The following is a 288,358-nucleotide window of genomic DNA, read 5'->3' as shown; positions in this document are numbered from 1 at the left end:
AGAGAAGAAGATGCGTAAGTGGAGTCCTGCCTATTGCCAGGAGGACTTCTGGGAAATTGAGGATGACTTCACCTTCACAAACAAGGTCAACATGAATTAACAAGATTCTGAAAAAAATTACTCATGTATGTACTATATTACTTTTGACTATTCCCCCCCCCACACACACACACACAAAACTGAATGCACATTTTTCTCCTAAACACATGGGTCATTCTCCAAAATAAACCACATACTGGCCCATAAAACATAAATCCATAAAATAAAGAGGATAGAAATTGTATGAACTACCTTCTCAGATCATAATACACTGAAATTAGAAGTGAAAAACAAACAGACACAAAAGGAAAACTTTAACACCTGGAAATTCAACAGCTCACTACTAAGCAACCAATGAGTCAGAGATAAAATCAAAAAGGAAATCATCAAGTGAAATAAAAAATGACCTTCTCAGGATTACCCATATTAAGTGAACTTGAATGCTTAGATTTCCCCAGAACACAACTGATGGGGAACAGTGGATGACAGTCGGGGACCCAGATTTGGCAGGAACGACCTCCCAGAGCTTTTCGGAGCATTTGCAAGCAGGAGATGTTTGGAGCTCACTCCCCTGGCAGCGAAGGAGATGGCTTGATGCTGCAAGGGGCTGTGCCCTGGCAATTCATGCCCCAGAGCTTTCCAGAAAGATGCAGCTGCTCAGAATTCAACCAATGCTGCCACCGCTGCTTCTGGCTGCCAGCTTCTACAAGAAAGGAACCTGGAACTGCCTTGTCACATACGTACTTGCCCCAGGGTAGGCTCTCAAACTAGCCTGTACTTGCCCCAGGGTAGGCTCTCAAGCTAGCCTGACTATGGCTTGGAAATCGGCAACGACTTGCTATGAAGGTAGATTTCCCTGCCCCACCACATAATGAGATTATATCAAGAGGTGCCCCAGGTCATCCTGTCTTCGACATGGGCTATGTGCTAACAACAAGCTCTCCTATTACTGATACCTGAAAGCAAAAACCGTGATTGAGAAAAACCTTTCTTCAGACCTTGAAGAAAGACTTGGGGTTAGACAAATTAGTGTGCCTGGAGCCTATGTTTGGTCTTATGGCAGAGTGCTTTGTGGGTAACGAAACCCTGTTTTTAGGCCAAACGTTTTTTTCTTTCTATTTTTCCAACTTTTGCTGTGCCTATGCAAAATGTTGCCAACCCTTTCATCTTTTAGTTAGAGGCATCCACCCTTTTCGTAGAACCTCGGGGTGCAAATTACTTTGTTTTACTTCATATTTCTTCATTTCCCTATAAAGTCAATTTGGGCAAGATGTTGGATTAACCAGTTCTTGCCCTATTCCCCACATCATACTCCTCCCTATTATTCATACCAAAGTGTGGTCTGGATACTTCCTAATAAAAATCCCAAGTCTCTGGGGTCAGAGACATAGCACAGCAGTAGGACAGACCCAGTTTGACCCCTGGCATCCCATTTGGTTCTTGAGCCTGAAAGGAGCAATTTCTGAGGGCAGAGTCAGGAGTTACCCCTCCCCGCTCAAGCCAAAAAAAAAACTCAGGTCTCAGGAAAATGCTCTTTTGTGTTTCTGGCTTTCCTCCACTGAGCTATCTGCTTCTTAGTAGTGGAAGGCTTGCATTTTGGAATTCCTGAGCACGTTTCACTCCCTTCAGTGTATGTGAATTTTTTCCTGCATTGGCATTTCTTCCAGACCCATATCTCTCCATGAGATATGGAAACATAAGGATTCCATCACAGTTGGGGAAGGACTTGACTCCTATATTTAAAGAAATAAATAGGAAGATTGACTCAAAGCCTCTTCCACAGGCAGGAAATGCATTTGTGTAAGGAGCACCATGGGAGAATCAGGAAGCTTATGCACATAAAGGCCTACACAATATGTTTCCATATATTTAACTTTTTTTTAAAGAAAAGCTAGAAATCAAGATATTTATGTAAAGTTTTCTACGTTTTAAATATTACTTGTTGATTAAAATATATGAAAACAACCATGTAGGCCAAATCAAAACCAGCTGGGACAGGCGTTCAGGCTGACAGTTAGCTTCCTTTGATGTAAAAGAATTGCCTTTGTTTCTTTTTTAAATTTTATTTTCAATCAAACAACAAGTACTGATTGATGAGTACAACATGCAAGGTTCCATATGAAGAGTGATGAAGGACAAAAAGATATAATCTTCTATTGAAACAAAAAAGTCTCTGATGTGGTGACAGAGTTCATGAGGAGAATTGGAAAAAGAAGAGTTTGTGGCAACTCCATTGCAGTTTGGTTTTATTTTTGTCTTGCTTTTGGTCTCATTTCTCTACCTGATCCTCAACACTCTTATCTTATTTCCTTGCATCTTTCCTCAAGGTTTAATTCAATGTTTAATCATTTCCATTCCCATTCTAGCTTGCTCAAGTTAAAGAGCTGGTCCTTACAATTCTGCATTCATAAATGCATCTTGGGAAAATATCACCAGTTTTCCTCCTAATTTCATCACCAGTGTTCTGTTCCACTGTCAAACTACTTGAAGTCTGTCCTCAGAGGAGTAAACTTAGCCCTGTCCACAGGCCTAGGCCTATCCTCATCTATATCTGAATTTTGGTTCTCCCAGCAATGGGTGATAGAACCAAAAGAATTACTGTATAAACAGTGTTCCTGGGGGCCGGGCGGTGGCGCTAAAGGTAAGGTGCCTGCCTTGCCTGCGCTAACCTTGGACGGACCGCGGTTCGATCCCCCGGTGTCCCATATGGTCCCCCAAGCCAGGAGCAACTTCTGAGCACATAGCCAGGAGTAACCCCTGAGCGTTACTGGGTGTGGCCCAAAAACAAAAAAAAAAAAAACAAAAAAAAAAAACAGTGTTCCTTTCACAACCAGGAGAGCCATGGCTGGAAGTGCCAGTACCACTTGTCAGTTCCCTGGGGAAAAGTAGCAAAGGTGGGGTGCAAGATTTCTCCTTCTTCCGCACCCCCACTCCCAAGGATCTGAGCCTCTTGTTGCCTCTAGTGTGGTTACAGAAAAAGGCTGCAATCAGGATTGGCTTCTGATGCAGAAGGAACAAGTAGTTTGCTCACAATTCCAAGACCTGGAGAACAGAGCATTGAATGAAAGGGCATGCTAGTTTACTCAAGGGTCAGCCTTGAGTACATTCCAGGGATATGTACTTCATTTCTTTAGTTTTTATGGGGTTCCCTCTTTGAAGCCATTGTGAATAGATAAACTGTTTTATGAAAGAAACAAGTGTGAGTGCTCTTAAGTGTAGAATCCTGGTGGCTGCACAGGCCTGGCAGCTGGCTGGAGTTCTTAGGCCTCATGAATGTTTGTGGCCAGGAATATGAGCACCTGGTGAATGATGATAGCATCTAAGCTCAGAGACATTAGTCAAAGATCTTTCTGGGGGGTAGGGAAGATTTGGGGGTAAAAGAAGCCGGAACATTTATCAGTAAGAAAATGGAAATGGGGCCCGGAGAGATAGCACAGCGGTGTTTGCCTTGCAAGCAGCTGATTCAGGACCAAAGGTGGTTGGTTCAAATCCCGGTGTCCCATATGATCCCTCGTGCCTGCCAGAAGCTATTTCTGAGCAGACAGCCAGGAGTAACTCCTGAGCACTGCTGGGTGTGGCCCAAAAACCATAAAAAAAGAAAAGAAAAGAAAAGAAAAGAAACTGGAAATGAAGAGGAAGTCATAGGTATTTGATTTGTTTCAGGTTTTGTTGTGGCCTACAATGCTCCTTTCTAGTATTCAAGAAATACAGATAAGAGTTTGCTTTGGAAGTATGTTTTAGTTTCTGAAACTCTGCTGCTGTTCTAAGGGGTCACAGTCAAACCATCATCTTATAGCTATAAGAAAGGACAACAGTTAGGGTCACCAGCATATTTTATGGTAATATTTATTTATTTATTTGTATTTTTGACCCCTGAAAAAACAAAAATCTGTGCTTGGTTTGATCGACTTATTTCCCTCCATTAATGTGAAATCAGTTCTTTATCTCTCAGTAAAAAGTTAAGATAGTTTGAGGGAATGGCAACAGATCATACTTCTCTTTTCCCAATGGCCAACTGGTCGTCTTCCCAATACAATTACAAAAATGTGTCTAATGAATTGGGTGTATTTATAAATGCTGGCCCATAAATTCCTTCACATGCTGGAAAGTATATCCAGAGATTGGGTTTACCAGGTGTTTGGTTTGCTGCAAACACTCCTCTTCCATAGCTGATTTTCATCTTAGTTTAGGGTCCACACCCAGGAGTTCTCCTAGTAGGGCTTTGGCTTTCTATACCAAGTATAGAACCAAGGTTAGCATAAAAGGCAAATGCCTTAATCACTGTACTGTCTCTCTAGCCCCATCTTCATTCTTTGTAAATTTTGTTTTGTTTTGTTTTGTTTTGGGACTACACCCAGCAGTGACTGGGGCTTCTTCCTGCCTCACCACTCAGGGATCATTGCTGGAAGGCTCAGGTAAACATGTAGAGTACTGGGAATCAATCTTGCAGGTCAGTTTTATGCAAGGCAAACACCCTACCATCTGTAATATCATTCTAGCCCCTTAAATTTAATTTTTTCATTCTCCCTACACATGCTATCCCTTCCTTCTCTTAACTATTCTTGCTATGCCATGTAATGGCAAATATTCATACAAACTTGGTTGTGATGCTCACCAGTGCCACTATCTGGTTGTTGTCCTTGCACATCCTTTTCAGTTGCAGTGCTCTTCAGGGATCACACCAGGTTTCCACACATCTGGCTGTGTGATGGAGATCACACATTCCAGATATACCTGGGCGCCTGACATCCTATTTCAGAGCATATGAGCAACCACAGAAATCAAAGTCAGGAACTCATACTTGCATAGCAACTACTTTGAATCACTGAGCCATCCTTTAGACCTCCTATCTTCATTCTTTCCACCATGTTTTCTAGAGCCCCAATGTTCATGCCAACAAATGTGCTTACATCATCAACTTCTCTCCAGAAAGATCCTTTAATCTCTTTGCCTGGTATAAAAAATGACTTTTACCAAAATGATAGCTTGTGTTATGTTATAAAGATCCTTTTCTACAACTGCTTGTTAATACCTTTGAAACAAAAAAATTCTTCTTCTTTGAAATATGACTTGCAATCACTCTTTGTCTTGAAAACCACATATTTCTGGTTACATACCTTACTGAGGAGTCTGATAATCCTTAATTCCCTTATCCTACCACTAAATTCATCCCAAAAATGTCTGAGCTTGAATCAATCCAAACACCTGCCTCTTGTTTTATCCCAACAAATGAGTTTATTGGAGAGAAGCCTACAAATACCAGGAACTGTCACACCCCAGAAACATAGTTCCATCATTTTTAGGTTTCATGTGCTATTTGTCAATTTTTTCCATGTCTTTCCAAATCTTTATAAGATTAACTAAAATTCAATTCCATTCTTGTCTGCTCCAGTGCTGGTCCTGATCTTCTTTCTCTCAGCAATGAACCATTTTTATTACAGGGAGAAAAGAAATAGCAATGCTGGGTGTGGACACCTCCCATTTCCTGCCCCTAAGCCTTCAACCAAGTGTAAAAGTATCCAACTGCATTAGTGACCCAAATTAAGTGTCTCCTTCTACCACACCCTATGTGGAGCAATGTTGTTATTGTTTCCATTCTGACCCTGAACTTGGGCATGTGACTTCCTGTCACATGTAGGGATTGAAAATATACCTGTGTGTCTCCATCTTCCTCTCTGGAATCCTGCTGTGGCCTTAAAAAAGAAGCTGAGTCTCACAATAGAGATAAGGGTCAGGAAGACCAGTCCATGTTAGGAAGCTTGTCACAAATAACAGGGGAGTACAGTTAGGGCAGAGAAGAGACCACTGTGACATGATCATTGAAAATGATCACTCTGGACAAGAAGTGGGTGCTGAAAGGAGATAAAATGATATGCATGGGGGTCTGAGAGATACCACAGCAGTAGGGCATATTTGCCTTGTAAGCAGCTGATCCAGGACAGATGGTGGTTCCAATCCCGGCATGCCATATGGTTCCCCGAGCCTGCCAGGAGCAATTTCTGAGCACAGAGCCAGGAGTAAGCCCTGAGTGCCGCTGGGTGTGACCCAAAAATCAAAAAGGGGGGGGGGGCGGACAGTTAGCATGGAGGTAAGGTGTTTGCCTTGCATGCTGAAGGATGGCGGTTTGAATCCCAGCATCCCATATGGGCCCCTGAGCCTGCCATGAGCTGTTTCTGAGCATAGAGCCAGGAGTAACTCCTGAGCGCTGCCGGGTGTGACTGCCCCCCCAAAAATGATATTCATGATACCCTTTCAGCAACAATATTGCAAGTGACAGCGTCTAAAAGAGAGAGAGAGAGAGAGAGAGAGAGAGAGAGAGAGAGAGAGAGAGAGAGGAGAAAAATGTTTGCCCCCAAGGCAGGTGTGGGTAGGGCAGAAGGGAAGCCGGAGACATTGGTGGCATAAACTGTGCACTGGTGAAATGTGTTGTACATTATATAACTGTTTTTCTATTCATGAAGAACTTTGTAATTGTGATAAATAATCTTTATTGTATTATGAACAACCTTATAACCACAGTGTTTAAAGTAATGAAAAATAAGAAAGGAGGAAAGATAGAAAAAGAAAGAAAGAAAGAAAGAAAGAAAGAAAGAAAGAAAGAAAGAAAGAAAGAAAGAAAGAAAGAAAGAAAGAAAGAAAGAAAGAAAGAAAGAAGGAAAGAAAGAAGAAAGAGAAAGAAAGAGAGAAAGGAAGGAAGGAAGGAAGGAAGAAAGAAAGAAAGAAAGAAAGAAAGAAAGAAAGAAAGAAAGAAAGAAAGAAAGAAAGAAAGAAAGAAAGAAAGAGAAAGAAAAGAAAGAAAGAAAGAAAGAAAGAAAGAAAGAAAGAAAGAAAGAAAGAAAGAAAGAAAGAGAGAGAGAAAGAAGGAAAGAAAGAAAGAAAGAAAGAGAAAGAAAGAAAGAAAGAGAAAGAAAGAAAGAAAGAAAGAGAGAGAGAGAAAGAAAGAAAGAAAGAAAGAAAGAGAGAGAAAGAAAGAAAAGAAAGAAGGAAGGAAGGAAGGAAGGAAAGAAGAAAGAGAAAGAAAGAGAAAGGAAGGAAGAAAGAAAGAAAGAAAGAAAGAAAGAAAGAAAGAAAGAAAGAAAGAAAGAAAGAAAGAAAGAAAGAAAGAAAGAAAGAAAGAAAGAAAGAAAGAAAGAAAGAAAGAAGGAAAGAAAGAAGAAAGAGAAAGAAGAGAGAAAGGAAGGAAGAAAGAAAGAAAGAAGGAAAGAAGGAAAGAAAGAAGAAAGAAACCCAAAGAATGAATGCACTAGGAGCAGAGTATACATATATGTATTACTGTATATATATATATGATATAAATGTTTGCGGCTGTGATGGCATTGCCAAAGGCTTTTTTTATTCTGAACAGATGATACACTTTGGACAGAATCTGATTGTAACCCTAATACACACCCATGTTCCATACATGCTGTAATTTGTTCCATTAAAAGATAAAGATACTAGATCTAAAGATACTAGAGCCTGGGAGATGGTCCCAAGGCTTTTAAAGAATTTTACCTTGCAAGATTGAGGCTGTGAGTTCCATGGCAAGACTTCTCCAGGTGCCCAGCACCATTCAGGCAGTTCTACTATCCAAGATCCCTGGCAATGCATGCAATTTTCAGCTGTCCAGAAGCCAGGAGACAAGAGAGAGAGAGAGAGAGAGAGAGAGAGAGAGAGAGAGAGAGAGAGAGAGAGAGAGTCTGTCTGTCTGTGTCTGTGTGAGTGATGCATAGATATATGTGTGTATGTATATATATAGAGAGAGAGAGAGAAAGAGAGAGAGACAGAGAGAGACAGAGACAGAGAGGGAGAGGGAGAGCTCAACAAGTTGCAGGTGAGTCCAGGTGAACTCTGCAACTGAAAGATGTAGCAGGAGTGTGAGTCCAGGCAAGTAAGAGTGTGAGCACCACAACCACAGCAACCACAGCTACCCTTGAGCAACCAGAATGCGCACAGACACACCTAAGGGGGTGCAGTTTCCTGGGGGACTGAACTCAAGAATGCAACCTCTTTGCAGTCAAGAGTAGACTCTTGTATAAAAACAATGTAGTGAGAGCGGGTTCTTTACGGTCAATTATTTTATCGCCTGAGCTAAAGCCTGCAGAGCCATGCAATTGAAAACGCAATGTGGTCTAAAGTGAAATGATAATATAATAGCTCTTAATAAACAGACTCATGTGTGGAATTTTTTTTTTTTTTTTTTGGTTTTTGGGCCACACCCGGTAACGCTCAGGGGTTACTCCTGGCTATGTGCTCAGAAGTTGCTCCTGGCTCGGGGGACCATATGGGACACCGGGGGATCGAACCGCGGTCCGTCCAAGGCTAGCGCAGGCAAGGCAGGCACCTTACCTTTAGCGCCACCGCCCGGCCCCGATGTGTGGAATTTTTTTTGGGGGGGGTCACACCAGGCAGCACTCAGGGATTACTCCTGGCTCTATGCTCAGAAATCACTCCTGGCAGGCTCGGGGGACCATATGGGATGCCAGGATTCGAACCACCATCCTTCTACGTGCAAGGCAAACACCTCACCTCCATGCTATCTCTCTGGCCCCTCATGTGTGGAATTTAATGCAGTGTTAGCCCTCAAATAACTGTAACTTCGAAAATCAAACACAAAATATTTTATTTTTCTTTTCAAATGCATCCTTGCCATCAAGAGGCAATATGAGCAATCACACATTTCTTATGGGTATTGTAACCAGGAAACTTCTAGCACAGCCAATTCATATTTCTCTCAAGGGTCCAAGAGTTTGGGCAAGGAGAGAGTTAGGAAGCATGCTAACTGACCTGAGTTCTAGCCCTCAGGTCACAAGCTCAGCACTGGAGCCCTCTGAACACTTCCAGGTAGCCCGGGTATTTCCAGTGCTGCAAGACGTGAGCTGCACAGCATCTCTGGGCATGATGCTGCTGCTAGACCAACTGGCCTAGAATGTCATGGATTCCCCAGTATGACTGCAAAGAGGTGGCATTCTTGAGTTCAGTCCCCCTGGAAACTGCACCCCCTTAGATGTGTCTGTGCGCATTCTGGTTGCTCAAGGGTAGCTGTGGTTGCTGTGGTTGTGGTGCTCACACTCTTACTTGCCTGGACTCACACTCCTGCTACATCTTTCAGTTGCAGAGTTCACCTGGACTCACCTGCAACTTGTTGAGCTCTCCCTCTCCCTCTCTGTCTCTGTCTCTCTCTGTCTCTCTCTCTCTTTCTCTCTCTATGACTTGGAAAGCACCCTCCCCACTCCCACAGTCACCCCTGCAAAAATTCCTGAAAGGCTTTGAGGATTATTGAGTATTTCTGGACCATACCTCTCAAAGGCTCAAATTTTACTCGCTTCTCTAGAATGTTCTAATGAAATTTCACAGCATGTATGGAACTTTCAAACTCAACTTTATTTCCAATGTAGGTTGGGTTTCAAATAAATATAAATGATTTCATTGAAAAAAAAAAGAGAGAATGTAACCAGTGGGAACCTCCTATGCAAGCTGCCACCTACAACTTGTCCCCACAACACGGATACTAAAAGTGCAAGCACCACTACCACACCTTGTGAGTCCAGACCATTGCAATGATAGAGGAAAAGTGTGTAGAATATAACAGGTACTGACAACTGAGAAAATAGATCTTTAAAACATGTGTTTTATTAAACATTTTAAAATAGCTATTTAAGCTATAAAAATAAATAAAATAATTGAAAAACCATTTAAAACTATAAAAATAACTACTTAAAAAGTTCTTTAAACTCTAGACTTTACTACATATAGTAAAAACCTGATATTTTACAACACAGGTACAAACACTCATACTTCCACCCCAACTCATTATGTTTTTGTTTGTTTTAGTGTTATAGAAATTGCACCACAGGCGCAGAAGAGGAGACTGGCCTCTACTGTGGGTGGTACATAACCAACCCTCAGGCAAGGTTATACCTGGGGACGGAACCTGGGCTCCACAAAGGCAGGCATGTGTTTTTCTATTACAGCTCTTACATAGAGATTCATCTTTCCAAAAAAGGTGAGGTTGTGTGGCTTGACACTCAGGGGAGAAGCACAGTTGGAGTCCAAAGGTTGACTACAAGAATTGTGGAAGTGAGCCTTTGTTTATTAAGGCCTTTAACTGAGTGGTGAGTGATGCCCACGTGATCCAAGGCACTGCACTTTGCTCATGATGCACTTAAAATGTCAGTTTCATTCACCAAAGACCTTCCTGGAAACATCCAGAATGTTTGACCAACATTCTGGACACCCAAACCCAGAGAAATCAATACATTAAATGAAGCATTACAAATTTCTATATCTATTTTTTCCTTAGTTATGCTTATCAGTGATCCATCTTTTTAATGTACCCTTGGGACCTGAAATTGCCAAGCACACACTTCTTTGTCCTTTTACTTCATTCATAGTTGTGGCTCTCTGAGGTTGCTTCTTCTCTTTAGGCCTTAGTTTTGTGTTGCACATGCTACCTTGTGCACTTCTTATTTCTGTCTGTAATTACCAAAGTTGTGCTTTCTACTTAATCCTCTCTCTAGAATTTCATTGATTCCATTCATTCACTGAAGGTATTAATAGAGTACCCATATAACCTTTGTGTGTGTTGGGGATCAAATCCATGATCTTGTACATATGTGGCTGTGAAAACTATTGCTAAGTGAGGTTCCTGGTCAGGCATCTATTTTATGGGGTACAAAATACTGGGGAGGTTGTCACAACCTCTAAAAAAATCCCCAAGATGCTGCTTCCTGTCATTTGCATCCTTGACAATCTTTCCTTCCTTGAATGTCAGAATACCGAAAACATAATGAGATGCAGTGGCTGATATTAGATGACAAGAAAATTCTGACTATGGTCTGGCTCACTTTCTCTTGTTTTTCCTTGGTACTATTTTTTGTTTCTTTGTTTGTTTTTGTTTTGTTTTGTTTTGTTTTTTCCTCGAATCCCCGTTCTGGGTAAAGCAAGCTAACCTGCTACATGAGAATCTTCCTGGAGAAAAGTTTGTGTGGCAAAGAAGTCAGGGCTAACTCAAGAGCCAGAGAAAGGATGTGGTTTATAAATAAATAAATATTATTGGGACTGGAGAGATAGCATGGAGGTAAGGCGTTTGCCTTCCATGCAGAAGGATGGTGGTTCAAATCCCCGCATCCCATATAGTCCCCCGAGCCTGCCAGAAGCGACTTCTGAGTGTAGAGCCAGGTGTAATCCGAGCGCTGCCGAGTGTGACCCCCCCAAAAAAAAAAACAAAACAAAAATAAATAAAATAAGTAAATATTATTTATTATATTATTCCTATTCTTTCCAATAGTATTGAGGGAGAGAGAAGGATGGAGGGTAGAAAAGAGACTGGAGGGTAAGAGAAATACTAGGAGTGACATTGATGAGTTATATGGAAGAAACATACTTAGTTTTTTTGTTGTTGTTGTTGTTGCTGTTTTGATTTTTGGGTCACACCCAGCAGCACTCAGGAGTTACTCCTGGCTCTATGCTCAGAAATCACTCCTGGCAGGCCTGGGGGATCATATGGGATGCCGGAATTTGAACCACTGTCCTTCTGCATCTAAGGCAAACGCTGTGCTATCTCTCCAGCCCCTTAGTTTTTGTTTTTAATGACTTTCCTATGTTTTTCCATAGAGGCTGCAGCACTTATCATTCCCATCAGTATTCACTTTTCTCAACATTTTTGTGGACTTGTTTCCAGTCTTTCTGATATAGGCATTCTCACCAGTATGAGGTAGCATCTTATTTCAGATTCCCTAGTAACCAGAATGCCAAACATTTTCCCAACAACCTGACCTCTTAGGAGATGTGTCTATTCAGGTATTTGGTCTTTCTGAAGGAATTTGGGTTGTTTTTATTTTCTTTTTGTTTTGTTTTGTTTTTTTTGTTTTTTTTTTTTTTTGTTTTTTGGGCCACACCCGTTAGATGCTCAGGGGTTACTCCTGGCTACGCGCTCAGAAATTGCCCCTGGCTTGGGGGAACCATATGGGACGCCGGGGGATCGAACCGTGGTCCTTTCCTTGGCTAGCGCTTGTAAGGCAGACACCTTATCTCTAGCGCCACCTCGCCGGCCCCTGTTTTTATTTTCTTATTGAGAAGTGATGCACCTGCTCTTGAGTTGGAGAATTCCATCTGAGGATGAGGAGAAAAAAAATGATTACTTAGAAAAAATCAGATAATACTGAATGAATGCTAGAACAGAGGCTGTTGGTTCCCTACAAAGGCCTTATTTTCCTTTAGTGTAGGGAGCCCCTAATCTATCAAATGGTGGGATGACAACTGCATTTCTGAATCTCTCCAATAGCTAAAGACAGCCAAAAAATTAGTGAAGTGATTGATCTAAAGGATATGGGAAGAAGAGGATTCAAAAGAAAGGAAAAGTTGTTTTATTTTCCTTCCTTATCTACCAGTTGAATGGTGGTGGTGAGCAAGAAGAGATTCTATCGTCAAGGGAAAAGACTATTAGAAAGAGACTGAATATTTACATGGTCCTACATAGAAGAGATTTAAGCCATATCTACCCCACCATCCCGGGAGTAGGGCAGCTGCAGTGCTCAGGAGCTATTTCCAATGCATGCTTGAAGGTTGCTTTGGTTGGACTTTGGAGAACAGGTGATTAAACCTGGGTTTCTGGCATGCAAAGCATGAGCTTTAGGTCTTTGAGTTATCTCCACCCTAAATCAGATTTGAACTTCTTGGTATTTGGGGCACACCCAGCAGTGCTTGAGGCTTATTTCCTGTTTTGTGCTTGGTAAACTATGAAGTACTGGGTTTGGAATCTGGCCTCCAGCATGCAAAACATACGCTCCAGCCCACTGAGCTATCTCTCTAGCCCTAAAGCAGATTTTGCAAACCACTACTGACATAGTTCTATGTTATATGTGGCTGGATCTGTGTTTCAATTAATTCACCAGTAAAAAGAGTATGTGGGAGTGGGGGTGGGATAGAGGTTTAAATGACCATAACATATGATCCAAAAGAGAGACCCGGTAGAGAGACCCAGGTGATAAATGACCTCACCCAGTTTCTGATCCTTAAAAAAATAGGTTCAAGTGTTCTGATCAGGGACAGATGCCAGACATCAGCGGCACAATGGCTCACAACTGGTTCTCTTGGAGAGGCAAGACAGCGATGATGCTCCAGGAAGCAATGGTTACGGTAGCAGGATAGTGACAACTGATGCATTCAGCAACTCTTGAGTAGGCGGTGGATCTTGGTATAGTTACATAATTATTCCAGGTTGGGGTTGATGCTTTTTGATTAGAATACACACACACACACACACGTGTGTGTGTGTGTGTATAGAAAAAAAAGAAAGAAATCTTGACTACTAGGGAAAAAAGCTGTCAAGTCAAGGTCAAAAAGTTTCAAAGTGCCTAGCTAGGTCTCTATTCCATTAATTCTCTCTCTCTCTTTTTTTTATGTTGTGATTTGGATCTACACCCAAGGGTCCTCAGGGATCTTTGTTCACTTAGGAAGGGGGACTTGGGGCACAGTAGAGATGGCCGGAAGATGGAATGCGGGTGGAGGCCTCCTCCGTGCAAGTCAAGCGTCCTAGTAGTAGCCCCTTCATTATCCCTCCTGGCCCAGTCTTGCTTTCTCTCAGTGTGGGTCGAATTCCAAGCGCCAAGACTGGTCTTCCGGCTCCTTCACTCGGCCAAAGGAAAGCTGAAACCTGGTGGCGCCCTGCAGAAGAATGCCGCTGACCGGCTCCTGCCAAGAAGGCGACGGACGTGGCGACATAAGAGTCAGCCCAGCCTGCCTGCCAGCTAGGTAGCTGGCAGCCTCAACCGGGTCCGGGGCCGGAGGAGGCGCCGAGCTGAGCCGGGGGCGGGGCCTCGCGGGAGCGGGCGGGGCCTCTGCGACCGGCCGAGGGGTCGAGGGGCTGGAGGGCGGGGCCCTGGGGCGAGTGGGCGGGGCCTCCGCGGCCGGCAGAGCCCTGGGTGGGCGGGGTCGAGGGCGAGAGGCCGGGGCCCAGAGGCGAGTGGGCGTGGTCTGTGCGGCCGGCCGCGCCCGTGGGTGGGCGGGGTCGAGGTCGAGGGGCGGGGCCGGCGCGGACGGTCGGGGCCTAAGGCGGGAGGGAGAACGAGGTCGGCTGCCGGCAGGGAGGGCGGGGCCCAGCGGCGACGGGGCGTGGCGTACGGGCGGGCGGGGCGGGGCCGGCCGTGCGTGCTCACGTGACGCCGGGGCCCGGCGCGTGTGGGCGGGGCGGGGCGGGGCGGGGCCGGGCCGGGCCGGGCCGGGGCGTGCGGCGTGGGCCGGCGCAGTGCAGCGGGCGCGCGCGCGAAGATGGCGGCCGAGCGGGAGCCTCCTCCGCTGGGGGACGGCAGGCCCGCCGGGCCGGAGGAGCCGGAGGACGGCGAGGACCTGTTCACCAGCACCGTGTCCACGCTGGAGGTGAGCCGGCTCTTCTCGTCTATGGCAGGGCAGGGCTCGTGAGCGTGGCTGCTGCTAAGCGGAGCCCCGAGGCTCGCCCGGACGGCCGCTCGTCGGCGGGGAGCCCCGCGCGCTCGCAACGTCGGCCGGCCGGCCGGCTCCTCGGGCCCGGCCCGGAGGTGGCGCCGCGCGGTCCCCGGTGGCGGCGGAGGGCCGGGTCGGGCTCTCATGTGACCGGGCGAGGAGCAACGCCGGCTTCCTCGCGCCTCCCCAGCCTCTCCGCCTTCCCCCGTCCGTCCCCCGGCCCCGCCGTCGCTCGAGTTGTGTTCCTGTTTCTGTCGGGGCCGGCCGCTCCGCTTGCTTGGCGCTCTCGCGGGCCTCCGCACACACACACGCACGCACCCATTACAGGCAGATTTTACACACATACATACTCGGGCCCACACACACACACCCATTACAGGCAGATTTTACACACAGACGCACACACACACGACCCATTGCAGGCACATATTACACACACACACAAACACACACCCATTGCAGGCAGATTTTACACACACACAGACACACACACACGACCCATTGCAGGCAGATTTTACACACATACATACTCGGGCCTACACACACACACCCATTACAGGCAGATTTTACACACAGACACACACACGACCCATTGCAGGCACATATTACACACACACACAAAAACACACCCATTGCAGGCACATATTACACACACACACAAACACACACCCATTGCAGGCAGATTTTACACACACACAGACACACACACACACTCACTCAGGCATCCACACACACAACCCATTGCAGGCAGATTTACACACATACATACTCGGGCCTACACACACACACCCATTACAGGCAGATTTTACACACAGACACACACACTCTGGCATCCACACACACACACACACGACCCATTGCAGGCAGATTTTACACACACACACACCACAGGCAGATTTTTACACACACACATACTCGGGCCTACACACACACACCCCCATTGCAGGCAGATTTTACACACACACACACCCATTGTAAGCAGATTTTACACACACACAACCACGGCAGGCACATTTTCGAACCTGTGTTTTAAAAAGTGAGCCTATTTCCCAGGGAACTTGTTTGCCTTGGATGGTGCTTCCCCCCAAAAAAACCATTTTTTGGATAGGCATTTGTAGGCTTTCTCCAGCGCACCATTATCACCTGGAAATAGGGACAGCCCTGATTCAGTTCTCTGACACTTGCAACTTCAGGAGTATTCCTCAGCAGTGACCACTACTCTACTACTTTGATGTGCAGCTTGCTCAGCAAACTCATCTCTGTTTCATGATACGGTTCTTGGTGCCAGTGATCTTGTTTAGCTGGAATCATCTTTCGTGATCCCCACACAATCTTGAACACTTATTTGCGTTTAGTGAATGCTGGCTGGGACGTCAAAACCAGCACTAATACTCAAAATTAATGAAAATCTTCCTGCATGCAAAATTACATGGGGGAAGGTATATAAAACTACAATGGGTAAATCCTTTGCTAGCGAGACCCCTGAATCAAAATCCTTGGCGCCCCTCTCCACAATTTACCTTTCAACCTTTCAGGTAGTATCTTATTAACCACATAAACTATATTGCTACCTTAATTTCTATTAGATGTCTGTGCACGATCCAAATACTTGCATTTCCTTTGAGAACTACAGAGATTTTCTACCGAGGATCAGTACAAACTTGACTGACCTGGAATAGAATACTCTGAACAATAAACATTCTGCTTATTTTCGAGATCTTTGGAAATTGAGTTGAAGGAGCTAAACATTTGTATTTCTTGTAATGGCTAAACCTTTGAAAAAGCATGGTATTTGACTTTTTCAATAAAGCCTATAGAAGTTTGATTATAGACACTGAATATTATCAATAAAATTGATTTTGTTCTTCTAAACCATTTGATGTACAGATTGAAGTTATTAATTTGAGGAAGATACTTCCACAGATTTGACAAATTTATAATCACCTCGCTCACCCTGGCACTTATCTTTTAGGAAGAATATTTGTTCCTTAGTATTCCAAAAACTCTTAAGTAGCTCACTTCTCTTTTGAACAGTATTTCTCAAACTAGTGCTGGTGCCTTCCTTTACTGGAATGTGTCTCTTGATAAGTCCGCTAGATAAGTCTATCTCAGTCAAAGGTGACCACTCGTGAGAATCAAGTAAATACGGGGCCAAGCAACAAGACTAGGGCACCAACCAGATGAGCCACAGGAAGGAAACTAGATCTTAAGGGAAAGAACACGAATCCAGATATAGCTTTTCAGACTTTCTACGTACATTTCATATTTTATACAGCTCTAGGAGGGATCTTGCTAAAATGCATTTCTGATTCTGTAGGACAGGAGTAAATCCAGTATTCTGTCTTTTTAAACAAACTTGGTGACAGTTGCTTCTGGTCCAGAGATAAGGAAGGGTAAGTCATATGACACCGTGGTGGTTCTGATGCAGTTCATTTGCTTTTAGCTGTTATTAGATAATAGAATTTATATAATAAAGTAGTTACTACCTATTATAAATTGGAAGTAATAAAGCATTGTCTTTGAATTAATGTCAGGTGATTTTTGTTAATTGTGGTGGCTTTACTTAGTAATACTCCCGGTGTACTTGAGGTTCTGTGTTGCTAGATGTCAAACCTGGTCCACCGCTTGAACCACATACCAGGCTCTAGTCTAGAAAGTTTTTTTTGTTGTTTGTAATTCAAGTATAAATTTTCCCTTTGAAGGCAATTGGAGATCTAATTTGAGGCCTTTTAAATCATCATTACAAGTTTATTACAAATAAACTATTTCTGACACCTGCTCTTAATTCTTCAAGAGCTCAAAGTTGTAGCCCCCCAAGCAGCTTGGAGTAAGTAGTTCAACAGCACCTCTTCTCTGCCCTCCACTCATGATCTACTCATGACCTCACAAAAGCAAAGCATGTTCTTTCACGTTGACCCACATTTCCCCTGTCCTTGTTATAGACAGAATCTTTTAAAAAATGGATGTCTGTATTCCCATTTTTATTCTATTTTATTGAAATGTAAATTACAGGGCCTGGAGAGATAGCACAGCGGCATTTGCCTTGCAAGCAGCCGATCCAGGACCAAAGGTAGTTGGTTCGAATCCCGGTGTCCCATATGGTCCCCGGTGCCTGCCAGGAGCTATTTCTGAGCAGACGGCCAGGAGTGACCCCTGAGCACCGCCGGGTGTGGCCCAAAAACCAAAAAAAAAAAAAAAGAAATGTAAATTACATACTATGCCTTACCCTTTTGATGTGTATAGTGTAATAGTTTTGTAGATAAACGTTAACTACCCCACAGTCTTGTTCTTTCATCATTTCATAAAGAAGCCCCATACCCCTCTCTACCCTCACCCTAAGAATCCTCTGTATGACGTTATTGCTAAAAACAAAGACAAAAAGCAAACCCTACAAATAGACTAATATACAGTTGAAAAGCAAACTTTTAAACCGATGATTTAGTTTTCACTGAATGAACAGCAGATCCCTGGTTATGTCATTGAAATTTTGGAGGGAAAAACAAAACCAGTTACCACCGGGACCATTGTCTTTTGGGAATTTTCATGTTCTCCCATGTCTGGGTGACATTTTTCTTAGAACTCAGGTGTTCGTCCACAGCCTAAAGATTTGCTCATTGGTTTAATTGGCCTTTCTAAAGTTGCCCAGTCTGACAGTGAGTGTTGTGCAAGTGAGATCTGCACTGTGGTGGAAGGGCTTGGGCTTCATTTTGGCTTCCTATCAACAGCTGGACTACAGCTGCTCTGTCCACTCGGGATTCTGAATTGGAGTTATGGATTGGCTATGATTGAGGGTAAATAAATGTTTGATATTAGAAGTGTTTTAGTTATTATAAAGTGATATTTTCTGACTAGGCGTAATTAGCTTTTGGTAAATTGATTTTGTTATGCATGATTTCCTTTAAAGTTCCAGTTTCTAAGAGCTTATCTAAGATGTTAAGTGAAGATTTAATGCAAGGGGAAGAATTGTAATTCCTGTCACACTATCCCTGCTATATAGTAGATGCATACTAAATGTTTCTGTTTTCTGGAAAAACCTCACTAAAACAGTAATATTTTAAGAGTCTTAAAGACGAGAAAGATTTTCAGAGTGTGAGAATGGCAAGGCCTACTACTTTAGGTACAGTCATATTCTAGGAAACTGTACATAACTGAATGGCTGAAGCAAGGATGCGAGAATTTATATAGTTTACTATGTAGTGAGAGTGTGAGGGACTTTAAAATTTGTTATATAAGTGAGAGCTTGGGGAATTTGTGTGGCAATAAAATTATCACCCAGGAAGAGGATACCTAGGAATTTGAAGGATATATTTGAGTGGAAAATGCCTTTGATATGTGGATGATTTTAAGTTTAAGGTTAAAGACTTCAGTAAAGAAAGCTCATATAATAACAAAAGGAAATATTACAATCTTAGTCTCCTCTTCAGGTGTTTTTTAGAGGAAGAATTAATGTTTATTTCATTTGGAGCTACTTTAATTCAGTGAAAATGACATCATTTAGTCAGACATACATATTTATGGGTTAGGGAGAGGGAACTGAGATGATTCAATAGTGAAAGCACCTTACTAGAAAGTAAGTGCTGAGAGTTGGATGCCCTGTGTCAGCCACACCCATTAGAAGGTGGTGTGAGCTCTGGAAGTGACTGAGAGAACTAACAGGACGTCCATGCACTATGGTTAGGAGTACAGAGCAACTTCTCTGCAGCACTACAGCCGGAATGTTGCCAAGCACCACAGGTAGAGGAGTAGATTGATCTCTGGTGAGCACTGTGACCTAAGTGTCATGTAAGCACAGCAGCCTGATGTGTAATGCCACAACTGTAACAGGAAAACTATAACCAAACCTGTGCCACGCACACACACCCCTTCAGTGCATCACCGCCATCAGCAGAGGGAAGGGGGAATTACCTGCAATACTAGGTGACACTCTTGTAACTGAAATATGCTCATGGTTCGGAAATATAGAAGACTGAAGTGCCCCAGTTGCATAGAGATGATCTTTGCAACCTTGAAGTGGGCAATATTTACCAAGGGAGAGTATTGAAGAGCTTAAAACAGTTTACTGTCCCAACAGGTAGTAACAGTTTGGTGTTGCTGAGTTTAATGTTCCTTGCATGCAACTAGTTGTCAAAGACGAACATTGTTGTTTCTTTTTAGTTGGCAAGTTTGCTTTTCCATTGAACAGTAAAATCTATAAACATTTGTATGAATTATGTATTATAATTTTTTATTGTAAGAATTTATTCAACAGACAAAATTGATTAACATATTGAGGTAACTAGCATAACATAATATAGTAGCATAACATAACATATAATTAATATAATATAATAATACATGTAAGTCAAAGAACTTCAGATTAAAACACATTTTTTTTATCATAATGGCTTACATATCTTTCACAGTAGTATTTTAGGTACATATTAACATTGAATCAGGGGAATAGCCATCTCCAAATATGTCCTCCCCACATCCCTGTTCCCTGTCTGCAGCCCATATCCCCCACCATCACCCCCCCCACACACACACACCCAGGCTGGACCCCTCTTTGTCTAGCTTACTATTTGTGATCATATATCTCTTTGGTCCTGTTACCCTCCCTTGTTTCCCCACTATTTAAGAGGCGGAGCTAGATAAATCGAGTTATGTGGTTTCGTTTGAAGGAAAGAAAAGCAATAGATTAGGGTACAAAATAAGAAAAGAAAAAAAAAAAGAAGTCAAATACGCTGAAAATGGGCGGAGTCCTTCTAGAGGCTTTTAACCTCAGTTTGAGAGAGGATGTGAAAAAGGTAATTGAAACGCCACAACAATACAGAAAGAAAATATCAAGTTAAATATACAGTGAGCACTACAGCAATAAAGACAAGCACCACACAATAGTCTCGGTTCTGAAATCAAATCATGCTGGAGTGCAAAAAGAAAGAGAAAGATAAGATAAAATAAAATAATAGTGGAGACATCAACTTCAATCTCTACACCAAAATAAAGATGTCAAAAAAATCGATTAATTGATAAATAAATATGTGGAAAAATGATTGTTTTGTGCTTTTTTTTTTTTCTTTTTCTTTTTCCCCCTGCATAGGCACAGTAACTATTGGGGATATTGTAGAGGGAATTCCCTTGGCCTAGAAGATACAGGGTTTCTCCACCCCTCAAGTATATAATTTTCGTTTCTTTAGTTTAATATTAAGAAGTAAGTATAATAAACATGCCTAACTTTTTCTTATTTCAATTGTTTGAGAAACAGTTTTTTATTTAAAGAACCGATATCCAAAATTATGGATAGTTGATTTTTAGGTATTTAATATTTCCACACCAATCCCACTACCAGTGTCAAGTCCCATTACCCATGTTTCTATACTTCATTTCTCCGCTCCCCTTTCTGTCCCCTGCCTGCCACCTTAATAGGCACATTACAAAATTTGGCAGTTTCAGCTTAGAGCTTATGTTTTCAGTGGTGTGAGTCTGTGCTTTGGATACATAGCCATACCACTCTTCCATATATATCCCTAATATAATCAAAGCCTAGATCCCTGTTCCCCCACTACTTCCTTTTCTCATCTTTCTCTCCCTTTTGATGTCTTTCCTCTGCTGTTTTTCTCTCTAAACTCTGAGGACAAGAGTGATCTAGGCATCCCTCTTTACTGTATTACATTTCCTCATCCAGTTATTCTATATGCCTCAGAGTTCCTCCTATATTTTGCCTCCTTTTTCTGGCTTCATTCAACATGTTATTTTCTGGTTTCAATCGTACTGCAGAAAATCACGTGATTTCATGATTCCATGCAGCTGCATGGTATTCCATTGTGAATATATACCATATCTTCATAACTGTTCATCTGTCATTGGACTTCTAGATTGATTCACATATGTGTTTAACTTTGAAGAACTTGCCAGACTTCCTTTGAGGAAGGCTCAAGGAAGATAAGGCACAAGTGGGTGAAATTTGCTTTACTCCATGATTGTGATGGTGATATAACTTGAGATCGTATCCATTAGCAGTGTCCAGTTCTGGAAGAATTGGTTTCATTGAAGCACAAGCATATCAGTGTTTGTTTTTTTTTTGTTTTTTTTTTTTTTTGCCATCATAAAATTCTTTTTATTAAAATGCTTGAGGACTCATTGGTACCTGGGTACTTGTTTAGTGTTCAGCATTTGTTCCATATAGTGCTTAGGAGTCCATGTGGTAAAGAGGATCAAACCCAGGCCTCATACAGATCAAGCATACAGTTTGGCCTCTTGAGTTATATCTTGGGCCATAAAAGGTTTTTTGGTATCAAAATTTTATCCATGCTGAGTTTTGCTTTTATAATTATGTGCGTTTGAATACTGTTAAGAACTTTTTATGCAGCCAGATTTGTATATTTTGGTCTTTGGCCTGGTGCTTATTTTTTTCATCTCCAAAACCTAATACAATTTTTAAAAAGGTTTATTCTTTTTAGGGCTGGGGAGGAAAAGGAGTTATCCTAACTCATCTCAGGTTGCTAGCAGCACATGGCCTCACAAGCATTTTTGGAAGTTATCAGCAGCTCCAAGTATGACTCTGAAGGATCCACAATGTGTTGGTATGGACCTGGTGGTCCCTGGCCCTATAGGACCTGAGGTTCAGTCCGTGGCATTGAACCGCTTTTTGGCTAGCTGTCACCAGAGTGACCCCTGGCTCCTGAGTACCGTGATTTGGGAGGTCACTCTCCCAATTAATTCTTTTTTAAATAGGGAATTGTGGTTTTTGGTTTGTTTTGGGTCACACTTGGTGATGCTCAGGATTTACTCTGGCTCTCTGCTCAGAGGTTACCCCCGGTGGACTCAGATATTGTGCCAGGGATTGAATCCAGCGTGGTCATGTGCAAGGCACAGGTCCTTCCCACTGTACTGTCATTCTGACCCTGGAGCTGTAGATTGAACACAGGGCCTTACACATGAAAAATGTACACTTACATGCTCTCTGGCCTAGTTGGGTATCTTTAACTTAGCATAAAGAATCTGAGATGTTGAGAGTGTTAAATGATACTGTCAACCAACTAGGCCTAAGAGAGACTATACAATAGCAGTCTTCATTCATTGCTCTGGCGTTTTCCTTGCCAGTACCAAAGGGATTATGCAGTGCCGGAAATCAAAACCAGGACCCTACATGCAAAGCATATGCCTTATCTTACTGCTTTGTCTCTCTGAGTCTGTATCTTGGGTGAGGTATTTAGATCTCTCTCTTTCTCTGGCTCTTGCTCTCACTCTCTGCTCTCAAATCAGGTTATTTTCTTTTTTTTTTTTTTTCTTTTTTTTTTGGTTTTGGGCCACACCCTGTGATGCTCAGGGGTTACTCCTGGCTATGCGCTCAGAAGTTGCTCCTGGCTTCTTGGGGGACCATATGGGACGCCGGGGGATCGAACCTAGGTCCGTCCTAGGCTAGCGCAGGCAAGGCAGGCACCTTACCTCCAGCGCCACCGCCCGGCCCCCAGGTTATTTTCTTAATGTTGACATTTGAAAGTTCTTTGTGTGTTTGGAGAATAGTTCTCCATCTCATGAGGTCTTTTTAGTTGGTTCATTTTATTTTCCAACTCTAAGACTTAGGTTTTATTTTCTTGACAGTATCTTTTCTAGAGCAGAAATGTTTTAAATTTCTATTTATTATTTTAGTTTTTGCTATCATAAGTTTTGCTTTTGGTATTGTTTCTAAAACTTATTTCCAAAAACCCAAGATTTTCTCCTAGATTTGGTTTATCTTCCAAGAATTTTATTCTTTTATGTTTGTTTTTATTTTGTTTTGTTTTTTTTTTTTCCGGGCCACACCCATTTGATGCTCAGGGGTTACTCCCGGCTAAGCCTCAGAAATTGCCCCTGGCTTGGGGGGACCATATGGGACCCGGGGGAATTGAACTGTGGTCCTTCCTTGGCTAGCGCTTGCAAGGCAGACATCTTACCTCTAGCACCACCTCGCCGGCCCCTATTCTTTTATGTTTTAAATTTAGAACTTTAATGTAAATATTTATAGTAAAGATTTAAGTCTTATTTTGTTTTATCTTTTTTGTTTGTTTTTTCTTGGCCACACCCTGCAGTTCTCAGGGGTCATTTCTGGTTCTGCACTCCTGGCAGACTTAAGGGACCTGAGGTGCTCTGGATCGATCCTACGTTGGTCCTGGTTGGCCTAATGCAGGGGTCTCAAACTCGCGGCCCTCTGTACAGCATTTTGTGGCCCGCGGCCGGCCTTCAAATATCGCAGTAATCGCAATAAAAATCGCATTAGTAAGAAAAAAATCGCATTAAACATTTGCATACCCTGAGCAGTTCTGTTCGGGGTATGCAAATGTTTAATTCGATTTTTTTTGCGATTTTTTTTCTTACTAATGCGATTTTTTTATTGCGAATATTCGGTAAGTGAAATCCCTTATGCGGCCCTGCCTCACCCCGACTTTGCCTCCTGCGGCCCCAATATCCCAACCACCTTAATTGTCTGCTTCCATGCAGACTATTTTGTGTACCGATTTACTTCATAGTGCATGTTTTAAAACAAAGGCAAATGGAACTAAAACTTAGATCAACCCAGGTCAATTCGAAATGATTGTTCTATCTCTTATTGGTGTTACTAAAGTCAGTGTGTAAGGATTTACTAGGCTGTAGCTGGTGCTATGCACATAACAGTGAGCCTTCTGTGTTACTGTTTAGGTTCACAGAGTTTGGTAGATTACTATGTACCTTTCCCATCAGATTTTCTCTTACACTGCTGGCTATACTAATCTAAGATACTGAGGTGTCCAGGATTTATAGATCTAAAACAGCATTGGTAGCTTGGAAGTTTGATAAGATTAAGTCTTGAAGCTAGGCCATTTCTGTCGAGGGTCTACTCTAGGGAGTGTTGTTGGGTTGCTGTGATTCATGCAGAATGGGGAATCTGCTCCCACCTCCCACCCCTTTCTGCATATGCCACGGAGGTATCAGCTAGGACCTGACTACCTGGGAAGTATCAGCAACCATTATTTTCTTTTGGAGCATGGTGGACAACCAGGGCTCTTTTTCTGCCTTGAAGATGGTGGCAGAGGGTAGGGGGTTGCTGGGTTTTCTGATGGCACGGTAGGTGCTGAAGGGTTGTTCAATTTAATTCGCTTCCAAAAGGGAAGACCCAGTTTCCAGCGCTGTAGTCCCATCTCATCTGAGAGGACTTAGTTGCTCATATTATTTGATTTCAGCTGGCTTTTTTTCTGTTGGAGGGTGCAGAGGGTGATGTTTGATTGCTGCCATGCATAAAGGGAACCTCTCCCCTTCTCTGTGAATGGCTTCAAGATATCATCAGCTTGGACCAGACTACCTGGAATACCTGGAAGTATCAGTGGCTGTTACTTTCTCCTTTGAATTGTGATTCTTAATTAAACTGATAGTAATTTTGTTAGTTTAGTTTAGGCTACACCCCGTGTTGTTTCAGGGCTAACTCCTGATCCCAGGCTCTGTGCTCAGGGATTGGGGAACCATTTGGGATGCCAGGAAGTGAACTTGTGTTAGCCATGTGCAAGGCAAGTGCCCAAACTACTGTACTATAGCTCTACCTTTTTCTTTTATAGTAAAGTGACTGTTTGAATGTCTTACATATGCAGTATGATTTTGACTATTGTATTCAATATTACATATTATTGTTGACATTACTTTTTTGTTATTTATAACTCAATATAACAGTTTCTCTAAAAGGGTCAGATGAGTTAAAAGTGTGTTTTTAGTTCATTTTTACCTCTGAAGAAAAAACTAGAAATATCTGTTTTGATTCCCTCTGTCATGCAAAATCTATTCTTTGAGGGGGGGTTGGGGGTCACACCCAGTAGTGCTCAGGGGTCACTCCTGGCTCTGTGCTCAGAAATCACCCCTACCAGGCTCGGGGACCATATGGATGCTAGGAATAAAACCGGGGTCTGCCCAGGGTTGGCCGCGTGCAAGGCAAACGCCTTACTGCTGTGCTATGGCTCTGACACCCCAAGACTGTTCTCTTTCTGTAGAATATAGAGACTTAAAACAGACAAACATGCCAATTCATTTTCTTTTTAACAGTCAAGCCCATCATCTCCTGAACCAGCAAGTCTTCCCACAGAAGATATCAGTGCAAACGCCAATGGCCCCAAACCAGCAGAAGTTGTGCTAGATGATGATAGAGAAGATCTCTTTGCAGGTGATTGTAAATTATACGTGTGTGTGTGTGTGTGTGTGTGTGTGTGTGTGTGTGTGTGTGTGTATATATATATATATATATGTAACAGCCAATTACAGCATATATCCTTTTGGACAGAATTCTCTAAAGCAAAACTAAAATGTATTTAGTAGCCTTCTGTGTTAAAAACATTACAACATATTAAAACTGGTTAGATTTGTGAAAAATGCAGACTACTTGAGAAAAGAACAATGATCTATTCAGGGTTTAAAACAGGGGTCTCAAACTTGCAGCCCATTGTACAACACTTTGTGGCCCTGCCCTAGAGGAATCTTTTTTGTTTTGTTTTAGTTGTTTGGGTCACACACCCCCAATGTTCAAGGCTTACTATTGACTTTGCACTCAAGGATCACCCCGACTTTGCCTCCTGCAGCCCCCAGGTAAATTGAATTTGAGACCCCTGGTTTAAAACTTTGAAAATAATTTAGATGGTTTGGGAAGAGCTCACCCATTGGTGCTCAGGTTACTCCTGGCTCTGCACTCAGGAATTATTCCTGGCAGAGCTCAGGAGCCATAAGGGATGTCAGGGATTGAACTTGGGCCAGCTGTGTGCAAGGCAAGCACCTTACCCTCTGTACTATTGCTCTGGTCCCTAAATAGGAGCTTTTTAAATTATTTCAGTTATATTTAGGCTTTTTCTGTAGTGGTTTTGGGATTTGGGGATACAACTCAAAGTTTTGGAGCACATGCCTGGTATATGTGAGTTCTGCTAATTATGAAGCATAATGTCAGAGTTTATGCAAGGAACACAACTTATTGAAATAAAGTATCAAGTTGAAGTGTTTTATGTATATTGACATCTATCTTATATATATGTCTTTCATAGTTTGTAAATCTGTTGTTGTGTTGTCGTATTTGTACCTCTTCCCACTTATTCTAGGTTTCTTTCTGTTTTGATACTTTGTTGCTTGCTTGTTTGTAAAGATTCCACATCTCTTAGATTTCATATACTGCTTTCTTATATTGCTTATTTGTTTTATTTCTTTAAAAATATTCACAATTGGGAGGACAAAAATATTCATATTTATTAGCAGTTTTAATAGCCTGAGTTTGCACATAATTTTTCAATTTTCTTAGGCTCTAAATTGAGTCTGTTACAGTGGTTTTCAGTATTTTCTCTGGACTGATACCAGTCTGTAGAAGTTCTTGCTGGTCTGGTTATTTTAATTTAAGTAACTACCGTATGTGCTCGAGTATAAGACACACAACATTTGTGCCGAAAAGCCCCCAGTCTCGGCTTATACTCAGATCATACCAGTTATTTGACTTGGTGAGCGCACTGAATCAAATGCACTAGTCTCCAGTCTTCTTCTTCCGTCTGTTGGAGTGGGCGGTGCTTCAGCTCAGTCCACAAGTTGAGAGGTCGGTGGCTGAACTGAACTGGCTGCCACTGAACTATTTAACCCATAATATTCAATGCACATTTAATTAACTGAAAAACCCATTTAAGGCAGTAAATTCGTGTAAATAAATGTTTATAAATCCCAAATCCTTATAATCAGGTTTTGGAGTATAAGGATTCAGGAATTTAACCATTTATTTAGAATGCATTACTGTCTTAAATGGCTTATTCACTTTATTAAAGTTGCCATTGAATACTATGGGCTAATGTGGCATATTAATGGTATACAGTATAGGAAACAATCATGTATTCTAAATGTAATCATGTATTTATTTACTGATTTCTCAATTATTGTAGTTGTTTTGAGTATATATTTTTATTTTTGAAATTTTCCAGTGACTGCTTCATTTTCCACCTCGGCTTATACTCGAGTCACTAACTTTTCCCAGATTTTAAGGGTAAAATTAGGGGGTTAGCTTATACTCGGGCCAGCTTATACTCGAGTATATACGGTAATGTTTTTATTTTAGAATATTTGCTTATACATAAAATACTATTATAAATTTATTTTTTTCCTTTGGGCCACACCCAGTGACACTCAGGGGTTAACTCCTGGCTAACGCACCCAAAAATTGCGCCTGGCTTGAGGGACCATATGGGATGCCAGGTATCGAACTGAGATTTTTCCTGGATCAGCCATATGCAAGGCAAATGCCCTACCACTGCGCTATCGCTCTGACCCTATTAGAAATTTTTTTATCCTTGTTATCCACAAAATATTTTTCCTATTTTCACTGCTCCTGTAAGTAAAGTTGAAAACCACTAGTATCACCACTGGTCTATTCAACATCAGCAGTTTATTTTCCTTTCTCCAGTTAGTTTAAAGCATTGTAGTTTAAAGCATTGATGCTAGTGCATATAAACAATGCTCACATATGAAACTGACTTTATTTGCACAAATCTCAGTAATGGTGTCAGTGGTACATTTTTCTTACTAATCATAATTTTTAAATATGAAAATATAAAGTAAATTGCCAAATAAGGATTTTAATCAACATAAGATAACTAGAAAGACTTGTTTGTTAAAATGTTAGCTTTTAAATCTTATTTCAGGGCCCGGAGAGATAGCACAGCGGTGTTTGCCTTGCAAGTAGCCGATCAGGACCAAAGGTGGTTGGTTCGAATCCTGGTGTCCCATATGGTCCCTCGTGCCTGCCAGGAGCTATTTCTGAGCAGACAGCCAGGAGTAACCCCTGAGCATCACGGGGTGTGGCCCCAAAACAAAAACAAACAAAAATAAATAAATAAATCTTATTTCAGGTATTTAAGTTTTTCCTTCTATATAATATTTGAGATGTAATACAAATATTTTTTATTATGGCCATGATTGTGTCCACAGTTTCACTTTCCTAGCTTTGGTTTTTGCTTATAGTATTCCATTTTCAGAGAATTCTCCCAATTTGTTCTACTTATACAAATCTTTTTAGATAAGTTTTCATAAAGTGCTCTTGATTTCCCTCAGCCGAAATTATTGCTTCCTATATCAACTCAAGTTAGTTTTTTAGCTCTTATAGCAATTAAGTGTAACATACTTCTTATTGTTCTCTTGCCTGTTGGTCTTTTATTATCATTGAACATTTCACGTGCTTATGTCTTGTTTTCCCAACTAGATTATAAACTCTCTGAGGGTAGGTATGAAATTTTACATTTCTTTGTGTTTCTCTACTACATTTAGCACAGTGTTATTTAGCTTGTAGACAATTTATTGATTTGATTTAGTTTTTCATATATTTTAGAATTTTCAAGTGAATGAGCATTTAGAATAAAAACTAAACACCTGTTTTGTGTCATCTTTGTGTATTTCACTAATATTCAGTAATCTTTGGCAGTTAATTGCTTTAGATTACTAACTGGATTTTGCATAATAAAATTTTAATCCCGTTTGGTATAGTGTTGGACAACCTTCTACAAAATTTGTTTAAATTAAAATAATAAAATGTTACCTTGATTTCGAAAGGTAAGTTACAAATATAAGATATAAGTTTAAATATAAATGAGTGGCATTATCCTTATCAATAATCTAGATAATCGCACTGATTTATTGAGATGTTTTTAAAATCAACAGATTCATTGTTTTAAGGTTTTGTTTGCTAAGGAAGGATTTATTAAGTTATTTATAACAATTACTTTTAAATGACATTTGATATTTAGGTATGGGTAGTATAAAATTATTTTTTAGACTTAGGAATTTTACTAAGTTTCCACAACTAACTTTTTAAATTTCTGTCTAGAAGCCACAGAAGAAGTATCTTTGGACAGTCCAGAAAGGGAACTTATCCTTTCCTCGGATCCTTCTCCTGCAGTCACACCTGTGACCCCTACTGCACTCATTGCTCCCAGAATTGAATCAAAGAGTATATCTGCTCCTGTCATCTTTGATAGATCCAGGGAGGAGGTAAGGGACATGTTTCTGTTACAAGTTAAAATGTAAATAACAAATTTTCGTTCCTTGCCCAAGATTACTCTTCTTTCTAATCAAGTTCTTTAGACATTTTGGGAGAAGAGTATTGGACTAAAGCAGGGGTCTCAAACTCAATTTACCTGGGGGCCGCAGGAGGCAAAGTCGGGTTGGTCCTTGAGTGCAAAGTCAGTAGTAAGCCTTGAACATTGGGGGTGTGTGACCCAAACAACTAAAACAAAACAAAATAAAAAAAGATTCCTCTAGGGCAAGGCCACAAAATGTACAGAGGGCCGCGAGTTTGAGACCCCTGGACTAAAGAAAAAGTGAGGTTATCTCACTTCTAAGTTTTTTTCTACTACTTCTTAACTGACTTTTTTTTCCCATTTGGGGTTGTAATGATGCACAGTGTTTCTTTCAGGGTTCCTATTACTGGTTAAAAGTGCTTTGAAAACTTAATCATAATGATGTGTTACTTTGAGCAGTTCACTTGATAAAATGTATAGTATATGTTAGTGCTAAATTGACAAAGTGGCAGATGGGTTGTGAGTGGATAAAAAATTAACTCAGTCCTCTCAATGCATAGAATTAGCCCTTGTTTTTCACTATGTGAGATTAAACCCAATAAATCACACTTGCAAAGCAAGTTATTCTACTGCTAAACCACATCCCTAATCTAGTATTTGTGTTTTGATCTAATAGGTTCTAGTTTCAAAGTTACTGGTGTTCATTAATGCTATGAAATTCTCTTGAGATGCCTCTATACATCAGCTTTTAGTCTTTTCCTATAAGTAACAGTTTAAATAAGATTTGTTTAAAAGTAAAATCAGGGCTTGAGATATAGTACAGGGATAAGGTGCTTGCCTTGCATGTGGCCAATTCCACTTCAATACCTGGCACTAAGCATTGGTTTCACAAGCTCTACAGGAGTGATCCCTTAGCACAGAGCCAGGATTAACATCTGAGAAAGGGGCCGAAGAGATAGTGTTTGCCTTTCATGCAGAAGGACGGTGGAGTTCGTATCCGGGCATCCGTATGGTCCCGCGAGCCTGCCAGGAGCAATTTCTGAGCATAGAGCCAGAAGTAAGCCCTGCGGGGTGTGACCCAAAAACCAAAAAAAATCTGAGAGAACCATGTATGGCCCATCAAATAAATTGCTATACAGTCTGTATATCAGGGTAGAGGTAGCTTTAGAATATAAATAGATAACGGTAAGAAAGCCTTTATAATGATAGTCTTGGTTATTAATACAGCTTTGAAAAATTTACAAGTTTTAATAGTTTGTGTACTTCTTGAGAATAACATTTTTCTGCATAACTTTTTGGATTAATTATTTTAATGGAAATTCTTTAGTTTCACAGTTTTTGGGGGGGGGGGGCTATACCTAGTGTTGGGGGCTGCTCCCAGTATTCTCCTGCACAGATAAACAAGGAGTCTACCACTGAACTTCATTCTTTATCCTTCACAGTAGTTTTCATTAATACTAGTTACTAATTGACATCAAGACATGTTACGAGGTACATCATGACACTTTAGTATAGGTAGGATTTCTTTTTCTTTTTTTTTTTTTTTTTTTTTGAATTATGAGAACAAAAGATGCAAAGAAAGAGGACAAGGTAAAGTTACAGTGGAAGGACAATCACCCATAACATAATTCTCAGAAGAAGTCCCCTTGCTGATATCTTAACTTTGAACTTTCAGCCAAAGAACGTTAAGATAAATAAAACAGAATCCATGTACACTTACTTTGTCCCTCAAGTCCCCAGATTGTAGCACATTATAATATTTCTTAACAGCACACAAGGCAATCTAAATCCATAAAACTTACGTAACTCCTTAAACTTTTTTTTTTTTTTTTTTTTTTGGTTTTTGGGCCACACCCGTTTGACGCTCAGGGGTTACTCCTGGCTATGCGCTCAGAAATCACCCCTGGCTTGGGGGGACCATATGGGACACCGGGGGATCGAACCGCGGTCCATCCTACGCTAGCGCTTGTAAGGCAGACACCTTACCTATAGCGCCACCTTCCCGGCCCCACTCCTTAAACTTTAAAGGCATAGTATTTTTTACATTTCCATGTACATACATATTAGCTTAAGTTAACCTCAAATTTTAAAGTGGGTGCATTTTAAGGATTAGAGTAAAAGGAGCACAGTAAAAACGGTGTTAGAGTGGCAATTGTTGTTTGCATAGGCCCACCAAAATATGAGAGGCGTGGAAAGGAATAACCTTGGCCTAAATACAAAGAGATCCTACCCCTGAAGTTTCCTGGCATAAGACCAACTCTAGGCTTCAGGCAAGTTATCGTCCAATCCATGACATTGTCCGTAGTGCCAACACACTTTTCACAGTCTCTGTTGTTGGTATCATGTTTCTGTATTAAAGATTCTGGAATCTGCATATCCTACATTGAATTCACATTGAATTTGTCTTCTTGTTTCACCTCACCATGAAAGGGCAATGCAGGAAGCCCTGTCCAGTAAGCAGGTCATTGTTCTTGTTAAGTCTTCTCAGTGTTAAGGGAAGTCTCTTTTGAGTAGATCGATGTCTGAGCAGCTGTAGGGTCTTCCCTGGTAGAGGAATGCCTCCAGGTGATGTTATATATACAACCTTGGATGTTTTGTAGATGTCTTCTCTAGATCAGGGGTGAATGGAGAATGCCCATTCTTCTGAGGCCTGTGTCAGGTCTTTATGTCAATGTTCAGGGTGTAAGGTCTCATTACACTACAAGATTTGTGTGTTCCCATCTCTATTAGATAAGAACTTATTGGTATGTATAGTATTTTCCCATTTTAGTGTGCCTAAGCAAACAAGAAATAAAGCCACGTGGTGCTATCAGATATATGGGGGCATAATAACATTTCCAACAATACCCATGACTTGGTTCAAACATAAGCATTAAACTGAGGGATTCTTTCACACCAAATTATAGGTAGGATTTCTATTCATAAAAGCAGTGACTGCCTCCTTGTTAACTGAAGAAGAGATTTACAACTTTGAAAAAGGTTAATATTAAAATAATATTAAATATTATTAAAATAATTGAATTCATTCTGTAATTTGAGTCTAGATTTGTTATATAGGACAAAAATTCATTCTACTCAGAAGACTAAATATTTTTGTACGACTGAACAGTTGCAAGTCTAATATTTTCTATCAGGATCTTTTTTCTATTATGAGCATCTCGACATGTATGTATTTATGCTTAGGTATTGTGAAAGCTTTGTTTTTCACAGATGGGAGTATGGAGCAGGTTTTTTATAGTGATTAGAATTTTATAGTGATCCTAATAAAAGATATATGATAAAAGTTGTTTTTACTGTTACGACAGTAGTATAAATTAGAGTCTATAATGTCCCCAAACTTTCTTTTCAGATTGAAGAAGAAGCAAATGGAGATATTTTTGATATAGAAATTGGTGTATCAGATCCAGAAAAAGTTGGTGAGCTATATTTCCTTTGTTTTGATAATTTGATTAATGTTGTTTTTCCTGAATACATTGTTGCATTGTTAGGTAATACTTGTTTTCCTTTGTTTTTGAGGTATGATTGACAAATTAAAATAGTATGTTTTTAAACATATACAATGTGATACAGAGATTATGTGTATAGTAATATGTAGACATACAGTGGCTTCCATAATCATGGAATTATCTCTCTTTTTGAGCATGTGGTTAAATGTGTGGTTTTTATTAATTATTTATTGAGATGTTCATTCATTGAGATGTTGAGCTACATCTGGCAGTTCTTGGGTTACTGTTCCCAGCTTGGCTCATGGATTAGGGGACCATGCATGTACTCAATTCGATTTGGCCTAGCTCTCTGATTCAAACGTAGTATTTTTAATAGTAGTTTGGCTTTTTCTTATAGGTGATGGTATGAATGCGTACATGGCATATAGAGTAACAACGAAGGTAATACGACTTTTCTTAAAACAATATTGAATCATCACCATGTATCTAATGCTAGCTATGATGATGCGTGGGTGAGTTATAAATTGTCGATGCTTTTTAGAAGGTTAACAAATCCAGGAAAAGTCATGAATCATCCATGACAGTGCGTTGAGAATGTTGAGTAAAACAGACTCTTTTATGAGAGCATTTTGTTGATGGGACCTAATAGAGAACATCAAGTGTTAAGATTTCTGAGCAGAGATAAAGGTGTCCGTGACTTAGGGAATGGGCTGAAGGGCGGCTGTGGGAGGAGTGCTTGTTCCAGGCACAGATTGATTGACATGTGTAAATGCTAGCGCGCATGTGGCTTCTCAGAAGTGATGCAGTATACCTGCTGAATTGATTGGCGACAAGTCTTTCTATTTTAAAAACAGCTACCGTCCATACCATAAGCCAGTTAGTTGTCTAGGCTTCTTGAATATAACAGCGAGCCATTTATCAGGATCAAACCAGAGGTGGTACCATTAGATTTTTGCTTTTGAAAAATATTTGTCGTCGGTGTAAATTGGGAAACTAAAAGTAAAGGGGAGCATTTTCGGCAAGATTATAGCAACTCTTAGAGCAGGGTCTGATAGCAGTAGGAAGGCTATATACGAAGGAAATGATTCTGCAGGTGAGTGATCATTTCCTGAATTGTATATGAAGTAGAATCAAATTTAAATGCAAGAAGCAAGGAGGAAGAGATGCCTACATTACTATTCTGAGGAATTTGGAAGTTGTCAGTAATCTTGAAGACAAAGGTAACACAGGGAGGATATAGACTGGATTAGTGAAATTTGTTAATTCAGTGGATGAGCATTTAATAAAAATATTTGGTTAGGCTTTCTTGCGATACTTGGAAAAAACTGAACAGCGTAAGTCCTTTTATGAAACTTAATGTCCACCAAAGGGAAATATGGAGAATTTTAGGTGACAGATTTAAGTGAAGTAGTAGTGTCTTGGACATTTTAATATATAAGAACAGGGCCGGAGAGATAGCATGGAGGTAAGGTGTTTGCCTTCCATGCAGGACGGCGGTTCGAATCCCGGCATCCCATATGGTCCCCTTTGCCTGCCAGGGGCGATTCCTGAGCATAGAGCCAGGAGTAACCCCTGAGCGCTGCTGGGTGTGACCCAAAAACCAAAAACCAAAAAAAAAAAAAAAAAAAAAAATTTAATAAGAACAAAAGTCAAATAAGGACTGGGCCAAGCATAAAGATTAAGAATCATTAACATTGGGGCCAGAGCAATGGCGCAAGAAGTAAGATGTCTGCCTTGCCCGTGCTATCCTAGGACAGACCGTGGTTCGATCCCCTGGTGTCCCATATGATCCCCCAAGCCAGGAGTGATTTCTGAGCGCATAGCCAGTAGTAACCCCTGAGCGTCACCGGGTTTGGCCCAAAAACCAAAAAAAAAAAAAAAAAAATCATTAGCATAAATATAATTAGTAAAAAATATGTGTCAAGGAAAGAATGTTTTCTTGTTTCAGGTTTTGTGGTTTTTGTTTTTTGTTTTATGTATATTTGATTACAGTTATTATATGCATGAAATAAACATTAAAATATTTTCTTAAAATTAAATAATATTTAATTAAAATACATTTCTATTTAAACTTTGAAATACCTTTTCTTGTAGACGTCTCTTTCCATGTTCAGTAAGAGTGAATTTTCAGTTAAGAGAAGATTCAGTGACTTTCTTGGTTTGCACAGCAAGTTAGCAAGCAAATATTTACATGTTGGTTATATTGTGCCACCAGCTCCAGAGAAGAGTATAGTAGGTAAGTCTGTATTAACAGAGGAGGGTTTTTTTTTTTTATATACTTTTTAATTTAACTTTGCCTGTAGATTTGTGAACTCCATTCATTATCATGGCACCTTGATGTCACAGAATACTGAATTTAGACCTTTCTTTTATGCATCAACATTAGGTATTAATCTAAAACCTAAGGATTCTGATTTATGTAATATAATGCTGTGAAATGTTGTTGGATTAGATTTTATCGAATTGAAAATGCTAATCTTAGGACATTGAAGCATGGTATTATTAAGTCACATTCAGATTATACTTAATTCTCTTAACATATTCACATTTTTCTAAGGAATGGAAATTTTTCACTGTCAAGTACATTGTCCAAAAACATGACATTACCTTATATGGAAGCTAATTTAAACTCCCCTTATATTTATTTGGGGGTCTAGAGATACACAAAAGTTTAGGTAGTTGCCTTGCACACATTTGACATCAATGTTTATTCCTAGTACAGTACAGTATATGATCCCACAAGTAGCTACCAGGGGTGATACCTTATCACTGTTGGGTGTATACCAAGCATTCCATAGTCAATGGAACTGTAAGACATATATAAGCATCGGGTTGCAGGGACAGTACAAGGATTAGGGTGCTTGTCTTGTGCATGGCCGACATCAGTTTAATCCCAGGCATCCTGTATGGTCCCCAAAGCACTGCCAGGAGTGATCCCTGAGCAAGCAGTGAACTCTAAACACCTTCCTCAAATAATTTTAATTTGAGTGCTTACTGTACCAAGGTACTGTACGAAATATTTTATGTGGCAACCTGAACACAAAATATTTTATGTGATTTACAGGGAGCATTGCTTAGGATAGCCTGGTGTGAAGGCCATATAATTCCATGCTGGGACTCACCATTGCAGTGATTTGGGGGACCAGTGGTGTTGGAGGGTCACTAGGCCTATACTGTGGTAGGACTCAGGGAACCCCACTGAACCATATCTTTAACTTAGGATGTCTTCATGGTAAACATTGCAGCCTGTTGACTCTCTTCCTGGCCCTGAAAATGTTTTCCTTATTTAATAATCATAACTTTATGAGGTTCACTTGTAATTTTCCTTACTGAGTTAATCAAAGGTCATCATGGTTATATAATATCTGTTACACGGCTACTAATAAGAAAACTGAGCTTTGAAGATGTCATCTTTCTGCTAGATTTTGTACAACTATTTAAGTACAACTTTGTTTTGCTTTTAAACACCCTTTCAATTATTTAGTTGAGGTGTTTCAAGTAATATGGTGATGTAGTAGAATAAGAGTATTAACTTCTCAGAACTCTTTTATTAGCATATAACTACTAAAACACTTTTGAAACCTATTTGACTTTTAATAGAGATTTTAGAAAGAGCACCAAAATAGTTAAAAGGTTCTAAGAACTTACTTTTAGCTTCTTTTTACCACATGGCCACTATTGGTTCTCTCTAAGGAGTAGCCTTAACAGAAGATCTTTGATGAATAAAAGCAGAGAACTAAATAGCAATAATAAGATTATTTTTTTAGGAAAGTAGAATAGGTGAAATAACATTTACATCTAGTGGTTTATTCAAAATAGATAATTGAGGGGTTTTATTTTTGTTTCAAAATACTGTATTTTAGAGAAATTATGTTAAAATAGGTGAATATATCTTCACCACATGTGCCAACTACATGTTTTTGTTTAAAAGCAACTTTTTGTTTTTGTTTTTGGGCCACACCCAGCAGTGCTCAGGGGTTACTCCTGGCTGTCTGCTCAGAAATAGCTCCTGGCAGGCACGGGGGACCATATGGGACACCGGGATTCGAACCAACCATCTTTGGTCCTGGATCAGCTGCTTGCAAGGCAAACACCGCTGTGCTATCTCTCCAGGCCCTTAAAAGCAACTTTTAAGTACTGTGGTTATAAAATTGTTCATTGATGGGTTTCAGTCATACAATATACACACCATCCTTCACCAGTGTACCCTTCCTGGCACCAGTGTTGCCCATTTCCCTCCACCATCCCCCCCCGCAACTTGTTCAGGGCAAATTCTTACCCCCCCCCCCCCACCCAACACTGTGGTTTGTACTATTGTTATTGGAGAGGTGCCTTGTCTGTTAGTTTTTCCACTTTCATCACCAAGTTTTGTCCATAGTAATCAGTTTTTATCTATCATTGTCCCAGTAGGCCCTTCTTTACTCTAGCTATACTTACTGCTCTTTGTGGCAAGCTTTCTACCCTGGGCTGGATCTCCTGACATTTGTCTTTGTTATATTTGGGTATCATTGACCATAGTATCTCTTGTTTTTCTATGTCCCACAAATGAATGAGATTATTTTATGTCTATTTCTTTCCCCGGTTTATTTTACTTAGCATAATAATCTCCATGTCCATCCATGTATAAGCAAATGTCGTGACTTTATTTTTCCTAAGGGCTGCATAGTATTCCATTGTACCACAGTTTCTTTAGTCACTCATCTATTGTTAGGCACTTGGCTATTGTAAATAGCGTTGCACTGAACATAAAAGTGCAGAGGGCATTTTTGTATTGTGTTTTTGTATTCCTGGGATATATCTCTAGGAGTGGTATTGCTGGATCATGTGGAAGCTCAGTTTCTAATTTTTTTTGAGCAATATCCATATTGTTTTCCCAAAAGGCTGGACCAGTAGGCATCCATCAGCAGTGTGAGATTCCCTTTCTCCCCACATCCATGCCAGCACTAATTCTTGTTTTTTGTGATATATTTTAGTCTCTGCAGTGATATCTCATTGTTGTTTTGATTTGCAGTTCCCTGATGATTAGTAATGAGGAGCATTTTATCATTTTTTTGGCCATCTGTATTTCTTTGAGAAAATGTCTTCATTTCTTCTCCCCATTTTTTGATGGGGTTAGATGTATTTTTCTTGTAAGTTTAATCAGTCCCTGTATGTTTTAAATATTAACCCTTTATCTGATGGGTAATTGGGCGAAAAGTCTCCCATTCTATGGGTGGTAGCCTTTGTATCCTAGTCACTATTTCCTCTGAGGTATAGAAGCTTCTGAGTTTAATGTAGTCCCATATGTTTATATTTACTTCCAGTTGCTTGAAGATGCCTTTAACTTCATTGTCATGGAGTGTTTTTCTATGTTTTCTTATATGTCCCTGATGGTTTCAGATCTGATATCAAGGTCTTTAATCCATTTTGATTTGACCTTTGTGCATGGTGTTAAAAGAGGTCTGAATTCATTTTTTTTTGCATGTACTTGACCAGTTTTCCCAGCACCCCTTGTTGAAGAAGCTTTCCCTGATCCACTTTGTGTTTCTTGCTCCTTGATCAAAAATTAGTTGTTCATAAACCTGTGGTCTATCTACAGATCTTCAAGTCCATTCCATTGATCTGACTGAGTCCAATGCTATGCAGTTTTGATGACTACTGCTTTAAAATACAGTTTAAAGTGGGGGAAGGTAATGCTTCCCATCTTTTTTTTTTCCTTGCCAAGGATTGCTTTAGCTATTTATGGACGTTTATTTTTCCATATGAATTTCACTTCTTTGAAAAATGTCATGGGAATTTTTATAGGGATCGCATTAAATCTATACAATGCTTAAGTATTGACATTTTGATGATGTTAATCTTCCCAATCCATGAGTAGGGTATGTCTCCATTTTCTTGTGCCCTCTTATTTTTTGAAACAGTGTTTTCTAGTTTTCTTTATATAGCTCGTTGACCTCTTTATTTGATAGTTTAAGTTGACTCCAAGGTACTTGATATTTCAAAATAGTGAATAGGATTGTATTTTTAATAACTCGTCTGTTTCAATATTTGTGTATAGAAAAGTGATGAATTTTTGCATATTAATTTTGTAGCTTGCCACTTTACCATACAAGTCTATTGTTTCTGGAAGTTGTTTTTTTTATATGTGTGTGTGTGTAGGGGGGGAGTCTTTAGGATTTTCTAGATACACTATCAAATCATCTGCAAACGAGAGCTTCATTTCTTCTGTTCCTTTGTGGATGCCCTTGATATCTTTTTCTTGTCTAATTGTGATGGCAAGTACTTTCAGTACTATATTGAATAGAATTGCCAATGACTACCTTGGTGCAACCGAACAAATCTCAGCACACCCCAAGTTAGGACCAACCATTTCTGGCCGCCTGGGCTGGCACCCAGGGAAGGCCTGGAGGCCAGGGGCAAAAGAGGGGATGGCTGGGGGCCTATCAAGGCTCCCAGCACCCCCAAGCTAGGGAGAAGGCCTTCGACATGAGGTCTTCCCAAACCCCATGCTGGCTAGAGCTAGCCTCCAGATCAAGAAAGGATTCGGTGGAGAACTGGAAGCCAGGATCTGCCCACCCTCCTCCCTGGGCACTACTCACCCTAGTGCTGGGGGGGAAGGGTGGGGAAAGCTTGGGAGCCCCTCCAGTAGGGTCCACCCGACACCCACCTTTTCTGGCCTCCTGGGCTGCACCCAGGGAAGACCTGGAGGCTGGGGGCCTATCAAGGCTCCCAGCACTCCCAAGCTATGGAGAAGCTCCCAGCACTCCCAAGCTATGGAGAAGGCCTTTGACATTGGGTCTCCCAAACCCAGTGTGGTGTTTTCTAAGTGCTGTCCTGGAGTTTATGGACTAGAAGAATTGCAAGGCTGCACTGCTCCTTTGTCTGTCTCTCAGGGCTGAGCCAACTCACCTGGTCAGCAATGGGGTTCCATCTCATGTGTAGGCAAAAGGCAGAAGCCTTTCTCTGAAAACTACATAGTTTTATTGTTTGTGGATTTTTGAAATATGATGCACATTCCATATAACTTCATTGAAGTGCATAAATTCATTGTCTCTTAAGTATTCATGTATTGCTTCAATCAACTTTAAAAGATTTTTCACTCCTCGCTACCAGCCCAATCACTTTCTCTATAGATCTGCACATTCTGGATATTTTATAAAAAGGGAATTATGTATTATACATGATAAGTTTCTTGGCTTACAATAGTCTTTTCAGTACTTTTCCCATGTTGCAATATGCCTTAGCACTTTATTTCTAGGGAATTGACTTTTAAATAAAAGAAACAGGAGGTTAAAAAACTGCAGACTGAAATAATAGTGTTAAAGTATCAATACAGAAGTGATTAACTTGATTTTTATTTTAAATTTGAAGAGTGTAAATATGTCTGAAAGATCTTTTTATTTTAACTGTTATGAAATCACATTATAAATAATAAGAATAATGTTTTCCAATCAGAAACAGGAAAATATTTAGCAAATTCATTAAAGTCACAAATTGTAACTTCATCCCTCAAAAATAATGTCAGAATTTAAATGTACTAATTTTAAATTCCATCATGTCTGTTGAAGTGCAAGACATTTTAATTTATCAAGCATGTAATCACATTACAGATAAGGATTCCACACAGGTGTAGGTTAGAAAAATATGGTTCTGCTTTGTCTTCTCATACCAATGATACTAATTTAACATGAGTTTTAATTTTTTTAATATACTGCATAAATTTAAGAGTTTTTGTTTTAAGCTTAAACTTAAAAGTATATTCCAGGGACCAGAGCGATAAGCACAATGATAGGGCGGTTGCCTTGCACAAGGCCAACCCAGGACAGACCCCGGTTCAATTCCCAGCATCCCATATGGTCTCCCAAGCCTGCCAGGAGCGATATCTGAGTGCAGAGCCAGGAGTAACTCCTGAGTGCCTCCGGGTGTTACCCAACAAAACAAAACAAAAAGTATATTCTAAATTATGCAGAAATGATCTTTAAATACCATTTCACAATAATACAGTATTATCATGAGTCTCATTGCATTTTTTTTTCCAAAGGAATGACCAAAGTCAAAGTGGGTAAGGAAGATTCATCCTCCACTGAATTTGTAGAAAAGCGGCGAGCGGCACTTGAGAGGTAATTTTGGATAGCTGTGCTTTTATTATATTCTAGTAATAAAACTAATAATTTGGAGATGGAGAGATAGTGCAAGGGCTAGGGCCTTGAATGATGTGAGGCCCCTTTCAAGGATCTTTTAAGACATTTATTGAAAAAAATTGCTTTATTCCAATATTATAATGTGCTTGCTTCATTTTCTGTGTTTTGGTGAAGTTTTATGGTTTGCTTTTCGCTTTTTTTGTCAACTGCTAACACTTGAGCTATCGTATTTTCTGGCGTATAAGACGACTTTTGAAACCAAAAAAAGTCAATCGAAAATCGGGGGTCATCTTATACACCAAGTATATCCTGAAAAATGTTTCGATATGCCGCTAAACAAAAATTGATTGGATATTGCCATGAAACGAATTTTTTAACTCGATCCTGCACCAATCCCTGCAAGACTGCTCGGATTCCGCCTCTTTAGCTAAGCTGATCCAAGCAGGGTTTTGATGCATGAAATTAGACGTTGTCCTGTACCGAATCTACACTTGTCAAAAGCCTGCTCAGATTGGCCAGGGTCAGAGAGGAAGTCTATTATAGTATGACCTTTGAACCTTTGCATGTTGTGATTGGCTCACTGGAGTACAGACAGTTGCAGCACAGGAACGTTGTAAACTTTGCCAAGGAACACAATAACTGCTGCGGCAAGACCATATGAAGTAACAGAAAAGATGCTCCGAAACTGTAAAATTAGGGGGTCGTCTTATCCGCCAGAAAATACAGTACTTCTAGGGTGATAGTCAGTTTTCTTTACAGTTCTTAGAAGACTAGTACCATAAGTAAATAAACAAATAAAGATGCAAAAAAAGACCAGTACCAGTACCAGGATTATTCAACATGCAAAGTATGCAGAGTGTACACTCAGTTCAGCTATCTCTCTAATCCTATTCTAAGATTTATTTTTAAATCTTTATTAACAATCATTTGACTTTTTTTTTTTATCATAACTCTTGTCCACAAGAGAAGCTAGTAAGCTTATGAAAAGAAAACATGAAACTTGTGAATGGGGGAAAGGGTTGATGAAAATACTTGGATAAAAGTAATTCCTCTTTAATATAATTTAATTTCTTATAAAATTAGACCAATTTTCATCTATGTATTAGGTATTCTAATTTTAGTTCAACTAAGTTTTCTTCTGAATTAGTGCAAACATCACTGAATACAATGAAAAATTAATTTTTTACTTCCTCTAATTTTATATAATGCATCATCCCTTGGCCACATGCAAGGCAGACTTTAACCTCTGTACTAATTCTCTAGCACTACTCACCACTTCTTAATTTATTTTTTCCTTTTTATGCTGAAACAGACAAAACATTTGGTATTTATAAATTCAACTTTTGTAACATAATTTGTTATTGATGTAAATTTAAACATTTTCTAATTTGAAGGTTGTCTTTATTTTAATATAACTTTAGTTGACTATGCATATGCATTCATTGCACATTTAGAAAATGAAATTATATCTGAGAATCTGCAATCTTTCAGCTAAAGGATTTAAATAGCATCAAGATATGTTGAGACATAGTGAATATTCTTAAGAATGAAGGTTAATCATGTTTTTCCTTGATTTCACTTAGTCCTTTCTGAAAGTGTAACCATGACCCTTTCCAAGACCTTTCAAGTCCTATTTTTCTATGAGTAAATTTGAAATATTTTGGATGGCATGCTTGATAAGGAACTTAATGAAGATTTATTGTACCAAGTATATATAATTTGATTCTGCATTCACCTCTCTTTTAACTTAGGTGTATTTTATAGTTCTTCTTACACTTTCATGCAGTGAAATATTGAGGAGAGTTTAAGGAAATATCAACCTGCACTAGTATTTATCTGAAGACAGTTTGTTTATTGATAAGTGAATACTTGTTAAATGCTACCTCAGTGAGGCTTGCAGTAGGGAAGGAGAGATGATGTATAGAATGAGGAAAATGCTTGTTTTTTCATTAAATATGATGATGGAAAAAATATAGACTTAAAAATATCAGAACAAAAAAAAAGTATCAGAACAGAGAAACTGGTAGGGTCTTTCTAAAGTGATTTGTTTTTAAATATTAGAATAGCTGTAGTGGATATATAGTTACCCAATGGATATAGGAGAAGTTTTTTCTCTTTATTCTACTAATTTACATTTTGTTCAACTTAGAGAATATGAATGACAATCTTAAGTCAAAAAATCAATCTGTAGTATTAAATAGAGGAAGGGAAAGTGGTTAAGATTTTAAGTATAACCCTGTGCCTCACTCAGTAAAATAACCAGAAACTAGTGTGCCTCTGCACAGTCGTTGAACAGTGCTGTTTTATATCATACCAAAGCATACTAAATTACTGTATAGTAAGAACACATTTCTGCATTTCACAAATTGGGAAAATATTGAGTAGTTTAAAACAGTAGTTAGGATTTAGAAATCCTTCTGTTGAAACCTATATTCCAAAACACAGCAGAATACAGCTCTGGTGTGGGGCATATTACTTAACTGGAATGCATTCTTTTTTATCTCTAAAATTTCTTAGGATTATGTTCTCTCCAAATGCCAAAAAATCCACTGACAAGGCCTATGCTGTTAGTGGATTAATTAATTTATGTTTATTAGGAAGTATGGAGATAGGCAGATATTATGGATTATCTGATTTATCAGGAACTCCTATTGCTTTATTTTATTTATTTTTTTATTTTTTTGGTTTTTGGGCCACTCCTGGTGTTGCTCAGGGGTTACTCCTGGCTGTCTGCTCAGAAATAGCTCCTGGTGGGGCCGGGAAGGTGGCGCTAGTGGTAAGGTGTCTGCCTTACAAGCGCTAGCCAAGGAACGGATCCCCCGGCGTCCCATATGGTCCCCCCAAGCCAGGGGCGATTTCTGAGCACATAGCCAGGAGTAACCCCTGAGCGTCAAACGGGTGTGGCCCAAAAACCAAAAAAAAAAAAAAAAAAAGAAATAGCTCCTGGCAGGCACGGGGGACCATATGGGACGCCGGGATTCGAACCAACCACCTTTGGTCCTGGATCGGCTGCTTGCAAGGCAAATGCCGCTGTGCTATCTCTCCAGGCCCCTTGCTTTATATTTTATTGCAGAGGGCTGCATATATATAAAGGAAGGACAGAAAATTGATCTAAAAAAAAATGTAATACATGGTAAGTAGCAGGGTGAGGAACACATTGAAGACAGAATTGAGGAAAAATCTTAAGACTCAGCATGAAGTGATCAACAATTGTTCTTTGCATGTGCTTTAAACAGTTTTATCCTAAACTACAGGCCTAAATTATTTTAGTAGTTTCCTGTTTATATTCTTGTCTCCATCCTTGGAACCTAAGCATGTCTAGTTTCTCTCTTTTTTTTTAAGATACCTGCAAGGGTTACCCTTTGATTTACTTTGGGGGCTCACACCTGAGGTCCTCAGGTCTTTTCCTGGCTCTGAACTCAGTGGGGCTCAGGAGATCTGTGGTGCTGGTGTTTGAACCTGGGTTGACCTCATGCAAGACTAACTCCTTACCTGCTTTACTATCTCTCCGGCTTAAAGTCCCTTTCGAAATAGGGATTGTATCCCTATTCTTTGCCACCACTCCTATTTCCCCTCCACAGTCATTTTTACTTAGTAAAAGGTAATATCCTCCTAATTGCCTTTCCCACCTTACTTTTTTTTTTTTTTTAAATCTAGATGTTTAACTGTCAACTTTGAGTGAGTGAAGCTTAGTCTGAAGTTTATTTCTATCTTTTAAATCGCCAACAAACACTTTGCATACTTTACTCCCCCCATTTTTTTTGTGTGTGTGTGTGTGTGTGTGTGTGTGTGTGCTCTTTTCTTAACCCCAAGGCATTTTCCACTTTGTCAGTTTTGTTTACAATTGTTTATCTTCTCGCAGAAATCCAGGTCCGTTCCACTATGGAAGGGATCTTATATTCTTTTTTGATTGTTTTGTTTTGAGGCCACGTAGTGTGGCCAGAGCATGGCTTGGGGACCACCTGGAATGCAAGGGATTGGACCCAGCTTGGTAGTATGCAAGGTGAATGCCCTACCTGCTGTATATCCATCTAATCCCAGGATCTTGTATTCTATTTTATTCACACAGAAATCCCTCTCTTAGAACATTCAGTCCCTGACATATAGTCGTACTTACTAAGTGTTAGTTGAGTAAGCAGATGAATATTATAGCACCCACACTTTTACTACTATTGTCATTATTTGGAAATGTGTTTGAATTTAAAGCAACAGAAACATTAACTATTTTTCTCAGCACTATTTTGAACTCACTTTTTTTTTTTTTGGCCACACTCAGCCATGCTCAGGTTACACGTGGCTCTGCACTCAGAACCCAGTTCATGCTAGGTCGGCCATGTGCAAGGCAAATGCTGTGCTGCTGTGCCCCAACTTTGTTATTTTTTGTTAGTATAAATAAATAGGAACTTGAAAGCCCTAAGGAAATCTTTTTATTTAATCTACAGCTTTCCTTAAAGCACATACAAAGAACAATTGTTGATCACTTCATGTTGAGTCCTTCCTCAACTCTTTCTTTAATGTGTTCCTCACCCTGCTACTTACCATGTATTACATTTTTTCTTAGATCATTTCTCTGTCCTTCCTTTTTATATATGCAGCCCTCTGACTTTAATTCTGAATTTAAAAAGGCTTATAAGTATTCACCAAAGTCCATTTTATGCTGAAATACAATTGATGAAAAACAGTTTATTCAAATCCATTGTATGTTTTTTGTCTTTAACACTGGATAAGCTTACTTAATACCTTTTAAAAATGGTTAATTGCTTTCTCTTTACAAAGAGGAAAAATTTTGCTGAATTTTTCTCCAACATCATTTTTCAAAATAGATAGCTCAGGATGCCGATCTGTGGTTGGGTTAAAAAATCTATAATGAAGTTAGTTTTAAATCCTTCAGTTAATAAAGGAATTAAGAAAGGCTAAATAGGATTTAAACCGAGTTTATTTCTATCAGGACATCTTAAACATAAATTTTAAAGAGTACATATATATATATATATATTAAAATGTAATAGATGCTCTCAATTATTGAAAGAAAATTTAAAGTGAAATATTGATGAGATTAATAAAATTTTGGAGAGCTGTTTTTGGTTTGAAATACTGGCATATGTCTTCCCATTCTACTTGGCCTGCTGTTGTGTGCACAGAGATGAACAACATGTACAGTTGCTTTCATATGCCATCTAAACAGTGAAATAACTTACTTGATTAGTACTAGAGAAGATCTGTGTTATGCATATTTTATAAGTAAAATTTCATTAACTTTTTCTTAAACCTTTAGGATTAAAAGTTTTTTTGGGGTTTTTTTTGACTACATGGGCAGCAGGTATAAGCAATGTAGATTGTATTGCACATGTCAGACTTTTTATATATTAGTATCTTATATGGTCTAATGACTTAGAATGAATCTCGATATATATAATATTACGTACAAAGCGTTCGATTGTAGGAAAGATGATCACCTCTACGGAAGTTTCATTAATTTTAGGCTTAGTTTATAAATAAAGGGGGGAGTTTCTGATCACTTACTACAGAAATGTAATAAAGGAAATTAAATGAGGTAAGACATAATTATTAACAGTAAGTAGTAGAAGTAAAAAATGATATGACATGAACACCAAACCCAAAGTCAACGACAACAGAATAAATACCCAATCTACAACAAGCCGTACAAATAGGACTATATACACGAGCATTCTGGGGGATAAAGGTGGGAGATATGGGATGCATGTCAGGAGCAGGGGTGGAAGGAGGACAACACTGGTGGTGGGAATGCCCTTCATTCATTGTCACTATGTTCCTTAAATATTACTGTCAAAGATTTGTGGTTCACCTTGTTCACAATAAAAATAAAAAAATAGTACTACATGTAATCACTAATCTGATAGTTAAAATTTTAAATATGGGATTAAAATAAGCAATTTGGAATAGAATAGAATAGAAAACTTCTTGAAAGAATGTAAGCACTTTATTATGGATGATATGTTAGAGTGGACTTTTCTTTCTTTTTGGTGGGGGAGGGTGTCACACCCGGCAGTGCTCAGGGTTACTCCTGGCTCCATGCTCAGAAATCGCTCCTGGCAGGCTCGGGGGACCATATGGGACGCCGGGATTCGAACCAATGACTTTCTGCATGAAAGGCAAACGCCTTACCTCCATGCTATCTCTCCGGCCCCTAGAGTGGGCTTTTCTAATAAACTGGGTTTATGGTAACTTGGGGTTTTTCTCTTTCTCATTATTACCTTATATGCTTTCATCTAAGGATGGCATTTATTTGTTTAAAAGTGACAATTTGTTTTGTTTTGTTTGGGGGCCACACCTGGCATTGCTCAGTGTTTACTCCTGGCTCTGTGCTTAGAAGTTGCTCCTGGCAGGCTTGGGGACCATATGGGATGCCGGGATTCAAACCGGGGTTCATCCTGTGTTGGCTGCATTCAAAGCAAAAACCTTACCGCTGTGCTATTGCTCCGGCCCCTAAAAGTGGCAAAATCTTAAAAGTAGAAATACAGAATCAGAAAGATAGATAGCTCATTGGACTTAACATATGTTTTGGCATATAGGTGGCCCAGCCTGGATTTGTACTGCAATATTACTAGAAATGACCCTTGAACACCACTGAGTGTAGCCCTAAAACAAATCCAAAAGTAGAAATATAGGGCCTGGAGCTATAGCATAGCGGTAGGGTACTTGCCTTGCACGCAGCTGACCCAGGACAGACCTGGGTTCGATCCCCCACGTCCCATATGGACCCTGAACCTGCCAGGAGCGATTTCTGAGCACAGAGCCAAGAGTAGCCAGGAGTGGCTCACCATCCCAAAAAAGTAGAAATAGAGAAGAAAATTTAATCTGTGTTATGTAGAGCCAACGTTGATTGACGCTCAGGGGTTATTCCTGTCTCTGCACTCAGAAATCGCTCCTGGCTTGGGGGGACCATATGGGATTCCTGGGGATCAAACAGCAGTTCGTCCTAGGCTAGCGCAGGCAAGGCAGGCTCTGCCTCTAGCACCACCACTCCGGCCCCTGATTATTTAACCTTATCAATAAGGAAAACAAGTTGGTATGCCCTTTTTTGATTAACATCAATAAAAATAGTTGATTGAAACATCTATATGTATAGATATAGATATATAAATAATACCATTTAGGAACATATGACTCCCAGGGTTAAAATTATTTGACAAATGCAAGTGCGTAAAACTACTTAACCTATTTTCTTCTGTCATGTTTCTATTTTACCCATTTATGAATTTTCAAAAGAGGAGCATGAAACTTTTTAGAAGGCTGTTTGTCTTTTTAAATTTTTGTATTCTTTTGTAAAAATAAGTTTTAAATACTGCTTATTAATGAATAAGCAATATTTTCTTAATTCTAGGTATCTTCAAAGAACGGTAAAACATCCAACTCTGCTACAAGATCCTGATTTAAGACAGTTCTTAGAAAGTTCAGAGGTATTCTATTTAAAGTTTTTATTATGTAAAAGTTCTCATTGTATGCTTGTAGAATAATTGTTTATGAAGAGATATTCATTACAAGATTTAATAGATGGGCTAAAGCAATTGCTATTGCTTAGTACTTTATTGAACTTTAATTACTTGACTGCCTGTAGAATGTAGTTTTTACATTAATTGTATAATAATCAGTCCTCTTGAATATTTAAAACTAGGTTTTAAAGAATGACCCATAACCATCTTAATTCTGAGTATTCCAAATTATTCTTTAGGTTTGTTGACTTACTTAGACCTCATTTTAGAGAGAGTTGAATGTGTATGTTTTCTACATTCTGATTCTAAGATCTTCAGATAAAAAATATGTGACTTGAAAGATTAATTTATAAGCCTACTGCCTCCTTGGCTTGTTTGTGTCTGAGCATTGAATCCTGCCAGGGCTTTGTACATGTGTAACACTACCACTAAGCCACATCTCTAGCTACTCAGCCATGCTGTTCTTAATAATGAAGATGATTGGGACCATTTTGGTCACTTTAACATTAGTGTTTTCATTTTTATTAGTTGGGCCTTAAAGACATTCCCTTGAATCCTCAAATTGGGGTGAAAATTTCAAATCAAGGGTCCTGTACATAAGAGATTTTCTCAAGATTTTTTGTCTTTCCTTATAAATGGTTTATTTCTGCCTGCAAACAGGTAGCCAGTGGTAAGGTGCTTGACAATTTCTTAATATATTTTGACAAAGGGAGTGTTGTTCTATCTAAATGTAAACATGCAGAAGGAAAGCAAATAGAAACTCTATTTTTCAAGTTTTCCTCTGAGAATGTACAAGTAGTGTATTTGAGAAATTACATCTCACTATTGAAATGTGTGGGAGTGAAGAAAATACAACCTCTTTTTTGTTTCTCTCTTCTTTTTGTTGGGGAGGGCATTCCCTTTTGTGCCCACTTAAACCTCTAGGCTTTTAACCGGTTTGTTTGCCCTTATTTGTCATTCAATTCCAGCTGCCTAGAGCAGTTAACACACAGGCTCTGAGTGGAGCAGGAATATTGAGGATGGTGAACAAGGCTGCCGACGCTGTCAACAAAATGACAATCAAGATGAATGAATCGGATGCAGTAAGAGCTGATTTTTCGACTTGAATAATGAGATGAATTAATGAGCTCAACAATTGCATTTTAAAGCTGTACAAGTAGAAAATAGGATATTAATTTGCTTATTGAGTTTAGTTCTCGGCCACATCAGTTGACCTACATGGTTATACGTGGTTAATTTGTTGCTTTAAAACAGAGAATGGAGTTTGCTATTGTAACCTGATTTGCAGTAGGTTTTTTGGGCTAAATTAACTCCATTTTTCTTTCCTTTTGTTTTTGTTTTTCTTAGTGGTTTGAAGAAAAGCAGCAGCAATTTGAAAACCTGGATCAACAACTTAGAAAACTTCATGCCAGTGTTGAAGCCTTGGTCTGTCATAGAAAAGGTGGGTTTGCTTTGTTATTTATGTGTTTATCAGTGTGAGTTCAAATATTTTAATTGTTAGAAATAAATACTCTGAAGTTATTACAAATAGACTATAATAAAATGTTTTCTACTTCAATTTTATTATTTAATATTTTAATTAAATTTAGCTCAAAGAAATACAGCTTATGAAAGTATATTTTGAATTAACTGTTGAACATATATATACTGAATAAATATTAATAAATACAGATGTCTTTTTAGTAATTGATTAAAATATGAGATTCAATAATCGATGTTTGAAAACAAAAAGTTTTTTATCTTTTTCTTTTTTATCTTGTTCTGCTCTAGCTATCTGGAATTTTTTTCCAACTCTGAAATTTCACTTATGGGTTTGTTTTTTTTTTTTTTTGAACCATAGTATTTAAAAATCTGGGGTATTTTGGAGTTTTCTTTAAAGATTCTTAAAATTTTTTAATTCTATAGATTTTTTTTTGTGAAGTATTATTTATGAAGAATACAAAGACATTTAGCTTTCTAAAATAAGTCATTTTGTCTACTTTATTATTTGCATTAAATTTCAATAAGATAATCGAAAAGAAACAGAATTGTAATATATTTGTTATTAAAAGTACTTTAATAGCTTTAACCTTTTGTATTATATAGTTTAGGGAACAGTGTTTTGGTTCTTTGAAAGAGCATTATTTAATGTAAAGCAACAAAGCAGTTGCTATATGTAGTGATATTTAACCATTGATAAAATTCATCATATAAACATCTAGCTTTATTTAAAGTGTATGATTAGTACTATTTAAAAATACTTAGAAATTACTAATATTCCATTAAACATTGTTAGAAAACAGAATAAGATTTATGTGAATTTTATGTATATTTTACCTTGTTTTTCTATTATTTAACTAATTTTATTAAAAACCTTTTTACTGATAAGAATGTAAAGGTCAAAGAATGTGATATAACTCAATTCTAAGTGTTCCCAGAATGTATTTTCATTAAAAATGTATTACCTATAAATGATTATAGTTTTTAAAGGAATTTTTAGGACTAGATATAGGTTTAACATTTGGGGAGATAGATTATTATTATATGAAAGCTTTAAATATAATTAGCATATTTCCTGGTCCTTCATTGGCAGTGCTTCTTAATTTTCATTGGAGCTCTGTGCAGTTGACAGTTATACCTAAGACATATTAATGATTGTTACAGGTTAAATTTTTTTAACTAACGCTTTATTAGTGAACACTGAAAAAAGAGTATTTTTATTTCAGAACTTTCAGCCAATACAGCCGCCTTTGCTAAAAGTGCTGCCATGTTGGGTAATTCTGAGGATCATACAGCTTTATCTAGAGCTTTGTCTCAGCTTGCAGAGGTCGAGGAGAAGATAGACCAGCTACATCAAGAGCAAGCTTTTGCGGACTTTTACATGTTTTCAGAACTGCTTAGTGACTACATTCGTCTTATCGCTGCTGTGAAAGTAAGCCTTATTTTAAACCACTCTTCAGTTTTTTTCATGTCTGTGGTTTTCTTAAAAGAAGAAATTGCTTTTCTTTGAAGCATGATTTAAGTTTGTAAATTATATTCTGTACCATTCTAGCACATGCAAGGTGGTTTAAAGATGGTAATTCTAACTTGATATTTTCTTTCCCTATAATAGTTAGAATTTCGGCTTTAAAAGGACTAAGGACTGTCAAAAGGAATGAAAACTTACATAGTTATATAAGCTTGGGAAAAAATCAGGGAAAAACTGCTTTAACGGTGAATTTTTAATGGTGACTTCAGCTTGAATTTGAATTATAAGCAAACATTCTGTGTATATACTAAACTATAGTACACTTAAATTTATGGCTAAGGTGGGACAAGTTTAAATAATAAATTGTGTTATCCAGTAGTAATGTTTAAAGATCAGTAAGACTTGTTGGAAAAGTAATACTTTATACTAATAAAAATTAATATTCTACAAATATCAATATTTAGTTAATCTTAACCATTACTTTTTATTAATCTCATTTCAGAAGATAACTTTCAAAACTTTGAAGTTTTATTAAAACAAGAGTTATCTTGGATTGGGGTGAACTGTAAAACTTTCACCTTTGAATTCAAAAATCTAGAAAGCTAGTGAGATCTTCCTTGCCTTATTTCATATCTATTTCTCCAGCTAAGATTGGTAATAAAATTAATTTTAACCTGCAGTCCAAACATGTATTGCATATGAATCTAATCTCAAACTAATAGCAATAGTTATTATAGGAATCTTAGCTCTTCAGAATATTGCTTGCATATTTAGGTTTGTAAAGTGAACATTTTGCTTGTATTTACTCTTAAATAGTACTTTCTGTATTCTTGGTAAAGTTTTCTTGTTTTGTTTTGTTTTTTTCAGTTATTTTAAAAACGTTAAAATAGGTAGCATAGGGCCCGGAGAGATAGCACAGCAGTGTTTGCCTTGCAAGCAGCTGATCCAGGACCAAAGGTGGTTGGTTCGAATCCCAGTGTCCCATATGGTCCCCCGTACCTGTCAGGACCTGTTTCTGAGCAGACAGCCAGGAGTAACCCCTGAGCACCTCCGGGTGTGGCCCAAAAACCAAAATAAAATAAAATAGGTGGCATAAAATATATTTAATTATATATAGGCAGGTGTATGCATTAATTTACTTTATAGATAGTAGTTCATATCTCTCACTTATTTTTCACCTTATTCCAAAATTCCCAGTTAGCCTAAGATGTTGCAAATAAGCATTTTACTGTCCCCAAACCCTGTTGATCCAAAAAGGAGCTGAATGATGTGGGAATGTTGCATTGGGAGGGGTATTCTGTTTATGGCTGAAACCCAACTATAATCATGCTTGTAATTATGGTCCTTAAATAAAGGTTTTATAATAAAAAAAGAGTATGGGCATATAAGATCTAGTCTAGGGAGACTCTGGCAACAATGGCCTGATAGTTTAATAATGAATATGTAAATGGATAGTGTAAAGCTCAAAGACAACTTTCCTCATATATGGGCAGTCAGTTATATTTTCTAACATAAAATGTACCATAGTCAAAACTGTCTGAGCAAGTTGCTAGAATTAAAAAGTGAAACAATACTTTTAACTTCGTTAAATTTGGGAACTGCAAATTCATGTGAACAAGAATCCCTTTCCACTTAATATATTTCTACATGTATGGAACATGCTTGGACATAATGCGTCATCAGCTATTAAGGAGATAGGATCAAATTAGGATTTGCAATAAGCTTCTTTAGATTTGACTTTTTGCTCAGCCTAGCCCAGGTCTACTATATAAAGAAGTTGAGAAATTATAAGTAATAGGATGATAGGTAGATTTTGGGTGTTTATATTTCACTTTCGCTTTGTGGCCACATGCCATGGTGCTAAGGGTTTACTCTGCTTTGTGCTCAAGGAGTTTGGGGGGGACCATATCTTACACATGCTGGGATTTAACTGAGGTCGTAAGTGCAATGGGGTTTCAAGAATAGATAATTGTGTTAATTCTTATAGAATTAAAATATTTCTGAAATAATATATCTTTGGTAGTCCTAACTTTTTTTTTGGGGGGGGATATGGGGGCATACCAGGCAGTGCTCAGGAGTTACTCCTAACTCTGCTTTCAAGAACCACTTTGGGAAGTGCTCAGAGAGGGATGCTGAGGATTGAACCAGAGTCAGTTGGGTTTAAAACTAGATATAGGTAAAGAAACTCAATTTGTTTCAAAGCCTTTATTTAAAAAATAGGCTATATGCATTTGATCATTTGTTTACTGGATCTCCCACTCACTTTATTAAAGTTTATTAATATCAAGTTAAAGAAGGGTATTTTGGCAGGTGGTGGGCGGGGTCTCTCCGTCTCTGAGTGCCACTTTGTACCAATTCTTAGGCAACCAGGCCTGTAGTTCTGTGCAAGTGCTCTGTTACTGTAGGGCTTGTAGGGCCATACCCTACAGTGCTTAGGAAAGCCATAGTATGTGTCTCTGGATACAACACTACCACCACCACCCCACCATGTCTTCTCAACCATGAGAAAAAGTTTTTATTTTTGAAGAGCCAGAGAGATGATACCGTGGGTAAGGCATCTGACCCAGGTTCTATCCTTGGTATTCCATGAGCACTGTCAGGACTAATTCTTGAGTATCTCACTACCCCCACCCCAACTCTTGCCACACTACTTAGTAGTTGAGTTTTCTGATCCATGGTGAGGGATAACTGTTCAGTTAAAATTTTTATTTCAATTTAGGCACCAGAGCAGTAACACAGCGGTAGGGCATTTGCCTTGCACTTGACCAATCTAGGGAGGACCTTGGTCGATCCCCTGGCATCCCATATGGTCCCTGAGCCAGAAGTGATTTCTGAGCACATAGCCAGAAGTAATCCCTGAGCGTCACAGGGTGTGGCCCAAAAAGCCAAAAAAAAAAAAAATGAATTTTTTAAATTTAAATTTTATTCTTCAATATTAAAAAAATAGATTTCGAATTATTCTTAGTTCTACATATAATTCTTCTTTTTTTTTTTTTTTGGTTTTTGGGCCACACCCGGTAACGCTCAGGAGTTGCTCCTGGCTATGTGCTCAGAAGTTGCTCCTGGCTTGGGGGACTATATGGGACACCGGGGGATCGAACCGCGGTCCGTCCAAGTCTAGCGCAGGCAAGGCAGGCACCTTACCTTTAGCGCCACCGCCCGGCCCCATATAATTCTTCTTTTCCCTTTTTTTTTTTTTTTTTTTTTGGGTGGCATCAAGTGTTGCTTAGGGCTTATTCCTTTCTCTATGCTTTGGGACACTCTTGGATGTACTCATGTGTGTTGTTAAAATTCGAATGGTTCTGTAACATGGACATCAAGTGACTTAACCACTATAGAAAGATATCTCTGTCCCCCTGTATTTAATTTTTTTTTAAATTTTAGGCACTGTGGTTTAATGCCACACACTCCAACAATTGTCCTTTTCTCAGTATCTCCCTACCTTCATCCAGTTCCCTCCCTATTTTCCCCATGGTAAGCTTCCATTAAAGACCCTTTCTCAGTTTCTGTTGTAAGACATTCCTTACTATGTTTCCTTACACCCACACATGAGATCTTTTAGTCTGGCCCTCTTTTCTGACTAGTGTTTTTTAGCATTATACTCTAGATCCTTCCATGTAGCAACTTTTATTGCCTTTCCTTTACCACACCTCTTAAAAGAAGTGTAGAGATGGGGCCGGAGCAGTGGTGCAAGTGGTAGGGCATTTGTCTTACGTGCACTGACCCAGCATTTTGATCCCCCGGTGTCCCATATGGCTCCCCAAGCCAGAATCAGTTTCTAGTTCATAGCCAGGAGTAACCCCAGAGTGTCACTGGGTGTGGCCCAAAAACCAAAAAGAAAAAGTGTAGAGTAGACTTGACTAATTTTGTTATTAATTTATTTTTTTGTCTATTCTACTTACTAGAAAAACATTCTGCTCACCATCTGTGTAGTCCCCTAAACCATTTTGTTAAATCTTTTTATTGCTTTATTTTGTTTGCTGTATACATAATTTGATGACTTTTTGCTTTCACTTTCCCATCATATTATGAATTTTCTCCCCTTTTTTTATAGGTGTCATGTTTCCAACATTCTTTTTTTTTTTTTTTTTTTTTTGGTTTTTGGGCCACACCTGGCGGTGCTCTGGGGTTACTCCTGGCTATCTGCTCAGAAATAGCTCCTGGCAGGCACAGGGGACCATATGGGACACCGGGATTCAAACCAATCACCTTAGGTTCTGGGTCAGCTGCTTGCAAGGCAAACGCTGCTGTGCTATCTCTCCGGCCCCAACCAACATTTTTTTTTTTTTAACGAAACCTTCTTTGGCTACTATTTAGCAATGAAACTTTAAATGTAGATGATGCAAGCATTTTTCTAGTTGTTCTTTTATGCAGTGAAACTTAGAAATTTTATTTGATCATAAAGCCACATGTAGGAGGCAGAGAGATAGCACATAGTATTTGCCTTGCAAGCAACCAGTCCAGGGCAGTTGGTGGTTCGAATGCCAGCATCCCATATGGTCTTCTGTGCTTGCCAGGAATAATTTTTGAGCACAGGGCCAGAAGTTATAAACCCTGAGTGCCGCTGGGTGCAGCCCCAACACCCCCCCCAAAAAACAAACAAGCCTCATTTAATAACATAAAAAGATGAATTTTGTATGGTGTTTTGATTCTGAGCTCTTGAATTTTATTTATTCATTTTTATTTTTTTATTTAAATAAATATGGGAATTTATTTCCTCACACTTTAAGTATATTTGTTTTAGTATGCTTTTTTTCAGTATATTAGATGCGAGCTAAATAATGATTTTTATTTTCAGCATTATATCACTTCTGGTGTTATAAAACTATTTCAAAGTGCAACCTCGCTTAATGGCTTTGTATCATTTACTTGTAGGGTGTATTTGACCATCGAATGAAGTGTTGGCAGAAATGGGAAGATGCTCAAATTACTTTGCTCAAGAAACGTGAAACTGAAGCAAAAATGATGGTTGCTAACAAACCAGATAAGATACAGCAAGCTAAAAATGAAATAAGAGAGGTAATTAATATACAATGTCTTTCTCTTTATCCAAATTTTCCATGAGTCATTCATATATGCATGCTTTCATAAATTATTTTTTAAACCATTCAGTACTTAGCAATTTTTCCATAGCTTTATTAATTATAGTAGAATGAGTTTAACATTTTTGTCATCATTAAAATGTTCAGAGTTCTGGGGCCAGAGCGATAGACAGCAGGTAGGGCATTTGCCTTGCATGCAGCTAGCTCACCCTGATTCAATCCCAGCATCCCATATGGTCCCCCCTGCCAGGAGCAATTTCTGAAAGCTGAGCCAGAAGTAAGCCCTGAGGGATCTGGGTATGGCCCCAAAACAAAACAAAACAAAACAAAATCTTCGTAGTTATTTACTACTTAAGTGACCATTCCAGTAATTATTGAAAAGATAGAGGAGCATACACAGGGCCTGAGGGATAGTGCAGTGTGTAAGGTGTTTGCCTTGCATGCAGACAACCTATGTTAGATCTCTGTTGCTCTGTATGGCCCCTCAATCCCTGCCAGGAGTGATACCTGAGTGCGGAACCAGGCAAAAGCCCTGATCACAGCTGGATTTGCCCCTAAAAACAAAAACACAAAAAGAAGCAGAAAACACATACATAGATTGATCTTTAATCAGGATATATTTCTCTTGAGATGAATTATTTTATATTATTTGTTTACTCTTTGTTTAGAAATAGTTTTAGAAGTAGACTTGCCCCACATTTACCTGTCCAGAAACATTTCCCCCCATATATATGCATTATATATGGTATTTTAATGAATTTGTATAAGTTTATTATAATTTATACTTTTTTTGCCATGCTTCACTAAGGAAATTGAAGAGGTAGGACAACCTTTATATTCCTAAAAGTAAATATACCTGCTCTTTCAAGAGTATGTACTACTGTTTTGGTTACTGATGAAAAAAATGCCATTTCATTGCTTATTTTCATTTTATTTTAGCTATTCCATTGATCATGTTTTGTTGTTTCACTACTAAATGTTTTTACCTAGGTTTTCATTAGACTATACTTATCTGTTTGTTTTTTTCTTTAATCTGGACATTTTACCATTACAAGGATGGTTTTTAAATGTTTGTCATACAGTTTTTCTTATTTGAAGTGTTTTTATGGATATATAAATTGAGATTAAGTATATTCATGCAATTAGCTGAATAATTTTCATAATGTTGATATAATTTTAAAGGAAGAAATGAGAAAATTCCACTCTAAAATTGCCAAATTATTTGATAGTGAATTTTATATTTGAAATAATTTCTAACTTAGTGATCTTTCTTAAATTAAACTATGGAGATTTGTCATTCAGACTGTTATAATCTTGAGTAAATCTATCAGTGAAATTTTAATGAAGATTAAATCGATATGAATATTTGCCACAAAAATTATTATAAACGCATTTGAATGACACAGTATTAGAGTTTGTCAGTATTGAACTTTCTCAGAGTTTGAGGCATGACAATAAATGAAATTCATGATCATGACTTCTACTTAAATTTTTCTAAAAGAATAATAAATATTCCTTTTTCTGTTTTATTAGTGGGAAGCAAAAGTACAACAAGGAGAAAGAGATTTTGAACAAATCTCTAAAACAATTCGTAAAGAAGTGGGAAGATTTGAGGCAAGTAGAACAGTCTCGCCTTTTTTTTTTTTTAAGAATGCTGTCAAATTTGCTTGCGATTGGTAAGAATAATAGTTTTGTACTAACAGGCTTTCTTCTTTCCCTCCCCCCATTGTACTTAATAGAAAGAACGAGTGAAAGACTTTAAAACTGTCATCATCAAGTACTTAGAATCATTAGTACAAACACAACAACAGGTAAGTTTTGTGGATATTTTTTAATGAAGTATAAACAGAAAATTGGTATTTAGAAAGAAATTTTTTGTTTGTTTGTTTTTTGTTTTTTGTTTTTGGGCCACACCCAGTGTTGCTCAGGGGTTACTCCTGGCTGTCTGCTCAGAAATAGCTCCTGGCAGGCACGGGGGCGGGGGACCATATGGGACACCGGGATTCGAACCAACCACCTTTGGTCCTGGATCGGCTGCTTGCAAGGCAAACACCGCTGTACTATCTCTCCGGGCCCTAGAAAGAAATTTTTAACTTCAGAAAGAATAAGACATAAAATAAAGAAAACCAATACTAGCAAAAATGGAAGTAAGGTAGTTACAGTAATTGGAATCATCAGTTTCTTTTTGCCTTACCATCTTTTAAGTAGTAGATTAAAAGATGTTTTTGCAAATTAAGGCTGAAACATTCTTAAACTAGCATCTCTGTCTTGTTCACTTTTAGTTCAAAGCTGTTTTAGTAAATTATTACAGTATAGAAATTGCTCTTTCATAACAACTTTTTTTTCCCCTTTTTGGTTTTTGGGCCACACACATTTGACGCTCAGGGGTTACTCCTGGCTATGTTCTCAGAAATCGCCCCTGGCTTGGGGGGACCATATGGGACGCTGGGGGATCAAACTGCGGTCTGTCCTACGCTAGCGCTTGCAAGGCAGACACCTTACCTCTAGTGCCACCTTCCCGGCCCCTGTGAAGAATTTTTAATAACTCTTGATTCCTCCTCCTTCCCTATCCTAATTCTTTATCTCCCACCCCCCATCTCACTTGTTTTCTGCATGCCAGGGTGCCTCAGATAATGCTTACTGAGCAAGTACAATAGACTTGTACACTGTAAACCAAGAAACAGCATTGAAACCCTTGTATTGATGTAGTTCTCAAGAGTAACAGATGTGGCTCCCAGGCACCAGTTGGCCTATATATCACCCGCCCCACCCACACACACACGCACTCACAAACTATTTTTGTGGTGCTGGTGGTGATTATCACATATCACAAGTAGCATTTGTTTTTTAATGAATGCTATTAAGTAACATATAATAAAATAGTTTTTCCCATATAGTTTTTAATATTAATTTGAGTGATCAATTTATTTAATGTCTTGAGTACAAATATTTCTGTGATTTAAAAATATATGTATATAGATGCTTTTTTATATAAAATAATTATATTTGGGTTAGGTTACATTTCATTAAAAAAATTAATTATGAAGTTGAAATTTTTTCCTGTGAGGTTATTGTTTGGGTAACACTAAGTGGTACTCAGGAATTAATCCTGACTCTACTCTGTGATCACTCTTGGGGTACTTGACTTGGTGGTACTACTTACATGTAGTGCTGGGGATTGAACATGTGTTCCCTGAATAAAGGCAACAACTGCCTTATTATCCCTCTACTCTCTCTCCAACTCGAAGTTTGACTTATTAAATATGGAAATAAGTCATATAAATGATTTAAAGAAATATTTTTAAACATAACTTGAGTTAATACTTTAATCTGTTCTACGGTATATCCAGGAATGATTAGCAGCTGATTATTTTTGGCTAGCAGCTAATAAAATATGATTATTCTCTTAAGTAGAAGATATCATCACTTTATATAGATAATCCTACTGTAATGTCCTTTTTTTTGTCTCGGCCACACACGGTGATGCTCAGGGGTTACACCTGGCTATGTGCTCAGAAATCGCTCCTGGCTTGAGAGACCATATGGGATGCCCAGGGATCGAACAGTGGTCCATCCTAGGTTAGCGTGAGCAAGGCAAACACCCTACCGGTTGCACCACTGCTCCGGTCCCTGTATTTTTATTTTTATTTCTTTTGGTTTTTGGGTCACACCTGGCAGTGCTCGGGGGTTACTCCTGACTCTTCACTCAGAAATAGCTCCTGGCAGGATCAGGGGACCATATGGGATGCCAGGAATGGAACCGAGGTTTGTTGGGTTGTCCACATGCAAGGCAAATGCCCTACCGCTGTGCTATCTCTCCAGCCCCTGTATTTTTATTTTAAGGAAATCACATCAAATTGTACTAGCAGCTTGTTTCTACATATATATTTGTGAAAATAAAAAAAAAAATCTAGGTGTTTTTAGCTTATGTCAAAAATTAAGTTACTCAGATTTAATGGTTTTCATAGACACAAATTTTGAATAAGGGAATTAAAGTAGACTTACAATCCAGACGTTAATCATGGTTAATTATCACATTTTGTAGATTTTGTTTTTACTATAGTTGGGATACAGACATTTGACAAAGGTAATAAAATATCTTTTATTTTTATTATTATCTATAGCTGATAAAATACTGGGAGGCATTTCTACCTGAAGCCAAAGCCATTGCTTAGCAAGAAGATTGTCCCGTTCAGAAGATCTTGGATGTTTGTTCCAGTGTGCTGAACTCCACAGTGAAATCATTTAAAATCATCTAAATAAACCACTCTATATTTTGTGAATTACATGTGGTTTTTTTATACATATATATATATATATAAATATATGCTTTGACATTTTATTACAAGCTGCATGTCCTGACCCTCTCTGAATTAAGTGGACTGTGGCATGACATTCTGCAGTACTTTGCTGAATTGAACACTATTGTGTCTTAAACATTTGCACTAAAAAGTGCACTGCAAGGCAGAAAACTTTGCAATATTTTTTCTTTACAATATGTTCTCTAGTGTGTTTACTCTCTCTATGAGTGAATTATCAATGCATCAATTAATGTTCACTTATACATTCCTGTACAGAAATGATTTTGTGATGATAGTAATAAAATAAAATTCCTTATGAAGTATTAGTAACAAGTTATTTGGTATGTGAACATAAACTTCTGGGGCGTATATGATCACTTAGTATATTTTTATTAAATAAGTGAAGCTAAATGCAATTTTTTACGAAATCATCATAAACCAAAGAACATTTGTCTTTTGATACAACCTGAGGTATGCTTTTGTCTGGAGTAAAGAAAAGAGTAATTGCCTTTGCATGTTTTGACCATCTTGATTATAAGTAACTTAAGAGTTAGGAGAACATGTAGAGATGTCTTTTTGTTACAGATCTCATCAGTTCTACTCATCTTCAGTTGTTCTCTTCAGATTCTAAGATTGCCTGTTTTAAATCTGTTCATCACATTATCTTGGTTTTCATTTCCAACTGAAGGCAGATGTATGCCATTCTTTTTTGAACAATCAAGGAGTGCACAAAACATACTTGGAGTTAAATGAAATTTGCTTTTTGCAACCTGCTCATCTATTCTGTATCATTTAGATTATTTTTGTCTAATTGTTAATACTGGTGAAAGTTTAAAGTGGCAGTAGGGTAAATTTCATTTTGGCTTGGACTATTTTTAATGAGAACCTTCTTCTCAAGCTTCACTATATCTCCCTGCCAGAGGAGCAAGTTGTGGCATATACAACTGAGTCCTCTCATTTCATTGGACAGAGTTTGTTTCTAATTTTCGTTGAGTTTTTTGGCAACTATAGGAATTATTTATATTTATACTTTTAGAACCCAGACTATGACCTGGAGTATGCAGACTAATTTTAGTTCTTTCATGAAGAAAAGTTTAAATAAAACTAGTATAATCTTCTAGTCTTGCTTCTATTGAAGATAGCTTAGATATAAAAAATAGGTGATTTATAATAATATACCTGACATTTTGTTTCATAATTAGTATCATAGGCCGGCGAGTTGGCGCTAGAAGTAAGGTGTCTGCCTTGCAAGCGCTAGCCAAGGAAGGACTGTGGTTCGATCCCCCGGCGTCCCATATGGTACCCCCAAGCCAGGGGCAATTTCTGAGCGCTTAGCCAGGAGTAACCCCTGAGCATCAAACGGGTGTGGCCCAAAAAAAAAAAAACCATAATTAGTATCATAATTAGTACCAGGAATAGTTTCACTACAGTGATATTCTTGTATAATATTTGTATTTTGTTGTTTTCAAATTACTTGTTCAAGCCAAAATCTTGTAGTATGCCTGGTACATTCTTTTAGAATACTCAGATAAAATAATTACTTTCTGTCTTGATCAGTAAAGTAACAGCTTCCGGTACATTCCAGAAGTCATATATATGTCTCTTAAGACCCACCAACATGGGCCCGGAGAGATAGCACAGCGGCATTTGCCTTGCAAGCAGCCGATCCAGGACCAAAGGTGGTTGGTTCGAATCCCGGTGTCCCATATGGTCCCCCGTGCCTGCCAGGAGCTATTTCTGAGCAGACAGCCAGGAGTAGTAACCCCTGAGCACCGCCGGGTGTGGCCCAAAAACCAAAAAAAAAAAAAAAAAAAAAAGACCCACCAACATTTTAGGGAGATTTTATTAGTCAGTTTTACCAACTCCAGTCAGTAGTTTTCATTTCTCTTTTCATCACCAAAGTCCCTTCCTTCTAAATAAATAGAACAAAAGTATTAATGCTGATTCTGAGTACAATTTTACTTCTGTTTCATAACCAGATAAAAATTAAATAAGGACTAAGAGAACATTAAGAATGAAGCAAGCTAAGCTTGGGAGTAGTGCACATATATTCAGCCTTGGTTTCTGTCTCTGAGTAGCTCTGTGACTTGGAGCATATCATTCAGCTATGAAACAAGGCCATGAAACTGATTCCTGAAGTGCCTTTCTACTTCAGAATGTTTTACGATATCATGCCACTTTAATATTTTACTAGAAAAACTAATTTGAAACAAAACTACCTTAAATGATGAAAAGTTAAATTTAACAGAACCCAAACAAAATGAATGTATGTAAAAATACAATTTTTATACATAAAAGAATGTCCTTGATTGTATTTTGCTATTTAAGCAATTTCACTTTTATAAATGATTATTTTTACTAGTCTCAAAATATTATTACTTCCTTGCTGCTATTTGAACTTTTCTTCGTTATCTAAGTCTAAGAAGACTTTATGAGTATAAGCTGTGTTATTAGTGGGCTTTAAATATAAAATAAATAGGTCTCAACGAAATGAGATTTCTTTTAGGAAGTGAAGTGAATAGAAAAGAAAGATATTTTCTCTCTGTGTGTGTATAGATATGTATGGTTGTTCCCTAGTCCTCATATGACACACTTGCCCCCTCAAGATTGCATTCTCTTAAAAAAAAAGTCTTAAATGTCTTTAAAAGCATATTAGTAGGAATGAAATAAAATGCTTATTTTATTGTTCCCTGCATTGTCAGTCATGTGATTGTTGTGAATTAAGGAGACATAATTTAATAGCAATAACTGCTACAGATAGGCTATATAACACATTCTACTTTAATATAGTGAAGCAGATGGAGCCAGAGTGATAGTACAGCGGTAGGGCATTTGCCGTGCATGCAGCTGACCCAGGACGGACATCAATGCCCGACATCCCAGATGGTCCCCCGAGCCAGGAGCGATTTCTGAGCACATAGCCAGGAGTAACTCCTGAGTGTCACCAGGTGTAGCCCAAAAAAACAAACAAAGATAGGCAGAATATAAAACCTGTAAGGAGGAGGCTTGGGAAGCTTGAAGGTATTTCACTATCATAATCATTAGGAAACAATGCCTTAATATCTCTATATGACTGTACATTTTAAAAGTGTTGGATACACTGAACAGAATCACCATTCCAGCCAGGGAGATAGTCCAGCTGGTAGGGCTTTTTCCTTCTTTCTATGTGGCTAAGGTTCAATCCTTGGTGTCCCGCATAGTCTCCCACACCACCAGAAATGATCTGAGTGCAGAGCCAGGAGTAACCCCTGAGTATTGCTCCAAAAACATACGGAGCCAGAAAGGTATGGCTCCAAAAAACGACAGAAGAATTATTTCTCTACCCAAAACACAGAATCAAATAAGTAGTAAATATTACTTTTATTTACTTTTATAGTTGTGAATTAAAGGTAGGTAAATGGTCACAAGAAATAATGAGAAGAGGAAAATCTGTACAAAAAATGCTGTTAATGATTGTATATTACTCTGGTTGGTACTTAGGACCATAAATTGTAACCATGGTAATCTGTAGAGGAGGTCCATATAATAGATAGAAATATTAAAAGCCATGTTAGTAATTAAGACTTCACTGTAGCCTAACTTTTAAGAATAAACTGGTGAAGAACCTATTAGCTCCAGAATATCAACACGTACTCCAATATCTTAAAAGCTATTGAGTTATTTTAAGGTGGTGTGTGTATGTGTGTGTGTGTGTGTGTGTGATCTTGGATATCTTGGTTACATTTTACATTGTCACCACTTTTCAGACTGCCATGTCAGTGTGAATAGATGGATAATAATAATGCAGGCTTAGACAGTACTCATGGAAATAGAAATTACACAGATTAAGCTCAACAGCTGGATTGTTAATGTGCTGCTATCTTTACCATCAAAGAAGCTCAGTAAAAGGGACTAGTAGGAAGTCAGACTTTCAAGTGCAAGTACAACGTGGGTGCAAGACATTTTAACTAAGTACTTTCTTTTCAAGTAGTGAGAGTTCAGTATTCACTCAATACAGTGTAGTAGTGTGCTGCCAGAGGAAAACAAGAAATGGTCTTATACAATGCTGTCATTTTACAAGGGAGCTGATTCAGAGCATAAATCATGGTTAAACTGATTGATTTTCTCTTTCTCTGTGTTAATGGTCAACATTCTTGAAAATATTTGATAAGCTTTTCAAAATTTTTATTCTAACTATTGACAGAATTTTCAGAAGCCTTTATACAAATTATTTCTTCAGAGTTAATTAAATGGTTAAGCATAGATAATTGGAGAGAATAGGAAAGTTGTGACGTGCTGTCTAAATTTTTAACACATTTAGGAAACTAAATGTTCTTTTTCTTCACATACTTTTAAAGCTGCAAATAGGATAATTTTTAAGTATTTTTTCTCAATTAACTTGGTCAAATGGAAACTTTGTAATTAAAGCCAGTTAAGATAAAGTTACCTATTTGTTAATACACAATCGTATTTTTTTATTAAGGCAATCTGATGCAATAATATCCTTAATAGAGAACTAAGGTTTTTTTTTAAAGATTCTATTTTAAGTATGTGTAATTGTTTAATAAGAACTAAAATTAGTCAAAATTTAACAAAACTAAACAATAAATTGCTTTCTTATTATTTCCACCAAAAAGTCTCAAGTTATCTTGATTTCTAAACTTTAATATTTTGCATCTTTTTTTTTTCAGATGTTCTCACTATATAAACGTATACAATGTGAGGAGTTGAATGTGTATACCTAAGTGTGTTTATATATGCCTGGCATTAGGATTTTCAAACAAACTTGGCTAATACATTTAAGTTGAATGTTTCCTTAATGTCCAATAATAGTTATAAAGCAAAATACGTGTTTTAGAGTTATGTTCTTTGTATTATCTTGCCAAGACCAATTTGGGTTCATTCTTTAAAAAAAAAAAAAAACTTAAAATTTATTCCCTCTGTTCTCTTTCTTGGTTTCAAGAATTTTTGACCAAATATTTACCCAGACTTTTAAACCTCTTGCAATAGGCTTTGTTAACCTGTCTATTCACCAAGCCTATAGCCTGCTGCTAAATTAATCTTCCTAAAGAACTGTCATATGTTTCTGTATCTTTACTAGATTACAGATAAAATCCAAATTTACCAGAATCTGGCCTTAAATTATTTTTCCTGTCCCTCCCCCATTCTTCTGTAGCAGGGTCTAGGGATCAAACCCAAGCCTTACACATGAAAATTATCTTACTAAAGAACCCTGTTCCTGTCCCTATTTATTTTTTCCTGGCTTGGTCTTACCGCTTGCTATTATGCAACACAACATTTGCTTTAATCAAATGTTACCCTATCTTGTTACCCTATGCTTTATCTTCCTGGCTCAGTGGTATTACTGATACATCTTGTGTGAGTTCCATTTTACCCATCAACAACTGTGAATCCCTCTTACCCTTTAATCTTTAAAGCCAAATTTGAAATCCACAAATTTCATGTATTTATTCTTTCCAGTCTTCTACGTGGAAGGAAGCTAGGAATTTCTCTCATAACACTGTATTCGTGTTATCATAGGAGTGTGTCCACTACAAAAATCACTGATATAGTTCTGTCAGTGTTGAGATAAAAATGTATTGGGACACTTTCAAATATCTCCAAGGGTGATAAAAGGGGTGTGAGGTACAAATGGATTTGCTTAGGGAAAGTAATTTTCACGCAAATGTGTAGTCTTTGCTCTGTGTGTGGAAGCCATGGAATGCTCTTGGGGAAGGACATTGTTGTTTTTAGACTGTCCAGATTTCAGACTTTGGCGACTCAAGATACTGCTGCTGTGATTAACTTGAGTTTTTACAGTAGGTGCAGTTTGAGGTAAAAGTCTTGTTAATTTTTTTGTGTTTTGTTTGTTTGTTTTTGGTTTTGGGGCCACACCCGGCGATGCTCAGGGGTCACTACTCCTGGCTGTCTGCTCAGAAATAGCTCCTGGCAGGCACGGGGGACCATATGGGACACCAGGATAGGAACCAACCACCTTTGATCCTGGATCGGCTGCTTGCAAGGCAAACGCCTCTGTGCTATCTCTCCGGGCCCAAAAGTCTTATGTTTTTTGAGGAAGAGAGAGCCTAGGCCACACACTCCAGTGCTCAGGGTTGCTCCTGAGCATAGATTGAATGAAGGTTGGCCATATGCAAGACTAGTGCCTTATACCCTCACTTCTAGCTTTTTATTCTTCCTTTCTCCCTCTCTCCCTCCCTCCCTCCCTCCCTTCCTTCCTTGGTTTTGGGATAACTGACTTTAGGAGCCTTACGTGAATTGCTTTTATTAACAAACTTAGGTGGCCATGTATTTGCCATGGATTTTTGTTAAAGTTTTCATGAAAATATATTTAGCTGACGTGCCACATTTTAGAGTTGGATGATATACCAAGAGTGATAAAATTTCCACATTATCTCTGTTCTCTTCAGAACCATCTCATTTTCATGAACCCATATATTTCTATCACGTGTGGCAACAAATGACCCCATAACTGATGGGACAACGTAACTTACACATATGCGAGGCTACTAGTAGGCCATGGGGAAAGAATTGTGTGGAAAGCATTTGAAAAACGTGGTCAGTAATCTGTAGCTAAAACATTTTATTATGTGTGTCCGGCTTATTTTATCCACTGAGGCAATAACCAGCTATATTGAGTTGGTTACTTTGTGAGGCAGGTAATCTTTTGCCATTATCAGCTATTTTAAAAAATATTCCTTATTTGTCTTTGAACATTTTATTGCACACTCATCTCTGTGGAGCTCTTATGAAGCTTAAGTGGGACAGAGTTGGCCCGGACAACATCTGGAAGAGGACATGTTTGTTGTATGCTACCCACTTTGTAAAGTACAGTGCCAACCAGTATGCCAAACCAGACTTCAAAAGCTGTTTCTTGGAGACCAAGTTCAATCCCTGACATCCCATAGGGTCCCCCGATCCTGCCCCTGAGGGCCACTGGGTGTGTCCCCGAAACAAAACAGAACAAAAACTTTCTTTTAGGAGGTTGTGGGCAAAAACCTAGAAGAATCAAGGACAAGACAGTGCCATCCCTAGAGGCTTAAGACAGCTGTAAGCCAAATGGACCCTAGGCTCTTTCAAAGAGCACCGAGTCCCTAGGACCTGTCATGGGGTCCAAGGGGCTGACTCAGTGCTTGTTGGTAGAGCCTGGGGTTTGGGGGGGCCCCAGCTGGGAGGCTGCAGGGTCCAGATGCTACCAGTTCAAACAAAGGGCAAGGTGACTCCTTTTCCCCACAGCCGGAGGATCTCAATAAAGCGCTCGCCGTCCACCGCGTTCGGGGTGCCAGTGGTGGGGGGCAGCGGTCAGCGTGTCTGTCTGTGTCTGTCCTCCCTGCACCCCACGGTAAAGTGTGCAAAGTCCTCTGCGTGTCGGGGCTGGCTGGGTGGGTGGGTGGGCTCACGCAGCCCAAAGGAAAACCCCCACGAACGCACCCCGCGCGGTGCGCACCCCTTCCCGCAGCCTCCCGGGCCGGGCACGGCTCCTCCGCGGGCCCCGCCGGCGCGGGAGTGGGCGGGCCGGCCTGGGCGTGAGCCCGCCCCGCGCGCGCGTCCTCCCCGCCGGCTGGCCGGCCGCTCGGCGCGCCATGGAGGTCTCCATCCCGTCCTTTCGCTACGAGGAGAGCGACCTGGAGCGGGGCTACACGGTAGGCGCCGCCGGGGCCGGGCAGGGCCGGGCCGGGCCGGGCCGCACCGCGCGCCGCTGCGGGCCTCGGGGCTGGGGCGCGCGGAGCTCCCGGGCGCGGTGCTCGGAGGCCGGAGGCTGCTGGCCTGGCCGGCCGGCGGTGCGGGCTCCTCGGCCCCCATGGGCTCCTTCTCTCCGCCGGCCTGCTTGGGTCTGAGCATCCCCCGCAGCTCGCCTTCAGCCTGCAGGACCCCCCGCTTCGCCTCCCCGGGTCGCAAAGTTTGGGGCTGCGCCGAGCCCGGGATGGCCAGGCCAGAGGCAGCCCAGCCCGACGCGTCTCTGTCCGCGCTGCATGCGTGGACCCGGGCATGGGGAGCGAGGAGGAGCGTTGGGCGCCCCAGTGGGGAAAGGGTAGAGGTCTTTGGGGGTGACCAGTCGGATCAGGGGGGGGTCTGGCCTGTGGACGCATCACTCCGGCCTGGCCCGGAGGAGGACAGGGCACAGGCTGGGAGCCCCTGCCAACAGGTTGTTGGCTGGAGTTCCAGGCCAGGTGGGCTCAGGCCCTGGGCAGTGTGTGTGGGAGGAGGTTGCTTAGTTCCCCTTCCGTCCACCAAATCTTAGAACAGACGGATTTAGCAAAAGTTTCAACCTGAATAAGTGAAAGGACGTCCAAGCCAAACTCAGTTGGGAATGAACTGTCACCTTGGAACCTCGCAAGGTCATGCATGGCCAGGGGCTACCGCTTGGACTCCTCTCAAAGGAGGATTTCGAATTCATCCAGAAGAGTGACTGGTGGGTGTGTGTGGGGGTGTGTGTGGGTGTGGCAATTCAGAGTTGTCTTCCTGACTTCTTGAGGACATTCTCAGATACAAAGATTAGACCTTTGCTTGTTGGAGGTCTAGTTTTGCTGGGTTATTTCTAGGGCCACCTGGGACTCAGGCATACAAAACTCATGCTCTTGGGCCATGAGCTTTATTTGTCTTGTCCTTTATAAGTCCACATCAAAGAGGAATCCCAACTCATTCAGTGGTTGACCATATTGTTAAGAAATTTCTGCAAATGATTTTTTTTTCCTTTATAAGCTTACGATGCCTCCATTTGTTCTCTGACCATCTGTTTTCTAGTGATATGACAGTTTATTCATTGGTAAGTTTATTCATTAGTAAGCATCGCCTTGAGTCGGTTGTGTGTCTATTCTAAGGGCTAAGAATATAGCAGTGAAAAATATTTTATCTCGGAGGAGGGAAAAGGGCCCCAGAATATGAAAAAAAAAATCAATATGAATTCCCTAAAGAAACTGATAAAAAGAAAAAAAAAACCTGTAGAAAACTACCTTTTTCACTTTAGGGATTATGTTTGTGTTTTGAAATTTTATATCACATTCTTACAAACTCGGTGATAAGAAGTTTAAAGTACAAAAGGCTAATTCTTCCTGACTTTTAATTCCATGCTCTCAAAGAGATAAAAAGAGGAGAGGTACTTCATTAGGAACTTTTCCTCTTATGGCCCCAGAACTTACGGTTTTTCTTTTCCTTAGTTTTGACACCACACCTGGCTGTACATATAATATGCTGGGGATTGAATCAGGATTAGCAATTTCAAAGGCAATTGCCTTACTCCTGTAATCTGGCCCCCACTTTTGTTTTGCTTTGTTTTTGATCAAGTGTAGTGTGGGTCAGGGAGAGATTTTAAAGAAATACAACAGGTGCTTTGTATGGGAGCCCTTGTTTTGATCCCTGGCACCACTTGGTCCCCTGAGTACCACCAGGTGTGTTGTCTCCTAAAACCTGAATAGTATCTGCTATTGCAACTCTCCTGCACCTCACAGGAGCCCTTCTGTGGGTATGTCTCTTTTGGCAACAACAATCGATGCACCTTGGTTTGGTCCCGGCCTGACTATTGGTGTTTGCTTATAAGATTTTAGCCATGATGACAAATTGTGGAAATAAAACGCCCAGGTTCATGCTTTTTCAGGGTGCCCACTCCTTTTATGCTGAGAACATTACTTAGAAGTGGAACTTGTGCACTTTTTGAAGCTTTTACATTGTTCTATTGTTATCAGCTTATATTAAGTTCTACCCAGTGTAGTCCAAGTCACCTTCCAGATCGGTGTTATATAGCTTGTTTTGCTGATTGAACATTTGCTGCAGGCTTGTATTGTGGCGAGTGGGTACCGAGAGATGCAAAGATGTGTTTTCTTGCCAAGCTGGAGGAACTGAAAAGGAAGGAAGGACCCAAGGTCCACATGTCAGCTGAACCCAGAGGAAAGGAACTGAGCTGGCAGCTGTGCTCTGCCTTAGGGTGCTGAGCTAGGGGGGAGGGAGAGGGATGCTTAGGAAAGCTGACGTCTGAAATCTGATTAAGATTTTGCTGGGCTTGTAAATTCTATAAAGAGGAAGTGCAGTGCAAAAAAATCTCATGCTGGGTAGACTTCCAGATTCACCTTCCAAAAAGGGGAAAGGGAAGGTTTTAAATCATTTTAGTGTACAAAGAAACAGAATAGAATATATTGTAACAAAATGCAGATGAAGTCAGCTATGACTTCCTGGGGAGGTTCTTTTCTACTGCCCCTGCCCTGCCCACAGCTTGTTTTGTGATATGGTGCTGCTTTTGGGATGAGATATCTCAGCTTTTGGGATGGGACATCCCTCACCTTCAATGCCAAAGTCTCAGCAATAGGCCTGGCACATGCTACAGACTCTAAGTGCCTCCTCATTTAAGAATGAATAATTACAACTACTACCAAGAGAAGAAAATGGAAGGCATGGTATGGGGGCAGGACCTATTATTTCCTGAGGTTGCTTGGCTTTGGTGCAGGGTGGGATTTAGAAGGAGCACAGGGATTGTGCTGTGATTTCTCAGACAAGGTGACAGAGGTCAGCTTTCTAAGAGTCGTAAAAGAATGTGGACTTTAGCATCAGACTGGAGTTTTTAGAGAAGGAAGCAGCCTGTTGGATTAGCATTTCAAACCAGGACCCTAGATCCTAGGTCTAGAAATTTGAAAGAGAAAATTTCAAAACAAACAAACAAAGGAGAGCACAAATTGGGCACATTGACAGGAGAGGAAATGGAGGCCTGGAGCTCCAAGCCTGTTTACCAGATGAGGCTACAGTCACTTTGGGGAAGTTGGGCACAGGTTAGCAAGTGGGAACTGAGGGCTCAGGTGAAAATAGGCAGGGGCTTTTTTTGGTTCAGGGCTTTGAATGGGCACTTTGATTTCATGAGTGTAGATTAGACACTTGGCTGGTTGGGAAAAAGGGCTTTCCAGGGCTGTCCTTGACCGGGACAAAGGTGCTGTTCCAGAAGAATGTTTGGAGGGAGGAAGGCTGGAGGCCTGGTATGTGAGGCCGAGATGAGACAGGCACTATGGCCTGGAGGAAAATGCTGGAGGAAAACTCTGGAGGCATCTTAGTCAGGGTCTGTGGGGGAGCAGGGAAGTCTGTCTACTGGGTAGCAAATCCTCCGGCCAATTGGAGCCCCTGAATTCTATCCTCAGACCTCGAGTTATGGTTGAGGTAGAAACACACATGTTTGAATGGGCTCAATTTCAGCTTTTTCAGTTGTCAAAGACGAGGCATTGATTAGTTTCTCAAGTTTATTTTAACTCTGCTATTGACTCTGATGTGCACATCTTTTTTTTTAGGGGGATTTGGAATCTATCACTGATCTCCTTAATTACCCTGTTTTTCAATACATAAGGCAGCTTCATTTATACACAGCCATAATATTGAAATATGTAGGAATCATTATTGATTTAATGCTTTATGGAGTAAATACAAAAATAGAACAATACAATGAGCCATCACTTAGCCATTACGCACCTGCCAATATTTTACAGTTCTATTTTTCACTCCTCACTACTTTGTCCCTCATCTTGTTTTTAAAATTCTGAATTCTTGACTCAAATCAAAAGTTATAATATTATCTATAAATATGTACTGAATATCTGATACTTTCTAAGAAACATAACCCGAAGCTAAATATTGTCACAAAATCAGTTATACCTCAGTATCATCTGATTTCAGCTTTTTTGGGGGTGGGAGGGACAGCCATACCTAGTGGTGCTCAGTCTACTCCTGGCAGTACTTGGGGAATCATGTGGTGCTGAGTTTGAATCTAAGTCTTTTGCATGCAAAGCATACTTCTTTTGCTGTTTTTTTTTTTAATTAGATATGAACATGGTGTAAATATTTTCTTGGAATGGATAGTGACCTAAGGGAAAAACTTACAGTCACTTGTTCTTTCTTGATGAGAACAAACCTGCAAAGGATTCAAGATTTCTTGACACCCCTGGGTGTCACACTGAAGCTTTTTGGGATGGGGCTATGAATCCTACAGTATTCTCAGTCCATCTCTTTTCCCCACAAAGTTCTGTGCACATGCCCGAGAATATTTTCTTCTTCTTTACTGTGGGCTTCTCCATTCTCAACTGGGCAATTCCTGGATAAGAAGCAGTTTCCTGGACTGGGAATGTCCAGAGGCATCTTGGGAGCAGGGAAGCTAGGCCCACTCATTGTTGGTGCCTCACCCAGCATAGTGGGAGAAGGGCAGAAGGACAGCCAGAACAGTGTCCACAACAGTGCCTCTTAGTCCACCAGGCGCATCTGGGATGAAGGGGACCTTTGTTCATGAGGCCAGAGCTAGACCAGTTCCTCTCTCCCTACAACTTCAGTGCTCTATAAGTGATGACAAGCGATTAAAGCAAGTCTGTATGGTATCTGTTTTTTACCCTTTAAGGACAAGAAAAATGGTGTGGAACTAGTTTTTTTGACACCTTAACAAGCAGGATGCTTATGATAGTCAAACAAAATAGAAACTGGTTTGAGAAGTGAATTCTGCAAATAGAGTACTTAGAAATATGGGAACAGAAGTAAGCTTGTTTTTAGGAGCTGGACCTACCTTTTATCTTGAGTTTCTTGAGGACGACAGAGCCGAGGCCACATACATCAGTGCTCAGTGTTGCTCCTGAACGTAGATTGAATGAAGGCTGGCCAGATGCAAGACTAGTGCCTTACCTCACTTTTAGCTTTTGATTCTCTTTCTTTTTTTTTTTGTTCTTGTTTGTTTGTTTGTTTTGGGGCAACAACCTGTGATGCTCCTGGCTCTGTACTCAGAAATGGCTCCTGGCTTGGGGAACCATATGGGATGCCGGGGATTGAAGCCAGGTTCATCCTGGATCAGCTGTGTGCAAAGCAAACACGCTACTGCTTTGCTATTGCTCCGGCCCACAGTTTTTATTCTCTTTTAAAAAGACCTTTAATACTGAAATAACTTTAGATGGGCAGAGAAGTCGCAAGGTTTGCATGGAGTTTTCTTCCCCCTTCCTCTGGTTTTTCCCATTGTTCATATTGTTGATAACTTAACATCTTCACAATAATGTCAACACAAGGGCTCTAAGGCATTGCTTTGGATTTTGTTCCAGACTGTACTTAGAATCCACCAGTTTGTCAACTTTTGCCTTCTTTTTGAGCGAGGATCCAATCCAGGAGGCCATATTTACTTTGATATACAACGAAGTCTAAATTGTATCATAAATGAGGCAAGCATGCAATTAAAACACAACAAAAATTGGCTACTTCACATACTTTCTATTTTTTGGTTTTAGAGCCACATCTGGCAGCACTCAGGAGTACTCCTGGCAAGCTCGGGGACCATATGGGATGCCAAGGATTGAACCCGTGTTTGTCCTGGGTCAGCCGCAGGCAAGGCAAACGCCCTACTGCTGTGCTATCATTCCAGCCCTGCTTCACATACTTTCTTTTTGTTTGTTTGTTTTTGTTTTGTTTTGTTTTTGTTTTTGTGGGTCACACTCTGCAGTGCTCATGGGTTACTCCTGGCTCTGCGCTCAGAAATGTCCCAAGGCAAAAAAAAAAAAAAAAGAGGGGGGGCCCGGAGAGATAGCACAGCTGCGTTTGCCTTGCAAGCAGCCGATCCAGGACCAAAGGTGGTTGGTTCGAATCCCGGTGTCCCATATGGTCCCCCATGCCTGCCAGGAGCTATTTCTGAGCAGACAGCCAGGAGTCACCCCTGAGCAATGCCGGGTGTGACCCAAAAACCAAAAAAAAAAAAAAAAAAAAAAAAAGAAATGTCCCAAGGGACCATACAGGATGTCGGGAGTTGAACCTGGTTCGTCTGGGTCAACCGCATTCAAGGCAAATGCCCGACAGGCTATGGGTATGTTGTTACAGCAAGTCTTGCATTGGACCAACCATAGAAGCCCCCTTTCGTTCACAGGGAACACATTCCAAGACAGTGGGTTCTTGAAGCCATAAATACTGAACTTTCCAGATACCAAGCTTTTTCCTAATACACACTACTATGATAAAGTTTAATTTATAAATTAAGAATACATAGCAAGAGAGTAACACCAGTAATGACTGTAGCAATATACGATAATCAAAGTTATGAGTTCTCTCTTAATGTACCTTATAGTCCATAATACCTTTAGACTATGTTTGTCCTTGGATAAAGGAAAATTCTAAGAGGTAACTCATGAGGAAACGTTTACCTAGTATCCTCAGCTACTTATTCTCCTCAGCTGTCACATAGACAGGAGATCCTGCCTGCCTAAGAGGAAGGTTAAGTCTTCTCCAACTATCTTTATTTGTGTGTTTGCATACATTATATACACACACAATTTTCTGTTTCTTTTGCTTGTTTCCTACCATACCCAGTTTTGATCAGGGCTTACTCCTGTCTTTGTGCTCAGGGATCACTCCAGGTAGCTTGGGGGACCATATGTGTTGCTGCGAATGAAACCTGGTTTGGCTGTGTGCAAGGCAAGAGTCTTACCTGCTGTACTATCTCTATGCCCCCCTCTTTTTTTTTAAGTTCTTTTTGCAGTGCTGGAGATCTTACATACAAGGCCTGATATGCTCTACTGCTGAGATATACTCATGGCCGTATCATTTTAAGTTGGTCCTGCCTTGAAGTTTACTTATTTTGAATACATCAGTGATGCTGTTTACGTTAGTAATGCTGATAAAAGTTCAAGAGAATATTTATGTGAGTTTAAGATTACCACTTTCAGATACTTTAAGGTACTGTTTTTCTTTTTTCCCCCAGAGGCCAAGAACAGGATGCTATTCTGTTCCTGTCCCCTCCTCTTATTGACTTATCTCTAGTTAATATGAAAGATTTTCAGGAGTGTAGTTTGGCTCTTCTATATGTTATGAAGGATTTATGATCCATCATCCACCTACCCAGTTCCGTTTCTCCCCATGAAAGACCATCTCCCATAAAGCCCCATCTCCACTCCATATTTCTCCTTGGTAAACACCATCTTTTCCTTTGTCTTTCTTTTGGGGGCCACACCCACCCAGCATTGCTCAGAGGCTATTCCTGTCTCAGTGCTCTGAAATACTCCTAGTGATGTCCCGAGAACTATATAGTGGCAAGGGTTTTGGGGATCCCAGCTCAGTCTATGCTCAGACCCTGGAGCTGTCCCACTTGCTGGCATTCTTGTTGTAACCCACAAATTGCATTCAATGCAGGCTTCATTTTGTAGCCTTTTGGAAAACAAAACAACTATAAAAGCTAACCACCTGTGTTTTTCAGTTTTTTAAGTTCATCAGATAAATATCTTTCCATAAAAAATCATGGTAGAGTGTCTGGAAAGATAATGCTCTCAATAGGATCTTGCCTTGTATGTGGCCTACCTGGGTTCAATCCCCAGTATCCCATATGGTCATCCAGCACTTCCAGGAGTAGGAGTGGCCCCAAAACAAAACAGCAACCACCAGCAAAAGAGGATTAGGATAGATTTTAGAGGTCATAGTGATACATTTTTGGTTATTCCCACCCTCCTCTGCAGCCCTATATTTCAGCAGACTCATACTTTACATTCCTATGTTGGTTTCCAGGTTTTTTATGGAATTTAGATGCTTAGTTTTTAATGGCATTTCTTGTTATTTTACTTCCTGAGTTATTTCTCAATTGTCTTGCCTTCCCTCTCTTGCAAAAGTAAACTTGCATTACAGAAAATTTCAACCTGTGCGTCAGTAGGGAGAGTAATGACCTTTAGTGACCTTTTACTCAGCTTCATAAATATAACACAGCCAGTTCTGTTTCCTACCTTTCCACTGCTCCTGGAACATGGTTCCCTCCCTTTTCATCCGGAAGCAACCCTCCCTCAGATTTATATTGGTAAAACTTCTAGTTCGTGTGTCAGAAAAATAGGTTTCCTATTTAGAATATTACCACATTCATTTTCACAGGCATCTGAAACAGTTATCAATTCATCAGATTTATAAAGATCAATCTTTCACTTCTCCCTCAGTCTTTTCCCATGTGTAGGGTCCCCTTTTTTAATGCAGCTTGTGATTGCTTAATACCTCTTCAGGATGCTTTTAAATCTGTACTTTCTCTTTTACCACTTTTCTCTATCATTTTGTTGTACCAACTATGCCATTTGGCCTATAGAGTTTTTCCTACTCTGGGTTTTGCCGACAGCCTGGTGTGTCATTCTTAGCTGATTTACTGTGCTTTGCATAATAAGAAGGGAGAAATTTGATAATATTTTTACATGTGGTTGGTGCTACTGGCAGTCATCAAAGAATATTGTCCAGATCGGTTCATTCTGCAGTGATTTGTAGCATAACTTATTAGCTTGAAGACATATATAGAGTGAAACTTGCATCTCATAAACCAGTTACGTAAAGCAAGATAAATGTTTAATTATTTCCTTTTCTGTGTTTTTCAAAAGAATGAGTAGCTGATTGACCTCCCAAACTGAATACAGATGATTGGTCACAGATGCTTTCTATAAAAAATTAGGGTCATTTTGAAGTTATGGCCATTTGCATTCTTAATGTGACTTGCTCACCCGAAGGTATCGTTTTGGTAGTTTTGCTTTACCTTTGGACATATCTAAGTTTAGCCTTTTCAGATTGAAGCCTGCGTTTTTAGCATAGCCTTAGATTGTTAATAATTTCTTGAGTTCTAGTCTTAACAAACTTCTGCTGCTTCTCCTCCCTTTCCTGCCTGACTTACAGAACAAGCCATTTCTCTGATGCTCCCTGATTGCTTGTAGAAGGAGGGTAACATTTAGAGAGGTTGTAATCGGATCACCAGATATATTCGGGCCCGGAGAGATAGCACAGTGGTGTTTGCCTTGCAAGCAGCCGATCCAGGACCTAAGGTGGTTGGTTTGAATCCCGGTGTCCCATATGGTCCCCCGTGCCTGCCAGGAGCTATTTCTGAGCAGATAGCCAGGAGTGACCCCTGAGCACCGCCGGGTGTGACCCAAAAACCAAAAAAAAAAAAAAAAAAAACAACGAAAAAAAACCCCCCAGATATATGCACTGTCTTTTTTCTACATTTTTGCAGGGACCCAGGCTTGGAATTTTGTTTGTTCATTTATTTTTGTTTTGTTTTTGGTTCACATCTGGTGGCACTTAGAGATTACACTGGCTCTGCACTCTGGAATCACTCCTGGCAGGCTTAGGGGACCAAAAGGAGTGTTGGGGATTGAACCTGAGCCTGGCGCATACAAAGCAAGTGCCCTATTTACTGTGTTATAACTCCAACCCCCAGGCTTGGAATTTTTAAAGGCAACAAACTTGGTAACTGTTGAGCAGCAGGACTTTTTTCTTTTTTAAAAAAGTTCTTTTCTTTCTTGAGTCATGCTTTCTTTATTCCACATTAAAAATCTTTATTTTTTTCTGAGGCTGGAGTGGTGGCGCAGAGCGTAAGGCGCCTGCCTTGCACAGCGTTAGCCTAGGACTGACCTCTGTTTGATTGCCCTGCATCCCATATGGTCCCCCAAGTCAGGAGCGGTTTCTGAGCGCATAGCCAGGAGTAACCCCTGAGCGTCACTGAGTACGGCTGAAAACAAAACAGAACAAAACAAAAAATTTTTTTTCTGTTGTTCAGTGAGCTGGGGGCACTTCCTGGTGAGTCTGAAAAGTTAAGCCAAGTTGGGCATGGAGATGGGAATGTGTGGTATATTTGAGAACCATTGCAGTGCTTGGGTGTGAGGCATTGAGCCCATATTGGGCACAGGCAAGGCATACACCATAACAAGTATACTCTTTAACCCCAGAAAATCAGTTCTTTAGGTTCTGGGACTGAAAGAATAGTATATAATTAGCAACTTAATGTCTGCATTGTAATCACACAACCATATGATTACTGAATCTGCTTAGCTTTTTTTTTTTAAGTTGACTTCTATTAGATCTTTTCTGGAGACTTGGACTTTTGATTCCCCCCTTCCTATTGTTGCTATTTGTTATGCTACCTGTGGTGTCAGGTGGTTGTGATGTGCTGAGGAGCACACACTCAGGGTGTTGGCGATTCCAATGGCAGTGCTACCAGGTATGTAGTTGTGGTGGAGGCAGAGCCAGATGGCAGCCTGAGCTTGCAACCTCATGCCTCCAAGCTTTCCCTAACACGGAACTATCCCTTGGAACTATTTTCGGGGTGGGAGAAGGAGAAGGTTCCTTAGGGGTTCTGGATAGCCATTCCTACCAATATTCAGCCAAGCAGCCCTGACGATGGAGTTCTTCCCAGGCTCAGTAGTACTGGGCATTAGACAACCCCACTGGAGTCCTGCAATACCAAGACTTTTTTCCCCAAGTCTATTTCGTTTAATAGCAGCTACTAATATAGTTTATACAGGAAAGGAAGACAGCAGTTGAAACCCACTGAAATTCCTGTTGTGGCTTGTTTAAATTGTCCGTGTGCCATTCTAATGGCAAGAGTGGAGGATGTTCGCGTTACTCCATTTTTTGCTTCTTATAACATCTACAAAATTTGTGTTTTAACTAATTGCATCGACTCCTCAGTGTCAAATAAGTTTTCAATCTTTATATTGCTGAAACAACCACACTATGTTATGGTGTCTGTAGAAGCAAATTATTATTGGTATGAAAATTCAGCCATCATAAGTTTTAAAAAGAATAGATGCATTAACCAGACCTAAGTAGGAGGTTTGTATCAGACTCAATTTTAGGGATTCCAGCCTTGATCATCATCTTTACATCTCTGGCTATATCCACCACAGCTCTACTTCGGGATGTACATAGCGGTTCTCATGTTAATCATTTATCTAGAAAAAATTTTTGCTCTGGTTGAACAGGAATTAATTGATCAAAAACTAGAAACAAAGGTTGATGCTCTGGAGAATTCTGTCATCTGGCTGGGAAATGAAATCCAGACCAGTAAGGCCCAAATTCCCACTAAATGTCATTATGAATATATCTCTGTGTCACGCCTCATCTCTACAATCAGTCACAACCAAGGGATAAGGTGAAAACCCATTTACTGGGTGTGTGGCTTCATAATGCTCTGTCCTTAAATATAAAACAATTTTTTTTTGTTTTTTTTGGACCACACCTGTTTGAGGCTCAGGGGCTACTCCTGGCTAAGCGCTCAGAAATTGCCCCTGGCTTGGGGGGACCATATGGGAAGCTGGGCGATCCAACTGTGGTCTTTCCTTGGCTAGCGCTTGCAAGGCAGACAACTTACCTCTAGTGCCACCTCACCCGCCCCAAATATAAAACAATTTTAACAGGATATAACAATTATTATTCACACTTAGACAAAACTGGCATTGATCAATCTGCTGGAGGAATTTGGACAAATATACAGCATTTGAACCCCGTTAATTGGTCACATTGGATAGTTATGGTCAGGATTGGAATTCAGGTACTAATTCTTGACGCTGTACCAGTGGGCCTGCTGTGGAATGGCCCCCGCATGGCTAACTGAGACCAGATCTCAAAGAGAGATTGCTCCCCTGATAGTGATTGTGGTATTTTCTCAAGCTTAGCTTATTGATAGTTGCAAACATTTTATTTGTCTTAAATATGAATCTCCCTTCTCTGTGCTAAGTATTTATATACGTGAGCATTTACCTCTTTACTTGGAAAACTTGAGCATCAAGAGAAACATATTGAAGCTGAAATAAGTTATTTAGTTAGTTCAATATAGTTAGATAGTTATTGATAGAATGGCCGCCTCCCTGCCCTCTCAAATGAAAGGAATGTTTGTTTTGGGGACATGTCTGATGTATAAGGTACTCTAGTGACTTACTAATCTTTTACCTCAGAAATAACATCAAGGTTTGGCCTAGAAGTAAGAATATGTTGTTAAGAAAGCTTTTCCTAGGTAAAGATTTGCCCCCTTTTAAGTAAGCTTGTCTTTTTTTTAAATCAGACTTTGCCCCTTTTTACTAAAACTTACTTTTAGTCAGACTTTAGAGGAAACTTAGGAAGTATGTTATTTGTGGAAGCCCTAAGAGCAAAAAGCCTGTTCCCTCAGATAAAAGAAACTTTCGTAGGAATACCTGGCATCTTGCTAATCTTTTAAATTTACATCAGGATTGATACTCAGGGTCTGGCCTAGGAGGAAAAACTTTGAGATATTAAAATTTGCCCTCTTTGATCCCAGGGAAGTCTCTGGCTCAAACAGAGACTTATCTTTGTCTCTTGATTGAAGTTTGTATTTTAGAAGGTCTGTATCCCACCTTATAGGCCTGTGAATTGTTTTGAAGAAATTTATAGATCGAAATTACTGATAAGCTTTTGTTAACAAGAAAGATATGTTTGTCTCTGAGAAATAAATATGAGCCATTTTTTGCATACCTCAAAAATCATGACTTGCAAAAATCTTGCTTAAATAGCCCTTGTAATCTTCAGTAAACCAGAATGAAGAGTCACCCCCACTTCTGAGTGTGGCTTTGTTATTCTCACTTCACCGCCTCCACTGCATTCATTTTCCTGAGGGACCCCAAGAATTCCCTTAGTGTGCGGATCAAGGTGGCCATGGCAGCCAAATATCAAACATAGGGCCTCAGGCATATCAAGGCATTGCTCTCCTACCCTTGAGCTATATCACTGGTAGAACCCTTTTCCCAGCAAAGTGTGTGTGTGTGTGTGTGTGTGTGTGTGTGTGTGTGTGTGTGTGTGTGTGTTGGAGGAGTACATCAAACTCAGGTCCTCACATATTCTAAGCTATTGCTTAGCTACATATTAGTTCCAGAAACTTTTTCTTTTTGTTTTGTTTTGTTTTTGGCCACACCCAGTGGTGCTCAGGGGTTACCCCTGGCTCTGCGCTCAGAAATCGCTCCTGGCACGGGAGAGCACATAGGATGCAGGGGGATCTAACCGCTGTCCTTCCTAGGTCAGCATGTATAAGGCAAATGCCCCTACAGCTGCGCCACCGCTCCAGCCCCTCCAGAAACATTTTGTACAAGTTTTTTGTTCCACCCTTTGGTATGTTCTGCCGAGTTTGCAGATACAATATACTGTGCCTCAAAAATAGTTTGAATTTACCCAGTCTTCTTCTTTTTTTTTTTTTTTTAGGGCTTTTTCTTGGGAATTTTCTAAAGGATGAACCTTCTCTCAACTTTCTGTATACTAATAGCACATCATATTGTGTGTGTGTGTGTGTGTGTGTGTGTGTGTGTGTGTGTGTGTGTGTGTGTGGTTTTTGGGTCACACCCGGCAGTGCTCAGCGGTTTTTTCTGGCTCCGTGCTCAGAAATTGCTCCTGGCAGGCACGGGGGACCATATGGGACGCTGGGATTTGAACCGATGACCTTCTGCATGAAAGGTAAACGCCTTACCTCCATGCTATCTCTCCGGCCCCAACATCATATTTTTCTATTGCCTTCTCTCTCCCCCTTTCTATCCTTTCCCAACAACTATCATTTTTATACTTTGATTTTACAATAGGTGTATTTGTGTTCCCATTCTCTTTCTTAGATTTATCAATAGTCTGTTAAAACATGTTTTGTGTCACGTGGCTGATTACTGCAAAGACTGAAAAGATGGTCAGTTCTGTTCTCTTCCTGGTGGTGAGTGGTCATTAACTGCATAGGGGTAAGCTTTTTCTATTTTTATGACCATGTATGTATATATATATATATACACATATATATTATATATACATATATATATGTGGCCCCATATTGGTTTTGGGGCCACATCCGGTGATGCTCAGGGTTACTCCTGGCTATTCGCTCAGAAATCACTCCTGGCTTGGAGGACCCTATGGGATGCTGGGAGATTGAGCCGAGGTCTCTCCTAGGCCAGCGCACGCAAGGCAAATGCCCTACTGCTTGTAGGCCTCTATTTTTAAAGAATGAAATAGGTTAGCTAGTGTCCTTTTTTTCAAACCTGTGTGACAGTGCATCACATTTTAAACTAATTTATTAGTTAAGTTATTTAAAATTAATAAAAGCTAATTAAAAGCTAATAAAAGTAAACGCTTTTGGGGGGGGTTGGGCCAGGCTCAGCTGTGCTTGGGTTACTCCTGGCTCTGTGCTCAGAAATCCATCTTGGCACACTCGGGGGACCATATGCAATGCCAGGGATCAAACCCAGGTCTGTCCAGTTTCATCCTTGTGCAAGGTAAACACCCTACAGCTGTGCAAAGCTGTGCTGTCACTCTGGCCCCAGACACATTTTTTTTTAATTTTTATTGCGAACAAAATGAATTACGAGTCTTTCGTGGTAATATTTAAGGTACATAGTGACAATGGATTTTTAACTAATCGAGTGGGTTTCTGGTTCATAAAGTAAAATGCACCTCAGTTTGAACAGTCAAAAGCCTTCCCTTGGGGAGTCTATGAAGGGTTCCTTTCCCCTCCTGCCTGCCTGCTGGGTGTGGTGTGATGTGGCCAATTGGCCCAGATTGGCTGCCAATCTGATAGGGAGCTGGGGGTTGGGTGGACGGGGTGATCTGCTGCTGTGCTGATGACCAGATGGGACACTTGAAATATTGTAGCTGTGGGGTGTGGGTGTAGGGTGTGGGGTGTTAGTAGGTTTTTGAAATTGACTCACACCCTCTCGTGGATTTCATTTAAAAGGTAGATTACTATATCCAGAGACAATAGAGATGAGGATTAGGAGGACCAGTCTATGGTAGGAAGCTTGCCACTGGGCGGAGAGTGCAATTAATGTAGCCAAGTGTCTACTGTGAAAGTGATATTTGGAAATGATCACTCTAGACAAGAACTGGATGCTGAAAGGGGATAAAGTGACATGCATGGCGCCTCCTCATTAACAGTAGTCAGAAAAGTGTCAGAAAAGAAATGAGAGCGAGAAAGAGTAAAATGCCTGACCCAGAGGCAGGTGTGGGAAGGATCAGGGAGGGTGAGGGAAACTGGAGGATATTGATGCTGGGGAAATGCAGGTTGTTGTAAGCTGTGTAACTGTAACTTAATCATGAACAACTTTATCTGTGGGGAAAATCACTGTATTATGAACAACCTTGTAACACAATGCTTAAAAAAAGGTCAATATTTAGATCAGGTGTTCACTTAATGATCTTTAATCTAAGAAAGAACCAAAAAGAAACTTTTTTAGGATAGATCTTACAGTGCTCAGGGGTCACTCCTAGCAGGCTGGGGGAAACCTATGGGATGCTGGGATCAAATCCGAGTTGGCCACGTGCAAGGGAAAGCCCTCCTCTTTGCTTTTGCTCTGGCCCCCTGAGAAGAAACTAATTTGGGGGGTCACACTCAGTGGCACTCAGGGGTCACTCCTGGCTCTGCACTCAGAAATCGCCCCTGCCAGGCACAGGGGACCATATGGGATGCCAAGATTTGAACCACCATCCATCCTGGATCGGCTGTGTGCAAGGCAAACACCCTACTATCTCTCTGGCCCCAAGAAACTATTTTTAATTATTTTTTTCTTTAATTAAACACCCTGATTTACAAAGTTGTTCTTAACACAATTGTTTCAGGTTTGCTCTACCACCAATGAGATCTTACCTCTGCTGATAACCTGTTTTCTTTCAAGTATGTCTCATTAGTGGACACAAAGTAATTTACTTTTTGTTTTGTTTTGTTTTGTTTTTGGGTCACACCCGGCTGTGCTCAGGGTTTATCCTGGCTCTATGCTCAGAAATTGCTTTTGGCAGGCTCAGGAGACCATATGGATGCTGGAATTTGAACCACCGTCAGTCCTAGTTCGGCTGCTTGCAAGGCAAACATGCCCTATTGCTGTGCAATCTCTTTGGCCTCAGTAATTTACTTTTTATTGTTTATCACAACATATGTCTCATAGTGGTGTTATTAAACTCATTGAGAGTTTACTGAGCTACCTGGTGCTAGTTGCACCTTCTGTTACTGTTTTTGCTCATTGAACTTAAGCGTCAATGCAACCTTCCCATCTAAGTCACTGTGCTCCTACTTAGTCACTCCTGTGAAATTTGGGGTTACCACTCAGTCATATAGACAGTCAGGATTTGTGACTTGGGGTGACTCAGCAACTTGTCTTCTCTTTGATTTGTGAAGCTGGGCCATTTATAAACCAAAGACTGGGTTTGGGTGTGGGTGTGGCATTGGGCCTCTGGGCCCATTGGGACTCCACCCACCTCTATTCCAAGAAGGCTCCGAGGGAGAGACTGGGGCTTACTGGGTGACTCAGTGGCAGCCAGAGGAACTATTTAATATGTGAATTCAGCCTTTGCTGAATTCTTTGAGTTTATGAATTTAGAATTTTAGAAACTCCAGAACATCTCTCCTAGACGTTCTTTACCTTGCATGTGGCAGCTCTTTTAGTATCAAGATTTCATTCTTGTCATTGTTTCTGAGGTGCCTGCCTTCTCCCAGACATTGACCTTGTATCATGGGGCTGGGACAAGCTGGAACAATCCATTGAAGTCGGGCCACTTGATAAAGAGGGAATCATTTACTCTTGGGAGAGGGGCAGGCAAGGCAGGTTGGTGGGAAGGCTCAATGGTGCAGTGAGCTTCCAGTTGAAGCTGGAGTCAGTGGGTCAGTTGGACTCACACATCCAGGCAGGATTTAGCCCCTGCCAGGCATGAGTTTCCAGTTTGCTGGTTTTGAAAATGAGAAACATCGAGGTATAAAATTCATGGGAAAAGAAGTGTTACTAACATTTTAGGGAAGGCCAGAGTTGAATTAGCCTTTTGAAAAACTACATAGAAAATGTAAGATGAAAAATGAGATTGGAATGGGGCTAAGGTACAGGTACTTAAAGCCCATTGGTGAGACTGTAATTTGAAGATCTCTTTTAGAGTCTGAATGGTCAGGTTTTTTAAAATAAAATATCTATATGCTCTTCAGCCTTTCCTGGATCTATCAGTGTATAGGAAAACAGTCTTTGTAGCATGAGTAAAGCAGAATCAACTAACCTCTCATCTTCGTGAACAGTATTTAAAGATGATCACACAAAGAAGTATATTTGGTGTTGTCACCTCTTTAACAGTCTTTTATTCATGGTTCTCTTGATAGTAACCCCTCCCACCCCCCACCCCAGTTGCCACCACTGCATCCCTGCTTCTTTTGTCTCCATGTTCCATCATTCTCGACACCATCTTTGCTGTGGGACTGTCTGTCCCACAGTGCAGTGATCTTTAGTGCAGTGATCTAGGTTTTTTTGTTTGTTTATTTTTGGGCCACACCTGGTGACCCTTAGGGGTTACTCCTGGCTATGCACTCAGAAATCACTCCTGGCTTGGGGAACCATATGGGATGTTGGGGCATTGAACCGCAGTCCGTCCTAGGTTAGCGCGGTAGCAAGGCAGACACCCTACCGCTTGCGCCACCGCTCCGGCCCAAGTGACATGTTTATACACATCACCTATTCCTGCTCTTTGCTGTTCTGTTATCTAACTGACTATCCTACACATACATGAGATTTAACCATTCGGATTGTCTTGATCATATGTTCTCCCTTCATGTCCCTTGAATAGCATTGTTTTTCAGATGGAGAGAAATGGGAATGAACCATTGATTCAAGTAATAAATATTTATCTTCCACTTACTAATTAGCACTGCTCTTCTCTATTAGAAGCAGGTACCCCCTTCTGCAGGTACCTGGAAGCAGGTACCCCCTTCTGCAGAGCTGGTCTCCTCAGCTCTCAGTAAACTGACCTAGTGAGAGGTTGTGACAATTGAACTGCACAATCAGCAATGCTGAGTGAAATAAGGCAGCAAAGGGGAATCAGCCATGCTGAAGATTTAGCAGAGAACCTTTCCCTCTGAGAGTGGCTTTGGAGCAGATCCCTGAAGAAAATGGGTCACCCAGAGAGGAACATAGCCAAGGGACACGAAGATTGCTGAGAGTCCAGTGGGGTTGAACTTGGAGTCAGGTCAGGGGAACTGTGTGTATTAGTGGGGGGTGTGGGGAAGATAAAATGAGGGGGTGTGGTGGGTGGGCAGAGCATAGGCAGTGGGACTGGCAGTGAAGGCTAATAAGGTGTTTACACTCTTGAGAGCTAGAAGCAGAGGGTTGAAGGAATCCAACAGCTCTTATCACAGAGTGCCAAGCTCTTGCTTTGGGGCATAGGGAAGCTGAAAAAAAAGTAGAAATTCCTCCCCTCACTGGGGTCCTTTTAGGACCATGTTATGAAGGATCAGGCACATCCTCATGAGAAGAGCGAGCATGTGGGTTGTGAGCTGGAATCTTGGGAAGTGAGCCCTGGTGGTAGGAAGGTGCAGTCCTGGAGAGATTTAGATGCAGGAGTCTATAGGAAGAGAACCGCTGGGATTTTATCTTGAACAAAGGAAAGGCTGTGCTGCCATTTATAAATCCAAGGAGTTTGCAGAGCAGGTTAGGGGAGAAGATCTCTGGTCTTCTTTTCTAACATGTTTATTTTTAAAAAATACTAGCTTTATTTAAACACTGCGATAACAAACATGACTATAGTTGGATTTTAGTCACACAAAGAACACCCCCCCTCACCAGAACAACATTTCCACCACCAATGCCCCCCACTCTCCTCCCATAACCCCTGCCTGTATTTGAACAGGCATTCTATATCTCTCACTCAGTAAGATTGCCATGATAGGAGCCGGAGAGATAGCATGGAGGTAGGGCGTTTGTCTTGCATGCAGAAAGACAATGGTTCGAATTACAGCATCCCATATGGTCTCCCGAGCCTGCCAGAAGAGATTTTTGAGCATAGAGCCAGGAGTAACTCCTGAGCGCTGTTGGGTGTGACCCACAACAAACTAACAAAAAAGATTGCCATGATAGTTGTTAGTGTAGTTATTTTCCTAACTGCATCACTACTCTGTGGTGAGCTTCATATTTTGAGCCGGTCCTTCCGGCCCTCATCTCTATTATCTCTGGGGATTATACAATAATGTCCTTAATTTTTCTTAAAATCCATAAATCAGTGAGACTATTGTGTGTCTATCTCTCTCCCTCTGACTTATTTCACTCAGCGTAATAGATTTCTAATATGTTTAACATGAAATGTGGGGCTAGCATTTTAGGTGCCTTGTGGCACAGGCAAGCCAACAGATGAAGTTTTAGCCATCAGAAGCCCTCCCTCTGTCACTGGGCAGTGGTATGTGTCCTCATGTCCACAGAGAGTGGCATTGATTGGCACAAACTTTGAATGTGGAGAAAGCAGATGTGCATCTCCATGGAGTCCAGAAAGTACCACCCCTTCCTTCCTGGAAGGAAGCAGTTTGTGTCATTATCCACCACCCACCTGCAGCCTTATCTGGGGTAGTAGTGGCCTCTATGGTTGGCCAGTTGGTGCTCAGTTGGGACTGGCCAGATTGGTCTTGGGGGGTGAAAGAGTCAGTGTGTCACCTCCATTCCTACCATTGTAGCCACTTTGTTTGTGAGCCAGTTGGTGGTGCTGGGGAAGAGGCTGACCATCTTCACACCAGAGCAGGTCCAGCTCTCCACTGTCTGCTACATCATGAAAACCTCACTGTTGAGGTCACCCTCAGGGACACAGATGCTTGCTTTTTTGTCCCTTTAGAGAGAGGTCTGCACACAATCCTCCAATTTCCCAGTCTTTAGCTTTCCCCACAAGTTCTCTACCATTTTTGACTATCCAGAAAATCCTTGTCCACAGCCTACACTTGATAAGTAACCTCCCAGGTGCCCTGCTTAGAATTCTGTTCCTTCCCCTAGGAGCACTGTCCTCTAGCACCATCTTTGGAGGGAGGGGTTCATTGTCTGCTGCAGGTGAATCCAAGTCTCATAATCCTTTGCGTGTTGGCGTGAAACCCCACATCTAGGGGCTGGGAAAGGGAGGACACACTAGCTGGATGGGGATGGGGTTTTGGGCCATTCATTCCACTAACTTGGCCTTTGCTGTTTTCGTCATGTAGCTGCCACTTCTATTTGAGGCTGCGGCAGGTATATAGTGAGTTGCATCCAAAATCCCTCAGTGCAGGTCACACAGGAAGTCAGTGGTGACTCCTAGTTAGGCGTCAGGCTCTGCTCAGGCCACAGTGGCTACAGGCTGATGGATACAGAGTGGCCGCCTGAATCCTGTGGGCAACCGGCCTGACCACTCTCCTCACAGTGTGCTTTGGGGCAGAGCCATCCTTTGTCCTGTCCATCTGCACAGAGCGAGTGTCATAAGTGGTCTAAGTAATGTCCCGGATTAGGTTTCCTCCAACAGTCAGTCCCTGCCTCTGTCTGCAGGGTGAAGAATTCATCTCATCCCAGCCCTCTTCCAGAAACACCCAGGATAATTCTGAACTTTTTTCTGGATACCCATGATCGCATGAATGTTATACTTCCGTTGGGCAGTGAGTCCCGTCCTTCGTAAACAATGCTTTCCCTTTCCCGGCACAAGAAAGTAAGCTTGTATATTCTACTAGCTGTTGTTTATTTTATCTTTCATTATCTGGCGCTTCATACGTGTCTTTTACCCACATGTAATCCTTTCTCCACTGGAAAGTGTTTTTCCCCCAAAATACATACCTCTGAAAACCTCTGCCTCTGATGTTTTATGTTTTGTTTTTGCAAAATGATTACAGTGCAGGGAATGAAGCTCATGGAAACGTTTGTTTCCTTCATTTATTATTAGGGTACAATTAGATCTCATTGTCAGTAAAAAATTGATGGCTCTAGCTTCTGCGCTATTGAGCCCGTGCTAATAAATGCAACAGTTGTTCATAATTTGGTGGTAACTGACCTTTAAATGTAGATGTTCTCAGAGGCAGTCCCTGTGGACCAATCTAACTTCCAAATGACACCCAGGAGGACTTGTTATCATTTAAATATGCTTCCTTTTTGTCAATACCAGAATAACAAATACTGGTTAGATTTCTAATGTTGATTCAGATACCAGGAAACTTGCTGAATAAATTAGTGTACATTTGATTTATATTGACCCAAATTTTTTACATTGCTGTGTTACAGGTCAAGGTGACATGCATTTAAATGCATTGCAGAGCAGAGGTCAGACTTGACTGACATGAATGCTTACCCTGTCTTTAATTGACTTTTAAATATTATCCCGAAATTCCTTCCCAAATGTCAGTTATTAGGGATGGGGTGGAAATTAACCGAGGATGTGGTGAGTATCTTATTTATTTTTTGATGTCAGTTTTCCTGAGCTTTTCTATTAGAATTACTGGAATAAATTTTGTCTATGCTTTATCTTAAAATCCATAGGCAGGGCATTCTTTTTTCCATTATAGACACTGACTTCTTTGTTGACGGGTTTCCTAGGGATAGTTTTGCAGATTTGATTTGAGATGACATGGGGAAACCCCTCATAATGCACAAAGTTTTGCCTAGAGTAGAAGTATCATATCAAGAAAAATGCATTTTCCTAAAGGTCACTGGGATGTGTGTAGGGAGAGGTTACAGGGTGAAGATTTGGATTTCTCTGTCAGCCATTAGTAGTTTAATAGTTTAAAGAAGCAGACTTGTTTGTTTGTTTGTTTTTTGGGCCACACTCAATGACGCTCAGGGGTTACTCCTGGCTGTGTGCACAGAAATCACTCCTGGCTTGGGGGACCATATAAGATGCCAGGAGATCAAACTACACGGTTCATCCTAGGCTAGCTCGAGCCACTGCTCTGGCCCCCAGAAAGCAGACTTTTTGAGTAAACTTTAATCAGCATCTGAGAGAATATTCTTACAACAGATGCTTCTTCTCTCCCATAATGAAATTGTTAGGGAAAGTGCTTTTGGGGGGTTTGTTTTTATTTTTGCTTTCAATGTATACTTGGAGAGACTCGGGGGAGAGTAGGTACATAGCAGTGCTGAGAGGCCATTCCTGGTGCATTGCTAGGAGTTGCTCCCAATGGTAGAACTACTCATGGACCACCCACTCATACTGAGCATGTGCACTGAACAAAACCCTTTGCCAAGCTGTTTCCCAGCTATCAGTGCAAAAGTTTTCTTTTAGAAACGTGTTATGCAAGATGGTGGTTCGAATCCTGGCATCCCATATGGTCCCCCAAGTCTGCCAGGAGTGATTTTTGAGCGTAAAGCCTTACCCCTGAGTGCTGCCAGGTGTGACCCAAAAACCAAAAAAGAAAAATAAATAAATTTAGGGGCCGGAGAGATAGCATGGAGGTAGTGTGTTTGCCTTGCATGCGGAAGGATGGTGGTTCAAATCCCGGCATTCTATATGGTCCTCCATGCCTGCCAGGAGCAATTTCTGAGCAGAGAGCCAGGAGTAACTCCTGAGCGCTGCCAGGTGTGACCCAAAAACCAAAAAAAAAAAAAAAAAGAAAAAAGAAAAAAAAGAAATGTGTATACAAGAAGTTTATGTATTCCAAAGCTTTATTTTCATGAAAATAAGCTAATAAAAGTAAATTAATAAATTTAATCTGCTTAAGTAAATTTTTATACCTTTTATCTCTTCCCCTGTTTAAAACTGAGATGCACCATATTTTTTCTTCCTCTTCCTCTTGACCATAGATCTTTGTGGTTAATCAGAAAGTGCACTCTGGGAGTTCAGGGTAACTGAGGATTGTTTTGTTTTGTTTTGTTTTAGTTTTTGTACCATACCCAGTCATGCGTAGGGGTTACTCCTAGCTTTGCACTCAGAAATCTCTCCTGGCAGGCTCAGAGGACCATATGGGCTGCTGGGGATCAAACCCAGATTGGCCTTGTGCAAGACAACCACCTTATCCGTTGTGCTGTCACTCCAGCCTCACAGGGTAACAGGTTCTTGGGGAATTACTGCTTGTGATCAAAAGGTGGCACAAATCTCTCTTCTCCTTTGAAAGTTGGAGCCTGAAGAGAGAACTCAATGGACTGAAATATTTGTTTTGTATGGGATCAGTTTGAGGAAACCCATACGGTGCCCTGAACACTGCAGGGAATGGCTGGAGTAGTTCCCAAGGACCATTTGAAGTATGCTCCCTGCCCCCTGGAAAAAGTTCCAAGTGAAATGAGCTCTTACCCCAACCCCCAGGATCAAAAGACACCAACTCTGCCCCCATCTCACCAGCCTCAGAAATGGCAAGTCTGGGGATGGATGGGCTTTCCGGGTACTCTCAGACCCCTTAGCCTGTGTCTGTACCTGTCTTTGCCCATGCCAGTCATAGCCCCAAAGCCCTTTGGTGTCCATCAGGACCAGAGATGTGACAGTGTCAAACTGGTAATAGGAGTGGAAAGGAAGTGGTGATGATGAGAGCGAGGGAGGGTAAGAGGGGGGAGGAATAGATTGAGAGAGAGAGAATGAAAAGGGGGGTGCGTCATTGGGGAGGAGAGGAGAGACAACTGCAGTGGCTGTGCAATTTAGGAAATGGGGAAGTGAGGAATGGAGAAACTTTGGGGACCTGATATGCAAGAAGGCTGGGATTTTAGGGAGAGGTGACATGTTTGTGTGTTAGTGCCTTCCTGCACCATCACCCAGCCCCTGACATCCCTGCTGCTCACCACACCTTGGAGATGTTTACAAATGGTCCTGTTTGGGGTCTACCCTCTAGGAGTCTAAGGATTCCATGGGAATGTTTTCAAGGGCCCTAGGTGATTCTGAAGAGCAGCAAATCTAAGAACTTCCTCGAAAGTGTCCCTGTGGGGTACTGGAGAGCTCATTGGGACTGTTTACCTTCCCTAGCGTGATCAAATTGAGGAAGCCAGTGGTTCTTGGGTGAGATCAAACATACAGGGTTTGGGGTCCTGTGATATGGTAGCACAGATATCCTGAAAAAAAAAAATCTATGTATGTTCTCAGTAAACCACTTATATTTAAGTTTTATAAATATACATGTCATATTTTATCCCCAGAGAATCTCTGTAATGGGGACCCAGACTTGGGTGATATCTCAAAGGCCTCCAAATGAATTTGGTTTGTCACTAAATCTGCAAAGGTCAGGGAGGTGGTGAGCCCTGTTTTGAAGGACACTCCCGCCCTCCCTAGGGTGTGCTTAGCAGGAGAAAGAAATGCCACTCTGTTTTAAAGTTGGCTTAGCAGTGCAGCTGGTACACTCAGTTTGTTGCAAGTGTAGGGGTTTTTGAACCTGGGCACTTAGAGGCTCCCCTGGTCCCTGCCAGTGTGAGGAGCTCCTGAGACTCCACACGAGAATCTACGAACTGGGATCCGCTTTTTGTCCTGGTGACTCACTCAAACAGGAACTTGTGCAAGACTTGTGTTCCCTGCCCTGAACCTTGTGCCCAGAACATGCTGTCTGTCTGCCCCGGAGTTGGCACCAGCAGAGGGTCAGGCACACAGGCAGGCCTCCCTTCAGAGGAGCCATCATCCAAGTGCTGCCAGCAGAGGTGAAAATATCATCAGAGATCTTAACCTCTTCTCATCTCTATGGGAGCTGTTTTCTTCATTCTTACTATTGAATAATTCCATATATAATTCACTTTTTGAAGTACATTCTTCTGGTTTATTTTATTGTTTTTATTGTGTTTTGGATTACCGCTAACATTGCTCAGGGCTGCTCCTGGGGCTATTTCTGGAGGGGCTTTGAGGACTCCAGAGCCGGAGACCAAACCAGAGCTGATGTGTGCAAAGCACATACATACAACTTGGTGCTTTCTCTCCAGCTCCTAAATATGTCCTGTGAAAAGGCACCAATCAAAAGGTCAGAGAGACCGAAAGATGGTATAGAGGGCATATACTTACTTTATGACCCAGGTTCAATGCCCAGGACCAGAATATGGCACCTCCAGCACCACAAGGAGTGATCCTTAATTTCAGAGCTAGGAGTTATCCCAAGGACCACCTGGTGTGGTCAAAAACAAACATACACAAGACCAGATAGCTCAGCAGGCTGGAACCTACATGCCATATCTAGTACTGCATGATCCCTTCAAGTACCATCAGATTTGGCCCCAAACCAAACATAAAACAGTAACTGCAGAAGCAGGCTTGGGTGTGGAAGTGAGGGGTACCTTGGGATACTGATAGAACACAGTTGACACTGGTGGTGGGACTGGTGATAGAGCATATCTCATACCTACATCTCAATTATGAGTAAGTTTGTAAATCATAGTGTCTTCCTTCCTTCTCCTTCCTTCCTTCCTTTCTTTCTTCTCCCTCCCTCCCTCCCTCCCTCCCTCCCTCCCTCCCTCCCTCCCTCCCTCCCTTCCTTCCTTCCTTCCTTCCGTTTTTGGGTCACACCCTGCGGCATTCAGGAGTTACTCCTGGCTCTGCACTCAGAAATTGCCCCTAGCAGGTATGGGGCGGGGTGGGGGGAGGAGCATATGGGAGGCCAGAATTTGAACCCCCATCTGTTCTGGATCAGCTGCATGCAAGGCAAACACCCTACTGCTGTGCTATCTTTCTGGGCTCAAATCATGGCGCCTTAATACAAAATTTTTTTAACTTAAAAAAATGATAAAATAAAAATGAAAAGGTGCCATCAAATGGTCTTTTCTAGGAATAGAGAAGAAGCTTACTTATCAGGAATGCATGCTTGACATACCCTGGGATCTGAGTTTGGTTTTCATTTTGGAGCCAGGCCCAGCGGTGTCAGGACTGAGTCCTGGCTGTGTGCTCAAGGATCATTCCAGGACAGTGTGAGGAACAATACAGAGTACCAGGGAGTGATTCTGAATCAGCACATGAAAGCAAAATCTTTATCTATTTTTTTTTTAATTTTTATTTTTAATTATGAGAACAAGGGTGCAAAGAAAGAGGACAAGGTAAAGTTACAGTGGAAGGACAATCACCCATAACATAATTCTCAGAAGTCCCCTTGCTGATATCTTAACTTTAAACTTTCAGCCAAAGAACATTAAGATAAATAAAACAGAATCCACGTACAATTACTTTGTCCCTCAAGTCCCCAGATTGTAACACATTATAATATTTCTTAACAGTACACAAGGCAATCTAAAGCCATAAAACTTACGTAACTCCTTAAACATTACAGGCATAGTATTTTCTTACATTTCCATATACATGCATATTAGCTTAAGTTAACCTCAAATTTTAAGTGAGTTCTTTTTAAGGATTAGAGTCAAAGGAGCACAGTAAGAATGGTGTTAGAGTGGCAATTGTTGTTTGCATAGGCCCACCAAAATATGAGGGACATGGAAAGAAATAACCTTGGCCTAAGTACAAAGAGACCAGACCCCTGAAGTTTCCTGGCACAAGACCAAGTCTAGGCTCCAGGCAAGCTAGATCGTACAATCCAATACATTGTCTGTAGTGCCAACACACTTTTATTTTTCACTTCTGGTTAATCGGGCCCTGGGGGGAGGAGGGGAGAAATTCCTCCCTAGGCATCCAAAAACTACAGAGGCTCGGCTGGGCTCAGAACACTCCACATGCCAGGATTTCGTGGGCTTTTGACTGGTATGATGGGGGCTCTGGGCAGGACAGCTAGCCATAGGACCCCTGGGCTGACCACTTAGTCCAGGTGAACAAGATTCCCCCCACACCAGGCGGGTCTTCAGGGCATCCAAAAACTACAGAACCGCGCGGGGGCGTGAGTACTTCATGTACTTCATGTATTCAGAATATTCCTTATTCTTATGTTATGTTTTCCGTATACAGAATGTTCATTTTGTATTCTGCCCTTTCCCACACCCCTACAAAGCTCTTTTTTACTCCTTATCTCTCTAACCCCCTCTCAAACATCACTAACCTACTTTACTCTTTTTTTTTTTTTTTTTGGTTTTTGGGCCACACCCGGTAACGCTCAGGGGTTACTCCTGGCTATGCGCTCAGAAGTTGCTCCTGGCTTGGGGGACCATATGGGACACCGGGGGATCGAACTGCGGTCCGTCCAAGGCTAGCGCAGGCAAGGCAGGCACCTTACCGTTAGCGCCACTGCCCGGCCCCTACTTTACTCTTTTTAACTTCAGTAGTGTACAATCCTAATCACAGTCCAAAGCTGTGCATTGTGTGTGACAACCCCAAACTGTTTCAAGATACATAAAATGGACACGTATTTCTTTAGAATATTTTGTGTTTTTTCTCTGACAGCTATAATTCTTACTAAATGTTGTCTTATACAGTGATAATTCTAACCACTTTTTATCTTCTCTTTTTGAGCTGTTTAACAAGGAATTTTGGTGGAAGATTCCCCCAGTTTAATGCTTATGATTGAACCATGTCATGGGAATCATTGTAATTGTTCTTATGGCCCCCATATGCGCCAATAACACCATGTGGCATTGCTTCTTATTTGCATAGGCACATTAAAATGGGAAAATACTATACATACAAATAAGATCCTATCTAATAGAGATTGGAACACACAAATCTTGTAGTGCAAAGGGACCTTACACCCTGAACATTGACATAACGACCTGGCACAGACCTCAGAAGAAAGGGCATAATCCATTCTCCCCTGAACCAGGGAAGCCATCCACGAAACATCCAGGCTGGTCTATAACATCATCTGGAAGCAATCCTCTACCACGGAAGACCTACACTGCTCAGACTTCGACCTGCTCAAAAGAGACTTCCCTTAACACTGAGAAGACTTAACAACAACAACGACCTGCTTACAGGACAGGGCTCCCTGCATTGCCCTTTGATTGTGAGGTGAAAGGAGAGGATGCTCCACATCCTGACTTCAATGTAAGATATGCAGATTCCAGGATCTTTAATACAGAAACATGATACCAACAACAGAGACTGTGTGAAAAATCTTTATCTATTATACTGTGTCTCAACCCACGATTGAGTTTGAATTCTGACACCATGTGGTCCTTTCATTGCCTGGTATAGCCCTAGAGTTCAGCCCAGGACCCGGGCATTGAGCCATCTTGCCTCCTTAAGTATCGCCAAGAGTGGCTACAAGGCCCCCTCAGTACTGCATGGGAGGCCTCCTCTACCATACCCCCACCAAAATAAAAAATTCTTTCCATACTTTCAGATTAGAGAATGACATCTGAAATGTCTCAGTCATCTTAGGCTTCAGATTAAGTAAAGATATGCATTCTGTAGTTGAAAAACCTCAGCTGGGTGTTGATTGCAGAGGACTGGCAGATCATTCTAGCCCTTTTTTGGCATTAGATTTAGTTAAAACCTCAAATGGGTCCCCACTTCTGGATACAGAAAGGGTGTTTTTTTTTTTTTTTTCCAGAAGAGAGAGGTTAGCCACACCTGATTTGGCTGTACCTGGAGCTGGTCAGGCCACCACACTCGCATGCTTTGCTCACAACTTCACATTGTGGGCTTCTTCGTATCCAGTCAGGCAATAGCTGAGGCCTGGGCTCTGCTCAGGTTACCTTGTCTGCCAGCAGGAGTGAGAGGGAGCATGCAGAAGGCAAGCTTGTGCAAGGAGAGGAGATGACTGGTAAGTGTCCCTGGATGCTGATCCCTGCCATACATATTCCTCTGGACTGTACAGGATTAAAGCAACTTGGAAATCAGGCCAGAGCTGGTGGAACATTTAGTTATGGAAGAAAGTTCAGTGAGAGGGGGAAAGGAACTGGTCAAGAGTTTGAAGAGGGATCCTTGGCTAACTTTCTACCACCTGGCCACTTTCTAACCACTCACTCTCTGGTGTCTGTTGTTACAACAGTCCAGTGACCTGGTGACAGTGCCTGCTACCCAGCCAGCCAGGAGGGAGTACAGATCAGTGTGATGTGATCTCCCTTTGGGGTTACAGTCCTTGGTGTTTCTAAGTTTCCATCTTCCAGTGCAGGTAAGATAATGGTGGAAAATGGAAAGTCCTCTATTGTAAGTACACAGGGAACAGGTAGAATGCACTAGTAAAATATGTGTTTGTTGGATCCTTGAGCTGTATCCCAGTACTCTTCCACTCACAGCATACATATATATGAAAAGCAGTTCATTGCAAGCAAGATACAAAGCACACTTCATTTACCTGTTGTCATTTCTCACAGCAACCTTGGCATTCCCACTCAGCTGTTCAGTGCCACCTGCCCAGGGGCCTAGAGTCTCCTGTCCTGCACCTGCCTGACCTGCTGCTTTGGATGATGTGGTCAGTTTCCTGCTGGCTCTGATTTGGTGCTGCTGGATGCCTCACTGTAGGAGCATTTTTGTTTTTGTTTTTGTTTCTGTTTTTGGGCCACACTCAGCAATTCTCAGGGGTTGCTCCTGGCTCTTCACTCAGAAATCACTCCTGGCAGGCTCGGGGGACCATATAGGATGCCAGGAATCGAAACTGGGTTCATCCCAGGTTGGCTGCATGCAAGGCAAATGCCCTACCATGTTGCTATCACTCCAGCCCCACTGTAGAAGGTGTTGATGGGACCAAAGAGCAGAAAGCCCTAGGGACCAGGATCCCCTATTTCTTTTTCTGTTTTGTTTTTCCTTTGGGGGGGGCATACTCATCCATCAGAGCTCAGGAGTTACTCCTGGCTCTGTTCAGAAATCACTCCTGGCAGGCTTGGGAGAACCATATGGGACGCCAGGGATTCAACCTGTGTTGGCTGTGTACAAGGCAAATTCCCTAGCCACTCTGCTCTCACTTTGTTCCCCCATCTTTCAGCTACTTGGGTCCCCAGGGTTCTGACTCTGCTGTTGATCATGGTAAGGAGGGGCCTCATGCTGCTCCTCAACACAGGAGAGGTGGAAGAAGTGATTCTGGGTAAGTTAGGGGAGTGGAAGTCAGATCTAAGACATGCGCCCAGTTCATAGCCAGGCATGAAGGAGTGTTAATTTGGGCAACCATAAGCTTTCCTCTAGAGAGGAACTTAAAACAAAAACTCCTGATTAAGGATAGTTCAAAGACAGGGGCTTTGGTAATATGAGGAAGTGTTTTTTAAGCTCATATCCAGAAAGTGCTGATTTAAAATAATGGTCATGTTCATATCTTAAAAGCAAATGCTAGACAAGCACTTGCTTGTCTAAGGATCACTCCTGGCAGTTCTTGGAAGACCATATATGGTACTGGGGATTGAACCAGTATTTGCTTCATGCAAAGTACGTGTCCTAGTCTGTACTGTATCTCCAGTCACCTTCCTTTTTTTTTTTTTTTTAAACCCAATGGTTTTCTGTAAGAACTTCTATTTGTAGGCCAGCTATGTAATCTGGAACTGACTTCCTGAGTTTCTTAGACATCGGGGAATTGAAACCTCTAGAAAATATTCATTGATTTTTCTTCAAGTGGTAGGTAAGCTGCTTTTGAGTGGATCTAGCTAGAGGACAATTTTTTTAAATTTTATTTTATTGAAACCACTGTGTTCTACAGAGTTGTTCATAGTTGAATTTCAGATATACAGTGAGTCAGGGCCATTCCCACCACCAGTGTCAACCTCCCTCCACCAATGAACCCAGAGTCCATTTTATACCACCAACCTTTGCCCCTGGTCTGCCAGTAAATAGCAGGCCCATTTAAGTTTAGATTGTAAAGTTTTAGGTCTCTTGATTCTGTTGTCATTCACTTTGGCTTGGATATTTAGTTCTGTCCTTATTTTTCCTCCACTACTTGGTCCCTGGCCCTAGCATTTTATTTTTCCTTTAGTCTTAGTTTTATAAAAAAAAAAATACAGAAATGTGACTGGAGTGGTGGCGCAGCAGTAGGGCATTTGCCTTGCATGAGGCTGACTTAGGACAGACTGCGCTTCAATCCCCCGGCGTCCCATATGATCCCCCAAGCCAGGAGTGATTTCTGAGTGCATAGCCAGGAGTAACCTCTGAGCATCACCAAAAGTGGCCCAAAAGCAAAAAAAAAAAAAAAAGAAAAGCAGAAAAAAAGAAAAATGCAGAAATATGTGGTGGTGAAACAAAGTAATCCGTATCCCAAGGCTCTATGAAAAGGGCAGGAGCCCCTATTTAAAAGATAAGAAATGAAAAAATAAAAGAAAAAAGGTTGTATGTAGATGGCATTTGTTTTGTTTGTTTTGTATTGGCATAGCAAAATATTGGGAAAGGAAAAAGGAAAACTCTTTAGCCTAAAAACAGGAAGATCTTACCCATGAAGCATCCTGCCATAAGACCAGTTATAGGCTTTAAGCCTATAACTGTGGTCCCAGTAAAAGTACTTCTCAGTCATGGTTGTCACAGTCAGGTTTCTGTAGTTATGTAAAATAAAAATCTACAAGTGGTGCAAGCTCACCGCACATGCCATGTTTCAAGCCCCTAATGAAGCAGGGTAGTGGCAGAAGTAGTCAGGAAAAGATGGTGGTCCTGGCAGCCATAGCCTTTTGCCTCGTGCTCTTTCTGCCCCAGCAAACAGCCAGAACTTTCTTTATTCAAATCAATTCTTAATATCAGGAGGGAAGGAGGGAGGGAGGGAGGGAGGGAGAGAGAGAGAGAGAGAGAGAGAGAGAGAGAGAGAGAGAGAGAGAGAGAGAGAGAGAGAGAGAGAGAGAGACTAAAGTACTATTCAGTGGGCTTTTATATATCAAAGGAAAAGGTTTAGGGAAAGAGGAAGTTGGGGTAACGCCTTTGTTTAGGGTAGATTGCTTGGTTTCTTACATAGTTAGGGATCCTGGTCTTTGTACAGGTCCTATTTCGAAGTCATGGTGACATGGAGCATCTTCTGATTTCACTTGACCATTTGGTGGCAATGCAGGGAACGCTGCCCGGAAAGCAAATTGTTGCCGTTACCAAGTCATCAGCGTGTCATAGGAACCCACTCTGGAGCAAGTCAGTCCCAGGGCAGCATTAGTTCCTTTCTTGGTAGAAGTCTGATTCTCAACAACCAAATCTGGTAGTGAATCTGGTGCAGAAGATGATGCTAGTCCATAGCTGGGATCCAAGGTTCAGGGGTCCAATGTTCGATCTTTGGAAGCCTAAGCCAAGTCACTGTGACAAATGTTCAGGGTATAAGGCTCCACTGCAATTTAAAATGTATGTGTTCCTATCCCTATTAGATAAGAACTTGTTTCCACACATAAGATTTCTCCATTTTAATGTGCCTATGCAAAAAGGAACAATGCCACATGATACTACTGGTGCATGTGGGGGTAAAAATAACAAGCTAAACAATCCCGATAACTTGGTTCTAACATGAACTCGGAATCCAAGGGAAACTTATCTACAGAATTTCCTACTAAACAAATCCAATAAAAGGAATGGGAAAAAAACTGCTTTTACATAAGGAAATCGACCATAAGAATCATACCTATAAAGAAATATATGATAGAAATATACATAGGTCCTTTAAGTCTTTTGGAATAGTGTGTGTGTGTGTGTGTGTGTGTGTGTGTGTGTGTGTGTGTGTGTAAAATTTGGCACACAGCTTCAGTCTGTGATTTGGTCTTGTAGAGTCTAAAAAAATGGCTCCCAGCAGTCACATATCAGGAAATATCCTCAAGCTGGGGGTTTCTCAGAAACTGAATGGTTTCAAACAACAGTCCACAGCAGAGGGAGTTGGGAGAAAAGGGATGGCAAAGTGCAAATCAGCAGCAGTGGCGGTGTCAACTTCTTGGGCTGAGGCAAGGTGGGCTAGGAATCTGTCTTTTTGCTGTGGAGCTGGTTGGCAGCTGATTGGGATGGGGGAAACTTTCTGGTTCCTGAGGAATTAAGAACTGAGGGTATGGGGCTGGCGAGGTGGCGCTAGAGGTAAGGTGTCTGCTAGCCAAGGAAGGACCGTGATTTGATCCCCCGGCATCCCATATGGTCCCCCCAAGCCAGGGGCAATTTCTAAGCGCTTAGCCAGGAGTAACCCCTGAGCATCAAACGAGTATGGCCCAAAAAACCAAAATCCAAAAAAAAAAAAAAAAAGAACTGAGGGTACAAAGGGTTAAATGGGGAGAGATGGGTGGGGTGAGAGTGAAGGGCTAGAAAAGGATTTGTAAAGTGGTAAGCAGGGGAGGGGGAAAGGAAGGGTTATATAAAATGGGGAAGGACTATATACAACATAGACATTATGTAATTACAGACGGATATTCGACAGACTTGGGAGTAGCCAACAAACACACTCTCACACACACATAGACAATGAAGATTGACCCATAGATTGCAGTTGAAAAACTGACCCAGGTGGAATGGGTCAGAATGCTTAAAAAATATGAAGTCAGGAAGTCAGATGTAAAGGTTTTCCATTTTCTAGGCAAATCATCATTGGTGAGGGTAAACTTTGCTGAAGAAAGGCTTCCTGGGTTTAGAGGACAAATCTTAATTGTCACCTTTGTTGTTTCTCATCCACAGTTGCGGTTGATTGGAAACCACCAGGGCTAGATTGACAATTATAGAGAGAATTGTGGTGCTGGGATGAAACCAGGCTCTACATATGCAGAGAATATGCTCTACCATTTGAGCCACATTCGTGATCCCATCTTATTATATTGAAAATGTCTTATTTTAAAAGTTTTTATCTTAAAGCAACATTTGCTTTGTGCCAGAAACATACTCACTTTCATTGGCCATTCATGTTAACTCCAGTTTGGTCACAGCCTAGTCTTAACGGCATCTTAATCTTTGTTTGTTTGTTTGTTTTTGGTTTTTGGGCCACACCCTGTGACGCTCAGGGGTTTCTCCTGGCTATGCGCTCAGAAGTTGCTCCTGGCTTCTTGGGGGACCATATGGGACGCCGGGGGATCGAACCGCGGTCTGTCCTAGGCTAGCGCAGGCAAGGCAGGCACCTTACCTCCAGCGCCACCGCCCGGCCCCGGCATCTTAATCTTTAATGTGCTTTCAGTATCAGCATTGAATGGAAAGCCAGACTTTATTAATTATGAAGTTGCTTAGTTAATGAGTGTAATTAGCTAGTCAAGTAGTTGAATGCTTGTTTAGTGTCTGCTTCTGGCATGTAGAGCAAGATTCTAGCCCTTAAAGAGTTTGATTTTAGCTCTATATCAGAAAATGCTGCAGCCGTGAGGCAGTAATGAAGGCTTGTGGCCCTTCATGGCAAAGCACTGAATTGTATTGAGTAGAAATGTTGTGAATGAGAGCCATGAGCAGAAAAGTACCCAGAAGGCTTCCTGCCAAAACACCACATTTCCAGTGGTGAAGTGGTATTTTGATAAGCAAAAGGAGAGGCCTGAGGTGAGGTTAGGGTGAGGGGCCTTTGTGAAGGGTCTCCCCTTTACTGAATCTGTGGATTATAAATGAACTGGCATGAGAGCTGGTGACACAGTTGACTACATGCTGCCACAAGATGTCCTGGAAGTGGGTGTGGGTGCAGTGTGGAACATGCTTGGTTCATACTCTAGACCGGGATAGCAGCCAGGTGGAGGTCTGAATCACCTCATGGAGGGATGGGATGGTTTTGAACTGGTAGTTGGGACAGAAGGCACAGCACTAGCTGTGGCGGGTGATTTGTGTAGAAACCTCTGAAGCTGCCGAACTGGCTACCAGATACTGAGGGGATCATTCTGGACTGACACCTCTTAGTGCTCTCAGCCTTTCTGAAGGGCCCTCTGGAGTCTGCCAGGGGCATATGCTGGGGTACATGCTCCCAGCACAGGGACGGGATGGAGCATGAGCTGGAGGAAGGCTTGGGGTGGACAGGCAGAGAGGCAGCAGAGAATGTCACTGGAATTGGCATCTAAGAGAAAAGGAGAAGACATAGATATAAACTCCTTTCTCCTGCCTGCACGCACGGTTCACATCCCTGCGCTGTCCCCCACATCCAGGGGCACACTTCCCACCACATCCCTGGATTTCAGGGGGGCCCACCTGCTCTGGGTCCTAGTTCTGTGTGAATCTGTGCCCGCAAGAACCGCTGTCCAACTCGTGCTTTCCCTTTCCAGGCCCCTGCAAGTCCCACTTCCTCCTCACAGCTTAGCGCAGCATTTTCACTTTTCCCCAGTTTCCTGTTTAGTCTTTCCCCTGTGACTTTGGACCCATAATTCCTGGACATGGGTTCCCTCCTGGAAAGGGGGTGGATATAGGTCTAGGCCACTCAGGGCATGCCAGAAACTTCTCCTGCTGCAGTTTTCCTCAGTGAACAGTAGGGAATGGGGTACGATGTGAGGTGGACCCCAACTGAGGGTCCCCAATTACACAGAGGCATGAGCATGTGGGCCTGAGAGAGAAAGGAAAGTTAGGCGTCTCCTGGAGTACACACTGAGTATTCCAAGAGAGGTATATGTGTGAGAGGGAATAAGTGTATCTTTGAGCATATGTGAGAGAGTATGCATGATTCTGTGTGGTGAATACATGTACATTCCAGAGTTTCAGAGTATGAGTGTGTGTGACTGTATGTGGGAGAGTGTGTGAGTGGAAATGTGAATTTGTGAGGTGTGCATGTAGTGCAAGTCTGGCGATCTGAATGTGTAGACGGCACGTGTGATTCTGTGTGACTGATGTTACGAGTGGGGAGGTCTGAGTATGTGAGTGTGTGACTGAAAATTAGTGTATGTAAGTGAATGTATGTGTCTGGCTTGTGTATGGGTGAATGTATGAGGTTTTGTGTAAGAGGGAGAAGGAAATGGACATTGATCTTGTTCTTGGAATTGTGGGGTTGGAAACTGACATGTCAAGATGGCGATTAGGGGTACAGTCTCAGGGCAAATTATCTGAGAGAAAGAGAATGCTGACACACAGGAGTTCATAATGTCCTATAAATACTACAAAAAACCGTTTTTATTTAGCCCAATAGAGCTAAAAAAAAAATCATGATTTCCTTTTTGGTGTCAGTTTGGGGAGCCTTTCCTTGAAATAGGGTGTGCATTTCCTTTGTCATTTTAGAAGCTGAAGCAGCCATTGGTAGACTGATTGGGCTGAGGCAGGTTTAGAAACCTGTAAGGTTTGGTTCACAGCTAAACCTCTAGTGAGAAGGAATAAAGATCTCTGCAGAGGCAGCTGGAACTTCAAGTGTTCACTGTTGAAGCTAGTGTGGAGGGTTTCCTCTCATTCATATTTGTCTATGCAGACTTGACCTCTTATCTTTCAGATCTATGTTCTCAGACCCTCAGTTGATCCTTGAACAACTGGGGCTTATGAAAACCTTAGCAACTGAAAACTAAAAACCCACTTTGGATTACCATGTCTTCACGTTTTGCTTTCATGGTTGAATCCACAAACATGGACCCTGGACCAGAGAATCCTCTCATAAGTGGGGCCATACAGTTCAAACCATGGTCTTCAAGGACCAGCTGTGCTATGTTTTCTTTACCCTTGTAGAATTCATCAGTCAGACATGGTAAGAAATTGACAGCATCACTGATGATAACAGCTGATTGAATGGTACGTTCTAAGAAAAGTCAGGAAAATATTATCTCAATAACTGCTGCCAGGGGTTGGAGTGATAGCGCAGCAGTAGGGCATTTTGTTTGCTTTGTATGTGGCTGACCCATGACAAAACTTGACGTTGAATTAATTATTAATTATTGAATACTAGTAGTGAGGATGGATGAATGGATGTTGAGGCCTTTCTTGGCCCGGCACCTGCAGCCCCTATGGCCTGGTGGGTTAGTAGGTATCAGGGTAACGGCAAAGAAAAGATCCACAGCAATCAGACGAAGTTTCAGGAGACATCCAGCTTTATTGCAAGTCCCTAACCGCCATGTGCATATTCCTCACATGGCCTTTAAACAAAGCAACTTCTTTCCAGCTCCTGAATCCATTCTTATCTCTGATCTCTAATTGCTGCATCTTCCTCTCCCTCCTCCCCCCAGGACACTCTTAATTACCAACCACAGGCCCCTCCCAGCTGTGGGAGGGTCTCACCATCCAGGTGAGATTAGCATATGGCACTGGGGAGGGGTAACAAGAAGACTTGGTTCGATCCTCCAGTGTCGCATATGGTCCCCCAAGCTAGGAGCAATTTATGAGTGCATAGCCAGGAGTAACCCCTGAGCATCACCGGATGTGGCCCAAAAACCAAATGATGATGATGATAATAATAATTGATAATAATCCTGCAGCCCATCATCTTGGGCCAGAGTTGATGGCAAGTAATAGAAATTATGGAGGGGAAAGCCAAAGAGAAGAGAGTGAGGTGCCCTCTGATAACTGTCCTTAAGTTGATGGGGACCTGGGACACAGGAGCTGTCTGGGAAGATTTTCATTCCTAGTTCTCACACTGATGAACTGAAGAGCACTGAATAAGTTTTTTTTCTCCCCTGTGTTGTAGTTTCCCGATGTCTAAAATGAAGGTGGTTATAGCAGGATTTGTACTATATGAAATTTCGTTCTTATCTCATAAGATCATGGCAAGAATTAAATGTGTTTGGCTGGTTCAGAGTGTAGACTTAACAAATTTTATTTAGGGGCCAGAGCAATAGTATAGTGGGTAAGACATTTGTTTTGCATGTGGCCAAAACAGATTTGATCCCTGTCACCTCATGGTCCCCCAGCAGCACCTGGAGTGATCCCTGAGCATAGAGCCAGGAGTAAGACCTGAGCACTGGCCCCAAAACAAACAAAAATTTTTAGAGAAATGTTTATCTGAGTTCATGTTAATCATTAGTATAGATTTAATGTTTTTCTTGATACATGAACTTTATGAAATGTTACTGAGGTGGGAATTTAAGAAAAAGTTAACCGGTTCTGAGTTATGGTTTTTAAATTTTTTTTTTTATTTTTGGGCCACACCCAGCAGTGCTCAGGGGTGACTCCTGGCTGTCTGCTCAGAAATAGCTCCTGGCAGGCACGGGGGACCCTATGGGACACCGGGATTCAAACCAACCACCTTTGGTCCTGGATCGGCTGTTTGCAAGGCAAACGCCTCTGTGCTATCTCTCCGGGCCCAGTTTTTAAAATATTTAATAGGAACATCTAAAGTGTTATACTTTTCTGGGGGGGGGGGGTCACACCCAGCAGTGTTGAGCTACTCTGGACTTGGTGCTCAGGGGCCATGCAGTGCTGGCGGTTGAGCTCAGGGTTCCAGCCTGGAAAGCACTCCAGTCCTTTGTGCTGTTCCCAAATCCTCATGTTTACTTTTACTAAATGGACACAAGGAGCAATAATCAAAGTATTATTTTCAGTAGTCACTTGCGACTGGGGAATCAGCTCTGGAAAATCAGAAATGGAGCGCAGACTTGAAATTGGGTAGCTGGTGTCTTTGAGAAACATGTCTCAGACTCGGGTAGCTTTGCTGTCACCACATCTCAGGTTGGACAAACCTCATGATGAAAGTCTGCATGCAGAGCTTGTGGAGGTGGAGACTATGGGAAGCCTGGACCATGAAGTGGGGGGCAAGAGAGGTGGAACACTGCAAGCGTCCCTGTGTTCTTGATCTGCCTCTAGTTGCTTGGCTTTTCAAAGGAGTGTTTCCAGTAGCCAGAGCTGAGGTCCATCCTGGAATCTGCTTGCCCACTTTGCTCAACCTGGCCCACTAAGACCAGGACCTTGCAGGTAGAAAACGGGTCTGATAAAAATGTACCATGTTCTGGCCCTTTAGTCTGTAGGGCTTGATTTATCATATCAGTGAAGAGCAATGTTTTATTGTGTGGTGGTCAAAATAGAAGCCGACCTTGCTTGTTCCCCAGAGCTCCATTCCCAGAGATAAGGGGGGCAAAATAATAGAGTACAATGGAAAGAGTCGGGTGTAATTATTTGTAGCTTGTCAAGCAAAGCCCTTTCCAGCCCCCAAGTGATTCAGATCTGGGAACTCTGCACAATCCTGTGCACTCACCCCAGCCAGCATCAGAGAGATCTCCCCTCGGCCGCAGACAGTGCTGAAATTGCTTCCGTTTGTCTTACAGCCTCCTGGTCTGCCTTGCACAATATCATTTGGTTGCAAATGGGCCTGACCCCAACGCCTGCCACCCGTTCTGCGGTGTCTGACTCTTGGCCCGTGATTTGTCATGTCCCTGCTGCTATCAGGGTGAAATCATTTTAATAGATTCTGATGGTCTTCTCACAAAAACACAGGATCTCTCTGCTTTGGGCTCAGCATACTGAGGAGATAGATGCACCTATGGAAAACAACAGGAAAAATGGACGCTTAAATTTTATGAAAGTTAGTTTGAGGCCATAGAGTTCTGTTTTCTGGTTTTTAAAAATTAGACAAAGACTTGAGCAAAAGTCCAGTGGGTAGGACTCTTGCCTTAGAGGCAGCCAACTCCACTTCAATCCCTGGTATCCCATATCGTCCCCCAAGTGATCACAGCCGGATAAGGCCCAAACCCGTCTTTCCTTCCCCTCATATTTTTTTAATACAATTGAATACCTATTATCAAATATATTGCTACTATAACTGCTTTGTAGTAGTAATTGTTGTTTTGTTTTGAGGGCCACAGCTGGCAGAGCTTAGGGTTACTCTCAGCTTGGTTTCTTTGAACCATCCAGTGCTAGGCATTGAACCTGGGGCTTCCACATGAAAAGCAGATACACAGGCCCTTTGAGCTGTTTTCCCAGGCCTCGTGTTGCATATTTTCATCTTTAAATTAGTCATTTTTTTTGAGAGAAAATATTTGCACTCAACATCAGATAAAGGGTTGATATCCAGGATATACAAGTTCTCACCAAGATTAGCCCTCCAAAATCTAAAAGCATCATCAGAAAATAGAGAGGAAATGCATAAATGCTTCTCTGAGAAAGATCAACAGAGGACCAACAGGCACATAAAAAAATGTCACTATCTCTTATCATTAGGTAAATCCAAATCAAGACAATAAAATATCATCCCAGTGAGGATGGCACATATCAAAAATATTGGCAACAGTTTTTGTTGGTGGGGATGTTATGAAAAAGGCACTCTCATCCACGACTGGTGGGAATGCTCTCTGATCCAATTCCTATGGAAAACAGTATAGAGTAAAACAGTAAACTGAGAATCAAGTTGCCATATGATCCAGAAATTCCACTTTTATCTCTCTCCAAGGACAGAAAAACATTCATTCCAAAGGATGTATGCACACCACTGTTCATTGCGGCTCTCAGTTCAATACCTAAAATTTAGAATCAACCTAGATGTTCAATGATGGATGAGTGGATCATGAAAACGTGGTGTGTGTATGTATCTATGTATATATGTAATATATACACACATTTATACATATACACACACAATGGAATACTACACAGAGTAGTATGGTGAAATCATGCAGTTCACTACAACATGGATGAAACTGGGAGGTACTGTGTTAAATGAAATAAACCAGAAGAAGGATAAATATAGAATGATATCATATGTAGTATTTAGAATAACTTCATAAGGGAATACAGTGGTATAAAGAGGGGTGCAAGCTCACTTTAGCCCCAGAGTAAAATGAGTAGAAGGAAAGAAATGGAGTGGGAGAGGAGAAAGACATGTGAAATAAAGGGGGACATTCAAGTACATTGATGGTTTTAAGGAGGGACAGAGCTGAATACTTAGACCACAGAGTCAACAGTACTGGAATTGTGAGACAAACTTTAATTACCGATTCTTAAAAGGTGCCTGTGAAGATGGCAGGTTGAGATGATGGTGATGGTGGTATGGAAAGAAATCAGGAATTATTGGTGGAGGAAGTTGACACTGGTGGTTAGATTGGTACCGGAACATTGTATGTCTGAATTTCAACTATGAATCACTTTGAAAATCACTGTGTTCTAATAAAAAATTTAAAATAACATTAAAGTAAGTGTGGTCATACTACTCAATGCAGCATTGTTATATGGAACAAAGGGAATAATATGCCTAAACATTTACAACAAACCTTAATATACATGGAAAGAGCTCATTAAAAAAAAAAGTCACCTGTTAGCATCTTATTGTTGGAGATCATTTCAACTTTTATAAGTCCCAGCTGTAGTGGGGCCGTCATTTAGTTGGTAGAGAGGAGGACTATAGAAGTCCCAGTAGTAAAGAAATCAACAGCTGCTTAGTATCATGTATTTAACCTTTTACTTTTCAAAATATGGCCCAGGGCTCACTCCCAACTAGAACTCCTAAGATCAAGCAGAGTCCTCAGTACAAAACTGCTCCACTGATGTGGCTTGTAGGCTTACATGACCCTCTAGGATTCACATGTGCTTGGAAGTTTGAGAAGCTGAGAACCTCAGACTAGAATCAGGGGTCCTAAAACTTTTTAAGCAGGGGGCCAGTTCACTGTCCCTCAGACCATTGGAGGGTCTGACTATAGTAAAAACAAAACTTAGGAACGAATTCTTATGCACACTGCATAGATCTTATTTTGCAATGAAGAAACAAAACAGATATAAATACAATATGTGGCCCACGGGCCATAGTTTGAGGACCACTGGAAGTCACATCTGCGCTCAATCCCATGTTTTGCTACATGTTTCTGACTGGGTGATTTTAGTTGGGCTAAGCTGTACATGCCTCATTTATATGGTGGGGCTTGTAGAATAGAACTACACCATGTAGTTATTTGGAAGATTAAATTTATAAACAAATAAAGAATATCTTTTTTACTCCACCTGTGTTGCAGTATATAGGGAATGAATGAATTTTAACAGATAAAAGTGTATAATGGAGTTTGTCTTAAGAGTATTTAAATGTGGGGTCGGGAGAGATAGCACAGCAGCTGCGTTTGCCTTGCAAGCAGCTGATCCAGGACCAAAGGTGGTTGGTTCGAATAGCCAGGAGCTATTTCTGAGCAGACAGCCAGGAGTAACCCCTGAGCACTGCTGGGTGTGGCCCAAAAACCAAAAAAAAAAAAAAGTATTTAAATGTGGGCTGGCACTTTTGATCCCCTGAGTACTGCTGCCCCTGGCCCCAAATGCTCTCCTTCAAAAGAACATTAAACTTTGTGTAATCACAAAATAATTCACCTGCAAAGAATTTCTGCAATGTAAGTACCTAGGATTTTATGCTGCTGAGGCTGGTGGTTGCACTTAGGTGGCTCTCCTCAGGCTTACTAACCTATGTCAGTGTTACGTACCATGCCCTTGAGTGTAAACAGCACCCTGGCTAGGGTTGACTCCCTGGCCAGGGTCTGTGCCCACAGCCTCTCCCAGCCCCTAGAATGAATGCTCCAGATGCTTCCCTAAACCTGCTGGCCACCCACAGAACTGGCACCCTTTCCTACTATAGAGATTTACCACCAGATACAGAACAGCATATTTTCTTTTCTATGGAAAGCAACCCTCCTTCACCCTGTGGGCAATTCCTCAATGTCTTTACATGGGAATGTTTCAACTCCTTGGGTTCTAAAGTTATCAATGATAATTACCAAGTACTAGTTGGTAGTTACTTTGGTCACCTTTTATTTCTACGCCTGCACAAATTAAAGACATGGGAAAGGGTAGAGAAGTGGAAGGCAATACTGGGCAGAGGGCAAGAGGGGTGAGGGATGCAGTGATGGAAGGAGGTTGAGGGGAAGGAAAATGGGGGACCAAAAGAATGGAGAATAGAACAGGAGCATGGAGAGATGAGGCAGAGGGATCAACTATTGGGCAGGGTTTGCTCATGTCTGTCACCACTCATAGGATGTAGTGGTTCTGATTGAGGGATCTTGGTACTATGTGTATAGATCTGTGCACCTTCCAAAGCAGATCTCAGTTGTTCAAGTCAGGAAATGTTGAGCCTCCCATGCAAATCACGCCTCCCACCTCCTGTCACAGTTTAACCAACACACTGTGAGGTGTCCATGTGATTGTTTGAGAGCTTCCTATTTGTCGAGAGAATATGCTTTCTGCTTTTGTTCCTGTGACTCTCAACCCATGGAACCTCCCCACATGTCTTGGCACCTTGCTAAGTATCAGCATTGCATTTGAATGTTTCAATGACCAGGCGTCTGCTTGGGGAAATCTTTGTTTCTCCTCACCCACAGCTCCTTCTATTATAGGATCTTTCAGCTCTTAGCAGAAACACTCTGTACCTTCCATGCTTTTTAACTTCTGCATTTCTCCTATTTCTATAATTGATTTAGCATCTCAGTTGTTCTTTAAAGATTTTTAAATTTTCCTCTTCATTCATAAATGGGACAACTTTGGTCTGTGGTGAGACCCATTCTTGTTTTCTAAGGCAGCTGTAAGTATTCTGTTTTGGAGTGTGAGGAGGTTCCTAAGCAGTACTGAAGGAACTCAAGATCCACTCCCAAATGACATGCATATCTGGAAGCATATGGTATCTGTTTGCCCTGAGCCAGTAATTCAGTTTTTGGTGATTAAAAAAAAAAAAAAAAGCAAACCCCTTGGGCCCGGAGAGATAGAACAGCGATATTTGCCTTGCAAGCAGGCAATCCAGGACCTAAGGTGATTGGTTGGAATCCCGGTGTCCCATATGGTCCCCCTTGCCTGCCAGGAGCTATTTCTGAGCAGACAGCCAGGAGTAACCCCTGAGCACCGCCAGGTGTGGCCCAAAAACCAAAAAAAAAAAAAAAAAAAAAAAAGCAAACCCACAAAAAACGGCACTTTTGACCACTTAATTTATTTTTTATTTCTCTATCATATCTTTATTATTTTCCTTTTAGTGATTAGTAACATTTGGTGGGACACATTGAGATTATATACTCTTTGTTATCAAATATTTCTTCCCTAATTCAACATTCATTATAGTGATCTCTCTCTCTCTATCTCTCTCTCCTCTCCTCCTCTCCTCTCCTCTTTTCTCTCTTTCTAATATTTTGGGTACACACAGTGGTACTTAAGACTTAACACTCTTAGTGGGGCCAAGGTACCATGTGCAATGCTGTGAAGTGAAATTACACTGGTCATATGCCCTTGTACCATTCTACCTTTGGTCCCATTGGTGATTCTTGCCAGAGTTTAGTTTTTACTGTGATATTGGAAAATGGATTCTTACCCCAACATTGCTTCTCTGTAAGAAAAGGGTTTCTCTTAGAAGAGATTCTGTATGTTCTCTCTCTCTCTCTCTCTCTCTCTCTCTCTCTCTCTCTCTGTCTCTCTCTCTCTCTCTCTCTCTCTCTCTCTCTCTCTCTCTCTCTCTCTCTCTCTCACACACACACACACACACACACATGAGTTACCACTGTTCAAGAGCTGTGCTTAGGAGATTCTTAAGTGCTGGGGATCAAACCTGGCCCTCCAAAAGCAAAGTTTATGCAGGCTGTTGAACTTTCTGTGGCCTTTTAGGAGATGTCTTAATTCTTGAGTTTGTAACCCTGTGTTGAAGACTCTACTATTTTTTCATTAAGTATAGTTGATTATTCTTAAGGAAATGAGCCTCAGGTAAGCAGTAGTTTAACCATAATGTTTTAGTGCTTATTCATAATTTTAAAATATTACTTGAAAATTTGATCAGTAGTTTTCTTCAATGATTGTAAAATAAAATTTAAATAATACAGAAGGGTGTGAGCTATAAACTAAAGTGTCTTCATTCATTTCTCAAAATTCATTTATGGGGCTGAAGCAAGTAGGGCATTTGCCTTGCATGTGGCCAACCTGGATTTAATCTCCAGCATTCCATATAGTCCCCTCAGCCTGCCGGAAGTTATTTCAGAGTGCAAAACCAGGAGTAACCCCTGAGTACCATCACCAGGTATAGCCTAGAAACCAAAAATTAAAAAGTAATTTATCATAAAAAAAACATAAACATAAACAACTGGTATATGCACTGCCAGACAAAAGGAGAATTGAACATAATTCTGCACTGGTTTTCAAATTGAAAAATCATCTTTTATATATAAATTCTACATATATATGTGTGTTTATATATACATGTGTATACACATACACACTTAACTAAATTAAATGCTCAGGGAAGGCACTAGAGTGACACCCAGTGAGGGCTCATGTGGTACTGAGGCTCAGTGTCACTCATGCAAGGCATGTACTCTATCACTAGGATGGACTGTGGTTCAATCCCCCAGCATCCCATATGGTCCCCCAAGCCAGGAGCAATTTCTGAGCACATAGCCAGGAGTAACCCCTGAGCATCACCGGGTATGGCCCAGAAACCAAATAAGTAATTGTAATTTATTTATGTACAGACTTACTTTTTCAAACTCTTCCCAATTTTAACTGTCCTATTTTCTGAATAGATTTGTGGGGAGGGGAGTGATCAGTAATGTGCAGCTTCCTCTGAAGCCATGTGCTGTGTTAGACAGAGGGTAGGTGGGTAGGTAGTAGATAGGTAGGTAGGTAGGAGTGTTGGTGTGTGTGTGTGTGTTTGTGTGTTTGTGTGTATTTCTCAAAGGTTAGTTTGAAATACTTGTAAACCCACAGGAATAGTGAAATCTTAGTAATGTAAACACCATCTCTTCCTCTCTCCCAGCCCTCTCTTCACACACTGTGCTCCTTACCACAAACATATCTCCATCACTTGCTATAGTTCAATTCCTTATTTTTTTCCATATGAAATCTGTCTATCTAATCTTTTTCTTTGCCTTTTTTGTTTGTTTCGATCAGAATAACCTAGAAAACTGTGGGCTTAATAGGAACTTTCCTCATTTGCAGTGGCTCCCTGGAACTTCATTTGTGACTCCATACTATAGTTTATTTAACTCAACCCACCTGCTGTAGATTAACTCACATGCTCACAGCAATTTTTGTTTTATGTGAATGACTGGCATGGGCAAGCATTGTCTTAGTACAGGTGATATCATGAAGAATAATGCTCTTGAAAGTGCTTCTAGTCTGTGTAGGGAAAGCTTTCCAAAGTCACCAATAAGAGAAGTTGCCAGTTCTTAAGAAGTCATTCAGTCTGATCTGAATATCCTCAGTAATTCTGATTATCTCATAGACTCAGGATGTGGCCAAGTATATTGGATCATATATTATGCTGGAGTATAGTGTCAAGTCAAAACAGAAGCTAACCTTTTTTAGTGAAGGTAAATGGTTTACAATAAATCAAGGCTTAAAAATAAAAAAAAATAAGTCTTAGGTTTATTCAACCATTTGGTCTACAGCACTTTCTAATGGTCAGGTATAGAGTGAGGAAATTTTTTCTCATACTGATACTTTTCAACCAAAACACTGCCTGTTTATTTGCTATTTCTCCTTCCCTTACTTTTCCCTTCCCTGCCTCTTTTCTTTTCTCCCTTTTACATCCCTTCCTTTCCCTTTTTCTTCCTGCTCTCCCTTTCCTTCCTACCTTTCCCATCCCTATCTTTCCTGATTGTATTTGAATGACCAAAGGGTTAGACACACTTGCTTGTATGTAGTGCTTAAATTCAGGGGTCACATTTTACTTTATTTCTGACTTTCATTTCTGTATAGTAAAATAAGTTATGATTATACTGCCTATGGAAGGTTCAGGGGAATTAGGTGCCTTGTTTTATAGATATTTTGACTTGTGAATACTGGTTTTGTTATTATATGTACAATTTCTTTGGAGGCATGTGCATTGCTTGTAATTTCAGACTTTAGCTGCAAACCCTTACCTAAGTATCACAGTCTAGTTGGGGGGTATTGTGCCATGTTATCCCAAGACCATGAGAATTATTTTGGTTCATGGTTTCTGCTTATAGTTGGATTATACACCCTGGGTTAGGGAATTTAGCAATGGAACACATGAATCCCACGATTACAGTTTTCTAGCCAACTCTGACCTATGCAGAACATTTGGCCTCTCTCAAGCAAATCCTCTCAACTCACTTGTAGGACTTTCCAAGTCTCACTGATTCCCATGTTGACCACTCAACCCACCCCTGCAAAAACAAAACAAAACAAAACAAAAACTATAGATACCAGTTTCTCTAGAAAGTTGCAAATAAGTTTCCCTATAGCAGAACAATACTCTGTGGATCTTGCTCATTTTTATTTCAAGAATAGCTTTACATTCACCAGCATTCCCAAACCTGGTGTGCCATGACTTAATAGTTATGCAAGATGGGGCATCATCTGTCTCATAATTTATTTCCCACTATTTGCTTTTTCCTCATTCTTTTTACTATATCTTTATGGTATTTAATTCAGTCATTCTTATAATCTAACACTCACACACTACTTCCCTTTTTCGTTTCCTGCCATTGAACATATATAATTCCTGTGTATTAGCTTTAATTTTCAGGATCAGTTAGTGAACTGATTCAACTTTGGGATGGCATTAACACAATGCAAATATTAAGGGACTATTCAAGTTTGCTGTTAATGAGTCATTGTTGGATCTAGGAGGAGGTAAGAAATGACTTAGGGAGAAGTTTAGAAGAACTCATGAGGATCTCACAGAAAACTGTTTTAAGTTTCAATAAACTTGAAAACTTAAACTTAACTTAAACAAGCCCTCAAATTGTGGAGAGGAGCAAATAGAGTGAGAAGCAAGAACATGCTGAATAAATCATCTTCATCATACAGGGCTCTTTAGCTATTTTTTAAGGTTGATTTCTTAGGATGTGTAAGTCAAGTTGGATTCAATGCCCAGACACCCCAAAATAGAAACATTTAAAAAGAGTTGCTGGAGCAGGGCCCTATTAGTTTATGGTGTGTCTGCACAAAAACTGATCTGATTGAAAAAGGAATATAATATAGAAGCTTTAAAAGTTATATGCAAAAGGGAAGGAAAGATAGCATGGAAGTAGGGCATTTGCCTTGCATACAGAAGTATGGTGGTTCTAATACCGGCATCCCACATGGCCCCCGAGCCATTTCTGAAGCAGAAATGCCAGAAGCAATTTCTGAACGTAGAGCCAGGAGTAACCAACCCCTGAGCACAGCTGGGTGACCCAAAAACCAAAATAAAAAAGTTATATGCAAAAAAGCATAAAATAAAAAATAAATATAGGCGATAGACTTAGACATTGAATTATCCATGATTAACTTACCACATTTTCGTTAATCTTAAGTGAAATAAGTGTTTAAGTCTCCCAGAATCCTGATGGATGCCACACTCAATTGTCCTTGTTTTTTGCCATCTGCTTCATCTTGAGTTTATTTCTTTTCAAATATAATGCTAGCAAATATAGGGTGAGGAACCTGGTCCTTCAAGTCTTGAGTTGCTTCTGAGATTTACCACAGCTTATTCGTAATAAAAACTAGCTGATTTATAATAGAGTACAGTATTTTCTACTATTTTCTTCCCCCCCCACACACACATGTAGTATTTTCTTAATTGATGTAATTTGTTCAAAATGTACTCTAACACTAACTTAGTGAGATTTGAGACATAACTTAAACTACCAAAAAATAAATGCTTATGATTACGGGAAAACATGCACAAAACCACATTAGTAACACCTTCCAAACTCTGTATGTGACAGTCTCACATGATTAGGAATGCAAAGCCCAGGCATGCAAACTGTCCTGTGCCACGTTCTCTGACCAACTTGGTCCAGTGTTCTAGAACAGGAGCTTTCAGACTTCTGCCATGAGTTCGCCGCTAGAGTTCTCATCACTATGCCAGTAGGTGTCACTGTATACATTAAATGGAAATCAAAGACAGCAAGTGAATTTCCAAAATTAATCAGAATTACCATCTTTCCCAAACTCAGGGCTCTTCTGGCATAATCGCAGTATTTTCAGGGCTGGGGATATGGCCTAAAGTTAGAGGTTCTGAGTTCTATCCCTGGTACCACTAAAATAGGTGGGGGAGGGACTATTTTTATCCTTTCCTATATTTATTTTGGCAAATTACCATCTTCAGCTATTTTAAGAGTATACGACAATATTCTGCCTCCTCTCCATCCTGCTATCTTACCGTCTTCCCTAAGCACTTCAACACAGATAAAAATAGTTTTGGGTGTTTTCATAAGAGTCAGAAGACTGTGGCCCAACATAGTAAATGGAAATAGTGGATCATTTCTCCTGTACCTGTCACTTTCCTGTCCTAGACCTTGGGTGTGTGTGGGGTGGTAGTGGTGGTGGGAACCTCTGTAGGGAGGAAGAAGTGAATTTCTTCACTTCACATAGTTGTAATACTATGAATGTTTTTAATCTTCTAACAAGATACAGTGATTAAATTTGACTGGTCATTCATTATACAAAAATACGTAGTTTTAATTGTGCTCATTATAAATATGTAATGTGATCAAACACTTGAAAACTTGCTCCCTGATGATTTTTTTTTGTTTTTCTTTTGGGGTCACGCCTGGCGGTGCTCAGGAGTTACTCCTGGCTCTACGCTCAGAAGTCTCTCCTGGCTGACTCAGGAGACCATACATTTGGGATGCCAGGATTCAAACCAGGGTCCGTCCTGTGTTGGCCACGAACAAGGCAAAGGCCTTACCACTGTGCTATTGCTCGGGCCCCTCCCTGGTGATTTTTTTTTTTGTTTTTTTTTTTGTTTTTGGGCCACACCCGTTTGACGCTCAGGGGTTACTCCTGGCTATGTGCTCAGAAATCGCCCCTGGCTTGGGGGGACCATATGGGACGCCGGGGGATCGAACCGCGGTCCTTCCTTGGCTAGCGCTTGCAAGGCAGACACCTTACCTCCAGCGCCACCTACCCGGCCCCCTCCCTGGTGATTTTTAAGAAGTTTGAGTTACCTCATGTATATGCATTAGGTTACTCAGATTTCTATGTGTTTCTATAACAGAGTCAGCTCTTTACAGATCGTGTAATATTTGTGGAATTTTTTTGTTATGTATAGAAGACTTTTCACTTTGGCTTGTCCCTTCAAAAAATAGTGCAAGTATTTAACTTTTGTTTTCTGTTGCTTTATTTGGAGGCTTGACTTCCCAGCCTGCACACTTTCAGCAAGATTAGAGGATTAAGACTAGCAGCATCACAGAATAAGTTCTTTAGGTTAGTCATGCCAATAAAGTCTGTACAAATGCTCTGGGAAACTGTGCCATGTCAAGTTCTGTTACCTGAAATAAAATATTTATATGTGAGTTTTATCTTGAGAAGAAGAAAGTTGATGTTACATCCATGCAGGATGGCTTGGAGAAGATAGTACCATCTGACTGAGTGCTTCTGTGTGAAACTGGAGGCCAGGAGCTTTATCTCTAGTCAGTACTCAATTACCTTCTATCTTATTCTCCCAAAAATATGTGATAGAAAAGGATGTGTGTTCTGTTGAAGGGAAAGGAAAAACTGACTGCAAGACATAATACACATGCAATGAAAATGCAAGGTTCATTGCAATGTATTTATTACTTCAATATTACTAACTTAAGTTAGCATCCCTGTGGGTCATGTGATATGGCACCGAGAGCAGGTGCATGTAGTTGGGGGCTCTAACCAGCCCACCGGCTTTCCCTGCTGGGTATTTGTGGATGTAGCACAGTGTTTGGGGAAAATGGGATATATGTAACTGTGAATGTTAGATAGATGTGATTTTCAGAGAATCAATAACATTTCATTTCTTCAACAAAAGTGAAATCAATGTCCATAGAAAAAGATGTAAACATCTGTTGGATTTTGGTGATAGGTAGACATGTCTCTTGATGCTGCTTTCTGCCTAACGACTTTGATCTACTTAGTCTAGTTGGAGGCTGGACATTGATGTTGTATAACCTTTCTCAGGTAAGTCGTGGGCAGGCAGAATTGGCTACAGTGTTCTTTTAAAATGCTTTTGACCATGTGGCGAATGGGGCCATTTTCCAAATCAAAGCTCAGGAATCGAAGTCCATGAATTTCTTAAAATTCCCCATTCTTGGGCCCGGAGAGATAGCACAGCAGTGTTTATCTTGTAAGCAGCCAATCCAAGGACCAAAGGTGGTTGGTTCGAATCCCAGTGTCCCATATGGTCCCCCGTGCCTGCCAGGAGCTATTTCTGAGCAGACAGCCAGGAGTAACCCCTGAGCACCGCCGGGTGTGGCCCAAAAACAAAAACAAACAAAAAAAATCCCCATTCTTTTTCGAGTGGAGGAAGAGAGTTTACAGTGTGCCCATATTACTGGAGGTGGGCTGTTTTATTTTTGTTATTTTATTTTGTTTTATTTGTGAGCTGCACACTACAATGCTCAGGATTTACTTCTGACTTTGTACTCAGACATCACTCCTCGTGATGCTCAGGAGATCCTATATAGAGTTGAGGATTGAACTATGATTGGTTGCATGCAGGGCAAGCATCTTAACTTCTTTTCCATCACTTTGGCCCTGGATAATTTTGAGCATTTCTATTTATTTAAATAGTATTATTTCACTATAATACTTTAGAGCAATGGTCCTCAAACTATGGCCTGCAGGCCACATATTGTATTTGTATCTGTTTTGTTTCTTCATTGCAAAATAAGATATATGCAGTGTGCATAAGAATTCGTTCATAAGTTTTGTTTTTACTATAGTCAGACCCTCCAATGGTCTAAGGGACAGTGAACTGGCCCCTGTTTAAAAAGTTTGAGGACCCCTGTTTTAGAGGCACACTTTCATGCCTTCAAAGTATGTTACCACACTCTAGTAATCACAGAATATTGGTATCCTACCAAAGTCCTTCAGACCCACTCTCGTGTCATTCCTCATTAGCCTCCCCACCACCAGTCACCATACTCTGATAATATCAGTTCCATGATTTGAGTCCATGAGATAAATTGTTTTCATTTGTTTTTCTCTGTTCCCTTGCTTTGTTTCTGTATGTTCCATCTATAGTAAGATTACTCAGTATTTGTCTTTCTCTTTATGATTTATTTTACTTACCATAACCTCTTTCCTGTTCATGTTGTTGCAGAAACCAAGATTTCTATTTTCTTGAGGTTGACCAGTGATCTGTTGTGTCCATATAACCTATCATTTTCCTTATATCTTTCTTATCTATTTTATTATCTCTTCTTGGGTGCATTATTTCTAAGTCTTGGCTATTGTCAGTAGTTCTGCAATGAACTTATGGGCAAGTATCTTTTCAAGTGAGTTTTTTGGCATTATTTGGAAAGAGAAGGTTTCCTTCCCATTGCTTACTTTCATTTACCTTTGTTCTTGGGTTTTACTATTAGAAGAACACTATGAGGTTTCTGCCCCACCTTCAGGGGCCCTGTCCTCAGCTTTTCTCCTCTGTGTTTTCAGCATATGCCCATCTGGAGCGACCCTGACTTTGATGCTAGAAACATAATGCTATATTTTTGTTTAGTTTTGGTTTTGTTTGGGGTCAAAACCAGTAGTGGTCAGGACTTACTCCTGACTGCATTCAATGATCACTTCCTGTGGGGCTTGGAACTCTATGGGATGGTAGGCCAACCCTGGTTAGCTACATGCAAGGCAAGTACCCTGCCCATGTACTATCAATCCAGCCCCCAAGGACTTATTGTTTGTAGGAGTCTTCTAGAGGAGGTCAGAACTGTCACAGCCACAGAAGTAATGGAGTAATCCTATTTTTTTTAGGTATTCAAATCAAGAAGTTTTTTTTTTATATATATACACAAACGTTGTTTAACATAGTCTAGCAACAGTGGTTCTCTTGAGTAATTCTCTTGAATAATTTAAGCCCTTCAAATTTGCTTGAACATCGACTTTGTTAGTTGCTTCCAACAATGATAGAGTCATGAAATTGTCATTTTGAGGCAAGCACATGGTCATAAGGTAATTCCCATAGCATTGTGGTGGGGAAGGGGCAGAGTGGTAGGGATAATATTTTTCTTATTCAGTGTAATTCACCTGCATGTGGAAAAAAGCCTGGATCTTCATATTAGTTTGCGCTTTAAAGTGTGAAATGAGGGGTTGAAGCAATGGCACAGCAGTAGTGTGTTTGCCCTGCACTCGGTCGATCCAGGACTGACCTTGGTTCGATTCCCAGCTTCCCATATGGTCCCCCGAGCCAGGAGCAATTTCTGAGCGCATTGCCAGGAATAACCCCTGCGTGTCACCGGGTGTGGCTAAAAAAAAAATAAAAAGAATGTGTGAAATGAGGCACTGGAGCGATAGCACAGCAGTAAGGCAAGGTGTTTGTCTTGCATGAGGCCAACACATTGACAGACTCCAGTTGGAATCCTGGCATTCCATATGGTTCCCTGAGCCTGCCAGGAGCAACTTTTGAATGTAGAACCAGGAGAAATTCCTGAGCGCTGCCTGGTGTGACCCCCAAAACCAAGAATAAACAAATAAATAAAAGCATGACATAAATATAGGTGTGAAGAAGCAATTTTTATTGTATTTTTGTGTTCCTAGGGTATATCCCTAGGAGTGGTATAACTGGATCATATAGGAGCTTAATTTCCAGTTTTTTTTTTGAGGAATCTCCATATTGTTTTCCATAAAGACTGGACTAGATGGCATTTCCACCAGCAGTGAATGAAAGTTTCTTTCTTCTCACATCCCCTCCATCACTGATTGTTTTTTTTTTCTTTGTGCCAGTCTCTGTGGCATGAGATGGTACCTCACTGTTGTTTTGATTTGCATCTCCCTAACAATTAGTGATGTGGAACATTTTTTTCATGTGTCTTTTGACCATTTTTGGTTATTCTTTGAGGAATTGTTCACTTCTTTTCTCCATTTTTTGATAATAGCCAGAATCTGGAAACACCGCAGATGCCCAACAACAGATGAATGGCTAAAGAAACTTTGATACATATATACACAATGAAATACTATGCAGCCATCAGGAAAAATGAAGTCATGAAATTTTCTTATACGTGATGGACATGAAAACTATCATGCTGAACAAAATAAGTTAGAGGGAGAGAGATGGACATAGAATAGTCTCACTCATCTATGGAATTTAAAAAAATAAAATACATTATCATAATAATACCCAAAGACAATAGAGATGAGGGCTGGAAGGACCAGCCAATGGTATGAGCTTACTACAAAGAGCAGTAAGTTCAGTTAGAGAAATGACTGCACTGACAACTGTCATGACAGTGGTAGTGAGTGAGAGAAATAGAATGCCTATCTCGAACACAGGCAGGGGATGGGGGAAGGAGAAAGATGGGGTATCTTCAATGGTGGGAAAGTTGCACTGGTAAAGGGGGGGTCTTCTTTTTTATAACTGAAACCCAACTACAAACATGTTTGTAACCATGGTGCTTGAATAAAGATATTAATAAAATAAAAAATAAAAGTATGAAATAAACCTCCTTTTTATTTTATTTTTTTGGTTTTTTTTTTTGGGGGGGGTCACACCCAGCAGTGCTTAGGAGTTAGTCCTGGCTCTACACTCAGAAATTGCTCCTGGCAGGTTTGGATGACCATATGGGATGCCAGGATTTGAACCCGTCCTTCCGCATGCAAGGCTCTACCTCCATGCTAACTCTCCAGCCCCTAAACTTCTTTTTTAAAATTAAGAGCAGGGAACTTAGCAGTCTCCACATTAGAAAACATGTTTAAATTTCAATTCTGTACAACCATGTAAATATGGCATCTATAAACTAGAAAGCAACTAGATTGAAAATCTCACCCATCATGAACTTTAGCCCAATATCATTGCTTCTCAATGAATATAGTTGCTTGGTTCTGAGTCTGCTGACCCCACATTCACAGATTTAATCTACTGCAGAAAGAAAACATAAATGCTGTGTGATGTGGATTTTTTTTGGGGGGTGGTCACACCTGGCGGTGCTCAGGAGTTACTCCTGGCTCTGTGTTCAGAAGTCTCTCCTGGCAGGCTCTGGGAATATGGGATACCCGGGTTCAAACTATATCCCACTTGTGTTGGCCATGTGTAAGGCAAAACGCCTTTCCACTGTGCTATTGCTCCAGCCCTGTGATGTGGATTCTTTTTATTTAGCAAAACATATATGATGATGATGATGATGTGCTTAAGTCTATACTGAATGTGTATAGACTTTTGTCATTATTCCTTAAAAAATAAAACTTAACAACAATTGAAATAGCATTTAGATTGCATGGGCAGCGCAGATAATCTAGAGTTGATAGAAAGTATAGAAGAGGCTGTGCAGGGGTCACATGCAAACGCTAAGCCTCCTTACAAAGGGATCTGAACATCCATAGATTTTTTTATACTTGCAGGAATCCTAGAACCAATCCACTGTCTGTTCCTAGGGATGACTGTTGGTGCATTCTTCTCTCAGAGCAGTAAAATGATTTAGATATTTAATTTGTTTTGGTTTGGGGGTTGATTGATTGATTTTGGGAAAACAAAAATTAAAATAACTTGTTAGGTTTATGTAAAATAATCCCACTTGCTGTGTTGTGCTGTATCTCCAACCCAGGTTAATGAATCTGAATCAGTGTTATGCATGAAAGTAATCTAGACCTGGCTGAGGGTGAAACACGTATAATCTGGCCGTTTCCTACCTTTTATTTCCACCAAGATGCCTGTCAGAACTGTTTTTATTGAGTACAGAAACCACCCCCAGGTGGGGCAGTAAGGACATACATAGTAAGGGCAGATAGCTCAGGCTATATGGAGCCTGTCTCACCCTGGGTCACATATATGACAATCTTTATTTTGGGTGAAACCCAGTTGTAAACAAGCAGATACAAAGAAACCAGGGGCGATCTTTGTTTTGGGTAAAATAAGGTGTAACCTAACAGGTTTATACCCTGTTACTCAGGGACTACCCCTGTCTGTGCTGGGGTTGAGAAAAGGGTATGTCTCTTCCTGTGATGCTTATCCATGCAGTGCCAGGACTTAAATCCAGGTTTCCTGCAGGCAAAGCTTATGCTCGGTAGTCAGATACTGTTGCTGGGTATTATTATTCCATACTGTCTCAATTTTGCATTCCTTAAAACATGAAGTTCTTTTCTTTTCATTTAGTAAATATTTGCTATATTCTTGCTTTATGCCTCACTTTGCAGGTGCCCATTGGGAAAATGTAGAAGATAGTTTCATGCTGTTTATTTCTTGTAGGAATTGATGGGGCTCTTTGACAAGATCGTAGTTAGAACTGCAGTGGAAGTAGCCAAGGGCCAAGTTATGTGGTTTCACAGTAAAATACTTGCCTTGTATCATATGTCTTGTCCCTTTGTAATGGTGTCTCTAGGATGGTGGACCAGAGCACCCCCTCCTGAGGGGGTTTCTGCATCTGGGGACCACCCCCAAGACACCTCAGCTCCTGTTAGTTCCAGATGCTCTCCTGTTCTCCCTCCTTTCCACCTTTCCACCACCTTTCTTTTTTTTTTTTTGGTTTTTGGGCCACACCCGGCGGTGCTCAGGGGTTACTCCTGGCTGTCTGCTCAGAAATAGTTCCTGGCAGGCACGGGGGACCATATGGGACACCGGGATTCGAACCAACCACCTTTGGTCCAGGATTGGCTGTTTGCAAGCCGCTGTGCTATCTCTCCGGGCCCCCTTTCCACCTTTCATCCAGAGCAGCAGCGTTCTTCATTACTCTGTCCCTTGAGGCTCTCAGGATTATCTTCTCCACATCACCAGATCTGGGAAGGAATACAGAAGGAGAATCGCATTCTCTTCCTCTCTGGGCTTCTGGCCCTACCACACCACCCCCACACACCACCACTACTTCTCTGTATTCTCCTGTGGTTGGAATATTCCACTCCCTCTAGAAGGCCCTTCCTGCTGTGTTCCCTGAGAACTATTTTTCTCGTTAATTCCTGGGAGGTCAGACTCGTAGCATGTTTCAGAGAAGCCCCTCCCACTGAGGCCCCAAATCTACCCCACTACCCTGTACTCCACCTGCCCCTGCCCCTGCCCTAGGTGCTCCATCCCCAGGATGTGGCCAAATTTCATGTGCTAGTAGTAGGCGCACAGAAGTGGGTCTGATTGGATACTGGCTTCCAGAAAGACCAGAGATTCCCAAAATTGCCCTCACAATCCCTTTTCAGAAACAAAACCACTCATCCCCTGCAGCCCCCCTCTCCATCTACCTTTAAGTGAGCACCAGATAACACCCTCCTTGGATTGCTCCTGGAATCACATTGCGCTCTGTCATACACTAGGGGATCCTCCTAGAATGGAAAGAGAGGGGCCTGGGAAGAGTCAGAGCTGGTGGCCAATCTGGTCTCACTCCTAGCAGTGTGGCCCCCAAACAAACAAAACAGGGAAGCAAATATGTGAAGAAAAGTCTCTTGGACAGTCTCCTGTGGCTTGTGGTTGAATCTCAGATTTTATCATGCTCAAAGCCCCACCCATTCTTTATTCAGTCCAGCAGGTTGAAAACGATTTTCTTCTAAGAGATCTCAAACTACAAAAACTGAAGAGGGCACGTTTTATGTGGTATGATTGCTGAGGCCAAACTGAGAGTAACACCTATTAGAAATCAAAGGTTAGAGACTCTGCAACCCGCATATACCCTCACATGTCCCCAGAATTCTTGCCAATGTTGGTGTGGCCTTGGGTGCAAGCAGGGAAGGTGTGGGTGAACCTAGAGACCTTCAGAAAATGAGCCTGAGGCAGGGGTGAGGAGCTCCAAGGAGAGCAGCTCTTTCCCCAGAAAACTAGAACTTTGTGCTGTTCCCTGGGTGGCCAGGAAACATGAGTCCAGCATGAGTATCCGTAGGCTCTACTAGGCCTCTCACTGCCCACTCTGTGGGATTGTATCCCCTTTCTTGGCTCCAGGCATCCTCAGCCATGAGTGCCGTGCAAGTGCTACCCTGCAGAATGGTTTCTGCAAAGGTCCCCATATGGAAGGAGATGGGGGAGACATGGATAAAATGAGATTGGGCATTTTGGGAAGTTTTCTCTGTGATGAATTGCGACTCAAGTTACTTCCATGCAGAGCATGATGCCTGGGAGCAGCCGGAAACCATGAATGGGGTGACTGCTGGGAGAAGGGCAAAGGGTGGGGGCTTGTGGGCGGAAGGAGGAAGGCTGAGCAGCATCAGTTTGATAAGTGAAGCCACAGAATTCTAACTTGGTACACCTGGGTTTGGACCCCAACCCCCAGGGCTAGAGGAGAGGGATGTGTGTGCCTGTACTGTCGTATCAGCTCACCAAGGAGAAAGCAATTCTCTCCGTCTGCTCTTCCACTTGCACCATTTCCCTGGAATCCTCTGCAGGACTTGTCTTTCCCTGGCTCTCTTCCTGTGGAAAAGAGCATGCCTACTTCAGGCTTAAACAGTGTGGCAGGAAACATAAATTGTAAATGGGCTATTCTTTTCATATTGGCCCCAAGTTTCCTATCTTTTCATGTTGACCCCAAGTTTCCTATAACTTCTGTAGATGTAAAAAAGGCTTCAAGAACAAACAGGGCCAAGTACAGAAAGGACACCACGGGGCCAAATGTGCAGGGTCTGCATCATTGGGCCGATGCTGCCTCCAGAAAGGGATTAAAGAGTAAAAGCCAGTCAGGTCTTGGCATCAAGTTTCCAGTTTCACACACCCTCTTCCCTTTGCACTTGTGCCATCCAGAAATTGCACGCGTGGAGTTCACAAGCTTGTAGTGAACTGGAGAAGTGCTGCAGCTTCTAGCTCACGAATAGGTACTTTGCCACTGTACCGCCTTGCTTTTGTTTTTGTCATCCTACACACATGCCGGACTAATTCTGCCCTATTCGCTGCCTTCTTTTCTTCTTTCTGCAGAAATGGGGTGACAGAATGTTCAGAATCTATCTGCACTCATCCCAGACATGAACCAGCTCATAACTGTCCTCTCATCTTGCTCCCTAGCCATAGAAATGGGAAGCAGATAAATTGTTATCTTTAAAATAGAAAACAGCAATTTTAATGCAGAAGATTTTTTTTTTGGAGTTTTAAATCTTAGAAATAACTGAAATACACTCATGTAAGCAAATTTGGGGTGATCTTCAGGTACAGCTTTTACCCTCCCCTCCACCCTTTTTGTTTCCCCAGTGAGAACACAAACGCCAAAGAAAGATCCAATGAAACTAGTTTATGCCATGGGTAAAACATGTCAAGTGGGGCCATTTTGGCACCCCCTCCTCTTTTTTTCTTAGAACGGTGTGATTAACTTTTAGTTCAATTGAGATTTCAGTGTCCCTTCATGTATCTGTCAGGACAGATTCGTGAGTGGTTTGCAGTGCTCATGAGCAAATCAGGTTGGTAATAGGAGGATGGCAGCACAAAGAGATTGCCCTCATCACCTCATAGACAAAATAGGCTGGCGAGGTGCCGTACCCCAGCGTGGGCAGCCGAGATAATGAAGTTGTGTTCCATTAAGCGCCTGCGGGCGGCGGCGCAGGGCTCTCACCTGCGTATGGCTACGTCTTCATGATGTGGCCTCATCTGTTCCGTCCACCAGTTTTGCTCTGATCAATAAGCAGTTTTCTGTGGCCTTTCATTGCTGTCAGATGTCATTGAGTGATGTAAATGCACATCAGAAACTAGAAACTTGACAGCTTGCCAGGAGCAGAAAGGGAGGGGAGAGAAATGGCCCCAGAGACACGGCTGACAGCTGCCCGGCCTGACTGTAACTTACTGGCACCCAGGCAGCGGGCTCATGCCCTGTAGAACATGGAACACAAGATTAAAAAAAAAACAAAAACAAAAAAAACACGTTTGGGGGAGATCAGCATAGGGGAGAAATTATATTTGTTGCAAACAAGGCTCATAATTGGTTACATAAAATTAGTAGCTTTTGGTTTCTACCAAAAAATAAAGAGTTTGTTTTGGGGCCATACATAGCAAATGCTCGGGATTATTTCCATCTCTGTACTCAGGAATCATTCTTGGCTGAGCTCGAGGAACCATATAGGATGCCAAGGATTGAATCTAGGTAGGCCTTCTGCAAAGCAAATACAGTACTAGCTGTGTCATATATCCCTCTGGCCCCCAAATAAGAGTTTGCTCTCTCCAATCTCCCATGATCTAAAGTATAGTTAAGTTTTTGTTACTCCAGAAAGACAGGTAGCCAAATAGACTGGTTTTTATTGGGGAGGGGGTTGGAGAAGAACAATGTTCCAAGATTACTGCTGGCTCTGTACTCAGAGTTTTCTCCTGGTGGTACTTAAGGAACCATATGGTATGTCAGGGATCAAACCTGGATAGGCAACTTGCAAGGCCAATGCCCTTTTTTGCTGTACTATTGCTCAGGCCCAAGAAATAGACTTTCGTTAGAGCAGTTTTTCTGCACTAGGAGTCAGGAGGTAGGGGGCGGGAAGGTGTAGAAGGTGGGGTGGCACCAGAGGTTGGTTCACAGAAGCTAGACTAAGGATTTCAAAGGGGTTCTGGCCCAACCAGAGAGGAAGCCAACTCTCAAGGGGGACTTTTCCCTGCACAGCTTCTCTTTCTTTCCCCTTTTCAAATCATGTGAATGGATTACTCTTGAAGTAGTGAGTGACATGCGGGGGATGTAGTGCAGAAGCAGAGAGCCTGTTTGCCCTGTGTAAGGCTCTGGCTTTCAACCCTGGCACTAACTACCTAAAAAAGAAAAAGTAAAATCTAAGCAATGAAATGATAAAAAAAAAAAAAAAACCACTGGGCCAGAGAGATACATGGAGGTAAGGAGTTTGCCTTGCATACAGAAGGACGATGGTTCGAATCCTGGCATCCCATATGGTCCGCCGAGCCTGCCAGGAGCAATTTCTGAGTGTAGACCCAGGAGTAACCCCTGAGCGCTGCCGGGTGTGACCCAAAAACCAATATATATATATATATATATATATATATATATATATATATATATATATATATATATATATATATATATATATATATATATATATATATATATATATATAAATACACTGATTCATTATTTCACACATAAATTTGTCTTGAACACATGTATAAGAGTACCATTGCTCTTTTAACAAAGGATGCATATTGTAAGGGTTCTCTGGTTTGAATTTCTCTCCCCAGATCAGAAAAGGGCATTCTGGTGTGGTAGAATACCCATTTAAAGGCACTGGTTTATAAGACTTATTTTTGCCATGGACTACATTCAGGGATAGTGAAGTTGAGTAAGCAGTCCTCAAGCATATTTCAGTCAGCCCTCGAGGCCCCTATGCACTCCTAGGGTGGCCCAGTAATCACTGGCAGCAGCAGATCTTCAGCTCTTGCTTGCATTGAACCACTGGCCCACTGAGCTGAGAATCAGTGGGAAGGGAGGGCCCCCCAAATAATTTAAAAAAATTTAAAGATTACTATTTGTTGATGACTCACTGTATGCTGATGCTACACTTTGTATTTGTCAGTATCAACTTATTTTAAACCCTCATCGAGAATAAGAAAAACTCTCTAACTGCAAGTGGATACCAGTGAGTTTAAATAATTTATGAGAAAATCCACAGCTGGAATGTGGTAAAGCTGAAGTGTCAACCTCAGATTTTGGTGTCAGAGAGTCTAGCAAGATGAGCTCAGAGCAATAGGGCGCCAGCAGCACCCTGAGGACAGTGACTTTGGAGCAGTGTCTCCCAACATGGATGCCGTGTGGGGGGAAGGGGCTGGGCCTCTGGGGAGTGGCAGTTGCTTCCGGTAGGTAGGTATAGGGGGTTGCTTTCTCTTTCTGTGCTGAAAGAAGGTAAATAGCCAGGGCAAGAATTTCTTTGCTAAATAGCTGGCTGTTGACGAAAATGTTTGGGAACCTTTGCTTTAGATTGCTACTGATTTTAGATGGGGAAGAGTGGAACACAGGGTTCAGTCTTGGGGTGGTCTATCATGCTCTCCCAGAGCTCCCTGTTCAAATGACTGACCCCATCCACAGTTTGCTCCAACTGTTGTTCCCTTACAATCTGGTGTTTACAATTGCTTTATCTCTCTATCTCTGGCCTGAGTCTGCAGAGAAGAGACCATGTCGCTGGCTGCCTTTCATGGCAGACTGAGTCTGATTTACATATCTTAACCTGTTCTTGCTAACAGAAGGCCTCACTCTGAGAAGACTCTCAGGATGAGATTAGAGAGCATGTAAGGGGGAGAGCATGGTCATTGCTAGCCTAATGGACTCATTTTCTCTGGTGAATGCTTTTCACTGATTAGGAATGCATTGTGGGAGCCAGAGCAGATTGAGGGCTTGGCAGTTCAAGGCAGAAAGACATTCGTATATTCTCCAAATAGTGACCTTTACTGCTACAATAGTAGTTGTATGGGAGAAGTCTAGGAAAGATGACCCATCACTAGAGAGAAATCGACGTGGTTTTTTTTGGGGGGTGGGGGTGGGGGTTTGGGCCACACCTGGTGACACTCAGGGTTACTCCTGGCCATGCAACTCAAAAATCATTCCTGGCTTGGGGAACCATATGGGATGCTAGGGGATCTAACAATGGTCCGTCCTAGGTTAGTGCATGCAAGCAAATGCCCTACCACTGCACCATTGCTCTGGCCCCGAGAAATGGACTTTGAGAGAAGGAAACCTGTAGACAGAGTGGCATCAGAACTCGAATCCTCCTGTGCTGATTTATGTTCAGAATTTGAGAGGCTCTTTGTTCATTGGGGCTTTGTGACTATCCCATACAGATATCCCTGGCCTTTTACTAGGGCTGCTTCTCTGCTTAGAAGCGCTTTATCTTCACTCTCTTCTGTTACCATTTTGATTTTTGAAGACCTTTGCCCCTTCATGTCAGGGGCCTAGGTCAGAAGACTTGGGACAGACTGACGAAGGAAAGTGAGCAGAATAGTGTGGGCTATTTGTTAATTGCTTACTGTATGTGAGATGCCACAGTTTGTGTTGTCAATATTAACTTACTTAAATCCTCACCAAGAAAGAAATATCTCTACCAGGGAAAAGTGGGTGCTAGTGATTTTAAATAAATTAATAGTGGGAAGAAGGAATTTAAGGAGTGGAGGTGAAGTGGGTGGTCCCAAACATCTCTCTCTGTACTCAGGTAGGGGTAGGACGGGCTGCTGTTGACACACTGCAAAGCCAGCTTTGTAGCCTTTGCCTACCTTGGTTTATTTAAAGTGCCTTCTACTTTTGAGGCATGAAGCCTAACTTGGACTTCATACCCTTTCCCTTCCCCTCGTCATGATCTGGGTGGGGTTGGTATTTTACTTTGGTTAATACTTACATTTTAAGCTTCAAATCCATGTCATTAGCCCAGTGCTGAGTGATCAGCCTCCATGTTTGTCTGGAACACAGAATCCATCATTATAAAGGTTAATCTCAAGCATAGGTGAGGTTAGGTCCTCACTCAGATCATGTGAATTTATTCAGCTTCATTGTTATCAAGCTGATGAACTAAATCTAGTCCTGGCCAGTGTGGAAGGAAGTGATGTTGGCCGTCCTACTGGCTGCACACTTTCCCCCACGTAGCACCAAAGCATTGTGTTTTGAGCTTGCTGTCTCCTCGCATCCTGCATGTCACACCTGTTTACATGAGAAGGGTTTAATATGTTTGTACTGAACAAATGAGAGTAAATGATTTGGCCAACATAGCCCAACCTCATCAGGGAAATTGAAGCAAAACCCACAGACCCACAGTGGTATCAGCAAATCTGGTTTTTGTTTTTCTGAGTGTTTGGGACACATACACCCTACTCTTGCTGATCCTGGAGGACAGTGTGCTTCCTCTCCAGGGAACTCTGTCTGCTGTACCTCCAGCATCTCTGAGGAGCCACCCTGTTCTTCCCTGCAGCTCCTCTCAAGCTTCTTCAAGGCCCCCTTGAATGGGCAGTTTAAATCATCAGATGCTATTAACCCACTTTCCTTACCACTGACCAAGGCCTTTTCAGACTCTATGTTTGTAGTGATCCCTGAAATTATGTTTTAGAGGTTGTATCCCAAGTTGCCAGCTCAACACTGCCCTGTGAAATGAGTCATGTCTGAACCTCCTCTCTAGGGCTTTTATCTTTATTCTGGGGCATCTGAAGTCTGAGCCCTATGGTTTAATGACACTCCAGCAAGTACTGACTCACCCTGAAAGAGAGAGAGAACGGGCTCTTTGCTAACTGTGACCTGTAATTTGCCTCTGCAAAATACAATCTTTGCCAGGAAGTCAGCTACATCCTGAACCTTCCTCACATCAGCTTCTGGAATCTGTCTGCTCAAGTTTCTTTGGATAGCAGATTTGGTATGTGAGGTATATGTGTGTAGGGCAAACACTTTTGTTGTTGTTGTTTTGGGTCCTGTTAGTGCTCAAGGCTAACTTTTTGGCTAGGCACTTAGGGATCACTCCTGGTAGTGTAGGGGATCTTAGGGGGTACTGGGGATCCAACCCAGGTCGGCAGTGTGCAGAGCTCCACCCTTGCACACAGATTATCAGATCATCATCAAACTTTTTCTTTGCTCTTGACTGGATATTTTTTGTCACTGTTTTGTTTTAGGGGGGCACACCTGGCAGTGCTCAGGAGTTATTCGTGGCTTTTTCCTCAAAAATTACTCTTAGTGGTGTCTGGGGGACCAGATGGAATGCCAGAGATCAAGAGCCTGAGTTACAAAAAAAAAAAAAAAAAAAAAAAAGAGGGCCGGAGAGATAGCATGGAGGTAAGGCGTTTGCCTTTCATGCAGGAGGTCATCGGTTCGAACCCCGGCGCCCCATATGGTCCCCTGTGCCAGCCAGGAGCAATTTCTGAGCCTGGAGCCAGAAATAACCCCTGAGCACTGCCGGGTGTGACCCAAAACCCACAAAAAAAAAAAAAAAAAAAAAAAAAAAAAAAAGAGCCTGAGTTAGCTGCTTGCAAAGCAGCCCTGGATAGAGATCTTTAAGAGCAAGCCTTACCTTTGTAATTGTAATGGAGGGAACCAGACTGAGGACCGTGAGGGTCAATCTGACTTCTCCCCCCAGTCTGCTCTGCAGATATGAAAACTGCTCCCTGGATCTGCATTATCTTTATCTCTCAGGAAAAGACTATCTGTTACCTCTACTTGTGGCCTCTAGACAGCCCCAGCCATTTGTGAAGGGGAATTCACTGCTACTTAGCACTTCCCCATCTTATGTGGAACAGAAGGGAGAGGAGTGTGGGGTTTTCTTGCTTCTGGCTCTTCATAACCTTGTCTTCAAGTTGCTTGTCAGATCTTTGTGAAAGAGACTTCAAATTTACTGTAGTTTGGTTTTCTTTTTTTTTTTTTTCCTTTTTTTCCTTGGGGGGTGGTGGTGGTGGTGGTGATGGTGGACAGAGGACGGGTCACACCTCGGAGCTTATAGCTGGCCTTGTAGTCAGAAATCGTTCTTCACTATTTACCATAGCAAGACTCTGGAAACAACCAAGATACCCTTCAACAGATGAATGGCTAAAGAAACTGTGGTACATATACACAATGGAATATTATGCAGCTGTCAGGAGAGATGAAGTCATGAAATTTTCCTATACATGGATGTACACGGAATCTGTTATGCTGAGTGAAATAAGTCAGAGAGAGAGAGAAAGACGCAGAATTGTCTCACTCATCTATGGGTTTTAAGAAAAATGAAAGACATTCTTGCAATAATAACTTTCAGACACAAAAGAGAAAAGAGCTGGAAGTTACAGCTCACCTCATGAAGCTCGCTCACCACAAACAGGGATGAGTTTAGTTAGAGAAATAATACATTTTGAACTATCCTAATAATGAGAATGTACGAGGGAAATAGAAAGCCTGTCTATAGAGTACAGGCGGGGGTTGGGTGGGGAGGAGGGAGATTTGGGACATTGGTGATGGGAATGTTGCACTGGTGATGGGTGGTGCTCTTTACATGACTGAAACCCAAACACAATCATGTATGTAATAAATTTGTTTAAATAAAAAAAAAAGAGAATCAAGATATCCAATCTACAAAGGGGACCTGTTACATTAGCAGTCCAGGAGACAAAAGGGTGAGGTATAGGATGCATGCTGGGAACAGGGGTGGACGGAGGACAACGCTGGTGGTGAGAATGGCCCTAATTCACTGTCATATGTACCTTAAATATAACTGCAAAAGACTTGTAATTCACATTGGTCACAATAAAGATTATTTAAAATAATAAAAAAAGAGAAATTCTTGTCAGGACTCTGGGGACATGATGCTAGGGATAAAACCTGGGTTGTCTGCATACAAGACAAATACCTTCGTCACTGTCCTATCTCTCCAGCTCTATGCTGTGGCTCTAAGGTTGTAGATGTCCCCTCACATGCTGGTGTGAATGATGATGTCTGTCTCACAAATCAACCAGATTCTGCAAAGGTTAATTTGAATGCCCTCCCCCCAACCTGTCATCAATGGAATATTTTACCCTAGATTCCAAGTTCAGCCAATACTTTCGCATACTTGTTTCGTTTTGCTGTAAAGACCCTGTCCAAAGGCGCGCATTTTAGAACTGATGAAGGTCAAGTTCCTTGAATATCAGTTTAGTTAATGTAAAATCAAATTAGAAGAGGTGGCAGGAGCTTGGTAGAGTTCGAGGTAAATAAAAGGTATTTTGAATAGTGCTGACAAATCAAGGGACATCATTAAGAGCAGTGAAGGTTTTTCCGAAGAGTGAAAAATTCAGAAAGACAGGGACTTTATTCAGTAGTTACTTTTGTAGAAGCATTCCATTTCCTGGAGGCCGTACCAACAATCAGTGAAGCTTTTTGAATTGTCACCTGTTTTCTTGATCTTCCATTTTCTTTTTATAGAAGGTAATTTTTAAAATTTATTTTTGGGGTTTTGGCCACATCTGGTGACTCTCAGGGATTACTACTAGCTATGTGGTCAGAAATCACTCCTGGCTCATGGGACCATGTGTGATACTGGGAATTAAACCAAAGTTCATCTTGGGTCAGCTGCATACAAGGCTATTGCTCTGGCCCCTATAAAAGGTAATTTTATTGACTTGCCATTGCATTATAGTATTATGTAATTTTTAGGTGTATGATACTGAAAATAAGCCTGTGTACATAGTACAATAAGTCTATTTTTACCCTGCACTGGACAGCTGATTGCTTTTACTCTGCTGAAGCTTTTTTCCTTTGGGTAGCCAATTTGGTCTGCTAGTCAAAAACCTTGTTTTCTTTGGTTCATTTTGTTTGATGCTTTATATACTAGCTGAGTGTGAAGTCATCATTTTGTTTGATGCTTTATATACTGCTGAGTGTCCATCTGGTTATATCAGTCAGCAAATTTCTCTGGGTCTGTCCATTTTGGTGAAAATGTCAGAATCTCTTCCTTTTTCATAGCTAAATAATATTTCATGGTGTGTTCTTCTCTCCTCATTTTTATTCAGATACCTGTCCATGTGAACTTAGATTGCTTCTGCAATGAACAGGGGAGGCAGTCATCTCATCCAGTCAGTATTTTTCTGTTTGGGAAATAAATACCCAGAAACGAAGTACCATTCCTCAGTTTTCTACAGATCTTCAGTGTGTAAAACAATGCCAGTGGCTTCTCATGAGATAGCATGACAAAATGAGCTGTTTTTCTAATTCATAGAACAGTTCTGCCTGAGATAGCCACCTGATGAATTTGAATGAGGATTGAAGAAGTTGCAAAATATCATTTTTGTTTGTTAGGGTCACACCTTCTGGTGCTCAGGGGCTGCTTCTTTCTGGGCAATAAAGAGAAACAGGGGACTGGGGTTTGAACCAGTAGCTGTGCTCTGCCCTTCAAGCTATGGCTCCATTCCTGACATCTGCTCTTTTCATGTACAACTAAATCCTGAGGGAATTTTGGAAAGATCATGTGATTATTATCATCTGGGATAATATTCTTATATATTGCTTTATTGTTGTTGTTTTGGGTCCATACCAACTGGTGTACAAAGCATTTGGATCATTCCTGTCAGGGTACAGGAATCATATAGGGTGCAAGGTATTGAACTTTGCTCTGTTTGCTGCAAGGCAATACCCTACCTGCTGTACTATCTCTCCAGTTGCTTATTACTTTACACTCATATTCAAAAATTTTCCTTTTTACTAAATCATTTTGGTTATTGAAAGGAGAGCTATAACCAACCATGTTCAGAACTTACTCCAAACACTATGCTCCAGTGTGGTGCCAGTGGATAGAACTGTGGTTGGCCATGTGCAAGGCAAGCTTTCTTTACCCCAGTACTCTCTCTAGCCCTTTCTTCTTAAATGCTAAGCTTGAGAAGCCATGGATTAGGTTTCACTTGGTATCTTCTTTGCTTTGCATTTAGTATAGATCCTAGCAGAGATCAGTCATTAAATAAATATTTCTAGACTTTTCAGTCAGAGCAAGAAATTGATGGCTTTCTGGCTTAACACTTATATAGTTACATCTTCAGGGGGAAAGGTGGTTCAGGAAAGGGGTGTATGGTTGACCAGTGACCCAGACTTCCCCCAGAGAAGTAGACCTGCAGGTTCTGTTAGTCACTTGATTTTACACAGGGTCTGCTTCTGCCCAGAGTTTCGATGAGGATTAGAGTGGACACTTTTATGCTCTTTTACCTTTATCTCCCCACATGAAAATGTCAGGGGATGGAGAGTAGGGTGTCCACTCTATAGAAAATTTATTTTATACTCTTAGTGCAATTACAACTTTTTTGTTGCTTATTAAGACTTCAAAGATACAAACCAGTAGCTCAGTAATTGCTTTCTTGAATCTGCCTTTAATAATTACATTTAGTAAAGCTGTATCGAAAATTAGAAAGGCAGAGACTAATGGAAAACTAGATTTTTCACTGAATTAGAAAGCAAGACAATCCATATATTGACAACACTTCAAGTTGAAACAGATCAGGAAAACTGTTTTGGACTGTTTGTGCAGAGAAGCAAACCTGGCCTGACGGGCAGTGGCATCTACATTTTATGGAAGCAGAGAAACTCCCCAAGATTTCATGTAAATCGGCACATTGTGTATTGAGAGTCCAGGTCTGATTTGGATCCAAGTCATTTGGGTCTTTTACTACCTGAAATTTCTCCTTGGTGCTAACAAAGAAGTAAAAAAAAAAAAAAAAAAAGAAGAATTGTGTTAATGAAGTGGCAAGATCTCAAATTTAAAAGAAGTTCCAAACTCATTTAGGGGCCAGTCTTGCAATCTGGCAGAAATGCAGCCAGGAAAACATGAGGCAAAGGGCTTGCTAGATTCAGTGATTAGGTGTTTGGTGTGTGTTTTAGCTTCCTGGCAAGAAAAGGTTTTGTCATTTGTGAGATTTCTTGTTGTTTTGCTTTGGTAAGTTGTTGTTATGGCCATTTTGTAGTGTTGGGACTGAACCAGGACCTTACACACCTACAAAGCAAAAGTGGTCTAGTGCTGAACCATATCCCAGATGTGATTCTGGTTTGATTGTATTTAGTGTGATATAGTGTATTTTTTATATTAGTGTGACTGTGTTTCAGAAAAAGGACTAGAGCGATTCGAGCAGTTGATTAAATCAGGGCTATTTTGCTATTAGAAACATAATTGAACCTGAGATATAAGGATGTATTGTACAAATTGTCATCCCTCTCAAAGGGATGAGATGGTTTTGTGTGAAAGACCAGAGAAGGGCCCTTGTGGCCAGTAATGTGCCTCCTCTCCCCTCACCCACCTCAGCACAAAATTTGGGTGCCTGGTCCACCAGATTGAGCCTTCAGAGCTGAAGGGTTTTTTATACATCTCAGAAGAAAAAAAAATCTTTTTTGACAGACTGGCTTTATTGGTCCTTTTTAATATCACCTTTAAAATCCACGACTTTGGGAGACCAGAGAGATACCATAGCTGGTTAGATTCTTGCCTTGCATGTAGCAGGCCTAGGTTTAATCCCTGGTACCTCATATTTTCCCCTAAGCCTGCCTGGAGTAATCCCTGAGCACAGATCCAGGAGTAAGCCCTAAGCACCACCCGGTGTGGCCCCAAAGCAAAAATAAATAAATAAATAAATAAATAAATAAAATCTACCTTTTCTTGTGAATGAGTGACCACTAAGGCAATGAGAGGTTCTGTGTGGCCCTATAAGGCAAGAAGAACATTTAGAAATTAGAATGCTTAGGGAAATAGCTCTTTTGTATTCATTCCCTTCCCAGCAAAGGAGAAGAAAGGAAGCTGCTAGGTGAGGAGGCCTGGCGAGTCAGGAGAGGGGGTATAGCCCAGACTCAGCCCCTCACCTTCTGTTTTGGTGATGCTGATGCTATTGTGACTATATGGAGGGCACCACATGTACTTGAGGATGATGCTTCCTCAAGGGCTGTGCTCCTGGCTGCAGTGCATGGCTAATGCTTTCAGGCACCTAGCTGCTATACCTGGAAATTCACACCATCTCTTGTCTACCCAACAGAGCTTCTGAGACCACACTTGGCACATGTGGGCAGCTCCAGCCTTACTCTCACAGTGTCATTATCACTGTTGCCTCTGAGCCATTCCCCATACCGTATGAGCCAGACTTCTGGAGGATCCCAGCACATAGGAAACTGTGACTTAATGTTCACAATAGCTTACTGATATGACAGTCAGAAATTGCTGGCAAGATTGAGGAGTGGATACAGAAGGTCTGAGGGAGGGAGGGTTCTTTCTTGAGAAGTCAGTTCACTGTTTGGAAGAGAAGAAAGCTCAGGCAGCTGTCACTGAACCCAATCTGCTCTGCTGAGGGTGGTTTGATCAAGTAATGTTTTGGCTATATATGGTCGGTGGTTCTAGTTATCTGAGAGTGAAGTCATGTTGGCTTGTCCAGCATGTGCCATGGGATTCATGCAGATGGCCCAGTATCCCTTACCCAGGACCTGGGGAGAAAAGCAGCCACAAAACTGTGCAGGGCATTCTACATTGGAAAATAAGAAGCCCTTGGCAAGCATCTGGTCCGAGTAAATGAATACAAAGAGCTGGGATACATGACTAAGAGTTCATAAGGCACTTACAAGGAAGATACCATCAATACGGAAACACTGGTCAATAAAACCTGAAAAGTACAAAAAGAATGATTTATTTCAATCTCATCTTTTGTTGTTATTTACATTTAGCAGTGCTCAGGCTTACTTTTGGCTCTGGGATAAGGGTTATACCTGGTGCCAGAAATCAAACCTGGGTCAAATGCATGGAAGATAGGTGCCCTACCTGATCTACTCTCTTCAGCACCCCTAGCATTGTTTTTCTTGTGCTCAAAATCCAAGTCTCTCACACATGCTAAGCAAGACCTCTACTACCGAGCCACATCCTAGATCCCCAAATTGAAATGAAAAAGATTTGGAGGAGGGACTAAAGAGATATCACAGCAGGTAGGTTGCTTGCCTTGGCACACAGCCAACCTGGGTTTGATCCCTGGCATCTCATATTGTCCCCAAGCACTGTCAGGAGTTACTTCGAAGTGCAGATCCAGGGGTAGCCTTGAGTATTGCCAGGGGTGGCCCCCAAACAAAACAAAACATGTTTTTGTGTTTTGTGCCTCCCCTGCCCCTCTCCTTCCCACCTTCCTTTCATTCCTTCCCAACCCCAGTGCTTGGGGGCTCCTTGGAAGCCTGGGTGACCCCATAGTAGAGCATCTCTGCAGCCCTTCGAGACAAATCCTTGGCTCCAAACTACTATTTGAATAAAACTGCCAGAGTTACTTTACAGACAGTAACTGGAATGTTAGTTGTGCCAGTCATAGAGCTTTACTTCGTGAGAGCTATTCCTTATTGTTTATCTCAACTTTAAGTTCATCATATAAAAACGCACTGCACATGACTTTGAAAAATAAAATCAATGAAAAACAGTGCCATGGAACTGCCTTGTTTAACCAATTACCACCTTTTCTAAGTGTGGATAGAGGCTGAGGCTCACATGAATCACTGTCATTCCTCATGTAGAATCAGCACTTCCAGCCCAAGTAGAGGGAACTGCTAAAGAGGGATTAGGGGAAGGAAAGGCCATTCCAAGAGCTTCTTGTATTGATTTCTTTCCCCCCAAACAAAGAGATTCTCCTTGTTACATGATATATCATAATCACTTAATTTGCCCAACTGCTTTAAAAAAGGAACAATGGATTCTGGAAAAGATGTTGACTTGCAAAAAAACAATCATTTTACAGGTTTCTCTTTTTTTGGGGGGGGGTGTTTTAAGAGGTGGTTGTTTGTATAGATTGTTTTCCCTTAGTAATATGACGTTGGTGGTCCCTATAGAGAACCGGACAATGTAAAGTCCTAATTCATTACAGTTCCCCAAATCTGAGCTAAGGTCTCAAGCCACGACCATCTGCAGATTCCTAGAGCTCTGGAGTGAGAATCAGAGTTTTGCACTTTCCTGTTGGCTGAAAGGATCCAGTGCTCAGGGTAGATCTCCTGTATCATCTGCGCAAGTATATTTTTACTCTTGTCATGTTTCCACACAAAGCCCTGTACAGCTTGGGTGCTGCCCAACTCAAGCTTGGGTGCTGCCCAATTCAGAAACCAGAAGGAATATGTTCCCAGGGTGGGAGGAGAAAGTTCCCCAACACCAGAAGTCCAACTTCCCATCGCTTTGTCTTCACAGTCCATCTTCTCTCTCAGGATCCCTACCAGGTCATGGTGAACCTTTTGCCCAAAAAAAAAAAAAAAAAAAATACAGCACCAGTCTCTGATAGACACACAAAAGCATTTCCAGAGACATAAACTTCTTGGAGCTTAGTAACACTGAATATGTTCTATTCAAGTTTGGTTGAGAGTGGAGATAGGAATTTTACTAGCGTTATGCTAGCATGTCACAAGATCAAAAAAGTAAATTAACCTGAGGAACTATATATATATATATATATATATATATATATATATATATATATATATGAAGACTAGAAGTAGACATGAATATGCAAAAAAGATTATTTTTCAACTAATCTGTGCACCTATGTGGATAGGGATTATTTATTCAACCTAAGTGACATCAAGACGAAATTAAACTTTTTCTTAGAATAAATTCTAATAAATTTCTAAGAATAAAACCCAGTTCTCATATAGGACATTATTACTTAATCATCTCCTCAGTAAATATAAGACTTAAAAACAAAATTTTTTTTAGTTTGGGGCCCACACCTGGCTATGCTCAAGGCTTACTCCTGGCTCTGGCTCAAGAATCCTTCCTGGCAGTGTTCAGAGGACCAGATGCAGCGTTGGGAATCAAACTGGAGTCAACTTCATATAGACATAGACCCTCATAGTCCTTCATAGTAGAGTGGAGAAATGAAGGCCATACTTAGCTTTGGTGTTCGTATGAACTTTTTTTTGTTTTGTTTTGTTTTTGTTTTTGGGCCACACCCAGCGATGCTCAGGGGTTACTCCTGGCTGTCTGCTCAGAAATAGCTCCTGGCAGGCATGGGGGACCGACCATATGGGACACCGGGATTCAAACCAACCACCTTTGGTCCTGGATCGGCTGCTTGCAAGGCAAACGCCGCTGCGCTATCTCTCCGGGCCCTCGTATGAACTTTTGAGGAACAAATGATAGTCAGGAAGACAGATGAGTGTATTGAGCAAAGTGTGTGTGATAGTCCCTGTTCTCAATGCTTCACATCCCTGGTACAGGGGAACAGGGATGGAGGGTGAGGTAAGTCTACACCTGACTGTTCGCTAGAGCTGTTCTCATCACTGAAAGTTCATTCTTGGTGATGCTCAAAGACCTACAGTGTCAGGGATTGGACTGATGTCACTCACATGCAAGACAAAGCCTTTCTCTGATATTATCTCTCTAAACTTATATCCTTGGTCTTCAATCTCCATCATCAGCTCAACCAAATAGGCATGATTTTCTCACATAGATAATAGGGATCTATATTAATTAAAAAAAACTGTTATTTGATTATGGACCCTTTTCATAATGCATCTTCAAATAGAACTAGTTAGTGTGAATTTCTTTTTAATTAAGAGGCCCAGTAAAGAGCAATTTTCAATAGCTTTGGGATTCTTACCATAGTCTTTTTTTGACCTACAACAAGGTGTCTAAGCAATTTTCTGCACAGTCTGCTTCTACTCTAACTTCCTATGGGTTCTTACAGTGGCATCTCTCCTAAAAACAAGCAGGAACACTGAGGTGCAGGCATATCCTGCCCAGTTTCTGCTTGGCTCTGCCATATACTTGCTCGGTTTCTCTTTCCTTCTTTTTTGCACACATACTGCAGGGAGCTAGCCTGCTCTGTTGCCAAGTGCTGCTTATAGCAGTGGAGTGTAATAGTGATGTTCCAGATCTTGTGGAAGCAGAAATCAAAAAACCAACCGACCAACTAGCCTGTGTGTTAATGCCAGGTATTGTGCCTGCAAAGGAGAAAAAGGTAAATTGAAGAGAAGGGAGCTGACTGTCCAGCACTCTTGTTTCTAGTCTTTTTGTTTTGTTTTGTTTTGTTTTGTTTTGTTTTGTTTTGTTTTGTATGGGGGCTGCACCCAGACATGATCAGGAGTTATCCTGGCTCTGTTACTCTCAGGAATCACTCCTGGTGGTGCGCTGGAACTATGTGGGATGTGAGGGATTAATCTTAGGTCAGCTGCTTACAAGGCAAGTTCCTTCCCTGCTGAACTCTTTGCCCCTGTTTCATTCTCAGTGGTGTGAGACTGATTGTCATTTTGACTTTCATTAAGCTTAGAGCCAGTGATGATCCAGTTTTGGGTTTTTCCATATGTCTACTTCCCTCCCTATGTCCATTTGGGAGAATAGTCTATTCATCTCTTCTCAATCTTAAATGGGGTGTTCTGGTTTTTGTTGAAGTTTATGAATGTTTTGTATATCTTAGGTATTAGCCCTTTATCGGATGTGTGGTTTGCAGATATTTTCACCCATTCAGTTGTAAGTCTTTTCATTTTAGGCTGTTGTGGGGTTTTTGCTTGTTTTTGTTTTGTTTCATGATGCGAAACTTTTTGAGTTTGATGAAGTCCCTTATTTAAATTTTGTTGTTTCTGTTGCCATTATCTCTGAAATCAAATTATTGAAGACACTTCTGAGTATCCTGGAGTATTCTGCTGTTGTTCTCTTCAATATATTTTAGGGATTCTGGTCTAATCTCAATGTCTTTAATCCACTTTGAGTTAAATTTTGTGAATGGTGTAAGGTACTTTAAACCTAAGTTCATTTTTTTTTTTTTTTTTTTGGTTTTTGGGCCAAACCCGGCGGTGCTCAGGGGTTCCTCCTGGCTGTGTGCTCAGAAATAGCTCCTGGCAGGCACGGGGGACCCTATGGGACACCGGGATTCGAACCAACCACCTTTGGTCCTGGATCGGCTGCTTGCAAGGCAAACGCCGCTGCGCTATCTCTCCGGGCCCGGTTCATTTTTTTTTTTTTTACATGTGACTATCCAGGGTTTCCAGCACCACGTATTGAAGAGGCTTTCATACCTTCCCTCAGGCACCCAGCTTCTTTGTCATAGATTTACTGTTCTCAGATCTAAGGATTTATCTCTGAACTCTCAATTCTGTTTCATTGGTCTCAGAGTCTATTTTTATCCCATAGTTTTGATTAACAAAACTTTAAAGCATAATTTAAAGGCAGGAAATAAAGTATCTCCTATCTTCTTGGAGAGGTTTTAGCTGAGTCTATTATTTTAAGGCCTGTGTCTTTCAGGATTTTTTTTAAAATATTTTTATTTAAGCACTACGGTTACAAACATGTTTGCAGTTGGGATTTAGTCATAAAAAAGTAATACACTCCTCTTCATCAGTGCAACCTTCCTGCCACCAGGTGGATGCAGTTTTCTCAGCTCTGTTCTTGGCATCTTGTGCATCTATTTGCTACTCAACAATCCACTCTCATCAGGAATCCTGATTCCTTTGTATTTTTCATCTTTCAGGTTAACTCCACATCCAGGTGTCAATCTGTTTTGTTCTCTTTGATTCCATTCCAGTGAACCCCTCCCCCAAGTACTAAGATCTTTTCTGAGTGACTCTTCCTTCTGATCACTTGAGATGCATGAACATGTCAGATATTTAATCTCACATCTTTTGAACTCTCAGTCCTATCCTCAGATCTTCTCATTTCCTTCAGTTTATGATAAAGCAAAGAGAAGAATTCACCTCCAAAGCATCCATACCTCAACCCCCAGATTATGTGTGCGCAAAACACATGTGCTTAATGGAAGTATCTTTTTTTTTAAAACATCATATGAAGCATCAGTATATTATCACAGAAACTAGCAGCTTACCTTAATTTATTGATAAAAATAATATAAGTCAAAGATTTTTTTACAGCTTGCACCTGCATGTATTGAGGATAAAATTTATCCTGTTTTTTATTTTTTCAGGGCAGAAATAAAGAAAGTGAATAACAAAGCATATACAGTATCCATTTTCTAGATACTTACCATATTTTCCAGCATATAAGAAAACTGGGTGTATGGACGACCGCCACTTTTCCTGTTAAAGTTTAGGGTTTGGGCTATATTTGCAATACAATACTACCTCTCTTTTAACACACACCAAATGGAAATTAAAAAACGTAAGAGAAAAAGAATAGAACCCTCAAAGTTTAACAGTATATGTTCAATAAAGCTAGACATTGGAGTGGCAACAATCATTTTACATTTGTCATTTGTAGTGATTGACTTGGATTTTTAATTGTGATCTACATTAAGAGCAGGGAGAGCGGGTTTCTCCAAAAGCAGCTAGCTGAGGTGCAGTAATTACTAGGACAGCTAGTGGAAGACAGAATACCTCCTCCATGTCCCATAAGAGCTGAACAGAGGACTGAGCACTGGAAAGCCACATACCCTGCAGCTGAACGAGATGCAGTGCTCGGTAACTCAGCTCTTCTCTGTGCCCTGAAAGATTAATCAGGACAAGCAGAGGACTGAGTGATGATGCCTGGCAGCTGGATGGGATGCAGCAGTAAGAGGGGAGCAGATCACTCATCTCTGAAGCTGTAGTAAATTTCAGCATGCTATATACCAGCGTATAAGATGACCCGGAGAGATAGCACAGCGGCGTTTGCCTTGCAAGCAGCCGATCCAAGACCAAAGGTGGTTGGTTCGAATCCCGGTGTCCCATATGGTCCCCCGTGCCTGCCAGGAGCTATTTCTGAGCAGACAGCCAGGAGGAACCCCTGAGCAACGCCGGGGGTGTGGCCCAAAAACAAAACAAAACAAAACAAAAAAGTCGTCTTATACACCAGAAAATACGGTTAATTGTTTAAGCTAATGTGTGATTTCTTGCCACAACAATTTAAGTAAGCAAAGAACCCAATAGTAGTCCCACAGAAAAAAGTGAAAATTTTGATATTTCACTAATAAAATACTGCTATTGAGTCAACATGTATGGCTTGATTATATCATGTATTTTTTTTTCTGCCTGAATTGATTGGCTGAATTTGTGTCATATAGATACAGCTTTGGAGAAAAAGAAAAATGAAGATTTTTCATCAATAATATAATTAAAGGAATAGGCCACACTAAGGTTTAGGCTAAAAACTATAAATAAATATATAGATATAGATATAGTCAAGCAAATATTTCCTTTATAAACAGAGAGATTTAAAATGAAGACATTAATAGGACTATGCCATTATTTGGACATCTGAAAACAATACAAAGGAATGTCAACACTACAATACCATGTACAGGGGTCTCAAACTCATGGCCCACGGGCTGCAAACAGCCTTCCTTACAACATTTTGTGGCCCTGCCCTAGAGGAATCTTTTTTTGTTTTGTTTTGTTTTAGTTGTTTGGGTCACACCCCCCAGTGTTCAAGGCTTACTACTGACTTTGCACTCAAGGATCACCCTGACTTTGCCTCCTACGGCCCCCAGGTAAATTGAGTTTGAGACCCCTGAATAGGAAAAATAAAATGTGACATCTTCCAGAATTAAAAAGTGATTGGTATGTTGCTAATTTAAGAACCATGACTCTAAAGAGCTAATCTGTATCTCTCTTGATATCTTCATGTTAGAAAATATACATTGGGGCCAAAGAGATAAAACACTAGCCTTGCATACAGCCAATCCCAGTTTGATCCCTGGAACCCCATATAGCCTGCGCACCAGCAGGAGTGATTTCTGAGCACTGGCAGATGTGGCCAGGATCCTGTGTTCTCAAATATGTATTATCTTTCCATTTAAATAAGAATTTAAAAGTTAGGGCCGTGGCTCCATGTGGAAGAATACATGTGTGGCATGTGTGAGAGCCTGGCTTCAATCTCCACCCACTTCCCACTTGTCCCCAAGCACTTCCTGCTGATGTTGTGGCCCCACTTTGTACTTTAAAAAAAATGGAGCTGTTTTTCCCAAACTGGAAACAATGTGCTCTACTCCCATGCTGTCACCCTTTCTCTCTGTCCAATTTCTATTTCTTTCATACATATATAAAAATATCTTTATTTAAGCACCATGATCACAAACATGTTGTAGTTGGGTATCAGTTATAGAAAAGAATACCCCCCCCCCCCCCTTAACCAGTGCAATAGTCCTACCACCAATGCCCCTCTCCCTCCTTCCCAACCCTTGCTTGTTTTTGAGACAGGCATTTTATTTTTCTCACTCATTAAGATTATGATACATTGTTAGTGTAGTTATTTCCCTAACTGCACCACTATTCTTTGTGGGTTATTTTTGTTTTGTTTTGTTTTGTTTTGGGGTCACACCGGTGGAACTCAGAGATTACTCCTGGTTCTGCACTCAGAAATAGCTTCGGGCAGGCTCTGGGGACCATATGGGATGCCAGGATTCAAACCACCATCCATTATAGATCAGCTGCATGCAAGGCAAATGCTCTAATGCTGTGCTATCTCTCCGCCCCAGCCCCTACTTTAGTTTAAATTTAAAAAACCAAACCAAAACAAAAGGAGTTCAGAAGTTTATGGTGTTTCCCTCCACTCCCATTTTTCACTGAATAAAATTAGTAACTGATTTTATGCTATTTTGATTTTGACCAATTCCTTCACCCCCCCCCAAGTTTTGTTCATCTCTTTTGTTTACCAGTTATGCAAGTTAAAGTTATGTACCTTTTGCACAGACATTTACAATATCCCTTTACCCACTTCTGTCTCAACTCACATTTCCTCCTCTTTTATGCTAACAAGATGGAAAATACTTAATTTTTTCAATAAAAATTATTGACTTCTAGGCTGATTGATTCAGAAAAACTCAATATAAGCATATACATATTTGCATACATTTATCTGTTTATGTTTTTACCATATACTCCAATGTTTTAAACACTAAAGAAGGAAATGTAGTCTTATAAATTATTAAATTATTATTTTCAAAGAAAATAAAATGAATAATAAAACTAATAATAAATATATGAACAACTGTATATTTAATAAATATATGTATAAATACTAATAACTTAATAATATATAATTAAGTAAAATTTTCTTGTTTTTCTTTTATTTTCAAACTCTTTAAATTAGACGGTTTTGTTTGTTTTCCTTACAAAATTTTTTTTTTTTCGTTTTTGGGCCACACCCGGCGTTGCTCAGGGGTTACTCCTGGCTGTCTGCTCAGAAATAGCTCCTGGCAGGCACGGGGGACCATATGGGACACCGGAATTCGAACCAACCACCTTAGGTCCTGGATCGGCTGATTGCAAGGCAAAAACGCTGTGCTATCTCTCCGGGCCCTTCCTTACAAGTTTTAAGCACTTTTTTTCTGTTTGTTTTTGGTTTGTGGCCACACTAAGCAGTGCTCAGGTCTTACTCTTGGCTCTACACTCAGGATACACTCATGGCAGTGCTCAGGGGGACCACATCGGGTTTCAGCTGAACTCAGGTCGGCTGCATACAATAATAATTATGTCTCTTTATCAAGATGGCACTTTAGAGGGAGAAAGAAAAGAGCAAAGGACCAACAAATTTAAGTATTATGCTTAGTTTTATTGAGCTGTTAGTTTACTTAAGAATCAGCTCTCATAATTTATAATCAGTACGTTTCTTATTAGCTCTCATTAAGAAAAAAACCACTGGTTAGTATAAATTAATATGTTTTGAGAATCTGGCCCCCAAGAGGCACACAATAAATGTTTTTTTATTTAACTTTTTTTGATGTAATAATAATCCTATTTATTTTTTTACCCATGTAGGACCACAGATCAAACTCTGGCTCCTACACATGCAACACATATGTGCTACTTTATACTAGAACCTTGGGCCTTATTTATAGTGTCTTTGTTACTTATACCAATATAAGAAGGATGGTGATTTCAAATCGAGTTAATATTTTGTATGTCTCGTTCTAGTTGATTATTTCTATTATGAAATATGTTATAAATAAGATAAAATATATAACTATAAGAAAGCTAGTCTCATGTATTTTAGATTTTCAACATAACAATTTGGTAGTGTAAGCTACTTGGAACTTAAAGCTTTATGTAGCTGTGTTTGGAAGGCACTTAAGTTATTAACTATATAGTTGTACTCTCATAGGAAAAACAATTTTGTTTGCTTTGTGAATAGTTTTGTAAAGTATAAGCTTCAAACATTGAATGGCTAAAGTCTTCTTTAGCTTAAGTCTATTTTATTTCTTATAGTGCATCTAAAAATATTATGTCAGTCTAACTTTTTAAGTGTTCTATCATCAACTGTCTTTTTTTTTTTTTTTTTTTTTTGGTTTTTGGGTCACACCCGGCGGTGCTCAGGGGTTACTCCTGGCTGTCTGTTCAGAAATAGCTCCTGGCAGGCACAGGGGGACCATGTGGGACACCGGGATTCGAACCAATCACCTTTGGTCCTGGATCGTCTGCTTGCAAGGCAAATGCCGCTGTGCTATCTCTCCGGGCCCTCTATCATCAACTTTCTGTGCAGTCTTGCACAGTCTGACATGTAGACCACACCTAGGAAGTGAAACCTCCTTGTAAAGTTGCATTTATTTTTCTTTAACACTTGATTACTAAGCTGTTAATGATCCTAGGCTTATGGGTATAATTTAATCATATGAGAAATGTGTTTATGTGCTTTCAAGCAAACACACATCAAATCCTTAACATATTGGGGCTGGCACTATAGTTCAATAGGAAGGGTGCTTGCCTTGCATGTTGCCATCCTGGGTTCAAACCCTACCATTCCATGTGGTCCTCCAAGCACCACTAACAGTGGTTCTTGGATACAGAGCCATGAGTAATCCCAAAGCATCTTTAGGTGTGCCCCAAAAACTAAAAAGAGAGAAAAATCCTTAATGTATTATTCCCTGAATGAAACCTTACTAGCTTTATGCAAAAACATTTCTGAAATCTCTGAGGGTAAGGAGGTGTCTAATAGAGTTTTAGCCAGGTACTCAGGTTTTATGAGGGATGTTGGAAATAAAACTTGAATACTGCTAACACTGGCCAGGTAGAGCTGACTAGTTACTATCTCACTCATCACAGTGCCTGAGTGACAGCCAAGGTTGGCCAACTTGTCACAGTCTGTACTTCTATTACAACTTACAGTGTAATTGGTGTATTTGAATGGAATAAACTTGGCAACATTTTTTTATTTTGTATGACAGTACATATATATAGGATAAGGGTGTTTATGTATCTTTCATCTTTATCCACTGTATGTACATGTATATCTGAGTATATATGTATATAGTAAAGGGATAGATAAACTCATATATACTTGAAGTTACAGGGTACGTATGTTTGTTTGTTTGTTTTTAGTTTTTGGGTCACACCCGGCAGTGCTCAGGGGTTTACTCCTGGCTCTATCCTCAGAAATCACTCCTGGCAGGCATGGGGTACCATATGGGATGCCGGGATTCGAACCACCATTTTTCTGCATGCAAGGAAAATGCTCTACCTCCATGCTATCTCTCCGGTCACAGGGCACATATATTGACACCTTACGTTTATTTATAAATATGAACCAAATGTATACTTCTCTACATAGGAGGAATATACTTTATGTAATATATGTATACACATGTCAATATATACAGAATCAGTAAGAAGTTCAGTAAGTTCATAAGTTACTACCTTTCTTACATTCCTAAGTACATTAATATAATAGCCATACATAGGGATGCTATGTGACCATTAAAGATAAGGTGTGGCAAAGTGTGTTAAAGAATAAAGATATTGGGGCCCGGAGAGATAGCACAGTGGCGTTTGCCTTGCAAGCAGCCGATCCAGGACCAAAGGTGGTTGGTTCGAATCCCGGTGTCCCATAGGGTCCCCCGTGCCTGCCAGGAGCTATTTCTGAGCAGACAGCCAGGAGTAACCCCTGAGCACTGCCGGGTGTGGCCCAAAAACCAAAAAAAAAAAAAAAAAAAAAAAAAGAATAAAGATATTGGGAGGTACTGGATGAAATAAAAGTAGTACAACTGTATGATTTGGCTTCAGTTGTATAAAAAGTAAAATCATTTCCATATAACATCCATAACATTATATAAAAATATAGTAACAGTACCTATCTATACAAGAGTGTCAGAAAGAATATTTAAAATATTTATTGAGCTGTCAAGGGCTTCTGCAAGCGTTATGCAAGACGTTTAATTTTTATTTTATAGCCTTTTGATTTTTTTTTTTTTTGGTGGTGATGGTGGTGGTTGTTTGCTTTAGTGGCACGTCTGGTGGTACTTGGGTTGATAAGGTAGTGTGGAAGATTGAACTGTTGCATGGAGAGTGTGCATACCAGCCTTTTGAGCCATCTTCCCAGCAATAAATCAACTTTTTTTTTGGGGGGGAAGCAAGTATTACTTATTTAATTTTAAATGGTTTGGGGTGCCTATGTCATCTGGCATTATTGAGAGAATGAGTTGAGTAGTACAGTTAAAGAGTTGAGAGCAGTACCTACAAAAAGCAGTTGTATAAAAACTTTTGCTTTTATTGTTGTTTATTGTCAGTATGGTTGTTTATTGTTGTCAATTTTATTGTTTATTCATCTGTCTAAGAATAAATATTTTGAAAAGAATGATTAAGAACTTAGCTGGCTTTAAGTTTCCTATGTTTTTTTGTTTTGTTGTTTGGGGGACATGCCTGTTTTTGACCACATAACTTTTGTTTTGTTTCGGAGCCACACGCAATGATGTTCAGGGGTTACTTCTGACTCTGTCCTCAGGAATCACTTCTGGTGGGTTCAGGGAACCATATGCAATGCCAAGAATTGAACCCGAGTCTGCTGAGTGCAAAGCAAATGCCCTACCTGTTGTACTATCGCTCTGGTCCCCATCTACATATTTTTATATGACATTTTATTTGTTTTACTTATAAGCATAGCTAATATGTATATGCATTGATTCATAATGAAAAACTTGAATTATTTGAAAGAAAAGGTTTCCTTAAACAAAAAAATTTTTTTGATCTTTGGGATCGGAGCTATAGCCTTACAGTAGGGTGTTTGCCTTGCATTTGGCTGATCCAGGACGGACCTCAATTCGATCCATGGCATCCCATATGGTTCCCCAAGCCAGGAGTGATTTCTGAGCGCATAGATAGGAGTAACCTCTGACTGTCACTGGGTATGGCCCAAAAACTCCCCCTCAAAATTTTTTTAATCATGCACGAGTTTTTGTTCTTTTCTTTGTAATGCCTCTTCTTTCACTTGCTAAATTTTTGGTTTGTCTTGCCAGTTTTGACAATTTAATTATTATATACTTCTACTTTATTGGGCATTTGGGTTTTTTAGGTGCTTTACGAATTTGCTTTTTTTTATTCATTGATATTCTTGGATCTATAAGATTTTAGGTCCCATTAGATTGGGAAAATTGGGTCATAATTATTCAGATATATATATTTGTCTTTTTTTTGTGGGGGGTCACACTCAGCAGCGCTCAGAGGTTACTCCTGGCTCTTTGCTCAGAAATCACTCCTGGCAGGCTCGGGGGACCATATAGGACACCAGGATTCGAAGCACTGTCCTTCTGCATGCAAGGCAAACACCTTACCTCCATGCTATCTCTCCAGCCCATCTTTTATTTTCAACCCTGTCTCTCCTCCCACTGAGGAACAGAAGACACTCTTGAGTTCTACGAACTTTTCTCTCCATATCCCTGAGGGCTTCCCCTGCCCCAAGGACTGATGAGATGTGATAGGTGAAAACTGCAGGGAGCATTCACCTCTAGTAGTTTTGCGGATTTCTCCCAGGCTGCAGCTTCGACCTATCCCAAACCTTTCCTGGGAATTCATCCCCAACCCTGCTCCCCAGCCCAGGTTCTGCCTAGTTCCCTGTAGGCTCCATTGTGTTTCTTCCTTTTCACTCCTTGAGTCCAGTGTCTTAAGTGCCCTTTTTCCACGTATTTTATCTGTCTTTCTGTTGTTCCAAGTGGAATAAATTGGTACTTTAGCCAGAGATGGATATTACCTACCTCTCAGATTTCAGTTCAGAGTTTCCGTGGGAATGGGTACCTCCTGGCAGAGGCCTGCCTGAGGCTCGTCCACCCAGATGGACTTCCACCCAGTCTCGTAACTCTTACTCTGAAGGCTGCTCTGACCCCCATCTTGAGCAGCTCTTGCTCCAGTTCTTCTCCCAGGCCTTCAGAGCATGATGGTGAATCCCCTTCTTATTTGTTCCTGTGTATAGTTGGCTCCTACTGGCCTCCCCAGGTTTTGTTTGCTATGGAGTCCCCAGTGCCTAGAGTAACTCTCAGGCACAGAGAATTTCCTCGGTTAGGGTTAGGATTAGGGTTAGGTAAGTGCCTAACCATGGGTAATTGCCCTTTGGATTCTGTGCATAGTGGCCTCCCCCACCTGAGAGGCAATAGAATAAGGGCCATGGGCTGGCCAGGAAAGCAGAACAGGAAGGGGGCTTCTCTGCAGCAAGGACGACATGTCCCTGGAACTCAGAAAGATGAGGGACTTGGGGAGTCTGGTATAGAATTCAGGAATATTAACTTTATTAAATGGTCTCCACTTCTCACTACACATTGTCATGGAAATTTGGGTGAAGCAGTCAGGGCCCAAGATGTTTTCCCAGCAACTGAAAGGAAGAATTGGAACAGTATTAGACTCCACGTATGTGTAAAGAATGGCAACATCATAGAAACAGTTGAGTTGAAATGTATCTCACTTTCCTGAGTGTGAGTATGTTACTCATGTGTGAGTGCATATGTGGGAGTGGGCACATCTGTGTGGGTGTGTGAATATGTGGGTGAGTGGGTGGACATGAGGGGATATGTTCATATGAGTGTAAATGTGCATGTGAGTTTGTATGAGTAAATAAGTATCTTGGTGTGTGTTGTCTTAGAATGTGTGTGTGTAAGAGTCTGTGTGTGTCTCTGAGTGTGTGATGAGAATGTGTGAGTGTGTGAGATGAAGTCTAATTAGGAGCTGTGTGTTTGTGTATGTGTGTGTTTGTCTGAAACTTCAAATACTGGACACAGGACAGCACCTTATTGATCTTCTATAGCTCAGCAGATGGAAATTACTTGCATTGTTCCCACATTGTTCTGATTTAAATTTGGGACCTGACCCCCCCCAAAAAAAGGGGCTCTGTAGCCTATTAACCAAGCCCCCTAAGTTCAAACTATGTTACTTTTGTTTGTGTTTCTCGGGGTGTTTTTCTCATTCTATTTCTGGCAAGTCCTTTGAAGAAGAATTATTTTCTTCATTGAATTAGTAAAATATTTTTTTTCCAAAAAATGTAATTTGAGAGTTGGAAGTATGTGCATATGTTTTTAGGGGAAGATGTTTTACTTATTCTCAAACTATGTTGTCAGGGGGAATTCTTTAAAACCAAATGTTAGTTTAAAATATTAAATTTGTGAAAGAGAAATGTACTACTTATTAAATTAAGGTTAGTTTCTTAAACAGAGCCATGCCACAGAACATTTTGAAGAAGCATAGAAAGACAAACATATTTTATGAGGTTTTGTTTTGTAGTGCTGGGGATCAAACCCAGGACCTCACACATGGGCGTATTGGCAGTACACTGAGCTGTATCCCCAGCCCCATAACTTTGCATTATTTTGCTTCTTTTGAGGACCCCATCCTTCAGTACACCCTGTGGCAGGCAGTGATGAAACCCAACCACTCCAGCCCTTTGAACCATGTCTCTGATCCCCTGCTCCATGTCTCATATTTTTGTCTTGATGATCACAGATTTGATGCTTCAAAACAGTTAACCTACAGATGAGGCAAAAATATAAAGCTGGTGGGATCTCTCTCCCATTCCAAAGGTGTGTTTCATGAGCTCCGTGGTCAGTGGCTCCTAGGAGGGAAGCGAGCATGCTCTCAACACATCGATCTCACTCCGCAGAAGAGCCTGGTAGCCACAGTCAGGGCCAAGCCTGGGTCTGGTTCATACCTTCCACCAAGCAAGCTCCGGGAATCACCTCTGCCTGGGGGTGTCTGAGGCCTGCCCAGCCTGCCCCAGCCCTAGCTCCCAGTTCTGACCCACTGACCCGAGAATCAAGGAATTGTCATGTGAAGGCCTACTAATGAGAACACTTTCAGCGGCCCTTCAACCTTCTGGAGCTCAGGGCCTGAGCTGTCACTTGTGTCCCTAGGGGCGGGATGCAGCAAAGCACAGATGAGACTGTTGATGAATATGCAGGCTGGGAAGAAGGTAACCAAGAATGCCAGGATGTTGCATGATGGTCTTAGAGATTGTCCGGTCTCATGAGGGCCAGAGTGGAAGGCAGATTGTGGGGGCCCTGACATCAGCCTCTAGCTCCCTTGTCTTCCTGTGTAGGTTAGTGCAGTGACTGAGAGGAAGGCTGCGTGCTGACGCTCAGAAATCTTTGAGTTTCTCACACTAGGAGATATTTGTGGAAGAGTCTGCAATGTGGTAGCCTTTGGGCTACAAGCTCATCAATCAGTGTTGTGGGGCTGGGGTCTCCTGAGCCTTCTGGGTTTGGGGGTATCAGCCACTGTAATTAAAGGGATGAAATTTATCATGGTCACAAACTTACCACATCAGACTATTGAGGGTTTGGAACTGGTGGAATTAATCTTTATTTTTTTTTCATTGCTCCCCCCCCCCCAGGTATTTAAGATAGAAGTGTTAATGAATGGAAGAAAACATTTTGTTGAAAAAAGGTACAGCGAATTTCACGCCTTGCACAAAAAGGTAACTTGTTTTCCTTTTCTTCCTGTGGCAGATGCCATTTAATGAGGTTCACATTGTTTTCTGTGGTCCCCAAGAGCATGGGTTTCCTTAGTCCTTTGATGTCTTTTGTCATGAAGTCAGTTTCCTGTTAAGTAAGTGGTGGGGTCCCTACATTGTTTGTGTCTGCTAACACCTTCTGCATGGACAGATATGCAGAAGATTGGCTGTGTATTGTGCTGGGTATTGTGGAGTAACACAACAGAATACCTATCCCCAGATCCATGAGGATATTTGTTTTACAGAAAGATGGGGGGGGGGTGCAGTTAGAGAAATAACTACATTGAGAACTATCATAACAATGTGGAATGACTGAGGGAAGTAGAAAGCCTGTCTAGAGTACAGGCGGGGTGGGGTGGGGAGGAGGGAATATTTGGGACATTGATGATGGGAATGTCGCACTGGTGAATGGGGGTGTTCTTTACATGACTGAAACCCAACTACAATCATATTTGTAATCATGGTATTTAAATAAATATATTAATTTTTTAAAAAAAGATGGGGGGTGTCTGGAGGAAGGGAGTAAATGATTGTAGGAAAGAAATTTGTTGAATTAACTTTTGCATTACCATGTGCTTGGAAAAGACTGAACCTGTATTTGAGCCTCTGGGAACCATGGTGAAGGAGGCGCCTGGACTTCCTGTGACTCTGAAAGGCCCCTTCTTGATGGTAAAATTTCATTTCTCAGACCTCGAGAGTCAAAAATTTCCTGTGATGCAAGAAAGTGAAAAGGAAGAGATGAAGATGAGCAGAAATGGGCAAGAAAAGGGGCCAGAGCAATTTGTACAGTGTGTAAGGCATTTGCCTTGCACACAGCTGACCCTGGTTGGATACCCTAAACTCTGCCAGGAATGATCCCTGAGCAGAGAGCCAGGAGTAAGTCCCAAGTGCCATAAGATGTGGCCCATAAATGAAAAAGAAAAGAAAAAGTGGGGCAGGAAAGAATCCAAGAGTTAACACTTTATTAAATATTTCACAAGCTATAAATCATTTTTGAGATACTGAAATTATCTTACTAGTAATCCCTCTTGGACTAGTCCAGAAAAGTACCATGCTTCAGTGCTGTCTTGCTTTTTCATTTATATACACATGTGTCTATATTTGCCACACACACACACACACTTACAAATAATACAGAAGATATAAGGCAGGGGTGGCGAACAAGTTTGACACAAAGACCCAAAATTTTAAACTGTGAGAGTCAGAGAACCACACCACGCAGTGACCTGCCAAAACAGACACTCACGCAAAAGCATCTAATTTTAACCATAATATATTAAACAATATATTAAACACATATTGCATTTTGCCATTTTGAGTGAGGATAAAAATCCTGTTCGCCACCCCTGATATAAAGCATTCATTTTGTTACTCTGAGAAGGGAGATAAGGAAGATATTGTGTCAAGGAAGACTTCTTCATTTCACTAAAGACCTTTTCTGAGAAATGCCAAAGCCTAAGTGATGTGATGTGGTAGAGTGCTTTTTCTGTATGAAAGATTATTTACCATTAAAACATTTTCCTTACCTTTGGAAAGAGAGGATCTTTGCAGAGATGCTAAGGACGCATCACTCAGGGCATCTGCGTGAATCCTTTGAGCTACATTTCCCCAATCTCCCCCCCCAATTTCTCTTTCCTTTTCTTTTTCTTTTTCTTTTTTTTTTTTTTTTTGGTTTTTGGGTCATACCCAGCAGCGCTCAGGGTTCCTCCTGGCTCTACACTCAGAAATTGCTCTTGGCAAGCACGGGGGACCATATGGGATGCCGGGATTCGAACCACCACCCTTTTGCATGCAAGGCAAATGCCTTACTTCCATGCTATCTCTCCGACCCCGAATTTCTCTCTTTTCTTTTTTTTTTTTTATTTATTTATTATGAGAACAAGGGTGCAAAGAAAGAGGACAAGGTAAAGTTACATGGAAGGACAATCACCCATAACATAATTCTCAGAAGTCCCCTTGCTGATATCTTAACTTTGAAATTTCAGCCAAAGAACATTAAGATAAATAAGACAGAATCCATGTACAAATAGTTTGTTCCTCAAGTACCCAGATTGTAACACATTATAATATTTCTTAACAGTACACAAGGCAATCTAAAGCCATAAAACTTACGTAACTCCTTAAACATTACAGGCATCGTATTTTCTTACATTTCCATATACATGCATATTAGCTTAAGTTAACCTCAAATTTTAAGTGAGTTCTTTTTAAGGATTAGAGTCAAAGGAGCACAGTAAAAGTGGTGTTAGAGTGGCAATTGTTGTTTGCATAGGCCCACCAAAATATGAGGGACATGGAAAGAAATAACCTTGGCCTAAGTACAAAGAGACCAGACCCCTGAAGTTTCCTGGCACAAGACCAAGTCTAGGCTCCAGGCAAGTTAGATCATCCAATCCAATACATTGTCTGTAGTGCCAACACACTTTTATTTTTCACACAGTCTCTGTTGTTGGTATCATGTTTCTGTATTAAAGATCCTGGAATCTGCATATCTTACATTGAAGTCAGGATGTGGAGCATCCTCTCCTTTTACCTCACAATCAAAGGGCAATGCAGGGAGCCCTGTCCTGTAAGCAGGTCGTTGTTGTTGTTAAGTCTTCTCAGTGTTAAGGGAAGTCTCTTTTGAGCAGGTCAAAGTCTGAGCAGTGTAGGTCTTCTGTGGTAGAGGATTGCTTCCAGGTGATGTTATAGACCAGCCTGGATGTTTCGTGGATGGCTTCCCTGGTTCAGGGGAGAATGGATTATGCCCTTTCTTCTGAGGTCTGTGCCAGGTCGTTATGTCAATGTTCAGGGTGTAAGGTCCCTTTGCACTACAAGATTTGTGTGTTCCAATCGCTATCAGATAGGATCTTATTTGTATGTATAGTATTTTCCCATTTTAATGAGCCTATGCAAATAAGAAGCAATGCCACGTGGTGTTATTGGTGCATATGGGGGCCATAAGAACAATTCCAATGATTCCCATGACATGGTTCAATCATAAGCATTAAACTGGGGGACTCTTCCACCAAAATTCCTTGTTAAACAGCTCAAAAAGAGAAGATAAAAAGTGGTTAGAATCATCACTGTATAAGACAACATTTAGTAAGAATTATAGCTGTCAGAGAAAAAACACAAAATATTCTAAAGAAATACGTGTCCATTTTATGTCTCTTGAAACAGTTTGGGGTTGTCACACACAATGCACAGCTTTGGACTGTGATTAGGATTGTACACTACTGAAGTTAAAAAGAGTAATGTAGGTTAGTGATGTTTGAGAGGGGGTTAGAGAGTTAAGGAGTAAAAAAGAGCTTTGTAGGGGTGTGGGAAAGGGCAGAATACAAAATGAACATTCTGTATACGCAAAACATAACATAAGAATAAGGAATATTCTGAATACATGAAGTACGCGCGAGGTGTGAGCACCCGCGTGGTTCTGTAGTTTTTGGATGCCTAGGGAGGAATTTCTCACCCCCTCCCCCCAGGGCCCGATTAACCAGGCGTGGCCCTGAAGACCCGCCTGGTGTGGGGGGAATCATGCTCGCCTGGACTAAGTGGTCAGCCCAGGGGTCCTATGGCTAGCTGTCCTGCCCAGAGCCCCCATCATACCAGTCAAAGGCACACGAAATCCTGGTATGTAGAGTGTTCTGAGCCCAGCCGAGCCTCTGTAGTTTTTGGATGCCATGGGAGGAATTTCTCACCCCCTCCCCCCAGGGCCCGATTAACCAGGCGTGGCCCTGAAGACCCGCCTGGTGTGGGGGGAATCATGCTCGCCTGAACTAAGTGGTCAGCCCAGGGGTCCTATGGCTAGCTGTACTGCCCAGAGCCCCCATCATACCAGTCAAAGGCACACGAAATCCTGGCATGTGGAGTGTTCTGAGCCCAGCCGAGCCTCTCGAATTTCTCTCTTTTCAAGAATAAGATTTTGAGTATAAATTTCAGCGCTGAGAAATTAGTGAGTCTATTTCCCTTAGTTTTAAAGAGGAGCTTCAAGCTTTATGCACTGTTAAACTCAGGTGCAAGGAATAATTTACATTTAATTCTCTAACTAAAAACTAGGACGTTCCTTACAGGGAAACCCAGAATTATGTGGACTGTTGCCTCCAACTTTCCCAGAGCACTAACTCAGAAACCTGCAGGAGATACAGCCTGGAAGCCGAGTTTCATATCCTTCTTAGCAAATCTTAGGTTTGGTTCCTTGTGTCTAGAGATAGCAGAGTCTATTGGGATTTCTGTTACCTGCCTAGTGAACTGGTGCATTCTGTGAGACCAGGGCCTGTGCTGTTTCCTGCCCAGCTTCAGATGCCACATCCAGCACCAACCAGCCTGTCATGTGCAGGCCTCTTTGCAAACCTCCCAGATCAGTGCCCAGCCCCTGTGGCCGTGACCAGCCCAGCTGGCCTTTGACTTTCTATCTTGAGCCTTTTGACTTTCTTGATCTGCATCAGGTCCACCTCATGCTTAGCTGGGTGATGCCAATTAGGTCTGCAAGAGCCTAAGGCTCTTTCCTTCTGCAGAAGAGGGCTCTTTCCCCAGCGAATACTCACACTTCATAGACAGTCACTTCTGGAAATAAAAATACTACATTTTCTAGGATGTTTCATTTAGTTTCTGCAGTTTGGTTGCTAATCTTAGCTACACCTGTGGCATGAGACTCCCCAGACCTAATAGAGCAGATGTTCTCCCAAGCCCTGTGTTGTTTATTTCTCAGCATCTGTTAACAGCATCCTTAGAAGACAAGGATAGAAAGGCAGCCATATGGGGCAGCTTTAGTTGGGACACATCAGTCAATCTTAGCATTTTCAGAGCAGAAAGTAGCTGTTATATTTCTCCTTTACCTGCCTTAAATTTGGTCAAGTTTTACAAAAATTAATAGGAAATAATGAGCGACATAAGTATAAATAATGGCAGGATATAAAAATAAACATGCTGGGGACAGAGCAATAGTGCAGCGGTAGAGTGTTTTGCCTTGCACGCACTGACCCAGGACGAACCTGGGTTCGATCCCATATGGTCCTCTGAGGCAGGAGCGATTTCTGAGCACATAGCCTGGAGTAACCCCTGAGCATCACCAGATATGGCCAAACAAAACAAAACAAAAAAAGCCTCAGTAATCTTGAATGCAAATGTGTTAATAATTGAAACAGGCAAAACATTTTATTAGAGTATGAAACTTGACTGATTTTTCTGCCACATCATGTGACTTTCTCCTTTTACTGTGATTTTAACTTCATTGTTGTTGTTGCTAGTTTTTTTGTTTTGGAGGCACATACCTGTCGGTGCTCAGGGCTCTGTATTCAGAACCTGGTGAAACTCAAGGGACTATATAGGGTGTGGGAAATCGCAACCCAGATCTGCAGTCTACCCATTGTACTTTTCTTCCATATATATGCAAACTTATATGTTTGAATATATATAAGTATATATACATAAACATGTATACGGTATATACATTTTTTGAGTATTATAATACATTTCAGATGTTAAAATTTACAGAACATATCTTCCTTTGAAGTGCTGTTTAATCTCTTTTCATTTCAGGCTTGTACATGGTTTTCTTGAATGGCCCAAACCACTGCATTATGCATTCTGTTCAGCCTGAGCTTTCATACATCTTATATTGTTTCTCACTTGTGTTCAGCCTCCAATAACACATGGTTTTATGAGCATCACTGAGTGGAACCTGGAGGCCCCAGCTATCGCCCTGGAGTCCCTGAGCACTCTGGCTGCCCTAGGTGTCTCCCTCACTACAGGGCCCATGCAGTGCTCTAGCACTGAACTACTGGTCAGGTTGGGCAGGTCTTGTAAGAGTGATCCCAGGCACCCTAAGTACATCTTGGGAAACCCCTTTCTCTAATAAGAAGCTATAACTATTTTTTTTTCTTTTTTCAGTTGGTCAGGCGTTAAATCCTGGCCCTCACACGAACAAAGCAGGTACTCTACCATTGAGCCACATCCCTGGGCTGATTTTTTTACTTTCAAAAGAGGGTCCAGAGAAGAAAGCATACACATGTTATGGGGGGTGAGGGGAAGCTGGGTTTAATCCCTGGTACAGAGCATTCTTTTCATGTTTTCCTCACTGCATCCCACTTCTAGGCACACATTTAGCATTTGCTAAGCATTTGGCCAGTAGTAGAGTGTTTTTGGAACAATTGCTTGTCTTTACGAGTCCCTGGGAGCAATGTTTCTGGTTGGAAAAAGAGTTTCCCTTGGAGGAGTTTAATTCTCTGGGACCTTGAACCCATTAATCTATCCTGTTCCCTTGCAGCCCCTTCTGAGTCAGAAGCAGTCAGCTGACTGCTGACTGCTGACCCCAGCTCTCCCCATCAGAGCCCTATCAGAGAAAAGGGTGCCAGTGAGCTCTGTGCATCTCATCCAGGACGGCCAGCCTTGTGCCTGCCCTTTCTATCCCCTTATTCCTGTCCCAGTCACAACTGTCACACACACTCCCCCGCCTGGAACCCAGCTCTCTTGCCACATTATATTGTCTTATTGCTGTTGAAATCCAAGTGAGCCAGAGAGATAGCACACTGAATAAGGTGCTTGCTTGCACGCAGCAAACCTGCGCCTAATCCCCGGTACTCCAGTGGTCCCCCAAGTCCACGAGGAGTGACTCCATAGTGCAGAGCCAGCAGTAACCGTTGAACACTGCTGAGTGTGTTCCAACCGCCCATCCCCAAGTGTAGTGTTTTCTCAGACTCAGGAGAACCATTTTATTTTATTTATTTTTTATTTTTTGGTTTTTCAGCTATACCCAGTGATGCTCAAGGTCACCTGGCTGTGCATTCAGAAATCACTCCTGGTTTGGGGGACCATAGGGGACGCTGGGGGATCGAACCTCGGTCGGTCCCAGGCTTGCGCGCAAGGCAGTACAAGTGCAAGGCAGTGCTTGTGCCACCGCTCCGGCCCAGGAGAACCATTTTTATTTCTAAACCCTCGATGTGCCTCAAATGCAGTTGCAGACAATACTCTTTTCCCCCTTCCCTCCCTTGGTCCTGACTTGGTCCTGTTGTGGCTTTGACCAGGTGGTGCACACCAGGCCATGCACTTAAGCTGTGGTCACTACATTCAGCTGGGCTCATGCCGAAGCAGTGGAGACAGAATATGTGGCCATAATCTCACCCAGAATGTTAGTCGTGGGCCATCTCCCCATCCCCATTCACCACTTAATTTTTTTACTTTTTTCTTTTTAATTTTATTAAAGCACCATGATTTATAAAGTTATTCATAGTTAAATCTTAGACATCCAGTATTCCAGCACCAATTGCACCACCAGAGTCGACTTTCCTCCACCAGTATTTTCATATTCCTCATACCGCACATATGATTTTTGACTGGCACATTTGGGGGATTGGTTTTTGGGCCACATCTGACTATATCAAGGCTTAGTCCTGACTCTGTGCATTGGGGTCACTCCTGGAGGGCTCAGGCTACCATGTGATGCTAGTAATCAAGCCAGGGCCAACCATGTGAAGGCTTTACTATCCTCCAGCCCCCTGATTGGCACATTTTTAATCTTGTTTATTGCATTTTGGGTCTCATGTTCTCAGTGTTCTTGACAATATGGTTTGGATATAGAGCTAAGCCAGTTCCCGACACTGCTGATATGCTCAAGGCCCTTCACCCCTTTCCCTGTTATTTCCCATTCTCCTCCTCTTATTTCCTTCCTCTATTTCTTTCCTTCTTTGTTTTCTCCCTGCACTCTGGAGTCACAGGTTATCTAGGAATCCCATCTTTACTACACTGATCCTGTACCCCCCCTCCATCCACAGCCTAGGAGTGTGGTGCCCTTTCTTCTTAAAGAGCTAAAATTCTTCTTTTGTCATGTCTTCTTCTGAAGTATTCCTCAATGACATCCTGGACCTGTGATTCTTTGCCCTAGTCCTTAACTGCAACATAACTGCACAACAACATCACAACAATGTGATGAGATTCTTTGCCCTGTCAATTTTACAGAAGCTGACCCATTCCCGCATTGTTTTTGGTAGTCAGCCTTAAAGATAAGCTGACCTGGTGGCTAGCACAAAGGGCCTGCACCAACTTCATGTACATAGGGTCTTCACTGTTGAATGCAAGCACACACAGACAGGCTTGGCAGTTCTCTAAAGCTTTGGCAGCTTCTTGGATCAACATGTGAGACCATCGTGCATGAGAGTGGTCTTGGCTCTTCTCTAAGCACCTCCATAGAAAATGCGTTCCTCTCCATGATGTAGGTTTACAAACAGTTGAGCGCACCCAAGCCTCCTAAGGACTTGGTCTTCCTGATGGCTCTCCGTTAGCCTGCTTTATGTGATTTCCCCACTTTCACTCATTTCCCGAGCTCTCTAGGGGCAGGTATTTAGTGGGGCTGCCTTCCACATTTACAGACCCCATTCTGCTTACTGCTTTGGCTCCCGAGTAAGATGGCTTTCTTTGATTTAATTGAGTGAAGGGCCAGTTTCAGAAGTATCTCCCAACTGCCATCCAAGCTAAAACGAGGTCTGATGCAGCAAATGGAATGTGTCTGGAGGGAGCCTGCAGGCAGTCAGCGACTGCAGATGCTCCCCTCACCTCAATCTGTTTTTCTTTTCTTTTTCTTCATGTGTAGAAGGAAAGTGTTTCTGCAGCTCCAGCAGGAAAGTGTTGTCAGGCCTAGTGTGGCCACCTACAGGCCTGTAAGGAATCAACTCTGAGTACATGTCTCACTTCTCACCATAGGAAGAGGGAAAGGAAGCTCGCTCCCTGGTTTCCCAGTACTGGTCAGCACCCCGAGGATGCCGGGGCTGGGGGTTGTGTGCAGGCATCAGAGAGGCCATCTGGCTGGACATAGCCTGGCCAGAACCGTTAATCATGGGCTGGAGTGGCAGAGGAGAATTTATCTTGTAAGCAGCTGGACCTCCTGCAAACAGCACATCTTGGGTTTGTCTCTCCTCATTGAAAGCAATTCATTACTCACCTCCAAAGGCTGTCACCAATCCCAGCAGCGATGACGCTCGGCTTCCTCAGCACCCCTGACAGGAATAAGAAAGAAAAATGTGCTCAGTACTCCATGTTCAAGATTAAAAACGAAAAGGAAGGAGGGAGAAAAAGACATAGAAGAGTTGATATTCTGTTCAGAAATTTTAAGAAATATGCTTTAAAAATTCAGTTTTTATCTAATTGAAGAACCACGATTTACATTATTGATAGCTGTTTTTGGCCTACCATATTTCAGTACTAATCCACCACCAGTGACAACTTCCCTCCACCAGTTTCCCAGTTTCCCTTCTAATCCCACCAACATACTGGCGTATTTCAGAGTTCAGCTGTTGTAACTTAGATCTTACATTTCAGTGTTGTTGAGACTGTAGATACATGCACAGCTATACTCTGCCCCCCTATACCTGAGGCCCCAAATCCATGTTTTCTCATTACTTCCTTTTCTCATCTTCCTTCCCCCTTGTTTTTTTTCTTCTCTGTTCTTCTTTTCTTTATAGTCTGGGCTCAAAACTGATCTAGCCATCTCTCTTTCTTTTAGTTCAAATGGAAATTTAAGTCGCATATTACTGTCGAACAATTTGTCAGTGTGGAATTTTGTTTTCTTCTTGAGAAATGCTGGAAAGACAGTCTTATTCATTTATAGTTATCACAGATTTCTCCTTTACTCTCACCCCCTTTAGCTCTTGCAAGTTCTCTTTCTCCCCTTCCTTCAAAGGCAATCCTAGTATTGGGTCATTCATATCCACTACTGAGCATAGTGAAATAATTGTCACTTAACAAAATAAAACCCATTTATTTTCTCTCCCCCAGCACCTGACCTCCCAGCAACCTCTGTGCAATCAGGTCATGATCCCCCACCTTACCTGCATTCCTGGGGCCTCCCTCTTGAGTGGCCACATCTCACCCATACACCTCGGGGTTGGGTGTCTACAGCCCAGACTCTCATATTCATTTTCTACTAAAGCATAACCAATGATTATATAACATAGCACAACAACTTATTGTAGCCACTTCAAACATGACCAGTGGATTCTTGCAGCTTCCAAGAGTCTGGATATAGGATGACAGGTTTTCTATTCCAGGATGCAGAAAATCAAATGCAAAGACCAAGATGCTACCAAGGCCAGAGTTTCCTCTGAGAGTGGGGTCCCTCCTCCCCACTGAGAAAAGACTTCACTTCATTCCTTGCTGTCATAAGACCCAGGCTCCAGTTCCCGTGCTGGTTGTTAACCAAGGTCCCTCTCTGCTGCCACCTCCAGCTCTAGCCAATGGTCCAGCTTTCTTTTTTTGTTTTTTGTTTTTTTGGTTTTTGTGCCACACCTGGCGGTGCTCAGGGGTTACTCCTGGCTGTCTGCTCAGAAATAGCTCCTGGCAGGCATGGGGGACCATATGGGACACCGGGATTTGAACCAACCACCTTAGGTCCTGGATCGGCTGCTTGCAAGGCAAACGCCGCTGTGCTATTTCTCTGGGCCCGGTCCAGCTTTCTTTAAATCAGCTATTTGCTAAGATTGGATCTGAGGACATAGATGACTGTCACACCACAAATAGGTAGAACCAGGCTCAAGGATAAAAGAGGAGGCCTTGCATATTCATGGCAGATGCATTTAGCCATGAATCCTTTCCTCAGGCTCCTGTCAGGAATATTTTCAAGCCTTGGTTGTATATAGATAATTCTGTGGAAATGGGGAACAGGAAAGCTGCTTTAATATCCTGATGCTCACCTGGACCTACAAGACCTTTGGGGGTGATGCATCCTCTACTCCATCATGGCAGCACTGTATGCCCCATGCCTGGTCTCCGCACCCCACCCTTACAGCATTATTTCACCTCTTCCCTTCACAGCATGACCCTAACCATTCACACCAGAGATCCCTAGTGGTCTCCAGAATTGTCTCCTGTCCTCATCTGCCCTCAACCTGTTTGTTTGCTCACTTTTCTGTCTTTACAGACTTACCATTGGCTCACATACAGTATGCTGGCATTTCAGGGATCAGTGTCAAGCCTCCCTGCATATATGAAACTTATTACCGAATCCATGCTGTCACCAAAAAGACCTTCTTTGCTCCTTTTCCTCCATTTACCACCACCGTGCTCACCAAGTTTTAGAATTATTAATTTTATCACATCTCATTGATATATTTGCTGTAGTCATTTATATTCATATTTGAGGGAAACCATTTAGTAATTATCTCTCACTCCCTGGCTCTTTCACTAAGCGCGTCCATTTAGATCCTTCCATTTTCCTGGAGAACCCCAGTGTACCTTTCTAATAGCAGAATGCCAGTCCTAGCTGCTGCCTGCACCTTCTGCCAGTGGATATGGGGGTGATGGTGTGGTTGGGCTCCTGTGCCCTCCCTCTCATGAAGCTTATTATATTGTTGTAGACCTGTTGTCTATTACCAACGTAGCCTGGAGGAGGGGCTCCATGTCTTCTGTTCCATGTTGTTCTTGAGAGTTCTTTGTTTTCTCTAGAGCTTTTAAATTATTTTTTATTTTTAAAATTTTATTAAATGAAACGCATTACATAGTTGACATAGTTAACCATTTATTTCCAGATAAATGACAACAAAGTTATTTTAAACAGAATAGAAAGAAAAAACAAATAGAGAGGCCAGAGTGATAGCACAGCAGTAGGGCATGCACGCGGCTGACCCAGGATGAACCTAGGTTCAGTCCCCAGTGTCCCATATGGTCCCCTAAGCCAGGAGCAATTTCTGAGTGCATAGCCAGGAGTAACCCTGAGCATCACCAGGTGTGCCCCCCTCCAAAAAAATAAGAGAAGAAAGAAAATTAAAAGAAATATTACAGTGACAAGCAAATTTGTTCAAATTATTTTACGTCTAATAAGGTCATTAGGAAATAGATTTGTTCCATATAAATCAGAGCAACGTTACTATTTTTTTGTGTTTTTTTTTTGGGGGGGGGGAGGTCACACCCGGCAGTGCTCAGAGATTATTCCTGGCTCCAGGCTCAAAAATTGCTCCTGGCAGGCACAGGGGACCATATGGGACTCCAGGATTCGAACCGATGACCTCCTGCATGAAAGGCAAACGCCTTACCTCCATGCTATCTCTCCGGCCCCGAGAGCAACGTTATTTTTAAAAAATAACAGTATGAGAAAAGAACAAGGAAAAGAAGAAAAATTAAAAAAATTAAGTTCAGGCCCAGAGAGATAGCACAGCGGTGTTTGCCTTGCAAGCAGCCGATCCAGGACCAAAGGTGGTTGGTTCAAATCCCGGTGTCCCATATGGTCCCCCGTGCCTGCCAGGAGCTATTTCTGAGCAGACAGCCAGGAGGAACCCCTGAGCGCCACCGGGTGTGGCCCAAAAACCAAAAAAAAAAAAAAAAAACTAAGTTCAGTGGCAAGCAAATTTGTGGAAACTATTGTATCTCTAATAAAGTCTAATACAACGGCAGAAGGTTTATTAAGCTCTTGTCATTAGCTGTTGCACACAAGACATCTAAGTTGGTGTGTTCCTATAGGGATGACATCATCAAAGAAATGAAGTTGTGCAGTAATTCTGAGCCCTAGTATTGATATAGAGGCTTTTGTGCAGCATGCTCCAGGCCTCCAGAAAGGAGGATATGGATGGAGTATGCCCACACTCACTCAAAAATAGTCCTGGTGATATCAGATCATATAAAGGCATATGTAAAGTTTGGTCAGATTGGTGTCTCCACAGAGAATCATAGAGGAGTGGTGAGGCTGGGCCATAGGCACAGCAGTGATTCTAAGTGATGAATGCAGCAGGCATGGCTTTGGCAAGGCAAGGTATTGCCCCTATCCCCAAGATTGCTAAATTTCTGCTATGTGGCTGGTGTACCCATGAGTTTTCATGGCTTGGTTTACATCGCTTCTAGAAAAGAGTGCATCTGTGGACCTACCCTGCTGCAAGCATGACCAAACTTTTTATTTTCCAATAGAATGAATGTGCTTTAACAAATCTGAACATGGGTTGAAATAATATTACAGTGGGAAGGGCACATACCTTCCACACAACCTACCCACACAACCTACCCAGATTCAATACTCTGCACCCCATCTGGTCCTCCAAACTTGCCAGGAGTAATTGCTGATCACAGAGTCAGGAGTAGTACCTGAGCACTGCCAAATATTGGGGTGAGGGGAATCTAACCATTCTCCTCCTCTTTTCTCATCCCTGTAAAGACACATCTGTTTCTAGGACACCTTTTCTTCATCCCATGAGTATGAGTTTTGACCATCCCACATGGAGGGCTTTGCTCAGATTCAGGTTTTCTTTCCTGTTCCAAACCATTGGTTTTCTGGATTTGACACCCTAAACTCCCTTTTGATAGAATGCATAGGAGATCAACTTTCTACTCCTTGGATATCTGGAGAATTAGCTTTCCACCACTGATGTTCCAGCAATGAGGAGAGAAAAAATCCATTCCAGCTCAGGTGTTGAGGCCACCAAGGGAAACATCATGACCACACTGCGAAGTCACCTGCCATGGTGGAGCTGCTTACTCTGTTTGCGACCTCAACATTTTCCTGTTTTCCTCTTTCTGATCTTGATTTTTATAAAATCTCAGCAGATAAACCTAACTATGTGTTCTTAATCTGGATATATAATAGATAATCTGGATATATAATATAATATATATTAGCTCAGTCAGTTACTTTTAATTATTTCATTGGAAATTTCTACCTTTTGTTATGCATACTTATTTTATAATGAGTCTTTCTGGCTTAATCTCTCCTGGGCTTTATCTTCTTATCTATCTCCTTTTTTGGCTCTTTTTATTTGATATATTAGACTTTTTTTTTTTTTTTTTTGGTTTATGGGTCACACCCAGCAACACTCAGGGGCTACTCCTGGCTCTACGCTCAGAAATTGCTCCTGGCAGGCTCGGGGGACCATATGGGATACTGGGATTCGAACCACTGTCCTTCAGCATCTAAGGCAAACACTCTACTGCTTCACTATCTCTCCGGCCCCTATCAGACTTCTTTTAGTATTTATTTCTCTGTCCTAATTTTGAATTTCCAAAATTTACCCCTTTGTTTCTTTTTCATAGCAGCAGCCTATTCTTATTTTATAGAAGCAATGTAATCTGAACTATCTCTGCAGATACTAAACAGAATGATTTTCTTCTCTTTTTTGTTGGTGCTGGGGATGTTCCTAGAACCTCAAGCATGTCAGATGTGTCCACTGACTTATTTCTGTGTCCCTAAATAGAATGCTTAAACATTCTCATCTATTCTTGTTGATTGGCTTCCCTTGGAATTTGTTCTTCCATTTTCCCCTCATCCTTTCTCTTTCTTAGTACTGGTTTTCCTATTAAAGTAATCTTCAATTTCTTTTTTTTTTTTTTTTTGGTGGTTTTTGGGTCACACCCGGCAGCGCTCAGGGGCTATTCCTGGCTCCATGCTCAGAAATTGCTCCTGGCAGGCACGGGGGACCATATGGGACGCCGGGATTCGAACCGATGACCTTCTGCATGAAAGGCAGACGCCTTACCTCCATGCTATCTCTCCGGCCCCGTAATCTTCAATTTCTCACTTCTCTAGACTAGTCTTTTCTAAAGTTGGGGTGTGATTGGTCTCTTTACAATACAGAGAAGTTGAAGATTTGGGTTTAACTTGGAGGTGAGTTGTTAGTTTTTTAGGAAGATGTCAGGGGATGTTCCTGGAATAATCAAGAAACTCTCCAGATGCTGTGTTCTAGTTCACGTGACATATCTAGGAATGCTGGTAACAATTGCATTTTTTTAGATTTGAGGTATATGTGAAGGAGGGGCAGAACTCCCTTAGTACTCAGGAGCTATTTGTAGTTCTATGTTCTGGAGTCAATGACCCATGTTGGTGCTTAGAAAATAAAATACGGGGCCAAGAATCAAATTCAGGTTGATTGCTTGTAAGATAAATGCATTACCCCAAGTTACCTCTGGTCCCTCGTTATATTTTTCAAATGTGAAAACTTCTGTATGGAAATTTAATCAGAAAAATATTTTGTGTAGGGGTCATCAGTAAAACAAATGTATTTTCCCAGATAAAACTTTATTATATTGATTTATTTTTAAATTATGTTTACTTCTCTTATAATTCACTACATAAGTTTTCATTTTTAGTTAAATAACAATCTAACAATAAAAACAACAACCACAAATACAAAACTCTTATGCCAAATGCTGAACATTAAAAACTGTGCAGAGAATTTGTGAACAAAATTTTATTGTATTTTTCTGTGTTGTCAGAGATGACTATCATTCATTCTCTTTTACTGACCTTTTCCTGCACAAACAATATATTTATCATTCAAAGGCATTTCTGTCTCTTCTTTCTGTCTTACAGCTTAAGAAATGTATAAAAACTCCAGAAATGCCTTCTAAACATGTTAGGAACTGGATCCCCAAGGTGTTAGAACAACGCCGACAAGGTTTGGAAATGTATTTGCAGGTAAGACCTGTTGAAATCTTCAACTAAGATACTATAGTCTAGATGCTAATCTTCCACATTGTTTTTTTTTCCCTAGAACTTAATGGGTGATATAAAATATGTCAAGCAACAAAACCTTCTTGAGATAAAATATGTTTAAAATTAGGGGTGGGAGAGATAACACAGCCTTGCATGCAGCCAACTCAAGAGGGACCTGGTTCAATTTCCAGCACCCATATGTTCCCCAGCCTGCCAGAAGCGATTTTTGAGTGCAGAGCCAGGAGTAACCCCTGAGCGCTGCTGGGTGTGACCAAAAAATCAATATATAAATAAATAAATATATATATATATACACACATATGTTAAAATTAGATGTATGTTGCTAATTTTGGTTCAAAATTGGTTGACAAGTTTTATTTATCTGGTAGATGGAGAGAATCCCAGGTGGTCAAGGGCTACCCTGGTCATGGATGGGGGAACCTATGCATAGTTAGGGATTGAAGTTGGGGCCTTGCATGGGATGTGTACTCTTCAAAGAGTCATGTCTCTGCACCCAGTTCTTTTATCCTCATTTTGGTCCCATTTAGAACTGAGGGACTACTATTGTACTCTTTATTGGGCTGGCTATGTTTGGGGAATAGTGAAATTGAGTCTAAAGGTTAAAAATGAGATGACACTGCTCTTTAAAAAATAATTATTATATAAGTGCATGTATTTATATGTATATATACACACCACAAATCCTTTGGTTTGGGTTTTGCTCCCATTAAGGAGATGTGTCCATTCTGGTTTTGAATGTCCAGGGGAGATGGTGAGGTGAACTGAGTTTTCAATAAGGCATGGCTTTGGAATGGAGCATAAACAGCTTCACCAAGGCAGCACCTGCTTCTGGGGAAATGGGAGTTTCAGTTGTCAGAAGGACACATGAGGCTGAGGAGTCAGAAAGACAAGAGCTGACCTGAGGGTGACACCTTTTCCCTTCTGTGACTCACGAAAGAGCCTCAAGGATGGCTTAGCACTTCGTGGTGCAGCGCCCTGGGAGTTCAGCACAGGCAGGATGGGGTAGGGCCAGGTTTTGTTTCCTGTGAGGACATGGAGGCTCAGGAAAGCGTGACTGGCTTTAGGGATCTGGCTTTTGGGAAAAGAGCTGGACTTCAGCTTTGCGTTACTGAGTATAGTCTTGGAGGGGGCCTGCCTTTCGGAGACAAAGGGCTGGATATCCCCTGCCACTTCTTGTCCCCTGACACCCTCCCTAGCAGTGACCCTGGTGCTAAAGCTCTTCTGGTAGACACCTCCTGGGACAGCAAGAATCTGCTAGTTCTGTCCCTTCTCCCGAGCTTCTTTGCAGGTTGGTGCCTGGCTTCCTGGCAGTGAGAACTCAGAAGCATTCTCCTGGCCTTGACTCGGTGATAACTTCAGAAGAAGTTCTGAATCCCCAGAACTACCCCAGGACTGTCCAGTCAGATCAGAGAGCATGTGACATGTAGGGTTACAGCATAGCACGGAGAGGCCTTACTTACTGGTATTACTCTGTTGCTTTACAACATGGTAGGTTGCATGCAGAGGAAAATGAAGATACAAGAAGCACAGATGTCAGGAAGATAGGGGGTTCGTGCTGTTAGAGAGTTTCAGTGTTCAGGCAGCCCAGTGGAGCAAAGCCAAGTTCTTTTTTTTTTTTTTTTTTTTTTGGTTTTTCGGGCCACACCGTTTGATGCCCAGGGGTTACTCCTGGCTAAGCGCCCAGAAATTGCCCCTGGCTTGGGGGGACCATAGGGAACGCCGGGGGATCGAACCGCGGTCCTTCCTTGGCTAGTGCTTGCAAGGCAGACACCTTAACTCTAGCGCCACCTCACCGGCCCCAGAGCCAAGTTCTAAGCCCCTCCCTCACACGTGTTTAGAGCATGGCAGAGGGTGGAAAGTAGGTTCTGTAGAGCAGAGGGGGCAGTTGGGAGGTGCTTTGGCCAGGAAGCCGGCCCTGGCCATCCCCTGAGCCTCCACTCGCCCTCTCTCACACACACGTTTTCCATTACTTTCAGCATCAACATTTTCTGTTTGCACATCCTGGCGCACAGATGCAGATAAAAGCATCTGGCACAGAGCAGAGTTTACTCTGCTGCTCACATCACACTGAACCTCTTCTCTTTACAGAAAAAAAGGGCCTGGAAGTTGGGGCAAAGGGGTAGGCCATGAGAGGAGGAGCCAGCTTTTTCATCTGGGTGGTTGTGAGTTCATCTCTGTCAGCCATTGTGAGGTACCTTCTCTGTGTACAGACATAAGGGGAGCTGGAAGGAAGTTACAAAGATGACTGCAGATGTCTCTCTCCATCCCCGAATGCGGACGCCCAGAGAGCTTCTGCTCAGGTTTCTGGAGGAGAACAGTACTGCTGCTGCTACAGCTTGCCTGGTCACCAGGAAATCCCTCCTCACCCTCCACAGAGAGAAAACCCTGAGGTGTGGGTACCCCCACCTTCTCAGCAGGCTCCATCCACAGATGTGCTGAGAAAGCCACCCCATGGCTATAGCAGCTTCAGCCTGGAGGAACCAGCTGTTCTCTGGTCTCCATTAGCCCCACTTTTCCCTTCAGTTCATGATCTGAGACCATGGCCAGATTCCCTTCCCAGTTCATCCTGCATCCAAGGACTGTGTTCTGGATGTATTTGCTCAGATAGCACATTGCTTTTATTTATCAGAGGGAGAAAAAGGTGCATCAGGGTGAAGCCACTTGCCTTACCACCTGAAACCAAGAGAGGGAGGACCGGAATCATACTTTCTTCCCTCCCAGGACTGGCTGTCCATACTCTGCTGAATAGATTTTCTAATTGGAAGAAAACATTTAACCGTGGCGGTTTTACTTAAGGACGTAACAGGGAGGAAAAGGACCTTAGAGTTATTAGTTTAATCAGCTATCGCCTCCAGCCCTCTTAAAAGATGGATAGAGCATAATTTTTTTTAAATGTAAAACTTGAGCACTTAGAATACTATGAAAAATTCTGATCTGCACCCTGTGTTCTGTACATCATCTGCACGGAAATAGAAATTGTAAGAATTAATGAGGGCTTCCTAAATTGGGCGGATTTTATCTGTTCCTTTGTTGTTGTTTTTTTCCGCGAATGAGTGAGATCATTTGGCTTTTCTTTTGACTTATTTTATGAAGCATGATACTGTCTGGTTCTTTCCAAGTTTTCACAAAAGGCAAGTGTTATTTTTTTTAACGGCTGACTGGCATTGTCTGGTGTGTATACTCCACAACTCCTTTATCCTGCTCATCTGTCATTGAGCACCTGATTGTTTCCAAATCTTATAAGTACTATTATTATAAATTATGCTTTAAATACTGCTGCAGTGAACATAGACATGTGAGTATCTTTTCTAATGAGTGGACTTATGTTCTTTGGATAGATACATAGGAATGGAATTACTGGATCATGCGTTTGATCTTTTTTTAATTTAATTTACTTAAAGAGCTATGATTTAAAGTTTGGATTTGTTTTTTCAGTGTTGATGAGTCTCCTTTAGATATGTAGCTATGCCACTCTCCCATGTTCTTGGAAGAAATGATATTGTCAAAATGACTATTCAGACAAGGTATTATATAGAGTGAATGCAATCCTTGTCCAAACGTAGAGTTATTCTTCAAGGACCTTGAAAAGTCAGTAATAAAGTCTATGGACTCAGAAGAGATACCAAATAGACAAAGCCATGCTCAAAAATATAAGAAATTGGGAGGCATCTCATTACCTAATTTAGAACTATACTATTAAGCTATAGTGATCAAAACTGTATGGTGCTTTAATACAGATAGGCCCTCTCAACTAATCAGAATCAAATACCCAAGGACAAAACTTTATATTTATAGACAATTAGTTATCAACAAAGAAATTGAGAATACAAAATGAAGTAAAGACAGCCTCTTCCACAAATAGTACTGGTAACCACATATGAAAAATCAAAGTTGGATACATATCTCACACCTCACACAAAAATCAATTCAGAGTGGAACAAAGACTTAGAAGGTTTCAAGATTTGGGCCCAAAGGTGTCTTCAATCTATTTTTGATATTTTGGGAAGTTTCCATGCTGTAATCCATGCTGGACATGTTCACATTATCCCAGCAGGAATGAGGGTTCCTTTTTCTCTTTCCACTGTCAGTCCTTACATCAGTCTCTACTTTTATCTTTAAATATGTACACATATATGTAGATCTGTCTGCATATTATTGATTTAATAAACAGTAGAAAAATGGATAATAAGCCATAGAATTCATAGGATTTAAGAATTTAAGCCATAGAATTATAAGCTCATGTGAATCCTTTTGGAAGAGTGTCTGAGGAAGGCAGGGTTAGGTTTGTTACATGGTCTGTCAGTGTATCAGCCCACCCTTTTTCCTGACTTTTCCCTTATTCATTCTCCAAATCATTTTATATACTAATATTCTGTTGGGTCTGCAGTAGGCCAAAATCAGAGTATTATGTCTAATTTTTCTGGTAGTTCAAGAAGACTTTGTTAAAGCTGGCCATGTATACTTGGAAAGAATATTCTCTTACTCTTTATCAGTTGAACTCTGCATAGTCTGATGAAGCTTTTCAAGTCAGCTGTGCACAGCTCCTCTCACAGCATGGCTACTTGGTCTGTATAGAGAAAAATTTGCTACAGTTGGCCATCCATGGTTGGGGGTGAGTTTTGGGGGGCATTATGCCACACCTAGAAACACTCAGGGTTTCTCCAGGCTCTGCACTCAGAAATCATTCTTGGCAGCTCAGGTTGGCTGTGTGCAAGGCAAACAACCTACCCACTGTGCTATCACTTCAGTCCCAGACACCCATGTTTTTCTCCCTCCCTCCTATCTTTCTTTGCTTCTTTCCTACGTCATGCCCCTTTTCCCCCTTGCTCCTTCGCTCCCTCCCTTCCTTCCTTCCTTCCTTCCTTCCTTCCTTCCTTCCTTCCTTCCTTCCTTCCTTCCTTCCTTCCTTCCTTCCTTCCTTCCTTCCTTCCTTCCTTCCTTCTATCCTTTATTCCTTCCTTTATTCATTCATCCCTCACTTGGTGGTACTTAAGTGTTAGTCCTGGCTCTGCACTCAGGAATAATATATTCCTGGCAGTGCTCGGGGGACCATATCAGGTGTTGGGGATTGAACCTGGACTGGCTGCATGCAAGGCAAGTACCTTACCGATTGTACTGTTACTCTGGTCCCTGTTTGCATAATTTCTGACAGTTGGTCTTCAACCATCTATGTTTTTTATTAGTTCCTCTTTGAGGGTTTTATCCCTTTCCTGCTTTTATAATGGTGGGAGATTTCTTCCCCTTTACTGTTCCCCACTTCATATTTGTACATTTATTTGTCACGTACTATTTTTAGTTTCCCCCTAAGCAAAATATTGTGACACTTTGGCCTCAATAATTTCTAGTGCACACACAAGCACACACACACACACACACACACACACACACACACACACACACTTAATTTGGGGAGCATGAGCACCACTGGGTGCTGGTCACCCCAGACCACTGCACAGGGCTGAGAGGTGTGGTATCTATAGACTATAACATTGAGCCACCTGGTCTGGTTGGCTTAGTATCCCCAGAAGAGACCCTGGGCTCTCTGAGTACTGCTTTGAAAGGCTCCAAAAAATCCATTTTGAGGGGCCAGAGTGGTGGCCCAGAGCAGTAAGGCATCTGCCTTCCCCTCGCTAGCCTAGGACAGAATATCCCACCTGTGTCCCATATGGTTCCCCAAGCCAGGAACAATTTTTGAGCACATAGACAGGAGTAAACTCCTGAGCGACACTGGTTATGGCTCCCCGCCCCAAAAAAATCCACTTTGGGTGAGTAGGTGTCTGGGTTTACTCTCTGGGTTTTCTCTCCATGAAACAAGAATCATACATAGCAATTTTTTTCCCTAATGTTGCTTTAAAGTGAATGCTTTCGAAATTTTACATTCATCACTAATTTTCATGAGTTCAATTATGTTGCATCTTGTGATTATTCTTTGGGTATTTTTTTCCTGAGTGAGTCATTGTTCTTATTCTTTTTCAATTATGTTGCATCTTGTGAGTATTGTTTGGGTTTTTCTTGAGTGAGTCTTTATTCTTATTCTTTTTCTCTTGTTTATGGCTTTGTGTTTTTTTTTTTGTATTTTTGTTTGTCGTTTGCTAGATTGTAATTTCTTAGAGTACTTTTGTAGCTGTTTTTTTTTTTTTTTTTCTTTTCAGGACCTCCTTAACAAGACTATTACATGTGTTTATACCTGACCGACCAGGACTAAATCCTGTTTATTTCTCAAAGTCTGTTTCTGCTCTGTTGGTCTGGTTCAGTCATTGCTCTTATTTATGGCTTCCATGTCACGGACTCTCTCCTCTGTGCCTCTGTCCTGCTGTGAGCCTGTCTGCTGAACTTTTTATTTCAACAATTGTGTTTCTCAGTTCCAAAAGCTCTTTATTTGCTATTTGCTGCTTTTAAAAAAAAGTTTTTATTTTTCTCCTTTCCTGTGCTCTCCAGCTCTGACTGGGGGTATAGCACCAGCTTGGTTGAAGTGCTCTCTGTGGGCCTCACTCTTATGTAGGGGTCCACATGCACAGTTTGGTCACCTTAGCCTTCACAAACACTGAGGGTTGCACTCCTGACCACCATTCTCTGCTTTTTTTTCTCTCTCTTTTTTTCTTTTTTGTTTATTTAAACATCTTGATTACATATATGATTGTGATTAGGTTTTGGTCATGTAAAGAACACCCCCATCACCAGTGCAACATTCCCACCACCAATGTACCAAATCGCCCTCCATCCCACCCCACCCCCACCTGTACTCCAGACAGGCTTTCCAGTTCCCTCATTCATTCACATGATTATGGTAGTTCTCTGTGTAGTTATTTCTATAACTGCACTCACCACTCTTTGTGGTGAGCTTCATGAAGTGAGCTGGAAGTTCCAGCCCTCCTCTCATTGTCTCTGAGGATTGTTGCAAAAATGACTTTTATTTTTCTTAAAACCCATAGATGAGTGAGACTATTCTGCGTCTCTCTCTCTCCCTCTGACTTTATTGGGTCACACTCAGCAGTGATCAGGGGTTACTCCTGGCTCTATGCTCAGAAATCGCTCTTGGGATTCGAACCAATGACCTTCTGCACGAAAGGCAAACACCTTACCTCCATGCTGTCTCTCCGGCCTCTCTATTTTTTTTTTTTATCTTCGAAGTCCATAACCATTTTACTTTTAAAAAAATGTTTTATTTTTGGGCCGGAGCAGTAGTGCAATCAGTAGGGTGTTTGCCTTGCATGCGCTAACCTGGGACAGATTGTGGTTCAATGCCCCGGGGTCCAATATGGTCCCCCAAGCCAGGAGTGATTTCTGAGCCCATAGCCAGAAGTAACCCCTGAGCGTCGATGGGTGTGGTCTAAAACCAAACCAAAACAAACAAACAAAAAGATTTTTGTTTTAACAATAGGACCAGTATTTGTGTATGTGTGTGTTTGGTCCGTGAGCCACACCCAGCAGTGCTTAAGATTACTCATGGCTTTGTGCTCAGGAATTATTTGTGGCAGGCTCAGGGGACCATATGGGATGCCAGAGATCAAACCCGAGTCAGCTGTATATAAGGTAAACACCCTACCCACTGTGCTATCGCTCCAGTCCCATGTTCTATACATGCAGCGTTGCTACACTATGCCCACCACCAGAGTGCCAGGATCTCCTTGTGCAGCATCGTTAGGTTTCAGTTCTCTTGACTCACATATATCTTTTAACGACTGGCTCTCTAGGGATCCACCATCACTCCGGGCAGTGCAGTCATACAACAGGCCATGATAAGGAGACCAATTCTTCTCTTGCAATACCAAGAATTCCAGAGTAGGACCATGCTCAGCACATTTGAGCAGTACCAGGGATCAAACTCAGGGTCTAACACATTGCAGTCTCACACTTTGAAATCAGGTGCTTTTAGCCACCTCTTCCTTACCACCTTTACTTTTTGTTTTTGATGATAATTTTTATTTATTTTTAAATTTTGAACCATGCTTGGTGATGTTCATGGCTTATCCCTGTATCTGTGCGCAGGTATCACTCTTGGCTAGGCTTGGTGAAAACATATGTGGTGCCTCAAATCAAACCTGAATTAGCTGTTTGCAAGATAAGAGCCTTATTTAATACCCATACTGTCTCTCTGGCCCAAGTTTTTCTACTTTTCCTATTGTTTCAGATGTGTTTGTAATTACTCATAGAAACCTTTTTTCCATGACTGCCTGAAAAGTATTGTCAGATAATTCTCACGTCTCTGCCATCTCTGCGTTGGCACCTATTGATTGTCTTGTTCACTCAGTTTGAGATCTTCCTGATTTGTTGGTATGATGGATGATTCAGACTGAATCCTACATGTGTATGTGCTGCAGTGTAAGAGTAAGGGTCCAAGAAAGGTAGGGGGTACTGGATGCCACTGACTCCCACATCTTGGTGCAAGTCCCAAATTCCTGCTCAGATTCCAGTCACATCTGTGGTGTCATCACTGAGAACAGTGGGTTTAATGTCTCCTTGATCTTTACAGGAGGGGTCTTGTTGCTGGCTATCGGGGGGCATGTTTGGTACCTTCCTGGCTCCTTACACCACCTCTCCTAAGAGGTCTCACACAGGGGACCTCAAGACTCCCTGCTTCACCATTGTGAGTGGAGGAAAGGCCGGGGCATTTGCTGTGATATTTGCTACCATAAGTGGTTAGTTAATTGGCCTGTTTTCTAACACATTTGTGAACCTTTAGTTAAAAAAAAATGGGGGTCTTAATGAGACTCTTGTCTGCCTCTATTGGCCTTTCCTGGTGGTTGGCTTTTCCAGCTCCAAGTTGATACCTATAAGGCAGGAAAAGAATCCAGTAAAAGGTTGGGGAGTTCATTAGGTCAGAAGAGCAGATTTTGTGTTCACAAGGAGCTGTGTTCAATCCTCAGCACCATGTGCCCCTCCATATATCATCAGATGTGACACCACCCCACCACCACCACCATCACCACCACCATCACCACCCCCAGTCTCCTGAATACTACTAGCCACAGAGAAAGCCTTCCTGTTTTAACTTATTGGAAGTGATCATCTGCCATTGGCAATGTAGTTTTATCACTTTTTTATTTAATTTCTGGGAGGTTTCTTTAACTGTATTTTCTAACTTGACTGGCTGTCACTATTTTATTTTTTGGTTTTTGGGCCACAGTGCTCAAGGAATACACCTTGCTCTTGTGTTCAGGATCACTTCTGGTAGAGCTTCGGGATCTTATGTGGTACTAAGGATGGAACTCAGGTCAGCGAGTACCATACAGTGCCTTATTGCTTCAGCCCTGTGACTAATATTTCTTTTTTGTTGTTGTTTTGGTTTTTTGATTTTTGGGCCACACCCGGTGGTGCTCAGGGGTTACTCCTGTCTGTCTGCTCAGAAATAGCTCCTGGCAGGCACGGGAGACCATATGGGACACCGGGATTCGAACCAACCACCTTTGGTCCTGGATCGGCTGCTTGCAAGGCAAATGCCGCTGTGCTATCTCTCCAGGCCCGACTAATATTTCTTGACAGTTATTGTGTTTTGTTGGTATTTTAAACCTTTTTTATGCTTTTTAATTAACTCAGTTTTCCGGAAAATAAAATGCTAAGTACCATCTGAATCTAGTAGACTTTTTATTTTCTTAATTTTGAGATATTATGACAATTTATAGAAATTCAGTGATTCTGAATGATAAATTTATTTGAATTTTTGTCAAAATTTTAATCAAATAAACCCAAAGGTTTTGTTCACTTTTTCTTATCTTAGAAATGTGCAGCATTTGCTGAAAAGGGAAAATAGCTACCAAGTGACCATTGGGTCACTGAACCATTAACCGTTTTTTTTCTTTGCAATGCCAGGGATAAAACCCAGGGCTTCCCACAATCAAGGTTTGTGCTCTTAATACTGAACCACATCCCTTGCCCTAAAATATAAGCCATTTTCTGAAGACAGATTCCAGATTGTTCTTAACAGTATGAAACCAAGCATCCATGGCGGCTACAGGTGTCATGCAGACAGGTATAATAAAGAAGCAGCTTTATTTTAAGCAGAGGGAGTAGCACAGAACTTAGATGTATAGTGCTGTATAAATCCTGCTTTGATTCCAGATTTTAAGTGCAGCCTTAAACAGGTTCTGTATTGGAATTGCTTCAGGTTCTTGATATACACTGTTAAAATCCAGTACTTTAGAAAATCTTGGCTATCAGTAGTTCTATTGAAGAGACACAGTGGCTTATATCTTTGCTGCACAATTGCAAGATATTCTATTGTAGATATATAAGCATTGATCAGAATGATTCAATCGGTGATTTTATTGTATTTCCACATTATTTGTTTGCTTCCAGCCATGCATGCTTTTGTTTGTATATGCTTTACTTAAATCATTTGCCACAGTCTCCTGAAAGAATGAGATGGGCTGAGTTCTTAGTGTGGCATCAACTCTGATACAGCTCTTCCTGTATTCTTCAGCTTATTCAGGAGAACCCCATCCCTCTTTTCTTCCTCTTGTATTGAGTTTATTCATCTCTGGCATCACCTGAAATTTTCTCTGACACTTTATATCCCATCAGTTTTGCTCTCTGTATGAGGCCACTACTGACATGTAGCTAAGAACTATTTTAGAAGAGCATGTCGGAAATGTTCTGCAAATACAAATATCTTACGGATTTCAAAACCTTCACATAAAAAGAGCATAAATTATCAATAATTGTATAGTGACATTTGAAATACTATTTTCTCTCTTTTTTTTAAATATTTTACTTAAACACCTTGATTACAAACATGATTGTGGTTGAGTTTCAGTCATGTAAAGAACACCCCTATCACCAGTGCAACATTCCTATAACCAGTGTCTCAAATCTCCCTCCTCCCCACCCCACCCCTGGCTGTACTCTTAACAGACTTTCTAGACATTTGAAATACTTTTAATTGAAGTACTGTAAGGTGAATGAAGGTGTTTTGCGTGGTCCCCCAGAATCATTAAGACGCGCGTGCACGTGCGCGCGCGCGCACACACACACACACACACACGCACACACACACACACCATCTACCTTAACACAGACTGGACTTTCATCTTCATTTCTTATTTCTTGATGTCCAGGCATGGGTTCTCAGCATTCCAGGGCCCTTGACATGTATACAGGAGAGAGTTTTATGGCTTGCTTGTCGTTTGGAATTTCTCTTTAGATTTAATTTATGACTACTTCAAATTCTTTACTTCCTAGGCCTGGAGCAATAGTACACAGTGAGTAGGGAATTTGCCTTGCATACAGCTGACCCATTTCAATCCCTAGCACCCCGTATGATTCCCTGAACCCCACCAGGAGTGATCTCTGCACTTAGAGCCAAAAGTAAGTCGCCAAGTGTGGCCCCCCAAAAAAACTCACCTCAAAAAAATCTCTTCACTTCTCTACCCCAAGTACAAATTGCAGAATTGCCTAATATACATATACGTTTATATGTGTCTATAACATACATTTGGGCAATGTTAATTGCCAAATCCCAGGCAGTGTTCAGAGGATCTGGGAGTCTACTCACCACTCTCCACTCTTCAAACATGGACTAGCTCAGGAAACAAATTTAATACTTTACTGACTATAAGTTTGTATTTGTTAGCATTTGGTTCCATGTTGAAAAGGATTTCCTGCTCTCTTCAAGGGGGTATGTAGTTTTGAAGAAGGTGTGGCTCACCACCTACCCAACTGGAGTTGGTTGCTCTGCTGTGAGCTGCCTACCCAGGCAGTGGCACACACTTGTACACAGATGAGTCTCCAAAGACAGCACATCACTACCAGAATCATGTGTTATGCTTTTGAATTTCTAGTTAGTTTGATTCCACCATTTATATGTAGGCTACATGTCATGGCATTTTGCAAAACCGGAACCTCTGCTTTTTCCTTGCCCTCACCCCACCTCTGCTCCTAACAATATCATCCCACCACACACAGCATAAAGACCCATTTTCTTCCATTCCAGGCTGTCTCCCCATCTCTACTTGCTCTGCTTTCCTTTCTATTTAATTTTCTCTTCTCTGAGCTTCTTTCCATGACAAAGGAACAGGAGCATAGGGCACTTGCCTTACACACAGTTGACCAAATGCAATCCCTGGTGTACCATATGGTCCTCCAAAGCCACCAGGAGTGACTCTTCAATGCAGAGCCAGGAATAACCCCTGATCATCGCCTGTTACATTAAAACAAAATAAAATTTAAAAAAAAGAAGAAGAAAATCACCTGTTGCTACAGGAATACTGGAATGTCATACCTATGGGCCAGGCTCCTTGGCAGTGGTCAGAAGGACATCAGCAGCACGTGTGTGTGCTGATCCCCTCGCCTCAGGGGCTGTGTCCCACTGGGTAGCAGTTTCTGGCTGCTGGGAGGATGCCCCCAAGCCATCTCATTGAACTGGCTTTATGGCTCAGAGAAGTTAGATGGCATGCATTTTATCTTTACTTCACTTAAAAAAATGAAAAGAAGAGCAGTTAGTTCTCCTTTGGGAGCCTTTTTTTCACCCCTCTGCAGAATCCAAAGTGCTTGGTGTTTTTTTCAACTTCATGTACATTTAGTTATCCTCTTGAAAATGGTACATCATCCACATAAATATTGCAACTTAATTCCAGCATGTAAATAATTAAATCTAAAATTTAAAAATGAATTTTGAAATGTATCAGTTATACTTGACTTATTTTATTATTCCTATTCTCTTATTTACAATTCTATTAATAATGGTTTCTCATGCGTATAGTTCTAAAACCACACATCACCGAAGTGTCTTGGTTTTTTAATTCCTCCATGAAAATTATAAGGTAGGTAGTTGGGGTGAGCAGCCTAAACGATACTGAATTGAGATTTGGGTGTCTAATGTTTACAGAGAAGGGGCTCCCTCTTGCTCATCTCCGTAAAATTGCTAACCACTTCCAGTCAGATGCTGCTGGAGAAATGGTCCTCAAACTACAGCCTGCAGGCCACATATTGTATTTATTCCCATTTTGTTTCTTCCCTTCTAAATAAGATATATGCAGTGTGCATAGAAATTTGTTCATAATTTTTGTTTTTACTATAATCTGGCCCTCCAACACTCTGAAGGACAGTGAACTGGCCCCCTGTTTAAAAAGTTTGAGGACCCCTGTGGGGAAGAGTTGTCAAACTACAGACGAGCATTGGTTGCTAATTAAGATCTTCAGATTCTAATCCTCTCTAGATTAGTTTGGCTTCTTTAAATTTTCTCATTCTTTGCATGCTTCGAGCCATGGCTATGTATAAAGGTTTAATAACAAATCTTCTATAGGGGCCAGAGAGATAGTACCATGGGTAAGGTGTTTGCATGCAATCAGACCTGGCACCCCATATGGTCCTCTGAGTTTATCCACCAGAAGTGACCCCTGAGCATCTTTGGGTACAGCCTCAAACTCAAAAAATATATAAAGTATGTTTATCCTTTTTCTTTCTTCCATTTTAATATTGTTAAGGCACACGCAAGCACAGTCTTTTCTACCCTTTAAACTCCAGAAAAAAAGATTCCTTTCTTTCTTTCTTTCTTTCTTTCTTTCTTTCTTTCTTTCTCTTTCTTTCTTTCTTTCTTTCTTTCTTTCTTTCTTTCTTTCTTTCTTTCTTTCTTTCTTTCTTTCTTTCTTTCTTTCTTTCTTTCTCTCTTTCTCTCTCTCTCTCTTTCTTTCTCTCTCTTTCTCTCTCTTTCTTTCTTTCTTTCTTTCTTTCTTTCTTTCTTTCTTTCTTTCTTTCTTTCTTTCTTTCTTTCTTTCTTTCTTTCTTTCTTTCTTTCTTTCTTTCTTTCTTTCTTTCTTTCTTTCTTTCTCTTTCTTTCTTTCTTTCTTTCTTTCGTCTTCTTTCTTTCTTTCTTTCTTTCTCTTTCTTTCTTTTCTTTCTTTCTTTCTCTTTCTTTCTCTCTTTCTTTCTTTCTTTCTTTCTGTCTTCTTTCTTTTTTCTTTCTTTCTTTCTTTCTTTCTTTCTTTCTTTCTTTCTTTCTTTCTCTTTCTTTCTTTCTTTCCTTCTTTCTTTCTCTTTCTTTCTTTCTTTCTTTCTCTTTCTTTCTCTCTCTTTCTTTCTTTCTTTCTTTCTTTCTTTCTTTCTTTCTTTCTTTCTTTCTTTCTTTCTTTCTTTCTTTCTTTCTTTCTTTCTTTCTTTCTTTCTTTCTTTCTTTCTCTTTCTTTCTCTTCCTTTCTTCCCTCCCTCCCTCCTTTCTTCCTTCCTTCCTTCCTTCCTTCCTTCCTTCCTTCCTTCCTTCCTTCCTTTCTTTCTTTCTTTCTTTCTTTCTTTCTTTCTTTCTTTCTTTCTTTCTTTCTTTCTTTCTTTCTTTCTCTCTCTCTCTCTCTCTTTCTTTCTTTCTTTCTTTCGTCTTCTTTCTTTCTTTCTCTTTCTTTTCTTTCTTTCTCTTTCTTTCTCTCTTTCTTTCTTTCTTTCTTTCTTTCTGTCTTCTTTCTTTCTTTCTTTCTTTTTTTCTCTTTCTTTCTTTCTTTCTTTCTTTCTCTTTCTTTCTTTCTTTCTTTCTTTCTTTCTTTCTTTCTTTCTTTCTTTCTTTCTTTCTTTCTCTCTCTCTCTCTCTCTTTCTTTCTTTCTTTCTTTCTTTCTTTCTCTTTCTTTCTCTTCCTTTCTTCCCTCCCTCCCTCCTTTCTTCCTTCCTTCCTTCCTTCCTTCCTTTCTTTCTTTCTTTCTTTCTTTCTTTCTTTCTTTCTTTCTTTCTTTCTTTCTTTCTTTCTTTCTTTCTTTCTTTCTTTCTTTCTTTCTTTCTTTCTTTCTTTCTTTCTTTCTTTTTTTCTTTTTTTCTCTCTCTCTCTTTCTCTCTCTCTCTCTTTCTTTCTTTCTTTCTTTCTTTCTTTCTTTCTTTCTTTCTTTCTTTCTTTCTTTCTTTCTTTCTTTCTTTCTTTCTTTCTTTCTTTCTCTCTCTCTCTCTCTCTTCTTTCTTTCTTTCTTTCTTTCTTTCTTTCTTTCTTTCTTTCTTTCTTTCTTTCTTTCTTTCTTTCTTTCTTTCTTTCTTTCTTTCTTTCTTTCTTTCTTTCTTTCTTTCTTTCTTTCTTTCTTTCTTTCTTTCTTTCTTTCTTTCTCTCCCTCCCTCCCTTACTTCCTATTCCCAACCACACTTGGGGGCTATTCAGCTTAAATCCTCCTGCAAACAGCTTGTGCCCTAAAACTTTGAGCTGTCTCTCTTGACCTGAATTTTTTTTTTAATTTATGAGCAAAATAATTTCAACCAATATGCCAGAGGGAAGTGTCATGTTCTGTTGGTCACTGCTCTGGTACTAAGCTCAATGCCATAGAATTTTGGGTTCAGTCCACAGGTTAAGAAGTGATGTAAGGGTAGCCTTTGCCTCTTCTAAGAGCTTCCTTTAAACTGTCACACAAGTCAAGAACCAGACCTCACATCATGCAGGACTGTATGTAGGTGAGGACTGGGGTGGCAAAAGAGAAATGTACAGTTTGAGCTTAGAAAATCCCCCCAAGACGTCCACAGAAGGAACAGTTACTATAAGGGCCCTGCTTAAAACTCCAGACAAACAGTTCTTTGTTCTCGTTAAAGCTTGTGAACAGTGTGTTAAATAATATTAATGGCCAGGATTGTCAGTACTTAACAGTACTTTCCTTGTACAAGTGATTTTATTGATCGATACGGACTCAATGTAACAGGGGCAGATTATTTTTACTGATTTTATCGAAACCTTAACCAAGTTTGTTAGTGCCCCACATATCTTTAAATAGATCTAGATGATGATGTAGATTAAGAAGAGCAAACCACCATCCATCTCTTTTTGATCTGTTAATAACTTAAATCCATCATTGCTAGCTGGGTTTCCAGATTCTCTCATGCATACATGTTTTCCTTGCTGGTGAGAAATCCTATACTCCAGCTTCCATGGCTGGTTTTTCATACAAGAAAACCCTAACCCTCTTATCTACATTTGGACAGACAAGCTTGTCATCGTAAGAGGGAATTCATTGACCAAAGAGAAAGAAAAGGTCTTTTTTTTTTTTTTTCTAAATTCTATTTTCGTAGGCAATGAACTACGGATTCATAGATTTTAGGACAGATAGTTCTAGAAGATGTTTTGTGCTAAGCTTAAGACACTTTCTGAAGGCTACAAATAATTACTTAGAGCAGAGTATGGCCTTTCTTCTCACTCTGTATTTTGTAGGTTTGCATTGGAAATCTAGAAAACTGTGTTGCTTGATTTCAAATTATTTGGCTTTTCTCAAACTGCAAGCCACTGATCTCCAAATGGTATACACTTCATGGAAAATAATTTTAGTGTAGAAGCATTCTTTTTTAATAATACCTTCATTTAATGAGCATGGTTACAAGCATATTCTTAGGTGAGTTTCAGACAATCAAAGTGCACACATTCCCCCCCTTCATCACTGCAACCTTTCTACTACCAATGTCCCCATTTCCCTCCTCCCTCACTTTCTGCTTGCCTTTGAGACAGGCATTCTGTGTTTCTCTCTCACCATCATTGTCATGGTAGTTGTTAGTGTAGTTATTTCTCTAACTACACTCACCACTCTTTGTGGTAAGCTTCATATCATGGACTGGTCCTTTTGGTTCTCATCTCTATTGTCTGTGGGTATTATTATCATACTGTCTTCTATTTTTCTTAAATCCCATAGATGAGTAAGACTATTCTGTATCTATCTCTCTCCCTCTGGCTTATTTCACTCAGCATAATAGTCTCCAAATCCATTTATGTATAAGCAAATTTTGTGACTTCAGTTTTCCTAAAGCTGCATAGTATTCCATTGTGTATCTGTACTATAGTTTCTTTAAACACTGATCTGTTGTCAGGCACCTGGGTTGTTTCCTGATTCTGGATAGTGTAAATTGAGCTGCAATGAACATAGACATGCAGAGGGCATTTTTTGTATTGTTTTTGTGTTCCTCGAGTATATTCCTAGGAATGATATAGCTGGATCATATTGGAGCTCAATTTTCAGTTTTTTGAGGAATATAAATGTAGTTTTCTATAAAAACTGGACTAGACGGCATTCCCACCAACAGTGAATAGAGTTTCTTTTTCTCCCCACCAGCACTGATTATTCTGGTTCTTTGTGATATATGCCAGTCTGTGTGGCATGAGATGGTACCTCATTGTTGTTTTGATTTGCATCTCCCTAATGATTAGTGATGTGGAGCAATTTTTCATGTGCTTTTTTGGCCATCTACATTTCTTCTTTGAGAAAATGTCTATTCATTTCTTCTCCCCATTTTTGGATGGGGTTAGATGATTTTTTTTCTTCTTAAGTTCTGTCAGTACCATATATATCTGAGATATTAGCTCCTTATCTGATGGGTATTGGGTGAATCATTTCTCCCATTTTATGGGTGGCCTTTGTGTCCTAGTCACTGTTTCCTATGAGGTGCAGAAGCTTCTCAGTTTAATGTAATGCCAATTCTTTATCTCTGCTTCCATTGGCATGTAGTATCAATGTCATGGACTGTATTGCCTACATTTTTTTCTATATAGCTTATTGTTTGGGGTGTGATATCAAGATCTGTAATCCATTTTGATTTGACCTTGGTGAATGGTGTTAGATGGAGATCTGAGTTCACATTTTTTGCATGTGGCTGACTACTTGTTCCAACAGCACTTGTTTAAGAGACTTTCCTTGCTCCATTCTGCATTTTTGCCCCTTTATCAAAGATTAATTGGTTGTATATCTGGGGAACATTCGCTCAATAGTCAAGTCTATTCCATTGATCTGAGGGTCTGTCTTTATTCTAATACCATGCTGTTTTAATGACTATTGCTTTGTAATAGTTGGGAAAAGTAATGACTTCCATCTTCTTTTTCGTAAGGGTTGCTTTAGCTCTTTATGAGTGTTTATTGTTCCAAATGGAGTGTTCAATCCACTTTTTTAAAGGATGTCATGGGTATCCTTAGAGGAAGTGCATTTAATCTATACAATGCTTTGAGAAGTATTGCCATATTAATGATGTTAATCTTCCCAATCCATGAACAGTGAATGTGTCTTCATTTCCTTTGGGGGGGTTGTGCCACACCCAGCAGCACTCAGGGGTTACTCCTGGCTCTGTGCTCTGAAGTACACCTGGCATGCTCCGAGGACCATATGGGATGCTGAGAATCGAAACCAACCGGGTCTGTTGGGTTGACTGCGTGCAAGGCAAATGCCCTACCACTGTGCTATCTCTGTATTAGACCCATTTTTATTTCCTTTTTTTTGCATATGCATATTCTTTTTTCTCTCTTTTTTTCTTCTCTTCTTTTTACAATATCTTTATTTAAACACCATGATCACAAACATTATTGTAGTTGGGTTTCAGTCATAAAAAGAACACACACCCCTTAACCAGTGAAACGTTCTCACCACCACCTCCCTGCCACACCACCACCTGTATTCAAGACAGTCTTCCTATATCCCTCAATCTTTCATTTCTTGAAGTAATATTTTATAGTTTTCTTTGTATAGGTCCTTCACCTCTAAGGTATTTGAGTTTCTGTGGCACTATTGTGAATGGGACTTTTTTAATGTCTATTTCTTCTCTGTCATTATTTGTGTATGATTGATTTTTGCATGTTAATTTTGTAGCCTGACACATTGCTATATGAATCTATTGTTTCTAGAAGCTTCTTGATAGTCGTTAGGATTTTCTATATATGTTACCATGTTATCTGCAAACAGTGAGAGCTTGACTTCTTTCTTTTCTATTTGGATGCCCTGATATCTTTTCCTTGCCTAATTGCTAGAGCAGTTACTTCCAGTACTATTTTTAATAGGAGTAGCAAGATGGGTCAGCCTTGGGTTGCTTTTTGTTGTTGTTTTTTGTTTGTTTTTTTGAGTCACACCCGTCAGTGCTCAGGGGTTATTCCTGGGTCTGTGCTCAGAAGTCACTTCTGGCAGACTTGAGGGACCATATGGGATGCCAGGATTCAAACCACCATTGATCCTCGGTCGGCTGCTTGCAAGGCAAGCACAAGTAAGGCATGTAAGCACGAGTAAGGCAAGCCTTACTGCTGTGCTCTCTCTGGCCCCATAGGGCAGCCTTGTCTGGTACAGCCTTGTATCAAATTTTAGAGGAAAGGCTTTCAGTTAATCTTCATTCATATAATATTTGCCATGGACTTGTGGTAAATGGCCTTGACTATATTGAGAAAATTCCTTCCATTCTTATCTTGTTGAGAGTTTTTAACAGGAATGGGATTGGATCTTAACAAATATTTTCTTTCTATTTATTGATATGATCGTATGGTTTTTATTTTTTCTTTTTGATGTGATGTATTACATTGATTGACTTGCATACGTTGAACCATCCTTGCATCTCTAGAATGAAACCTACTTTGTCATAGTGTATAACCTTTTTTTTTTCTTTTTTTTCAATTTTTTGAGTCACACCCGGCAGCATTCAGGGGTTACTCCTGGCCCTGTGCTCAGAAATCGCTTCTGGCAGGCTCAGGGGACCATATGGGATGCCGGGATTCAAACCACTGACTTTCTGCATGCAAGGCAAATACCTTACCTTCATGCTATCTCTCTGGCCCCGGTATATAACCTTCTTGACGAGTTATTGGATCCTATTTGCTAGGATTTTGTTGAGGATCAGGGTGATGTTAGTTAGCTTTTGGTATCAGGGTGATGTTAGCTTCATAAAAACTATTTCTAGTGTTTCAGGGTTTCTAGTGGTATCAGGGTGATGTTAGTTAGCTTTTGGTATCAAGGTGATGTTAGCTTCATAAAAACTATTTCTAGTGTTTCTGTTTATTCCATTTCCTGGAAGAGCCCGAAAAGGATTAGTAGTAGGTCCTCTTGCAAGGTTTAAAAGAATTCTTAGTGAATCCATCTGGGCCTGGGCTTTTGTTTTGGGGAAGACTTTTTTTTTTTTTGGTTTTGGGGTTTTTTTGGGTCACACCCGACAGTGCTCAGGGGTTACTCCTGGCACTAGGCTCAGAAATCACCCCTGGCAGGCACAGGGGACCATATGGGATGCTGGGATTCAAACCACCGTCCTTCTGCATGAAAGGCAAACGCCTTACCTCCATGCTATCTCTCTGGCCCTGGGGAAGACTTTTGATTACCATTTTAATTTCCTCAGTAGTGATAGGTCTGTTCAGATATACTAGATCATCTTGGTTCAACATTGGGAGGTTACAAGAGTCCATTTCTTCCAGGTCTCATGTTTTGTGGCATAGAGTTTCTCAAAGTAGTCACTGATTACCCTTTGAATCTCTGCAGTATCTTAGTGATCTCCCCCTTTTCATTTCTAATCCAGTTTGTTAGGTTACTGTCTCCATTTCTTTGTGAGTTTTGTAATTGTTTATTAATCTTATTTATTTTTTCAAAGAACCAACTTTTGCTTTTGTTGATCTTTCAAATCGTTGTTTTGATTTCCACTTCATAGATTTCTGCTCTAAGCTTTGTTATTTCCTTCTGCCTGCCTAATTTTGGTTCATTTTGTTGGTCACTTTCTAATTTTATAAACTGTGTCATTAAGTTATATATACAGGTCCCTTCTTCCTGATGAGTTGTTTGTAAAGCTAAAATTTTTCCTCTTTTACCACATTTGTTGTGTCCCACAAATTCTGATAATTTGTGTCTTCATTCTCATTTGTTTTCAAGATTCTTTTTTTTTTTTTTTTTTTTTTTGGGCCACACCCGGCAGTGCTCAGGGGTTACTCCTGGCTCTCTTCTCAGAAATAGCTCCTGGCAGGCACGGGGGACCATATGCGACACCGGGATTCGAACCAACCACCTTTGGTCCTGGATCGGCTGCTTGCAAGGCAAACGCCGCTGTGCTATCTCTCCAGGCCCTCAAGATTCTTTTGATTTATTCTTTGATTTAGTCTCTGATCCACTGGTTGTTCAGTAGTGAGCTGTTTAATTTCCAGCTGTTAAATTTTTCCTCTGTGTCTGAAATTCACTTCTAATTTTCATGCATTGTAATCAGAGAAGGTAGTTCATGCAATTTCTATGCTCTTGATTTTATGGAGGTATGTTTTATGAGCCAGCATGTGGTTTATCCTGGAGAATGACCCCTGTATATTGAAAAAGAATGTGTATCCAGTTTTCTGGGGATGGAGAGCTTTATATATATCTACTACTAGACCACTTTCTTCCATTTCTTCTTTTAGAGCTAGTATATTCTTACTAGGTTTCAGCTTGCTTGACCTATCAAGGGTAGTGTTGAGGTCTCCCACTATTATTGTGTTGCAATTGTTGTTTTCTTTCAGATTTGTTTGACAGATTTGCTAGTCCCTCTTTGGGGGAGTATGTATTGCACATATCCTTTGATTATTACAAAATTTCCAGCTCTGTCCCTTATAACTTTTTTAAGTCTAAAGTCTATGATTCATTTAACTAACAGCTTGCTGTTGGCCTTCTCGTTGCTTCTCATTTCCCCCTAGAATTTGGGGGATTTTTCAGCCCCTCCCCTTCTCTCCTTACTCTACAGGTGAAGCACAGAGCTACAGAGCATGCAGACTAAGCAAACCAAGAGCCCCGATCCTTAATTTCATTAAACACTGTGTAACTGCTAAAGATTAATGTACATATCTCTTGCTAATTCTTTCCAATTACTTAGTTCATATAAATTCCCCAGCCTGGTTAATTATGCTGAAGTCAGGTAGTAATTTTGAACAGTGTTCCGACAACAAGGGAATTTTCCTGCTCTAACCCTGCCCTCTCACACAGCCTCTCAGCAGATTAGACCCTCAGCCTAGATTCCATTCATTTTCCGCTCAGGCCTAATTGCTGCCGAGTGGCTGCCACAGGTACCTGGATAGCCCACATGGAAGGAGGCAGGGCCTTGCGAGAACAAATAAAGAAAGATTAATTGTTTGTTTTGTTCCCTCCCAAGAGAAATGTGGGTGTTTAATCAAGAAAAATAATTTCTGCTGTTGATTTGGCTTATTTGGAGAAAAGATAATTGGGTGAAGGTGGGGACAGAACGATGCCTTTTATAAGAGGTATTGCTACTTCCCAACACAGGAGACAGGGATGCGGGGAAATAAATATAAGACACTGACGAAATAGATGAGGATGGCTCACATTTCTCATAGTAAGTAATTTGGCTGTTGGGCTTTTATTTGCACCAATAGTGCTAGCTAGTATTGTCATTTGTTTTGTCTGGAGCTTCGGAAATCTAATCAAGGAGACAATAGTGTAAAAAAAAATCAACAACACTTTTCCAAATTGTTCTTAATTGCTGGAGTACAAAGTGAGCTAAATGTTGTGATGTTTCCAATTAAGGAACCTGTTTCAAGCGAGCACTCTTAAATCTATCTTACCCAATCTGAGAAGTAAGCGATCAAAGGGTGGAGCGGATTAATTGAGAGCAATTAGATCGAGATTCCTTAAAACAGGAAATGTGTTTTTTATTATTATTACTGATTGTTGGCCATTATTGGCATCTAGCAATGCCACTTGTCTTTTCTGCCAATCAAAACTGGGAATTGATGAAAATCACTCAGAACCATTTTTCTTTCTATTGTGTCAAGTTAAGGCAAGACCATAAGTTGTATGCTAAAGCAAATTTGGAAAGAAGAGAGTGAGTGCCAACAGGAGGCGGACATTGACTGACAGGCAAGGAGCCATTGGAAAAGACAGGAATATCCATGCTTGGCCAAAGTCAGTTAGAATTTTCTGCAGGAGACCAGCTAGTGAATACTTGAGGTTGCTTAAGTCTTCCATGCCATGTTACAGCTGCTCCTTGTCTATGAATTCTGCTGGATAAGAGAGATACTGGCTCCCCGTCAGATCTTTCGTGCTGAATTAGACCACTGGGAGGCTCCCATCAACCTCAAGATTTAGAGGTCTGGGGTTGGGTTGAGGATCTGAATCCTGCTCCACTTAAGCTGGGACAAATACTTAACCTTTCCAAGCATAGGTTAGCTTTTCTGTAAATGAGGATCAAGGACATAACCTGAAATGTATCTGAGAACTCCACAAGCCACTAATTGTAAGGCACCAAGGTTCATGCCCTGGAAACCAACAGATGCAGTCGGGGTGCGCTCTTTTTTCTCCCATATTTGCATGTATGCTTTGTCCTCGCTGCCTCCCAAATCCCACACTAGGGCTCCAAGGAGTTTAGGGTATGGTGCTCAGTCATAATTATTTAGCTATGAAAACAAATTAGAAAGTCTTCTGAAAGGCACCATCTCACCAATTCCACTGAAACCATCATGAATTTAAAAGACTCCTCAGATTGTTTTTTCCCTCGGACAACAAGACAAGTGAATGTTGTACCTGAAACAACAGGATAATCTCATCCATGAAGTCCACAATATCTTCTGGTGTTTGGGGTGAGACTCTGCTCAGTGGTGCTCAGGTTTTACTCCCGGTCCTTTGCTCAGGGATCACTCCTGGCTGTATTCAGGGAACCACCTGGCTGCTGGGGATCAAACCCAGACCAACTGCATACAAGGCAAATGCCCTATCCACTGTTTTGTCTTACCACTCCAGCCCACTCGAAAGGTTTGATGTACAAATTTCCTGCAGCCACCAACACTGAAGTCCTCATCAGCCTTCATTCACTATTGTCCTTATGTCATTTCTAGGTTTCATCTTCCTTCACCCCCACCTATCTTGAACTTTTTTTTATAAACAGATTCCTTTCTTTGATGCATTATTTATTGTTTACCTATTTAAAGTGTATATTTATTGATCATTAAATAAACGGCTCCCTTGTGAGCCATCTTTATTTCAGATGCTCCTTTTTCAATCATCTGTGCAGGTGGTAGCCATAAGTTATTTTCGGTCACCCTGGCAGGTTTTTTTTTTTCCACACGCCTGAATCCAGAGTAGGTTCCATGTAATCGACATCTAAAGGAAGTCTCATGTTTTTTGTACACATGCATTGGCTGGGTCTTCTCTGTGGGCTTCCTGTTCCTGGGTGCACCTTGGGCATTGGTTTTTAAAGAAATTCAGTGCTGTCAGCATTGGACTGTTTCCTTGATGATTTATCCAATTTCATCTGTACCCCAGAATGCAGACTGCTGTGAGATATCTTGCCATGATCTCTTGTGCCAAAGTTCCTTCCATGTAGCAAATACTAAATAAATGGGATTTTTTTTCCTTTTGCTCTCCTCAGCCTGAGAGTTGTGGGTAAAGTAGCCACTTCAAGGATAGAGGGTATGATGTTAGAGCTCAGACCCTTAGTCTCTGTGAATGTTGTAAACCCTTTTCGGCAGGATGCAGAGCCCAGATGTGTATGCAATTGCTTGGTCTTCCACATCCTCAGACAAGTTTAGCCAAAGTTGATGAGTCCATTTCTATTCACTCATCTTTATCCCATAGTTTTTTGTAGGGGTTGGGGAGAATCCAGGCCTTGCTTAGTTTCCTTTATAAATTCAAACTTTTTTGATGTTATTTTGGTTCCTCTCTGATAGTTTAGAATATAAGCAAATATTCTTATTATGTTATATTTTATTGAACCATAGTCTCCAAATTGATGGTGCTGTTTTTTAAATGTGAGTAGTAAAAATTTAGCTACATAAGAAGGGAAGATAAGAGGCATAGTGTAATCAATAAAAATGGGGCAGATGCATGTGGAAAAATAGTTGGACTTTAGTGGTAAGAAATGTTTGATTCTGTGCAGTAAGAAGTTACTACAGGTTTTAAATAAGACAAACAAAAAATATGACAAAAGTCCAATTCCCATGGTATGCAAGGAACTTTTCTGCATTGCTGGGAGTACTGTTCCACCTTTTAGCTGAGATCTGAGGAATCAAGAAGATTTGGAGGAAGGCATTTGTTCTAGAAAATAAGAACTGTTTATGATAAGGACTTAGAAGGAAAGGAAAAGGTAACATCTTTATTATAGTCAGGTCATGGGAAACTGCCACGAGATGCCCTGTTTACTAGTAGGTCTGTGAAGATGAAAATCAAACATTGTTGATTCAAAGACTGCAGTTCTGTAATTTTTTTTTTATGAAATTTGAAAGTTGTCAAGGCCCTTTGAGAAAACTATTTGGCACTGTGAAGGATCCTATAATTCTACATAGCTGGGCTCTGCTGTCATATGCGTGATGTTTTTGTTGCAATTATAATAACTAATTATAAGAATTGCTCATTACAAGGAAATTGGTTAAAATATAACAGAATAATCACACAGCAAAGCTATACAAAATATTCCCAAAAATGCTGTGCCTCTGTACACAATGACAGGGAAAGCTGTCTAAGAATGGTGACTGATAGAGAAAGAAATGTGGGAAATGCTCCAAAGACCAAAACAACTTTCTTAGTCCTGCTTTATCTTATGATCAATAACATTCACATCTAGAGCTCAGCACACCAAAACAGGACAATCTTGTCATCATTCAGAATTAGGGAAAACTAGCAATGAGAAGATTTTTATCTTTTGTGCTTGAAGTTTTAAAAAGCCTTATTGAAGTCTAAGAAATCTGGACTCCTCTCCAAACCACAGGTTCCTATTGTTAGTGTCCTTATTGGCAAGATAAATCACCCGGGTTGAGTTGCCCGGCCATACTAACTGTCAGGAGCAAAATAAGAACTCTTGCTGTTGAAGTGCAAAGATGACAGACACTCTTCCAAATAGATGATATTTATTTTTCTCCAGCCTCCAGAAGGTTGCTAAGCATCCCCTGGTCAGGAGCTGCCAGCCCTGGATGCTGATAATTGCATTGTTCCATGTCTTTATTGAGGATTCCCTCACTAGTAAGTTTTTGGGAGGGACAAGTGTCAAGAATGAGAAGTCACAATGAAGTACCCGCGCCTGAGCAAAGATTACAGTGTGCAGGTCATTCCACAAAACTTGTCAGTTTGCTGCCCAAATAAACGCCTAGAGTGCGTAAAACACAGAGCAGGGTGACCCCAGGAAGAAAAATCAATCGCAATTCATATTTCATATGTCTGTAATTGCTGGTGAAGGCCCGACAGCTCGGTTTGCAGGCAGCATCCCTGGCCTCCGCTCTCCTTTCTTCTCTCGTTTCTAATAACCTCGTCTTTCTTCTGCTCCCGTTTCCACAGAAGCCAAGCTTAAGGCTTTGTTTCCTGGTCTGCGTGGCTGATCTTATTACAGGTTTCCTGATCTGGATTTGATCAATGCATGGAACTGTAGATGGCCAGAGAGCACTCACTGCCAGCGCCTAGTGTGCTTAGAGATTCTTGAAGGTTCGGGTGTTTTATTATTTGTTCATTCTGCTTCATGGTGTGAGAGGCAGCAGTTGGAAGACGTCCTCTTTCATCTGGGGAGTTATTTATTAAGGTTTCAAACATCCCGGTGCACACACTTTGCTGGAGATCTTAAAAGCCATTTTGAAAAATGTCTGAAAAAGGGACTGGGATGCGTATTTTGAAAGTCCACCAGTCTGTGCCCCTACATCTCCTCTCTCACGTCTGTTCTTCCCCACCCTGGTGCTTTTTTTATGTCAACAGTTTTGGATTGGGAACCCTTTCTGTGGACTGAGATGTCATAGGCGGGGAGAAAATGCTGCTCACTTTATGGATTTCTGTTAGGTCAACAAAACTTTGGCAGCATTGATTAACTTGACAGTGAGTCCAGCAGTACATTTATCACTTATGGCTGTGCTGTAGAAAATCTAATAAGAGGCAAACAATTCCCTTTAGAGCAGTAACAGGTTCACTGTGGCTAACGGTGCATGCACTGGAAATTTCTGCCTTTAAATTATACCCTCGCTGTTGGGTGGGTCATTGAATCAAAGCTACTGCACTGCTGTGGCCATGCTCTTGTTATTAATTTAATTACGATCCTTCGATTAAATATTTAAATGGTTATGTATCCGTAAATGCTTTTGAAAATTGGACTAGATGAGTTAAATACAGTTCTAGAATAATGATTTCACAAAAACCATTAGCGCCAGTGCTATATTGTAGGGGAGCTCGAAAGAGCACAGACGGTTTCTTCCCACAGAGCAGAGTCCTGCATGATTTCAGTTACCTCATACTAGGGGGCTTTGAGACATTTTAGTCTCAGCTAAGTATTTTATAAAGTATTTGTGATTGTCTTGGATGAGAATTGACTACAATATGTTGATAGAAATTTGTGGCAATTTTCCCTTTTTTGTATTAAAAATAATCCATTAGATTGGCCAATGTTGATTTTTCCTTCATATAAACAGCATTACTCATTTACTCTGTGTGTCATTTAGATTCTTTAACAGTATGCTGAGATTTACATATGAAAAACAGAATGAAGTATTTTTGGGTAGCACAAATATGGTAACATCTAATGATCTGAAGTGTGGAAATAGGATTAATTCAGCAGGTTATTCAGAAAAAGGAATAAAATAGCTATTTTTAAACTGTCATAGTAGTTATCTGTGAAGCTAAAGGGTATGTGATCAAAAGATAACTCGTCATTTTATAATATATAGAAAATATGAAAAAGATGATGAAATAAAAACCATCTTCTCAATTTTTATGACTTTCAGAAACTACCTAATGAACTGCATTTTTTACCTTTCTTATATCTTGCTGGAAATATCTGGTTAAAATGGAAAAGTATCCAGTTCTCTTCTTTCCTTTTTCTTTTCATTCTCTTTTTTTTTTTTCAGTTCTTTCTATTTTGCTAGGCCCTCTCATTTTGGCTGTTGGGAGAAAAATATTCAGCCTGAAATCAATTGTCAAGAGATTGACTATAATAAGGCAGCCTATGGTATGACTCACAGAAGCAGCATGCTCACAAAATTCCCACGACACTGCAGTTTGAAGAAAAACTGAGTTCACCTAAATGTTAATACATTGAATACCAAGACTTAATAAGACCAAGCTTAGTAAGAACTGAAAAGATTTCCAGCTACCAGTTCTGGCTATCATCCCACCCAATAGGTGTCTTTGAGATCCTAAAAGGCACACGAAGCAGGACTTTTTTTTTCTTTCCAACTTTGAGAAGAGCTGGTTGGAATCAGCAGTATTCATGCCTGGATATTAGTGTTTTGATTTAACCCGAAGATAATATGTTCTCCCATCTGCAGGGTAAGTGGAACCTATCTCCTGTATAAAAACATTCTCCTTTGAGAATGGAAGGAGCCCGTCTCTGGCACTGGATTTCACAGGTTACAGCAGGAACACCCCCACTGTTTGCCCTCCTGAACAGAGGCCTGGTATTGATTAACTATCACGCCTGCATCAGAACTACTCTTAGGATTCAATTTTTTTGTTGTTTTGCATATTTTATTGATCAAAGTGGTAAATGAGCATCAAGCGTGCAAGGAGACGATGAATTGTTTACTTGCATAAAATAACCTTTCAATAAGGGAAGATGCATGGCTCGCGCTTTGGTTCTGTTCTGCGGCCCGAAGCAGATGGCATTCAGCTGCTATTGATTGGCTTCCATAGTTAAGGCGCAGCCTGCAGCCCCGAGTGCCCGCTGCACCGCGAGGAGGGGTGTGGGTGGACTCAGGGCTCAAGATGGGCACCTAGCAGCACCAAGGAACCCTCCCTTCCAACCTTATAGAAGACAGAATTTTTTGGAAACCATGTTAGGAGGGAAGCATGGGTCCCTGGACACATCAGGGTGCCCAGGCTTTTGCTCATCCCTGGTACATATGTCAAAGCAAGCACCAAGCAAGCCATGATTATGGCATGCTGGCTTAAGAACTCAACTCCAGAACAGTTTTCTCCTGACCTGCAGGGTAGGTGTAGGCAACCTGTGCGCTGGAGTTGTGCTCACAGCCCACCTCGCTGCCATCTCATCCCACACCAGCTTGCCTCTGTCCTTTGTCAGCAGTCATATTTGGTTCGGAAATGACTTTCCTCAGAAGAGATCACAGATGTTGAATTGATAACTATTTTCTTTGAAGCTGAGTTCAGCTGTGATTCTACCTCTCAAAAATCAAGGTTAAGTTAAAGTTTGATTAGGACTCCTCTTCCAGACTTATTAACTACTGAGAATGTGAATAAATAGTATATGTATTTATGTAATAAAACACGTTGGGAGTTAAGAGAGAAAGAAGAAAATTCTTCCCCATTCTATTGACAATACCAGTTATCAACAGCATTTACTAATCTTTTAGGAACCAGGAAAACTTGTTCTTGCTGTGTTTATTTAAACAGATATAAACTCATGAATATGATCTATAGGAAAGAGAAAATATAGAAAAGACTTTAAAAATCTATATTGCAAGGTAATTACTGTACTACAAAATAGCACACTATAGCTGTACAATTCTCTCCCTTTGAGTAAATTTATAGTACTGTACTACCATCCATAGCACTCTGTTTTAGAATGATACTGTCATCCCCCAAGTCTCCTCTTCCCCTCAGAAACTTGAAAAAGTGAACACATGGTTATTGGTCTTTGACACTATCTCCGTTCACTAGCCTGCTCCAAGTCTAGAGGGGACTGTTCCTGACATTGCAGGCTACCTCAAAAGGTAGAGAGGGGGGCTTCATGGAGCCTTCCTGAATTCCAGAGGAAATCAGAAAAAGGAAAGACAGTAGGAAAGGCATTATTTTCCTTTTGTTGGTGCCTAAGTCATCCCTTGTGACACAGTTGTTTATTTTCCATCAAAGAAGAGCTGTGAAGTGATAGATGCTTTTTGTTGTTGTTGTTGGGTGACACTTGACCCATGCTCAGGGCCTACTTCCAGCTCTGTACTCAGGAATCTTGACAGTGTTCGAGAGGGCCATATGGGATGGAACCAGGGGGTTGGGGATTGACCCAGATATAAGGCAAACACCCTACCTACTCAGGCTCCAATCATAGAAAAATTTTCCATGTTTCTGTCAACCCTGGACTTCCCAGTAGTGGTGATGTCTGGCTGGAAAGAGAGGAATGTTTTCATGCTTTGGGACTGACACCTTAGTCCTCTTCCATTCACTCCTACTTCCCAGACGAAGCTGCAGCCCCTCCACTTTCCACGGCATTTTTAGCTCGTATTCACTCCTGTTCCATGTAGCACATGGAAGGTGGCATTTTGCAGAACACTCAAGTGGTTTCTGTCTCATGAAACTTTCTGACTTAGCAGCGAGCTGATTATTTGTGCTCCTGGAAAACCTAAAGAAGTCCCCTGGGCTCTGTAAGATGGCAGCTGATCACAAAAGCATTTTTCACTGAACATATTCTGTCGCTACCAGGATAAATAGCATACTGTCACCAACCCCAAAAGATGCCGATGTTTACTAGACATTTAGTGGAAATATATGTCCACTGTACGTATGTGAAAGCTGCCAGACTGTATTTTAGCACATAATCCTGCCTTTAAAAAATTTGATTTGATTGTTCAGATAGCTAAAAGACTACATGACAGGAGCCAGAGCAATGGGCAATGGTAGGACATTTGCCTTGCACGTAGCTGACCTAGGACAGACTACGAATCAATCCCCAGCATCCCATATGGTCCCCCAAGGCAGGAGCAATTTCTGAGTGAAGAGCCAAGAATAACCTCTGAGTGTCACCGGTGTGGCCCAAAAAAATAGAAAACAAAAAACAATAAAAACAAACAAAGACTACATGACAATACATGCTTGAAAGAAATGTGTAAAGTAGGGAAGGAAAGGAAGAGGTGGACCAAAAGTGACATTAATTTTATTGATAAGGAAGCTTCTCAAAAAAACTGGAAATTGAGCTCCCATATGATCCACCTATACCACTCCTAGGGATAGACTCTAGGAACACAAAAATACAATTCAAAAATCCCTTCCTCATACCTATATTCATTGCAGCACTATTTACCATAGCAAGACTCTGGAAACAACCAAGATGCCCTTCAACAGATGAATGGCTAAAGAAACTGTGGTACATATACACAATGAAATATTATGCAGCCGTCAGGAGAGATGAGTCATGAAATTTTCCTATACATGGATGTACATGGAACCTATTGTGCTGAGTGAAATAAGTCAGAGGGAGAGAGATAGACACAAGATAGTCTCACTGATCTATGGGTTTTAAGAAAAATTAAGGACATTATTGTAATAACCTCCAGAGACAAGTGTTCTACCTGCTGTACTTTTGTTCTGACCACAATATTTCACCTTTTAAAAATGATCAACTTTTTTTCAATAGAAAAGGGTGGCCATAATAGAAGGCATTACCAGCTATTGATCTATTTCTGCAAATTTTTGAAAATTTACCGTTATAAAACTCACCTGTTTTACTTTGAAATGGAGGGAATCAGACTAAAGAAAGGTTCTATTTTCTCAACATTTAAAAATAATGGTTAATTTAGTTCCAAATATAGAAATAAATGAGACTCATCTACTCTTCATATGGAGCTCCCCAGTGAAATCTCTGGCATTGTTTGCAAGTACAGTATTGTAGATTGTATTTTGTTTACTTTCTCCCTTCTATTACCTTCTTCTCTTCATGGATGTCACTTAACATTTATGTACCTTGTTGACCTCTGTATAACTACTATTCTCTTTTGTTTACCTACCTTAAGACAGTTAGAACCTCTGGTTTTTAAGCAGTTTAGATTATTTAGCTCTACCATGTATCATAAACATATGTTTTTCTCAAGGACAAATAAATCCCTTAGACTCACTTCTCGGAATGGACTTTTAGGTCAAAGCCCAGAGTTAGCTTAGTCTATTGTCACATTAGCTGATAGTGTTTTGTTACTGTCTTTCAAGCATAAACAGCAAAGTAATGAGTTTGTTTCATTTTCAAAACTTTGATTTCATTGTACCTGTTTTTAAAGTAACATTAGTTTCAAATGTTGTTCTTTGGGATTTCTGAATATTCATTCAGATTCATTGTAGTCAGTCATTAAATTTATAACACAGCCATTGAAAACTCTTTGATCATGATATTTTCCTATACATGGATGTACATGAAATGTATTAAGCTGAGTGAAATAAGCCAGAGGGAGAGAGATAGATGCAGAATAGTCTCATTCATCTATAGGTTTTAAAAAAATAAAAGACATTTTTGCAATAATTCTCAGAGACAAAAGAGAGGAGGGCTGGAAGGTCCAGCTCATGACATGAAACTCACCACCGAGTGATGAGTGCAGTTAGAGAAATAACTACATTGAGAACTATCATAACAAAATGAATGAATGAGGAAAGTAGAAGGCCTGTCTAGAGTACAGGCAGGGTGTTGTGGGGAGGAGGAAGATTCAGGACATTGGTGATGGGAATGTTGCACTGGTGAAGGGGGGGGGGTGTTCTTTACATGACTGAAACCCAACTACAATCATATTTGTAATAACAGTGTTTAAATAAAGATATTAATAAAATAGAAAAGAAAACCCTTTGAAATCCATTGGCTTGCTTTAGTATAGGTATTAATGCTTTCATGCAGCATAATCCATATTTCTGCTAATTAGTCAAGAAATGCTTAATCTGTCATAGCAGGGCTTATTGGTAGTTCTCACATGGACACAGATCTAGCACCATGTCCCGTTCCCCTTCATACATAGGTGGGATGGTGGTAGCAATCTGTTGAAAGGTAGTTATTTCTCTGAAAATGTAATTAGCCACTTCATTTTGAAGAACTTCAAATTGCACCTCTTATTCTAAGAGCAGCTACTGCACACCGAGAAAACCTGGCATTTTATTATTTTTTTTAAGTTTCAATTTATCAGATCGATTCTTCTTTCATCTCTCCACAAATGACACAGTGAGTGGAGTCAGGAATATCTGAGCTTAAAGAATCTGCTAGAAATGAGAGCATTAACCCCAAGTACTCTAAATTCCCTGCCCAGCTTGCATTTTCCTGCCCAGTCTTGAAATGGGCACCTGCTGTTTAATGTAATTAGTTTCAAAGGGAATGTCAGATCTCAGGAGTTAAATCTAACCCAGTAACCCTCCTTGGAAAATAGCAGTGAGACCAGACATGAAGAGTTATCACAGTTGGGAACCTTCTTCTCACTGAATTATTCCTTATTCTGGATGTATGTTTTAATAGATTCCTATTTGTTGTCTGGCGTTGTTATGTTCCAGTTACAAAGTTATGCTGGAGACAAAATTGCTTGAGCAAGTAGCTGTTCTCTTGTTCCAAAAATGCTTCCCCCAAAAGCTTCCAAATTCCGAACATTACACATACTATCTCTCCCCAAATGTGGAATTACAACAATAGTTTTGAACATGTGTTATAATAATTGGATTTCAAATCTAAAGAAAAATAAGCTTAATTTCCAATGTGATTTTTTCCATCTGAATTCAAAAGTATTCTGAATGACGGGGCCGGGCGGTGGCGCTCGAGGTAAGGTGCCTGCCTTACCTGCGCTAGCCTAGGAGATGGACCGCGGTTCGATCCCCCGGCATCCCATATGGTCCCCCAAGCCAGGAGCGACTACTGAGCGCATAGCCAGGAGTAACCCCTGAGCGTCACCGGGTGTGGCCCAAAAACCAAAAAAAAAAAAAAAAGTATTCTGAATGAGAAGTTTTCTGATTCATTCTTGTTGATGTTCAACTCATAATGAATTACCTGTAATAACGGGGATGGTTTCTTGTTTGAAAGGAAGAGTAAAGCTGATACCAAATGACAGCACTGCCAACATTGACATTAAGGTGAACTCATTGGGTATATTTTTCCCAAGATTTGGAAGTGAAGTTGCTTATTTTGTTAGTAATTTATAAGCCAGATCATCCTGCCTTATGACCCTCTTTACTTCCCCAGTTGCCTTCGTTGGGTCTTGTTTAGTAACCTCAGCACTATATGCCAGTGCCACAGAGAGGGCCCATGGGTCCCCATTTGTTCAGAAAAAAACAGAATGTTGTTGGAGAAGTCATTTCACAAACCCTGCAGGGCAAGAAAATGCTTCAAGGAACTTGGGTTCTCAGGCAGTCCACTATAGCCAGACTGTCCAGGAGAGGATTTCATCCTGGAGTTGAAGGACAATAAGACCAAGCCACTGCCAACTTTGAGGGAGATGAAATCAAAACGATCTCAGGGAAGAGAAATTCTAACTCTGAATATTGAAGGACTTACTGCCTTTCTTGAGTGGCCTCGCCAGTGGCCCATCACCAAAAGATTGGCGTTGGTCAGGGACCTTGGTGGTGTAGAGGTGAAGTAATATCCATAAGCGTGAGTACTGTCTGCACATCTGACTCAAACTTAATAATTAAACCCAAACATTTTTTTTGCCAATGAGGCAGAGTGGTGGTGGGAAGGAACCTGAGAGTGAGCAGCCCTCGACCAATTGCATAAGGAAAAATATTCAAAGAGTTTAGGGATAAGTAGTGGCAAGAAGGGAGAGAAAAGGGAACTCTGGCTCACGGACCATTTCCTCCTCACAGTTACAGCAGCCAGCACCAGACAGCCACTTTCCTGCATTTAGAAACCTCTTTTTTTTTTGTGGGTTCCACAACTCTTGAGGGGTTTCTCACACTTCAGTCTCACTCTCCTCCTTGTTCTTTTTTTTTTTTCCTACCTAAGCAGCCTCTCTCACTCCAGCTGAAAGCATCAATTACCATGGATTTTAAGATCTTTACATGAACGAGGTGCAAATTCACTTGGAGAGCTTGATCTTCTCTTCTGGAATTGAGGACATGTTGAGCATCTTCATTGAGTGTCTTCCAGACATCTTTAACGCAAAACCTTCAAGCCAGAATGCACATTTTCTTCCTAATACCCTGATAATGACTACCTCTCCTCCAGAATACCAATCATCTAACTATAGCACCACTGGAGCCAAACAGATAGTACAGTGTGTCAGGTTCTTGGCTTGCACAAGACCAGCCCAGGTTTGATCCCAGGCCCCACATATGATCCCCTATGTCTAACAGAATCGATCCCTGAGCTAGGAGTCAGCCTTGAGCACACTGGAAGTATTATCAAAACCAACTAAATAAAAATATACAGCACCATCCCCATGGTTGGTAAAGCTGAAAGCCCTTCCTACCCCAACATCCCATACTACATACAGTTTGTCATCAGCATCATTCGGGCTCTCACCCATTTGCTCCAAAAGCAGTCATCATTGTGCTGAGGCACAGGCATCTCTGTACTTTCCACATGCTGGCCCCTGGGTCATCTTCTCCTGGTCACCCCTCCCAGAGGTTATCTGTCTTGACTCTAAGCTCAAGGCCTTACTCTCTCCTGCTAATCTATTCCTCTACACTACACATGGAAGAGAGCTTTGACCTCAACATGGTAGAAGCATGGATGCCAAGCAAAGTTTATAGTGTAGAGTAATGGATATTAAAAAAAAAGGCTTTATCTTCTGTTTAATTTTTCTGTTGATCTGTTTTATTCTCCAGTTTTAAAATAAGATGCTAGGTATATTTATATTGTTTATACTTATTAGGAATGATTTAGCAGGGGTTGGATGGATGGATCAATGGATAATTAAATGGATCGGTGAAAGGAAGGTAGATTATGGAAGGATGGATGAATGGATGGATGGTAGATGGATTTATAGATCAGTTGGTGAGTGGGTAGATGGATGGAGTTAGATATTGAGTAGGCGCAAGAGAACTTGCTATCACTGAAGAAATACAGAGATTATAAATTCAAGAGATGGCATAAGAGTCAGACCCTTGAAATATGGGAGGAGGGTACTTTCTCCATCAACAGAGGAATGATAGTAGATATGTACATGTACGAAGGTAAAATCCAAATGGATTAAAGACCTTGATATCAGATCTGAAACTATAAGGTATGTAGAACAACATATAGGTAAAACACTCTATGACATTGAGACTAAAGGCATCTTTAAAGAGGAAACAGCACTCTCCAAACAAGTGGAAGAAGAGATAAATAGATGAGACTATATTAAGCTGAGAAGCTTCTGCATCTCAAAGGAGATAGTGCCCAAAATAAAAAAGTCACCCACTGAGTGGGAAAAATTATTCACCTAATACTCATCAGATAAAGAACTAATATCTAAAATATACAAGGTACTGACAGAACTATACAAGAAAAAAACATCTAACCCCATCAAAAAATGGGGAGAAGAAATGAACAGACACTTTGTAAAAGAAGAAATGCAAATGGCCAAAAGGCACATGAAAACATGCTCAACATCACTAATCGTCAGGGATATGCAAATCAAAACTACTATGAGGTACCACCTCACGCCACTGAGATTGGCACACATCACAAAAAAGGAAAACAAGCAGTGCTGGCGGGGATGTGGAGAGAAAGGAACTCTTTTTCACTACTGGTGGGAATGCCCTGTAGTCCAGCCTTTATGGAAAGCGATATGGAGATTCCTCCAAAAACTGGAAATCGAGCTCCCATACGATCCAGCTATACCACTCCTAGGAATATACCCAAGGAACACAAAAATACAGTACAAAAATCCCTTCCTCACACCTATATTCATTGCAGTGTTATTTACAATAGCCAGACTCTGGAAACAACCACGATGCCCTTCAACAGATGAGTGGCTAAAGAAACTGTGGTACATATACACAATGGAATATTATGCAGCCGTCAGGAGAGATGAAGTCATGAAATTTTCCTATACATGGATGTACATGGAATCTATTATGCTGAGTGAAGTAAGTCAGAGGGAGAGAAAGACACAGAATGGCTTCACTCATCTATGGGTTTTAAGAAAAATGAAAGACATTTTTAACAGTATCTCAGAGACAAGAGAGATGAGGGCTGGTAGGTGCAGCTCATGACATGAAGCTCACCACATAGAGTGATACGTGCAGTTAGAGAAATAACTACACTGAAAACTATCATAACAATGTGAATGAATGAGGGAAGTAGGAAGCCTGTCTTGAGTACAGATATGGGTGGGGTGAGGAGGAGTGAGATCTGGGAAATTGGTGGTGGGAATGTTGCACTGGTGAAGGGGGGTGTTCTTTACATGACTGTAATCATACAACTGCAATCATATTTGTAACTACAGTGTTTAAATAAAGATAATTAAAAAAAGAAAAAGAATTGTGTTTAGAATATCCAAGATAAAGAGGGAAATTAAGCCTGGTAGTTTCATAATATCCATAGTGTGAGATGTATCAGCAAAAAGGAAGGTGGTGGGGCCAGACCGGTGACGCAAGCAGTAAGGCGTCTGCCTTGCCCATGCTAGCCTAGGACTGATCACAGTTCAATCCCCCAGCATTTCATATGGTCCCCCAAGCCAGGAGCGATTTCTGAGTGCACAGCCAGGAGTAACCACTGAGTGTCATCAGGTGTAACCCCCCACCCCCCAAAAAAAGTAAGGTGGTGAAGAGGTAGGGAGATCCAGACAGAAGAAGTGGTAAGATTTGAGTGACCGTCATTGTTCTAGAATAGTAGTTCTCAGAATGTGCCACTGCATGTCCTGGGAAGTGGGGATGATGGCATCAGAAATTCTGGAGGTGGGCCCAGTATTCGAGGTTTCAGCAAACCTTCTAGAGCAGCTGTGTAGGGCCACCTCCTCACTTCTCTGCAGTGATCCCTGGCTCCTCAACAGTCTGGGATCCATGACAGTTGTGAAAGGAGTGTGGTGGATAAATGGATCCAAAGCTTTTTGTTCAGACACCAAAGGCATGTCTTCTAGCTGCTGCTTTGGAAAAATTATTTTCTCCTCAAACTTAGCAAAGATTTTGGAGATAGAGAAGTTTCACTTGAAGGCCATAGTCATTCTCACTTTAACTTGCCAGTTTGTGGTGCATCAGTGGACACCTTTACTCTCTACTTTGAATAGAAAAGATTATAATTGTGTTTTCAAAGACCTGTTCAAATAGAATTATATTTCTCCCACCAGCCAATACTAGTTTATTCCCTATAATATAGCTCCTTGTAAAGTGATTGGACAATACTTGTAAAACAAGTTTAATGAAACATTTCCCATTTCCATAGGGAAAGTGTCTATAATTTTGTTTAATTGTCTCAATTTGGCTAGATATTTTTTTGGATAATCAGCTTACTTTTTTTTCTGTTTGGCTTATTTCCATCACCTGTATTTAAGTTCTTTACTGCTCTGTGATGTTTTCTGGGTACCTGCTTTATAAAACAGTCCAGTTTTTCATGTTTGGGTGCTTTTTTTTGCTTTTTATAGACATTGCAATGTAGATATGAACCTAATTGCTTTTTCATATTCAGAGGCTATTTTTTATGTTATGGTCTTTCTAAGAATATTTGGTTAAAAATAGAATACCAGAGTTTGTGGATTTCTTCCTACTTTCTCTCATTTCCTTCTTTATTTGGGGCCATAAAAAGTGTTCTAACCAGTATAGTTAGTATATTCAAAGGGAGATAGCAGGATTTTTCCCTTTTTGTTTTTTGTTTGTTTCTGGGATATTTTGTTTGTTTGTTTGTTTTTAACCTTCTATTCAGTATACCGATCTGTGGGCCCAGATTAAACCAACACATAGAATTCTTTCTCAAGCTTAATGTTTCTTTTTTTTTTTTTTCTTTTTGGTTTTTGGGTCACACCCGGCAGCGCTCAGGGGCTACTCCTGGCTCTATGCTCAGAAATCACCCCTGGCCAGCACAGGGAACCAAATGGGATGCCGGAATTTAAACTACCGTCCTTCTGCATGAAAGGCAAACGCCTTAACCTCCATGCTATCTCTCCAGCCCCTAGCTTAATGTTTCTTCTAGCATCCCAAGGGATAGGAGCTGATTTCAATGGCTCAGGTACTCAGGAATTAGACCTCTAGTCCTTTTGAGTGTGTCCTGGTTAGCACCAAGAGCAGGTGAGTTGAAAGTTGAGGCTCTGGATTGGGAGAGAGGTAGGAGAAAGAGGCTGGTTGAATAACAGAAAGAAGATTTGACAGTAGAACTTGCCGGTCACTTTCAGGTTTCCACTGATCTCTTAGCAGACAGATCTGTGTCAGTTTCCCAGGGCATGGAAATGGAGGGGCTGAGTGGGGAGGGCTATTGAGTATGTGGGGTTTTAATTCTTTATTTTTTAGCTTGGCCAGCCTAGGCCAACAAAAGGGGAATGCATCACTGAGAAGGAAGGGGAAGGTGCCTCTTCGGTGGGTGAGTGTCTGCCTAGGCCACAGCCTCCTGGGCTGGAAGGCAGGCTGAGCCCATGTATTTCAGCTTTTCCTGCCTTCAGCCATCCTCCTTTTCCTGCTTCTCTGTGAAGTGTGATCCCTTAAAGAAATGTCCATAATGGCACTCCAGGCTATAGAGGATTAGTCTGGGCCTTCTGTGTGGGGCAGGGTGGGACTGGAGGGCTAGAGTCCATGAATTCTCTTGCAATGGGGCTCTTTCTCCTTGTACTAGTATGGATAATTCCCCATTGCTCACAGAGCCTCCTTCTACATCTCTTATTCTTGTGTTTCTTCTACTTTCTAGTCGCTCAGGGCTGCAGGTAACCTCCCTCCCCTGCCACTCCCCACATGATTTTAGAGGTCACTTTCATTGACTGAGGTTTTTTTGTTGTAGACAAGAAGTCAAGAGCTCCTACCTACATCACTTCCTTGTTTCCAGTCTAGTCTTGTTTCTTACCTTAAACCTGTGAAACTTTCTTTCACTCTTTTTGCCCATGCTCCAAGGATTCTGAGTACATCTTGAACAAAGTATCCCTCTGACAGAGACTCCTACCAATGCTTGCTGCTGAGCTTTTCTGATTTTGAAGACTCTCCATTTCAAGTGATGTGCGTTATTGCAGGACGGGACATTTGAAGAGGAGACTGATGCAGAGTTTATAAACTGGACAACTCTAAATAGCAGCTAGAGAGCCTCATATTTTAAAAACTGTTTGTTTGTTTGTTTGTTTTTGTTCAGTAACCTGAATCTTAACTCTTGAGCCGTGGGAAAGTCTTTGCCTTTCTGATCGATCTCTGCCTCACCACTGGAACCCAGCTGGGCCAGCCTGGGCCCATGTGTGCAGTATATAAGGAAAGAGAAGGCTAAATAAATCAGAGTAATAAACCAGGTAGTTGAGGGAATGTTGAAGAGACTTGGGAGAGCAAATTGTTCTCTAGCACTTTAAACACATTAAAAACATCAATTCATCAACATACATAGGTTATGCTAATGGTAAATCTTTCATTAAACAACAGTCTCCTGAGGCTATTTCCACACCACTTCTTACAAGCTTAGTTCTGATTACTATTTCTCCTTTAAAGTAATAAGATGCCATTGCATAAGCATATTCCATTGTTTGTATTTAAATTAAGTGTCTTGATTCAGAGAACTAGTACAAGTCATTAGCATGCCTACAAATGGCCCTGGTTCTATCCTCAACACCACGAATGGTCCCTCAAACACTAGCAGGAATGAATTCAGGAATGAATTCAGAATCAGGAGAAAACCCTGAGCAACACTGGGTGTAGTTCCCACTCCCTACTCCCCCCAACATCATGCCCCCCCCAAGTAAACTTTAATAAAATTAAATGACTACACTATAAATTATATATTGGGAGAAATGAAGCATTCAAATAATTTTAGTAAGAAAAAAATTGACACTTTGATAAAGATGGCACTGCAATAATCTTGTAGACCATAAACAATGCCAATACTGTTAGGACCGTGTTACATCGAACGCAATGAAAAACTAAGCCACATAGCAAAGTATTACTGGGCAGGCAGTATAGCTCACTGTATGAATGAATGACAGTATTGTCAAAATTATGTAAGATTACGTACCTGAGAGATACATGAAATATTCTTTTTACTTGTCAACTGCATAAAAATGACTGTCTTCGCTAAGCTTAAATTGTTGAATAGCAATTTGACTCCACCCAGTATTAATCATCAGCTCACATAAAATGATTCCATTATCTCAAAGAGAAGGTCACCATCCTCCCCTGCAGGCTCAGTGCTTCCTCTGGGAGAGAGCACTTGCCGGCAGACTCCCAGGCTGAGGCAGCGGGTGGGGCCAGCTGCAGAGATTAAGGAAGACCTTTCCAATAATAGAGCAGCACCCGCAGTAAAAGGAGAAGCTGGGCTAAGGTAGACTCTTTTAATAGCTGTTGGAACAGATTGAACCTTATTGGCTGTTATAAACCTTTCCTATACCATATGTCACCCAACACCAAGCACTGCAGAGAGATATTCCTATAATAAGAAAGTGTGCTTGTGCTAATTTATGTATTGGCCGAAAGTGGGCATTTGTAGTAAGTTATACACATGTGCTACCATAAATCCAAAAATGTCTGGGCCTGGAAAGATAGTACAAAGGTAAAGTACTTGCCTTACACACAGCCAACCTTGATTTGATGCTTAGTACCAAATATAGTCCCCCTGCACTGCCAAAAGTGATCCTTGACATGAGCTCTGAGGATCATTAGTATGCCCCCTTATATAAAAAATACATTTGTTTATTTTTTTAATTTAAGATAAATTTCCAGAAATAAAAATTTACACTTAAAAATTTTTACAACAAATGGTCCCTAGATTAAGAAATAAAGTTCAGGGCCAGAGCGGTGGCACAGTGGTAGGGCATTTGCTTTGTACATGGCTGACCTAGGACGGACCACTGTTTGATATCCCGGCGTCCCATGTGGTCCCCCAAGCCAGGAGCGATTTCTGGGTGCATAGCCAGGAGTAACCCCTGAGCTTCACCTGGTGTGGCCACAGAAAGGAAGGAAGGAAGGAAGGAAGGAAGGAAGGAAGGAAGGAAGGAAGGAAGGAAGGAAAGGAAGGAAGGAAGGGAACGAAGGAAGGAAGGAAGGAAGGAAGGAAGGAAGGAAGGAAGGAAGGAAGGAAGGAAGGAAGGAAGGAAGGAAGGAAGGGAACGAAGGAAGGAAGGAAGGAGGGAAGGAAGGAAGGAAGGAAGGAAGGAAGGAAGGTTGGTTCACTGATATTGGACAATTATTTCTCTAATGTTTCTACAGTATTTCGTAAGTTTGGAGCCTCTATTTTTAGTGTGTATTCCATCTAAAATCCTCATTCTAGACAATTTAGGAATTATTCATATTACAGATTCTTAAATTTCTCAAATTCCTGTCAGGAATTTGCTTCCTCAAAGCAAAAGAAAATTCATTCCAATTGGACATATCTCAAATTTGTCCAGCCTTTTCCAGACAATGATTAGCTAGCTCATGGACCAAAACTACAAAACTCTAAATAACAGACAATCTTGGTGGAAATCAACTGGCACAAGCACCACGGGGTTAAGGTCCAACGTCCAAGAACTTCCAAGTAAAAAGACAGTTGAATGGAAACCTAAAAATAAGTTGCCAAATAACCAGCGCTTAAGAAAAGTCTGAGGGGCCTGAGTGGTAACAGAGTGGTAGGCACTTGCTTTGCATACAGCAGACCCAGGAAAGACACGGGTTCAATCCCCGGGCATCCCATATGGTCCCCCAAACCTGACAGGAGTGATTTCTGAGTGCAAAGCCAGGAGTAACCCCTGAGTGCAGCCATTGTGACTCCCCCCAAAATAAAAGAAAAGTCTGTGGAAAAGAGAACAGGCATATTTGAAAGGGAAGTATAGTGGTACAGTGTAATAGAGTCATAGGAGCTAACTCCATGGACTGGACTGAGAAACACTTCAGAGCTAGCCAGTGAGCTCGTCTAAAGAGTGGAGATGTAACAGTTCATGTTCCATCCAGCTATTTTCCTTTAGAGTAACTTCTTCCCATTTGTCACCTCACTTTTTTAACTGCTGTTATTCAAATTCAGACCATCTTCTCCACAGGACAGAAGTGTCCTGTGAACCCAATCATGGTTGTGTGAAATAAATATTTCTCTAGGAATCTATAATCCAGAAATGCACCAAACATAAATTTCAATACAGAAGCAACTCAAAAGATTGTTTTCCACAGCGGGGTTTGCCTTGCAAGCAGCCGATCCAGGACCAAAGGTGGTTGGATCGAATCCCGGTGTCCCATATGGTCCCCCGTGCCTGCCAGGAGCTATTTCTGAGCAGACAGCCAGGAGTAACCCCTGAGCACCGCCGGGTGTGGCCCAAAAAAAAAAAAAAAAAAGAGATAGTTTTCCATTTTCTATTACACATGTAATTTTGCCCTTTTAGCCTTTTTTTTTTTTAACAGAAGTGATATGTTTCTTCTTAAAAATGTTATGCTAAAGGACATTGTTTATTTTCATAGCTCCTTGACCATGGTAAGCAGACCCTTGTCAGCATTCTCCTTTCAGCGCCTATTTTTTTTATTTTTTGCCAGGTGACCTGGGAGAGCAGACACTTTCTTAAATTCTAGGACTTGGGCAGTTTTCATCTAGACACGTCCTCTGGTGGGCACCATACCCCTAAACCAGGCTGCCATGGTGTTGGTGCTCTTGAGCTGCCCAGGTGGTTTTGTTTTGGATGGGATGTGCACCTTATGAGATCTTTTTATCTCTTAAACCATAGTTTCTGGGACTCATTGCAGGGGTGGGGGTAGAAGCGCACAGATGCAGGGTATCAGAGCTGGGGAGGGACCCTTGCACAGGAAAGTGGTAAGCTGCTCCCTGCAATGAGGATGGATCCATCTATTTCTCCCGTCTGGGCTTGTCCCCCCAAATAGCAGCCAGGCAGGAAGAAGTGTCCTAACTCTATCAGCCCTATGTATAGGCATTTCTCAGAGTGTTTTGCAGTTCTGGGATGCACCCATCCTCCCACTTCTGGACTCCCTCCTTCCCCTTATTAGCAAGTTCAGTGTCCTGGCTTCAGTGACTGAATCTGACTGCACCAGAGACCATACACCTGCAAGGACAAGGGGCAGTAGGGCTTCGTTCCACGGCCCTAGTTTGAACCGAGGATGAGAGACTTGGATCCCTGAAAGCTTGGCCACCTGGGCAGCCACTGGAAAGTTTGGGCGAGTGGTCTCATCCGTGTTGGCAGCACCCCTGCTCCCTTCTCGTTATAATTGCCTGCTGGGTAGGTTTGGATCTAACTAGAATGCCAGCGTTCGATTTCTGTGTCCTCGGCGGAGATGTGTCACCTCGCCTTCGTGACAATTTTTTAAAATGGAAACTCGTGGGAAATCATTACAGTGTTTATACGGCCCCATTGTCGGCCGACACGATCCTGTGATATTTTACCAGTGTTTTCCGCCGCGTGATGGCATCTCGCGAAGGTGAAGGCGGAGCAGGTCCCTCTGTAATTTGGTGACTGCATTTCACTTCCAGAAGAAGAAAAGATAACTGACAATTAAGTATTTGGGATGTCACCGAAAGAACATGTGCGACTAATCAATGGTGCCCTTTGGGAGAGCGATTTTATAAAGCTGATAAGGTAGAAAAATCGGGATTTTGCTACTTGTGTTACATGATGATAATTGCACCTTTTCAATAAAAAAGACATTTCTCCTGGAGTAAACATTGAGCTTGCAGGGGAGGCTGGGAGCTATGCTATTGTTTCTGTCTCATGCAGACCTTTTTTTCACTGTGTATATATATATATATTTCTCCCATTCTTCACTTTTTTTAGAATGTTGCTTGGTTTTTGTTTGGATACAACCTGGCGCTTCCTCATACACATCACGTACTTCAGCCCTTTGAGTCCTCTCCCTGGTCCCTAGATTATTAGTTCTTCTATAAAATATATATATATGTATATATATATATATGGGCTATTTTAGTGAGTCATTTATTGTTCTAAAAGTAACACTATAAAGACACTTTTTTTTTGCTTCATACAAGTTATGCCCAGTTGTAGTATTTATTAGACTTGTATACAGTGATCACAGTCTATTACCTAGTACGCAGCATGCTTGTTGCAGTTGTGTTTCTTTGGTTGGAGAGCCAGAAGCAGACCAGGGCCTCACGTATTCAAGGCTCTGTCCCTGTGCTCTTGTTCCTGTTCTTTGGTTTAAGCCCATTTCCTTTATGCATCTTCACAATTACTTGATTGCTAGTCTGAATATTTTCTAAATGAGAAAGTAATTAGATATCAGGTCAGGCATGTAGCTCAGTGGTAGACCCTAACCTGTGTGAGTCCCTTGATGTGCTCCACATCCCCTCAGAATGATGAGAAAAAGGAACGGGCTGACATTTTCTTAGTGCATTATCCTGTGACTGAGCACTGTCTTTGTTCTGCACAAGTCTAGAAGGGCAATCACCCGCTTTCAGAGCCCAGGAGATTTAGCTCCTGGTTTTTTCATCCAAAGCCTACTTCGCTGGTTTTTAAACACAGGTTTCCATGAGGGAAGAACTCATCTTCTGTAATAGACAATGCTTCCTGCTTGCCCCAGCAGCTCTGAAAATCTCAACCCTCTTCAACACCAGAGTTATGTGATTTAAAGATAATTGCTTATATACCTGCCATCCCCACCCCACCCTGCCGTCCCTCTCTGAGCTTGGCTCCTGCAGTGGGCTGGCCTCTTCTTGAGAGCTTGGATTCTTTCAGGTGTTTTTTCATTCATTGCTTGCCTCTCACTGCCTTTGTTATTCTCCTCCTCCTCTTTTTCCTCCTCTTCCTCCTCTCATTCCAATTCCCTCCTCTTCCCCTTCTCCCCACTCATATTCTTTCTCCTCCTTCTCTTCATCTCCTTTTCCTCCTCCTCCTTCCTTCTCTCTTTCTCCTCTTTCTCCTCTTCCTCCTGCTCCTCCATCTCCTTCCCTTTCTCTTTTTCCTTTTCCTTCTCTCCCCCTCCACCTTCTCTTTTTTCTTCCCCTTCTCCTCTGGTGGATCAACTGGGTTGGGTGGTGCAGTAAAGTTGCAGTGTAGTAAAGCTAGCACAGCTTGTTTTACACGACACAGAAGCTGCACTTCTGACTGGTCACCCGTGGACCAGCCCTCACTTTCAACCTTATTTATAAATAGCTACTCTCTGGCTTGTTCCGGTTTGTATCTGAATGAATAATTCTGCCTCTCGTCATGTTTGACCCTATACTTAAACCTGCAAAATAGAATTTAATGAGACTTATTTGTAACTTTAACTCCAGCTTGTCACATTCATTTTGAATTCTGATGTTTTACTGCCTAAATAAACAGCCCAACACTGTCTCCTAGTTTGAGTGCAGGAGCACTGCATGGCAGCCAAGCTCTGCAGCTGAGTCTGATGAGATGGTGCTGGGCCTCAGGGCTCATCACTGCCAGTGCTTTGGACAATCCTTTCATTCGTCTGCATTATAGTGAACTAGGGAGATTCTTTTCCATTACATCCTGTCTCTGCTTGGGCTGACGTCATGACTTTCTTCTAAATCAAGTCTCTAGACTTGAGGAAATCTTCTCAGCATCTCCACCAGCCTCTCTTAACTGAAGTGGGAGGTGGGGCCCTTCTCGCCTCTGAACCAGCCAAAAGAGATAAGGAAGGGCCCGGAGAGATAGCACAGCGGCATTTGCCTTGCAAGCAGCCGATCCAGGACCAAAGGTGGTTGGTTCGAATCCCGGTGTCCCATGTGGTCCCCCATGCCTACCAGGAGCTATTTCTGAGCAGACAGCCAGGAGTAACCCCTGAGCACTGCTGGGTGTGGCCCAAAACCAAAAAAAAAAAAAAAGAAAAAAAAAGAGAGAGAGAGAGATAAGGAATACATTGGCCTTGGTGTTTCACCAACCCTGACTCCTACATCCCACTGCTGGCCACATTCTAGACAGTGGCCTGGAAGCCACAGAAGCTGAGAATATCAATGAACACCATCTTTCTTCTTTCTGCACAGCTGCTGATCTCGGTTCATCAGAACAAATCCTTCACTGGTAACCTGGCTGCTAGTCAGATATTCCCTCCCACCCCCACCGTCCAGAGCCTTGAGCAGTAATGAATTCTGATTGCAAGACGCCTGTGTACTCCATCGGATCCTAATTGACATGGAGGCAGGAAGGCAGACCTGGGGGAGGCCAGGCCAGCCTATCCACTGGGGGCTGGCAGATTATCCTCAGGCTCCAAATGGAAGGTGTGGCTCACAGCATCATGGCCACTTTGGAGCTTAGAGCAGAGGTTCCAGGGAACTGCGGACACCTGGCTACTGTGGGAATGAAGATGTTTATACATGTCATTTCCATGAAACAGGCAACCCAGCTTTCTCCACATTTTCATCTGAGCTGCACCCTAAACCTTCCAGGTAGACAGAAGAGGCACTCCCAGCAGGTCTTGTTCTAAGATGAACTTTGACTGCACCATTCAGCTCTCTAAAGAGAGAAAATGATTGGCCATACGAGATGAATCCAAAGTCATGCTGAGCAAGTCACGTGCTGTAAATATGATTTGATATCATTCAGTCATTTGCCTTTCTGTTGTAGCAAAATAAATATAAAATATAAATATATAAAATAATAAAAATATATAAAATGAATTATTTGGGGACATGTATAGGAAACTAGGAATTATGGTGGAGGGAACGTCACACTGTTGGTGGGATTGGTGCTGGAACGTTGAATGCCTGAAATACCTATATTACGAACAACTTTGTAAACTACAGTATTTAAATAAGGTTGGAGGGGAAGTGAAAGGTTATAGTTTTTATATATGGATGCTGGCAGGACCCACACCCATTGGCCCAGGGAAATATACCATGTCTGGAATTGAACTTGGTGTCTTATACAGATAGTCTTTGCTCCAGTCCCTAAATCCTCTCCCTGGTCCCTGTATACATTTTTTAAATTTTTTATTTAATTTTTTTTATTTAAACAACTTTATTACATACATGATTGTGTTTGGGTTTCAGTCATGTAAAGAACACCACCCATCACCAGTGCAACATTCCCTTCACCAATGTCCCAAATCCTGTATACTTTTTAAATTAAGAGTTAACCCACTGGGGCCAGGTGGTGGCGCTAGAGGTAAGGTGCCTGCCTTGCCTGCACTAACCTTGGACAGACCGTGGTTCGATCCCCTGGTGTCCCATATGGTCCCCCAAGCCAGGAGGGACTTTTGAGCGCATAGCCAGGAGTAACCCCTGAGTGTCACCGGGTGTGGCCCAAAAACCAAAAACCAAAAAAAAAAAAAAAAAAAAAAGAGTTAACTCATTGAATAAAGTTGGAATGGCCCAGGATGCACCAGAAGGATCTTGATTCTTGAGCAAAAGCCTCTCCTGAAATTTGAAGAAATGTAAATGGAGTACTGTGAGAAACATCCCTAACCCCCACTTACTCATTCTCTTGTTGAGTTAAATCATACATGTAGAAAGAACCATAAAATTTGGTTGGACTAGTTGATTTCTCTTTTGTATCTCTGTTGTAATTAGTGGCAGTTATTTAACATAACATACATACTATGTTAAATAAATTCATTTAGATTATTTATTTGAACTTAAGTATTATTTTCTTACCAGTATTCTGAACAGATTTCAGAAAATATTCTGAGTAATTAATTCACACCCCTACCACTCCCAGGGCCCCCACAGTGCTGCTTTCTTTAAAATTGTTCATCCTGTGAGATTCATATGGTTTATTTCTTTGTGCTGAATATATTTCAGAATATTCAATGATCATTTAACAAAGTGCTCATTATTAGTACCTGGAATTTTTTGTTTGTTTTGCTGATGTTTCTTACCTAAAATAATGGGATCGTCTTCATTTGGACTACTCTGCTTGCAGAGACTGGGCAGGATTAATTCCTGACCTGGTGTTGCAGTGTAAACAGCTTTTTGCCTGTCTTTTGTCATTAATGATCATGCTGTAGATGTAGCCAGTGCATTGTAAGCCAATCTGTCAAGGCAAATAAACAATTCACCTTGTTAAAATTCCCTAAATCTTGCATTAATAAAACCAAAGTAACCCCTGAACACTCAAGAGATGTCTTCCTCCATACTGCAGTGATGGATGACATGTCTAAAGATCCTGGAAATTAAGTAGTTCAGGTCATTAAAAGTGTCCCACACTTGTTATTGATTTAATTTATTTTAAGAGGTGGGGGTGTAGATAAGAATGTCCCCCATTTTTTTTTATCTAAAGCTTCTATTTGTTCACATAACTAAAAATAATGCTTGGACAATTAAATTTATTTCTTACATTAAATTTTATTTTTCAAAAAGATATTAATTGTAGGTATTGAAAATAAGTAGATTATTAATGTAACTTGTTATGGCAAAAAATTCATTTGAGCTTCTTATTCACAATGATTCCTAGAATGTTCTGGGCACTGGTTACCTTTTGGAATACACAGAATTCTCTCAGATGGATAAAACTTTAGATGAAGATCAAATGATTTAGAAGAAATTAACTGAAGGAATAAAGAAACTAAGCCTTAGGTATAAGAGGGTTTTTTTTCTTTATGTGTAGTTTCTGACCTTTCCATTTTTCTATTTTGATAAGTAAGAGTAATAAACTTTTTGGATAGATAATGGTGGATGTGTGTGGGTATAGATAAGGGAATCAAAATAAGTTTGAGAAGGGTAAAGGTTTTTTATTCCATATATTTATATTCTCAACTAAAAGTGATTCTTATTGCTTATTGCTATCAGCTACCTTCCATGGGCTCCATGAGTCGCCATAGCCTATAAACTAATATAAGAAATACCTGGGGTTTTGTGTCTAAAGTATAAAGGATAACTCAAGAATGTGTTTTTCCTTCTCTCTTTTTATTCTCCTACCTTCAGTGGGAAGGTTGCCTGAAAGTAGTGCTGAAGATCAAGCAAGGGTCTCAAAATGGCACCCTCCATAGGCTGAGCCTTAGTGTTCTACAGAAATGAATTTGCTTGGCCCCAGAGTCTGCTGTATCTCAAATGGGGTTGGGGACTGTATGCCAAAACCATGCAAGAATGGAGCAGGACTGTAAATTAGTCCTAGAATAGAACATTATGTATCTGTCTACAGCTCTGTATTTGTTACATGGACACATGGAAGTAAGGACACATGGAACTTCACCTTCTATTTGTGATGTATTGCAGAATCTTCTGCACTATTTTGCACAGCTGTTTCTGAGGAGCCAGTGGATGCTAGTCTTTTTTCCAATCTCGTTGCTCATTAACAACACAAGCTTATTAAGAGGGAAAGGTTATGGGAAATGATTAAAATGACTCTTGAGAATAATAGTTACAATCATTTAGAAATTGTTATACTGTCCTCAGAGCCTTCTCCTGGGCCTTTCTGAAAAAAAAAATTAATGAAAGTGAGTGAAGGGGCACTGGGATGTAGTCTGCAAACTCTGGTAGTGAGCAGTAAATTCTTAAAAATGAAAGTATGACACTGCACTATTTCACCATTAGTTTGTCCTTGACATGGCATAATTTGAACATCTGAGAACTGATACAGTCATGGTATTATGCCAGTTATTTTAGCACAACTTCCTAAATGGATGAACTCTGTATTTTTTCCAGTATATATGCTGGTCTACCCAGAGTGCAAAAGTTCTTGCTGAGTCTTTAATTGGAGTTGTCTAAATAGCAGTAAATGCCAGTTGATCCAAATGCCAAAAACAGTGTTAGCTATGGAATCCTGACCAAATCTTCATTCAAAAAGCCATTTATAGTATTTCCCAAATAGAAGTGATCTTATGCGCAGATAAATATGTGTAGTATCAGACCACTTTTAATACTCTGCGAGAACAGTTTGAGATACATTTCCTCACAGTGTTGTAGAGGCTCCCGGGTTTGGGAAATTTTCACCAGAGTTAGAATCTCCATGATAGCAGACACTTGTGTCTGCTCAGCCCCCTAGTTTCTTGCACTTTAATTGGCCCTGGTGTAGTCCTTGCTCTGCCCAGCTGAGTCTGAGGACAGATACAATTCAGCATTGGCCCAGCCTTAGTTCTTAGTGGATGAAGTAGTAACTATTCCTTGTGCTGATGTGAGGAATGAAGCTGGTGAGAGCTTTGATGGATGGTTATGACTTTTTGAAATTGTTTGTTTGATGGATTGCTGAGTACACCACACTTGTTCAATTCTGTTTTCTTCTTTCCCAGGCTGTCATTTTAGAAAACGAGGAACTTCCCAAGCTGTTTCTTGATTTCCTAAACGTACGACACTTGCCCTCTCTCCCAAAGGCAGAGAGTTGTGGGTAAGAATTGTTTATGTATTGAGCATGTATTTCATATTATTCTTCCATCAATTTTGGACCAGAGCGATGATCCAGGAAGGGCCAGTATGGCCACACCCATTCTTTTGTGTCAGGACAGCACTTGATCGCCCCCTGCCTGTAGCCTCAGGAATTCCTCCAAAGAGCTCCAGTTAATAGCCAGTAGGTCTCACATCTAGTTCATTGTTAAGACTTAAGGAATCGAAGACATTTTTGAAATTTCCACTCTGGTATGTGTGATGTCAGGGGATGTAAATGAAGAGTCTGTATAGTCTTTATATAAATACTATAATACACTTAATCATTGTATTAGTACACTAATACGCATATTTGTATGTATGGGACATATGTGTATTCCCTGGGCATACATATTAGTTAGTGTTTTGTGTTTTATTTTTTTCTGGGACAACACCCGACAGTTCTTGGGGGTTATTACTAGCGCTATACATAGGGATCACTCCTCAAAGTATCATAGAAACTGTATGTGGTGCCAGAGATTGAGCCCAGGTCAACCTTGTGCAAGGGAAGCTGTACTATTGCTCTGGCCCATATTAGTGTTATATAAAAAACCTATAAGTTAGTAAGAGGCTTGATTCTATAGCAGACATAGAAATAAGTGCTTTTCCCTGGGTAGCTCATATAGGCAAAGCCTATACCTTCTAGAAGCCCCCTTTACGTACTCTTGCTTCCTTGCCCTTGAAAACTCACCAAGGATTCAGACATATCATTCCATCTGCAAGCTGAAAAACACTTCCATTACATAAGCCCCAAAATAAGACTTTAGGATTTTTTTTAATGTCATTGAACCCAGGGCTTCATACAAGCAACACATGAGCTTTACCACTAAGTTACAACCCTGGTCCCCATTCCCCATTTTTCTTGGTGGGGGATCCGTTTACGATTAGTTAGGATGAGGCATAAGCCGTGTTGTGAGCCTGTGAAAACATCTCTCTTCTCACACTTCTAAAAATATTATTTTTTTTCTCCTTTTGTTGTATAAATCTTAGCACAACTAATACAACTTTTTCTTTCTTTCACTTAAAAAATTTTAGATCTTTTGATGAGACAGAATCCGAAGAGTCAAGGTAAGAGCTAATTCATCAGAAGTCATGAAGACCATAATCAGAACCTGGGCTTTGTGTAGCATTGAGTTGCCAGGGTCCAGACAGGTCTGGTTTTTTTGAAAGCCTTAGTTTGACTGGAAAAAGAAACAATGCAATACTGCTCACCTAGAAAAAAGGCAGTGTCTTGAAGATTACCACTACATGGCTAGGACATGTAAAGGACATCATGCTGAGTTCAAATCACCCAGAAGAGAGACAGATACAAAATGATTTCCTTCCCATGTGGGATATAAAGTAACATAAGGGAATAACAAATGGCCATATGCAACAGAACCTCAGAACTGCTTTACAGACTAAGCTTGTCATGGTTGGGTGGGAGATGGAGTATTGGGAGGGACCCTGGGAGGGTGGTGGAGGGTGTGAGGTCAGGGCATTGTGATGCTTGAAACCCTACAAGAAATAGTATTGTGAATCATGGTGACTAAAAGTAGTTTTAAAAACTAAGCCTTTGTTGACAAATGTACAAGTTGTCAACAGGAAATTATCAGTCACCAGTTACATTTACTCTTACTGAAGTGAAAGAGTAAGAATCCTGTTCTATGTTGCATTCATACAAGTCACAGAATATTCTTTAGAAATAACTCGATGGGCTGAGAGCTTGCTTTGCAGGCAAGAGGCCAGGATTCAGTCTCTGGCCCTGCATGAGCCCTGTGCATGAGCACTGCTGAGAAAAACCCCTGAGCACCACCAAATGTGGCACAAAAACAAAAATGAGGGGAGGATTACTATTTTATAAATATCTGTGGTCCAAGCTTTAGAAATGTAAAAATCAACTCATAGGTTTGAGTGTGAGAGTCTAGGGATTAAAGATGTTTGTCTTGCCTGTAGCTGTGATCCCCTGCACTGCATATGGTCCCCTGACCACCACTGGAAATGAGCCCTGAGCACGGAGACAAGAGAAAGCTCCGAGCACAGCTAGGTGTGGCCAAAAAACAAAGCACTTTCCAGCAATGATGAATAGTCCAGTAGCTTCAAATCCTAAGAACTATTAGGAAGATGAGTTCTACCGGTTGGTTCCCCACCTCCCTTTACTGTTATTCACTCACATGGTGACACACGCAGGCCCCGAGCCATCCCCACACACAGCAGTTTGATCCCCTCAAAGCTAGTTTGTAGTGTTTTCTGTTTACCGTCGTCCCTTGATACTGACATGCTTGTTCTTGACCTTTCCAGCAAACTGTCCCACCAGCCGGTGCTGCTGTTCCTCAGGGACCCATACGTCTTGCCTGCAGCCAGCGGTAATCAAAGCTGTCATCTGCTAACAGCTCTTTACTGATCTGACCCTGCGCCACGGAAGCCACGTTTTTAATACAGGTCTAACAGAGTGACATTGGTCCAGGAATTAATAATCTGCCAATAAACCAGTGCTCTTGGTGTGAGAGACATTTAGAATTTTAATTGGGGCAGCCCTTTCAAGAGGAAATGTGATTTTTCTTTCTCTCTTACCAGGCTATTTTGAATTGGCCTATTAGAGGGAAAGTGATTTGTGGCCTTCGCTCTTTTGGGGTGCTTTAATTTTTACCCTCCACTTATTTTGTTCTGCGTTGGAATCTGAGACCTTTGTTGTTGTTGTTGTTGTTGTAGTTGTTGTTGTTGTTTTAATTCTTCTTACCTAAAGCTGGGGAGATATATTGCATGTGTGTCTTCATTCACATGAAGATTGCAACACCATGATTGCTCTCCCATCCAAGTACTAACCAGGCCCGACCCTGCTTAGCTTCCGAGATCAGACGAGATCGGGTGCGTTCAGGGTGGTATGGCCGTAAACCATGATTGCTCTCAAACAAGAATCCTCCTCTTCATGAACTTATTTATTTCATCCACAATGAAATTCTACCAATCTTTTTTTTTCTAGCACCAAAATCAGCCCCATACCCCATACCAGGCACTTTCCCCCTAGATTCCCAAGTTAGTATAATTCAATATAAATGCCAGAATCAGTGAAATAGCTTAAAGGGCTAATGTGAGTATATCTGCTTTTCTCACCACACACCTGGATTCAATCCCTGGCACCACATGATATCCCAACCTTGTCCTCCAAACCCACGCTTAGAATAACTCCTGAGCACCACTTATTGTGTCTAAAAAACAAATAGCAAAATCCCTTTTTGTTTCAAGAAATCCACATTCTTTGGCCTTCCTGTCAACATGCTCTATTCTGTCATTCTCTACAACCACATTCTTAAACACCTTCTCATTTGATTTCCTTTACAACTGCAGGAAATAAACAGGACAGGGATCGTTATCTGATGGGGTTCAGGAGGCCCCTAACTTTCCCAGGCTCATCGTGCCCTTTGTATATAACTGTTCCTTCTATGCTCTTTGCCTATTGAAAATGTTCACCCTTTGTTTCTTAGACTGTGTAGCAGAGTAGCTATATACTAATGATGAGTAAAATCCATCCCTATGTTCTAACAGTCAATGAGGGAAAGGGGGGTGCTGTCTGACCAGCAAGTGCATGTTCATATCTCTCACTGAACTATTGGAATGAGTTGGGATGGGGTATCTGGCACAGCCCTGCTCTGTGATGGACCATTCCTTGCACTTCCATCAGAGGGTCACCTTTGCTACATGAGAATTATGGTTTTGAAGCAGTTTTCCTGGAAAACTCTTTGAGAAAAAAAATTGGCTTTCTTTAGTATTTGCTTTAACAGATATGCCTGTTACTATTGTAGGCATTCTATTGACAAAATGTTACATTTATCAAATACCCATATCACAGCCTAGTCTACAGATTCATAGTTTAGAGGATGGTCTCTTATATTTATGATACAAACAACTCCAAGAGTACTTTTTCCAGTTATTATTACTTTATGCATTTGACTGAAATTCGGTGGATATGCCCAATGAAAAAAGATCCATGTGTTCTGGAATCACTTAGTCCTTTCCACTCATCCTCTGAACTGTGTGTTCTGGACACTGATTTGATGAGGAAGAACAGGAGGAAAGAACTGAGGGGGCATATGTCAGGCTCTAGGAAAAGAGGTGTCCTTTGAGGCTGGAGAGATAGTATGGTAGGCAGAACCCTTGTCTTGCAAGCGGTGGACTTAGTTTGATGCTTGGTACCCCATATTGTCAACCAAGTACCACTGAGAGTAAGCCGTGAGCACTTTTAAGCGTAGCCCAAAAAACATACACATGTAGAAAAAAGAGTTGTCCCTGGTATACTGTCATCATGGGTAAAATGTCTCAAAAAACAAATTCTTGTTTGAGCTGAAATGGAAGTCTTGGGTATGAAGACAGAAAAGATTCATGGATAGTGAGCAAATTCTCTTCTTAACCAGTTTTGGCCAAACCTGTGTCATAAATGAGGAATCTCCTGTTTGAGCTGTATCAGTCTAGTGATATATTCATTCCTCTAGAGATCTTAAGCATTTAAACTTGAATTTTACATGCAGCACATTTTCGGGTTGTTTTGTTTCACCGGATGTCCCCAGTGACTATAAAATGGCCCAAGTCCAATGTTTTTTCTCTCCCCTCCTTCTTTACCCTACATCTGATTTAGACACCAAATCTCTTCCTTCAAAATCTTCTTCTCTGGGCTCTCCCAATTTCTTTTTATTTTTTTCTCCTCCTATTCTTGACAACTCCCCCTGAAGACAGTCCTAGATCCCCTTATCTTCTCAGGATACTTTCTTTTGAATTTTCTGCTCTGTGCTGTGCCCTTAATCCACTGCTATAGAGAGCAGAAACACCATACTGCCTTTGTGTCCCAACCCTCACCTGCAGGTACCCAGCTCTTGGCCCCAGCTCCAAGTCATCTGGCTCAGACTTAGCGGGGTCCCCTACTTTTCCCCTCTCCTGCCTCACTGGAAGCCTTCCAGGACCCTAGTGTGCTGAGCTTCATTTTCTCTCAGAGCTATTGTGTCTTGTCTCCTTGAGATTTTCCTGGTCCTTTCTATGTGTGTGGTCACCTGTACATCCTCTCTGTACATGATGCTTCCATAGTTTCCTTGAATGTCTCTGTGCTCTTCCTTTCCTGGTTAATAGTGATTGTTTAGAAATAGATGATGACCAATAGGAACAACAGCAAATCTCTCCTACCTCACATTTTTGTCATTAACTCTCAGCAAGAAAAAAAGGGTCTGAGTCATTTTCTCAGTCATTCAAGAGGTGATAGGCATTGTATTCAGCTGTCCATGTGAAGAAGCCAGAGAATTCAGGCCTGAAAGTGGGCAGAAGAAAGATAGAACATATCACATCTGTCACTAGCTGTGGACTTTGCTTTACAATACCCTTGTGTCATTTACTTTTTTCATTTTTTTTACTTGAACCACCTTGAGAAACATAGATATGAAGTTATTCAATGTTGAGTTTCAGTCATGCAATATTACAATACCCATCCCTTTAGCAACATATATTTTCCACCACCAACGTCCCCAGTTTCCTTCCTGTCCCCCCAGTCTGTCATTTACCTTTATCAGAGCGTGCTATTGGCTTCTTTATAGTGATGATCACAGAATCCCATCTTTGTTCCCTTTCTGTCTCTCTCTTGCGCTCACTCTCTTCCTCTGTCTCACAACGTTGAATTTTTCCTGTGAACCTCCAGCATCTGGCATGTATGTGCAGGAATTGGTAGACAGTACTTACAGGGCCTTCCCATGTAGTGCTCCACCCATAACCCATGACGCTGCCAGTGATCTCCAGTCATGTGGCACCAACGGACTAAGATCCCCTCCCCACATCCCTGTCACTCTTAGACCTGTGCTCTGCTTCATTTTCCCCTTGTCCTCGACCACTGTTTGACCCATTTCTTACAGTGATGTAGCGTGACACTGTATTTAATGTCATTTTCTGTTTTCAACTTTTTCTCTGAGCCAACTTCTTTGAATCCAGTTAAGCTAATTCTGCTCATGAGCTCATTTCACACTGGCTGTCAGATAGACTTTCATGTTTGGGCCGCAGAGGATGAAAGACAAAGGTGCTTGTGCAGGCCAGATGTCCTTGTGGCATTTAATGCTAATTTACTCAACAGCTTTCCTTCTGGCTATTGGTTTTGGTACTGCTTCTGTGTAGGAAAAATGCATTTAACATTGAAATCATTGTTTGTAAAGGGCATCTAAGCATATACATATAAATGTTACTGAAAACTTTTAGGTAGGCTTGATAAAAATGATGTCAACTTGTTGCATAAAAGTAATCTTTGAAATTGGAGCTGGAGAAATAGTTCAGTAGGTAGGGTGCTTTTTTGCACATGGCTGACCAGGTTTCAATCCCCATCTGGTCCCCCCAAGCACTCCTAGGATTGATTGCTGAACACAGATCCAGGAATAAGCTCTGAGGATAGCCAAGTATGACCCAAACACAAAGTAAGCATTGAAGAATAAAGTATTGGATCAGAGTGGTGGTACAGAGGTTAAGGCTCTTTCTTGCCTTACATGCCATTGGCCCCAATTCCACCCCTCAGTACCACCAGGGGACACTATTGAGTACTGAGTATATATTATACACTCAAAGTAGCCCCTGAACTCCACTGGGTGTAACCCAATACCCCCCAAAAAATAAGAAGAAAAATCAAGTGTCATCCACCAAAAGTGACTGAATACACATGAAAATATTTTATAACAAAATATTTTAACGTATTTTGTTTATTAATGTGCCTACCTTCAGTCTGGCATATAAGTGCATGATGTATGCCAGAAAAGCTACTTACGTACCTAGTAACTAGTTGGTAAGTACTTGGTACCTCCTTGAGCTGGTACTTTTCAATGTACTTCTACATAGTCCTTTTATTCATCAAGTTTGCCATTAGCCTACTAGGCAGGCCCTGTTATGGAATCCCTCACTAGGCACACGGAGTCCATCATCCCTTTGAACTAACTCCCGTTCATTCTCTGAATGACAGCCAGAGTCATCTTCATCTTCTCAAAGCTGTTTTCATTTCTGTCTCGCTCCACTTAAAATCTTTTATAGACTCTCGCTGCTTTCCAAACCAAGCCAGAATCCCTGCCTGTTCTCACCAAGTGTGAGCTGGTGCCCCTCTCTTCCAGCCGACCCCTCTCTTGCTATACTGGTTTCCTGACCTTCCCAGTGCCATCCAGTGCCAGTGGGAGTGGCTTTACATAGCAGACACTCTCTAGAAGTTAAATCAGAAAGTTATCATGTTTTTCTTTAGAGTAGTAGGCCACTGCATGGCCATATCTAAGAACTATACTCAGTTAAAGTGATTAGTTGAGCCTTGATCTTGGTAATAATGATAGGCAAGTTGAAGTGTACATGTGAAAATCCTAACTCACTTGTAAGATTAGTTCTGTTTTCTTTATTTTTTGATTTGGGGGCTATACATGGTAATGGTCAAGGTTTACTCCTGGCTCTGCATTCAGGAATTACTACGGGCCGTGCTCAGGGGATCATATGGGATGCTAGAGATCTAACATGGGTCAGCCCCAGCAAGATAAATGCCCTACCTGCTGTGTTATCATTCTGTCCCTCTTTCAGTCTCCCTATTTAGCTTGGCTACTTGCACTCTAGCTGCTCTGATACAAAGAATGTGAACCAACATACCCGGTACCCCTGAGTTTCCTTTGTGTATATTTCCTAAGAATGTAGCTGGTTTTCAAGCTTGACAGGATGGCATTTGTCAAAATGTACCTTTTTAAGTTAGGAAGACAGCCCCATCTCACTGTTCTTCAAAACTCAGGGCAATAGAACAAGCCCACTCACAACAGCTTAGACTATAGGCTGCTGTAAACCACAGTGGAAAAACTGCAGCAAAGTATTCCCCATAGAAATCTTGGAATTCCTGCAAGTGTATTGAGATTTTTGTTAGAAATTGAATTGCCAGTGTAATCCATCTTCCTTGTGAGAAAACATTCAGATAAAAGAACTGGGCCTAGCAGCATTCACCATTAGAACATCCCTTAAATCAATAAGCTACAAATCTGGCCACGCAGTCCTGGTACACCGAGGTGGCTGGACGCAGCCCAGCATGACAGATAGCACATCTGCCCGCCCACAGATGCTGAGTCCCAGCTAAGAGTCAGCCTGACCTGATGAAATGCTGCAAAGCCACTAATTGCTTCCTTTACATGGTGCAATTCTGTTTGTATATCTGTACATGTTCTTTTTCTGTCGGCATGCATAAAAAAAAAAAAGCTGTTCCTTTTTGTTTTGCAGATTTTCCCAATGTGGTTATTGAAGGAGTTCTCCATGGGATATTTTACCCTCACCTACAGCCCAGGTAGAAATCTGCTGTGACTGGAAGCCAGACCAAGTATTAAAGTCCGAAGCAAGGATATCAGTAGCTAACAAATTAACTTAAACTCTGTGACATAAGATAGTGGTAAACTCTCAGTCCCAGCTTAATTCGGGGCAGGGGTGTTCCCATTAGAATGGTGCTTTTAAAAATAGAAACTGAGTGGTGGTGGGAGGTTACCTTTAAGATAGAGCTTGTAGCTGCCTCTTAGAAGCCCAGCAGAGGGAGGCCATAGAAACTCTCTGGGGATCCTGGGAGTAAGACTCCTGGTTCTCAGGCATCGTTTGCGAATCAAAAATCTTATCCTGAATCATACTAGAACTGACCCATGTCAGTAGCTCTTTCGTTTGGATTCTGTGATACATTAGTCTTTCATCATGAGATTTTTCTCAGCCAGGGATAGATGTGTTCTGAAAACACTGGCAACAGGAAGGTATCATGGAAACTCACTGCTGAATGTGAAGAATGACTCAACTGGAAGTTAAATGATACACTAGTAAGGCGTTTTCGGATTCGTGACATTTAAACATCAATGCCCAGTGGATTTGCACCGCACCCAGGGTTCATGCCTGATGTCAGCACATAAGATAAAAGGGGGAATGAAGTGGATCATTTAGAAAAGCACCATATTGGAAATCTGTCTGTCCACACCAGCTGTAACTTCAATGTCGTTAGAATGACTGTCTCCAGTTGAAGACCAATTGAAGTTGATGGACATGTTGAAGGGTATTTCATATAAACAACATACCAAAAACAAATACATACCTTTAAACACTAGAATCATGCCTAGTCCTGCAAGAGGCTTGCCCTTGAAGACACAGGCCAATGTGAAATTGCAGTGCCGAGAAGCTCCCTATGGACACTTATCTGGCACGACTCAAGCACGTCCACTCAAATGATGGGATATTGCCATGGGATTTTCTGCTATTTCCCTTACTGTTTCAATGGCCTCATATTGAATTATGTAATTGTGTTTGATATAACTCTACCAGGCATCATATGGACTTTCATAGATTAAAAGAGAAAAGCATAGGTCCTGGTTCTATGTTTGTGCTATATTTAGTCATTTCATTCAGAACTAATTAATTGCTAACCTATTTATGATTAATTGTTTTAATAAGCTTTTGTGTGGCAGGAAATATTTAGAATCAGAACTAATAACAGAGTCTTGATTTTTGATTAATATTACTAGGTGTAAAGCCTGCTACAACTTTTTAAGATGTGTTACTTGACATTGGAAAGAACTAATGAATCATATGTCATAAACCAAAAATTAACTGAAAACTCAAGTGTTGGAAATATTTTTAAAATGTTTTTGTTATTTGTTACTTTGAGTTAAATAAAAACAAGGAATAAGAAATATCTGTCATCTATGGGTTTTAAGAAAAATGAAAGACATTCTTGCAATAATAACTTTCAGACACAAAAGAGAAAAAACTGGAAGCTACAGCTCACCTCATGAGGCTCACCACAAACAGGGATGAGTTTAGTTAGAGAAATAAATAAGTTTCAAACTATCCTAATAATGAGAATGTACGAGGGAAATAGAAAGCCTGTCTAGAGTACAGGTGGGGGTTGGGTGGGGAGAAGGGAGATTTGGGACATTGGTGATGGGAATGTTGCACTGGTCATGGGTGGTGTTCTTTACATGACTGAAACCCAAACACAATCATGTATGTAATAAATTTGTTTAAATAAAAAATTGAAAAAAAAAAGAAATATCTGAACTTGTCTTTTCTTCCCAGAATGTCATTAGAAACATGAATTGTTTTTTATCATTATAAACGTACAAACAGAAGCTTTCACATATTTACAAATATTTCTAATCTCACATGATGTCTAAATTTATCTCATATAGGAAAGCAATATGTTCTCATTTAGTTATTACTTACAAAGATAATAAGAATTTTTTAAAAGTAAAGACCAACCATCTTGGTATAATGCTTAATTTTCTTTTGTAGACACGAGTGGTTTTTTGTTTGTTTGTTTTGGGTCCACACCCAGTGATGCTCAGGGCTTACTCCTGGCTATGGACTCAGAAATCATTCCTGGCTAGGGGGACCATATGGGATGCCAGGGATCAAACCCAGGTCCATCCTGAGCAGCCACATACCAGGCAAATGCCCTACCACTGTACTATTGCTCCAGCCCCGGAGATGCGAGTGTTTTGAGGGACAGATGCAGCGCTGGGAATCAGATTGGATTTGGTTTAACATAAAACAAGTCTTTTAACCCCTGTACTATCTCTCTATCAACTTTTTTTAGAATTGTATTTTTAATTAGTGATGATTTTTATTTTTTTAATATTTGCTTAATTTTATATGTATTTTACCATTCTGCCTCATTTTAGGAAATAGAAACGATGATATGATTTTAATTAAAAAGAAATATAACAAATTGGATTTTTTTTTTACAGACTCTTTTTGAACTTCTGGCGAGTCTCTGGGAAGTTTCAAGAATATTCTAGCAACCTTTAGTACCCACACACCAGAGGAACTTTAACCTTTGCTTACCATATTGTGTCAATGTTAGTATGTACCACTGGCAGCTCACATGTGAATGTGACTTAACCACAAATAGCCGTATCAGCATCAGCACATTAAGCAAGAATTTAAGGTGTAGGGAGACCATTGTAGGAGCTAATGATAGAAAAGCTGTGAGTCGGAATTACAGGGATACAGTCTTGCATGTGGCCAGGTTTGGTTAGATCCCTAACATTCACATTTGGTCCATCCGGGTACAACACAATGGGAGTAATATCTTAGCACAGAGCCAGGAATAAGCTTTGAACACCCCCAAGTGTGGTCTGGGCTCACAAATACACCAAAATAAATAAATAAATAAATAAAAATAAAAGGAATTCAGGACTACTATTCATTCACCCATGTCCTAATGAAAACAGGACCTCCACCCCCTTAGGAACTTGGGACTAGCAAAAGGAAAGAAATGAGATCTCATTGAAAAGAAAGATACATGGACTTCAATGAGGTAAAGAGAAGGAGCAGGGAAACAAAATTAAGTAAGAGAAAAGAAATCTCATTATTGCTTAAGTCAAAACATGGAGGTTCCCTCCCTCCCACATTGCTCTGGTTTTGGATCTGCTGATTTGTCCTGGACTCATTTTGAACTGGCTCCCAATGCTATTTGATGTGGATTCTTTCTCAGGCCCCACCCCTATCATTTGGCTCTTCTGCATATTGATAGCTCTCCTGTCCTGCTGTTTTGTTTACTCTCCCTTGAACCGCACCATAACAATAGAACATGCATACAGTACAACCCTGATTAGAAACCCTTACTACCTAGAAAATCCTACAGTTGGGGCCGGAGAGATAGCATGGAGGTAAGGCGTTTGCCTTTCATGCAGGAGGTCATCGGTTCGAATCCCAGCGTCCCATATGGTCCCCTGTGCTTTCCAGGAGCAATTTCTGAGCCTGGAGCCAGGAATAACCCCTGAGCACTGCCGGGTGTGACCCAAAAAACACACACAAAAAAAAAAAAAAGAGAGAAAAAGAAAAAGAAAAGAAAAGAAAGAAAATCCTACAATTAGAAGCTAACTGCAAAGTCATGGTTTAGAAATAACACATGACTTTAATTTCACTCATTGATCAATTCATCATAGTACCCTAAAGTATTAAATAAAAGCAGGTTCTGATTCACCCATTGGAGCAGCTGCGATCAGAGAAGCAGACAAAGGCACATGTTGGCAAACTTGTGAGTATATTGGAATCCTGGGGAGGGCCAGTTTCTGGTGGGAATATAAAATAAGCCAAGCTCCATGGGGATGTTTTGGTGAGTCTTCCAAAAACTACTTCAGGCTATTTGCACAAAAGATATAAGACCACAAACTTGGGCAGTTATTTGTTCACCTATGTTTATGGTAAGAATATTCACAATAGCCAAAAAGTAGAAGCCTGGATGCATCCATGGATGGATCAACAAAGTGGATTGATACCATCAAAACAATGACATATTATTCAGTCTTAGGGATTTTTTTAAAGATAATAAACATAAGGAAGGGATTTATACCCAAGTTACAAATCAGAAATCCCCCCAAAAGATTCTTTTTTCTGTGAGGAACCTTAGTGGTATCCCCAGACACACAGGAATTCTTGTCATCTGTAAGGAAATGGAAATTCTGTGTTCCATGGGCTTCAATTGGGGAAGATGAGAGCATCTGAACATGAAAGATAGTAGACAATATAAGTGATGGTTAGTTGACAATATGAATGTCCTTGATGCCACTGAATAATAATATTAAAATGGAAGTCTTTATGTGATGTATAATTTACCCAGATACAAAAATAGCTGTGAAAGGAACAGATTTTGAGTGAGAACAAACCAGAGGGTGGAGTTTAGCAGCCAACCCATTCTGGCACACACACCAATGTTCTTTTCCCAGCAACCTCTAAGAATTTGGCGACTAGGCCAGGGATTACATCCGGAGCATTCATATCCAGACCTCTAGACTGGGTCTTGGACTTGGATATTTAGCAAACTGCCCATTTGTGATAAGCTCCTGTAAAGAGACTCAGTTGGAAGGTGTATGAACTCCCCCTCCTTGAGTAATTGTTGACTTAACATACCTCTTGAAAAATCAGTTACAAAAAGAGCATCCATCCCGCTCTCCTGGAATTGAAAATACCTACAGTGAAGGACCTTTTTCTGTGCATCCAGGCTACTATACCAAGTGCCACACACTGGATGTCCAACATTTATGCCCTTCAGTTCTGGAGGCCGAGAAGTCCACAGTCACTGATTTGAGGGACAGAGAATGCAGAAGTTAAAGCACTTGTCATGCAGTCAACACCTTTTTATTCTCTGGCAACACATGGTCTTCCAAGCATTACCTTGGCGCCTCCACTACCATTGGTAGTGACCTCTGAGCACTACTAGGAACAATTCCTTAACTAGGACATACATAACCCTCAAGCACTGCTGGTTTGACCTATCAGCCCCCCAAAATTAAAATAATGGTTTTCAACACATTGCTCCACACTTTAATACAAACATTTTCCCTATATTGTACTGTTAGTTGCGCACCTTTGAAATTCTACATGTAAGTCTACCACCAACAATCTGTCCTTTAAAAATAAATAAGATGTTGATCCCCAACACACGCTTACCACACAGCGGCTGCCCAAAACCTGTGGCTGCCGTTGCTGGGACCAACCGAGCCCAGAAGAGCCTCGGAAGCCAAGTGAACAGAGGTCCATCAACGTGAACGGAGACATGGTCACAGAGGTCGTGAACCACTCCGCCCAGAACAACTCCTGATGGCGTGTCAACAGAGGTGAGCTGAGCCGAACCTTAACTTCTATTTGGACAGGTTTGGTACCTGGACCTAATTGAAGAAGAAGCTTCTGGACAAAAAAGGGGGAGGCTGGGAGATGCAGCACTCATGGTAGATCCCTTTGCCTCAAATGCAGGAGCCCTGAGTTTGATCCTCAGCTCTGCATGCACCCCTCGGCCCACCACCTCCTCAGTTCATTACCACTGTTGTTTGTGTCTGATAGGAAGGGGCACATTGCAGTGCCTGCAGCTTTAGCACCTAGGATTAGGAGAGTTTCTATCAGAAGGAAAGCTAGAAGATTTGGGGGTAGAGTATGGCATGGGGCAGGGGCTCTCACTGAGCCCTTCTCTAAAGTGATGGCCCAAAGTGTACCTAAGTTAACTGCAGTGGGAAGCCTCAGGCAGGTTCTAAGTGATCCAGTTCATTTCATTTTATTTTGTGCTGTGGTACTACTAAGAGATATGATGAGTGCAGTCATGTTTCTCTGAATCATGATACTGAGAAAGGCAAATAAAAGCCCCATTCAACAGATTCTAGTCTACAGCTGTAGTGTACCTATCTGAGACCCTGGATCTAGGTGTAGCTACCTGAGACCCACCCATTTCTGGGAGGGGTCTTGGGAACTGAATATTAGGTGTAACCTTACCTGCAAGACCCCGCCCATTCCTGGGAGGGGTCTTGGAAAAGTTAGATAAGCCTTGGACCGAGGGGATTCCGCCCTTTTGGCCCTGCTCAGCGCTCTGGCTTTTGGGTCTCTGTGTTCTGGTCTTTGACCAGCATGGAGCCCAAAGGGAAGATGGCTGAAAGGAGTTTAGATGCAGGGCCAAGAATAACTAGTGCTTGAAAGGTTATGAGTAGGCCACACACATGTGGTGAATAGGGCATGAATAAAGTTAATGCTTCCTGATGCCTGCCTGTGAGTGAGTGATTTCACCTTTCACCTGGGCCTGGGACCTGCCAGCTGGATGGGGTTGCAGAGCCACATGACCTGGGATGGCAGAGAAAGATTTCTCCATCCATCGCCATCCAGGTCCATCATTAATTATTTGATACAACATACAGCAAACAGTAATAATTCAAGAAAACCAGATCTTGGCCTCTTTTGGTTTTGGGGCCACAACAATCAGTGATCAGTGCTTGCTACTGGCTCTGTGCTCACGGATCACTTCTGAGTACCATATGGGGTGCTGGGGATTGAACCCAGACTGACCACATACAAGGCCAAGTGCTCCAGCCGTTGCACTATCTCTCAGGCTTCAGATCTGTATTTCTCAAAGAAGGCTAGGGCTGCTCTGGGAAAAAAAGAGACTGTACACCCTGAGATGGAGGCACTGAGGGTGTTGACTGGTTTGGGAGGAAGCAGTGGGAAAGGGATCTAGGGGGTTTAAGCATGTAAAGCTGGATGAAGTCAGCAAGAGGGAGGGAGAAAGAAGCCTGGGGCAGGCTTTCAGCTTGAACCAGGAGGTTTATAGTGGTATCGTTTTCTGAGCAAGACCCTCTGCTGTGGAATGATTATTGGTCTGGCTCTCCAAGCTAAAACTGTACCCTGCTGTGACTGTAGAGATAGGCCTCTGGGAGGGAACATGGGTGGGGAGCTCTCAAACTCCTCCCATGTGAGGACATGGTGAAAAAATGGTAGGGAGAGCCCAAATCTGCCAGTCCCTTCTTGGATGCAGACTCCCAGAAGAGTGAGATATAGATTTCTGGTATTTTTTTATTGGTTGGTTTGGTTCGGTTTTTGCTTTTTATGCTCTTTGGGCTGTACCTGGCAGTGCTCAATACCTAATCCCGAGAGGGTGGTTGCAGCTGGACCCAGACTATCCCACATGTCAGGATTCCTGCTCCTCTCCTACGGGTATGGCTGGGAATCTGGACAGACAGCTGGCCAATGGCCTTCTGGTCTGACCACTTAGTCCAGGAGACTAAGATCCCCCATGCCAAACTGGTCTTCAGGGCCATGTCTGGCAACTGGGCTCTGGGGGGAGGAGGGAAACTCTAATCCCATGCTTTTTCAAACTGGAGAGGAAGGTTGCAGCTGGACCCAGAAGATCCCACATGCCAGGATTACTGCTCCTCTTCTACTGGCACGGCTGGGAATCTGGACAGACAGCTGGCCAAAGGCCTCCAGGACTGACCAGTTAGTCCTGGAGACCGAGAGCCTGCCATGTCAAGCTGGCTTTCAAGGCCAGGTCTGGCATCTGAGCTTTGGGGGAATGGGGAGGAGGCAAACTCCTCTCCCATGCTTTTTCATACTGGAGAGGGAGGCTGCAGCTGGACCCAGACAATCCCACATGCCAGGATTCCTGCTCCTCTCCTATAGGTATGGCTGGGAATCTGGGCAGACAGCTGCCAATGGCCTTCTGGGCTGACCACTCAGTCCAGGAGACCGAGATCCCCCCATGCCAAACTGGTCTTCAGTGTCTTCAGGGCTCTGGGGGGAGGAGGGAGGAGGGAAACTCCTCCCATATTCATACTGGACCCCCACAGCGGTGTCTTTTCTTACTAATAATCATTTTTATAATTATTTTATATTTTATATATTATATATTTTATATATTATTTTATATAATAATATTTGCGCCCACATGACAAATATACTTTTTAAGCATTATCTAAAAATGTTCTTCATTCTAGACTGTTCCTAGGAAAGGAAACGGAATACCAAAGATTTGGATAACACTCAAATAGATCTTTAAAGTCAGTCTTTATGCACGTGATGTTCCGTACTGACTCCAAGCCGAAATCACAAACAATTCATATATACACACACACACATATATATATATATATGTGTGTGTGTGTGTGTGTGTGTGTGTGTGTGTGTGTGTGTGTGCAGCCTGTCATCCTTACCCAGAATAGCACCAGCAACACAGTCTAACACCATATGTTTTTGTATGGGCACAGTAAAAAAAAGGGGAAACCATAGACACAGAAACAAGAACTTATCTTCTAGGGATAAGAACTCACTTTTTATAGCAGAAGGGTGCCTCCCATCCTGAACATGTGTCATGTGGATACAATCATCCCCAGGAGATTGGACATGTTAGTCCAATCTGAAACCCCAGATCCCCGACATAGAAATGATACAGCTCTGGGCAACACCACCAGGAACTAAGCTCCATTGGGAGATTTATAACACTACTCTGGCACCAACTTGTGCCAGTTTTGATATGACAACGAGGAAAGGAAAACTTGACCTAAGATCAGGCTGTCCTATCGCATCACCTAACACTATATGGAAATCATAAGAGATATCATCCTTTGAACTGTGAAAAATAAGAGCACCAACAACAGAAAACTGACTTTGACAACCGTGACTGAACAGAGCCTACCTTGGGACTAATAAGGAAAACCCTACCCTAGGCTGTAGTCCAGAACACATAAAAAACAACAACAACAACAACAAGATGTCTTATTGCAGAGGTCCAACTTGGACAACAGAGACTGAGCAGAACCTTTGAATCCATAATATCCTAGACTTCGTCTTAGGGACTGAACGAAAACAGGGAGCAAGTGTTACAGAAGACTGAACACCACAACAATGATGGATAGGAACCTCTAGTCTAGAACCTAGAGACTCTATCCTAGACCCTGACCTATAACCTGCACAAATACCAAGATTGCTAGCTACAGTGGCTTGACTTTCTCACACACAACCGAGAGAAAACTTTCCTGGCATCACAAAAAAGTCTTTGGGATGGGATAATGAGTATATATGGAGCCAGGGGTTGATCCCATGATGGTATGCTTCAAGGATGGAGAAACCCTGAATCTCTTAGGCCACGGGAATTCCCTTTCTTCCCCAATGCTTACTGTGCCTATGCAAAAAAAAAAAAAAAAAAAGTGTGTGTGTGTGGGGGGGGAACGCCAAACCCTACCACTCCAGCACCCATACTTTTTCTTGTTTTGTTTTGATTTGTTAGTTTTTGACTTTATTTTCCTTCTCTTTTTCCTTCCACTTTTCTCATTCTTTTTCACTCTTGTGGTTATTATTTAGAGATTTATTTTTATTTTTATTGCCGGGTCCATTTTTTTTCTTTTTTTTCTTCCATTTTTCTTTTCTTTTTCTTCTCTCTCTCTTCTTTCTTTTTTTGGTAGTTGTCACCAAATTTTTTTCTCCCCTTTTTCTTATCCTTTTTATCTCCAATGACGGTGGAATAGATGCTCAATCTACAACAAACTGTAAAGGGGAGACCAGTTGCACTAGCATACTGGGGGGGGGGGGGTAGAGGAGGGAGATATGGGATGCATCCTAGGAACAGGGGCTGACGGAGGATAGCACTGGTGGTGGGAATGCCCCCCATTCATTGTCACTATGTACCATAAATGATGCAGTGAAAGATTTGTAATGCACTTTGGTCACAATAAATATTAAAAAAAAATACCTAGTCCCAGATAAATGCTGTGCTCCAGTTCTTTAAGCCATCTGCCAAGCCCATTTTTCTTTTGACCCAATAAACGACAACTATACGGGCATGGGGAACAGTTCAGAGAGGAAGCCTGGTGCGCAGTTTGTTTTAGGGCTGGAAGGTAAAGGTTTGTGTTTTGAAGGTGAGACATAAAAATGACTGGTGGGGATAGTAGTAAGAGTTGCTTTGAGGGCCTTCTGACCCCAGAGCCTTAGGACAGGAGAATCTCTCTCTCTCTTTCTCTCTTTCTTTCTCTCTCTCTCTCTCTCTCTCTCTCTCTCTCTCTCTCTCTCTATATATATATATATATATATATATATATATATATATATATATATATCACACACACACACACACACACACACACAGACACCCTCCTCATTAGCTCCTGGGTCCACAGTACAAGGAGTGTGCTGTTCTAGGCCCTCTCGGGCCCCTCCAAATCCACAACTCCAGAAAATCCTGGGACCAAAATACTACGCACATTTTGTTTTATTTTTTCAGTTTTTATATGGATTTTTCTTCAGACAGGGCTCCTGGAACTCATCACCAAAATTCTGCAGTAGTCCCCCCTAATCTCTAAATAGCTCTAGAGCATAGTAACTCTCATGTCTCCCAACGGGCTCCACTTCATGTCTCCCCCAAAACTCCCCCTTGGAATAAATTTTGCCGAATTCCTTTTCAACAATATGAAAAATTTTTTTGATATGAAAAATTTTAAATAGCAACACTTTGGATAAAACAAAGGATGAGCAGGCTGGAGCTAGTATAGTCAGTCATGCATGCCTCACACACAGCCAACCAGATTTGGTCCCTGAAATCCATAAGGTCCCCTAAGCACTGCCAGGAGTTATTCCTGTATACAGAACCATAAATGCTGTGTGTACATCACTTTCCCCAGAAACAAAAAGAAAAGAAAAGGATGGGCTAAGGCAGCCTGGATGTTTTTGATTCTTTATTAAAGTTATTCAAGACTGAGCCATGATAATGGGCCCAGTGATCTTAGGGTCTAGCACAGTTTTCATTTGATTCCAAGGGTGCCCTTGGCTACCTATGTGTTTTCTTAGCATTACAACTGGCAAAGCAGCATATTGGAAAGTCTCTGTAAAACTTTCACAGAAAGCTTGGTGTTTTATGAAGCAGTAGTTTAGAGCCATCAGTGTACTGGAAATTCTGATAGGTCCTGCCCAGGAAAGGTAGCCTTGTTCTGAGGCATCATTAGCATGACGGTCACTGTCCTTCCTCAGGTGGTCTCAGCGCTCCAACACATCTAAGCACATCAATTCTCTGTTATTCCTGGAGTGAGTCCATGTGTTCAGACAGCTGAAGGTGTGAGCTCCCAGGTGTGGCAGAAAGCAAGTGGCAGGGACACTTACAGGAGCTTGTGGGCATTCACGTGTTTGTAATGAAAGGCTCTGTTCTGTGAAGAGAGAAATTTTGTCTCCCATGTCTTTCCCGGTAATCACCATGAAATATTTGTTTCCTTTTTCTAATTATTACCAAGAGATGTGCACAAGGAAAAATGGCAAGGCTGAAAGTATTTTAATCATAAATATAAGAAAAGTTTCTTTAAAAATTCACCTGGTTGGGGCCAGCGAGGTGGCGTTAGAGGTAAGGTGTCTGCCTTGCAAGCACTAGCCAAGGAAGGACTGCGGTTCAATACCCTGGCATCCCATATGGTTCCCTTCACGCCGGGGGCGATTTCTGAGCGCTTAGCCAGGAGTAACCCCTGAGCATCAAATGGGTGTGGCCCGAAAAAAAAATTCACCTGGTTGGGGCTGGAGAGATAGCACAATGGTAGGGTGTTTGCCTTGCATGCAGCCAATCCAGGATGGACAGTGGTTAAAATCCGGTATCCCATATGGTCCCCAAGCCAGGAGCAATTTCTGAGCACATAGCCAGGAGTAACCCCTGAGCATCACCGGGTGTGGCCCAAAAACAAAACAAAAAAAATTTTCACCTTGCTGATTTTGCTAGCTTAGATCATATTGGGTTTCTGTATGAAAAAAGGAATTCCTTCTTTTTCCCTTCAAACAACCATTTTCTCCTATGATTCTTGGATTCAGCAGAAGCTGTTTCAAAACATGTGCATTTCCGTTCTAGCATGGGACACATGCTGAATGACCATTAAAGCCATTCAGGTTGCCTCTAGTATCTTGCAGTTATCAATAAGTTCACACCTATATGTACACACCAGTTTTCTGTTGTTGCTATATTGAAGGCTTTAGAATATAGCTTATAAGGAATCAGCTCATCAGAGACTAAGCAACGAAAAAATTGTATTTGCTTTCATAGCAAAGTACCAGGATTTGGAGGTCAGGCATGGCTGCAACCAGGGATTCTTTTTTTTTTTTTTTTTTTTTTTTTTTTTTTTTTTTTTTTTTTTTTTGGTTTTTGGGCCACACCCGGTAATGCTCAGGGGTTACTCCTGGCTATGTGCTCAGAAGTTGCTCCTGGCTTGGGGGACCATATGGGACACCGGGGGATCGAACCGCGGTCCGTCCAAGGTTACCGCAGGCAAGGCAGGCACCTTACCTTTAGCGCCACCGCCCGGCCCCGCAACCAGGGATTCTTACTGCTTGCAGGAACCTATCACTTGGAACAACCTCCAGCTACACTGATTTTTTTTCTTTGTCCTGTCCCTTTACTTCTCTCAGAAAAAGAACAGGTCTTTCCCAATTTCTCCAAGGCCCCTCCCTGGTCAAGATTCATTGACACTCCTGGGATAAAATTCCCATTTCTATGTCAGACTCTGGGCCAGAGTGAGCAAGGTTCTGTTTGGCCAACAACCAACTTTTCATCAACTTGTTCTGTACATATTTTCCCCCTTTTTACTTCTTGAGCCCACCAGTCTGACCTTTGCCTAGGGCCTCTGTGTTCATTCCTTCTATTCCTATTCTTCCCCCAATGTCTACATGGTTTTAATGCCCTCACCCCAAATGAGGTTTTTCCTGCCATTTTCTTTATAGACATATAACCACCTGATGGCCTGATATTTATTATGTGGCATCTTTTCTATAGGATGCCAGGCCTGGTAAGTACCTTCATCTGGAGCTTGTGCCCAATCTATATTCAAGAAATTTGGGAGGAATGTTCTGAGTCCCCAAGGGAAGTGAGTGGCCATTCCCAGAGCAAGAGGATTGGATGCTGGAGGGACCAAAATGGTGATGGCTACAACAATTCCATGTCACAAGAGTATGCCTCTGGAAGAGTGTTACCAACCCAGGACCCTTGGCTTCACTGGCTCTCAGCATCACAGAAATGGACACAAGCCGAGGGTGGGGTGGGGGATGTATGCTACTTATTGCCTGAATGCTTGTGTACATGGGGGGACAACACAGGTGAGGCCTGGCTTTGGTCAGGGGTAAAGGTGACTCTCTTAACAAAGACCAGGGAATAGTTCAGTTGGTTTGGGGGCCCATACCCATTGATGCTCAGGGGTCACTCCTCCTGGTACTGAGGAACTAACCAGGCTTCCAGCATGCCAGTAGGTGCATTGAGTAATCCCTCAGCCCTGGGACAGTTTTAAAGAGAGCCGGGTCTGAGAGCTTTATGGGCCACTGCCAAGTTTCTGGGGACCTTCAAGGCTGTACCCAACAATGTTCAGGGCTCCACATGGTGCTGGAATAGAACCTGGGTTAGTATACACTAGGCATATCCCTACCCTCCATAGTATCTCTGTGCTCCTATCTTCCTTTCTTGCCCCAGAACACTTCAGGCTCTTGAACTTGTTCTTCACTTGGCCAGAAAGACCCATATTGCAGATTTCACCTGTCCAAGTTCTCCTACATCCTGTCCCCATCCAGGCTGAACCTGAATGCCTTTCTTCAGTATCCACTTCCCCATCCCTACACTCCTCCCATCCCCTCCACTCCACCCCTCTTGACCTCCAGGACACATGGGCACCTTCTCTTGAAAGCATTCGGTATAAGTTTCTCTTCTCACTGTGCATTCCTAGAACCACAAAACATCAGACTGGTACCTGGCACATGTAAGACCTTAAACTCATTTTGTTGGAGGGAAATAGACACTATCTTCTCCAGAAGGGCTGGGACAAGCAGATTGTGTGTCTGAGTGCTACTTCCTCTCAAGGGGCTGCTTGAGAGGTAGGTATTCATATGGGAACCACTGGCCATGGTGTCTGGAGATTACCAGATTCATCACCTAGAGTACCTAGGGTACCACAAGGTACTCCTCCATTCATGTGAATTTAGGCTGTGTCTTCATTCCCATGACGTAAGTGGGAACACAGATAATTCCTTTTTGTGGGAACAAACTCAGTGGAACTTTTTCTGCTCAAGTATTTGAGATGAATTGGGCATTTTTGCCCAGTTCTATCCTGAACTACCAGGCAGTGGTGCTTTTCTGTCTGTTTCTCATAAGACACTTGTTAATGGTAGAACTCTGAGTTTAGTGTGGTGTGTTAACTTTTAAAAGGGCCATAAAGGAGGCTGGAATGAAAGTCCAGCAAATACATGGTCAATTTTAGTTAGAACCTTCGCATCCCATAGGGTCTCAGAGCACACCAGGAGCTATTCCTGAGCACGGAGCCAAGAATAACCCCTGAACACTTGCTGAGTGAAAATGAAGAAGTCATAAAATGAAAAGTCTTGCAAAAAGAGTTGATCTGAATAAAAAGGATTTAATATCAAGAACACCAGAGCACCTCTGATCACCGGGCTTTTGACATCAGTTATGTGAATCAAATCTCCCTTTACCTGAGAAGAATTTGAGTACAAAACAGTAACTGCGTGTCTTTAAGTGCTAAACATCAGCATCACTAAGCTTAGGGAATCACTGTACATGCAGCAAAGAACATGTCCCCAAAGGAAGGAGCGTTTACTGGTTACAAACACTATAAAACTAGCACCAATGGAGGCCAGAGCGATAGCACAATGGCAGGGCATTTGAGTTGCTTGCAGCCAACACAGGATGGACACCAGTTCGAATCCCAGCATCTTGTATGGTTCCCCTGAGCCTGCCAGGAGCCATTTCTGAGCACAGACCCAGGAGTAACCCTTGAGTGCCGCTGGTTGTGGCCCAATAGCCAAAAAAAAAAAAAAAAAAGCACCATTGGATGAAGTGATAGCACAGCTGTAGGGCATTTGCCTTGCACTCAGCCAAATACAGTACAGACCTGGGTTCGATCCCAGGCATCCCATTTGGTCACTCAAGCCTGCCAGGAGTGATTTCTGAGCACAGATCCAGGGATAACCCATGATCACTGCCAGATATGACACAAAAACAAAAACAAAGCACCATGGGTAGGGAAGGCTAAGTTCCTAAATATTTAGGGATTCACTCAGAAGTGATGCAAACTAAGCCCGGAGTGGTAGATTGTTGAGAACTTTCTTCTGATCTGAGACGAAGAGAAACAAAGCGAAAGTTGACGTGGAAGCTCGTCCCACGGAAAGGCCTGCCAAGTGTGCGTCTGGTGCTGCAGCGTCACCACTCAGGGACCTCGATCACAAAGGGTGTCTTCACGTCGATCTTGCCACTGTTGATGATGGTGCAGTCAGTGAGCGGACGATCATGCCCATCGGTAGCCTGAAATTCTATGGAGTGGACCACAGTCTGGGAAGAGAAAAGCCCACCTGTTGTCATCTCTAAAGTTCATTTATAAAGCCCTGGGTAAGTGGGTGACTTTCCCTTCTTTTTTTTTTTTTTGTTTTGTTTTTTTGGGCCACACCCGGTAACGCTCAGGGGTTACTCCTGGCTATGCGCTCAGAAGTCGCTCCTGGCTTGGGGGACCATATGGGACACCGGGGGATCGAACCGCGGTCCGTCTCCTAGGCTAGCGCAGGTAAGGCAGGCACCTTACCTCCAGCGCCACCGCCCGGCCCCGACTTTCCCTTCTTATTAAAAACGCTTATGCAGGCAGTCTAGGGCACATTCCAGAAACTGACATATGGCAAAATGAACTTCTCTCCATATCCTCATTAGTAAAGAACCAAATGCATATATTTCCTCATGTCTTATGAGTGTTTCGTGGATAAAAGAATGTAGGTATATTTGCAAGAACTTAACTTTAATAGAAGCTACTACTTCTATCCCAACCCAAGAATCTATAATGACTTCTGCCCTACTCTGTATTCTGTCTTAATAAAATGTGATAAAAAACAGAGTTAGAGGTAGATTGGTGGTGGGTTTGACCATTTGAAAGCTGACCCAAGCAATTCATCTGTAGGCTGAGCATGATACTAATGGACCTTCAAGTCACTGTTCTGGACAGGCTAAAAAAGGCTCTTTCCTGGAAACCTTTACAAGCCATGTACCTAGGAATCACACTAAAGAACTAAGGAATTCGTTTCTGGTGACTTTTCTAGAGAGAACTGAGATAAAAATAGCAACAGACTGGCTGAGTGCCTTGGACAGGGATCCATTAATAATCCAATATCCAGCCAACTTGGGCTAATATAAATTAAAATGCAATAGTCTTCCAATAATTACATGTGTTTCTAAGTAGAGTATCTGAGTATACATACACAAATACCTAAAGCAGTAGCTATATGTCTGAATGACCTGGCACAATTTTAATAAAAGGCCCCCAGAATTGTTAAAATGGAAAATTTCTATGTTGTACGTATTTTGTCACCAGTTCTGAAGTACTTATTTCTATATATAAAGTTCTAATTCTATACATCTGTTCATTTGACATGGAACTCATAAAGTTTAGTATTAACAAAAAGGCCTGATGATATCTTGAAGGATCAAGGGACAGAACTAGAGAGATTCTCCAAAGTACTTAGAATTGTCTGAAACAGGGGAGGGGGGAAAAAAAAAGAATTGTCTGAAACACACACACACACACACACACACACACACACACACACACACACACACACACCTGATTAGTGTTTCCCTCTGAAAGCAATCTTTTTTTTTTTGTGAGTTTCTCACAGAAGGTAGTGGCCTGTAAGATGTTCCTCTAACATGAGGCAGCAGCTTCCCAGTATGCATACTAATGGGTAGATGGGAAGTCATGACCAGAAGGAACCACAGTTTTTTCTGCATTCAAAAATACTCAAAAGAATTAATGAATTTGGGGCCAGGGTGATTGCAGCAGTAGGGCATTTGCCTTGCACACAGCTGACCCAGGACGGACCTGGGTTCAATCCCCAGCATCCCATATGGTTCCTCAAAGCCAAAAGCAATTTCTGAGCACATAGCCAGGAGTAAACCGTAAGCATCACTAGGTGTGGCCCAAAAACAAAAACAAAAACAAAAACAAAAAGAATGAATGAATTTACACTGTTAGGTGAGTAGAATTGGGATGGGTCCAGTAAAACAATAACAACAACAACAACAACAAAACAGACATGTTTAACTCACACTTGTATGTTAATCTAACTGTACAAGCAGAACCCTCAAGGAGACTCACAGAGTGGTGGAGTTCATTTTGGAGGGGGCCACACTCCATGGTACTCAGAGGTTACTCCTGGCTTTGTGCTCAGGAATCATTCCAGGAAGTTTCAGGGGCAATATGGAATGCTGGCGATTGAACCCAGGGGTCCAATGTCCTACCCACTGTGCTAGTGCTCCATCTCCTAGAGTTCATTTTTAAAAATAGATTCTTCAGTGGAGAATTGGGACTCATGAGTTCTTTATTGTGACTTCTTGTAAACTGCTGTCCCTGGTGATATGTTTCCCTGTTTCTCTCTCCTCCCACTTGCGAAGACAGCATCAGACTGGAGTGGATGCATCTGAGCTCAGAAGGAGTTTCTGAGTCAGCCGCTCAGTCCCCTACAGAATCCAGGACTGAAATAGAAGATGCAGAGAAGAATGGAAATGAGGGAGATTGGTTGGTTTGGATTTGCCTGAGGGATGTAGAATAACTGGCCTGAAAACTAAACAAAACGAAAGTGGAAGAAGGCAAGATCATCCAGGATGGTCCTGAGCTGGGTTGGCTCAGCTTTATAGGTGCCGATTTAGAACTACTTAGAGAATTACTTCAGGCAGTAGTTAAGGGGGACCCAAGAGTTTCAGGTAGATATTTCAGAAAGAAGACAGAAGAGAGCTCAGTGCATATCTGCATTCTAAGTTGGATCCTGGTACTACATATCCCCCATATTGTGGGAGGTCTATGGACTGACTCCCTTTGATAAACTTTGAGTCACAGCAGCAAATATATTTGAATTCTCTTTGATAATTTTGTTGCTATTGTCCATATCTTTGAAGCTGACTTGTATCTGGTCTGGTTCTGAGTTTTTGTTGTGTATTTTTTTAAAAAGGGTTCACTTGTACTTGGTTATGAACTAATTACAAATAGCCATCCTAAGTCTTGCCATCTTATTCAGCACCTTCAAGAAGAGAGTTCTCTGTATTCACAAGGCTATGTAGCTAATTTCCAGAGCATTTCACCTTGTAGAAGTGAAACTCTGTGTCCGCTGGACTCCTTTCTTCTCTCAGTCCCTGGTGACAACCACTTTACTTTGTTTTTGTTTGTCTACGTCATATACCTCCTCTAAGTAGAATCAACTCATCTTTTTGTGACTGGCTTATTTTACTGCACAGAAAATGCTCCAGGTTTGTCTGTGTCACAGCATGTGTCAGGTCAGCCTTCCTTGGTGTTGCAGGATACTGCCCCACTGTATGCAGGTATAGGACCTGGCTTTTCTGGGTCATGCTATGTAGTTTCTGTTTATATCAAGTAAATTAGTATCCTGAATATTCATTTAGAGAATATTTATCTAGAGAAATTAAATCCTCAACTTTCCCTATGTCAGGTTCCAGTTTTTACCCATTAAAATGCCAAGCCACATATATTAACCTATGAAGGGCAGCTAGCCCACAATACCCATCCACAGACTAAAAATTAACCACTCAAGTATTCTCATAATCAGAAGTTTTCAATGAGAACAAAAGTTACCATCCCATCGATGACTTTCCCAAAGACCACGTGTTTGCCATCCAGCCAGGTGGGCTTGGTCAAGGTGATAAAGAACTGGGAGCCATTTGTGTCGGGCCCTGCATTGGCCATGCTCACCCAACCGATGCCATAGTGTTTCAGCTTGAAGTTCTCATCGGGGAACGTCTCCCCATAAATGCTTATTCCTGATGAGAAAAACATAAAAGAGGGTTAGCATAACTCCTGTGACCAGGAGTTCCTCCAGGAGAAACAAGAGATTGTAGTGACATTGGTCTAGAGACCCTAGTAGCAGGTAGGGATGTGGAACAGAAAGAAGCAAAGTCAAGGGGAGGAAGAAGTAGACTCCTCAGAGAAGCAGGGCCCAGGGACTAAAGCATACCCACAGCCAGAAGCCTTAAATACTGCATATCATGCATAATGGCAGGCCTTCTGGTCTCTCACCTAGGCCCACACCAGACTCAGCTGATTGGGCTCCACGATGAAAAAGGAAGGAACTAGACGGTAGGAGTTGTCAAGCCAGTGGGAACATGCTTGATCATCACTATCTTGAGAGTCAAAGAATGTCTACTCAGCATCCAATCTGGTATGTCCCACTCTGATCCAGGGTCTGCCTCTACATCTGTATTGGGACACACATGGTCCTCATGTGTTCTATTCCTGGTTCTGTGCATAGGAGTGGCTCTGGAGGCGTTATGTAGTTTTAGTAATCAAACTGGGGTAGCTGCATGTAAGGCAAGTTCCTGATCTACTATATCACCTCTTCAATCCCTAAATCCTATTCTTTCCTGTTCCAAGTAGCCTGGAATACTCAAGTACAAGATTTTAAGATCCACCACGGTTAAGGGGATTACAGCAAGGAGGAGCACCCAGTGCTGCAACTTGAATTTTATGGTTCTGTTTTTTGAGGGTGCTCAGGGGTCCTTGGCTCTATGCTCAGAAATCACTCCCTGCAGGCTCAGGGGGACCAAACGGGATGCTGGGATTCAAACCATCGTCCTTTTGCATGCAAGGCAAATCTCTACCTCCATGCTATCTCTCCAGCCCCATATGGTTCTGTTTTTAACATCTTGTTATTCAACAACTTCAGTGAAACTTGGCTTCACCTATGCTTTTAATCAGTAAGCAGGAAGGGAAAAAAGAAAAGAAAAAGAAAGAAAGCAAACATTACCACCAGTGCCATCTCCCCTGGTGAAATCTCCGCCCTGGATCATGAAATCTTTGATGACGCGATGAAATGTGCTTCCTTTGTATCCATAACCTTTCTAAAGAGATTACAATAGCTGAATATACAAGCATGCATGACCCATCCTGAAAGATAAACTAAAGTATTTCTCTGGAAATAACAAAATGAGAAAGTCACACAAACTATTTCTAGAACTGTATTGAGTTATTAAGAAACATTGATCAGAAAATGAATTAAGAAATAGACTACAAAAAAAAACCATAAAACAATAGAAAGGGGCCGGAGTGAGAGCACTGTTGGTCGCACAGCTGACCTGGGACTGGGCAAGGGGGTGGTATTCGATCCCCAGCAACCATATAGTCGCCGGAGCCTGCCAGGAGTGATTTCTGAGCACAGAGCCAGGAGTAATTCCTGAGTGTCACTGCCCAAAAGCCAAAAAGAAAAGAAAAGGAAAAGAGAAAAAACTAATTTTCTGTCAGTTTCTAGAAGGCTTAGAATGCCAGAGTGCCTGAAGAATTCAGATTTTATGAACAAAGAATGTAAATAGATTTAAATATAAGTCTAACATAATATATATTTTCACAGAAGACCTCATTCTGCTTGGCTTAAAGCAGAGCAGGGATCTTATTTCTGCCAAGAGTTGTCTGGATATTTATAATATCATCCATGGTCCATATAGTACAGACAGATAAACCTCAAACAGCTGGTGAGAAAGGCCAGACCCGAGGATTTCTCAGGCCTTCTACAATGTGAGGCTATTTCTCACCATTAGCTTAAAGGTAAAAAGATCTGACTTTGGACGTAGAGAAGAAAAGCAATTAGAGCCTACCTCTCCAGTGGCCAGAGCGACAAAATTTTCCACCGTCTTGGGGACCACTTTTCCAAAGAGACCAATCACAATTCTGCCCACATCTTTGTTTCCGATTCTCACATCGAAGAAGACCTGAGTGCGGTTTGAAAGCAGAATGGAAAGTTAGAACTTGAAAAGGTCACACATCCAAGAGAAGTAAAATAAAAATCCAGTCATTTCAGCACATCGGAAAGCCTGGCCCAGCAGGACTTTATGGAAGGACAGGATTAAATGAAAGACGCTCTAACCCCATTCTGTGGGTACATTCCACTCACACACATTCCTTCAAAACATGTATGTGAGCACCAAGGAGGGCCCAGACATTGAAATAACTCAGATTAACCATAGTCTCTTAATCAACTCCATGGTGGGAATCTTGCCATAAACAGGGGGAAGTGCAGTTAGGGCAGAGAAGGGACCACCATGACAATGACAGTTGGAAATGATCACTCTGAACTGAAAGGAGATAACGTGATCTGTATGATGCACCTTTAGTAACTATATTGCAAACCACTGTGTCTAAAAGGGAGAGATTGGTTTTCTCTCAGTTTCTAGAAGCCTTAGAGTACCTGAAAAATTCAGATTTTATGGGCAAATACTCTAATAGACTTAAGGATATTTCAGGCTCTGACTGCAGAGTCAGGAGTAAAGCCAGAAGAAAATTGTCTGCCACAAGGGAGGGGAGGGGGTAAACTGGGGACATTGGTGGTAGGAAATGTGCATTGGTGAATGGTGTTGTACATTGTATGACAAACTCAATCATGAACAACTTTCTAACTCTGTATTACACTGGGACTTGATTAAAGATTTTTTTTTATAATAGACTCAGGGGCCAGGGAGGAAATACAAATATCTGGAGTACAGGCCTTCCATATACAGTTGGCCACTGGTCCCTAAGTGTGGCCCTTGGGCCCCCAAAGCAAGTGTAGACCTGATGACCTCCAGCACAGCTGGGTCCATGCAACATTACATCACATATTTCTTCAAAAGATTACTTTTGAATTCATGATGAATAAAATCAAATCACCATCTTTGAAGGCAAGAGGAGGAGGCTAAGGATGTGGATCCATTTGTAGAGCAGATGACCTATATATCTCAATGACTAGATTTGACCCCAACTGATCTCACGGCCATGCTCTATTATTCTCACAAATTGTATGATTTCAATATATCTGTAGGTATAAAATATGTGATATACTTATGCATACTCACATCTAATAAAGCAACTGTAAAAAAAATACAGGCAGGGGTGGGGAAGGTGGGAGGGATCAGTGGTGGTGGGAAGCTGCACTGAAGGGGGTGTTCTGTTTATGACTGAAACCCAACTACAATCACACTTGTAATCATGGTGCTTTAATAAAGATTAAAAAAAAGAAAATAAATTATTTTTGAGAGTAGTCAAGCATTGTCTTGGAGCCCCCACCACACCCAGAATTAAAGATGAACTCAAGATAGAACAATAGTACATACAGCAGGTAGAGTGCTTGCCTTGCACGCAGCTGACCCCGGTTCCATCCCAGCATCCCAGATGGTCTCCCAAACCCACCAGAACTGATTGCTGGAGCAGAGCCACAAGTAAGCCCTGAACACTGTTGGGGGGTAGAGAGAAAATGGACTAAGTCCTTTCAGAAATGTCCAATGAAGCCTTTCAGGATTCTTTTCCAGCAGGCACCCTAAATCCTATAGCAAGTTTCTTTTTCCCAGTTTTTTGGGGGAAGGTCTGTGTGGAAACTTACTCATCCAGAACAGAGAAAACTGAAAAGACAGTATGGGAGATGAGCAACAGGCCAGCCTTTTAGAATTTTTTTTGTGGGTAAATTCCTCCACTGCTGATTTCCAGAGTGGTCAGAGACATCAGTGGTGCAGGATACGATGTGGCTCCTAAGACCCAGCAAAACACAGCCTGTCCTCTACTTAGGGCCCAACAAAGCCATCCCCTCTCCCTAGAGCTTTGTTCCTGCACCAATTCTTTCTCTACTGCAGCATTTTGTAGCAGCAGAGAGACAGTACATCCAGGAGAGGGTGTCATCTCTTTGCAGCTAATTTTTATGAGTTCTCTTGGGCTTTTCTTTCCCCTTCTCCCTTTCTGTTTTATCTGAAATAAAATTAAATACAGTTTGCTTCACAAATCACAACGTTAAGGTGAGACCAAGGCAGAATATCTTTGAAAAGGCCATGGAGACAAAGGGCAGTCTATTAGTGAGTTTAGATCATATGAACCAATTTACTATTTGAATGAGTTAAAAAGAGAGAGACATTCACAGGATGGCTTTAAAATATAGAAGAAGGGTTGTCAACGAAAAAAGATGTCTTACAATTTAGAAAAATCACGAAGTAAAGACTGTCAAGCTTAGCTCCAGACAGGAGCTGCTGCCAATACATCAGCTCATCTGTCATGGGATGATGTGATATTTAGTGCTCCGTGTGGCATTTCCCCCCTTTTTTTTGCATGGCCAAAGCAGCAAAAATTGTGCTATTGTTTATAGAACAGAACTTGATGAGTGGCACAAAAGACAAAAGTGCTGGAGAAGAGGCAGCACCCCCAGAACAGAGCTGACCCAGGAGCTGGTAGCAGGGGGGTCAAGAAAAGATGCTTTCTCCAAAGAAATAATTAAGTTCCTGGAATCAACTCAATAAGGATACAGCCACAGGGAAAGAATTGAGGACAGGCATTGTCTTAGAGAAACACCAAAGGAACCCTAAAATAGCCCTTCTAGACTGAGAGGAGCGGGCCCTCCATATACCTGGAAACCAGAGTGAGGGAAGTTCCGGAGACCAGTGGGAGAGGGTTGGGGAGGCTTGTCTGCCCAAAGCCCGCCTGCATGGCTCTACCTCAACGTGGATTTTCTTAGTCTGACCCAAGTAGGAACATGGCACTCCCCAACACACACACACACACACACACACACACACACACACACACACACACACACACACACACACACACACACACACACACTGCAGCAGCAGCATCCTGCAGGTTTATTCATGAGGGCACAGAAACAGAGTGAAAGGAGGGGAGAAGGTAGCTCAGTGGTGGAGCACATGCTCTGGGCTCTATCTCTTTACTCTCACTGGCACCACAAAAGAAGAAAAGAAAATATGACAATTTCCCCCTTTTGCAGCCTCAAATCTCAAACAAACACTGATCAAAATCTATTTTGGGGCAGTGGCAAATGGGTTGGGGGGGGGTTTTATATCCAGCAGGACCATGTTAATGCCAGGGATTGAACCTGGGAGCTCTTGATTAAAATATTTTTAATTAAAAATAACTAAGGTAGGGCCCGGACAGATAGCACAGCGGGGTTTGCCTTGCAAGCAACCGATCCAGGACCAAAGGTGGTTGGTTCGAATCCCGGTGTCCCATATGGTCTCCAGTGCCTGCCAGGAGCTATTTCTGTGCAGACAGCCAGGAGTAACCCCTGAGCAAGGCCGGGTGTGGCCCAAAAACCAAAAATCAAAAACCAAAAATAAATAAATAAATAAGGTACAAAACATGGGAATGGAGGGAGAAAACTCAGTGGACTAGAGAACACACACACTTGGCATGTGGGAGGCCTGGGTTTGATTCCCCACAAGGTAGTAGTGCTCAAGGGAATAAATTGCCCAAACCCCCTTTCCTGAAATTTAGAAACAAGGCAGCATAAAGGCAGAATGGTTACCTGATGCAAGGTACATAACAGCCAGAACAAGTAAAAGAATAATCAGAACACCAAGCACCCCCATGACAGTGCCCAGGACTATCACCCATGTTTTGAGGAATGTTGTGGGCCCAGAGAAGGCATAAAGGAAAAGGTGTGGGGACAGACACCTACTCTGGAACCAGACTGACCTCCAGCCCCTACTGGCAGAGGCCCAGGGCAGGACATGTGTGTGGCCTGTGAGCAGACAACGCCTGCAGAAGAATCAGTGCCTTCAAACAATCCAAATCATTTGCTCAGCCCTTCTAATCTGCAAAGCTGGCCCTTTCTCTGTCCAGTTGGGAGAAAGTGGATGGGCCCATATACCTCCTCCCAGCTGAGCTCCTCCTGCTACGAGGTGGAGTCTAGGAGACAGGCCGGAGTTCATTTCTGGTGCAACCGTATCATTTCCCCTGACTTACTCCAGACTGATCATTAATGTCCCCTACGTTCAGACTCCAAGGCCCAGCACCCATTTTCTCCTCCCTCTGTCCCTGTCTCTCCCCGCAGACTCCCAAGATCTGCCAACCGTCCAACCTTGGAGCCAGCCGCCTTCTAGAAGGACTGGAATACCCAGAAGGTCGCAACCCCTGGCACCCCAACGGGGATGGAAATCAGTGCTGCCCACTGGCACCATCCCCGCTGGCACCATCCCCGCTCGTGCGCGCGCGCCCCTTTCTCCAACCCGGGCTCCCTAGGCCTCCAGGCTCGGGTCGTCCGTGGGCTCCTAGAGCTGGTTCTTAGGTTTCGGGGTCTGGGCTGCACCGGGGCACTCGGGCTCCCGGTCCCCCACTCCCGGGCTCTCTCTGGGCCAGGCCCCGAAGCTGCCACGCGGAAGGAAGGAAGGAAGTGCGCGCGGGCGGGCCTGCGCTCCCCGGGGACCGGGCCTGGCTTCCCGGAGGCGACCCTGGACACTCCGCGCGCCCCGTCCCGTCCCGTCCCCCAGGGGTGCGGCCCCGCTTGCACCCCGCCCGGCCCTGCAAACGCGACCCAGTCCGTCCCCCCCTGCACCCCGCCGGCTCGCTGCCCGGTCACCTTGGCCGTCACCGTGGGGCCCCGTTTGCGCACGCCCGAGGCGCCGGGCCCCGCGACCAGCAGCAGCAGCAGCAGCAGCGGCCAAGGCCAAGGCAGCCCGGAGCGCGGGCCCATGGTCCAGGCGGGGCGCGGGGCGCGGGGTGCGGTCCGGGCTCCGGGCGCGGGACCGACTCGGGCGGCGGCGCCTGCGCGCAGCTCCGGCTCCGCGGCGGGGTGGGGTGCGCGGGGCGAAGGGCCGGACCCGGGCGCGCTCCTCCCCGCCCGCAAGAACTCGGGGGGCGCGGCCCGAGGAGCCCCGGGCGCCGGAGGAGCGGAATGGAAGGCAGGCAGGAAAGAAGGCAAGAAGAAGGCTGGAAGGAGCGCGCGGCGCCGGCGAGGCGCGCAGTCCCGGGACCGAACTGGCACCCGGTGCGCGTCTGGGTTGGGGACCTGCGGGAAGGAATCGGGGGGCAGGTCTGGGACCTGCGCGCGGTTCGGGGTTCCCCAGGACCCAAGACAGTTAGTTCTAGAAGGCTATTGCTGGGACCTCCCCCGCACGGGCAGACAGGTGGACCCATTACCCGCACCCCCGGGCGGTGTGACGCCCCCCCTTGAGATGACTTAAGTGGAAATTAGAATATTTTATTTGCTTTAAAAAAAAAAAAAACAACAACAGATTTTAATGGGGCCGGAGAGATGGCATGGAGATAGGGCTTTGCCTTGCTTGCAGAAGGACAGTGGTTCCAATCCCGGCCTCCCACAGGGTTCCCTCTCCCTCCCCCCAAGAGCTTGCCAGGGGCGATTTCTGAGCGTAGAGCCAGGAGGAACCCCTGTGCGCTGCCGGGTGTCACCCAAAAACAAAAACAAAAACAAAACAGGTTTTAAGAGTAAGCGCTCCAGGGCCCGGAGAGATAGCACAGCGGCGTTTGCCTTGCAAGCAACCGATCCAGGACCAAAGGTGGTTGGTTCGAATCCCGGTGTCCCATAGGGTCCCCCGTGCCTGCCAGGAGCTATTTCTGAGCAGACAGCCAGGAGTAACCCCTGAGCACCGCCGGTTGTGGCCCAAAGAGTAAGCGCTCCGAAGATGAGCTGATTTCAGGGCGCGCCAAATGCTCTCTCCGATTTTGCCACACTCCTGGTGATGCTCAGAGGTTACCCCTGGCTCTGCCCTGGGGAATCACTCACTCCTAGCGGACTCCGAGACCTCACGGACCTGATCTCGAACCCGGATAGGGCTGGCCTTGCTGCACGCCCAGACTCTTCTCCCCTCTGCTGACTAGCTGGCCCCTCACTCTGATTTTTCATCTGGAAACTCCTGGTGCAGAAAGCGCCCCGGAATCTTGAGCTGGATTGGAATCCCGCGACTGGCGGGGCTTCGTTTTCTTTGGCATGTTCCACACTGAACGTGCATGCGTCTTAGAACAGAAAATAACGGGAAATGAATACTTTTGAATTAGGACTTTGAATGGATGGGACGCTCTACCATTTTTTTAAAAAAATATGTTTAAATTAAATCAATCACCGTAACATACAGAGTTAGCAAGTTATCACAACGCAGAGTACTAAGCACTATAAGATCACGGCAGAGTTAGCAAGTTGTTGACAGTTGAGCTTTGGTTGTACAAATTCCAACACTCGTCTCTGAAAGACTATATATAAACTTAACAAACTCTAAGTTGAGCGATTTGCAATACTGCTAATAATAAACAGGAAATAGGAAATGGTATCAGGCATACAATGATCCAACAACTCTACCACCGGTATTAGCATCCCACCCCTAGGTCCCAATGTCCCCTGCCATCGCACCCACCTCCTGGACAATATCAGTTCTATAGGTCATTGGCAGGTGCGGCAGTGTCTGTTGCCTTTGGCCAATGTTATGTTTGTCCTGTTTCTTTATATTTCACGTAAGAGAGAGGGCATCCTGTATCTGCCCCCTCTTCTTCGCCATGACTTCAGCTCAGCATTATTAAGTCTGATTCTATCCATAGACAGGCAAGTTATTGTGCTTCATCTTTTATAATTGAGTAGATTCTATAACTATATACATATATGTATATATACCACAGTTTTGTATCCACTCGTGTTTTTACACAGATTGTTTTCAGATTTTTGGCTGTTATGAGGACTGCTACAATAAACAGATTTTTCTCATATCAGTTTTGGGTGTTTGAAGTAGATGCTAAGAAGTGTAATTACTGGGTCATATGGGGAGCTCAATTCTTAATTCTTTTTTATTTTATTTATTTGTTTGTTTGTTTGTTTGTTTTTTGGTCACATCTGGCGGAGCTCAGGAGGTATTCCTGGCTATACGCTCAGAAATCGCTCCCAGCTGGCTCGGTGGACCATACGGGATGCTGGAATTTGAACCACTGTTCGTTCTGGGTGGGTTGGCTGTGTGCAAGGCAAATGCCCTACCACTGTGCTATCTCTCCGGCCCCTCAATTCTTAATTTTTAAAGAAGTCTCTATATTGTTTTCCATAAAGACAAAACCAGTACATAGTGCTAACAATAGTGGATAAGGCTAATTGTTTTACTACCAACAGCCAGCACTTGTTTCTGCTGATTTTTATGTGTGGCAAAATAATTGACAAACATCAAAGTTGTATCCTTGACTTGTATCTCATCGTTTTTATTTGCATTTATGTAGTAAGAGATAAGAGAGAGCATTTTTGAATAAAGTCTGTAATTGAATCACTGTGAGATATACAGTTCCAAAGTTGTTCATGGCTGAGCTTCAGTCATACAATATACAAAACCCTTCACCAGTGCTCATTTCCCACCCCCAGTATGCCCAGTTCCCCCTTCCTTGAATTTCCTTTTACATACTGTGGTTATCAATATTGTGACAATTGAAGGGCTATCATCCATATCACTTTGTCTCCTTTCAGCACCCAATTCTTGTCCAGAGTGGTCATTTCCAACTATCATTATAGTGGCTTTTCTCTACCCTAACTGTACTTCCTCTCTATTTGTGGCAAGCTTCCTACTATGGACTGGTCTAGGGGTGGCGAATACGTGGCTTATGAGCCGCATGCAGCTCCCAGCCAAAATGAATGCAGCTCTTTGCCTCTTATCATGATTTTGTATACTGTGGCTCTTTGCCCAGTTTGGATTTTGTTTTGCTGCTTCTGAGGAAGGACCTCTGAGGAGAGATCTCCGAGCGTGCTGAGTCCTGCCCCCAGGCTGCATCATCCTGTCTCCCAATCTTGCCGTTAGTTCTTAGTGTGGAGGACGCAGCACACCCTCGCCATCACTGCAGGATTTTGACCCTCACTCAAAATGGCAAAATGCAATATGTGTTTCATATATTATTGTTAAAATCATATGTTTTTGTGTGTTTGTTTGACAGGTCACTGCACGGGATGGCTCTCTGACTCTCAGTTTAAAATTTTGGCTCTTTGTATCAAACTTGTTCGCCACCCCTGAACTGGTCTTTCTGGCACTTATTTCTATCATTTCTGGACATTCATACCACATATATATTTTTAAATAATAGTATCTTTATTTAAACATTATCGTTGTTCGGTTTGAGTCATAAAAAGAACACCCCCCTTCACCACTGCAACCTTCCATCACCAAATACCATATGTTTTTAATACCACAAATGAATGCAATCATTCCATGTCTATCCCTCTCTCTCTGATTCATTTCACTCAGCATAATACTTTCCATATTTGTATAAGCAAATTTCATGACTTCATTTTTCCTAACAGTTTTTAAACATTTAACAACTATGTAACATTCCATTGTGTAGATGAACCACAGTTTCTTTATCCACTCATCTGTTCTCTGGTACTTGGGTTGTTTTCAGATTTTGGCTACTGTGAATAGTGCAACAATGAACATAGAACTAAGAGGGTTTTTACTGCATTGTTGTTTTGGGGCCTATAGCTTATATTACTAGGAGTTGTGTCGCTGGTTCATATGGAAGCTTAATCTCTAGCTTTATGAGGAACATCCATATTGTTCTCCAAATAGCTTTACCAAGTTGCCATGTCTGCACCTGGCCAGTGCCAAACACTCACTCATTCTTGAAAAAGATGTAAACTAAGTCATGAAAAAGTTGTGTGGTACACCAGCCACACAACTGAAAGCTGGCAATCTTGGACAAAATAGGGCAAGTCAAGTTGCTGCTCTGCTCAAACCATGCCTGTAGTACCCACCTCCCACAATCGCCCCTTAGCAATTGGCCCTGCTTCTCCACTACACTTAGGCTCTCTGCAGAGACACCAATCTGACCAAAACTCTAGGTATTCTGATATTTGAACTGATTAGGACTTTTTTCAGAGTGTTCAAAGTGAGCATAGGCACCCTCCCAATGCCTTCTCCTACTTCTAGAAGCCCTGGCAGCCAAACACACATCCCACAAAAGCCACATATCAGCAGTAGTGCTTGGAATTCTTGGACCATGCTACTGCATTTGTTTCACTTAACAACTCCATTTTTTGTTTAACACTTTCAGACCCATAGAAACACAGCAATTTAGATGCCAATATGTCTTTTTTTTTTTTTTTTTTTTGGTATTTGGGCCACACCCGGCAGTGCTCAGGGGTGACTCCTGGCTGTCTGCTCAGAAATAGCTCCTGCCAGGCACGGGGGACCATATGAGACACCGGGATTCGAACCAACCACCTTTGGTCCTGCATCGGCTGCTTGCAAGGCAAACACCGCTGTGCTATCTCTCCGGGCCCTCCAATGTGTCTTGAAGCCAACTAATCTTCAGAAACAAATGAAGTAACAGAATAGTCAACTAATAAAAATTGCTTACTAAACCTTCTGACAATGACTTAATGACCTCATTGGAAGTATTTTTATTTTCACAAATTTGCTTATTGCTATACTTCTTTATTTTCCCCCCACTTCTCTTTTAATAATTTTCTCCTATGTACCTAGAAACAAATGTATTATTATCAACTATGTCAACTATGTAACACATGCTCTTTAAATCAAGTACATTAATTAAAAAAAAAAGAAGCTGGGCCAGTCAACATTTCCACCAGCAATGAATGAGAGTCACTTTTGCCCAGCATGCACATCAGCATGATAGTTCTTGTGTAATGGCTTGTTTGTATTTATAAATCTGTAATTTTTAGTATGTATTCTTCTGTTCTTATTTATGTTTGTGAAATTCATCCAGGTACTTTGTGTAGGTCTTCTGGTGCATAATACAAGGTTGTGTTAAAATTCACTTTTTCTTATGAATATTTTCTTGTTCCAGCACAGTTTACAGAAAAATCTCTCCTTTTCTCACTGGTCTATGTTTCAGAACAAGTGTCCTTACATGCCTAGCTTGGTTTCTGGAACCCCCTTTTTATCTAAAAGGCATAGTGGTCCTTGTGCCAATACCACACTGTCTTGATTAAAATAGCTTTATAATAGCCTTTGTATACAGTCATCTTTGGATGAGTTGAATTGAGTCCTCTCACTCTGATCAATGGTTTCGTGGGTATTGCTCTTTCATTTTGTTTTTGTTTTTCTGGTTTGAGGGCCACACAAATCACAGCCTGATTTGGGGAGGAGTGCTCCTTGCAATGCTAGGAATCCAATCCAGGATTCCTACATGCACACACATTAGCTCTTCAAATTAACTTCAGCTTTCCAAAAGCCTTCAGTCCACAGAATTTAAAAGGGTAATCCTCTCAAGTACTAACTTGGTCAGAACCTACTTAGCCTTTTAGGTCAAGGGGAGAAGTGGAGCAAGGACTATAGGGAGTCTTATTTATTATTAACTCTCATTGTGTCCACAGAAACTTGAGAATACCAAAACTGTTTGATTGAAATCGCATTGCTTCTGATATATCATTTTGGAAAAGTGTGGTATGTTTATAATCTTAAGTCTTCCAAGTCATTCATACATCATATTTTCCCTTCTATTTAGGTCTCTAATTCCTCTTAGATTTTAGAGTTGTCCTCTTAGAGTAAAAGTCTTATACTTATTTTGTTATATTGAAGTCAAGGTGTTCAGTTTTATTCCTACTATTGTAAATTACATTTTTTAACTTTATTCAAAGAAAATGCATCAAATATCAGACATAGCTGACCATAATATATTTGTTTTTAGATAAGTGAGAACAAAGTTATTTAAGAAATGATTACAAAGAAAAAAGAAAGAGAAGTAAAATTTAAAGAAAAAAACAGAAGTACAAGGCAAGCATATTTATGAAAATTATATTGCCAATGAAATTATTAATACAATGGAAGAAGTTTTAGTAATGTCTTGTTGTAAGCTGTTCATTCTGTTAGTGTGTTCCTATAGGAATGACAGCTTCAAATAAATGAAGTTGCACAGAGGCCAGAGCAATAGGAGAGCAGTAAGTCATTTGAGTTGGACTCAGCCAACACAGGACAGACTCTGGTTCAAATCCCAGCATCTCATATGGTCCCGAGCCTGCCAGGAGTGACTTCTGAGCACAGAGGTAAGAGTAACTCCTGAGCACTGCTGGGTATGACTCAGAAATAAAACAACAAAAACACCACCAAATGAAGTTGTACAGAAATTCAAAGCACTATTACTGATATTGTGGCTTTGGGGAGTGTATTTTCAGCTGCCAGCCCTCCTAGAAAAAGGATGTTGTGGGGCCGAAGAGATAGCATGGAGGTAAGGTGTTGCCTTTCATGCAGGAGGTCATCGGTTCGAATCCTGGCGTCCCATATGGTCCCCCGTGCCTGCCAGGAGCAATTTCTGAGCCTGGAGCCAGGAATAACCCCTAGCACTGCTGGGTGTGACCCAAAAAACACACAAAAAAGGATGTTGTGGTGGAAGAGTGTCCACACTCACTCCAAAAAGCCTTGTGATATCAGCCCAAATACCAGCATACCTGAAGTTTGGTCAGATTGTTGTCCCTGAAGAGAATCATAGAGGGGTGGTGAGGCAGGAGCATAGGCAAAGCAGTAATTCTAGGTAATGGATGCAGCAGGCTTGGCTTTGGCAGAGCAGGGGATAAACCCCCTCTCTCCTCCCAAGATGATCAGCATTCTGCTGTACGGCCAGTGCACCCATGGTTTTCATGGCTTGTTTTACCTCTTTTTCAAAAAAAAAAATGTGAGTCTGGAGGTGGCCTGGTGCAAACATGGCAACTACATCTGTGGCCCTGGTTACAGCTATCAGGCTTCCTGGAAGAAGGAAGATCCTGGAGGAAGGTTCCTGCATTTGCTCCAAAGAGTTGGTGGTATCAGCCAAATATAGGAATACCTGAAATTGATAAAACCTTTTAATGCTTTTTTTCCTTTACTTATTGCTTTGACCAGGCTTTTCAGTTCAAAAGAGAGTGGTAGTAATGAAAGTAATAGATGGAATTATGTCTTCCAAAGTGTGTTGAAGTTCTAAAACCCAATATCTGCAAATGTGACCTTGTTTGGCAATAGAATCTTCATAGGTGTACTCAAGGTAAGGCAAGGTCATTCTGGAGAAGGCTGTACCCTACGTCTATGTGAGTGGTATTCTTATTAAAAGAGAGACAAAGACACACAAAGGGAAATCCTACAGGAAAACTAGGACAGATATAGGAGTGATGTCGAGTTTTGCTGGCAACTACCAGAAGTAAGAAGAGATAAGGCGGAATCCTTTAAAGCCATTGGAAGAACTTGCCAGCACCTGACAACAGCTTGATTGTAGATTTCTGGCCTCCAGAACTGTAAGACAATAAATGCCTGTTGTTCTAAGCCATACACTTTGCTGCACTTGGTTGTAGCAGCTCTAGGAAAGGAATCAACTGTGTTCAGTACCAATCCAAATGCCCGTTATCTCTATTTTGATATCTATTATTTATGAAATTTTCTGAACTTTCTTTAGAAAGGAAATATAGGGATATTCAGCTTAAAGCAGATTGTTTTTGGGTCCAAGTTTGCTTAGACTTTTTTTTTTTTTTTTTTTTGGTTTTTGGGCCATACCCTGTGACGCTCAGGGGTTACTCCTGGCTATGCGCTCAGAAGTTGCTCCTGGCTTCTTGGGGGACCATATGGGGCACCGGGGGATCGAACCGCGGTCCGTCCTAGGCTAGCGCAGGCAAGGCAGGCACCTTACCTCCAGCGCCACCGCCCGGCCCCCTAGACTTTTTTTTTTTGACGGTGTTTTTATTTTGGGTTTTCCAGAGGTGCTCAGGAATGGCTTCCAGCAGTGTTCAAGATCATAAGTGTTGTTGGTTAATGAACAGTGCCAGCCATATGCAAGACAGTCATTTTAATTTATTTTTCAGAATTTTAATGATCAGATACTTCTAGCTATGCCAAGCTATATTATTCCAAGCTATACATGTTTATGTATCTGTGTGTTTGTGTGCACATATGTGTTTAAATATGTATGTATATATCACCAAGTCCATGCATGTAGGCACACTTTTTGTATGCATATATGCATTGCATGTGCACTTAATATAAGTGTGTATGTATGCATAAGACAAACATGTTAGTCCCTGCACTATATCTCCATATAGATTTTCTTAAATTACCACGATTTATTATTTTATAATGTTATCAATGATAGGATCTTATGTATATAATATTCCAACATCACAATGCCCACCAGAGTGTCTCAGAATCCCCAAATCCTCCATCTCCAACTCAGCCCTAAACCCCTACGTCTCACTGCCATGGTAAGTTCCTTTCTGTAGATTATTTCTTAAATTCTGTTGTTTTTAGCCATTTGTTATTTCATTACTATGCTTCTGTACATCACACATATGAGAGAGCTCATTTTATATCTATCTTTCTCCTTCTGACTAGCTTCACACAGCTGGGTCCTCTTCAGTTCCATCAAAATAATAACAAATTGTATGATTTTGTCTTTTCTCATAGCCAAATAATAGTTTATTGTGTTGATATACCATAGTTTTTTGTTTTGGGGGGTTTTATTTTGTTTTTTTTTTTTTTTTGGGCCACACCCAGCAGTGCTCAGGGGTTACTCCTGGCTTTCTGCTCAGAAATAGCTCCTGGCAGGCATGGGGGACCATATGGGATGCCGGGGATTCGAACCAACCACCTTAGGTCCTGGGTCGGCTGCTTACAAGGCAAACACCGCTGTGCTATCTCTCTGGCCCCACCATAGTTTTTTTTTTATCCAGTCATCTGTTCTTGGACATGTGGATTGTTTCCAGATATTGGCCATTGTGAACAGAGCTGTATTGAACATAGGAATGCAAATGTCTTTTCTGAGTAGAGTGTTTGGACCCTTGTGCTAGAATTGTTGTGTCATATGGAGGCTCAATTCCTAATTTATGAGTGTCCATATTGTTTTCTAAAAAGGTTGAAGTGGATCTCTGGGTAGTTTTTTTCTTGAACTTGATCAACATCTATGAAATAATTGATGACTTTCATCTATCCTTTAATGTTAGAAATTGCTATGGCTTTCTTAACCCACTGTGTCCAATGTGTATTTTTTATATCTTATTGGATATGGTTTGACTCAATTATTTTTCTTAACAAATGTTAGAAACCCGAAAAAGGCATTTATCTTTATGTTCGGGCATGAGGAAGGAGGTAAAATGAAACACTGGCTTTCCAGTTCAGACTAGGCTGATCACCAACATCCCATTTTAATTTTAATATGTGAATTTGCTGTTTTTAATTTTAGGAAATTTGTATTCATGTCAGCAAGTTAAATTTTTTCCTTGAAAATTTCTTTCAATTGTTTTTAAATCAATATTATTGTATTCCTTTAAAATAAATTGGCAAATGCTAGCTATTAGCTATTGTTCTTACATTCTGGAAATATGGCCATCATTTCTTCCTTCAATTCTTCTTAGAAGCCATCTGGAGTTTTCTTTATTATGAAACTTTAATTGTGGATTTCATTATCTCTTAACTAGTTGAAGGATTATTTCTATTTTATAGTATGCCAACTTTTACCTGTAGTATTTCATGGGAATGCCTCCATTGTACTCATTATACAATTTTACCTATGTAAATTTGTTTAGCATTTTTAAAAGCATTTTCTGTTTCTGAAGAGGAAGTTCATTTTCTTCTTTGTTTTCTAGCAACTTCACTAAGCAAACAGTGACTACACATATTTTTTTTTCATTTCATTTTATTTCATCAGTTTCTTGTTTTGATTTTATTCTTTCTTTTCTTCTGCTCTGTTTTTAGTTTAACTTACTATTTTTTGTTAAATCTGTTTGAGAAAGACACTTAGCTCATTGTTTCTTAGTCTTTCTTCTTTTATATTCTATGTGCAATTAAGAAGGATTTTCTTGGGCCTGGAAGTAATTCAGGAACATGGTTGCTTTGCGTGCATTGGAAGGCCTAAACTGTCACCACCACATGTCTTCACCACGACTAGCATCTTGAACCCTAGCAGTGAGTCACCCAGCTGCTTAGCTGAGTATTGTGGGAGTGACTCCTGGGACTTCTGAGCACTACTTGGGACATTCCCACAAAAATAAAACAAATTATTGTTGAGAAGCACGATTTTTATTTTTCTCACAAGTTTTGATTGTTTTTTAAAACAATTTCTTAGGTTCTCTGTATTGTGCCCCCTTGGATTTGATAGACTCTAAATCAAATATCAATTCTGTCATTCATTTCTCTCTTTTTTACTTTTTTTTTAGTATTTGTTTTAGTATCATTCAACTTAAAATATTTTCTAATTGACACTTTGGTTCCATTGTTATTCAGAAGTATAGTTCTTGATAAAACTATAAAAACTACACACAGATATATTTATCTCCAACACATAACTAAATAAAATTTTGTTAATAATTCCTATATAAAGGCTGGAGCAATGGCGCAAGAGGTTAGGTGTCTGCCTTGTCCATGCTAGCCTAGGACGGACCACGATTCGTTCCCCCAGCGTTCCATATGGTCCCCCAAGCCAGGAGCGATTTCTGAACGCATAGCCAGGAGTAACACTGGGTGTGGCCCAAAAACAAACAAACAAATTTCCTATATAACTGTATTTGATGAGGACACAACTTTCTTTTGTGTGTGTTGGTGTAGAATATTACATTCATTGAATATGTATAGAGATTTGCTCTATAGTGAAGAATCAGATCCCTTTTTGAAAACAATTTCTTAGATTCTCTGTATTCTGCCCCCCCCCCATGGATTTGATAAACTCTAAATCAAATATCATTTGAAATTTCATTTTTCTCTTTTTACTTTTCTTTTGAGGGGGCACACTTGGTGACACTCAGGGGTTACTCCTAGCTGTGGGCTCAGAAATTGCTCCTGGCTCAGGGGACCATATGGGATTCTGTGGATCGAACCTAGATTCATCCTGAGTCAGTTGCATGCAAGGCAAAAGCCCTATCACTGTGCTATCACTCCGGCTCCCATTTTTACTTTTGTTTTGTCTGCTCATTATGAATTACAAAGAGAAGTGTTTAAATTACTCCTTATCATTGCAGTTGGTCTATTTTTCTCCTAACAAATCTATATTTTTTTATATATTGAGGCATTGAATGCAAATCAAGCTAGTATATTTTGATCAATTGACTTTTTGTAATTATGAAGTATCATTCTTTATATCTACAGAAGGTTTTGTCTTAAAGTCTGATCTTACTGTAAATAACTATCTTTCTTTTAGTTATTAAAGGCATACTTATCTTTGCCTTTTTTGTTTGTTTGTTTGTTATTAAATATATATTTTTATTTAAGTAACATGATCATATTTGGGTTACAGTCATAACCAGAACACTCCCCTTCACCAGTGCAACATTACCCCCTCCCCCCTTCCCATACCCTACCTGTATTTGAGACAGGCATTCTACTACAGTAATTTGTTTTTAAGTTCAGTAAGTTGTATTTTTTTTCCTTAAAGGATAAGAGTAAAAAATATATAGTAAAGGTGTGATAGTGGCAATCGTCAAAGTTTGCATAGGTCCAGAAAAATGGAGAAAATGGAAAAAAAGTCCTTGACCTGATTACAAAAAGGCCTCACCCCAGAAGTTTATTGGCATAAGACAGACTCTGGGTTCCAGGCATACCAGTCTATCCAACTCCAGTCATTTTCATGGTCCCGGTGAAACTTTTGCACACTTTAGCTATAGTTGGTATCAGACTTTTATATTTAAGGACTCTGGATTCTGTGCATTTCTTTCGTCGATGTCAGGCTGATGTGGAGCATCCTCTAGTTTCAGCATATCATTAAATGCAGAGCGATCTGCCCTGCATGCAGACTGTTGCTGAGTCGCCTGGGTGTTGGGAGTACTCTTTGGAGTAAGACAATGCCAAAGCAGTGGTAGGTCTTCTCTGGTAGAGGCTTGGATCCTGAGAATGTTAAAGACAATTGTGGTTGTTTCCATAGTTCAGGTGTGTGTGGGCGATGCCCATTCTTCTGAGACCTGAGCCAAATCATTATGCCAATGTTCAGGGTAAAAGGCCTAATTACATTACCAAATTTGTGTTCCCATCTCTATTAGATAAAAACTTGTTTGCATATGTATTATTTTTCCATTTTAATGTGCCTATGCAAAAGAGAAGCAATGCCACAAGATATTGTTGGTGCATCTGGGGGCCAACGAATAAAGTCCAACATTTCCTGTAACTTGGTATAAACGTGAAATCTATACAGAGTTACTCTTCTACCAGTATTGCTTATAAAACAGATATCAAGGGGGAAAATCAAACAATCAAATAACTAATCTAGTGGGCAAAATTGTCACTATATGAGAATATTTGAAAAGAGTTATAGATGTAAGGGAATACATCTGAGATATACAAAAGAGATGCATGTGACCCTTTTATGTTTTAAAAAGAAAAAAAAAAGAAAGAAAACAAGGGTATTTGAAGACAACGGGTGATAGTTGAGTTTGAGACATGTTTTGTAGCATTACAGAACCCTATATTGTCCTTGAACTAGGGGTTATGCTGAAGCTGATTCCGGTATCATGCAACAGTCCATAGTTTGATGGGGGCATGAGGGGCCACCAAGCATGGGTCAACAGGCGTGTTGGTTGTAGTTGTTTGTATAGGCATGAGCTGAGGACCGAGAGGGTGTCATTCAATGAGGAGCTGGATGACGGTGTTGGAGCAGAAGGTCAGTTTTGGTGTCTACCCAATCAGGAGCTGAGGATAAGGAGGGTTGAATAAGGGGAAGATAATGGTTCAGGGTTTGGGTATGAGGAGGTAGGAGAGACAAAGGGGTGAGGGGAGAGGCAATACATAAAAGACTAGACAATAAAGGTCAATTTGAGTGTTTTATCAGAATCTTGGGCATCCTGATTCTATTCCTAGGAGCAGTCTAGTATCAGGAACGTTTTTGGATAGTGCTTAAAAAGTACATTTGTCACGCGGGAGCATTTGCGCCTGTGCGGTTTTGAAAAATAGTATTACTAGCAAACAAAACAGGGGGTCGAATATACATAGGGGAAGGGTTTCCCTCCTCTGCCCGCCCCCCAGGGCCCGAGTTGCCAGGCCGGCCATGAAGACCCGCCTGGCGCGGGGGGGGGGGGGGGGGTCCCAGTCTCCTGGACCAAGTGTTCAGCCCAGGAGATCTGTGTCTTTGCCTTTTTTAAAGAGTATTTTCAATTTGTCTTTGTGTTTTAATATACCCTTTGTAAAGAGCATTAATTGATTTTTAAATAATGTTTAATCACCTTAATCTTGAAAATGTAGCCTATGTTTAATGTATTCACATACTTGCTTGGTTTTAAATCTAACATGTTCTTATCCTTTCTGTTGGTGTTGTTTTTTTATCTTCCTCTTCCTCTCCTTTCCTTTGTTTCTTCCCTTACTACTAATCTGATGAAGCTGATTTTAATGTTCTACTCTATTTTCTATTAATATGATATATACACAAAAGTGGCTATGTACTCTTGCATTACTCTTCAGGTATTTACAATAAAGGTGACTAAAATGGCTCATCTTGGAAGCCGTGGATATGGTACTTCTAAGGCCTGAACTGCCGAAACCACCATGACCACACCTAGCCATTCTTGGGGGTCTCTAGAGCTACCCGTGGTGGTGTTCAGGGTGCATAGAATGCTAGGAGACCACCTCTAACCTTGCTTGCAGCCCTAACCCTTGGCTCTCTCCTTGACCCCAGCACACATTTTAATCTTTTCAAGATCTAATGCTGCTTTTCCTAACATTTTGAATAATGAAAGAACCCCAGGGATGAAGTTGGAATGAGGACTCCCACACCCACCCCACCAACTGAGAACCTACACCTATACCCTCTATCTTCCTAGCAGAGAAAGGGCCCAGCTCCTCTATCAAGCTCCAAAAGAAAATAATGACCACTGATACTTACCAAATAGTCTAGCCCAGGCTGTTACCTCTGTGGAATTATCAGAAATGACGGTGGAGGGGGATTTCTGCATGAACCACAGGAGCCTAATATCACATGCTATACCTTCCAACAGAAACAGCCCAGCTCCATGATTTAAACTTACAAATTGACAAGCCACCAAATTTGTTTCAGATATATAAGTTTTGGACCACATAGCAAGTTGAGGCCACATGATACATCATAATTTCATAGTAGTCTTAGGCCAGTGGTATCAGAGGAAATTTAATGGGAAAATTATCAAGTGAGTCTAAACAATAACACAGAAGGTTCACATAGCAACAACCACAGCCCCGTAAATCCTTAGACATTGACTTTAGTAACATTATGGAGAGACATATAACCATTTCAAACTGACCCTTGTTGATCTAAGTTTTCATAATTCCATTTGTCTTTGTGTTTTAACAAAACACAAAGTAAATTAGTTTGTGCCTGCAAGGAAGCAGGCTGTCATAGTGGGAAATGGGGTATATTGGTGAAGAGAAGAACACACTAAATGATAGGACTGGAGTTTTAACTAACATTCAATTCCTGGAACAACTGTATTATGAACAACTTGGCAAATCACAATGTAAAAATAAATTAATGTAAAAATAAAACTGAATCCAAGGCTGCATTTGCCCTTCTCTGGTTTTTGCATAGTTTTTGTTGAAGGATGATCACCCTTCAAAAATATGTTCAGAACTTCCAACCCCACCCGAAGAAGGACTACTTGTGGAGCAGATTTTTTTTGAGCTGAAGTCAATTGAGGACCTACAGATCCACAAGAAAGTTTTATCAGTCCCTTAATTACCTAGACGAATAAACACTGGGATATTATTCAGAATGAGGGTCATTGCCAGAAATAAACTTTTCTGTGGAGAAACCTTCTTGAGGCAGGAAAAATCCTGAATTACAAGGTTCTGGTCTTTGTCATTTAGGATGCACTTCATGTCATGAGAATCCTTGCCTTCTCTTTGAAACTCTGAACCCTTCTGATATCTTTCCCTTAGAATCTATTTTTTGCTTCATTATCTTTGGAATCATGTGTCTGTGTAGACTGCCTCATTGTTTTGATGTCTATTTGGTTCCTAGATCAGACCCAAGGAAACCCAGAAAGAAGGAAAAAATTTCCTCTTCTCGCCAACAGTGTGGTGAGTTTAGCTTCATTGATTCATTCATCTAGTCATTCATATCATTTATAGTACTATTAAAATAAAATGTCATAGGGGGCCGGGTAGGTGGCGCTGGAGGTAAGGTGTCTGCCTTGCAAGCGCTAGCCAAGGATCAGGACCGCGGTTCGATCCCCCGGCGTCCCATATGGTCCCCCCAAGCCAGGGGCGATTTCTGAGCACATAGCCAGGAGTAACCCCTGAGCGTCAAACGGGTGTGGCCCAAAAAAAACAACAACAAAAAAAAAATAAATAAAAAAATAAAATGTCATAGAATACAGTTTGATCCCTGGCATTTGCACTGCTTGAGCACTACCAGGAGTGGTACCTGAGCACAGACCCAGGAGTGATACTTGAATACAGAGACAGGAGTAAGTACTAAGCACAGTCAGATATACTCTGCCCCCCAAAAATAGTAATAATAATGATTACACATAGCCCAATATTTTAACATACCCCACATTTATGCACCTGCTACCATGGTAGGTTCATTTATGTAGGACAAGTCTCCAGTTCTAATGTCATTGATCATTTGTTATACCCTTACTATGTTTTTATTTATATCTCACTTATCAGAAATCATTCTGTATTTATCCTATTTCTGAATCTACTTAGCTTGACCCCTTCTAGCAGTGAATTAAGTGATTTCATCTTCTCTTATAGTTGGATAGTATTCCATTGTGTATATACATATACCACCACTTCTTTATACATTCATGTATTCATACACTGAGATTGTTTTCAATTCTTGGCTACTATTAATGATAGTGTACAATGAACAGAAGAAAGCAAATAGTCTTTTCAAAATAGTGGTTTTGGGCCCTTGGTGAAGATGCCAAAAAGTTGGATTTTGTGTCATAAGGAAATTATATTCTTAGCTTTTTCTTCTCAGAAGTCTTTGCTTTTCTTCTCTTTTATTTCATTGGTCTAAAGAGGAAGAAGTCTACTAGGATTTCTAGTTATTTTCTTTCTTAAGCCAAAACTCTGGGATCTATGAAGACTTCATTTTTTTTGTTTGTTTTGTTTTGGGCCACACCCGGCAGTGCTTAGGGGTTACTCCTGGCTGTCTGCTCAGAAATAGCTCCTGGCAGGCACAGGGGACCATATGGGACACCGGGGTTTGAACCAACCACCTTTGGTCCTGAATCGGCTGCTTGCAAGGTAAACGCCTGTGCTATCACTCCGGGCCCTGAAGACTTCATTTTTTTAATACTCTATTGGAGTGCCTTTTGCATATTGTTGAGATAGTGATTGAACTCAATAATTAATGAGTGGTCATTAATTATTGGGTTCAATCACTATCTCAACAATATGATAATAAAGACTCTATTCCACAGTTGCCAGAATCCTGGGAATACTTGTATATTTGAAAAGATTTTTTTTAGCAAGCACTCTCATGATAAATAGGTGTCATATTGCTACCTATAAGATCAAGTTGAAAAGAGAAGTGAGGAGCTATGTTAGCTAGCTTTGGCACTAAATGTTTTAATAAAATCTTTCTTTAAGCACCATGTTACAATTATGACTGTAGTAGTTGGGTTTCAGTCATAAAAAAGGGCCATATGGGATCTAGGAATGCTAGGAATGAAACCCGGACTGGCCATGAGCAAAATAAATGCCCTACTTGCTGTACTATCATTCCAGTCCCTAGACTTGTCATTTTCAATGAGTTTACCTGGTTTTCTTGCTTACTTTTTTAATTTTTCATTTAGTTAATGAACCATGATTTAAAAAGTTTTGGATAGTTGAGTTTTAGATAAATAATATTTTAACACTGATCCCCTCACTAGTTTTAACTCTCACCATCAAAGTTCCCATATTTTGTTATCCATCCATCCTCACCATTCTACCCTTGAGAGCCACCTTGACAAGCACAATACAAAGTTCAGTGGTTGTAACTTAGATCTAATGTTTTCAGTATTTTTAAGTCTGTGAATTTATGGCTGTACCACATTCTCACCTCATCAGTTTAACTGAAGCTCAATTCCTGTTCTTTCATTACTTCCCTTTCTCAATGTCTTTCCTGCCTTGATTTCTTTCCTTCTCTTCCCTAAGATCTGGAGTAACATTTTGGTACATTATTAAGTCAGAGGTCCAGATAACCTGGAGTGGCTGACTGAGTCAATGGAGACAGATTGCAGAAGGGGATTTTTTTTTTTGTTTTGGAGTCATATCAGCAGTACTCAGGACTTAACTCCTGGCTCTGCACTCAGAGATTATTTCTGATGGGGTTCTAGGGACCATTGGGAGTACCTTATGGCCAGGAAGAGAAACCAAGTTTGCCACAAGAAGACAGTTGCCCTACTGACTGTAACTATTACTACAGCCCCCTGCAGAAGGGTATTCTAAATGCCACTGAGTTGCTACTCCTTACAAGACATGTCAGACACTTGTGGTTTACCCTGTGAGCTGGGGCTGATGAGACAGCTAAGTATAACTTAAATAAACCTTATTATACGCACCTCTAGAAAGTTTCAGGATGATGAGCTTTCACAAGCTTCTAATTCAAGTAAGTGATCAGAAATGGCTCATTTAGGGAACCCCAAAGCATAGTTATATTTGAGGGTGATAACTGGGAAGTAATAGGAAGTGGCAAGCCAGTGAATGTTCTTCAGATGAATTGGAAGTTGATTATATTCCAGAAATTAGGGAAAATCCATTTAAGCAAGGGAACTAAATCGAGTGCTCTGAGCCTGGATGATTCCCACTTCACGCAGCATTGATTTAAGCGCTGACTGTGTCTACCTTGACAGTTGGAGCAACCTTTTTAAAGATTCTTTGGAGACAATCTGTTATTAAATTGATCGGTATATTTATGTTCTTTTCTACTCGCTGTTATTTACTATTCGCTGAGACTGCCAACTTTTAAACAGTCTTGGTATAAATGTTTGTTCCTAAACCTTTGCTGATAGATGTGTTTTATGTAACAGTTATAGACTCCATTAACACGAAGCACTAAAACACAAAAAGAAACTAAAGAGATTTATAAGCATATGAAATGCCCTCACCGGAGACAGTTGAAATAATAAATCCAGAGTCAAAGAAACATTTGTGAAGTTACCAAAAGCAGATTTATCTCCTTCAAAACATGTTTCGTGGAACTGAATCCCACTATATATTATGCCTCATTTAAAAGGTAAAATGCAAACAGCTTCTCATTTATTGGTAATGACTCCTCATCTTGTTGAAAGAAACCATGCTATTGTAGAAGAGAGAAATTCCACATGAAATCCTTCTATGTTATTTATATGCTTGGAACAGAAATGGCCTGAATGCTTGTCTTGTCTTTTTTTTTTAACTTGGAAGTTTGGGAAAGCTCAAATTATTGGTATTTTTGAGTGATGTATAAGATTTCCAGCCTTATTGCTTTTACAAAAATGTCCAATTCTGTGCCCAATTGATGGGTAGCAATAGTAATCTAGAGGGTGATTTTTTCCCCCTGTCTACAACTTCAGATATAATTAGCATCCTCTGAAATAAACAGCTTCTCTTCCAAGAAGAAAAAGGTTTGCAAAGTCTAATGGTGGCATTTATCTCCTTGTTAAAACATCAGATCGACAAATTCCATGTACCACTCTGTTTCAGAAAGTTCCAGCTCTTCTAAACATTGACATTCTTATCATGTTGTGCCTTGGTTCTGGCCACTAACTAGCCCGTGTGTGAATTTCTCTTGAAAATCTCCTCCATCAGCTGATAAGCCTGCCTTAGGATTTCTAACATGAGCAGGACTTAAGAAAGCAAACTGATAGGACATATTTGAAATTGTTACTGAGAACATTCCTCCCCTTAGTTTTTCTTTTCTTTCTTGGCTTTTCTTGTTTGCATTTTCCTATCTGACTGTAGATCTAAAGGCCATTGATACTTGAGGCAGTTTCATAGGCTCTCCTTGGAGAGGAAAGACTCAAGATCTTATAAATCTATCCTGGAGTTCCTGTCACAGGGCTAAGCCAAAGCCATAAAATGAGAGTGGATCATAAGATAAACTGCAAGCCACTACTTTCGCATCAATCTATACAAACAAGCTCATGTATTAGTTTAAGAGTAAACTCGAAATTCTTCATTTCTCCTTAAACACTTGGTTCTGAGCAAAAGTCTATAACAACAAAAATCTTTGAGCAACAAACATTTACTATCCTTGACTTAAGAAATTTGATGCCGGGGCCGACGAGATAGCATGGGGGTAAGGCGTTTGCCTTCCATGCAGAAGGACAGTGGTTCGAATCCCTGTATCCCATATGGTCCCCCATGCCTGCCAGGGGCGATTTCTGAGCATAGAGCCAGGAGTAACCCCTGAGCGAGCTGGGTGTGACCCAAAAACAAAACAAAACAAAAAAAAAAAAAGAAATTTGATGCCAGGGGCCAAAGAGATAGCACAGTGGTAGGGTGTTTGCCTTGCACACAGCCAACCCAGGACAGACGATGGTTCAATTCTCGGCATCCCATATGATCCCAAACCTGCCAGGAATGATTTCTGAGCTCAGAGCCAGGAGTAACCCCTGAGTAACCCCAAAACAACAACAACAACAACAAAGAAATTTGATGCCAGACAATAGTACTGGTAGAGCACTTGACTTGCATGCAATTGATACTTGGGTTAGATCCTCTAAGTAAAGAGCCAGGAGTAAACCCTAAGCACCACCAGGTATGGTCTAAAACAAACAAACAAACAAATAAAAATATAATTATGAACTGGGTAAATAATAGGAAAAAAATATCTTTAAGCTCGCAAATTTTCAGAGCATACTCTGAAGACTGTGGGTTTTTCCTCTTAGGTTTTTGGTTATTTTGTGCATCCAACTTAGCATTTTATTTTTTTCACTGGATTCAGACAATATTCTGAACTGTCTTTTATGATCATATATGTGTTCTGAGTCTAAGACATGGTTTGGGGAAATGCAAAGTTTTATTACAGAAATAAAGAGTGTGAAGAATTGTGAAGATTGGTATTTGTGGGAGGGTAGACTCACCTCAGGGGGGCCACTCTAGGTACCCCCTGACCTGCCTTGATGGCCATACCCATTACTAGCAGACTTCTGCACACCCCACAGACTGGCCAGGAGGAATGTGAGGGCTGGGCAGTAGGCATGCCTTGCTTTGAGAGCCCAGGACAGGAAGGACTTTAATTTAGGTCCTTTCTCTGGGACATGAGACCCAAACTGGGGGTGGAGGTGGACAGGCCCCAACTCATCAACAGGGGTGTGACTGCCCTTCTCCTCACAACCACCTTGCCCCCAGGAAGCTGGCATGAATCTTCTCACTGCCTGGCTTTAAACTTCAGCCTAGCTGAGAGCTTAAATAGGGAGAAGAGATTTACTTTCCTCTGAAAGGCACAGCACACTCTGACTTGAATGATTCTGAAAAGTTTCTGAGGTTTTTCTTCAATGAGGAACAGGCCAAGAAGCTAAAGGTTTCATGCATATGGCTATACACATAAATGCATATATGCATCTCTACATGTGTGTACCTTAGGATTTATATACATAAATTTATAAACACATAATCTGCACACATATTTCTACACATATGCATGTATACAGACCTATTTATACACATGATATATAAATACATGCATGCCTCCTACATGTGTTTCTATTCACATGCATACACATCTGTACGCAGTGGTAGAATTGGGCCTCACACAGCAGGCTAGGTTAGCTCTGATCATTGCTTCTGTGCCATTGGCTGATATGTGCATTTCTAGAGTCTCACGGTCCTCTCTGGTAGGCTGTTTTGCTACCCTTGTTCTTTTTTGTTGGCGCTGTTACTTCGTTCTTACTTGGGGGCTGACCCAGGCAGTGCTCAGGGGTTACTCCTGGCTCTTTACTCAGGAATTACTGTTGGGGGTGTTTGGAGGGCCATATGGGATGTCAGAGACCAAACCCAGATCAGCCATAGGCAAGGCAAATGCCCTACCTGCCGTACTGTTGCTCCAGCCCACTGCCCTAGTTCCTTTTCTACCTCCCAGCTGCCTCTCAGCACAAACACTGTTGCTCTTACTTAGAGAGACCCTTATGTCTTGGCTTACAGGACTGTGGTGTCCTGGCAGCACGGGGGACCATATGGGATGTCTGGATCCGAACCACAGTCTGTTATGGATCAGCTGTGTGCAAGGCAAATGCCCTACCCCTGTGCTATCTCTCCGGCCCTCAAGGGACTATTTAGTTGTGGGAATCAAACCTGGAGTTGCAGACATGCAGAAAACATCTTCCTTCCCTTTGAACCAGCTCCCCTGCCTAGCAGAATCTGGGCCATTTTACTCAGCAGAGTGGAGTCTATGAGATGGTACTTATACCTTACAGGAAATCTCAAAGCTGAAGAATTGGGCTTGCTTGTCACAGAGTGGCCAGGAGAGATGGCTCAGCCACTCCACTGAAATGTTCCAGTGGAATATCCTGGCGCTGCCACACACACACACACACACACACACACACACACACACACACACACACACACACACACACACACACTTCCCACGGATTCCACAGTCTCCAATGACTTGCACTAGGGAAGCCAGGGTCTCCCTCATCCCTCTCATGGTCCCTGCTCTGCAAAGCTGCTGTTCAAGTTTCTCACAATTGCCACCTGATCCAAAACAACATGTTTGCCTGGGGCAAACAGCCACAGGAGGGGCGACAGAGTCAAGGAAGGAAAATGGTGAAAAGTAGGAAGTCTGAGGAGGAAGAACTGGGTGACCCTTACTTTGCTATGTCCCTGCAGTGCTGGCATTCCTTAGGCTTTGTGGAATAGGTTAGGAAGCTCTCTCCCCTGACCCTGAGGACACCATAACTGGACAGCATGGACGCCCAGCCTCATAAGCTCCTTTTGGGTGACCTCCTGGGAACTTTGCCTGCAAGGACCCAACAAGGCTGAACAATGCTACCTGCAGGACAGGAGGAACAGGTGACTGCAGTCACCTGCAGTCTCCAACAGCTCCAACTGCAGGGTGGAACAGATGTGACAGCACTCTCCAGGGCCTGGTGAACTTGGTAATGTCTGTGAGACCAGCTCAGGATATTACCTGGAACTGCAGGCTTCGAAAAAGTAAAGACTTTCTTTACTGTGCATTAGGCATCTTCCTCGGTAGTATAAGTTTTTCCTGCGTGGGACTATGGACAACTCCTTGCTGCTCACTGGCACACATTTATCCCAAGAGTAGGGTAACTCATGGGCTTCTCAGGGTCTCATGGTCTGTTTGTGGAGAAGACTCTGCTTGCTCTCTGGACACCCCAACCCTGCCCCTGGGTATAATGGTGAATCTGGAGAAGACTTCCAGCATGGTTCTCTTTTTCCCACTTTAACAAATGCCTCGTGGGTCTGCCACCAATTGGTTCTTTTCCTGTTCACACTGAATCGAATGACGTTCAGTGAAGGACAGGTGTGACTATGGGGATGTAGCCTGTCCCTGTCCCCAGCTTTCACAAAGTGAAAGGGAATAGAGTCCTAAATAGTCAGAAGTTTGGGCCTTTGACGATGTATTTCTTTCCTCTCACGGAACTGGCAGAGGGTAATGTCCTGGTTTCACTCTTGCTCCTCACCCAGCACTGTAGGATGGGGAGCAGTTGGCCCCTAAGTACTATTAGACCTGACTCCAATGTGCAGACACTGTGACTGGGTGACCAGTATTTTCTTAAAAATTAAAAGGAGAGCTGTGAAACAGATGAATGGATAAAGAAACTATGGTGCATTTATACAATGGAATACTATAAGAAAGCTATTAAGAAAAATTAAGTCATGAAATTTGCTTATTCATGGGTGTATATGGAGAGTATTATGTTGAACGAAATGAACCAGAGAGAGGGGGATATACATAGAATAATTGCATTCATTTGTGTAATATAAAATAAGATATTATGGTGATAATATTCAAAGACAACAAAGATGGGAGTCAAGAGAACCAGTCCATGGTAGGAAGCTTGCCATAAACAGAAGGGGAGTAAAGTTAGGGCATTGATAAATGGAAAGGACCACTTAGGACAAGAACCGGATACTGAAAGGAGATAAAGTGATATGCATGCAAATAACAGTGTTTAAAAGGAAAAAAATTTGAGAGAATAAAAATGTTCACCTTCCAGGCAAGCAAGGGAAAAGGTATAGGGGAGAGAGGGAGGGAAACTGGGGCCATTGATGGCAGGAAATGTGCATTGAAGAGTGTTGCACATTGTATAATTGAAATTCAATCATGAGCAGCTTTGTACCACCAAATATATTATGAGCAAACTTGTAGCTACAGTGTTTAAATAATTTTATTTAGTTGCAGAAAAAAAAAAGAATTAAAAAAAATAGTAGTAGGGATAGAGAGCTATTTCAGAAAGGAGGCTACTTGCCTTGCATATGGCCAACGTGAGTTTGATTCCTAATACTGTATGGTTCTCCTAGCTACCAGGAATGACCTCAGAGCACAGAGCCAGGAGTAAGCCCTGAGCACTTCTGGGAGTAGCCCAAACCAACAAACAAAAAATAAAAATGAATTCCTATCCAAAGCATTTCTGAGTTCAACAAGAGAAACATCCAGACGTGTCTGTTGACAGAGGCCATGCCAGATTCACCTCAATGTTTTCTCATATGGTTTATTAATCATTTTTATTAATCTTTTTTATGTGCTAGAATCAAATCCAGGTCCTCCTCCACTCAGGCCTTGTGCTCAACCACAGAGCTGTGTTCCTGGCTGTGTCTGCATCTAGCTAAAATGCCGCAAAGTAGTAGGCACTTCTTAACTATGTGTGCAAGAAGTAAATGAAAAGAGACTCTCAGGAGAGGGTAACCGTTAAGCTTCTAGAGGAATTTTAACAATGCTCCGGCTGGACAGCCTTTACTCTGATATATCAGACCAAAGCTTTTCAAACAGAAGGTTCCTTGGAATAAGTCACCTAGAGCAGGAATTTCTTCTCTCAAACCCACAACCACAGCTCACGACGCTTGCCTCGGCCTCCTTCTGCTCTAACCCTTAGAGGCAGTGCCTGTGCTGAACTCCACAGGGTTTCAGGGAGAATAGAAAGAGCCCTTGGGAAGGCAGTTCTGGGCACACAAAGTATTACTAACTCCAGCTTGAAATGAACAGAGTTATTGCTCAAAAACTCATGGGCATGTAGATTTATGAATCACTTTCCAGCGAAACTCAATTTGTTTCTTATGCCAAGCTAAAATCTTATTTCTTTCTCTTCTGAGATCTCTTTTCTCCCTTTGGGTTTGTTTGTTGCTTGAGGGACACGTCCACCAATGCTCAAGACTCACACCTGGTTCAGTGCGCAGGGTTCACTGATAAAGGGACTCGAGAAATCAGAGTAGTTCCAAGGATTGAATCCAGGTCAATCATGTACAAAGCAAGTATTCTATCCGCTATCCTCTCTCTCTAGCCCCTTTCCTTGCTTTCTTGATTCTCTTATTTTGAGCCTTGGGTGTCCCAGTCTGTGAGTTCCAGGGGACTTGCGGCTTCCTGTGCCTCCCAGAAACACTTGCCTGCAAGTGCCCTACTGCATAATCTTGCATTAGATAATCTTTGTATTACAGTTTGGATCTCTTGTTGATGTTGTTGTTTGTCACACTCTGTGGTGCTCAGAAGCTACTCCCAGCTTCATGCTCAAGGGACCAGGTGAGGCCTGAGATTGCAAGGCAAATGCTCTGCCACTGAGCCATATCCTTGGTCCTGCCCTTTATATTCTACCAAAATGTGACAACTTCACACATAGTATATTAAGTGCATTCTCTCCCCCCCCCCATTATTTCCTTCTTTGAAAATTTAAAATTCAAAACCACTTGGTGATTTCATTAGTTATGGTTAGTTAAACTGATGAAGGTAGAATTCCTACAAGCCACATTGTTACCTGTATCGTGTAATCTTCCCTTTCATTCTTTCCATGATCAGACAGATATTTGTATGGGAGTAGAAAGAATATGTAGTAGAGATTTCTAGATGGTACAGCAAATAGAACACACTTGTTGGATTTTCCAATTTTGCTGTCTCCTGAAACACGATGAAAAGTATGTTTATTTTATTTATTTATTTATTTATTTATTTTGTGGCTTTTGGGTCACACCCGGCAGTGCTCAGGGGTTACTCCTGGCTCCATGCTCAGAAATTGCTCCTGGCAGGCACAGGGGACCATATGGGACGCCGGGATTCGAACCGATGACCTTCTGCATGAAAGGCAAACGCCTTACCTCCATGCTATCTCTCCGGCCCCGAAAAGTATGTTTAAAAGATTTCAAATAAATATGGATCCACCAGGGCAGGGTGGATACTACTGAATGAGAACAGCAGCTTCTAGTTATTTGAGAAGCACAAAACAGGGGTGTCTGGGTCAATGCTGGAAGCCAAACTCTGAACTAAGGGTGTGGAAAGATAAACTGGGAACCAACCCCCTTTGCATGCTGGACCTCCCTAAGTGCTAACATCTGGTGGCCACAGTGACTTCTGAGATGGAAATGGGAGGGTTGGAGGAAGAGCCAGTTAAGGAGTTCTGGGGAGAGCTGTGGGGAATCTAATAACTTGATAACTCTGAAGGTAGAAGTTAAAATGAACCAGACCTGGCAGGGTGGGGGAAAGAAGAAAGCATAGAGAATACAGAAGCCATGAAGAGAGAAGAAAACAATACAGAGAAAAAATTCTCAGAGATGCTACATTTAAGGATTTATTTGGTTTATTATTATTAAGGATTTATTTATTTATAGGAAGAAAGGGAGGGAGGGAGGGAGGGAGGGAGGGAGGGAAAGAGGGAAGAAGATGGAAGGAAGGAAGGAAAAAAGGAAGGAAGGAAGAAAGGAAGGAAGGAAGGGAGGGAGGGAGGGAGAGAAGGAGGGAAGGAGGGAAGGAAAGGAGGGAGGGAGGAAGGAGTTGAATAGAACAAGCCAAACAAAAACCAGTGAAATGAAACTTTCAAAGAATGAAAAATAAATTTTTAGAACTTAAAAAGTAGGTTTTCTTCAAGCCTGTATATTTCCTTGAACATATATTTCATTTGCTTGTCTATGTTTTCATTTTTTCCTGTGTTCTCTCTTGAACATGTACTTTTTCTCTTATGCTTCCCTCACATCCTTTTAAGTAACTTTTGTTCAATAAAAACTATAAAAAAGAAATTAAAAAGCATAGTTGCAGAAATGGTGTTAGAGTTGGAACTGAAAAAGGAAAGTTGGAAAACTTTGTGGAAAATAGAGGAGGAAAGGCCAATAGAAACTGAGATTAAATAATAAATTATTAAATAATAAAAATAAAATATAAAATTGCAACTAAATATGGAAGTTACAATAACAGAGTGTGGCCATAGTAAAAGAAAAAAAAAAGGAAAGAAAGCATCATTTTTTTTTTTCTAAATTCTCCAGAACCCAAAGAATGTTAATCTCAATGAAATGGTTCTGCTAGAGGTTCAGCACTGTGAATTGCAAAATAGGGGGAAGAGTTTAGAATTCCTGGAAAGGGCCCTTACGGAGCCATAGGAATCTCAGCTTAAGATTTTTCACATGCGGGGCCGGGCGGTGGCGCTCGAGGTAAGGTGCCTGCCTTACCTGCGCTAGCCTAGGAGACGGACCGCGGTTCGATCCCCCGGCGCCCCATATGGTCCCCCAAGCCAGGAGCGACTTCTGAGCGCATAGCCAGGAGTAACCCCTGAGCGTCACCGGGTGTGGCCCAAAAACCAAAAAAAAAAAAAAAAAAAAAAAAAGATTTTTCACATGCATCACTGGAAAGCTGAAAAACAATGAAGGGATGAATCAAGTTTAGAAGAAAAATTACATCCAGACATTCCCAGCCAGCATTATGATGAAATGTCGAATATAGACATCTCCAGGCATGGATGAAGAAATGTGCTTTTTTATGTGGCCTTTCTCAGGGATCGCCTTACAGTTGTACCCTGCCAACTCAAGAAAAAATATATCAAGAAAGAGAACAAGGTGGAATACAGTGAGGAGAAAAGTACCCAGAGGACAGTGATAGGATGCTGGGGATGAGAGAGACAGACATCAGGTGACAGCCATAGCTGTTATAGCCAGGTAAGGTGGGAAATAGCCTTGATGGTTTCAACTTCACCTGAGAGGGGGCTAGGACCCTTTGTTTTTGTTTCTAATTTGTTCTCTAATTTTATTTTATTTAGTATGATTTTATTTTATGTTATGTAAAATTATTTAATTGAATCACCATGAATACATACTTACAAAATTGTTCATGATTGAGTTTCAGTCATGCAATGTACAACACCCTTTAACAGTACACATGTCCTGCTACCAATGTCCCCACTTTCCTTCCTGCCCTCCCCCACATCCTCTCCCCTGCCTGCCTCTGTGGCAACACTTTTCTTCTCTTTTCTTTTAGACAATGGTGTGCAATATTACTGCTGAAATCGTATCATGCATGTTATTTACCTCCTTTCAGCACCCAGTTCTTGTCGAGAGTGATCATTTTCAACTATCAGACATCCCTTTTCACAGTGGTCCTGTCTGCCCTAACTCCTCTATTTGTGGGTTTGTGGCAAGCTTCCTACCATGGACCTCCAGGCCCTCATCTCTATTGTCTGGGTATTATTACTATACTATAGGGCATTTGACTTGCCCCCAGCCAAACTAGATTCAAATCCCTGGTACCCTGAATTTTTCTAGGAGCCAGGTAGAAGTGTAGAGCCAGAAATAAAACCTGAGCACAGCAAGGTGTGGTTAAAAAATTAAAATTGGGTACTTGTTAGGCAACACAACTGCTGAAGCTGCTGATTGCCATACTATCTCCCAGCCCCTCAAATTAAGGCTTCATTTATTTGAGTAGGTGCCAAGAAGTGAAATCTCTGGGTCATGTGGTCTATATGGCCATGTTACTTATCGAGAAGTCTCCATACAGCTTTCTCACCAACAGTGTGCTGTTCTTTTTACATCTCTGCTAGCACTGGTTATTTACAATCTTCATGATGAGCACATCATCTTCACTGGTGTGAAGTGAAGTGACCTCTCATCATTTTGAATTGCATTTCCTTGATAACAAGTGATGAGGAGCACTTTGAATAGAAAAGTGACTCTTAATGAGGTACTCTGTTCTAATCACAAAAATTTCTGCCTATCCTGGGGTTTATCCTATTCAAAGTCAACAAGAAAATCTAGTCTCTTTAGATTCCAAAGTCTCCAACGTGGAAAAAAATATGGAGCATGTGGAACAGAAATAGCTCAAATATAGAATCACTTGGGGAATAATTTGGACTTACATAGTTAAACGAAAAATTGCCGAAGTCATATTCACCAGAATTACATCCAAGAACAACGTTTTATTTAGCAACTAACTGAGATGAATAGCAGCTTCAGTAGCTCTAAGCAAAGGCTCTATTCATCAAATTTAAGGACACAGGCAAAGGAAATTGATTCATTTCTGGACCTGATTGAGTTTCCACAGAGATGCATTGGAGGACCAGATGGCCTGAATGCTTCAATTCTGTGGTCATTGCCTGCCTGTAATCTGGTCTGAAACACCCTACCTCTATGTCCTCAAGTCTGACCAGGCTTCCCACATGGAAGAAACGCTTATCTCCATCCCACTCTCAAATAATCAATGAGATCTTTAATACTTACTCAATCTTTCGATGGCAATACGGCCTTCTCTTACAAGAACTCTCATAGGAGTTGCTACTGTGTAAGATATAGAAGCTGCATAAAATATAGGACTCGCCAGTGGAAGGAGGGTTGGCCTGGTGGAGAGTTCTGTCAATACTTATGAGAAACCTTAGAAGTCTCATGCTCAACTCACTACACTTGACCCAGTCACAAGATTTTTTTTTTTTCATTCCTGCCCCATAGTCCTGAGAGTCTGCTTGGTAGCCAATTGCTTCAATGGTGTTTGTCACTACCATTTCCATCATTCCTGTGTGTCACTTGAGTCACACTGTAATGTAACTTATAACTCACTTCTAGAGTGTCAGCTCTGGGAAGGCAGGGTCCCCCGCTCTATTCTGTCTACCTCAAACACTGTAAGGTACATGGTAAAAGGTATGTAGAAGTGCTGGATGGAGCAAAGATCTTGGTTCTGGTATTTCTATTTTCAGTTCCAGGACTCTTATTGATGTCAGAAGGCTGGATTCCTTCATTAGCTCATTCACTTGGTTTGTAAGCCTCACTTGTGTAGTTCCAAGTAGTTAAAGATGTGATTCCAACTGGACTTATTACCTTTGGAAACTCTGAGAAGTCTAAAACATTTTTATCACTCCAGAGGAAAGCTGCATATCCACTGAGAATTCAACCACTCCTCTACTACAATTGCTGTTGTCTCTGATCCAGCTGCTGGTAGACCTGTGGGTTTGTTTTTGGTGGCAGCTTTGTAGATTTTGGACACTTCATCTAAGGGAAATATACCACCTGTGACTTTTAATGGACAGTCTGCTTTCATTTAGAACCACATTTTCAAGATTCAACCCCATTGAAGTAGTATCAGTACTGCATTTCTTCTTCTGTTTTTGCTTTGGTTTTTGGCCACACTTGGTAGGACTCAAGGGTTATTTCCTGACTCTCTGCACAGGAATCACTCCTGGCAGGCTTGGGGGACCATATAGGATGGGGGACTGATTGTGACTGAACATGAGTTGACTACATGCAAGGTAAGTGCCCTATCCGCTGTAATATCTCTTCGTATCAAGAACTGTATATTTTTTGGGTTACTTGGTAACATTCCATGCTTAGCAAAGGCACAGTTTCTTTATCTATTGATCAAAGTTTAATTACTTCCATGGTTTGGCTTTTGTGAACTGTGTGATTTCAAAGATCTGAAGAGGGCCCAGAGAGGACAGTAATATGCCTTGATGCTAAGGAGTTACTGATTGTAACCCATTAACCCTCCTCAGCACTCCCAGGACTGCACAGCATTGTACTGCTGGTTTCCCCCAAGCATTGGCTTCTCTGTCCCTGGTTGCCCAAATATTTTTGGGAGTAACCCCTGGTCCAAGCACTGCTTGTGAACCCCACAAATTGATAAATAATGTCATTCAAATAATCCTTGTTACTGCTGATGCACATTTGAGCTCTTGCCCCATTTCAGAGCATGATAAGTAAGCTAACCACAGACACCCATGAACAAATTTTTTTTGGGGGCCACACCCGGCAGTGCTCAGGGGTTACTCCTGGCTGTCTGCTCAGAAATAGCTCCTGGCAGGCACAGGGACCATATGGGACACCGGGATTCGAACCAACCACCTTTGGTCCTGGATCGGCTGCTTGCAAGGCAAACGCCGCTGTGCTATCTCTCCGGGCCCATGAACAAATTTTTTATGAGTATGTTTTCAGTACTTTGTGCATAAAGGAAGAGTAGAAATACTGGGCCGTGTTATGAATTCTATGTTTAACTTTTTGAGCAACTGCCAAATGGTATTCCACAGTGACTATACCATTTTATATCCCGCCAGAAATAGATTAGGCCTCTAAGTTTTTGTATCCTGACCTATTATTTTCTTGGGCCACTTTTTAATCACTGTGGGTATGAGTTATTATAATTTTTATTTGTATTTTCCCAATGCCTCACCATGTTGAGAATCTTCTTAACTTGATATTTGGACATTTGCTATTTGTGTATTTTCTCTTGAAAAATATCCACTAGTCCTACTTAGTGATGTTCACAAATCATTGCTGGCAGTACACAGAGGTGCCAGGGATAAAGTCAGAGCTGACTATGTGTATGACAAAACATTTAGCCCTTGTGATATTTCCCCGGTCCCCCTTTGCCTATCTTTTACATTGGTTTGCTTCTGTGTGCTAAAGATATAATATAGTATAGTAGCCTGAGGGCTTGCTGACCCAGCTTCAATCCCTAGCACCTCATATGGTTCCCCAAGCCCTGATTCCTGAGTATAGAGTCAATAACAAGCCCTGAGCCCACTGGCAGTGGTAGCCCAAAATAAAACAAACCAAAACTCCACTAAATAAGTTGAGTTGCTTTGGCTTTTCTTTACAAACAAACAAAACCTAAATTATGCTTGCTACTTAACTTTTGTTCCTAAATATCTTGCCTTCCTGCTCCAAAAGTGTATGATATCCCAAGGTTGAGAGGGTCAGGGTTGGCAAATTTGGTTCTGGGAGCCCTGTTAGAGCCAGCAAGAAGAAAAGTGACCTGACTTGCAGCCCAGAGTTAGAGAATAAAGGGGAACCTACTTCAGAGTGAAAGGTGAGGATGAAGTCATGGGGGTCAAAATCCAGATCCTCTCCATCTCCTCTCACTCTCTACTTGATCGGCCAGCTAGGTCTACTCTCAGGCTAAAATCTTTCCTTTCAGTCTAGTTTTGAGTTGACTCTGGAGAAGGGGAAGGGGCCAGCCTGTGGCAGAGCTCAGCCTGGGAGAGTGGACAAGGCAGTTTCTTCTCTGTGTGGATTTAGAACAGTCATTTTTGGAGGGTTCTCTCAAGTGGTTCTCTGGAATCCAGGGGGTGAGGAGTGGGGGTGATGGGCCCCCCCCTGGTGATTCTTGGTCAAACTGGTCGATGGTTTATTGTGAGGGACCTTCAGTGCTGGGAATTACCTGGGCCTCCCCTGGGATTGTGCCTCCAAAGCCACACCTGGAAGCGTTCTGTTCAGCACTGTTCTTAGTGCTGCTCTGTAACTGTGAGTGCTGGGATCAGAACTGACTCAGCTAGGATAGAGCTAGGATATACCTTATCCTCTGTACCATCTCTGTATGTTTCAAATGTTTGGTATAACTCAACTCACTTTAATTTTGTTTTTGGGGGGGCCAAATATGGTGGTATTCAGGACTTTTTCCAGATCTATGCTGAGCAATCACTCCTGGCAAGGAAAAGGGGACCATATGCAGTGCCAGGGATCGGACTAGGGTTGACAGCATGCAAGGCAAGCACCTTAGCTTGCTGTACCTGTAAGAAAAGTTAGTGAATAAATGGGTTCAGACGAAGTATCTATAGTGAGGCTTTCGCAGTGTTGTAAACCAGGGTTACAGAATTATTTCAAAGTAAGAGTGCTTCAACTTGTCTATTATGACCAGAGATAGATAGATAGATATCTAAAGTATATAAATCAAATTTTGACTTACTGATAATAAATTATCACTTTATTTTACAACCAACATTGAAGAGTTTCACAACCCTCCATATTAAACTATGGTCCCTTTGTGGATTTGCAACCATGGCTTAAGTAGCTAGGTTTTATTTTTTCTACTTTTTTTTTTTTTTTTTTTTTTTGGTTTTTGGATCACACCTGGCAGCGCTCAGAGGTTACTTCTGGCTTTGCACTCAGAAATCTTCTGGCAGGCTCGGGGTACCAAAGGGGATGCCAGGATTCGAACCACCATCTTTCTGCATGCAAGGCAAAAACGCCTTACCTCCATGCTATCTCTCCGGCCCCCACATTTTTTTTCTTAAAAAATTTTGGAGGCATATACATTAGTGTTCAGGGACTACTGCCAGCTAGGTACTCTAGCTTGTTACCAGGGGTACTCAGGGCCCATGCAGTGCTGGACCGCCTATCCACAAAACACATGCTCCAGCGCTTTGACTACTCTCTCCAGCCCCAAGAAATTAGGTTTTAGAGAGCTGTGTATTTATCATATATGTATGTCTGTATGTATGTATATGTGTATGTATATATGTACTATTAATAAGTTTCAACCTTACACAAAAATTGCAATCAGTTTGCTTCAAATATCACCAAACAGCTTTAGCACCTATGTAATAACCCATCAAGAATTTCTGTGTCAGTTAAGGGCACAAGAACACCAATCATGTAATTATTAAACACCTCTGTGGGGATTTTACATTTGATACACAATCTTCTATAATATTACATACAGTTTTATTTTCTTGCTGCTTTGAAAGAAACTGTAATGAAAATAAACCATATGGATATATATTGAAGACACACAAGAAATGAAAGTAACATAAAAACCTAATACCCTTGAAAATAGTTTTAAGACGCTGGGTCAACTGGTCCTTCATCTTCAGGGAGATCACAGCAGCAAGGGAAAGGAAAGTGGTCCCTGGGCACAGAAACGAAAATACGCCTGGCTTTCTTTTACTTTTCTTTTAAGCCTTTTTTTCTTTCCTTTCTTTCCTTTTGTTTTTGTTTTTGGATCACACCCAGCGGCATTCAGGGATTACTCCTGGCTCTTCGCTCAGGGGACCATATGGAATGCCTGGACTACTTGCAAGGCAAATTCCCTACCACTGTGCTATCTCTCTGGCCTCCTCCATGCCCCTTTTTCTCAAATAAGGTGGTGTGGGGCCAGAGTTAGCACAGGGCTTAAAGCTCTGGTCTTGCAGACAGATCTCACTGCAGTCAGCAAATAGGTTAAATGAGAAACACTGTAGCAATTTCTTGTGGAATTGTATAGTTGTTCCTAGGCATCTCTAACTTCCTCCTAATCTCTGTATTTCCCCTATTTACTTGTTGTGGATAGGGCATGAATAAAGCTGATACTTCCTGAAGCCTGTGTGTGAGTGAGTTCTATACCCGCCGGCTCTCCTGGACCCAGATACCCGCCGGCTGAAGGGGGTTGCAGAGCCATGTGGCCTGTGATGGTAGAGAAAGGTCACTCCATGTGTCCACCACCATCCAAGCCCATCCTAAGGGCTGTAACTCTACATCTAGTGCCCTGGTCATGGATGTGAACCCTGGACCCAAGAGAACAGCGATCATGGTGAGATTCCTGCTTTTCAGTTTGATTTTGGCTCTTTTCGGATGGACTGAGCCCAAAACCCTGAGCCACGTGGAACCATGTTCAAAGATGGCCACAACCCCTTCTGGGGCAAAAATATCAGCACAACAGGGGAGGTGAAAACTTATATCACGCCCATCCGAGGCCCAGGACTGAAACTTTGTTACAGAAAATCCTGTTTCCAAACACATAGGCCTGCTAAGAGACTGATGGAGGGCCTTGATTGGAAGCGAACCAGGAAGAAAAAGTTTAGCTAAACGGATGGATTTTCTGAATTATGATCTCCAGCTTGAAAATGAATTTCGACTTTGGAAATTTCGGACTCTAAGCTTGAATCACTT

The 288,358-nt window shown here is 41.4% G+C and overlaps 3 protein-coding genes and 2 pseudogenes across 3 annotated transcripts; 2 read left to right on the top strand and 3 right to left on the bottom strand.

The window, feature by feature from the left end:
* LOC126007294 (legumain-like) overlaps positions 1-7,591 on the bottom strand; it is a 14,437-nt pseudogene extending 6,846 nt beyond the window's left edge.
* A 6,685-nt stretch (positions 7,592-14,276) lies between these two features.
* SNX2 (sorting nexin 2) lies at positions 14,277-61,122 on the top strand. The gene is made up of 15 exons (XM_049771394.1): positions 14,277-14,397; positions 25,486-25,603; positions 29,276-29,439; positions 32,818-32,884; positions 33,312-33,355; positions 35,009-35,150; positions 40,935-41,013; positions 48,401-48,476; positions 49,478-49,591; positions 49,857-49,950; positions 51,215-51,420; positions 56,332-56,475; positions 58,032-58,112; positions 58,238-58,309; positions 60,623-61,122. The coding sequence occupies exons 1-15, from the start codon at positions 14,290-14,292 to the stop codon at positions 60,671-60,673; spliced, it is 1,560 nt and encodes a 519-aa protein (XP_049627351.1). The 5' UTR covers positions 14,277-14,289; the 3' UTR covers positions 60,674-61,122.
* Positions 61,123-68,379: 7,257 nt separating this feature from the next.
* Positions 68,380-230,101, top strand: SNX24 (sorting nexin 24). The gene is made up of 7 exons (XM_049771409.1): positions 68,380-68,439; positions 154,382-154,465; positions 169,758-169,862; positions 220,308-220,402; positions 221,473-221,505; positions 222,718-222,782; positions 228,661-230,101. Exons 1-7 carry the CDS (start codon positions 68,380-68,382, stop codon positions 228,726-228,728), a joined length of 510 nt encoding a protein of 169 aa, XP_049627366.1. The 3' UTR covers positions 228,729-230,101.
* On the bottom strand, positions 223,202-223,312 carry LOC126008166 (uncharacterized; annotated as a pseudogene).
* Positions 230,102-243,712: 13,611 nt separating the features above from the next.
* On the bottom strand, positions 243,713-254,195 carry PPIC (peptidylprolyl isomerase C). Its single transcript, XM_049771408.1, has 5 exons — positions 254,056-254,195; positions 249,320-249,433; positions 248,476-248,569; positions 247,308-247,492; positions 243,713-244,012 (listed from the first exon to the last, which is right to left on the bottom strand). Exons 1-5 carry the CDS (start codon positions 254,167-254,169, stop codon positions 243,884-243,886), a joined length of 636 nt encoding a protein of 211 aa, XP_049627365.1. The 5' UTR covers positions 254,170-254,195; the 3' UTR covers positions 243,713-243,883.
* Positions 254,196-288,358: the final 34,163 nt, after the last annotated feature.

The sequence above is a fragment of the Suncus etruscus genome, chromosome 4, assembly GCF_024139225.1.
Source record: "Suncus etruscus isolate mSunEtr1 chromosome 4, mSunEtr1.pri.cur, whole genome shotgun sequence".
Lineage (NCBI taxonomy): Eukaryota > Metazoa > Chordata > Mammalia > Eulipotyphla > Soricidae > Suncus > Suncus etruscus.
Note: the sequence above shows the minus strand (reverse complement) of the source record. Positions and strands in the feature narration are given on the sequence as shown.

Coding starts and splice junctions, on each gene's coding strand:
- SNX24 (XM_049771409.1), top strand. CDS start 68,380: ATGGAGGTCTCCATCCCGTCCTTTCGCTACGAGGAGAGCGACCTGGAG. Junction 169,863..220,307: donor GTTTGGAAATGTATTTGCAG/GTAAGACCTGTT, acceptor CTTCTTTCCCAG/GCTGTCATTTTAGAAAACGA. Junction 221,506..222,717: donor ACAGAATCCGAAGAGTCAAG/GTAAGAGCTAAT, acceptor TGACCTTTCCAG/CAAACTGTCCCACCAGCCGG.
- PPIC (XM_049771408.1), bottom strand. CDS start 254,169: ATGGGCCCGCGCTCCGGGCTGCCTTGGCCTTGGCCGCTGCTGCTGCTG. Junction 249,434..254,055: donor GCCCCACGGTGACGGCCAAG/GTGACCGGGCAG, acceptor AACCGCACTCAG/GTCTTCTTCGATGTGAGAAT. Junction 244,013..247,307: donor GGAAAGTCATCGATGGGATG/GTAACTTTTGTT, acceptor TTCTCTTCCCAG/ACTGTGGTCCACTCCATAGA.
- SNX2 (XM_049771394.1), top strand. CDS start 14,290: ATGGCGGCCGAGCGGGAGCCTCCTCCGCTGGGGGACGGCAGGCCCGCC. Junction 29,440..32,817: donor TTGATAGATCCAGGGAGGAG/GTAAGGGACATG, acceptor CTTTCTTTTCAG/ATTGAAGAAGAAGCAAATGG. Junction 48,477..49,477: donor AGTTCTTAGAAAGTTCAGAG/GTATTCTATTTA, acceptor ATTCAATTCCAG/CTGCCTAGAGCAGTTAACAC.